At 43.4% G+C, this 277,808-nt stretch overlaps 3 protein-coding genes and 1 long non-coding RNA gene across 6 annotated transcripts; 2 read left to right on the top strand and 2 right to left on the bottom strand.

Annotated features, from left to right (window-relative positions):
• The first annotated feature begins 11,271 nt into the window (after window positions 1-11,271).
• LOC143765444 (claudin-12-like) lies at window positions 11,272-15,469 on the top strand. Its single transcript, XM_077252112.1, has 2 exons — window positions 11,272-11,410; window positions 13,564-15,469. Exon 2 carries the CDS (start codon window positions 13,581-13,583, stop codon window positions 14,313-14,315), a length of 735 nt encoding a protein of 244 aa, XP_077108227.1. The 5' UTR covers window positions 11,272-11,410; window positions 13,564-13,580; the 3' UTR covers window positions 14,316-15,469.
• Window positions 15,470-45,515: 30,046 nt separating this feature from the next.
• Window positions 45,516-59,867, bottom strand: LOC143765440 (glycogenin-1-like). Of its 2 annotated transcripts, XM_077252107.1 has the most exons (10): window positions 59,653-59,789; window positions 57,745-57,829; window positions 55,079-55,220; window positions 53,462-53,636; window positions 51,214-51,376; window positions 50,869-50,995; window positions 49,184-49,394; window positions 48,984-49,076; window positions 47,876-47,986; window positions 45,516-45,792 (listed from the first exon to the last, which is right to left on the bottom strand). In XM_077252107.1, exons 2-10 carry the CDS (start codon window positions 57,749-57,751, stop codon window positions 45,631-45,633), a joined length of 1,191 nt encoding a protein of 396 aa, XP_077108222.1. In that variant the 5' UTR covers window positions 57,752-57,829; window positions 59,653-59,789; the 3' UTR covers window positions 45,516-45,630. The 2 variants fall into 2 exon arrangements, with proteins under 2 accessions (XP_077108222.1, XP_077108223.1); XM_077252108.1 differs by lacking the exon at window positions 47,876-47,986 and having other exon boundaries at window positions 59,653-59,867.
• A 24,316-nt stretch (window positions 59,868-84,183) lies between these two features.
• On the top strand, window positions 84,184-86,676 carry LOC143765446 (uncharacterized). Its single transcript, XR_013213392.1, has 2 exons — window positions 84,184-85,869; window positions 85,940-86,676. It is a non-coding gene; the product is annotated as an uncharacterized LOC143765446 (long non-coding RNA).
• A 478-nt stretch (window positions 86,677-87,154) lies between these two features.
• On the bottom strand, window positions 87,155-246,747 carry LOC143765443 (protein MTSS 1-like). 2 transcript variants are annotated; one of them, XM_077252110.1, is made up of 14 exons: window positions 246,295-246,745; window positions 192,493-192,554; window positions 169,826-169,899; window positions 142,369-142,453; window positions 134,310-134,401; window positions 127,481-127,555; window positions 112,862-113,019; window positions 112,328-112,435; window positions 107,996-108,093; window positions 99,943-100,054; window positions 96,050-96,178; window positions 94,387-94,537; window positions 93,305-93,331; window positions 87,155-90,749 (listed from the first exon to the last, which is right to left on the bottom strand). In XM_077252110.1, the coding sequence occupies exons 1-14, from the start codon at window positions 246,364-246,366 to the stop codon at window positions 90,028-90,030; spliced, it is 1,965 nt and encodes a 654-aa protein (XP_077108225.1). In that variant the 5' UTR covers window positions 246,367-246,745; the 3' UTR covers window positions 87,155-90,027. The 2 variants fall into 2 exon arrangements, with proteins under 2 accessions (XP_077108225.1, XP_077108226.1); XM_077252111.1 differs by lacking the exon at window positions 93,305-93,331 and having other exon boundaries at window positions 87,161-90,749; window positions 246,295-246,747.
• Window positions 246,748-277,808: the final 31,061 nt, after the last annotated feature.

Below are 277,808 nucleotides of genomic sequence, written 5' to 3'. Positions count from 1 at the left end.
TTGATCTTGCTCTATAGGTCAAGGACTTTGTACATTTTGTGAAATTGATTGTATAGATGACAGCCTTTATTTGTAATCTGCATTATTTGCTAGCCAATAAATGTGACTGTCTCAACTTTTAACTCAATCGTCACAACTAAGTTAAGGGGTGTTGCATAAGAACTGGCTACCAGTAATTTATATTAATATTTTCCTCTCCATTCTAACAAACATATTATTGATCCACCTTGGGGGGTAAAAAAAAGCACATGGCCCCTTCAAAATAATGGATCTTAAGCAGGATATGACCTACTTCTTCATGACATTATAGCTGTGGATATACGGGGAAAATAAAACGCTCACGTCAGATGACACAATGAGGATAAATTGGGGCACACGTGTTATTCATTGAATTCATGTTTTTCATTTGGTTCCACTGCCAAAGGTGTATAAAATCCAGACCCTCGCCATCCAGTCTGCCTTAAGAAACCTAAGCAAAAATTGGCTCCTTCTAAAGAACTTACTGAGTTTTATTGTGCTTCGGTAATGGGATGCCACCACTGGTAAATATTCCACAGCCAACTGTGAGTGGTTTATTGAAAAGTGAAAGTGTTCAGTACCCAAAGCCATAAATTGGCAGACCACCTCACAGAGCTGAAAACCAATTCTGACAGCAAAGAGACTCTCTGCACAAAATGACTGTGCAAACTGAGCACGGGTGTTCCATGCACTCTTGGTGGGGCTAAACAGTGCTTGGTGCACCCTCCGGCCGCCGTCACACATGCGAGTTTTACGGACGTAAGAGCGCAGAAACTACGTGCGTAAAACTCGCATAACATACGGCACAATGCTTCTCAATGGGTCTCGTCCTATCAGCCGTATATTACAGCGGTTGTTTTAATATTTTATTGCTCTCTCAATCCATTTGCAGACCCTCGCTTGGCAAAACAATAAACCCACAATATACATACCTTCTGCTTCAATGACCTACATTTCCTTCATTCGCCGGGGAATTACAAGCACGAGCACAGCTGCATTTGCAGGGCTCCTGCTTGTAAATTATTTTAACCCCTTCAGATGTATTACCTCGTGGGACGTGACGGGTCAGCAGAAGGTATGTATATTGTGGGTTTATTGTTTTGCCAAGCGAGGGTCTGCAAATGGATTGAGAGAGCAATAAAATATTAAAACAACCGCTGTGTTTATTTCATTAAAATACTTTTAAATCGTGTGTGTTTTTTAACCCTTTCAAACAATTGGATTAATAATGGATAGGTGTCATAATTGACGCCTCTCCATTATTAATCTGGCTTAATGTCACCTTCCAATAGCAAGGTGGCATTAACCCTTCATTACCCCATATCCCACCGCTACACGGGAATGGGAAGAGAGTGGCCAAGTGCCAGAACAGGCTCATCTTCCAGATGTGCCTTTTCTGGGGTGGCTGGGGGCAGATGTTTTTAGCCACGGGGGGCCAATAACCATGGACCCTCTCCTGGCTATTAATATCTGCCGTCAGTCACTGGCTTTACCGCTCTGGCGGAGAAAATTGCGCGGGAGCCCACGCCAATTTTTTCCGCCATTTAACCCTTTATTTTAGCAGCTACAGCGCCCACATTTTGCATACACACACTACTAACATTACTAGTGTGGAATATGCCAAAAAAATGGGGATATGAGATGGTTTACTGTATGTAAACCATGTCTCATATCCTGTCGGGTTTGGGAAGGAGAAATGAAAAGCCGGCAATTGAATTACCGGCTTTTCACAGATATCGTGCTGTAGTAAATATAAATACAGACTAATATATATAAATATATATATATATATATATATATATATATATATATATATATATATATATATCTCCATGACATATATACTGTATATATGTTTTCCCGAACATTTGAGCACATAAATCCATTAGATGTCGGTTTTGCAAGCCTGCGAGAAAATATTGCAGTACGGATGCCATACGGATTACATACGGAGGATGCCATGCGCAAAATACGCTGACACACCCTGCCTACGGATCACTATTTTGGGAACATTTCTCCGTATTACGGCCGTAAAATACGGACCGTATTGTCTTACGCCGAGTGTGACGCCGGCCTCCCACCTAATATAGATTTAGTAATGGAGCATGACCCGTCCATATTGCTTACAATGTCAAATCTTCTTTAGGAGAATTTCAGTAAACATAAGAGCTATTCACCATGAGTAACAGACTGACTTGTTGCCCTTAGTCATAGTGTAACAGTTTAATGCTCCATTCTACATACTTGTTTTCCCTATATCTGAACCCCTCCTCTTCTTTTATTGACACCTCTGGCTTCATATAGCCAAATAATATGCTGAGAGAGATGGAAAACAAGTAGGTGGGAAGGTGCACTTAGGCTATGTGCACACGTTGCGGATTTTGCTGCGCATCCGCAGCAGATTTGACGCTGCGGATCTGCAGCTGTTTTCCATTTGTTGTACAGTACCATGTAAACGTATGGAAAACAAAATCCGCAGTGCAGATGCTGCGGAAACGCAGCAGTGTTTTTTCCGCAGCATGTTAATTCTTTGTGCGGATTCCTCAGCGGTTTATACCTGCTCCTCAATAGGAATCCGCAGGTGTAAAACCGCAGGTGGAATCTGCACAAAAACCGCGGGTAATCCGCAGTGCGGTTTACCTGCGGATTTTACAAAAACAGTGCGGAAAAATCCGCACACCAATCCGCAACGTGTGCACATAGCCTTAAATATCTAGCCATGGAGAGGGTGCATCAAGCACCTGTACTTGGTTTGAACAGTCATTTTGTGCGGACAGTCCCTTTAATATCTGCACAAAAACTGTACTTGCCGCTTCGTGATGGGGTTCCATGCCTGAGTATCTGCATTCAAGCCTTGTATCACCCAGGAAAACACCCCACTGCTGGATTGTGGTGCTGTGATAACATGTCTTGTGGAGTGACAGAATAAAGCTTATTTATCTGGAAGTCTGGGTTTGGCAAATGTCACTAACTAAAGTTTGGTAATAACATGGGGTTGTTTTTAAAGGATTGGCAAGGCCCCTTAGTTCTAGAGATGGAAAATCTTAAAGGGGATATCTGGGACTTTAAAAAAAATAATAATAATAATAATAATAAAAAAAAAATGTCCCTTCAACAGAGCAGCAGTTTCTTTTGCTGTTGATACGGTGGAACTACTGAAAGAAGATACAAGTTCATTGAACTCAAACCATAATGAAACTCATCCCAGCACGACTGCCCAAATGCACAAAAGCAAGGTCCACAAAGGCATGGTTGGGTGAGCTTGATGTAGAAGAATTTGACTGGCCCACCCAAAAGCTTGACTTCAACCCCATCCAAAGCCTTTGTAATGAACTAAACAAAGCCCTCTTATCCAACATCAGTATCTGACCTCACAAATGTTATAAATGGGCAAAAAATCCCGCAGACACCTTCAAAATCTTGGAGAAAGCCTTTCCAGAAGAGTGGGAGCTGTAATAGCTGAACATGGAGACCAATTCCATATTAATGCCCATAGATTTAGAATGGGACGTAAAAATGGTTGTGTAGGTGTCCCCAAACTTATTCCATTCAGTGTATATATATTAAAAAAAAAAAAAATTAGGGAAGCGAGAAAAATGTGGCACAAAAGTATGTTCTAAAAGGGCATATTTCACTCACACCATGTTAACCGTATATGCCATAAATATCTGATAGATGTGAGTCTCACCTCTGGGAGCTGCATGTATTTTAATGCAGGTCCCCAAACTGCTGCACCACTTGGCCACAACATCCAGGTTGTGAATGAATTAAGTGATGACCATGCGTATGCACAGCTTTTTACATACATTCACATACTTAACCCATGCTAAAATAAAGTGACAGTAAAATTTTATACTTAAAAACTGTAAAGGGAAATTGTCAGGAAAAAATATGGTTATTGACCCAATGCAGAATACCATAGAGCTTATATACCGTATACCTTTTGCAGAATTTCTCTAATAAAATCAGCAATTTTATATGATAGACCATACAAAACTGCTGTATAATACTAGTCATCTACCCAACATCGAAATTACCCTGGAGGGTTCAACCATAACTCCCAAGCAGCATGCCCGCTGTCTTGGGGTCATACTCGACACCGAACTCTCCTTTACTCCCTATATCCGATCACTCACTCGCTCTTGTCACCTGCATCTTAAAAACATCTCCAGAATCCGACCTTTTCTCACCTTTGAAACTGCTAAGACTCTTACTGTCGCTCTTATTCATTCTCGTCTGGACTACTGCAACTCTCTTCTGATCGGTCTCCCTCTTACCAAACTTTCTCCTCTCCAATCCATCTTGAATGCGTCAGCCAGGGTCATATTTCTGTCCAACCGCTTCACCGATGCCTCCATCTTGTGCCAGTCATTACACTGGCTACCCATTCGCTACAGGGTCCAGTATAAACTCATCTCTCTCACCCACAAAGCTCTCCACAGTTCTGCACCACCTTATATCTCCTCTCTCATCTCTGTCTATCGTCCTACACGTGCCCTCCGTTCTACAAATGACCTAAAGGTACCTTCACACGAAACGACATCGCTAGCGATCCGTGACGTTGCAGCGTCCTGGCTAGCGATATCGTTTCGTTTGACACGCAGCAGCGATCAGGATCCTGCTGTGATGTTGCTGGTCGCTGAATAAAGTCCAGAACTTTATTTGGTCGTCCGATCGCTGTGTATCGTTGTGTTTGAAAGCAAAAGCAACGATACCAGCGATGTTTTACACTGGTAACCAGGGTAAACATCGGGTTACCAAGCGCAGGGCCGCGCTTAGTAACCCGATGTTTACCCTGGTTACCAGCGTAAAAGTAAAAAAAACAAACAGCACATACTTACATGCGTCCCCCAGCGTCTGCTTCCTGACACTTACTGAGCGCCGGCCCTAAAAGTGAAAGTGAAAGCACAGCGGTGACGTCACCACTGTGCTGTTAGGGCCGGAGCTCAGTCAGTGTCAGGAAGCAGACGCTGGGGGACGCATGTAAGTATGTGCTGTTTGTTTTTTTTACTTTTACGCTGGTAACCAGGATAAACATCGGGTTACTAAGCGCGGCCCTGCGCTTAGCAACCCGATGTTTACCCTGGTTACCCGGGGACCTCGGCATCGTTGGTCGCTGGAGAGCGGTCTGTGTGACAGCTCTCCAGCGATCAAACAGCGACGCTGCAGCGATCGGCATCGTTGTCGCTATCGCTGCAGCGTCACTTCGTGTGAAGGTACCCTTAGACTAACATCCCCCGTAATCCGAACCTCACACCTCCGTCTCCAAGACTTCTATCGTGCTGCGCCAGGTCTCTGGAATGCACTTCCCCAGACGATCAGACTGATACCTAGCCCCGACCTATTCAAGCGCGCTTTAAAAACCGATCTCTTCAAACAAGCCTACCACATCAACTACTCAGTAAACTAACTTTGCCCTGTTCCCTCCTTCCAAATATTACTCTGAACCTGCACCCTACTATTCATCTGTCTCCACACCATCCATGCACATAACTGAACTTGATACTTGACTATTGCACTTAAACACACGGGCTGATGACCGGATCATGCAGCTTTGTATGAAAATCCCTATGTACTTTAATTGGCAGACCTGAAATAACAAGCACTTTTCACCTATTGTGTCCCCCCCCCCATTTCCTTGTAGATTGTAAGCTTGCGAGCAGGGACCTCGCTCCTAATGTCACTGTTTATATTGTCTTAACCCGTACCGAATTTATTGCCTGTACATGTCCCTGCTTAATTGTAAAGTGCTGTGGAATATGCTGGCGCTATATAAATAAAAATTATTATTATTATTAGTTATCCGGGTGGTGCTGCAGTGAGGGCTAGTAATGGTCTCCTTGTTGTGCACACGCCGGTTGGAGTATCTATCAAGGAGGAGTGGGCAGGCTAAGTCACTGAGCACAGCGGCATCGATCAAGGCATCCTGGACGTGCTAATGGTCAGCAAAACATGACGAGTCCCGTGTACCACACTGCCCTGATGACTTTCAGTACGTGGACGTCTGCATTCTGCCAAGGATGAAATACTGAATTTTGCCTCTGGTTCCCTTTAGTGGCAGTACATACTTTACAGTTTACCATAGGAAGGTTCACAGACTCCAATGATCATCATGGACTGGGCTAACAGACGGTCCACATATAATTCAGATACAGTAATTAATTGCTGTTTACACAGGATAGACAACAAGTAATAAAACTGTTAACCAGAAGTGCAGACACAACTTGTTAATGTATAGGTGAGTATTAAACTATATGGTCCACTAAAGTACATTTGCTTAATGGAGGTTGATGCTATATAGACAAGAATGTTTCTGCAAATTTCCCTGTTGCATGTACGTGTTTTATCCATGTTTTTCATAGAAAGAAAACATACCAGCTATAGTCAATAGAGCTGATCACATTTCTGTTTTTGTGCAAACCGTGTGGCCATGCAACATTCACAAAGACATGGATGAAAAGTACCAATACAACTCTATGGGGAAGCACACAGATTTCATCCATGTGCACTCATTGTGATTAGTAGAGCAAAAGATAGGAGAAGCTTTGTGGTTTATTTATCCATCCATGAAAATCATTGACACCAGTACCATTTTTTTTTTTTTAACTATGTCAAAAAACACTGATGTCTGAATGAGGCCTTCCTGTATATTTCTTCTTTTTTTTAAGATTTTTGTTTGCCTAAAGGGAATCGTTTTCAGTAATGCAATTTATTTTAATAAATCTGAAACTGCAGCAAGTCATGGCTTTTTATTACCTTAGATAAACTGATGTTTCCTTCCAATCTCCTGTCTAATCTGATCTCGGGCTGGGAAAAGACATTAGTGAATGCAAAGTGGTAAAGTTGCCAAAATCTGGCTGGACAGTATCATGACCAAAAGTCACTATATGGCCAATTGTGTCGGATTGCTGAGCTAGCTGCTATGTGGAAATGATGGTGCTGCTCTGGTGGTCCCCACATTTGGCTGTCCAGTAATTGGCTTGCAGCGTTCATGTGCATTTGATATACTGCAGGACGGGCTGGGAACACCATAGTGGCAGGGGCATTTGAAAAGCAATGGATAATTTATTATTTTAACACGTTTCTAGCGGTTAGCCCATTTAAAAGCATAAACTTAATATATTGTTTTTAAAGGGAAACTGTTTAAAAAAAAACAAAAAAAACCCAACTGCCTGAAAAAACACCAGCCCAAGCTCATCTGGTACCCTAAAAAAGAACTCTGTTATTGCCTTGTGTGAAAGCACAAAATGATTAATAATAAAATAATTTGTTGTCAATTACAAGTTATGCAAGTTAACCCCTTCATGACCTTGGGATTTTCTGTTTTTCCGTGTTCGTTTTTCGCTCCCCTCCTTCCCAGAGCCATAACTTTTTTATTTTTCCGTCAATATGGCCATGTAAGGGCTTATTTTTTGCGAAACAAGTTGTACTTTAGATCGACATAATTGCTTTTACCATGTCGTATACTAGAAAACGGGAAAAAAATTCCAAGTGCAGTGAAATTGCAAAAAAAGTGCAGTCCCACACTTGTTTTTTGTTTAGCTTTTTTACTAGGTTCACTAAATGCTAAAACTGACCTGCCACTATGATTCTCCAGGTCATTACGAGTTCATAGACACCTAACATGTCTAGGTTCTCTTTTATCTAAGTGGTGAAAAAAAATGTCAAACTTTGCTAAAAAAAAAAAAAAAAAAAAGAATTGCGCCATTTTCCGATACCCGTAGCGTCTCCATTTTTCATGACCTGGGGTCGGATGAGGGCTTATTTTTTGCGTGCCGAGCTGACGTTTTTAGTGATACAATTTTGGTGCAGATACGTTCTTTTGATCTCCCGTTATTGCATTTTAATGCAATGTCACAGCGACCAAAAAAACGTAATTCTGGCGTTTCAAATTTTTTTTCTCGCTACGGCGTTTACCGATCAGGTTAATCCTTTTTTTTATTGATCGGGCGATTCGGAACGCGGCAATACCAAATATGTGTAGGTTTGATTTTTTTTTTTTTATTGATCTATTTTGAATGGGGCAAAAGGGGGGTGATTTAAACTTTTATATATTTTTTTTTTTTTTCACATTTTTTGTAACTTTTTTTTTTTTTTTACTTTTGCAATGCTTCAATAGCCTTCATGGGAGGCTAGAAGCTGGCACAACGCGATCGGCTCTGCTACATAGCAGCGATCATCAGATGTAGCTTAATAACAGGCTTGCTATGAGCGCCGACCACAGGGTGGCGCTCACAGCTAGCCGGGATCAGTAACCATAGAGGTCTCAAGGACCTCTATGGTTACCATTCTGATGCATCGCTGACCCCCGATCATGTGACGGGGGTCGGCAATGCGCTCATTTCCGTCCGGAAGCACCGGTTGAATGCCGCTGTCAGAGTTTGACAGCGGCATTTAACTAGTTAATAGCGGAGGGTGAATTGCGATTTCACCCGCCGCTATTGCGGGCACATGTCAGCTGTACAAAACGCCCCGTAATCAAAGCGGGGTATCAGAAAGAGGTTAAAGTTCACATGATAGTTTTGTGATGTTGTCCGCTGTTTAAGACTTTATCCTCTTCTAGTACATTGCTGCTACAATTAGGGAATGTGCACACATTGCGGATTCATGTGTGCGGATCCTTCCACCCAGATTCAGAAAAATCCGCAGGTAAAACACTGTGCGTTTTACCTGCGGATTTACTGCGGTTTTTGTGTGGATTCTACCTGCTGTTTTACACCTGCGGATTCCTATTAAGGAATAAATGTTAAACACTGTGGAATCCGCACAAAAAATTGACATGCTGCGGAAAATTGCGCAGCAATTCTGCGTGTTTTTTTCCACAGCATGTGCACTGCGGGTTTAGTTTTCCATAGCTTTACATGCTACTGTAAATCAGATGGAAAACTGTTGCAGATCTGCAATGTGAGCACATAGCCTGAAACTTGCTTTACAAAAATGATGGCGTACATCTGATAATCGTAATCCTCCGATGCTCGGAGCAAATTTTCAAACCAAATATCGTTTGTTGGTGACTTGATATATTGTGAATGTAGCTGCAGGCCTCTCTCATTATTGCATATTTTGTTCAGTATTTTGCATCAGTATTTATAAGAAAAACCCAGGAGTAGGTCCGAAACACAGAGAAGGTACCATGCACGAGATTGGTGGTATGTTTACTGTCCATAGAAAAAAAGAGAAAGCTAGCTCACCTGGACGGTTGATGGCAGACAGAAGCACAGGATCGTGTGGCCACATGTGGAAGTAACAAAAAAAATAAGATTATCCAGCTTTTTAGGTGAAAAAAATATGTAGTTTATTTCCAAAAATGTAAAAACATAATTGCAAGAAATCCATGGTGATCTAAAAGCTACGCGTTTCGAACAGATGTGTTCTTTTTCTAAGCCATTGAAAAAGGACACTTCTCTGTGTTTGAAGCGCGTAGCTTTTAGATCACCATGGATTTCTTGCAATTATGTTTTTACATTTTTGGAAATAAACTGCATATTTTTTTCACCTAAGAAGCTGGATAATCTTTTTTTTTGGTATGTTCTCTGCTTTGTATAAAATAAGGCCTTGATATGGCTACATAGATGACATGGTGCAACTGAAAATCTCTTATTTACAGTTGGAAACAAAAGGTCCTTCAAGTTGTATTTAGGGCAGGTAATGTAGAATTTTTAGCAGTTATCATACAAAGAACAGTCCATAATTTCTCGCTCACCGATGTAGGTGCTGCAAGAACTTGGAGATGCACTTCCAGTAGAACTTTTGGTGCAGGCCACAATCTTCCTCACTGTCTCTGAATTGGAACAGACTCCTACACTCTCTTCACAAATTATTTCACTGCAGGACAGTTGTGCTGGCACGGTCATACGCTGCAGGTCACTATAACACATAACACTTCTCTTTTGCGTAAAGGTCACAGTTTTAGTCAATATGTTCCTCTTGTAGAACCGACACCAGGGAGTGGATACTAACAACTTGCCCTCTTAGCTTAGCCGCAGGTCTCCGTGCATCTACTGTAGTCTCCAACCATTCTAGCAAATGTTAGGTACACTGGTTACTGTCTTGCCTGCCTGACAACCTCTCATTGGACAACTAAGAGGCTTTAAATAGTGGTCAACTCCTTGTTAATCGCTCCAGTACCCATCATAAACTAAACGCTTCATACTTTACTCCCGTAGCGGTGCTGTTCTTGAGATGTCAGTGCTGCAATTTGACTGCAGCTGTTCCCTAAGTGCCAGAATCGGTGGCCACTGATCGGCTGCAGCCCTTCAGCCTTCCATCAGAGAATAAGTCTTATCTTTTTAATGCAAGTTTTACAGGCAGGAAAACTTGACAAGGAAAGCCATGTAATAAAAAAATGACTTTTTCAGCAAAGGAATTTTTTTGGGGTTCATTATTAAAGAGTAGAGATGAGTGAATCGATTTGCAGAACCTTGGTCCATTGACTAGGTCAGTATTTTGTGACCACAGGACGAGAGCCTTGTGAACAGTCGCCAACCTGCTGGCATCGCCATCTCTTCATTAGCTGGATTGATGCAACATTGTCCCAGGCCAGCTAATCAAGAACAGGTGTCTCGGATGACAGCTGGTAGGACGTGGTTTGCAGGGCTCTTGTCTAGTGGTCATAGAGTAATGAACTGGCAGCTGGACCAGGGACCTGAAAATGTATTCACTCCTCTCTAATAAAAAATAATACCCCAAACTTAAATACTCCTCATTTTTCTTGAGTGTTGTGAACAGTCCAGTTTGGTTATTGGTACCATTTTAACAGATATCGTATTACTTGAATTTGTGGCAATGTTCTAAGGATGTTAATCCACATTGCAGCAATGTGAAGTCTTTGTGTTGCTTTTATGTAAATGTGTCTACAGAGAAGCCGCCCTGTGTGCAGATTTCTCATCGGCTTGTAACACCAGCTCCCCCCCCCATTTCAGCATCTCTGCAGCTGTAAGGACCGTCCTAAGCAGACGCTGTAGAAGAGAGCATGCTGGGATTTGCAGTCTTGGAGAATGTGATTGCATCTTGCAGGTTATAGGGAGACTGCCATCCCATCATGCCCTTGTGAGGATGCTGGGCATGTGCAGTGTGACCTAGAGGAGCAGCCTGTACTGTGTGGGTGGCAGGTGCCTGTTGGCATTCATGTTCCTATGTGAAATGATGGAGTAGTGTACAGCATGCATGGAGTCACATCTGGGTCTTGCAACACTGTAAAGCTATTATTACACCGCAGACCCCCAGAATACCAGTGATTACGCACACGCAGTTTGAATACTGGAGCATAGGCTTAGAATCAATAATGTTGGAAATGATATTTCATGTGTGATGAGAGCGGGAGCTGTGAAAAGATCTGACTGCTGCTTGTTCAGGGATGTGCATTGCCTGAAGGAACTGCAAGCCTGAGAAGGTCAGTCCTACACCCTTACTGATGTTTGTTTATTCTGTGTCATATATTCTATGTTTTCTTCCCTCTAAATATTCTGATCCTTCAAGGTCAGAGTAACGTCATGTTTAGTGGTATATTCTTCATCCGCTTTAGGTTTCGAGAGGTATAAACAAAAGTAACGTAGCCAATTATAGAAGTGATTTTGGAAGACAGGGCTACTTCATTCTGCTTCGTAGTTTTGGGTTATACCGTATTTTAATCGCTCAAATTATCCACAATCTAAGGCAGTGTTCCCCAACTCTGGTCCTCAAGAGCCACCAACAGGTCATGTTGTCAGGGTTTCCTTAGTATTACACAGGTGGTACTTGCATCAGCTGGACGACCAAGAATCCCATCACCTGTGTAATGCTAAGGAAATCCTGACAACATGACCTGTTGGTGGCTCTTGAGGGCCAGAGTTGGGGAACACTGACCTAAGGGTATGTGGTCATGACCTCTTGTTCAGGTGCATTCTACTACGAAAACCACCTGAAAAGCATTAACTAAGCGCTCCAAGCGAATTGACATATGCGTTTGCATGTAAAGACAACTTGCCGTTCATAGCTTCAGTCTTTTGAGCATCTTTTAATTGCTTCAGGTTTCCAAAGATGCCATGTGGTTAAAATACATGACCTGACCCTTCTTCAGGCAATGAAGACGCTCTATACCTTATTTTAGAAGTTTGTGTTAGGGTTTGAAAAAAAATGCCTGGACGTCATTTTGAGTATTTTGCCAGCATTTTTGCTTCAAAAATCGCTAGCAATTTCTTCGACATTGAATGGACTTTTAGAAAAATAAAGTGCATAAAATATCAGTAAAAAAGGCACTCCAAAAACGATAGAAAAACCACTAAAAAAAAAAATCTCCGCCAGTCAAAAATGTAGAAAAAGGCCTCAGGAAATATCCAAAAAGCGTAAAATAAATAAATGAAAAAAGCTCAGGAAGAAGACAACGTCATTTCCTGAAGCATCTTCCGTTTAAAAATAAAGTCATGTTCACATACTCAAAGGTAGGTTTCACACATCCTGTTTTCACCGTCCGAGCGCAGACTGGCCCTCCTGATCTGAACGCCATTTCCTCATATATGTCCATACATTGCAACCATATTCGGAAACAGGGATGTGTGAATCCAGCCTAATATTTGATTTACACAGGAGGAGTTACACCTGTGTCATGTATTTAATATCCTATGGAATACTCTTTAATTATGTCACAAACCAGTGTTGTCACATTTCTTAGCCTGTTCTTCCATGCTGGAGAACCTAACAATTACTTGTAAAGTCCTTTAATTTCAGTAAGAACAGTGTAGTGCTTATTACCCCTGACAGGGCGCTGCGGGGTACTTCATCTTTATCACCAAGTTGCCTCACAGATTACAGCTGATTTTTTTAGGGGGGGCATTATCATACATCATGTTACTGACTTCTTGTCAAACCTTTTAAAGGGGTTTGCCAAAAAATCTAAACTTATCTACCCATGTGACAACACATGTGTGATACCTCCATTCTTCAAGATTGATGGACATAGATGAGTGCTGTCCGTTCTTGTGACCGGTGGAGATCCCAGTGATTAGACACTTTTCACCTATGCTGGGGTGGGTGAGAAGTTGTGATACTTGGAACACCGCTTTAAGCATCCTTACCTTCCTTTTACTGTTTTTGATAAAAATGGCTGCAACATCCAAAGGACATCCTATGTTAAAGGAGTTGTACAACATAAAACACAAACGGTTTGTGGATCTGCTTCGTTGAACTAAATAAAGCTGATCTTTTAATACAACAGAAATTCAAGGACTTCTTTTGCAAATTTTTTTTTTTTACTTTATATAAAGCAGATTTTTTTGTAAATCTATCACTATTCCCGATCTATGGAGAACATGCTTGTGGAGACACGGGGTCAGCGGGTGCCCTGGCCCGTTAGCCGAAACGGCATGGACCAGGGATCATCCCACTGAACGCCCGTTCTTCTTTTAACGTGAGTGTAACGCTTCTTAAACAACACAGGGTGAGGGAAAAATAGTGTGGTAATACTTTATTGAACCACAAAACCCTATCTATGGAGCACATGTCCAATTTTGATATATAAAATAATAATTTTTATTAGCTTGTGTAATACTATTTGTGTTTTTTTTGCAGTTTTCTTCCTGCTCACAATGGGCTGCCAGGAGGTGCACGCAGTGACTTTATTCGCTTTTGTTTGTGGGACGGCCTCCATTTCTGGTCTCTTTGCCGCCACTCTTCTGCCCCAGTGGAGGCTGATGAAACTGTACACATTTAACAGGAATGAGAAGAACCTGACGGTTAGCATAGGGCTATGGGTGAAATGCACTCGGCTGGAGTGGAGCAGGGACTGTATGATCTATGACACGGAGTGGTATGCCAGCGTGGATCAGCTGGATATCCGTGTCCTGCAGTTTGCTCTCCCCTTCAGTATCCTGACAGGAGCTGCCGCCCTTATCTTGTGTCTGACAGGGATATGCAACACCACATTCAGCTCCACAGTTCCAAGTCTGAAGCTTGTTAAGTGTCTTGTCAACAGTTCCGGTTGCCATCTTGTGGCGGGCATGCTGTTTTGTTTAGCAGGTACCATGAGTATCACTCCATCCGCCTGGGTCATATTTTATAACAATACCCTAAACAACAAATATGGGCCATATTTCACCTATGACATTTCGGTCTTTGTTGCCATTGGAAGTGCTGGGGGGATGTTTTTCACTGCAGGGTTATTGTTTGTGTGGTACTGTAATTGTAAATCCCTGACCTCCGCTTACTGGCAGCCCCTCTACTCCCATATCCCAAATATGCAGAATTACATCCCTCCCTCATATTCCTCTCAGTCCCACCTGTCAGCCATTGACATAGACTTTCCTGTCACCTACACGGTTTAGTTGAATATTGTAATTTGCGATATAAAGTTCTTAGTGCTATCGTGCTCAAAAAGCGATGAACATTGCATATTGCATATCTGTGTATTGCCACCAAATGTTGTTTTTCAAATGAGGCTACATTACAACAAATTGAACACCTTCTAGATTTTTTGGTATAACTTTGACCCTTTACATTCTTATACCTGAAGTACTGAAAACCTGAGGCCTCTGACATTGACCTTGCATTAAAGGAGTTATCCCATAATTAATGTCATTTGCCAAACTTCCTTGTAATTACTAAAGACAGATTGCCCCCTGCAAAACCTACTAAAAGGTTTTCAGATCAGTTTACTTAGATTCCATTTAAGATTTACTTCTATTATGTAAAATGCTGATTTCAATCTTGGACAGTGGCATTTAACACGCACTGGCAGGTGGTGGGAGCGCAGTCATTCCACACATCCACTGGCATACCTGTGATGTGATCGCTGGTTGATGGGTTTCCATGACAGCCAGGGGTCCGCTGAAGCTCCTCTATGCCTGTCATGACGATTGTACTTTGAAAGCCTGAGTTCATAGGACATCGTGATTTTCCCTAAATTTAGCCATGTACAGTACAAGCGATTAGACGATTGCAGCTTCAAGTCCCTTAAGGAAACTGTTACAGACAGAAATGGAGAGATGCAGGAACCTTAAAACAATGCCACTTTTAGGCCAACAGCGGATAAAAATTATATTTATGGGAAATGACAGGGCCTCTTTAATAACCTTATATTCACCACCGTTAACCCCTTTCTGCCATCTGACGTACTATCCCGTCGAGGTGACCTGGGACTTGATTCCCAGGGACGGGATAGTACGTCATAGGCGATCAGCTGCGTTCACGGGGGAGCGCGGCCAGGTATGAGCTGATTATTACAGCTGACATCCGACACTATCACTATCAGCGATCTGACACTATACAATGATGTCCCACCCTGGGACAAAGTAAGAAAAGTAAAAAAAAAAATTTAACGTGTAAAAAAAAGAAATCCTAAATAAAGAAAAAAAATATTGTTCCAATAAATACATTTCTTTATGTAAATAAAAAAACAATAAAAGTACACGTTTAGTATCGCCATGTCCGTAATGACCAGACCTATAAAACTGTCCCACTAGTTAACCCCTTCAGTGAACACCGTAAAAAAATAAATAAAAAACGAAGCAAAAAACAATGCTTTATCATCATACCGCCAAGCAAAAAGTGGAATAACACGCGATCAAAAAAGCGGATATAAATAACCATGGTACCGCTGAAAACGGCATGTTGTCCCGCAAAAAATGAGCCACCATACAGCATCATCAGCAAAAAAATAAAAAAGTTACCGCCCTCCGAATAAAGCGATGCAAAAATAATTATTTTTTCTATAAAATAGTTTTTATTGTATAAAAGCGCCAAAACATAAAAAAATTATACAAATGAGGTATCGCTGTAATCGTACTGACCCGAAGAATAAAACTGCTTTATCAATTTTACCAAACGCGGAACGGTATAAGCGCCCCCCCCCCCCAAAAGAAATTCATGAATTGCTAGCTTTTGCTCATTATGCCTAACAAAAATCGGAATAAAAAGCGATCAAAAAATGTCATGGGCCCAAAAATGGAACCAATAAAAACATCAACTCGTCCCGCAAAAAAGAAGACCTCACATGACTCTGTGGACCAAAATATGAAAAAATTATAGCTCTCAAAATTTGGTAACGCAAAAACTATTTTTTGCAATAAAAAGCGTCTTTTAGTGTGTGACAGCTGCCAATCATAAAAACCCTCTATAAATAGTAAATCAAACCCCCCTTTATCACCGCTTTAGTTAGGGAAAAATAAATAAAAAAAGTATTTATTTCTATTTTCCCGTTAGGGATAGGGCTAAAGTTAGGGTTGGAGCTAAAGTTAGGGTTGGGTCTAAAGTTAGAGTTTGGATTACATTTACGGTTGGGATTAGGGGTGTGTCAGGGTTAGGGGTGTGGTTAGGGTTGGGATTAGGGTTAGGGGCGTGTTCAGGTTAGGGGTGTGGTTATGGTTAGGGTTGGGATTAGGGGTGTGGTTATGGTTAGGGTTGGGATTAGGGGTGTGTTCCACTGTTTAGGCACATCGGGGGCTCTCCAAATGCGACATGGCGTCTGATCTCAATTCCAGCCAATTCTGTGTTGAAAAAATAAAACAGTGCTCCATCCCTTCCGAGCTCTCCTGTATGCCCAAACAGGGGTTTACCCCAACATATGGGGTATCAGCGTACAAATTGGACAACAGCTTTTGGGTCCAATTATTCTTGTTACCCTTGGGAAAATAACAATTTGGGGCTAAAAATCATTTTTGTGGGAAAAAATGGATTTGTTATTTTCACGTCTCTGCATTATAAACTGTAGTGAAACAATTAGGGGTTCAAAGTTCTCACAACACATCTAGATAAGTTCTTTGGGGGGTCTAGTTTTTAATATGGGGTCACTTTTGGGGGGTTTCTACTGTTTAGGTACATCAGGGGCTCTACAAATGCGACATGGCGTCCTATCTCAATTCCAGCCAATTTTGCATTGGAAAGTCAAATGGCGCTCCTTCCCTTCCAAGCTCTGCCATGCGTCCAAATAGTGGTTCCCACCACATATGGTGTATCTGCGTACTCAGGACAAATACTTGGTAAAATAAAACAAATTGGATCTGAAGTAATTTTTTTGTGAAAAAAAGATAAATGTTCATTTTTTTTAAACATTCCAAAAATTCCTGTGAAACACCTGAAGAGTTAATAAACTTCTAGAATGTGATTTTGAGCACCTTGAGGGGTGCAGTTTTTAGAATGGTGTCACACTTGGGTATTTTCTATCATATAGACCCCTCAAAATGACTTCAAATGTGATGTGGTCCCTAAAAAAAAAAATTGTGTTGTAAAAATGAGAAATTGCTGGTCAACTTTTAACCCTTATAACTCCCTACCAAAAAAAAAATGTTGGTTCCAAAATTGTGCTGTTGTAAAGTAGACATGTGGGAAATGTTACTTATTAAGTATTTTGTGTGACATATCTGTGTGATTTAAGGGCATGAAAATTAAAAGTTGGAAAATTGCGAAATTTTCTAAATTTTTGCAAAATTTCTGTTTTTTTTCACAAATAAATGCAAGTACTATCAAGGAAATGTTACCACTAACATGAAGTACAATATGTCACGAGAAAACACTGTCAGAATCACCGGGATCCATTAAAGCGTTCCAGAGTTATAACCTCATAAAGGGACAGTGGTCAGAATTGTAAAAATTGGCCCGGTCATTAACGTGCAAACCACCCTTGGGGGTTAAGGAAAAAACAGATTGGATTAATGATAGCATATTTACCACTAATACTTGCTATGCTACAGTTGTCACACACTAACATAACACTCATGGGACCGTAGTCAAAGCGTTACCTGCCTCTATGTAATTTCAATATGAGCACATTGGTCCCGATTCAGTGTTTTTGCCTGGTTTCTGGTGTAAGACACTTTGAAGAGTTGCAAAAGATATGTGCATCATAAACCTGCGCCAACATTTTCCATAATTCAGCATTTTTACACTACTCCCAGCCGACTCCACCAAAGTGGGTGGAGTGTTGGCAAGAAAAGGGCATGCCAAAATCCACCCAGGAAATTCATCAAGATTTACAAAAGTGAAATATTGTTAAATGTGGAAAATTACGTTAGATGTAATTCCATAATTATATATTTTTAGATTCTGTTTTGGTGTAAATCTGTGCAGCAGAAGCATGGTTTATTACAGACTGGATGTGCCATAATTGTAGATATGTATTTGTATTGTATTTATAGTTCCTCCTATATATGTTGTATGTGGCGTTACCTGTAACAATGTTCATCTCCAAATAAAGTTCTTTGTTATGGCAGAAACTCAGATCTCTCCCTTACACTCTGACAATTTCTAATCTGGCTTCACCTCGCTCCGGTATGAAAAATGATTAATCTATCAACTATTATAAGCCGAGAGGGATATCCGACCCCGATCCATCACACAACGATAACTGTATATCCTAATGCTCACACTAGCTCAATAACATGGAAAATCTGAATATATGACAATTCCCATTTCTTGTAAGATATAAACTAAAGTATGATTTGTCTATAAGTCATCTTTCTAAAAAAAAATAAAGTGGTGAAGGTATGGTAGGACTGCCAAGCTGTTCTTTACTTTGTTTAAAACCTGTTATTAGCACTGTGCTGAGCCTGGCTGCCCAGCAGTTATACCTAGGAACTGATCTATCACACATTGGGGTATATGCACATGCATCTTTTAAATGCCAATGCACCCACCTCATTTTTGTATAGTGAAGCAGCTTTAGGAATACAGCCAGTCATTTTTTTAAGCTGCCTCACTAGCATGTTTTCAAACATAGCAGCTGTATGGCTGCCGTAATCTTTTACTCTAAACTTTCAAGTATGGAGAATAAGCAGAAGCCGTCCGAATTATGTACAGATCACCTCTTAACTGCTTTAGCATTTGCAAGCATGTGCCCAACAATGGGTCATTGATTCTGCTATGCATCAAGTTAATTTTATGGGAACCATTAAAACCACAATAATTAACTTCTTTCTGACTGACATCAGACATAATAATCCGTCCATGTGCCCTAGGCCTATTTGACCAGGGATGGATTATTACGTCTGCACGATCGCCCGCGCAGACAGTTGGTGTGTGGGCGATCGCCACCGGGTGTCGCCTGATTCTGACAGCTCACATCCGACACTAAGTGCCAAGAGCGGTCACACACTGCTCCCGGCACTTTAACCCCCGAAAAGCTGCGATTGAGCAAGATTGCAACATTCAGGGAGCTGGCAGAGGGCTGATAGCCCCTCTGCCCTTGGCCGACATCCAGGTCACCAGAGCTAGGAAAGTTGCTGATCGTGCGCCGTGCATGATCAGCAAGTTTCTCTGTCAGTGCTATCAGTTTTTACAGCAGAGGGATGCTGCTGCATCCCCATTCTGTAGAAGCGATCAGCCTGCCAAAAATAATAGTCCCATAGTGGAACTAAATAAAAAAGTTTAAAAAAAAAAAAGTAAATGTTTTTAAATAATTGTAAAAATATTTTTTGAAAAAAATCAAAAATAATAAAAAAATCAAGATATTGTATCTATAAATAAATATTTGAATGAATAAAAAAAACAATAAAAGTACACATATTTGATTTCTCAGAGTCCGCAACGACCCGACATATAAAACTTTCCCACTAGTTAACCCCTTTAGTGAACACCATTAAATCAAAAAAATAAATAAAAAGGCAAAAAAAACATGATTTATCATACCGCCGAACAAAAAGTGGAATAAAAGCGATCATTGTACCACTGAAAACATCATCTTGTGGAAAATTAGTTTACTTGGGGGACCAGCAGTCAATCACGGGGGCAAAATCCAAGGTGCAACACCTGAATCAATCAGAGTGGTACAAAGTCCAGGCCAAAGAGGAAACAATAGGTGGCACTCCGTGATGCAGTAAAACAATCTTTTTTTTTATTCAACGCAAGTAGTACATGGATGCAGTGGAGCAGGTGCAGCGAAGGACGATGACCGTTTCGTGTCAATCATATGCTTCAACGGGTCCAAGTCCAGGTGACCCGTTGAAGCAACTGATCCACTCGAAACGTCCTTCGTTGCACCTGCTCCCCTGCATCCATGTACTACTTGAAAAATTAAATCAGAGCAATATTCAAGATATACAGCATCTGACTGAGAAATAACTATCTCCAATCTACAAGCGAGACAGAAAAACTCTCTTAAATACATGGAACATTAGAAAAATTGGAGTCATAAGATCTGCCATAAAGGTAAATACAAAAAATAGTTTATTCATACATAGACAAAATGTGAACAGCAAAAGAGTCACTTCAATACGTAAATACAAAAGTATTATATAGGTAGAATTAAATGCGAAGGACACAGGACAAAAATAGAGAGTCTGGAGAACATCAGCCCCACAGTGTACCTAAACCACATATAGTGCCCACATTTGGCATTTCTGAAGCGATGAGAGCCCGCCTAACTTACAGGTGCATGCCTCTAGAAGCACGGGCTGGGCATAACGTACTGGTGACTGCAACGTACTGGTCACTACAGCGCACTCGTCACTACTACGGCAGTTTTCAATTTTCACTCGGCAACATTCATTGCTACTTGTTTCTGGAAAATACCCATGGAGTCAAAATCGTCACTACACCTGTAGATAAATTCCCCAAGGGGTATATTTTCCAAAATGGGGTCACTTGAGGGGGGATTCTGCTCTTCTAGCAATTAGGGGCTCTGGATATGGAGTCCACAAACTGTTCTAGGAAAATCTGAACTCCAGGAGGCAAATAGCTCTCTATTCCTCCTGAGTCTCTCCATATGGCTAAGCAGTACAGTACAGCCACATATAGGGTATTGCCATGTTCAGTAGCAATTGTGGGACAAATTTTGGTGCAATTTTTACCCACTTCCTGTGTGAATCTGTAAAATCTGGGGCTAAAACTAAATTTTGGTGGTAAAAATGTAGTTATTTTTCTTTACTCCCCTATAGTATAAAATTCTGTGACACACCCATGGTGTCAATATGATCACTGCACCCCTAGATGAATTCATTTAGAGGTGTAGTTTGTAAAATGGGATCACTTACGGGGAGTTCTGCTGTTCTGGTACCTCAGGGGCTCTCCCAGTGGGTCATGGCACCTACAAACCATAACAGTAAAACCTGGTGCTCCTTGCCTTCTGACCTTTGCACTGTGCCTGAAAAATATTTCCTGATTACATATAGGGTATTGGCGCCAGGCTCTTACTGGCCCACAGGGTAACAGGGGAATCCCTCGGTGGGCCCCTGTGTAGATCTGGGCCCCAACCCCACTATATGGGCAGTACTTGGCTTAATTCACTTGATTCACTCTGTACAGAAAAAAGCAGCATCTCATCATTCTTAACCACGCTACCCAGTTTATTATTATATAGAGATATAGGTACATTTGTGAACGAAGGTAGTATAATATTTGCATGCAGGTGAAAAGTGGGGGCCCCCAAAGTCAATATTATTGGTGGGCCCTTGTCACCCCAGTCCGACACTGGTTGTAGTGCTTCTAACCGCACTTGTGCTGATCTTTATGGGGGGTGTAGAGTCCCACTGATCTGATAATACTGACCTATTCGAAGTATCAATAACCTAAACCTCTAGGCACTGAGTCTGAAATTACTGCTGGCAGATTACTGCTATTTATTCTGTAAGATTGTGAATGCAGCTGTTGGCTATTAACAGCCTGTAATCGATGATGAGTGTAAGATAAAGAAATATTAGATCATTTTCACTCATCCAATATTCTCATAGTGTTCTGTCCATTATAAACAAGTACTTATTATAGTCTGTGGGCATGCTCACATGTCCAGCTTTTTTGATAGATAAATTGACGCTATCCGTGTGGCATCATAATGCTGTCCACTTTTCACTGTCAGATAGATAGTTGGAAAATGTTGATCTTTTTTAATCCTTTCAAACAAAAACCCCACTTATGGAAAAAATGTACATCGTGACCAAAAAAATGACAAAAAGCGTTTAAAAAACATTGACCAAAATGTATCCATGTAAGGGAATAGATATGATTTCTCATTGCAGTTCTTGAAGAGAAACACATCTTATGAGCCCAGTCTCCTACATGAACCAGACACCTAAATAAACTCTAGAAGAAAAGCAATAATATCTGACAGCATCACAAAATATGTCAACTGAAGGAAACTACATTTTAAAACGAACTCCTCTTAATATATTGCAATCATCATATTATACGGCACTGTGTACTTACAATTGCTCATTTTTCCCTTCTTCCCAGTTAATTATTTTCTTTTCTATTAGGTCTATGACATCACGTGAGTAAAAACAGACTAGCTGAATCCTTCTAAGCTCTATGTAGAAACAGGAAGCCTCTCTTCCCTGTATGAGTTATCATTAGAACTACAATTCTGCATCATGTGATATAGAGCTAATGGAAAAGAGAAGAATTAGATGGGTAGAAAAGCAAAATGAGCAATTTGAAGTATCCAGTGATATACAATATGATGATTGCAATATACTATATTAAGAGGAAAAAACTTTCAAAAAAGTTTCCTGAATAAATGAGATTCCATGCTGTCAACATAGCATTTTTCGGTGCCATCAGGACACTATGTAGGTCTGTTACTGTTTTACAAATTTCATTTCTTGCATCAATGAAGTAACTCCAGATGGGTGCTTTATGTACCTGATTTAAATGCATGGAGTAATTCAATTCCCCTGTGTTACACCCTTCCCAATTTGCTGTCCAGGAAGGAGGCGCTGATGCAGTTGCACAGACACAACAGTCAGCCCAGTCAACCACATCCAGTCCAGCGTTCAGTTGTCCTTTGTCAGCATATATGTCTGTTCACAAATTGTTAGTTAGATAGGGCATATATATTCGTTAGCACTTTACATTGTCCGGTGCTAGTGCAGCGCCCCAGAGTCCTGGTCGTTGCAGTACTGATGCTCCGCCACTAAGGGGAGTGATGGTACGTCTGATGGCACTAAAGGAGTTCACCTGACCAGGTATCACAGTCACACATTACACTTCACACTCTGGCCATCAGGGGGAGCAAAGGATTCTATGTATTAGGCCACTCCTCACAATCTGGTAAAACTGGGGGTTGGATAGGAAGTTAGGGAGAAGCTGACTGGGTTTTGCCCAGGCAACATCCTGTGAGAGAGGGAGTTCCTGGGAATATTCAGTGGGGTCTCTGTCAGGGGTGGGATCCTGACAGTGGCCTAGCGAAAAGGACAGAACGTTACGGAGCCGCGCCTGCACCCGTTTGCGGTGGCATCCTAACAAAGGACACGAAGTGAGGTTTATTGTGGAGAAGGGAGAAATGAGATCACAGCACAAAGGAGGATAGAACCAGTAGGAGTCGTGCCTTAAGATCATGGCAACATCCTACTGAGGCGCGTAGCCGGTGGCCGGAACACCGAGGAAGTATTGGGCTCCAAGCATTACTTCAAACAGCGGCAGGACAGTTAACTTTAGGTTGGCTGTCTCACCTAAATCACCTAAGCAGACAACAGAGGCAATTGTGGGAGAGGGACGTCTCTAGGGTCCCAGAATAACTCCAGGCCTGCCCCGTCATACGGGTGCGTCCTAGCCAAATCATCTGGGGGACGGAGAGAAAGAACATCAGAAACAGAAACAACAGTTGTGAGGACTATCCCGTGGTGCTCAGCAGGGAGGTACTACGACACACAGGCGCTAGAAGGTAGGCACTGATTTCCACCTGCAAAGGGAACTCTGGATGTGCCTTCGGACCGGCCGGTCTCAGCCAGCCCTGTTAGCAGTGCTCTGAATTGCGGATCCTGAAGCCTTCAGTAAAGAGGTAAAGAGACTGCAACCCTGTGTCCTCGTTATTCATCGCACCTTGCACCACGCACCATCATCACACCTTTCATTGGACGCCCCTTAGCAGGGTCACGGACCGGGTCTAGCCACCGTGACAACCCCAGGACCGAGACAGAGAGGCCCGGTACCGAGTACCCCGCGGCCCTGCGTCTGGGGGCACTCCACTGGACAAAGACCATTGCTGGCTTTTAGAGGCTCCTAAAGGAGACATGTGTCTCTTTATTAAACTGTCGCTTCCCTGGTGATGGGGTATTGGCCAGTTTCTGTACATTTTAAGCAGCTCTAAGAGTCTGGGTTAGCCACTAGAGGGGGCATTATAGCACACTGAGATTAGAGTGATGGACTCAGGAACAGTAACAATTAACTTAGGAGGGGCCAACTGTGGGTAAGACGGGAGGATTTCCTGGTTTTGGGTCAGTCAGGCTAGGGAGCCCAGACAGGTCAGCTGGGCCTGGGGACCCCCAGGTAAGTAGTGGGCCATGTAAAGTTAAGTGTGAAGCCCAATTGTCCAGAACAGCAGAAGTGAGAGCAGCAGAAGTGAGAGCAGAGGTGAGAGCAGAGGTGATAGAAATAGTCACCACAGAACAGAAACACAGGTCGCTCCAAAATTGTGTCAGCTTTCTACTTGGGCAGATGCCTTTATGTCTGGTGCAAAACGGACATGGGATCTCCTGAACATAGCAAAGGTGAACAGGGAGGACGCTGCAGTATTGGTTGAGATGGGACAAACCGGGTACAACCTAAAGGACATAGGGAAGAGCATAGGGAAAGCGAAGGATGTGAACTGTGCAGAACTCTGTGTTGATGCTGTAACTGATGTGGACGTGCTGCGATTGGAAAGAAGTAAAGTTCTACATTTTAAGTTGGAACTGTCTCTTTATGTGAAGAAGTGTCCCTGTGTCTAAGGGAGGCCTCTGAGAACCAGGCAAGTGAGACAGTGGGACTGTATAAATGTGATGAGAGTGGTCAGGGCACACTAAAGCAGACACCTATGTGGGCCATGACTATGGCCCTGGCTGCTGCTCACAATACAGCGCTTATTCATATCCGTGGATTTTCAGTTACTGCAGGGTATAACAGCTGTCCGGAGGCAAGAGCAAGACATGTTCTCTGTAACCACACTGACCACGAGAATCATGGACAAAGGCATAGCTCCCAACCGTCCCTCATTGTGCGGGATTGTCCCGGATTTCATTCTTTGTCCTGCTGTCCAGCGCAGGACGCTGTGATCCCGGGAGACAGCAGGAGACCTCCCGTCACGCCCCCTTTTGTTAGGCCACGCCCCTTTACCCTGTATGTTCCTGAGTCTCCCAGCGTCACTGTTCAGAGAGGGAGAGAGGGGAGTGACCCACTTCTAGTTTCAGTTTGAGGTACGTAATTAGTAACACAGCCGAACACCGCCTGGGTGCCAGCGGCAATGTAAGAAGCAGACCAGAGTGTGAGTGGACTGCTGGGGCTGCTAATTATAATGCCTGGCTAATGCGGAATGAGAGTGGGGCTGAGCAGGGAGGGACGGACACACTCACAGCCTCCCTCTTTTTGCCTCGGCTGCTCAGTGCTCACTGCTGTGTTCTTATTGCAGAGCGCCCAGTGTGAGTAGTCGATGTCACAGATCGGTGACTCACTGACATGTCTGTCTCCAGTCAGTGGCATTTGAGGAGGAGCAGCTGCAGCTCCCACTGGGAGGGTGACCACACGACGCTATTGTGGCTGCTATTTCCCCACGCATAAAAGGGCTACCAAAGCCCCTGTGACAGTCTGACACTGTATCATCATGTGCTATGAGACAGCAAATCATGGCACAATTAATTCATTGCTCTACACAAAAATTACAAGCAGCTCCGCTTGGTACACACTCTGCTCCGCTCAGTACACACTCTGCTCCGCTCAATACACACTCTGCTCCGCTCGGTACACACTCTGCTCCGCTCGGTACACAGACACACACGTGGCTCCACTCGGTGCACCTCGTACTCACACGCGGCTCCGCTTGGTACACTTCGTACACACGCGCGGCTCTGCTCGGTACACCTCGTACACACACACACGCGGCTCCGCTCGGTACACCTCGTACACACACACACGGCTCTGCTCGGTACACCTCGTACACACACACAAGCGGCTCCGCTCGGTACACCTCACTCACACACACACACGCAGCTTCGCTCAGTTCACCTCGTACACACACGCGGCTCCGCTCGGTACACCTCGTACACACGCGGCTCCGCTTGGTACACTTCGTACACACACGCGGCTCTGCTCGGTACACACACACACACGCGGCTCCGCTCGGTACACCTCGTACACACACACACGCGGCTCCGCTCGGTACACCTCGTACACACACACAAGCGGCTCCGCTCGGTACACCTCGCTCACACACACACACGCGCGGCTTCGCTCGGTTCACCTCGTACACACACGCGGCTCCGCTCGGTACACCTCGTACACACGCGGCTCCGCTTGGTACACCTCGTACACACACACACGCGGCTCCGCTCGGTACACCTCGTACACACACACACACACACGCGGCTTCGCTCGGTTCACCTCGTACACACACGCAGCTCCGCTTGGTACACCTCGTACACACACACACACGCGGCTCTGCTCGGTACACCTCGTGCACACACACACGCGGCTTCGCTCGGTTCACCTCGTACACACACGCAGCTCCGCTCGGTACACCTCGTACACACACACGCGGCTCCGCTCGGTACACCTCGTACACACACACACATGCGGCTTCGCTCGGTTCACCTCGTACACACACACGGCTCCGCTTGGTACACCTCGTACACACACACACACGGCTCCGCTCGGTACACCTCGCACACACACACGCGGCTTCGCTCGGTTCACCTCGTACACACACGCGGCTCCGCTCAGTACACCTCGTACACACACGCGGCTCCGCTGTATAGATCAGCTGAGATGCTCAGTTCAGAGCGGGCTCAGCGCCGGAGCCCGCGCTGAAACAGGGTTTATTACCTATGTCGTACTATTACGGCATAGGTAATAAAGCAGTTAAAGAACAGCACCAGAATGGGGGGGGGGGGGCATATACCAAGATAAGGGATATATATTACCAGGATGGGGATATATATACCAAGATGAGGCCCAGTATAAGGGACATATACCAGTGTGTGTATAGAGATAGACTAGCTATTGAACCCATTCTACGCCCGGGTGGTGAGCATTTATATTGGTATATGGTCTCCATCCTGATATGTACTGCTTCCATCCTGCGTCCCAATCCTGTCATTTGCTCCCATCCTGCGCCCCCATCCTGTCATGTGCTGCTCCCATCCTGCACCCCCATCCTGTCATGTGCTGCTCCCATCCTGCGCCCCCATTCTGTCATGTGCTGCTCCCATCCATATGCCCCGTATGCTGCTCCATGAAGGTTGATGGCCCCCATAAGATGCTCCATAGCATAATATGCCCCGTATGCTGCTGCGATAAAAAAAAAATGGCTCAGGCCCCCGACACTTGTGAAATTCACCTGTCCCCGTTCCACCGCTGTGCTCCAGTCTGTCTTCCGGGTCTCTGGCTGTGACTGTTCAGTCAGATGGCGCGCACTAAGCACGTCATCGCGCCCTCTGACCTGAACGTCACAGCCAGAGGACGCGGAAGCCGTAGCCCAGTGGTTGAACGGGGACAGGGGAATATCGCATACTCCTGGCACGTCCGTGCTTCTCCGTCAGAGATCTCAGTATGCGTTCAGACTAGTGCTTACGCATACTGCGATCTCCTGGGCCACAATTCTCATCCCCGGATGCATAACTCTGTGGAGTCCAGACTGCGCAGGCGCTTGCTCAGTTTATAAAGGCTTCGGACACAGTGATGCTCCCAGTGTTATATTATAGATAGATATGATGCGGGGGTCCGGTTCAAATCTTGCACCACAACCCATCACACGCTATTTATGCCGCTGTTCTCGGTTGTGACTGTAGACATTTGAATCTTCACAGCGTTCACATCGCACGCTGTGAGGATTCTCCAGACACGGCAGCAGGCGGTTATATGACTTTGAGTATGTGACTTGCATACTCCTTAAACATTCTCATACCTCCCAACCGTCCCGGATCCCGCGGGACTGTCCTGATTTTGACAGTCAGCCCCGGGATCCCGGACGGGACATTAGTTGCCCCGCATTACGTGCCTAGGGCGGGGACAATGCAGCAGGGGGCGGCATCTGAATAAGGTTTGTGTCTTTTTTTTTTTTTTTTTTAATAAAAGCTGGGTCTCACCTACCGACCGACCCCGCCCCCTGTGCGGCGCTGCCACGCTGAGGGAGAGAGTGTTGTGAATTCTGTTCTCGGGCTCCCTCCTGTGGTTGTGAGTGGTACTTCGGCGAGTTCTGTTCATGGACTCCCTCTGGTGGCTGTGAGTGGAGCTGCTGGTTCTGAGATTCCTTCTCCAGCTGATCTCGTTCAGGTCTTGGCTGGCTGCTCTATTTAACTCCACTCAGATCGTTACTTGATGCCAGCTGTCAATGTCCTAGTACTGGTTCAGTTCTCTTGGATTTTTCAGATGACCTGTCTACTTCAGCAAAAGCTAAATCCCTGCTAGCTTATTTGTTACCACTGTGTTTTTGTCCAGCTTTCTATTATGATTTTATCTTGTTAGCTGGAAGCTCTGGGATGCAGAGTGGCACCACCGCGCCGTGAGTCGGTGCGGTGGTTTCTTTTGCACACTCTGCGTGGTTTTTTTGTTAGTTTTTTTATGCTGACCGCAAAGATACCTTTTCTATCCTCTGTCTGTTTAGTTAAGTCTGGCCTCCTATGCTGAAACCTATTTCATTCCTGTGTTTGTGACTTCCATCTTAACTCACAGTCAATATATGTGGGGGCTGCCTATTTCTTTGGGGAATTTCTCTGAGGCAAGGTAGGCTGTATTTTCTATCTTTAGGGGTAGTTAGCTCTTAGGCTGTGAAGAGGCGTCTAGGCAGAGTCAGGAACGCTCCACGGCTATTTCTAGTTGTTGTGATAGGATTAGGGCTTGCGGTCAGCAGAGCTCCCACTTCCCAGAGCTCGTCCTGTATTGCTAGTTTGCTCATCTGGTCATTTCTAGTGCTCCTAACCACCAGCTCAACATAACAGAGAGCCAGCAGCAATCAAGATGAAAGGTCAGCGACTTACTACCTCCTGTGTGTGCACGGAGCTCCGGCTTCTCCTGCTCTTATCTGCTATCCCGGCAGAGAAGGAGAGACGGGGGAGGTGCAGGGACAGTGCAGAGCTGTGAGCAGGAAAAACTGAAGAGCTGCACATGGACATCAGCCGCCCCTGCACTACAGAGGAGATTGTGTGATGTGTGTGTGTGAGCTGTGTGATGCTGCATGTGTGTGTGTGTGTGTATGAGGTATCTGGTGTGTATGTGATGGCTGCGTGTGTATGTGTGTGTGATGGCTGCGTGTGTCTGTGATGGCTGCGTGTGTCTGTGATGGCTGCGTGTGTGTCTGTGATGGCTGCGTGTGTGTCTGTGATGGCTGCGTGTGTGTCTGTGATGGCTGCGTGTGTGTCTGTGATGGCTGCGTGTGTGTGTGTGATGGCTGCGTGTGTGTGATGGCTGCGTGTGTGTGTGATGGCTGCGTGTGTGTGTGTGATGGCTGCGTGTGTGATGCACTTGTGTCAAAGCTGCGTTTGTGAGCTGCGTTTGTGATGCTGCATGTGTATGTGTGATGCTGCGTGTGTGTGTGTGATGCTGCATGTGTGTGAGCTGCGTGCGTGTGTGAGCTGTGTGTGTGAGCTGTGTGCGTGGGTGTGAGCTGCGTGCCTGTGTGTGCTGCGTGTATGTGAGCCGTGTGTGTGAGCTGTGTGCGTGTGTGTGAGTGTGGGTGTGAGCTGCGTGCCTGTATGTCATTATACAGTATGGAGAACTGTGGCTATTATACAGTATGGAGCATCATGTGCAGTCATTATACAGTATGGAGCATCATGGGCGGTCATTATACAGTATGCAGCATCATGTGCGGACATTATACAGTATGGAGCATCATGTGCGGTCATTATACAGTATGGAGCAACATGTGTGGTCATTATACAGTATGGAGCATCATGTGCGGACATTATACAGTATGGAGCATCATGTGTGGTCATTATACAGTATGGAGCATCATGTGCGGACATTATACAGTATGGAGCATCATGTGCGGTCATTATACAGTATGCAGCATCATGTGCGGACATTATACAGTATGGAGCATCATGTGCGGTCATTATACAGTATGGAGCATCATGTGTGGTCATTATACAGTATGGAGCATCATGTGCGGACATTATACAGTATGGAGCATCATGTGCGGTCATTATACAGTATGGAGCATCATGTGTGGTCATTATACAGTATGGAGCATCATGTGCGGACATTATACAGTATGGAGCATCATGTGCAGTCACTATACAGTATGGAGCATCATGTGTGATCATTATACAGTATGGAGCATCATGTGCGGCCATTATACAGTATGGAGCATCATGTGCGGCCATTATACAGTATGCAGCCTCATGTGCGGTCATTATACAGTATGGAGCGTCATGTGCAGCCAGTATACAGTATGGAGCGTCATGTGTGGTCATCGTACAGTATGGAGCATCATGTGTGGCCATTATACAGTATGGGGCACTGTGTGGCCATATTTTTTTGTTTATAGGTAATTATTGTATATGAAACAGTGTGATCGGCAGTGCTAAATGGGTGTGGTTGGGACGTGGATATGGGTGTGACTAATTATGAACGGGTGTGGTCAGAGGCGTGGCCTAAAATTTGCCGCGGCGCGCAAAGCGCTCCGCAAACTTTGTCCCTCTTTCCCATCTTCAAAAGTTGGGAGGTATGGACAAAGGACACCCCTATATTCCTTAGTATTCTTCAAGATACCATATCAAAATGTTTTGTTTGGGGTTTTTTTGTGCACTTTCTTCTTAGTTGGACAGTCTCATAATTTAGACCACAAATTCTCTCCCATTGGCAGCAGACTTGTCTCTCATCTCCCATCTCACAATCAGTGAAATTACCCTCTAAGGTTATGTTTCTACAATGAGTATTTGGTGAGATTTTGACGCTGTAGATTTCCTGCAGAATTTCATTCTTCAGCTTGCCAGTTAGGTTATTTGTGTTTCTTTGTTGCCTTTTTTTACATGTTTTTATTGCATTTTTTTTTTCAGTTTCGCACTTGCTTCTTTTTGTATATAATTTTTTAATTAAAATTACTTTGTTTTGTACACTTCCTGTTAGCTGTGAGCTTTGATAATGCTTTAATGATAATGTTATGTGTGCATGTGGATTACATCCATTTTTTTTGCTGCTGAAATGTAATAAAAACCCATATGAATTTTTTTATATGCAAATATTCGGCATCTCATTAAAGTGTATGGGGAAATCCTGCAAATAAAACACATATAATTCCCAAGATTTCAAAAATTCAACACACGTCAATTTTTGTAGTATTAAAAAAAGTTAACAAGTCCAAGAGCGGTAAAGGATCCAGCTTCTAGAATATCATTTTTTAATTTAATCCATTAAAAAAGTAAAAAAATATACAAACTTTGCAAAAGGTTGAAGTGAACACTTTCTATAAGAACCAACGCGTTTCAAATGTTACAACGTACTTAGTCATGGTTCGAAATGCGTCAGTTTTTATGAAGGGTATTCAGAAAGTGAAATCTCTGTTCCCCTGCTCTTTACACTCTCCCCTGCTCCAGGGCTGAATCTCTGGTGTCACCCATGGTATGTTATTGTCCGCAGCACTGACTTCACATCGACAGCGCTGCAGACAATTAATGAGCTCAGCAACTTATGATGTCAACTCAAGCAGAGTCGCAGAGCTAAGTATAGTGACCAGGAAAGCCATTACTAATGTATGTTATTTATCATAAGGTAAGTGTCTTCTCTATTCCTTACCTGATTACACTTGCGACACCGGCTCCTTGTCTTGCTTTGGGAGGAGGTAAACTATTTAATTCTATGCTGCCCTCTCCTGCCTTGTTTTGGTATTACAACTTGTAGTACTATGCTGCCCTCTTCTGCCTTAGTTTGGTATTGCAACGTGTTTTTCTGATTTGAAGATAAGTGGCAGTTGGAGGTGGTGCGTGCGGGATGAAAAGCACTTTATGGACAGTTTTGGTGGGGAGAGGAGGTAGAAAATTGGGGCTCCTGGATTGGGACAAGAGGGGTGCACAAATAGCACCCTATTCGGAGTGCCCCGCTTCTTACAGCAACAGAGTGCAGAGGCAAGAGAAGGAACTGCAGAACTGTTCAGCAGATTCCCTGGATACTCCGATCTGATTAAGGTCAGTATTATCCTCCCCTTCATGCAGCACAGTTAGTCAAATTAAAAGTTACCACCATCCTCCCAAGGCCGGGACCGAGCAAAGGCTTTGACCGTCGCAATTGTAAGAAAAATTTTATCGGCTACCCATGACTGTTATACTGAAAAATATAAAGATTGTTACAAGTCTTCAGTAAAGTTCATCTTTCAAGTTTGCATGAGACCCTGGTGTATGCTTCTTTCTTCCGCAGCCTCATCCCTTGCGGGCATCAACATAACTCACAGTCTCATATGTCATCTCCCCTTTATAATTGCCACCGAACCTAGGGATTGTTAGAGCCATCGGAGTCACCGTGACTGAACCATCCTCCGAGATAGTAGGCCCTGCATCTCACAAGGCGGTGCGTCACTAAGTTACTGGCTGCAGCACTGTCATCGATGTAATGATGAAGTCGGTAAGGATTTACAGCACTTTTACATGGCGATATTTTGCATCAGTATTTGTTAACAGACTCCAGGAGTAGATCCGAAACACAGAAGAGGTGAAAGTCATTCAGTTATTATTTTTCTCAGTGTTTGCTCCTGTCTGTTTTTTTAGCTGACAAATACTGATGTAAAATACTGGCCAAAATACTCACTGTGTGAATGAGGCGAGGAAGTTGCTTGTAATCCTGCTGTAATATAAGTCCTTATTCCAATGATGAGTGCACACTTGCTTATCTTCTCTGCTCCATGATATTCGGCAGAGCAGGAGCTACACCTGGGGCAAAACTGTGGCCGGCAGATGTCTGGCCCTATGACACAGTGACATGTGATGGACCCAGACTCCCAAACAAAATGAATCACACAGACACACACAAAATAAATACACGAAACATTGTAATTAGGTGTCAAACGTTCTCAATTTTATTTACATTCACATGACACCAAAAATGGCACAACCCCCGACTCACGAAGAATTACCCTCCAGCACTCAGGAGAGGAAAAACCCCATGGTGGAAACCTCTAGGAAACCATGGCTGGAGGATCGCCCTTCCCTTGGGATTAGGGAGTTAGTGCCGATAAATAACAGATGTAACAAGTTTTAACATTTGTACATTTTACCAGATTTACAGAGAACGACATAACAAATATAGACTATAAATGTGATAAACCGGATGTGGGAGAGATCTGGCTGCGACATCGGTCACCACATTGGTTGTTAAACCCAATTTAGTTCATCTGATTGCCCAGATGGATGAACTATTTCTTCCTTACAGATCCAGGTCCACTCTCATAAATTTAGACATTTGGTTACAGGGATTGTTCATAATGGATAACCCCTAGTAGGAGAAATACCCCCTCCCCTCATCCCAATTTATCACCCATTAAAGTCATAGGTGCTTCCATGAACTCCCAAAGGAGAGCAGCTCTTTGTTGAGGGTAACAGAAGGGGATCCTGTGCTGGGGACCCCCCTCGGTTACCTTCTCATGCCCTGGGGGTGTCTAAAGCAGACAAACCCTTTCCCTGCTAGAACCTCCAAGTTTCACCAAGGTCGACACATTACGTGGTGTGGTCAAGCTCAACGTCCTCAGGCGCATCAGTAATGGCGCTGATCGTGGTAGCGCGGCCTTCTATTATGGAATCTTTATCACACTTGTTTCTGACCTAACAGTTGTCATGGTTACTGCAGGAGCTATTACTGATGCAGGACCCAAGTATTAACCCTTTCATCATTCGTAATTCACTTCATTATAGAGGCAAATAACTGCACTTGTTACCAAGCAGGCGCCTATCATGGCTTCCATTAGGCACCATTTTTAAATCTAGAGATTGGATTTATAGCTAACACTTTACGCAGAAAAAAATAAGGGGAAATTACTTGTAAAATAATATTATAGGAAATTACATTTCAAGCATTTTCCTAATGTACAGTTCACATAATTACATAGGTTGAAAAAAGACCTAGGACCATCAAGTTCAACCTATCTTCAAAGTTATATATTTTATATTGCTAGATTATTTATAACTCACAATGTCATGTTTTGTTAAAAAAGCATCCAGACCTTTTTTAAATGTTGTTATAGTAACTGCCATTACTAGCTCTTGTGGTCGGCATTCCAGTCTGATTGCTCTTACAGTAAAGAACCTTGTCCTATTCAGCTTTCATAATTGTCTTTCCTCCACGTGTAACAAACAGGCTCGGACTGGCCCACAGGGTAACAGGGGAATCCCTCGGTGGGCCCGTGTAGATTTCGGCCCCCAACCCCACTGTTTGGCAGTACTTGGAATAATTCACTTGATTTACTCTGTACAGAAAAAAGCAGCATCTCATCATTCATTAACCACACTACCCAGTTTATTATTATATAGAGATATAGGTACATTTGTGAACGATGGTAGTATAATATTTGCATGCAGGTGAAAAGTAGGCCCCCCCAAAGTCAATGTTACTGGTGGGCCCTTGTCACCCCAGTCCGACACTGATTGGCGCATTCAGGAAAAAATGGACTTCAGTTTGTTGTAAACAAAAATTCTATTAGCCCTTAGAAAAACTAAAAATATGCGGGGTTTCTGTTGTTCTGGCACCTCAGGGGCTCTGCCAGTGTGACATGGCACGCTCAAACCATTCCAGCAAAATCTGAACTCCAATATGGCACCTCTTCCCTCCTGAGTTTTACACTGTGCCTCAAAAGTAGTATTCCCCCACATATGGGGTACCAGCATACTCAGGAGAAATTGACAGCAAACTGTATGGTGCAATTTCTCCTGTGACCCTTATGAAAATGCAAAATTTGGGGCCAAAATAATATTTCTGTGGGGGAAATCTGTTTTTTTTTTTCGTTTTCACAGCTCAAAGTTATAAACTTCTGTGAAGCACCTGAGGGTTCATGGTGCTCACCACGTATCTAAGTATACTCCTTGAGGGGTTTCCAAAACGGGGTCACTTGTTGGGGGTTTCCACTGTTTAGGCACATCAGGGGCTCTCAAAATGAGACATGACATCTGCTAATTATTCCAGGAAATTTTACATTCAAAAGTCAAATGATGCTCCTTCCCTTCCGAGCTCTGCCGTGCGCCCAAACAGTAGTTTTCTCCCTCATATGGGGTATTAGCATACTCAGGAGAAATTGCACAACAAATTGTATGGTGCAACTTCTCCTGTTACCTTTATTAACCCCTTAAGCCCCAAGGGTGGCTTGCACGTTAATGACCGGGCCAATTTTTACAATTCTGACCACTGTCCCTTTATGAGGTTATAACTCTGGAACGCTTCAACGGATCTTGGCGATTCTGACACTGTTTTCTCATGACACATTGTACTTCATGATAGTGGTAAAATTTCTTCGATATAACTTGCGTTTATTTGTGAAAAAAACGGAAATTTGGCGAAAATTTCGCAATTTTCCAACTTTGAATTTTTATGCCCCTAAATCACAGAGCTATGTCACACAAAATACTTAATAGGTAACATTTCCCACATGTCTACTTTACATCAGCACAATTTTGGAACCAACATTTTTTTTTGTTAGGGAGTTATAAGGGGTTAAAAGTTGACCAGCAATTTCTCATTTTTACCATTTTTTTTAGGGACCACTTCTCATTTGAAGTCATTTTGAGGGGTCTATATGATAGAAAATACCCAAGTGTGACACCATTCTAAAAACTGCACCCCTCAAGGTGCTCAAAACCACATTCAAGAAGTTTATTAACCCTTCAGGTGTTTCACAGGAATTTTTGGAATGTTTAAATAAAAATGAACATTTAACTTTTTATTTACACAAAATTTATTTCAGCTCCAATTTGTTTTATTTTACCAAGGGTAAAAGGAGAAAATGGACCCCAAAAGTTGTTGTACAATTTGTGCTGAGTATGCTGATACCCCATATGTGGGGGTAAACCACTGCTTGGGCGCATGGCAGAGCTCGGCAGGGAAGGAGCGCCATTTGACTTTTCAATGCAAAATTGACTGGAATTGAGATGGGACGCCATGTTGCGTTTGGAGAGCCCCTGATGTGCCTAAACATTGAAACCCCCCACAAGCGACACCATTTTGGAAAGTAGACCCCCTAAGGAACTTATCTAGATGTGTGGTGAGCTGTTGTGAATTCCGTTCTCGGACTCCCTCCTGTGGTCATGAATGGTACTTTGGTTAGTTCTGCTCTTGGACTCCCTCTGGTGGCTTTGAGCGGAACTGCTGGTCACTGAGGTTGGCTTTGTCAGCTGCTCTCGTTTATTGCTTGCTGGCTTCCCTATTTAACTCCACTCAGATCGTTACTTGATGCCAGCTGTCAATGTTTCAGTATTGGTTCAGATCTCTCTTGGACTTCTCTGAGGACCTGTCTACTCCAGCAGAAGCTAAGTCTTTGCTAGTTCATTTGTTGTTACTGCTTCCTGAATATATTTCTTAGTACTGCTAATTTCTAGTCCAGCTTGCTATCATGATATTCCCTTGCTAGCTGGAAGCTCTGGGGTGCAGAGTGGCACCTCCACACCGTGAGTCGGTGTGGGGAGTCTTTTTGCTTACTCTGCGTGTTTTTTTGTAGTCTTTTGTGCTGACCGCATAGTTCCCTTTTCTATCCTCTGACTATTTTAGTGAAGTCTGGCCTCCTTTGCTAAAACCTGTTTCATTCCTGTGTTTGTGACTTTCCTCTTAACTCACAGTCAATATATGTTGGGGGCTGCCTTTACCTTTGGGGAATTTCTCTGAGGCAAGGTTAGGCTTCTATTTCTATCTTTAGGGGTAGTTAGCTCTTAGGCTGTGAAGAGGCGTCTAGGGAGAGTTAGGTACGCTCCACGGCTATTTCTAGTTTGTGTGATAGGAGTAGGGTTTGCGGTCAGCAGAGTTCCCACTTTCCCAGAGCTTGTTCCGGTTACTAGTTTACTCATCAGGTCATTCCGGGTGCTCCTAACCACCAGGTCCATAACAGTGAGCACTTAGACCCACCAAGTGCTTCACAGAAGTTTATAATGCAGAGCCGTAAAAATAAAAATCATATTTTTTCACAAAAATTATCTTTTCGCCCCCAATTTTTTATTTTCCCAAGGGTAAGAGAAGAAATTGGACCCCAAAAGTCGTTGTCCAATTTGTCCTGAGTACGCTGATACCCCATATGTGGGGGTAAACCACTGTTTCGGCGCATGGGAGAGCTCGGAAGGGAAGGAGCGCTGTTTGACTTTTCAATGCAAAATTGACAGGAATTGAGATGGGACGCCATGTTGCGTTTGGAGAGCCACTGATGTGCCTAAACATTGAAACCCCCCACAAGTGACACCATTTTGGAAAGTAGACCCCTAAGGAACTCATCTAGATGTGTTGTGAGAGCTTTGAACCCCCTACAGTTTATAACGCAGAGCCGTGAAAATAAAAATTCTTTTTTTTCCCACCAAAATTATCTTTTAGCCCCCAGTTTTGTATTTTTCAAAATACCCCATATGTGGGGGGAAACCACCGTTTGAGCACATGGCGGAGCTCGGAAGGGAAGGAGCATCATTTGGAACGCAGACTTAGATGGATTGGTCTGCAGGCGTCACATTGCGTTTGCAGAGCCCCTAATGTACCTAAACAATAGAAACCCCCCACAAGTGACCCCATATTGGAAACTAGACCCCCCAAGGAACTTATCTAGATGTGTTGTGAGAACTTTGAACCCCCAAGTGTTTTACTACAGTTTATAACGCAGAGCCGTGCAAATAAAAAATCTTTTTTTTTTCCACAAAAAATTATTTTTTAGCCCCCAGTTTTGTATTTTCCCAAGGGTAACAGGAGAAATTGGACCCCAAAAGTTGTTGTCCAATGTGTCCTGAGTACGTTGATACCCCATATGTTGGGGTAAACTCCTGTTTGGGCGCACGGGAGAGCTCAGAATGGAAGGAACACTGTTTTACTTTTTCAACGCAGAATTGGCTGGAATTGAGATCGGACGCCATATCGCGTTTGGAAAGCCCCTGATATGCCTAAACAGTGGAAACCCCCCAATTATAATTAAAACCCTAATCCAAACACATCCCTAACCCTAACGGTAACCCTAACCACACCCCTAACCCTAATCCCAACCGTAAATGTAATCCAAACCCTAACCCTAACTTTAGCCCCAACCCTAACTGTAGCCTTAACCCTAGCCCCAACCCTAACTCTAACCCTAACCGGAAAATAGAAATAAATTTTTTTAGTTTTTTAATTTTTCGCTAACTAAGGGAGTGATGAAGGGGGGGTTTGATTTACTTTTATAGCGGGTTTTTAGCGGATTTTTATGATTGGCAGCCATCACACACTGAAAGATGCTATTTTTTGCGTTACCACATTTTGAGAGCTATAATTTTTCCATATTTTGGTCCACAGAGTCATGTGAGGTCTTGTTTTTTGCGGGACGAGTTGACGTTTTTATTGGTAACATTTTTGGGCACGTGACATTTTTTTTTATCGCTCTTTATTCCAATTTTTGTGAGGCATAATGACCAAAAACCAGCTAAGGGGTATCGTTTCTCCTTATGGAGAGTATAGAAAAATAGGAGACAAAAAAAGCGCAAATAGGGTCTTATCCCCAGGATTGCTTCTAATCAATTATGAGAGAACTGCTCACCTGGTGGTACAAAGTAAAGGCGTGTAGTTTGTCAGCTGCTGCAGATCCACAGGTCGGCGCTGCGACCTCTTAGAGACGTTATAATAGATGAATGTGGGTAAAATCCGCACTGCTGTGACAAATGGATCCAGATATAGTTGTAAGGTGTTCGGGTGGTTTATTCAACGCGTTTCGAAGCTCCTGGCTTCTTCTTCAGGAAGTCCTCTTTTTCTCAGAAGAGGCAATTTGCATATTATATTTCCCAGAAGAGCATTGCACGGCAAATAAGCCTTATCTTGACAAGCCAGAGATGGTATGTCACTCTCCATAAGGAGAAACGATACCCCTTAGACCCCAGTCCAGAGCCTCTCACCTAGCCAAATCAGTTCTCATGCTTCGCACTGACGAGGGCCAACAGCCCGAAACACCGTGTCTGCGAATTGAGATACTGATTTGGCTTTTATCCTAAGTCATATTGCACGACTCGCTAAAGGGTTGATTGTGACTTGTAGGATCGCTACTTCCAACAGGTGGCGCTATAGAGTTAAGTCCTCTTTTTCTCAGAAGAGGCAATTTGCATACAAAAACCAGCTATTCATGAATTTATTTTGGGGGAGGCGTTTATACCGTTCCGTGTTTGGTAAAATGGATAAAGCAGTTTTATTCCTCGGGTCAGTACGATTACAGCGATACCTCATTTATATTATTTTTTTATGTTTTGGCGCTTTTATACGATAAAAACTATTTTATAGAAAAAAATAATTATTTTTGCATCGCTTTATTCTGAGGACTATAACTTTTTTATTTTTTCTTTGATGATGGTGTATGGCGGCTCATTTTTTTGAGGGACAAGATGACGTTTTCAGCGGTGCCATGGTTATTTATATCCGTCTTTTTGATTGCGTGTTATTCCACTTTTTGTTTGGCGGTATAATAAAGTGTTGTTTTTTGCCTCGGTTTTTTTTTTTTCACGGTGTTCACTGAAGGGGTTAACTAGTGGGACAGTTTTATAGGTTGGGTCGTTACGGACGCGGCGATCCTAAATATGTGTACTTCTATTGATTTTTTTTATTTAAAGAAATGTATTTATAGGAACAATATTTTTTTTAATATTTTTAGTTGTGTGTATGTGCAAAATTTGGGCAATCTAGCTATTAAATTAAAGGGTTAAATCGCGGAAAAAATTGGCGTAGGCTCCCACGCAATTTTCTCCGCCAGAGTGGTGAAGCCATTGACTGAGGGCAGATATTAATAGCCTAGAGAGGGTCCATGGTTATTGGCCCCCCCGGCTACAAACATCTGCCCCCAGCCACCCCAGAAAAGGCACATCTGGAAGATGTGCCTATTCTGGCACTTGGCCACTCTCTTCCCACTCCCGTGTAGCGGTGAGATATGGGGTAATGAAGGGTTAATGTCACCTTGCTATTGTAAGGTGACATTAAGCCAGATTAATAATGGAGAGGCGTCAATTATGACACCTATCCATTATTAATCCAATAGTACGAAATGGTTAATAAAACACACACATTATTACAAAGTACTTTAATGAAATAAAGACACAGGGTGTTGTAATATTTTATTATTCTCTTAATCCACCTGAAGACCCTCGTTCTGTAAAAAATTAAAAAATCAGCAATATCCCATACCTTCCGTCGTTCTGGCAAGTCCCACGATGTAAATCCATCTGAAGGGGTTAAATCATTTTACACCCAGGAGCTCTGCTAAAGCAGCTGTGCTCCTGGTTGTAAAAACACGGGGAATGAATAGAAAGCAGGGGAATGTACTGTAGTTACCTTGAGTCGCGGTGATGCGCCCTCTGCTGGAGGTCCTCATATGAACTCGAGCCTGGGGACTTTTCCCACGCTCGAGTTCATGAGTTCATCCAGCAGAGGGCGCATCACCGCAACTCAAGGTAACTACAGGACATTCCCCTGCTTTCCATTCATTCCCCGAGGTTTTACATCCACGAGCACAACTGCGTTAGCAGAGCTCCTGGGTGTAAAATGATTTAACCCCTTCAGATGGATTTACATCGTTGGATGTTCCAGAACGAAGGAAGGTATGGGATATTGTTGATTTTTTATTTTTCCTTTTTTACAGAACGAGGGTCTTCAGGTGGATTAAGAGAATAATAAAATATTACAACACCCTGTGTCTTTATTTCATTAAAGTACTTTGTAATAATGTGTGTGGTAACCATTTCGTACTATTGGATTAATAATGGATAGGTGTCATAATTGACGCCTCTCCATTATTAATCTGGCTTAATGTCACCTTACAATAGCAAGGTGACATTAACCCTTTATTACCCCATATCCCACCACTACAAGGGAGTGGGAACAGAGTGGCCAAGTGCCAGAATAGGCGCATCTTCCAGATGTGCCATTTCTGGGGTGGCTGGGGGCAGATGTTTTTAGCCAGGGGGGCCAATAACCATGGACCCTCTCTAGGCTATTAATATCTGCCCTCAGTCACTGGCTTTACCACTCTGGCGGAGAAAATTGCGTGGGCATCCACGCCAATTTTTTCCGCGATTTATCCCTTTAATAGCTAGTGCGCCCAAATTTTGCACACACACACACACTAACATTAGTAGTGTGGAATATGCAAAAAAAAAAAAGGGATACGAGATGGTTTACTGTATGTAAACCATGTCTCATATCATGTCGGGTTTGGGAAGGAGATCGCAAAAGCCGGCAAATGAATTACCGACTTTTATGATATCTAGCTCTGTATGAAATATATATATATATATATATATCTCACTGACATATACAGGTCCTTCTCAAAAAATTAGCATATAGTGTTAAATTTCATTATTTACCATAATGTAATGATTACAATTAAACTTTCATATATTATAGATTCATTATCCACCAACTGAAATTTGTCAGGTCTTTTATTGTTTTAATACTGATGATTTTGGCCTACAACTCCTGATAACCCAAAAAACCTGTCTCAATAAATTAGCATATTTCAACCATCCAATCAAATAAAAGTGTTTTTTAATAACAAACAAAAAAACCATCAAATAATAATGTTCAGTTATGCACTCAATACTTGGTCGGGAATCCTTTGGCAGAAATGACTGCTTCAATGCGGCGTGGCATGGAGGCAATCAGCCTGTGACACTGCTGAGATGTTATGGAGGCCCAGGATGCTTCAATAGCGGCCTTAAGCTCATCCAGAGTGTTGGGTCTTGCGTCTCTCAACTTTCTCTTCACAATATCCCACAGATTCTCTATGGGGTTCAGGTCAGGAGAGTTGGCAGGCCAATTGAGCACAGTAATACCATGGTCAGTAAACCATTTACCAGTGGTTTTGGCACTGTGAGCAGGTGCCAGGAAGCATGAAGTGCTCCAAAATCTCCTGATAGCTAGCTGCATTGACCCTGCCCTTGATGAAACACAGTGGACCAACACCAGCAGCTGACATGGCACCCCACATCATCACTGACTGTGGGTACTTGACACTGGACTTCAGGCATTTTGGCATTTCCTTCTCCCCAGTCTTCCTCCAGACTCTGGCACCTTGATTTCCGAATGACATGCAAAATTTGCTTTCATCAGAAAAAAGTACTTGGGACCACTTAGCAACAGTCCAGTGCTGCTTCTCTGTAGCCCAGGTCAGGCGCTTCTGCCGCTGTTTATGGTTCAAAAGTGGCTTTACCTGGGGAATGCGGCACCTGTAGCCCATTTCCTGCACACGCCTGTGCACGGTGGCTCTGGATGTTTCCACACCAGACTCAGTCCACTGCTTCCTCAGGTTCCCCAAGGTCTGGAATCGGTCCTTCTCCACAATCTTCCTCAGGGTCCGGTCACCTCTTCTCGTTGTACAGCGTTTTCTGCCACATTGTTTCCTTCCAACAGACTTACCATTGAGGTGCCTTGATACAGCACTCTGGGAACAGCCTATTTGTTGAGAAATTTCTTTCTGGGTCTTACCCTCTTGCTTGAGGGTGTCAATGATGGCCTTCTTGACATCTGTCAGGTCGCTAGTCTTACCCATGATGGGGGTTTTGAGTAATGAACCAGGCAGGGAGTTTTTAAAAGCCTCAGGTATCTTTTGCATGTGTTTAGAGTTAATTAGTTGATTCAGAAGATTAGGGTAATAGGTCGTTTAGAGAACCTTTTCTTGATATGCTAATTTATTGAGACAGGTTTTTTGGGTTATCAGGAGTTGTAGGCCAAAATCATCAGTATTAAAACAATAAAAGACCTGACAAATTTCAGTTGGTGGATAATGAATCTATAGTATATGAAAGTTTAATTGTAATCATTACATTATGGTAAATAATGAAATTTAACACTATATGCTAATTTTTTGAGAAGGACCTGTATATATATATATATATATACACATACACCTATTCTATGTGTAGACATTTATTCTACCTATTCTATCAGTGTGATTTTACTGTACACCGCACTGAATTGCCGGCTTTTCTAGAGAACACCGGTGCGTATTTCTCGCAAGTCACACGCATGGTCCGTGTGTAATCCGTATTTTTCTCGCCCCCATAGACTTTCATTGGCGATTTTTTTGCGCAATACAGTGACAAACGCAGCATGCTGCGATTTTCTACGGCCGTACAAGACCGGATAATACGGATCAGTAAAATACGGCAGATAGGAGCTGGGCCATAGAGAATCATTGTACCGTATTTTCTGCACCTCTCATACGTCCGTAAAACTCGCTAGTGTGACGCCGGCCTCACATGGACGAGTATCGCAAAAATGTTCCTCAATAGTGATCCGTATGCAGTGCAAGGATGCGATTTTTTATTTAAAAAAAAAAAGTGTCACCCATATGCCGAGATTTTCTCGCCGGCCTGCAAAATGGACATATAATGGATCCATGGCCTCAAATATTCTTTATGTAATTATATATTGTACATGTATCTCTCTCGTATCAGTGAGACATTATATTTATATTTCATACAGAGCTAGATAACTGAATACCCGATAATTCAATTGTCGAGTTCTGTAAAATAATTGCAGAACCCGACAGGATGAGACATGGTTTGCATACAGTAAACCATTGCATATCCATTAAGATTCTTATATGCCCCTCATCAATAATGTTAGTTGTGTAAAATTTTGGAGCTGTAGGTGTTAAATTGAAGGGTTTACTCACGGATAAAACGGGCATGGGCTCCCGTGCAATTTTCTCCACCAGAGAGGGAAAGCCAGTGACTGAGGGCAGATAATAGCAGCCTAGAGAGGGACCATGGTTATTGGTGCCCCCCACCCTCGGTTAAAACCATCTGCCCCAGCCATCCCAGAAAAGACGCATCTGTACTTAGGCACTTAGCCTCTCTTCCCATGGCCCTGTAGCACTGGCATATGGGGTAATAAGGGGTTAATGTCACCTTGCTATTGTAAGGTGACATTATGCCGTGGATAATGAGTGTCCACGGTCCGTAATCACGGCACTTTGGAGTGGAAAACCCTCTCCGCCCAAAGCGCCGCCCTCTTCTGTCCACGCAGTGATTCCGGATGTGTTCATTGCACACATCCGGAATCTCCGCACCCCATACATAGGGCCTTGTGATTTACCTTGTGGCGACGGAGCGTCGCCGCAAAGTAAACAGACATGCTGCATTCTAAAAAGACGCGCCAAATGTCCATAAATGCAGGGCTGCCGGATGTTCGCACGCATAGTGGAGACGGGATTTAATAAAATCCCCTCCACTATGCTTTAACATCTGGATGTTACAGGTTGAACGCTGCAGCTGTACTCAGCGTTCAATCCACAGCTGATCCGGATGTAATCCGGACAGTGGACACATTCACTGAAATACTTTATTCTTAGGGTAAGAATGAAACAGGTCTTAAACATCTTTATTGTACGCTCAATCCAAGCGAAGCCCTCGTTCTTCTGTAAAAAAAAAAAAAAAAATTTCTAAAATAAAAAAGCAGCAATATCCTATACCTGTCCGCTGTACAGTCAAGTCCCACGCAGTAATCCATCTCAAGGAACATACACACACGTACAATGTGTAGACATTTATTTTATCTATTCCATCCTAACCTGTCAGTGTGATTTTACTGTACACCGCACTGAATTATCGGCTTTTCTAACGGACACCGGTGCGTATTTCTCGCAAGTAACACAGATGGTCTGTGTGGTTTGCGAGTTTCTCAAACCCATAGACTTTCATTGGCGATTCTCGGCCGATATACGGTGAAAATCACAGCATGCTGCGATTTCACTCGCACATATATTATGGCCGAGAAAACAGATGATGGGAGCTGCCCCATGGATTAACATTGGTCCGAGTGCTGTGATTTTTTTTTATCGCTTAGCACTCATCCGTATTATACGGTAGTGTGACTCCGGCCTTACTTGTATAATTTATCAACCCTCCCTTACAGGAATGACCTGTATGGATAAATGCGTGCATCTAACACAGACACTGGCCATCCATAAGGTTATGGCTATATCATTGGAGTCGTTACAATTTTTCAATTAATTTATTTTTGGCGTTCATCCTCCATCTGTATGGTTTTAATATTTTGAGTCAAGAGTTACAACTTTTTTGTATGAGCATAGTAAGGTGCATTAGGGTTAGCCATCGGTGAGTGGGGGCACCACTTGCAAAGATTAGTGCCAACCTCCATGACTTTAGAGATTCCTTCAGGTTATCTAGGCTCCCCCCTTTCTTTAAAATGTGTTCCGCATTATCAGATGATCTCTAATATTGTTAAAAATTATATGTATATTTTGGTTTTGAAAGTCTAAATAAAATTAATGAAGTTTCCAGTGAGTTTTTGATTAGTACAGTAATTGTACTTGTGTGGTTTCAGTGATTCTTCATTTTATGGGGCGGATTCCGGCAGCTGCCCTAACTTACCCATATCTGGCCGATACCCTTACAAATCTTTCAGGGCTGGATTAGTGATGAACTATGAGTGAAGACTTTGCCAACAATAGAATCTTCCACAGATATATATTATATTATTAAAGGAGACATCATACAAAATATTTTATCCCAATTTAATTGGAAAAAATGCAAGTAAATCAAACATAATCCTGCCACTGCACAATAAATAATGAAAAACGTTATCAGCACCCTTGTAGAGGTAATGGAAGAGAAGTCACTGTAGAAAACGATCCAGCTTCTTTTGGATATTGTCAAAAGAATACTTTCCCATGTAATCAATGTGCCCTTCTTCCCATTTCCTGCGTTCTTCCTCAGCTTTCAGTGCTTCTTCAGCTTCTTGGATGGATAATTCCGAAACAGACTTGGAAAGGTGAGCCTGAATAATAAAACAAATAATTAAATCAAGTTAAAGGAATTGTTTTAGGGCTGAACAATCCGTTTCATATTGCGGGTCCTCAATACAATTTGATTGTGTTGGGATAGTATAGAAGCGAGCCCGCATGTTCAGCCTTATTTGGCTCAAACATTAAAAGGCATCCTCAGTTTTTTTTTTTATACGAGTCTTCCTTCCCTCAAATGAGGCGCGTGAATCTAACTTTTACAATGCAGTTATTAAAAAAACAAAACAAAATACACGAACGAGAAGAAAGTTTCCACATTGTACCCGTACTCTATTCCTCAAATGTATGTTTTGTGCAGAAAACTATCACTATGTGATGTAAAAAAAATCTAATACTACAACCCCTGAAGCAAACTATTACCGAAAGTTGGGCCCATATGCAAAGTCGGGTTGGAGTCTAGCTTAAAAGAGGTTGCCCACCAATATTGGCTGCAGAAGTCACCCGATACCTCCTGCCAGAAGACCAATAGGGTCAGGACATAAGAGTAACAGCACTGGCCCAGTTGGCAAGTGTAGTAATATTCTTCCTTGTATCACTTGATACATTAAGTAGTATTAACTGGGACTTTGGGGCTACGAACTTAATGGCAGGTAGTTGATAACTGCCTGCCCTGTGATGAGGCATTTCAGGCTCCAGCTTCATTTGACCTCATCAAAAGAGCAGCTAGTTCACCTATGGTCTGCTATATTTATGGGGCATCACTACAGACATCATGCTGACTGACAGCTGGCTCCCCACTGCCTGTAAGCATATCTGTAGTGACACGCCACTAACAGAGCATAGGGGAAGAAGAAAAGGACCTGAGACGCAGCATCTGTCGACGTGACATCTGAAGCAAGAAATCACTAGTAGGAGAGATTCATGACAGATCTCAGGTGGAACAGATCGTGTCAAGGCAGTACAGGCAAGGTGTTAGCACCATAGTCAAAAATGCCCAAAGTCCATTTAGTTGTAGATCTGCATTTGTGCCATGTCCTTTTTCTATACCCAAAATTTGATGCATTTTTGGACAGCAAAGGCTGCAAGTCGCTACGACCAAAAGTGTGAACTCTACTCTAGGCTCTGTGAGGACTATACATCATTTTAGATGTCTGATCTAAATGTTAGATTCTGATTATTCTTCAGCAGTGTGATAATTCACAAAAGTATATGTACACCTTTTACTTGTAAGTTAAAAAACTTTTCCTTATATAAGGGTGTATACTTTATGAACTGGATGCAAAGGTCCATGGAATCACTGTATGCATATATAGACAAATACGCCTGTCATGTTGACTAATCACAATACAGAATTATGAATTTTCAGTAGATTAGGTCGGTTGACTGATATTTTCTAGAAGTATACACCCCCTTAACCAGCTATAAATGCATGCAGCACTGATCAATAACACCAGAAATAAAACATTTATTATTCGGCACATCTTATGTAGCTAGCATGGATATGAACTGGTAGGTCAATATACATCAATTGGTGGTCTTCACATTAATGTTAACACAAACTACAGAGTGTGCCATTATAGGAAGTGATGGCATATAACTAGGTCATGCAATCACCTAGTCATTGGTGGGGGCCCCGACTGCCAGGACCTCCGCTTGCCTCTTTCTTTTTCAAATACATTACCCCCCCACATATCAGTACTGTAACACCACGCCTCTGAATGGAGTAGTGTTGCAATTCTCCGCACAGCAGGTGACAGAGTGCAGACATGCAGAGGAAATACCAAAAGGGACCTCTGGCCTGTTTTTAAGATCTGTGAGTCTGAGGTCAGAACCTTACTGCATGCCATAACTTTTTTTTTTTTTTTTTAAAGTTGGGATTACCCCCTTTAAGGAGCAGTGTAATAAAGCTGAATAATCTAGAAATATTTTATTCCATGGTGTTACTGCAAACAGTAATAAGTTACCATTACAATGGAGAGAGCAGCTGATTACATGGAGAAAAGGCTAAATACTGACACCTTAGTTTTAAGGTCTAGGTAATTTTGAAAGCAAAAGGAAATTAAAAATCATATAGGAAGAGCACAGAAGCAGGTGATGGAGGAGAGCCAATGGAAATACCATATGGAAGGAGTCTTGAGTTACAGGCTCAGGGCTGAGTTGGGAGGGGAGTAGGTCTTGACCTTGAAGACTGTCATCAAGTGCACGCTGTTGAGAACTACTACTGGTTTGCTAGAAAGACAGCAGTTAGATACACATCCCTGTTCTCAAAAGTTCTCTTTACAATGCATTACAGAAAAAAAAAAAAACCCACACAGGATTCAATTCATATGATGGCCAGAAATGGTGTCATGTGTACTCGAGGAATGACAGCTTATTCTAAAAAGCTACCAAAAATAAATAAATAAAACCCAGGCAAGCATTCAGTAACACTGATCAGAGATACCAGAAACTGACCACAAGAAGAGAGGTGCAGTTTATAGCAAACTATTTCAAAATAGCCCCCTTTTAACAAGTTAGGAGGATTGTAGACATAGTAGTTCCCTAATATTAAGTTATCAGAGACATTGTGGGCACATTACAATATTGTGACGCACAAGTTACCCAGCGAACCCATTAATGGACTACTGCCTGCAATCTGACAAGTCTGCAAGCAAAGAACAGAAACTTCCCATAGCCACAAGTTACCAGGACGCCCTCACTGATACTGCCATAACATAAGGTAATTGAGACCACAGACCGCATTCATTCTGTGCATTAAATAGGATTTCAGCATAAAGGGTCATCTTCTAACATAGATGGAACTTTGAAAATACATTTACAATACAATGGGGCAGTTTTACAATGTTACAAAATAAAAATAAAACCATAATCTTTCAAACAAATAGCCCTCAAAAACAGTGTGGTGTGACTCTTTCACAGTTGTGTACCTACGAATTTAATTTTGAAAAAAGGAGACCATTTTTACACAAGAGAAAGGCATGAACTACTCTCGCCCCTTTGATGCATCTTTATCAAATTTGACAGTGTCACAAAGAATAATCCTGTACGTGTGCCCATAATTCAGAACTAACCACGGCATTATAAGTGTCCCTTTGTATTAACCGTGGGAGTGCTGAAGAAAAGCACAATAGGAAATTCTTGAGGGAGAATTTACCAAGTTTGTGTGGACTTTTACCACAGCTATCATGCATACAATTCAATGTGTAACAAAACACCAGATACTTACAGGGATCCCAGGATCGGCACAATGCGCTCCCTCAGAGCAGTCAGAAGACGGATTTTCATTTTTTATCTGAAGTTCTATTCCTCCACATTGAAGCTGGAGGAAATTAAAACAAATTTAGCAAGTCAATAAATCTGACAATTTTTGAGGACATCTCAAAAACGCTAACAGATGGTATCCAAACTCAAGACTCGTAGATTTACCTCATTATCTGTGGCGTTAAACTCCTCTTGTTCCGTTAATAAAGGTAAAACGTCAGAAGTGTAGATCTCCCACCAGTGGACAAAGAATAAAAGGTGCTGATCTCCGTTTAGCGCTTCCTCCTCTACAATCCATTTTGTTTGTGGGTTATATTTACAACTCCAAGGTTTTGGGGTACCTATAAAATGAACAACCTTTGCCTCGGATCCAAACCTGTAAGAGAAATGTGCAGACTTTAGACTTTATTCTGTTATTACACACAAGTAATATTTCAATACAATATTGAGATGACCCAATATTGTGAGATCCTACTGTGCCATCATAACAGATCTGAGCCATTGGAACATCTCTGTCTGCACCAAGATGTTAACCACAGATCCTGGAAGTTCTGCAAGTTGTGAGGTGCGACCCCAATGGAATTGTCTTTGCAGGACATCCTACAGTTCGATCATACTGAGATCTGGAGAAGGTGGAGGCAAAGTCATCACCTTACACTTTAGGCCACGTTCCTCCATCCATCAATGAACAACATTTGCAGTGTGGCAAATATTCTTTCAAAAAAAAAAAAAAAAGGACACTGCTATTTGATCATGTTGCCACTATGAAGCAGTGTACTTGGTCTTTAGTAAAGTTATAACCTATATGTCAAAGTAACAGCCACATGAATGCCAAGACCAAAAGGCTTCCCAGAGCATCATACGGCCTCCGACCACCTGCTGTCCTCAGTGCACTGGGGTGTCATCCCTCCCGCAGGCAAGTAGCAGACCCACACCCAGAGGTCTACATTATTTAAAATCCGCACATGTCCAGGCCATTAATTGCTTCATTGCCCACATGCTTCTAGCAAGATTCCTTCAGTGGTGGAAGCAGACCGACTCATCTGTCGACACATCAAGTTGGAATTCACAGTGTTCTTTCCATCACAGCCAGCATTAGCTCTTCTGTTTTATGGGACCACAGACTGACACAATGAGCCTTAAAAGGACCACCGTACCATAGTCATGGGATAATGAAGTTATTCACTTCACTTGTTAGTCAAGACTAACTGGTGTAGAGCATGGCTATAACACTTATGTTTAACTAAATAACTTATTTTCCTCTAGGTCACCACTATTTCAAATGCAAGCTGTGATCGTTTGTATTTAAAGGGATTAAAAATTAGAAAAACAATGCTTTCTTCCAAGAACAGCGCCACCCTTGTCTATGAGTTATATCTGCTGCCGTTGAACAGTGAATGAAAGCTCTCCAATATCGCACACGAAGAAAGGCAAAATGCCATTTCTGAAACAAGGCAGCTATATTTTCATTATCCTGGACATCCCCTTTGATATTGTCCAAATGCAGTGATTGACATTTGAGGATTTATTACGGACATATCTGGTGTCACTTATTACAGATTCCACAGAGATATTTTACTGTCTAGAAACAAGAAATCATCATTGAGAACAGGAGGAGTTCACACATTTCTAATTGTCATGTAACATTTGACATCTCTACGCACGCCTAAATTCAGTCCTGAGCAGGTGCAGCAGAGCGGATTTTTTTTTTTTATGTAGTGGTTAGATAAGTCTAAAGAGGTCTACCTAATGCTCAAAGTTACAAAAAACACCCCTTGATGTGCGTTATCAGCACAGCATGTGATATAATACTCGGCTCAGTTCTATTCAGCTGGATCATTGTTACTTACTGTTTAAATGCAGGTATATAAGTGTATATAGAACTTATGCTCAAGTTATAGATGAAAGGCAAATGTTTACTGATGTCTGCTGTTGCCCAGTTGCTAAAGAAACTGTTAAGCAGGCCCTGGTCACCGCCTGTAAGAAACATGGAGAAACAGAATAAGTTCCAGCGCTTTACGCACAGTTAGACAGAACACAATTTGTCATCATAAGGCTGTGATGTAGAAGCCATAATGGTTATCACCCAGACTTTTTTTTTTTTGTTAAACTACGTGACATGAACTTAAAAGTTCTGGAATATCTTGACCAATATATGAAGAACTACAAGATACCCCTATATTGACTAACCTTACCATCAAAGCTGCCATTGTCTTCTGCATACTGCAGAAGACGTCCAAAAGTTTCAAGTGATGGTCTAAAGACAAACACCCCACTATTAAAACAGTCAGGCCAACCGGAATCAGGAGCTGCTGAAAGTTCTTCCCGATCGAATAATTCATCGATATTACGAAGAGCCTGTAACAGACATCGTAGTGTCATACATTAAACAAAAATAAAACAAAACAAAAAACAGCTTATTGAAGAAAAAAAAAAAAAAGAAAAAAAGTGGATTGTTCAGGCAGAAAAGATAGATATACAGTTGTGGCCAAAAGTATTGACACCCCTGCAATTCTGTCAGATAATAGTCAGTTTCTTCCTGAAAATGATTGCAAATACAAATTCTTTGGTATTATCTTCATTTAGTTTGTCTTAAATGAAAAAACACAAAAGAGAATGAAGCAAAACATTGATCATTTCACACAAAACTCCAAAAATGGGCCAGCAAAAGTATTGGCACCCTCAGCCCAATACTTGGTTGCACAACCTTTAGCCAAAATAACTGCGACCAACCGCTTCCGGTAACCATCAATGAGTTTCTTACAATGCTCCGCTGGAATTTTAGACCATTCTTTGGCAAACTGCTCCAGGTCCCTGATATTTGAAGGGTGCCTTCTCCAAACTGCCATTTTTAGATCTCTCCACATGTGTTCTATGGGATTCAGGTCTGGACTCATTGCTGGCCACCTTAGAAGTCTCCAGTGCTTTCTCTCAAACCATTTTCTAGTACTTTTTGAAGTGTGTTTTGGGTCTTCCAGCAGGACAATGACCCATGACCTCTGAGGGAGACCCAGCTTTCTCACACTGGGCCCTACATTATGCTGCAAAATTTGTTGGTAGTCTTCAGACTTCATAATGCCATGCACACGGTCAAGCAGTCCAGTGCCAGAGGCAGCAAAGCAACCCCAAAACATCAGGGAACCTCCGCCATGTTTGACTGTAGGGGCCGTGTTCTTTTCTTTGAATTCCTTTTTTTCCTCCTGTAAACTATGTTGATGCCTTTGCCCAAAAAGCTCTACTTTTGTCTCATCTGACCAGAGAACATTCTTCCAAAGCGTTTTAGGCTTTTTCAGGTAAGTTTTGGCAAACTCCAGCCTGGCTTTTTTATGTCTCGGGGTAAGAAGTGGGGTCTTCCTGGGTCTCCTACCATACAGTCCCATTTAATTCAGACGCCGACGGATAGTACGGGTTGAAATTGTTGTACCCTCGGACTGCAGGGCAGCTTGAACTTGTTTGGATGTTAGTTGAGGTTCTTTATCCAATATCCGCACAATCTTGTGTTGAAATCTCTTGTCAATTTTTCTTTTCCGTCCACATCTAGGGAGGTTAGCAACAGTGCCATGGGCTTTAAAATTCTTGATGACACTGCGCACGGTAGACACAGGAACATTCAGGTCTTTGGAGATGGACTTGTAGCCTTGAGATTGCTCATGCTTCCTCACAATTTGGTTTCTCAAGTCCTCAGACAGTTCTTTGGTCTTCTTTTTCTCCATGCTCAATGTGGTACACACAAGGACACAGGTTGAGTCAACTTTAATCCATGTCAAGTGGCTGCAAGTGTGATTTAGTTATGGTCAACACCTGTTAGGTGCCACAGATAAGTTACAGGTCCTGTTAATTACACAAATTAGAGAAGCATCACATGATTTTTCGAACAGTGCCAATACTTTTGTCCACCCCCTTTTTATGTTTAGTGTGGAATTATATCCAATTTGGCTTTAGGACAATTCTTTGTGTTTTTTCATCTAAGACAAATTAAATTAAGATAATACCAAAGAATTTGTGTTTGCAATCATTTTCAGGAAGAAACTGAGTATTATCTGACAGAATTGCAGGGGTGTCAATACTTTTGGCCACAACTGTATACACCCCCCCCACACACACACACTTAGGGACAATGCTTCAGATTTCAACTGTCTGCAAAGAAACAGCAGGAAATCTGTAGGAAAAAATAAATAAATAATGGACTTGTGATCAATTCTATCAGAAAATCTATGCAGTGTATAGATGAAACTTGTAAAATCTCTTGTACGTTGATGGTGTTGTACTAGGTGGCAATTTTATATTTATTTTACACACAAAATGCTATTGCAGTATTTGCCCCAAATCCAATCCTACCAACTTTTAGAAAAGGTGTTTTATGTTCTCCTGGGCCAGACTGTGGACACAACATAAGATTACATAGAACAAAAAAAATAAAAATAAAAAAAATAATGCACTTACAATTGTGTCTGCATCCATGTACACACACTTCGTATACTGGGTAAGGGTCCAACACTGTATTTTGGTGAAAGTGACTCCAAGTTCTGGACGTTTGAGCAAGGACAGCCGCACTAAATCTGCGCTATCTAGCGTGTCCACCTCCAAAACTTCATCAAAAACGTTGCTGAGAATTGTCCTTAAAAACAGAGAAGTATATGGAAACTGAGCAATGGTGTATAGTATTCAATGTTGGAGGGACACGTCAGGCACAGCTAATATACCGTATGCCTAGTGCAGGGCCTGAAGGGGCACCAGGGTTCACTTTGGCACTTTGGTCCCACACCTCCATGTCCTGCACCATCACAAGGCCCAGCATTAGACGTGACACAGTGATACCGTCTGCCCAAAAGGTCTCTGATCAGTTTAAGCCTAGACCAACATATATACATATTTTTTTAGCATACAGAAATTTAAGCAGAAATTGCTAGTAGCTCGTTCAACTGGAGAAATTTGAGGGTTTAACCCCTTCATGCTGCAGTCCATTTTTGTATTTTCGTTTTTTGCTCCCCAGAGCCACAACTTTTTTATTTTTGTCAATATGACCATGAGAGGACTTTTTTTGCGAGACGACTTGTACTTTTGAACGACTATTGGTTTTAACATATCATGTACTGGAAAACAGAAAAAAAAAAAAAAAAGTGCAATTCCAAAATTTTTTTTTTTTTTTTTTTTTAACCATGTTCACCAAATGCTAACACTGACCTGACATGATGATTCTCCAGGTCATTATGAGTTCATAGACACCAAACATCTATAGGTTGATTTTCATTTAAGAGTTGAAAAAAAACCAACAAATTTGTGTCATTTTCCAAGACCCGTAGCGTCTTTTTCTGGGGCTAGGTGAGGGCTTTGTAGCTACAATCTTGATTGCCCGTTAATGCAGTGTTGCAGCGGCAAGAAAAACAAAAAAATGAATTCTGGCATTTTGACTTTTTGCGCTCCGCTGTTTACCGATCTGATTCTTTTTATATCTTGATAGATCAGGCGATTCTGAAAGTTGCGATACCAAATGTGTATTTTTTTTTTTTTAAATTGTTTTATTTTGAATGTGGCAAAAAAAGGGGGGTGATTTGTGCTTTTTTAAAAATAATAAACTTACTTTACACTTCAAGTCTCCTTGTGAGACTAAATGCCACGATCAGCCGATTGCTTGTGCTATACAGAGCAGGGCTTCAGCTCTGCTCTATATAGCAGAAATGCTCACTATGAGCACCAACTGCCTAGTGGCGCTCATAGTAATATGGCAATGTCAACCACGGGGGTCTACTGTAGACTCTGGGTTGTCATGCCAACCCACTGTCAGACTGACAGCGGCAAGGTTAACAGCCGCGGGTGGATTGCGATTCCACATGTGGCTGTTAGGGGCACACGTTAGCTGTTCAATTCAAATCAGGCGACGTGCTGGGAAAGATTTAGGCTCAGCACTGGAGCCCACATCTAAAGGGAGAGGCGACATGCGCAGTACATGTATGGTGCATGTCGTGAAGGGGTTAAAGCTGCAATACATTCTTCCTGACAGTTTAACACATTGTGAGAAAAAAAAATAAAATAAAAGCCTTCATCTATGTCTGGTCTTACCTCATATGACCAGAGACTGGGGATGTAATCATTACCACCAGCTTGCGGGATGTTTCATGATTCCTTAATGACTTCCCCAACACCAGTGCACCTTGGCAGTATGTATCATTTGTGCAAAGTGTCACAAAGGCTTGGTCTGTAACTGGAAGATTAAAAAAGAAAAATACACTGTAGATTACACAACCCACGTGAAAGCACCACTCCAGTGTGTTTTAGTTTACCGCTGGAGTGGTGCTTCTGATCCATGTTCCCTCACACTAAGGCTATGTGCACATTTTGCTGCAGATCTGCAGCAGTTTTCCATGCGTTGTTCAGTACCATGTAAACGTATGGAAAACCAAATCCGCAGTGCCCATGCTGCGGAAGCGCAGCGGTGTTTTCTTCGCAGCATGTCAATTCTTTGTGTGGATTCCACAACGGATTACACCTGCTCCTCAATAGGAATCCACAGATTTAAAACTGCAGGTGAAATCCCCACAAAAACTGTGGTAAATCCGCAGTGCGGTTTACCTGTGGATTTTGCAAAAACAGTGCAGAAAAATCCACAATGTGTGCACATAGCCTTAGTCTTATACCTACCTGCCACCATCTTCACCGTCTTTCACCGCTGCTCCCGTCTGTCTCCAGAAGGCTGTGATCTCAGTGTTTGCTAGCGGTCACTTTTCAATGCAAGTTTATTAGAGTCCTGGCCCTCAGACTTGCATTGACAGCTTGTGACTTACTTCTGACTTCTAGTGGTCAGCAATAAAGGTCCGTTGTGGGACTGGAGCAGCGCTGGTGAAGATGCCAGCAAGTGAGTATAAGAGTATGGGCAGGGAACTTTGATGAAAAGCACCACCACTGGAGTGGTGCACTAATAAGAATACCATGCTCTGCCCATACTGGTGGGCTTTAGTCTGTATAATGGTGCAATATCACCAAAAGACCACTTGATAAAAGGGAATGTGTCAGCAGGTGTTTGTTACTTAATCTGAGACCACCATAGTGTAAGGGCAGAAACCTCCGATTCCAGGGATATGTCGTTTGCTCAGCAGTTTGATGTAGTCTCAATACAAATCAGTGTTTTATCAGCAGGAGATTATCACTGCTGGACTTGGTGTCACGTGCCAGGCAGTCCAGCTTGCTGACAATGAGCAGTGCACACAGAAAGCTGCCCATCAGCGATCTGGCTCAGGGGTTATACAGAGCTTAGTATTCTGGCCACTGTTCCATAAGCAGCAGAGAAAACAGGGAGGATATCAAAACCATACTCTGTGCAATACACACAATCCTGATATTGAGGTAAACAGAGTTCATTGGTTATTAACACTTCACATCCCCCTCAAGGCACTGAACAGCACAATCACACACAGCCCATGGTCTCTGCTGCCTGGCATGCTGAATCCTCGCATCATACCAGCGTTCCACATGCAAAGTAGATGTAGCAGAGCTAGTCGTCTATGAACAAAATGGATGATTAGTGATGAGCGAGTGTACTCGTTGCTCGGGTGGTCTCCAAGTATTTGGAGATTTAGTTTGTTGACACAGCTGCATGATTTACGGCTGATAGCCAGCCTGAGTACATGTGGGGGTTGCCAGGGAATCCCCACATGTATTCAAGCTGTCTATCAGCTGGAAATCATGCAGCTGAGGCAACGAAAACTAAATCTCCGAGCACTTACAAATACTCGATCACCCAAGCGAGCTTGGGAAAACCCGAGCAACGAGTATACTCGCTAATCATCTTCCAGTTGGAAAGGTAAGCAATATGGTTGTAAGTTTTTTTTTTTTTTTTTAAGTCAATAAATGAGTCATATCAAATAAAGGACTTTACTCCGTGTTTTTTTGTCACAATTTGACTATGGGGTTAGTAATGGGGGTGTCTTATAGATGCCTCTCCAGAAGTGATGAGCGAGTGTACTCGTTGTTCGGGTTTTCCTGAACACGCTTGGGTGATCTCCGAGTATTTAGTGCTCAGAGATTTAGTTTTCATTGCTGCAGTTGAATGATTTACAGCTGCTAGCCAGGCTGAGTACATGTGGGGGTTGCCTGGTTGCTAGGGAATCCCCACATGTAATCAAGCTGGCTAATAGCTGTAAATCATTCAACTGCAGCGATAAAAACTTAATCTCCGAACACTAACAAATACTCGGAGATCACCCAAGCGTGTTCAGGAAAACCTGAGCAACGAGTACACTCGCTCATCACTACTCTCCATTACTAAACCCTGAGCTTGAAGTCACCAGGCTATAAACACCTGCCCCCAGCTGTCCGCTTTCCCCTGCTGGTTAATAAAACTTTGGGGGATCCCACACTTTTGTCCCCCAGAAATGTCATGGTTACCAAGTTACATTTACAGTAAGCCACACACACAAAGCACCGATACATAGATCGAGAAAGTTTCCTTGGAAAACTGATAAAAATATTGTGTGGAAAAAATTATATATTTTTTTTTTCCCCCAAGAACTCTGAAATCTTATTTAGCAACCAAGGATTTATTTGCAGTGATGGAATCAGTTGGTTTTCTGTACTTACGGCAGCTCACACCCGCACCTCACTACTGACTTATTAGGCGGCCATGCGACTGGGGCCAAAACCTGCACATGTATGATCACGTTGGGTGTACATCCCTCCTCACTCAGACTCCCAGCACCACACTAGAACCTCCAACTAAAAGACATACTTACCAGGCATGCTGAGGAGCCTGTGAATCAGTATCTGCAGAAATCTATATCCCTCCAAGCAACATATAGGAGATCAGTCCTTCTAAAACTAAGAAAATAAATTAAAAAAAAAAAAGGGTAAAAGGAGGGTCATACAAGGGTTAATGCAGCATTAATCATTAATAGGGTATTCTCAAGGTCACATGACCATTGTCAAATTCTCTATAGTACATGACATTCCTTTCTGTAAATCAGTAACAGACGGTGAATGGAGATAGAGGCTGTACTGGGCCATAGCCTGCTCCACACTGGTGGCATTCCGGGGGCTGTGGTAGACATCCCATTATTGGTAAGCAGTATATATGCACACGTGTGTAGGACTTCCAGCCGGTCACTGATTATCTGCTAACCTGTCCCTGCATTGTCCGAGTGCCACACACCTCATCTCCATAGAGGTTAATGACTTCCTGAATGGCAGCATTCCCTAAAACCAGTAACAGTCTCTCCAGCAGGACAAGCACCTGTTAGCTTCTGTACGGGTACATCCATATATCTGTGCGCATCATCTGCTACCCATCACAGGAGCTGGTAAGGTGGGTGGAGATTTTAGGAAACCATAACCTTCTGCAGAGAAGAGCCGCAGTGTGACCAGTGCTGGGGACTTAATGTTCTGCATTTACCACAGAAATATCAGCGCCATTGTGCGTGGACACATCCTAGCAGGTCTTCATCTCTTAAGACCTCACCAACCGGGACTAAAATTGCACAGATTACTGCCCCCCACCCCAACGGCCGGCCCCTCCACACATCACAATCTGGAGGAAACATCCATGTTTGAGCCATTTCTTCATAATTGCCCACATCTACATTCACTGTCAGACGGTAAGATGCAGTGGAAGGCAGGAGTGTAGATAAGGAGCTCAGGCTCTAATATCTGGGTGCAGCTATAAGGACGCAGAGACCCCAGTGTCACAGAAGACACCACATGGTAAGTGGGCGCCCATGACTGACAAGTTACGCCTGTGCTGGGCAGGAAACAGACTGATCATGGACGCTAACGACATAGTAATCGGTGCATGAACCTGGAGCAGAAATACCTAACCAAGTCGATTCAGCAAAACTTTTATACTTTACAAAAAAAAAAAAAGGGGTAGCATAAAAGCCACAGCTACACTACACTGAAATGGGTGGGACGCTACAGCTCCTCTAATGCATGACAACCGGCGTCTTCCAAATACCAGAGTCTCACACCACAGCTTGGAGCGACACTTCTGGCACCATGTTCCTGCTGTTTTATACCATTTGATTTTTCCCTGACAATTACCTACATACCAAGATTAACATCATCATAGTGGTAACGACCTGAAAAGTGTGTGTGTGTGTGTGTGTGTGTGTGTGTGTGTGTGTGTGTGTGTGTGTGTGTGTGTGTGTGTGTGTGTGTGTGTGTGTGTGTGTGTGTGTGTGTGTGTGTGTGTGTGTGTGTGTGTGTGTGTGTGTGTGTGTGTGTGTGTGTGTGTGTGAGTTCTACCCACTATTTCACCCCTCTTGGATTTTTTTTTTTCCTTTTCTACCATTTTTATATGGTCTCTTACAAAACGTCAACTGATCACGCAGAGAAACCAACCCTCATAGGGTTATAGAAAAATTGAAAGAAAACCCCCTACACCCTTCCAATTTCAGCAAATCCCTCCACAAAAAGAAAAGCCTTTCGGTGCCCTCCTTCCTCCGGCTGCAGCAGCGCCCACCCCTCGCCCCTGCAGCCCCGGCTCTGTGCAGTGTGCTACCCATGTAGATCTCCATGTGACATGGTGGCTGCAGCCCCTTCTGCCGTCCGAGCCGCTCTGCAGCCCCCTATGAGGCTATGGAGGGGGCGACCCTCAGGATGCAGAGTATGGAGGACACACAGTACACGGCGCCATTAGCCCTGGAGACCTGTCAGTGAGGAGTCCTCCAGCTGCCCTTGCCCTCAGGATTCGTGCGTGGCGTGGAGGGCACGGTGACACTCGGCTTCCCCCGAAGCCTCGGCGTGGAGCTGCAGGGAGGGAACAGACAGGGGGGCGTGAGCCGTGCACAACTGGACGGGCTATAAAGGCCCACCCCTCCTGTGCCGCGAGGCGCTGTGCGCTGATTGGAGACCACCCACCCCTGCACCAGGTCGAGTTATCAGAGTGGTGCTAAGGAAAAGTGGAGCTGTTGCCCATGGCAACCAATCAGCATTCACCTCTAAGGCCTCTTTCACACTAGCGTCGTGCACTGCACGTCGATTTGCGTCGTTTTGCAGAAAAAACGCATCCTGCAAAAGTGCTTGCAGGATGCGTTTTTTCTCCATAGACTTTTATTAGCAACACAGTGCGACGCATTGCCACACGTTGCATCCGTCGTGCGACTGTTGCGTCGGACCGTCGCCACCAAAAAACATTGCTTGTAACATTTTTTGGTGCGTCGTCTGCAGCATTTCCGACTGCGCATGCGCGGCCGGAACTCTGCCCCCGCCTCCCCGCACCTCACAATGGGCAGCGGGTGCGTTGGAAAACTGCATCCGCTGCCCCCGTTGTGCGGCGCTTTCACAGCAGTGCACGACGCTAGTGTGGAAGTAGCCTTATTCTTCACAGCTACTATAAAATAATGAAATCTATAATCTGATTGGTTGCTACGGGCAACTATTGCATCTTTTTCTTTGACCAAGTGATATTATGCTTTGCTTATATAGCATCATCGCTGTCCCCATCGGGGCTCACAATCTAGATTCCCTATCAATGTCTTTGCAGGGAAGGAGGGAGCCAGCACAAACACGGGGAGAACGTACAAACTCCTTGCTTGCTGTCCTTGGTGGGATTTGACCCCAGTGGTGCATGGCTGCAGTGCTACCCACTGAGCCACCGCACTGCCCACAGCTGGTGATGAGACGGAGTTCAGGTGATGGGATTCCCGGCATTTGTAGTAATGAGGCCATATTGTCTGGACGGGGGGTGGGGCGCACGGCGTGCCTGGTACTGTAGGAGCGCGGTTTAGACTTGGTTTGTGGAGGGGCACATTGTTCAAATTCGCTTTTACTTTATTGCTGTATAGATCGTATTTGGCAAACCAAAAAAAAAGAGCAAGGATCCCTAAAATTTAACTTTTATTAAGACAGTTAAAAAAGACTCTATTACTCATGATAATTTAAAAGAGGTAAGAAGGCATACAATGTACCTACACCACCCTATATAATTCTCGAAATAAATCCTGCCTAGCAGTGGGGGTAGGCACCCTACTTTACTGCGGTCGGCGCCCCCACTCCTCGACGGCTCACCCTATTGATACCCTAATGAATACCTATAGTCATGGAAACCTGGTGAGCCCTGGGTACAATCCCTATAAGACCAACTGCCTGACAGTGGAGGTAGACACCCTAATTTGTTACGGTAGGTGCCCCCACTCAACGGTGGCTGACCCTAGGGTCCCTCACAAACCCTCAAAATAGGATAGACAAAAGATGATGTCCCCAATACACCATTGATACCCGTAGAAAAAAGAAAAAAAAATAGAAAAATAACCAGAAAAAATTAATAAAACAAAAACAAATAGTGTGAATTCAATTCATAATACTAGCACCCAGAGGGAATATTGTAAGGCACAATGTCTATATGTACAGTAAGCTGACTTAGCCCACAAAAATATATACGGGTAACCAGAGTGTAACAATACACATTAGTCCAAATGAATTTTTATAAATGTATATCAAGCACCAGAAGTGCCCTCAAAAATACAAATATAGAGTATGTTATTTATATTCCTCTATCAACTGAAAAGGTCTCATCTTGTTTTGCCATATCATGTTAAATATAAAGAGGATAAACATATACTCCAGGTAGTGAGAACGTAACAACAGTCACTAATGGATAACACTTTGGAGGAGAGCTCCCCAATCTATACACACCAATGGGTTAAGGGACTCAATCGTCCCGCTTTTTTTTTCTGGTTATTTTTCCATTTTTTTCTACGGGTATCAATGGTGTATTGGGGACATCATCTTTTGTCTATCCTATTTTGAGGGTTTGTGAGGGACCCTAGGGTCAGCCACCGTTGAGTGGGGGCACCTACCGTAACAAATTAGGGTGCTTACCTCCACTGTCAGGAAGTTGGTCTTATAGGGATTGTACCCAGGGCTCACCAGGTTTCCATGACTATAGGTATTCATTAGGGTATCAATAGGGTGAGCCATCGAGGAGTGGGGGCGCCGACCGCAGTAAAGTAGGGTGCCTACCCCCACTGCTAGGCAGGATTTATTTCGAGAATTATATAGGGTGGTGTAGGTACATTGTATGCCTTCTTACCTCTTTTAAATTATCATGAGTAATAGAGTCTTTTTTAACTGTCTTAATAAAAGTTAAATTTTAGGGATCCTTGGTCTTTTTTTTTTGGTTTTCTATTGTTTTAGGATTCCGACCTATTCGAGTTTGGTTTTTGATAGATCGTATTTGGCAAGTGCTTTTTCCAGTTGGCATTTTACCTTGGTGACACTCAGCATCTTCATCCCAAAGAACAGGGCATTGCAGCTAGTGATCCGGATTAATAGGTCCCCATATAGTTGTGCTTATCCTTTACACAACTGGATAAAAAGAGCCTTAATTTTCTTTTTTACATGCTTTCCCTTCAATGGCCTTTATATGCGTTCCTTGATGCCCTCTGCTGCATTGCCATGCCTATGTAAGGCCGGGATCACACATGCGAGAAATACGGCTGAGTCTCGCATGTTAATACCTGGCATTGCCACCGTCACTCAGGAGCGGAGCGTGCGGCTCCATGTATTGCTATGCGGCCGCACGCTCTGCTCTTGAGAGACGGCGACAATGCCGGGTATTAACATGCGAGACTCGGCCGTGTTTCTCGCATGTGTGATCCCGGCCTAAGGTGGAAGACCGGGCTGCAGGTGCCTGCATCATGCTGGGTCCAGAGCTGCTGCTGAGGCTGCGTCCCATGTTGCCCAGGGGAAAGAATAGAGGACAGGACTGACCCCATGACTCGGGAAGAGGGGGCGTGACTAAGCCAGGCAGTGAGGAGAAAGCGCGTGAAGACAGTGAGTTTCCCGCCAGCAGTGAGGGCAGAGCCAGGCGTGCTCCGCAGTATGAGAGACAGCGCGGGGCAGAACTGCGGCAGAGCTTTCACGTACGGGCCACTGAGCCAGTGAGAGCGCTCAGCATAGTGCAGTGCTGGGGCGGAGGAGCGAGGGCCCGCTGCAGAACCCTGGTGCATCGCCATTGCTGACAGACGCACAGTGGCACCCGTGTGGGACACAGACTACTGCAGGGATCCTCGCTTCGGCTGGCACATAGAGGAGCCATTCAGGTGACAGCAGCTGCTCAGAGAGACACGTGCCACGAGGAACCTTTCGGAGAGCTTTACTCTTTTGCTCCACAATTAAATGGACTAGGGGCTCAGAGGGTAAAATCGGTGACTGCCGGCTGCCACCAGAAGCCTGATTGTTAACTTTGGACCCCATCTGAGGACCCAACACCGGCTGTTGTCGGCACTACTACCCCCATTGGACTGTGGCTTAAGGAGCATCAGCAGGAGCCACGATAAGTATTATTTGAATATAGGACTGTTGCTTTAATTCTGCCTGTTCCTTTAACCCCAATTCACTGTTTATTAATTCCCTGCTATCTCCCTGCGAGGAGTTTATTACTGTAGATTAAACCACATTCCTGTTGACCCCTGCTCCGCACCTCTGCATTACTGCATCCGTTTAACCTGCTTACATAAGCACAACAGAGATGAACATCAACGGGAGGAGTTGGGGGCTATTTATGTCACATTTGGTGTGTACCCGCTGGAAAATACTCCTGGCTCATATGATGAACAGATCCATATAAAAAGTAACATGTAGCAAAAAAAACAACAAAACAAAGTAAAGATTTATTGTGTTATGAAAAGACCCTTAGGGCTCATACTCTTCTACATTTAAAACGGACAATAATTGGATTACCGTATATACTCGAGTATAAGCCGACCCGAGTATAAGCCGACCCCCCTAATTTTGCCACAAAAAACTGGGAAAACTTATTGACTCGAGTATAAGCCTAGGGTGGAAAATGCAGCAGCTACCGGTGAATTTCAAAAATAAAAATAGATGCTCCATACCATTCATTATTGCCCCATAGATGCTCCATATAAAGCTGTGCCATATATAATGCTCCATACCATTGATTATTGCCCCATATATTATCCATATATAGCTGTGCCATATAGAATGCTCTGCACCGTTCATTATGGCCCCATAGATGCTCCATATAAAGCTGTGCCACATATATAATGCTCTGCACCGTTCATTATGGCCCCATAGATGCTCCTTATATAGCTGTGCCCTATATGCTGTGCACCGTTCAGTTTGGCCCCATAGATGCTCCTTATATAGCTGTGCCCTATATGCTCTGCACCGTTCAGTTTGGCCCAAAAGATGTGCCACATAAATCTGTGCCATATATAATGCTGGTGCTGCTGCTGCAATAAAAAAAAAAAAAAACACATACTCACCTCTCTTGCTTGCAGCTTCCCAACGTCCGGTCCCGGCGTCTCTCCGCACTGACTGATCAGGCAGAGGGCACACTATATGCGTCATTGCGCCCTCTGACCTGCACAGTCAGAGCGGAGAGACGCCGGGAAGATGGAGCGGCGCCCGGCGTGTGGAACGTGGACAGGTAAATATGCGATACTTACCTGCTCCCGGCGTCCCGCTCCTTCCCCCGGACAGCTGGTCTCCAGGTGCCGCAGCCTCTTCCTCTATCAGCGGTCACCGGCACCGCTGATTAGAGAAATGACTATGCGGCTCCACCCCTATGGGAGTGGAGTCCATATTCATAAGTTTAATGAGCGGTCCCACGTGACCGCTGAACAGGGAAAGAGCTGCGGCACCCGAAGACAGTGTGACGGGCAGGGGGAGCGTCAGGATCGCCGGGACTAGGTAAGTATGCCTCAGCGCTCTCTCCCCCGCACCCGCCGACCCTGCCACAGACCGTGACTCGAGTATAAGCCGAGAGGGGCACTTTCAGCCCAAGAATTTGGGCTGAAAATCTCGGCTTATACTCGAGTATATACGGTACACTCTGACTAATGATAGACAATTATTCTGTGTTCATCTGATTTTGTTTACTCCGCTCGGATCGGACTGAGAAAAAAAAAATTGCAGCATGTTGCGAGTGGTCGCGTGTGTCAGACAAGACTCGCCAATGCAAGTCAATGGGTACAATAAAAACATTGCACAGCACATGGACCATGCGTAGTGCCATCCGATCTTTACACACTCATCTCATAGGACACTCATCTCATAGGAAACCCAACATTTCATGAGGCAACTACTGTAAATTCACAGCGTGACCTGTCACAATAGAATAGATATGCATAGAATAGACAGATAGAAAGATGTAAATAACAGAAAAAAAATTGTGTGAGGTCCCTCTAATTTTTATTAACCAGCTGAGGGAAAGCTGACAGCTGTGGGCTGATGTTTATAGTCTGGGAAGGGGGTAATAACCATGGAACTTCTCAGGCTATGAATATCAACTCACAGCTGTCTACTTAGCCTTTCGAGGTTATTAACAAGGGGTGCCCCCCCCCCAAAAAAAAAAGACGTGTCCCCCTTAAAATTAATAACCAGCAAAGGCTAGGCAGTCAGCTGTGGGCTGGTATCAATAGCTTGGGAAGGGGCCATGGATATTGACCCATTCCCAGACTAAGAACATCAGCCCTCAGCTTCCCAGAAATGGAGCATCCATTAGATGCGCCAATTCTGGTGCTGAGCCTCCGCTCTTCCCACTTGCCCTGGTGTGGTTGCAAGTGGGGTAATAGTATTGGGGTTGATGTCAGCTTTGTATCGTCAGCTGACATCAAGCCCAGACTTTAGTAATGGAGAGGTGACTATAAAACACTGCCATTGCTAATCGCATATTCAACTGTAAAAAATACACAGACCGAATAAAGTCCTTTAAAAGAAGCGCACAAAGTTTTACTTGAAATAAATACTCCCCAACCCTCTTTTTCATATTTATTACTGTAAATAAAAAATAGGAAAACACCATATTCCTCACCTGTCTGCAGATTATCCCTATGTGATACTGTCCCATGAAGAACTCCAGCTCTGCTAGATCCGAGTGGTTTGTTGAGCAGTGGCATGATGCCACCGCTCAGCAAGCCAGGCAGAACACACCGAGACAGGAGCGAGATTACACTCCTGCAGTGTCTAGCGCTGACGAGAGTAAGTCACTGGAGCTCATAGGAGATTAACCCCGGTCACCTCACTAATGTCACCACTAATATTGTGAGAGGGTCAGGGAGTACTTATTTCAAATAAAGGACTTTGTGTGTCTCTTTCAAATAAAGGACTTTATTCGGTTTGTGTATTTATTACATTTGACTATGAGGTTAGTAGTGGCGGTGTCTTATAGATGTCTCTCCATTACTAACCCCTGGGCTTGATGTCAGCTGACAATACAAAGCTGATATCAACCCCAAAACTATCACCCCACTTGCCACCGCACCAGAGCAAGAATGGAGGCTAAGCGTCAGAATTTTTTTGTATATTGTATATGGAGGTACCTGCTCCTGATATGCTCCTATTCACACTATGGATGTGCCAATCAGTCTTTTGTTATTTATAAACATCAGAATTGGCACATCTAATGGATGCGCAATTTCCAGGTTGGCAGAGGGCTGATATTCTTAGGCCTCTTTTACACTTCTGTCGCTCTTGGTGCGTTGTCATGCAGTGAAGCGACGTATCGACGGATGTTGTTACACGTAGTTGAAAACGTGTGCAATGCATCCAGTGTGAAGATCGATACGTCGAAGGAGTTCCTGGCCTCATTTTCAGGTATAAGATGAGAGAGACAGACCTTTTCCCGCACTTGAAAAGCCTTCTGGGCATGCTCAGAGTGGGAAAACGGGATATGTTGCTGGATTCCTGTGTTTGACGGTCAGCGACGGATCCTGCGTCCATAGGCTTCCATTATAGCCAACGACGGGCAGCGCAGGACCCGTCGCTGAGCGATTTTCCAACGTGCAGAAAAAACGTTCCTCTGAACGTTTTCTCTGCACGACAGACCGCTATTTCCCGACGGATCCAGTGCACGACGAATGAAACGGATGACCATCCGTCACAATCCGTCCCTAATACAAGTCTATGGGAAAAAAACAGGATCCTGCAGAAAAATTTCCAGGATCCTGTTTTTTCAAAACTTGACGGATTTCGACGGGAGATAAAAGACAAAAGTGTGAAAGAGGCCTTAGTGTGGGAGGGGGCCAATATCCATGACCCTTTCTAGGCTTTTAATGTCAACTCGCAGCTATATGCCTATCTTTTGCTGGTTATTAATTATAGGGTGGACCCCACAACATTTTTTTGGGGGGTCACTCCTTATAATAATAACCAGGAAAGGCAAAGTAGACAGCTGTAAAATAATATTAATAGCCTGGGAAGCTTCATGTTTATTACCCCCTTCCCAGACTGTAAACATCAGCCCACAGCTGTCAGCTTTCCCTCAGCTGGTTAATAAAAATTAGAGGGACCTCACACAATTTTTTTTCTGTTATTTACATCTTTCTATCTGTCTATTTTATACATATCTATTGTGACAGGTCACGCTGTGAATTTACAGTACTTGCCTCATGAAACGTTGGGTTTCCTATGAGATGAGTGTCCTATGAGATGAGTGTGTAATGATCGGATGGCACTACGCATGGTCCATGTGCTGTGCTGTAAACATCAGCTCACCGCTGTCAGCTTTCCCTCAGCAGGTTAGTAAAAATTAGGGAGTCCCAACACCGTTTTTTTCTTTTATTTAATTAAGCGCATGTACAGTAAACTGCACATGCACAGTAAACTGAACTGCAATGGTTGTATCTCAACGACAACTATGTATCTATATCTGTATATGATTGTTTCATTAGTTAGAAAACTAGATTGAAATGACATAGAATTTCTGTATGTAAAAGCTGATGTTAAAAATGCATTGCATACGGATTGCATATGAATGCTAGTTGAGAAAATCACATTGTACTTGCATGACCCTCGCATGACACTTGTCCTACTTTTCAGGAACAACATCGGACCAATTTTATTTACGCTGATGAGTGTGAGTCCTTAGAGAGTGACTCAGAGTAGTCTGGACCCTCTGACAAACAGCTTTTCATCCTGGCCTAGGACCTTTAGTCTTCTGGAGCTCAGGACGTGTAGCCCATAATAAGGAGTTTCTTCATGACATGAATACCCAACTATTGCTCTGGGTGAGAGTATGGCGAAATATGTGCAGCTTGGGAGCTGTAAGGTGACGATACGACAGTACCACAAGCCGCGTATATACTAATCATCCTCACGTTTTGCCACGTTTTTACCATTGTTACTCCTCTGTAAAGGTGGCATTCAGTCACTGCAAGTAAGGTTTTAGGATAATAACGGGCACAGTGCAGCAGCTTTTTGTGTGCCTTGTATGACCTCTGTATGTGATGAAGCAACTGTTGGCCAACCCGTGACCCCATACTTAAAATGACGCTACATGTCCAAAACTGCAATGGGCAACTCTTAAAGACCCGTTCACGGAGGCAATTTGACCATAATGCGCACTAATCGGAAAACATTTAATGGCTTTTTAGCCATTTTCATCGTTTGCACTAAAGTTATGATTATACTCCTAAGGCCACACTTCAAGCAGTTTATGTCCAATAATTACAAAGAAGCTCATGATACTCTTCTACCTTTGAAAAAAAAAAAGGCTTTAGGAAGATGCACAAGCAAATGCTATGAATTGTGACCAGCGGAAAAACCATAAAAAAGTGTACCCTTAATTACAGCACAGAACCCTTTCATACCTAAGCCATTGTCACAATGCCATTACGGTGTGCATACAAGTTGCAGTAATATGCAGTTTTGTTAAAATAGGATTTGATTGTGACATCTGAATTCACACCTATAAAATACGGACTGTGTTTTGCCAACCATCTAGCAATTCCTGGATAGTCGGTGAAAATAGGACACTTTTTTCCGGTCTGTAAAAAATAAAAAAATAAATAGTTGGGATTTTTTTTTTTTTTTTTTTGGAAGCTGGACAATTCATACAAGTTATTTCAATTATAATTTTTCAGTTCCAGTGAATGCAGATAATGTCTTCATATCAGAATTCTGGTCTGTAGACATGTAGCACTTGAAATCTTTATGGTTTTCTAATGTGTCCATGAAAAAAGTTGCCTGTCTGTGAGACGTTATCCAGAAAAAATAACATGAATTGTTGGCAACCCTGCTGACCGGTGGGACTCCTGACCGGAGCTTACGGCCTCATATGCCCAGGAGTCAGCTCGCTTAGGCAACTTTCACACATCAGTTTTTTGCTATCAGTAGCAATCCGTTGAATTTTGAAAGAAGCGAATCCGGCGACTGATGCCGCCGGATCCGTTTTTTTTCTCATAGTCGCTAATACAAGCGACGGATGGCCTCACATTTGATCCGTCGTTCGCTGGATCCATCAAATTGTTTGTCCAGCGGCTGGAGACAACGGACATAGTAACTTTTTTTTTTGTCTGCCGAAAAAAGGTACAGCGACGGATCGAATGGAAGCCTATGGGCGCTGGATCTGTCAAATGACGGAATCCGGCGATGGATTCCTTTTTTTTAACTAAGCATGCTCCGATTTATTTAGCCAGATCTGCTAGTCGGCTCCGTCGAAAAAATGAATCCGTCGCATCAGTTTTCCACAATCTGCGACGGATCAGTCGAGCCAATGGATTGTGATGGACGGCAAAAAACTGATGTGTGAAAGGGGCCTTAGGTAAGCACACTCGATGGTCAGGCCGAATATTGTTATCGGAAGGCAGACTATGTTTCTCCGGACGTGTGAATATGGTCTTGGCGATTCAATGATGGCAGAAGGGATCGGAGTTTATGCCTACAACCTATACAGTAGTGGGTGAGAGTAGTATGATATGTTGATGACCACATGATGCTTCCATCTCCATGCCAGGTTTATTCCTATTGGTGATATATTTAGTATTTTTATTTTTCATAGACCCAACTAGACAACTACTGTTATGAACTCTGAAGTACAAATATCAAAAGACTGACCGTCACTTCTAAACAAAGACAAATGTGAACAGTTGTGAGTGAAGAGAGCCACCCCATATGTAATTAACAAATTAAAGCTGAACTCTGAAACGCTATAGTATGTAAATATTGAATATGACATTGGAATTGCATTACTGCCGTAGAAAATGAATTAAGATGAAAGAACTTAGTGCATAAATCGCCAATTCATGTGAGCCGGGCAGCCAGCGACAAGGTGTACTTCTTTGTTGGAACCCTGACCTAACATGATACCTCTCCAGTTTTAACTTACCGGTATTTGCTATAGCAGTAATACAATTCCAATTTCATATATTCAATGTTTACATACTATAGCGTTTCAGAGTGCATCTTTAATTTGTTAGTTACATATGGGGTGGCTCTCTTGTCTTGCACCTGTTCACATTTGTCTTGAAGTGACAGTCACTCTTGATATTTGTAACACACACCATCTGATGTAGCGCACCACCCATCAGCCTATGACGGTTTTAAATAGAGCTTGATCCAATCTGCCCATATAATTGTAGGCATCATGTTAGACTTAGGATCCCAGCAAAGTAGTACACCTTGTCATTGGCTGTTGAGCTCACATTGTCCAATGTATGCGCTAAGTGCCTTCATTTTTTAACGTATTTCCTATAGCAGTAATGCAGCTCCAGATTGCAGCCTTAACCCTCGAGCGACTGCCAATATGCATTAAAATGGCGGCCACTAAGGATAATTATTCCCTCATTGCCGTTTTAAAATGGTGATTGGGAATGAGGCTGTAGCTCCCCCAAAAGTCAGAACATCTCCGGGTTCTCGGGGTTATCCGAGACCCTGGAGAACATGATCAGGGCCTGATTTTCCGGTACCCGATCACATGATTGCAAAAAAAAAAAGTGTACCCGCTGTTTCAATGATTTCTCTCTTCTGATATCATATACATGTCAGAGGAGAGAGAAATGATACTCAACCCCCTTTCCCCCACCCGGTACCTCCGCCATCCCCGAGCCCTCCTGACCTGTTCTATGGCCTGGTGTCACCTTCCTTCTGGTGCTCGGTAACAATAGGAAATGTTTCCTATTGGTTCCTTTTGATCACTGTGATAGACCTATATAAAAAAATAGTAAATTAAATCCCCTTTTGTCACCCCTTTTGGAAAAAAATAAAACTATTATTTTATAATTTTTTAACTATGTTTGCATTTGGGGTTAAGGTTAGAATTGGGTTTTATTCAAAAGTAAAAAAAATAAATAAAAAATATAAGAGCTCTCTACTTGCGTTTGCATTGGGTGCTCGGGTATGCACGGAGCATCAGTGATCCCAGCATGTTTTTTTTGGTGTCTAACAGCCACAAAACATGCAGGGCAGGGACTGGAGCATGTCACTCGATCACCCGCAATATTCGGTGCATACCAGATCGCCTGATGCAAACTGGAGTAGCAAACACTTGCGCTCAACACTAATGACGACATATTCAATATGACAATCTAATGTTATCAAATTCTGTGTCGTACGTGTGGGTTCAAAATGCTCACTATACCCTTGGATAAAATCCTTGAGGGGGGTGGCTTCCAAAATGGGGCCACTTGTGGGGGGGGTTCCACTGTTTAGGCACATCGGGGAGTCTACAAACTCATTTGCTAATTATTCCAACAAATTTTACATTCAAAAACTCAAATAGCACTCCTTCCCTTTCAAGCTCTGCTGTATACCCAAATAGTAGATTTCTCCCACAAACAAGGAGAAATTACACAACAAATTTTGGGGTCCATTTTCTCCTGTTACCCTTGTGAAAATAAAAAAAGTTTGGGTCTAAATTAAACCTAAATTCAGTTACTGTGAAGCACCTGAAGGATTAATAATCTTCTCGAATGTGGTTTTGAGCACCTTGAGTGCAGTTTTAGAATAGAGTCACTTCCGGGTATTTTCTGTCATAGAATGTTAGAGTTGCAAAGGACCTCAAAAGGGTCATCGTGTCCAACCCCCTTGCTCAATGCAGGATTCACGAAACCATCTGAGACAGATGTCTGTCCAGCCTCTGAAGACTTCCATTGAAGGAGCAGCCTGTTCCACTCATTGATCGCCCCAGTAGGGGGGGGGCAGAGGGGGCCATCGTTCCAGGCCCTGTCACACGCAGGGGCCCACTGTGAAGAGCGGAACAAAAATGGTTACCTCAATGAACCAAAAATAATTTGTGATCAATATTGACCTGTCCATTCAAGGACATTTTAGCTATAGTGTGAAATCCTATTTTTTGTTTGTGAAACTGCCACTTAGGCGAAACTGTACTGTTTTGTTTGTTGTGAAACTATCACATAGCCGAAACTGTTTTTTTTGTCTTCTCTTTTCTCTCTTTGTTTAAACAAGCAAAACTTGTATAACCACTGAAACTACCTGTACAACTATATAAAGAGGGGATAGCACCTTGAAGGCAGGCGTGCTTTCCAGTGATATACTATACGAGACGTGTCTTGTGTATTATTTCTGGTGATTCCCAACTTCCAAAGGCTGCTCCGACTGAGTGTGGTCCCGACATTTCCTGGCGCCTGAACAGGGACCCGAGGTCTGTGTACTCCTTCAAGAACACCGGCAGAATACGAACGAAAAGAGAATCTGGGATAATGGACGGCAGATGAATAAAAACCTGGCCAGGTAAGAGACACTGTTAGATCTCTTATATCTGCCCTGCACTGTCCGTAAGATTTTCTGTGTCGTGTCCTTTAGCGGGTAGTTCTAGTAGAGGAGGATACCTATAGCTCGGGTTCTTGAACTACTTAGGAATTGACCACCTCACGGAGTACGGCATTGAATGAGAGTGAATGTGAATAGAAGGTGTGTGGAAGTTGGGAATAGCCCTATAAGCCGCCCAGGGTGTTGAAACAGAAGAAGTGACTGTCCCACTGGGCAACGTGGTTGCGTCCTTTCGGGGAGACCTCCGCGCCTATGTTCAATCTCTGATCCTGTCTTTGACGAAAACCTGGTGACGGATAAGTGTATGATAGTATGAGCCCAGGACAGATAAATTAGCCTGGGACAAGATACGTTGTATTTTGATCCTCTGTCTGGTTGCATTTGTGTTGTTTGCTATAGGTGTAGGAATCAGGATTTTCTTACATCAACACGGTACGCAGAAGCCGTTAAACATCCTAGCTCCTTAGGAAGAAGGTAACGAGGTATTCTCATACCCAAACGCCACCTAGGGCAAGAAAAGAAAAAAGCTCAGGATAAGAAAATGGGGAATAAGCAAACAAAGTAGGAACCAGAAGAATTAGATATCTATACTATCATAAGGGAGAGAAGTGGTGAAGATGCCACTAAGGGGCTGAGAAAGATTTTTAGTAAGTTTGGAGTTACTAAGGCAGAAGCCTTTAGTAGAAAAAAATGGGAAGGAATTCAGGAAAAAAAAAAAGGCATAATCAGAGACAAGAAATGGATAGATCAGATCCAAGCGTTGATTGATGTCTCTAGGGTAGCAGAAAAAGAGGGATGGACATATAATCAACAGAATAAAAAGTGGTGTATTAGACCCGCAGGCTATGGAGAAAAACAAAATGTGGAATATAAGAACACCCCACCCCCATACCTTAACCCACATGCCCCATCTTTTCTCCAAACACCACCTCAAAGTTTAGCCGGACCAGGAGGATGGGTATGTCCGCACTGTGGACAACAAAATCCAGACTGGAGAAATGATTGCCTAGCCTGTGGTACACCTAGACATGGCGCTGTACTTGCCCCTGTTAGGGTAGTACCAAGACCCTTTAGGGAACCTGGTGCTGACGGAGTAATGGGAACTAGATATCACCAAACTCGACAATATTTCCCTTGGTCCCCCGCTGAAGGCATGTCTCTCTTGCATAACGCACCAGATCCCACCCAGTGTCCAGTTAGATTTGCACAATATATACAGAAAATTATGCAGACTCACGCTGGAGTTTGGGCAGATGGAGAAGAATTATGTAGAATGAAAATGACTCCTGGACTCTTCCAGGAGCTATTAGCAAATCTACAGGTACATAGGCCCCAGGCAGGAGATGGTGCCTTACAAACGATAGAATCAGGTACGCAATTTGTAGATCACTTAATGGTTTTCATGAGGGAAAAACAGAGGCAGAGAGGAACAACGGGAGTGGTGGCTCAGAAATCTGGACAATCAGTAGACGAATATTATCTAAGTGTAGAAAATAATTTCAGAGATGAAGGCATGGATCTAACCGCTTCAGGAATGATGAGGTTAGTTACAAAAACCTTTATAGATGGATTGTCTCCAAAAGTGAAGGAAAAGCTTAAGGCCGCAACCCCTGATTGGAGAACCTTGGAAGACCCACACCTGGCTAGACAGAAAGCTGTAGGGATAGAAATGGACTTAAGAGAAAATTCTAAGCCAGTAAGAATTGCACAGGCTAATACTGGCTCTGCTAATCAAAAGTTTACTTGTCATTACTGTAAGAAGCCAGGACATTTCCAAAGGGAATGTAGGAAGAGAAAAGCAGATATAGATTCAGGAACCTTTGTACCCAAAAATAGGATAAATAACCCAGCGCCTGATCAAACAGACAGCTCAGAATGACTGAAGGTTATGCAGGTCTCTCTTCCTTCTAGAAGACCAATAATACAAGTTGAGGTTGAGGGTAAAAATGTACCTTTTCTGATAGATACGGGAGCAACATCCTCCATTTTAAATCAAGACTTTTTACCATATCCTGACAATATATCCTCAAAGGTAACATATGCAGAAGGGTATGATGGTAAAATTCAGGCGTTGCCCTTTACAAAACCTTTAAATGTGAGCTTTGGCCCTAAAACCTTTGTATCCAAATTTTTATTTGCTAAAGGTGCACCTACCTGCTTGTTGGGTACTGATGTCTTAAGCAAAATGCACGCAAACATCCATTTTAGAGAAAATGGCACAGTTATGCTGACCATCCCTGAAGATGCAGAAACTCTGGAACAATATGTTAGAATACAGGCAATGGAGGATTTTCCCGAAATTTACACTCAACAAGCAAAAATTGACTTGTCTCGGGTTCCTGACAGCCTATGGGCAAAAGGAGACACTGATGTAGGATTCTTATCAGTAGCTCCTATACTGTTAGAAACTGCCCCGGGAACCATTTTACCTCAGCTTAGGCAATACCCCATCAGCGCCCAGCAAGAACTGGCGATTTCTCAACAAATTCACGATTATGTGTTACAAGGTGTTTTGGTAGAAATCAGGTCACCCGCCAATACACCCTTATATCCTGTTAAAAAGAAAGTTTCCTCCAAAGAAACTATGGTGAAATATCGCATGGTGCACGACCTACGGGAAATCAATAAGGTTTTGGCACGGGTCACCCCTGTGGTACCGAATCCTCATACCTTACTGTCTCAAATTCCCAGCACTGCTGCATATTTTACGGTAATTGACTTATCAAACGCATTTTTTTCTGTGCCACTACATAAGAACTGTTGGCATTTGTTTGCCTTTACATTCAAGGGTAAACAATTAGCATGGACAAGATTGCCACAAGGTATGGTACACTCACCAACTTTGTACTCTGAAGCAATGCAGACCGTGCTGAAAAATTTCACCCCAGAACCAGGAGTAGTCATTCTACAGTATGTAGATGACTTACTTATTTGTTGCCCTGATGAGCAGACGGCAGTTACCTCAACTGTTAATTTCTTAATTTTCCTAGCGCAAAGAAGGCTGTAAAGTAAATAGACAGAAACTCCAGGCTTGTCAACAGTCGTGTTTTTAGGTCACTGCATATCACAGGGCATCAGACACCTCACACCTCAACGTACGGAAGCCATACGTAACATGCTTGAACCCAGGAATCACAAACAGCTGCGTGCTTTCCTGGGTATTGTTTCACACTGTAGACAGTGGATCATACATGCAAGTCAACTCATGCAGTCTTTATATGACTGTATTGCCAACACACCATATTCACTCAGTGAAGAGGCTAAACAGTCATTTTCCTCTTTGAAAACAGCACTGGTATCAGCTCCGGCTTTGGGACTCCCAGACTACACTAAACCTTTTCAATTGATGGCAGCTGAGATATCCTCACATGCTACAGGGGTGCTCACACAAAAACATGGAAACAAACAGAGACCTGTGGCATACATATCAGCTCATCTGGACCCTGTAGCTAGAGCCGCACCTTCTTGTGTAAGGGTACCGTCACACATTGAAATTTCCATCGCTACGACGTTACGATTCGTGACGTTCTAGCGATATCGTTACGATATCGCTGTCTGACACGCTACTGCGATCAGACACCCTGCTGAGAATCGTACGTCGTAGCAGATCGTTTGGAACTTTCTTTCGTCGCTTGATCACCCGCTGACATCGCTGGATCGTTGTGTGTGACAGCGATCCAGCGATGTCTTCGCTTGTAACCAGGGTAAACATCGGGTAACTAAGCACAGGGCCGCGCTTAGTAACCCGATGTTTACCCTGGTTACAAGCATAAACGTAAAAAAACAAACCGTACATACTCACCCGTCGGTGTCCTTCAGGTCCCTTGCCGTCTGCTTCCTGCTCTGAGTGCCGGCCGGAAAGTGAGAGCAGAGCGCAGCGGTGCTGCGATCTGCTCTCACTGTACGGCTGCACTCAGAGCAGGAAGCAGACGGCAAGGGACCTGAAGGACACCGACGGGTGAGTATGTACTGTTTGTTTTTTTAAGTTTACGCTGGTAACCAGGGTAAACATCGGGTTACTAAGCGCGGCCCTGCGCTTAGTTACCGGATGTTTACCCTGGTTACCCGGGGACTTCGGCATCGCTCCAGCGCCGTGATTGCAACGTGTGACCGCATTCTACGACGCTGGAGCGATGATTATACGACGCTGCGACGTCGCGAATCGTGCCGTCGCAGCGATGAAAATTTCAATGTGTGACGGTACCTTAAGAGTAGTAGCCGCAATTTCACTGTTATTAGATAAAGCTTCTGAGATTGTTCTTGATCACCCACTTCTAGTTCAGACCACTCATGATGTACATGGCATTCTTAACCAGGTCCAACCTAAACATATTTCAATGGCCAGACACCTCCGTCTCCAATGTTCCCTACCACTGCCGCCCAACATTTCCTTTGCCAGGGTTCAGACTCTTAATCTTGCGTCTTTGCTCCCTTTAGAGTCTGAGGGGGGTACCATACCTGAGGAAACTGCACTCTCCAACTCCTTTGACCCATCAGAGTCAATGCATGATTGTGTACAATTAATGGAACAAGAGACTCAGGGCTTACGTAATGTACGTGACAAGCCACTCTGTAATGCTACATTTGAACTTTTCATAGATGGCAGTAGATATGCAGATATGAATGGACAATTTCATACAGGTTATGCGGTAGTAACTCAGCATGAAGTGCTGAAAGCAGAACCTCTCCCTGCTAATCAGTCTGCACAAGAAGCAGAACTTACGGCATTAGTTGAAGCTCTAAAAATAGCCAAAGATCAGACAGCAAACATATACACTGATTCTAGATATGCACATGGCATTATTTTCGATTTTGGCGTAATATGGAGAGCCAGAGGTTATATGACTGCTTCAGGCCAACCTGTTAAACATGCCTCCCTCATTAGACAGATTCTGGAGGCAGCACAAGAAACTAAAGAAATAGCGGTGATAAAGGTAGCTGCACATGTGAGACTCGACACCGAGGAAGCCAGGGGTAACGATAAAGCCGACAAAGCAGCAAAACAGGCAGCACGTAAACCCTTACATCATGCCCACACACTAGATAGCTCTGAAGATGATGAGGAGAGATTGAAGGAAGCTCAGAAACAGGTAGACGACGAAGAACGAGGGCAGTGGCAGAAAAAAGGGGCAGAAGATCAGCAAGGATTATGGAAAAAAGGAACTTTGTTGTGTTTACCCAGAGCCTGGTACCCCGCAGTGGCGAGTGACCTCCACCTACCTACGCATGTATCGGCAAACGGTATGACGCTCAAGGTAAAAGAAAGGTGGTTGGCTCCAGGCTTTGGTAATTTCGCTCGGAACATGTGTGCTGCATGCGCTATATGCCTGGCACACAATCCAGGTCAGACCATTAAAACCCCAACCAAGCATCATGTAAGACCACTGTATCCCTTTCAAAGACTCCAGATCGACTACATCCAGCTTCCTAGGTACAATGGATACGAATATGTGCTTGTGTGTGTGGACATGTTCTCAGGGTGGCCAGAGGCTTATCCAGTTCGTAAAGCCTCAGCAAAAACTACTGCCATTAAAATAGCACATGAACTGATACCCCGTTACGGCATGCCTGAGGTGATCGAGTCAGATAGGGGTACCCATTTTACTGGAGAAATATTCCAGAATGTTATGAAAATGTTGGGAGTAGAAAACCAGTTTCACACTCCGTATCACCCACAGAGTTCAGGTAAAGTGGAAAGATTAAATGGAACAATAAAATTAAAAATCCAGAAGGCCATGGCAGAAACAGGAAAGCCTTGGACCGAGTGTCTACCACTTGCCCTGTATTCCATCCGAAACGCCCCAAGGGGGAAGGCTAAGCTGTCACCACATGAGATTCTTTTTGGTAGAGCAGCAAATTTGGGTTGTTATTTTCCACAACAACTGATGTTGAATACTGAGACTTTAACTGCTTATGTACAAGAATTACAAAAACGTTTAACTAAAGTGCATTCGCAAGTTTTTGCTTCCCTTCCAGATCCAGAAAATCTCGAAGGAGGCCACAAGTTGGAACCTGGTGATCAAATCTACGTGAAAAGACACACCAGAAAGACTCTGGAACCGAGATTTGACGGACCTTTCCAAGTCCTGTTAACAACTCCAACAGCAGTCAAGCTTGAAGGAAAGGCATCATGGATACATGCAAGCCATTGCAAAAAAGCAGTATAAGACTCATGATATTGATGTTAATAATGTTAACCTCAACGGAGGCATGGGAAAGATTGAATTCTCTAGCCCCTTTGAACAATAGATTCGTACAACATCATAGAAAATTAGTGTATGATTTGTTAAATAATACGCAACCCCTGGCAGATTGTTGGATCTGTACCCATTCACCAGTATCAGCCACAAGTATACCTTTTCTAGCAGTTCCCGTGTCAGCTGAAGAAATATTCGCTTGGCCTAATTGTTCAGACAACCTGGCCAACAACCAACCTGGCAATACTAGACTATGGAATACTACAATCGCCATACCAGATGTGGGATAAATTAGTTAGAGCCACGGATTATCTAGATGACCAGATTTGGGATATATTGGACATATTAAATACAATCAGCTTATAATAGTCACTAACCAACATACCCTGGTATTGGATTACCTAACTGCCTCACAAGGGGGTATGTGTCAAATCATCGGACCCACCTGCTGTCATTATATAGACCCGAATAGTACTATGAGTATGAGATTTAAATTAGAAGACGTACAACGACTCAGGGATCAGTATGACAAAGACAATGACCAAAATAAGGATAGCTGGTGGTCAGATACCTTTTCTTTTCTTAACCCGGCCAATTGGTTCAGGGGGATCGGTGGGTGGGTTACCGGGATTATGCAAAGCCTAATACATACAGTTATAGTTATTGTAATTATATATGTATTATTCAAGTTGTACTCAAGGGTATCTCGGTATGCACAAATAAATTTTGTGTAATAGATGCGAGAATATAAAGGTTTTTTTTTTGTAATATCACAAAAAGAATGACTAAAATAATCGTCTATATGACAAGGTTTTGAATGGAATATGTCAAAGGGGGGATTGTGAAGAGCGGAACAAAAATGGTTACCTCAATGAACCAAAAAGAATTTGTGATCAATATTGACCTGTCCATTCAAGGACATTTTAGCTATAGTGTGAAATCCTATTTTTTGTTTGTGAAACTGCCACTTAGGCGAAACTGTACTGTTTTGTTTGTTGTGAAACTATCACATAGCCGAAACTGTTTTTTTTGTCTTCTCTTTTCTCTCTTTGTTTAAACAAGCAAAACTTGTATAACCACTGAAACTACCTGTACAACTATATAAAGAGGGGATAGCACCTTGAAGGCAGGCGTGCTTTCAGAGGCTTCCCAGTGATATACTATACGAGACGTGTCTTGTGTATTATTTCTGGTGATTCCCCACTTCCAAAGGCTGCTCCGACTGAGTGTGGTCCCGACACCACCAAGAGTCATTGCCGCTTTTTGATGAGGCAGAACACTGCACAGGAGAGCAGAAAAATGCCAGCTCTCCTGTCTGAAGGAGATTCTGCAGCTGGTAGAACAGTGGAGTCTCCCCCTGCACTGTAGGGTGCAGGCTTTAATGACCTGAGGAGCTTCTTCCGGGTTGCAGTTTGATGCACGCTGGGATTGGCTCAGGCACGCTGGGTCCTAGTGCCCACCGTGCATTTCTCTGACACCTCCTGGTCCTGCCTCACTGACTGCAGACTTGGTAAGTGGCATGTCATGGTCACTGAGGGGGTGAATGTGAGAATTTGGGGATATTGTGAGGGGCGACAGGGCATTAGGGGGTGAATGTGAGAGGATGAGGGTATTGTGAGGGCTGAAGTGGGGGATGGGAGACAGGGCACTGGGGGGCTGATTATTACACGGTTTTGTTAGGAGAATATATGCAATCTATTACATGTAATATTTGCTGTCTGGGGGATAGAGATGGGACGGTCGGGGGCTTTTGATACTCACCAGCTGGGTGTTTTACAAGTATTAGTATAGCAAGCCCCCCTATAGTAACCACGAGCTGCATCATATTGAAAGAGATTCTGCTTCCCCTCCCCCGGGACGTATATGACCCATTAATATGGGCATATAGGTAATAGAAATGTTACACTATTAATGGTCTTGATGCTGAGAAATGTTATATTCTGTCTTTATGTTAATGATTTATGTTCCAAGCGTGCGGTTCATGGAACAAATTCCTGCCTTCATCATAATACTACCCCCCTCCCATGTACGTCAGTTACGGCCCCAGAATCCTGCACTCACTCAGAAATACATACCTCATCCTCCCTTCTGTGGGCACAGCATTCAGGGATCTTCTGCACAGGCGCCAGCGACCTCCACTCCAGTGACCTCCGCTGTGCACGCCGATTAGGTGCTCTCCCCACTTCCTCCCTGCACAGTCATTACCATGTACATATGGTTCCTAGTGGTGACTGTGCAAGGAGTAAGTGTCATGTCGGACGCTGTTCAGACCAGGTCGTTCGACAGACAGCGGTAATTCCGCTTTTGACCACTATTTGCTCATTGGGGTCTGCTAGTTTTTATCTAGCTGTTCCGGGGTTAATTTACCTTATCCTCGGATTGGAAGCTGGGCCATGCCCATTGCCTTTAAATAGTTCTCCTGATCATTGGGCGTCGCCGATTATAGCTTCTGTCTTGTGCGTTGTTATCTCGGTCTGGAGTGGAGAGCTGGTTGTTGGAGATTCGTTGCTGGTGGTGTATTTTCCTTAGTCTTATTTACTCCTTCCTATATTTGTATTTATTTTGCCCTGCACATTTAAAGTGTATTCCTGAGTGACTGCGGCGTGGTGTATATTTTCCTTTATCCTTGTCTGTGCTAACTGTGGGTATTGGTGTATTACCTCTTCACTGGGTGGTGGGCGGAGGTTTTAGCCTAGGGTTGAAACAGGAGACAGGGTGAGGTTCGAGGCCTGGACATGCACACCATCAGTGTAAACTCCAGGTAGAGGGTCAGTCAGGATTTCCCTAGTCTGAGGGAAATTGCAGGGGCCCGGGTTATTAGCTCTCGCTCACCTAGTCTCCCCGTGACAGTAAGTGGGGAGAGCATATTATCGGCGCGCACGCCAAAGGTCATCTTAAAGCAAACCTGCCAGAAGGATTTTGCTATTTAACCTACAGGCACTATCAGTGTGGCAGTATTATACGGATTAAAATGATACCTGGGGTGTAGAAATCAGTCTTGTGTAATCAGTGTTAGACTTTTTCAGTTAAGATATGCCCATGCTCCGGGGCAGGACTGTAGGCAGAGCCTTATCTTCCTGCTCTAAGCCAGAGAAAGAAAAGAGAGACCTGCCCCTTGGCTGTTTCATTATAGTCTTCTTTACTGATAACTGCAGTGCAACCCTGAATGCTCCAGATGGATGAAGTAGTGGATCGCCACCATAGCCCAACAAGGCTGTCGTCAACAAGGCTGTGCCAGAATCATGTTTTGGGCCGGACTCATCGAGGAAAAAGCTGTTAAGTTCCTTTATGGTCGGTGAAGATGTGAAAATGGCCTCAACAAAGAATGTAGTTTCTCACTGACCAATTTCTTCCATGGTATAAAAAGAACTAAGCCATCTATAATAAAAAAATCTTCATGCATGACAATGCCCCATCTCATACTACAAAGAATACCTCTGCATCATCGGCTGCTATGGGCATACAGGAGAGACAAACATTGTGTCGCCACCATGCTTCCCCGACCTCAACCCTATTGAGAACCTTTGGAGTATCCTCAAGTAAAAGTTCCATAACAGTGGGAGGCAGATCACATCAAAACAGCAGCTCTGGGAGGCTATTCTGACATCCTGCAAAGAAATAAAAGCAGAAACTATCCCAAAACTCACAAGTTCAGATGCAAAAACTGGGGTGATGTCAAAGAAGGGGTCCTATATTAGCATGTAACTTGTCTGCTAAGATTTTTTTTTCATTGAAAAAAAGCCTGGGATGGATTTGTGCATCGAAATAAAAATCTGAAATTTTCCAACACGTGAGTACCGGGACGTGGCTTCTTTCACTTTGATTGAAAAAGCATTTGAGATCAGTAAATGTGACATCTTAATGCTGCAAATTCATCAAATGACCATTTTCAGTTCTTTACAACCTATAAAATGTTTGGAAAGTCTGTTGTGCATAATAATTTGGAACTGCGCAGTTTGATGTTTTTTAGTTTTGAAAAAAATACTGTTATCATTGGGAGGTTTGTCCAATAACATTTCATTTATACACTAATTTTACACTAACTGGTGATGATTTGAACATTATACTGACTCATTTGCATAAACTATTTTGGAAAATCAGAGAATAGCAGCATTTGTATAATTTGGAAGGTGGTGTAATGGGATATTTCCATATAAATAGTTTTTGCTCGCAGCCCTTTAAAAAATATTGAACTTGTATAATATCATTTCTATGTTGTCCTGTTCTACAAATCTGCCAACGTCAGCAGTATACTGCTCTTTGGTTGGGTTATTCCGCACATGCCATTTCCTTTGACAGTGGCTGGAATTGGGAGTAACAAAATAGCTCCATGTCCAGGGCCGGCCCGAGAGATTACGGCGCCCTAGGCGAAACTATTTTGGTGCGCCCCTACTACTTTTAACATACCTCACAACTTTTGAAGATGGGAAAGAGGGCCAAAGTTTGCGGCGCGTGAAGCGCACCACGGCAAATTTTAGGCCAAGCCTCTGTCCACACCCATTCATAACTAGCCACACCCATATCCACATCCCAACCACACCCATTTAGCACTGCTGATCACACTGTTTCATAAAGAATAATTGTAAACAAAAAAATATGGCCACACATGATGCTCCATACTGTATAATGGCCACACATGATGCTCCATACTGTATAATGGCCACACATGATGCTCCATATTGTATAATGGCCACACGATGCTCCATACTGTATATTGGCCGCACATGATACTTCGTACCGTATAATGGCCACACATAGCTACTCCTACACACGCGGCAGCGCTCCGTACACACGCGCTCCGCTCCATACACCTTGTACACATGCGGCTCCGCTCCGTACACCTCGTACACATTTAGCTCCGCTCCATACACCTCATACACACACGACTCCGCTCCGTACACCTCATACACACAGCTCCGCTCCGTACACCTCACACACACAGCTCCGCTCCGTACACCTCACACACACGGTTCCTCTCCATACACCTTATACACATTCAGCTCCGCTCCATACACCTTTTGCCTTTTGAAAAGATTTTTTATAATTTTTTCTATTTTTTCTCTGGCGCCCCTTAGGGTCGGCGCCCTAGGCGGCCGCCTAGTTCGCCTATACGTTCGGGCCGGCCCTGTCCATGTCCAACCGTCTTTACGCAGCACTAAAGTTGTTTATTGCACAGCTACAAGACATGCGCACTTCTGAAGTACTGCCGATCAGGAAAGTTTCCTACACTGCCATAGCTACTTTCTTTAGTAGTACTGAGAGCATAATCAGGCCAACGGCACGATCATCACATGTCATCGTAAAGCTGCTGGCCAGCCAAGAAGTTCTGTACTGTTTGCATAACTAGCTGGTGCAGACAGGAAAAATCTGCCAAAAAAAGGTAAACCTTTGAGCTGGGACAACCCCTTTGTCTTAAAACTAAAATTTAAAATAAATGAAACCTTAAATTAAAAAATCAGAGTCTGGAGAGTGCTTCCATCAACACAAATAAAACACAAGGTTCTTAACATTCTTTAATTTAAAGCTAGAATATCAAGACAGTCATACAAAATAAGAAAACAATAATTACACAATTTACAAAAAAACAAAAAAAAACAAAAAAAATACTATTTTTTTTTTTAACAATTGTGCCAAAATCTGAATCATTTATAAATCCAAAACTACTATATGCTGTATGTTTAACCAAATGGGAAACAATATCTGAGTTTAGGATTCAGGGCTTGTACAGATGCCGACACTGGATACTTGTACAGGTAACACATTGATTTGGTGTTTAATAGAACTTAATAGACGTTGTCCAGTGAAAAAAAAAGGTTATCACTCAGAAGGATAGCTAACAACTTGCCGATTGGTGGACTTGCACCGATCGGCAAATCCAGCAACTCTTATCCCTGTTACAAATTGGTCCAGTAGGTTGGCCATTTATCTGCTGCTCCATTCATTCTCTATTGGGATGCTGTAAAAAGCCACTCTTCAACAACAAAGAGAATGAAAGGAGCGCAGCTCACACATGACACATGTCACTCAGTTCTAACTGGGATAAAAGTTCCCCATTTTGCCATTTAGGTAGGGGCCATGCAGGCTCCAGTGGTCAAACACCCACAGATCAATAAACTACAACACATCCAATGTATAGGAAACTATTTTTCACTGGACAACCCCTTTAAAGTTACTGCATGATTAAGCATACCACTCAGAAGTGTTATGCTATTGGGATCAACACTCTAAAGTCCCTTCTAAAACCGATATGGAATCACGTCAATGTGGCCTATGCCGACAGCCAAGGCAAAATACACAAGCCTGTATGTATAGAATAATGTTCTGTATTCTTGTGTGCTGTGTTATACTTTGATCAGAATTCAGAACATGTTTGTCTTATGGAACAGGTTGTTTTTTTCTACAAATTCCCCCATTTATTTTTTGGAAACTGGAGCGAGTAATGTGTTACTGGCCAAACTTGACATTGTGTTTTTTGGTATGTTAAAGATACTTGTGGAAAGATGAATTTGGTAAAGTCCATCATGTCACACCTCTCTATGAATGTTGCACACTACAAATTCAACACATTATTGCGATTTGCTACAAAGACGCTCTACAGGCAGCAGTTCACATAAAAACCAATGGATGGTAACATACAGCGTAAACATCTCCTGACAAACTATTGCAAAGTAACCTTGTGCCACTCATCTCAGAACATGTTAAGCCAAAAGGTAAGGAAGGGCACATTCTGTTTGATCAAAAGGGTATTTTGAGTGAATTTAATCTTAAATTGTTTCTTTGGGTGCTTGTTAACAAAGTTGGCTGTAGCAAGAACAAGAATGGCTCTCCGTTTGCTTTCTAGTTCCTGTATTATGTTGGTCCACGACACAATCCGTGCCATCAGAAAGGGGTACAAGTACACAAACGTTAAGCTTGCCATATAGACTAATGTTGGCCGCACTCACCGATATGGACAGGTTTGGCCAACACTTATGTATATGGGATCGGCTTCCAACTGATTGGGGAGAAATCGACGAGGGCATGATCAATTTCGGCCCGCCAATTGATTTGTTCTCCCGGAGGTAAGCCGCCGGCAGAGATGTCTGTCAGCAGCTTTATCATTACGGAACACAGAAACACCAAGCCAATTAAGCTCTCCTGTGTGTATGCGAAATGGACAAGATGGCCGTCAGCAGCTCTCCTGATGGCTAGGTCAATTGGTCTCTCCTGTGTATGGGAGGAAGCAGCCAAGATGGCCGTCAGCGGCTCTCCTGATGGCTAGGTCAATTGGTCTCTCCTGTGTATGGGAGGAAGCAGCCAAGATGGCTGTCAGTGGCTTCGTTTTAGAACACAGGTGCGCTAGGCCAAACGATCTCTCTTTGGTATGAGAGATTGCCGAGATGGCTGTTGGCTGAACAATCGGCCAAAGCATTATTCTACAGACAGCCATCTAATGCGTATGGGGGTCTTTAGTCTATTTACTTATAGGAATGGATTTAAAACCGGAAACTGAAATCCCTTCCTGTTCTCATTTGAACAAACTTTATTTACAAAGACACACTGCATTTGAGTTTACTTCTAGTAACAGTATCTAAGCAGCAATTTAGGCTTACACAGCATATTCTTTGCAATTTACTTATAGGCCATTGTCGTATTAGAAAGTCAATGGCCAAAACTTGTACTAATTCAAACATTTAAAACCGCACTCAAAATATAGATGAATAATTTTAAAGTGAAGACCCAGACCTGCTGAGCCTATAATTATTTAACAAACCCTACTTTACAAATATTACCATGTTGTTTTGTTATTTTATTTTTTTTTCAGCATTTTCAAAACATTCCAGAACACAATGAAAATCAATTTCTTACGTAATGCTTCATATATATCTTTTGAAAAAAAAAATCTAAAAATTTGGAAATACCATTTTTGTTTTGCTTAAAAGTACTCAAATGATTTCTATTCTAGACTATAAAGAAAATTTTTATATCTATGCTTAAAAGTTTTAGCTCCCCCCCCCCCCCAATAAAAAAAAAAAAAAGGTTTAAAAGAAGATTTCCTGCTTATACACAGTAGAGGCGCCCATCGTATAGCCAAGCTGCTTACAAGTAACATCCCTGAGGCACTGCCTCTCGAAAGCTGACCTATATAGCATATTATTGCTAGTTATGAATAGCTTCCAAATCTCTCACCGACTAATAGACAAAACGGACATGTTAATCGCTATGATGAGACCCCCTATACTACCTTGGCGGAGGCTCCAACGTGTTCAATTCAATGTTAATTCATTGAGAATACCCCTTGGTATGTCTGGTAGTCTCATCAGATACCGCCAACAAGGTGGGCATGACAAATCACTTGTAAAAAACAGGGAAGATTCTCATTACTGATAGTGCAACTCCAAAAATGGCCGCCTCCTCGGTGTGCATATTAGAGATCCACTTTAACTACAGTAGACATGTTGATTTTTTTTCTTTTTTCAATTTTAACTTTTTTTTTGTCGTTAAATACAATCTTATCAAGCTTAATGCAAAAATCAGGCATATAATCAAGCAATCACAATGCCTCTGAACCCGAAATTGAAACAAGTAGTACAGAAAACCTTCCCCACATGGTAATTCTTAAAGGGAAAGGCAGCAAGTTATTTTACAATTAACATAACAGACCACAAAATGTAAGACACAATATATATATATATTTTTTAAAGCAAGATTTAAGACGATTTAACAAAAGTACAAATATATAAATGTCAAGTGACAGGAAAATCAATACAAGCATCTTTTTATGTATTTACTTCCGCGGTTGCATTAAATTGTGCAGGGTTGGTATATAGCTTTGGAAACAAAGCAGAATGATTGACGGGTAACTGCTGATATTGGGTTAGACTTTGTTCGATATGGTTGCCGCATTCCAAATTAGTAGCAAAAAAGGATGTTAGAAAAGCAAAATACGTTGGCCGGGCTACAGCATAACCCCAGATTTTATCATAAAGATCATGTTGTTTCTTAGAAATAATGAGTTAGGTTGAAATTGTCAATCTATAGAAAGTAAAAGGCTCGAAGGGCAGAAATATAGGTCAGTAGGCTGGTGAGATATAACATTTTTTTTCTTCATTGCCTCTAAAGTGAACTTCGTACTGGCAGCGCAGAAAAGCTAAACTAATTGCACAATAGGCTTTTAATGATCTAATAAATTTAAGAATGTCTAGTGTAGGACTGGGTCATTGTATAAACTAAAGCCTGCGTCTGAGACGCTCCTTGCCATAAATTGAAAATGAAAAGTCAGCAACATGACTCAAGCATTCAAGATGCCTGCATTTATGTAGCACAGGAGAAAGGTAACACATGGCAAAGGCATAACAAGGGATCACTGTTGGGTGTCTCTGATCTTTATATACATATATATGGAGCATATTAATTACATGAGTAATGTAACTGTGCAGTTAAGAAGTATTTACCTGGCCATTACTCCTATGGCTCAAATAATACTGGCATCGTGATTGCCAGGCATTATTTGAAATAATATGCATTTGAAATGTTGTAATTACCCATTTTGACCAGTAGGGGGCAAACATCTTATTGCACATTATAGACTGGTAATTTCATGGGTTTTCCACTACATTGATGTTGATAACCTATCCTTAGGAGCGGAGTTTTTCTGCAGTACTCAAGAGGTGGAACTAAACCACGTGACGGAGCTAGCAGCTGATCGGTGGGGGGCCAATCCTAAAGATAGATTATCAAGATCAGCGTACCCCTTTAAATGGTTTGTCTCGAAATCACAACTTAGTGTGATCACTGGAGATTCCCCCACTCATAACAACAACTGGTATCACCGAAGAAAATAGCCGAGTGCTGCACTCAACTATGTTGGTCAGTCTCGTACACAAGCAATCGAGCTGCTGTGCGCATGCATGAACGTCATCCTATTCAAGAACGGAATTTGGGACTCCGTTCTCGTAATTAGGGAGGTTCCCAGCAGTTAAGCCCCCCAGCGATCAGTAATGTATTACCTCTCCTGTGGATTAGGGATTAGTAGTGATTGTGGGGCAGCCCCTTAAATGCCATTATGCCATCTATCTAATAACTTATCACTTGCTGAATTCCCACTACATTCTAACCAGTTCAGCAGCGGCTTATTAGCACTGCCAAAATAAGTCTTCAGCCAAATAGATGAACGCTCACATTATACATGCACGTACTGCTACAAAGCTTCAAATACCATAAACCGAGTGGTATAGTTCATCTTCTGAATCTATACAGCCCATATATGTTCTGCAGCCCAATAGTCCCTGGTAAGGGAAGTCTTATTGTTTGTATTCCATACACCAAAACAGATGCAGCAAGTTGTGTACTAAAAGCTCGCCTGAATCTACCTGCGTACATAACCGCATCACTATGACACTTTAATGGCCCCTGGTACAAACTATGGGGTCTTAGACATTAATTGGATACAAATCAAATGGATCTCTGGATTGTCCCAGCTGCCACCATGCCAACCTGTAGGACACTGGTGATATTGCTGTAGCGGAAAGGTCACTAAAAGTAGTCTGCATCTTTATTAAATAATAAAGTAACTCTTAAATAAATAATTCTGCTTTAATTTGTTGCATATCTGTACAAAATAAAAGAAAGAATCGGCTATGCACTGTAAAACCTATATTTCTGATTAGTAATTAGCAGGTAGATATCCTAACTCAGGTATTAGCATCCAGCTTGTGGGGGAAAGCGGAAAAAAGGCAGTTCTTTCCATAAAAGAAAATGTGACAAAGCACACAATGCATTATGAATAACTGATACATACAGTACTACATTGGGAGAAAAGAAAATAGCTTTACTGCCGTGTCCTAAAAACGATTATGCACCCTTTTGTAAAGCAACAAGTCTGCTCATTCAGGGCTGCAGAAGGTTGGAGATGCAAACTATGATTTTTAATGTTTAAACATTAAAAATCATATACCCAGACAAGGATAAACTTTTTTTTTTGCTGATTATGGGTCCAGACAGCCTAAAAGACTTGAGACAACACAGAAGAGTGAGATATGTCTATAAAGAGCGTACAAACTGCTTTACCTGGGTCAAGGCACTTTGCCATCACAACTCTGGCCTGAAAACTAGAAAGTGATCCAAAGCAAAATAAATCTAAAATTTATAGCACTAAAATAAAAGGCACGCTAAAAAAAATAAAATGATCCTAAAAGATATTTGTAAGAAGACAGAGCGAACAGAACCCTGCATAATGGGCAACTAACCGAGCCGATGACAATAAACAATCAGAACTCAACCGTTTACATCCTATTAAGTCTTTATATAAGTAATAAAAATAATGTCTCTTTAACTGAAGCAAGGAAAGGGAAAATGAGGCAAGCGGCTTCACTTGATCTGTGGGGCTGATCTATCATTGCTGATGGTTTTTCTAAGCCTTACTCCACGCCTTATCATTGAGAGCATATCGTTCTGGTGTACGACCGCCTCATCATTGTTGATGCTGGTGGGTTCTGCTTCACTTGGGTTTGGAGCAGCCGTAGCCGGTGTTGGTGTGCTATCTATTGGTCCCGCACTGTTCACAAATACTTTCTGTGGGCTCAAGGGCATCGGATTAATCCCTTGAGAATAAGAAAAGGATTGCTTAGGTATAAAGGCACAATATGTTGTTTGCACGGCATTGAGGCTTTGAGCTGATGAACACAACCCTGGCCTTATCTGGGCAAGATCTGATCTTTGAGCCTGTGTGTAAGAGAAATCTTTGTTGTTCGTCCTCTCACCAAAGGGATTTATGGGAGCATCTGGTAAAGTTGGGGTCTTAACAGGCACAACAGGAGTTCGGATGGGTATTGGAACGCCACTGATTGTACCTCTCCTTATTGTTGGCTTGTTGGAAGGTTTCCTTTTTATGGTGGCGACATAAGATGATCTTACAAGTGGGTCGGGCTCAGCTAAAAGACTGACGGTCGATGCAGGCCTCTTGGCTTGAAACATTCGCCTGTAATTCTGGCTTATGTCACTGTTTCTGGGAATCGTAGATGACTTGTCAAAATCCAATTGATCGCTTTCTTCTTGTTCTCCATGCAGCGAGATGTAATCATAATCTGCAACTAAAGATAACAGTGTACATTAAATAAGGAAAAACACAGAAAAAGAAGATCAATACCACTTACAATGATGGAACAGGCAGAACAACCTGCCATATCAATATTGGTACCTGATCAACAGGTGGTGTATTCTAAAGTAAACGGAGCAGGATACTCTTTGCCAACAAAATTATAGATCATATATAACTTGTAATTTATTCATTTAAATCTCTGTTCTTTCTAAGCTTAGGAGTACAATGGGTGGTCTTATCAGTGACTGACAGCTCTCGCTATATGCACCATCACTAAATAGGACCCCCCACTGGACTCCTAAATCTAGAGCAGGGATTTAAATTCATAAAATACATGTTTTATTGAAGCGGATATCACTTAAACTACGTATAGATTTCCTTAACTCCAAGTGCTCTCCATCTGCGTTCTTAGCACATAGATAACATGATTGGTTCCCTGTTAGGGTACCGTCTCACATTGGCACTTTGATCGCTGTGATACGATATCGCTGTGTCTGACACGCAGCGGCGATCAGGGACCCCGCTGAGAATCGTACGTCGTAGCAGATAGTTTGAAACTTTATTTCGTCGCTGGATCTCCCGCTGTCATCGCTGCATCGGTGTGTGTGACACCGATCCAGCAATGCGTTCGCTTGTAACCAGGGTAAACATCGGGTTACTAAGCGCAGGGCCGCGCTTAGTAACCCGATGTTTACCCTGGTTACCATCGTAAATGTAAAAAAAAATGTAAAAAAAAACCAAACAGTACATACTTACATTCCGGTGTCCGTCAGGTCCCTGGCCGTCTGCTTCCCTGCACTGACTGTGAGCGCCGGCCGTAAAGTGAAAGCACAGCACAGCGGTGACGTCACCGCTCTGCTTTGGCCGGCGCTTACACAGGATGCAGGAGGAGTGCAGGGAAGCGGACGCAGGCACCGGAATGTGAGTATGTGTTTTTTTCATTTTACGTTTACGCTGGTAACCAGGGTAAACATCGGGTTACTAAGCGCGGCCCTGCGCTTAGTAACCCGATGTTTACCCTGGTTACCCGGGGACTTCGGCATCGTTGGTCGCTGGAGAGCTGTCTGTGTGACAGCTCTCCAGCGACCACACAACGACTTACCAACGATCACGGCCAGGTCGTATCGCTGGTCGTGATCGTTGGTAAATCGTTTTGTGTAAGGGTACCCTAAGCATCAAATATAATTACTTTATATTAATGTAAAATTATTGCATCTCTTAAAGAGCCTCTCTTCCTAAAAAATACAACTTTCTATATGCCCTCAAGAGCATTCCTAGTAATTATATTTGTGACCCAGAGCTGCCCCTCCTACTGTATCTGCAGACAGGGAGTTACAATGCTCCATTAATCATGGAGTTAGAATTTACAGTGCCCTTCCCTCCATGTTAGACAGTCTTCTATATATTTAAGAAGTAGGAAGAGCCACATGGACTGGACAGCCGGGACGGCACACTGTCTCCATGCAGAGTTCCATTCATTTTGATTGAGTCAGTCTGTATTGCAATAAACATGCATGTAAAACTGAGTTAAGCTTGCATGTTTATGGCCAAGGCTGGAAGACTTTTCACTGTGAGCACTCTTATGTATATGGACAATACACAAATTATTTTGGTACCTTAAGGGGGCTGTCAAGTGAAAACAAGTTATACAGGGCATATGGTGACTTCCTGATCGGCGGGTGTCCCACCACTGTGACATGCACCTATCAGCATATCCCCATTAGGTCTTTTTTCAACCTATGTAACAAAATGGCATGGCAGGTAGAACTGCTGCACCACTTGGAGCAGGGGCTCGACAGTCCCATAGAAAATAAATGGAGCACAGGTCATACATGTGCACTGATGCTCCGTTCTAATGGAGATAAAAGTTCCCCGTTCTGCCGATCAATGAGGGTCCAAGCAGTTGCCCCCCACTGATCAAATTATCAGCTATCCTGTGGATAGGAGACAGAGGCGTTACTGGGAAAATCAAGTTAGGTTAAGCTGTCTTTGCATTTTTACCCCGGAAACAACAATAAATCCGCAAAGCTAAAAGCAGCAGAAAAAGTGTATAACAAATCTGTGGAGGCAAAATGTCAGATGAATGCGCTCTTGCATTTCATCCATAGTCCAAGATTAAAACACAAATAAAGACGACACATAGGATGGATCATAATACTAGGTAAAATCTAGTATTGACAAAGTCACAACACAGGGAGAACACCAGAGACTGGATTTCCAGTGAAAGACTGAAGGCAGAAAACTGCATAAGAAGAAAGGATTCACGTACACAGATACTTGTACACTATGAGCACACCACAGTATACGTGACGTCAATTAATTGTTTCAATGCCAATAGCAATGCACTGGGGAATTAGCCTGCACCTCGGAAAGTGTTATATCAAAGAATGTCACCCAGCAATGAAAACTTCTATGTCCTTAGAATGTAGGGCTATGCTGGAAGACGTATGGGAGAGCTGAACACAACGTTGTAGCACATGACAGGCACAACACCACAATAGAAAGGAATGGAGCAGCCCCGTCCAATCTAATGAAAAAGATTCTTACCAAATAGAGAGGGGTCCTTCTTTAAGGCTGTGGAAAGAATGCACATATGTTGAGACGCCAAGGAACTTGTGAAGTTGATGCTTAAAACATGCTAAGTGTCACGCTCCTCCCATTCAATGACAAAGCCTGAATGCTAATACTACTCCAGATTGCTTGAGGCAACGAGAAAACTTTTTCTTTACCAAATTTAAATATATATATTAATCTCTAATAGTTAAGCGGTTTTCTAATAAGAACAAGAGTCAATATCTGTCTTCACGGATTTTGTACATGGACAGGGACTGGATCATCTGGGTAGACTGGCACATCGTTGCTGCAGAACAGTGAATATAGTTGGGGTCCATTGGGTTCTTTTATGATATTTTTCCATTTTTAGCTATTTTTTTTATCTCAGAAAACTTCCTTATTTTAGTCAGGGACATGGTGGCAAAGTATAAAGCCATATAATGGAGTCAAGATGAATGCCAGTTATTTCCATTGATGTTTGACTTTCTAAAACTTTGAGATATTTAGAGTGATAGAGAGCTGTGAAATATATGGATGCATATAGAGAAAAAGAAGTATTATAGAGTGGAGTGATGGCGGACAACAAATTGTGGCTGGCCAGCAAGCACTTGCGTATTTTAAAAATGGAGGAAGTTTAGATGTTGTCAGGATGTCAATCAACATCCTGTGACAGTCCCCAAGTAGCTCAACCTAAATTTCCAAAGTGTATAGTTACTAATGCAATTCTGTAATATAATGTATATTTTATAAATGGAGGTAGTTTTTGTGCAGTTATGATGTCCTTCAGCATACTGTTACGGCCCCTCAGATCTCTCCATAAAAGGGACCTAATTCCAAGTATAACATCAATCATATGGATGACAGGGATTGCCAGGGATTTGACTCTTGCATCAGAATATGCATTTGGGCCTTCATTCATTCATTTACTAGGCTATGTTTAGGAGAAGCAATATGACTACTTCCACTGTGTGACCACGTGACAAAAGTTTCCAGTTACTGATAAAGTGCATGGTTTACCTACACAAAAATACAGTCAGGTGCACAAGATATGCAACATGTAACATAAAAAAACCCACCATGAGAGGGAATGGTGTCATCGGAGCATGAAGGGGTCGTTGTCTGTGTGCTGTACCCACTGGAGCAGTGCAGAGAATCGCGGCTGAGCTGGATTTCTGAGTTCAGGCCTTGACTTAGAGCCAAAGCTAAATGATCGCGTGCAAGTTTTGGCTGCAATTGAAAAACAAAACATTAACACCAATAATCACATACTTATTTTCTGTGCCATTATCTGACTCAATCTGGTTTCACTGATGTTCCTCAGGGCAAGGTACATCATCCTTCGTCTGTCTGAAATCATACGCATGTGTTTTGTTGTCTAGTGCTGGCATATGTCCAATGAAGTAGGGTTTACTGGTAGAAAGACAATCAATCAAGCCAGATTAGTCAAATTAAGGCACCATCATCTTTATGTCTAAAGGTACCGTCACACTAAACGATATCGCTAGCGATCCGTGACGTTGCAGCGTCCTGGCTAGCGATATCGTTGTGTTTGACACGCAGCAGCGATCAGGATCCTGCTGTGATATCGCTGGTCGTTGAACAAAGTTCAGAACTTTATTTGGTCGTCAGACCGGCGTGTATCGTCGTGTTTGACACCAAAAGCAACGATACCAGCGATGTTTTACACTGGTAACCAGGGTAAACATCGGGTTACTAAGCGCAGGGCCGCGCTTAGTAACCCGATGTTTACCCTGGTTACCAGTGTAAAATGTAAAAAAAACAAACTACATACTCACCTTCGCTTCCCACACTGACTGAGCGCCGTAAAGTGAAAGTGAAAGTACAGCACAGCGGTGACGTCACCGCTCTGCTGTTAGGGCCGGCGCTCAGTCAGTGCAGGAAGCGGACGCCGGGGGACGCGAATGTAAGTATGTACTGTTTGTTTTTTTTTCATTTTACGCTGGTAACCAGGGTAAACATCGGGTTACTAAGCGCGGCCCTGCGCTTAGTAACCCGATGTTTACCCTGGTTACCCGGGGACCTCGGCATCGTTGGTCGCTGGAGAGCGGTCTGTGTGACAGCTCTCCAGCGACCAAACAGAGACGCTGCAGCGATCGGCATCGTTGTCTGTATCGCTGCAGCGTCGCTTAGTGTGACGGTACCTTAACCCCAATGGTCTCATCTCTATGACTGAAAGGGTGATTAATAAACAATAGAGTGCAGGGATTAAAGTTCAAGCCTATCTAACAGCTAGTGGTGGTTTGAAGGGAAAAAAACTTTTGACAAATTCCCTTTGTGTTGGTGTTGAGTAATGAAGACATCTCCTATCACACAAGGGGGACCCCACTTGTGACCTGCTTCTATGAGCCACAATGGAGAGATGCTCTTGTATCATCTACGTATATCATAACAGATCTGTAACCTCCTTCAAATTATAATAATCACTAGATAAAATACTAACACTGAATGTATATTTAATTACGTGTACATTTTCCCAATAAAGCCAAATGAAGATAAATGCAGAGAACGATCACAATTATCAAGCTAAAGTGTGATAAATTATCTCAGTATACTTTTAAAGTAAATATTCTACACAGTGGACCCAATGTCATCCACTTTAGGAGAATTGGACTTTGTTGCATTTTTTTTTTTTAAATCACATTTTTCATTGCTTTGTAATCCATATATCACATTGTGTAATGGCAACTGGTGAAGTATTGTGAAGTATTGAAAACGTGCCTTAGCCATGACTTGTGGTGGTGGAGCCTTGAATCCATCGTTGGTCAGGTTTGATTTCAAAGTGCCATTCTCTCCACTGGGTCCACTAATGGGAGATATCTGTTGATTGCTGTTCATCAATTTGGGATCCTGTAAGTAGAAGGGTAAGCCATTGACTCCAAGGATCACAGGCTTGAAATGAACTTCTGATTTGTGATTGCCTACATAAAGAAACTCCTGTCCTGCATATAATATGTGAACTACTGTCCTATACATGGCTTTTTAGACAAAGGGCAGCAACCACAAAGAACTTGGGGAGTAACTGAACAGGATAACCACCAGTTCTGGATACATGCACTACTACACGAGTTTGAAAGAATCACTTGCATAATTCCAGACTTTTCTAAAATTATAATCGAACCTCTTGATTTTGGGATTTTTGATAGTAGTGAGGAAAACCCCTATTTTAAAGCAGCACCCCAGGACTTTTTCACTTCTATATTGCAGTCTATACTATTATTAATTCAAATACTAAAACTGGGGAAACAAAAATCACAAATAGGGTCTTATTTGATAGTCAGGTGGTATAAAATATCATAGGTACGTTCACCTGATCCGATTGTGAGTCACAACTTCTAAAGAAGTAAGTAAAGGCTGCAGCAGGACCACCAAGGGGATACATTGCAATAAAAGAGGAATATGGTGGTTAAGAGTCCAGGCTTCCCCCAGTTCAAAGATCAGATCACACACAAAGGTAAAGCATGAATGCGGTTTATTTGTTCATCGCGTTTCAAGGTTTTCAAATCTCTTCGTCAGGACCAAAGCACAATGAACTTTCGTGTGTAATCGTATCTTTGAACCTTGGGTAGCGGGATCTCTGAAAAACCATATTCCTCATTTATTACAACATATACTATTATTAAAGGATAATGCAGAGGCTTTTGACTATGTCTTGTGTATATCTGTTTTAGTTGAATGAGCCATTTTAGTTGTCTGCCATGTTGATTTCTTCTTTTGTTCCAATATGGTTCCCTTAATGCAGTCTATATTTCCCAGGATGCTGCAGGTTTTCCAGCACGGGCAGAGTGGCATCACTGCACCTCCTCTAAATTGCTCCATGTATTCTATTTTATGTAGCTTCAGCCTGTCTTTCCTGCCTCCTGCTTGTAATTGGTCTTTCACCCTCAGCTCTTACAAGCAAGAGGCAGGGAAAACAGACCAAAACTGCATTTCCTTGGCTACGGAGTAGATTCTGCACAAAGTACACACAGATAGGCAGTGAGAGACATGGAAGTTTAAAAGGGTGGTCCAAAAGCAAAGTAAGTTAGCTTCTAACTCCCTATTTAGTCCAATAATAATCTAAGCTATTGTTTTTTTATATACTCGCTTAAAAAAATCTCTACCCTTCCCTAACTACACTGTCTAACAACTATTGTTTTTTTTTCTATTTCTAGTCTGATAACGATTTGTTTCAGTATCACCAGTGGATGCGGAGATACTCAGGTGAAGTGTCATTGACACTGCCGCAGCCTCTGCCTCCTCCCTAAAACGAAGCGTCATCAGTGACACTTGTTTGAGGGTCTGTACTGTCCCATCTCTGTCCCCCCTGTGTGTAGTGCTGTCCCCACTCAGTCCCTGCAGTGTCCCCCCTGTGCAGAACGCTCACTCTGTTGTCGGCTTATGAATAGTAATAAGTCAGCAACAGAATGGTGTCACTATACCAGGAAGTGCAGGAGACCAGTGCCGCCCCCTCAGATGACATTACTGGTCTCTGCCGGGTATAGTGACATCGCTCTGTTGACGGCTAATTACTATTCCTAAGACAACAGAGCAGATGCACAGGGGTGACACTCAGGGACAGTACAACCTCTGAAATGAGTGTCATTGATGACATTTTGTTTCAAGGAGGAAGCAGGGGCTGCTGCAGTGACTGCAGCCTCTGCCCCGAGACTTCCGTTGAATATCCCAGCATCCACTGGTGATACTCAAATGAATAGTCATCAGACCGGAAATAGAAAAAAACCCACAATAACTGTTAAGAGAGTGTAGTTAGGGAATGGTAAGGACGTTTTAAAGCAAGAATATAAGAAAATAGCTTAGATTATGGAACTAAATAGATAGGGAGTTGGTAGCAAAATGAATTTGCTTTGGACCACCCCTTTAACTACTCATTGCAAGGACTCACCCACTATATAACTGCTCTTATAAAGTAAAAAAATATATTTTCATCTGCATTGGTGGACATACAGGGAAACAAGGAAGGTGAAGCCGAGCGTGGAGGTGTCAAGAGGAATTTGATAGTGGGTGATGTCATCATGTTAATAGGAAGTCATTGACTAGCCACCTAGAAAACCTAAAAAGAACCCTGAGAGCTACCAAAGGGCAACCCCCGTCAGCCAATACATGTAAACCGACTAGCCACCTGTCTGCATAGGAGAGCAGGTACTGAACTGGTAGTCAGTAGTGATAAGCGAATATACTCGTTACTCGAGATTTCTCGAGCACGCTCGGGTGTCCTCCGGGTATTTGTAAGTACTCGGAGATTTAGTTTTCATCGCCGCAGCTGAATGATTTACATCTGATAGCCAGCATAAGTACATGTGGGGGTTGCCTGGTTGCTAGGGAATCCCCACATGTAATCAAGCAGGCTAGTAAGATTTAAATCATTCAGCTGCGGCGATGAAAACTAAATCTCCGAGCACTAAAAAATACTCGGAGGACACCCGAGCGTGCTCGGGAAATCTCGAGTACCGAGTATATTCGCTCATCAGTAGTAGTCAGGATTGATATCACCCGACACCTGCCCATAAGAAAGGGTTCAAAGTGTCTGGATGAAACAGCTGGGATAAAATAAACAGCTCAACTATGGCTGATAAGAAATTTGCACGCAAATAATTTCCTGCAGTACTGCTTAACAAGGCTATACCATACATCTTAGGGTTCTTCTCATTTTCCCATATCATAACCTTTCTGGTCTGGAGAAACTCAAAGCAAGTCATCAATCCAGAAACATCATTGATTGGGTTACTTCCACCATGTATCTATATTATCCCGAGGTTTCCTCGCTGATGGAATAAACTGTATTTTTGATGGGTATTTAACATCAGCAGCATTACAAACACTATGAGAACCAGGAAAGTCTTTAGTTCAAGGAGCAAATGTCAAGAGGGACTTCAATGTGAAGTACTTCCTCTTCTGCTTGCTTCTATGCTTAGCAGAAAAGGCGTGGGTTGGCAGCTACTGACGCAGTAAGGGGAAGTTTCTTTCTGGTGAAGTACCATTAAGGATACTTCAAGCAGTCAATAAAGAGATTCATCTTTTATCAAGTGCCCCAGGTCCAACATCAATGTATGTATGGGTTGGATGTGTGGCACATTACAAAGAGCACAGTCACTTCTGCAAGTCGTCGTGTCCTGTGAATATGCGATCCCCATGTGTGCAGTGTTAGAGGTACCGTCACCGGGCAGACTACTTAGAATTTCATTATCCTTAGGACAGGTCACCAATTTATCATCAGTGGGAAGACTTTCTTATGGAGCCACCCCACCGACCAACAGACCAAGAGGGCAGCAGAATTCACAGGCGCATTAGAGCTCCTTTTCGTACAGAGGAAAAAGAACAAGGAGAGGGTACATCGCGGTGTTAGGCAATTCAGTTAAGGTGTTAAAATGTTTCACTTGAAACCATTGCTTCTTCGTTCCACTGATTATTGGAGCCCATCAAAAAGGAATTGTGGCCCTAGTTCAGGCCATTAATTCAATAACCCGAAAAACCTCTGAACCTTTTTCCTCTGAACGAAAAGCAGCTCTAATGCTCCTGTTCCCTCTGGCAATCAGTGAAGGAGGTCTCCGCTCCATCACTAATACCATGGCCTAAGAAGATTAAAAAATGTAGGACACCAGTGTTCTCATTACCTGGAACAGCGTCTCCAGCATTATGGTGGAAGATGGACGAATATGAAGGGTTTCCATTGAGCTCGAGATGGAGTCCATGGACGGGACATGCCTTATTGATCCATGTAGATAACTGGTGTTGACAAATGAAAGAATTACATTTTTCAAAGATTTCAAAGATACTTGTCACTTGCACTTTCTCTGTGTTGGGCCATTTAAACATGCAAATTGCTTCAATAAAGGGGTTTTCCAGGACTGAAATATTGATGGAATGTCCTTGATATCAGACCAGTGGGAGTATGAGACCCCCTACATCAGCTGAATACTTCGCCAGCAGTGGCCAAATATAAGTGATGCATGAGGAATACCGTGGTTTGCTCTATGGCTGCTGCGTTCCTCTCTATACATTGCTTATATCTGGCTGCTTGGTCGGGGTTCCAGGTGCCGGACCCCACCAATCTCATATCCTACCCTAAGGACCGGCCATCAATATGTCACTCCCAGTTAGCCCCTTTAAATGTCATGAATTTAGCTTTTATTATACACTAAAAAACAAGAGAAAAAAAGAGTGCAATTTTACACAGATATTTCCTCAGTGAAAACCACGAATGAGTGGAAAGTGGTATATACCCAGCTTGATAGCTTTGTAATATGCATCAGGAGCATACATATTACATACAGCAGGGTATGAACGGTGACAAACATCAATTGTGAGCTACTACCCCAGTGTAAAGCCTGGACAATGCAGCCAGACTAATATATTCCTAACAACAAGCCTTTCATTCCAGCAAACCCCGGTGACTGATCGGCCTGGTCACAAGAGATTATTATTTCACCCAGTCAAACATCTTTCTATTGGAATGTAAAAGTAGACGGCACCTGGGAATGGAAGATATCCGATAGCCGGGCGGGCTAGGCATCGTGCTGACCTATAGTAACCTTAATTGATTGTGGAATCCAAGCACCCTCTGAAAAAAAGAGGCTGGGGGTTTCTGGCTAGGGATTAAGATATTGATGGTCAGGTAAAATTACGAAATGTTCAAAAGAAGCGTCTACACTGATGATCTGTAAAAGGCTTTGCTGATGTCATTCTATTCAATGATAGTAGCTGCTGACAAGACACAAATAACCGATCATGCCAGAAACGTTCCAGTTCAGTAGTCGCAGCAGGGCAATTACACCCTCCTACCACTAGATGGCACTCGCACACTATTCCTGAGTGGAGCTTCCACAGCACAGATTTAGGAAACCTGTGGTTCCCCAGCTTGAATGGAGCTACAAGTTCTGGTAGGTCATTGTCACAGTCATCTTTGGACTACATGGTACTGTTCAGCTCCATTTTAAGATAACATCACTGTGATGAAAAATTAGCATTGGTCATCAGACAGATTTAATTAGGAAACTGAAAACATCCTTTATATTGCACAGAGCAAATGTGTGGCAGCAAAAAAAGATGTCCAAATGAAAAAAAAATAATTGTAGAAAAATGGTTACTATTTACAGTACTGTGCAAAAGTTTTAGGCAGGTGCAGAAATAAATGTTGTAAAGTAAGAATGCTTTAAAAACAGAAGTCTTCTTTTATTTTTATCAATTAACAAAATGCAAACTGCATGAACAAAAGAGAAGTGCAAATCAAATCATTATTTGGTGTGAACTTCCTTTGCCTTCAAAACAGCATCAAAACAACAATCCTTCCAGGGTCACTTGCACACAGGTTTTGGAGAAACTCTGCATGGAGGTTGCTCCAAACATCTTGGAGAAGTAAGCACAGATCTTCTGTATATGTAGGCTTGGGCAAAACCTTCTGTATCTTCATGAATTCTAAGACAAAGTCGATGATATGGAATTTTTCCACACCTACCTAAAACTTTTGCACAGCGCTATAGATTATATACAGGACGGTTCTACTGCTGATTTCGATAATGGGGCTTATGCATGCCTCTTTATTTATAATAATCTTTATTTTTATATAGCGCTAACATATTCCGCAGCGCTTTACACATTATCATCGCTGTCCCCAATGGGGCTCACAATCTAAATTCCCTATCAGTATGTCTTTGGATTTATTACTTATGGCAGTGCGTGAGATGGGGAAATACAGAGCTCGGCTCTCAGGCAGTCCCCAACGCAATGAATGGACTCGTGGGTTCTTGATATAATATATGCATAATATATGCATGGATTTTAATGAACACTCTCAGGAAAAAATTGTGAGCAAATACGATTCAATTTCTGACTAAACAGGCCACCAAGCATTCATCACTAGCGGCAATAATCTGAGGTTCCTGCGGGTGTGCAGCCATATGGTGCTTGCAGGCAAGTAATGCTTCATGACATATGTAATCAGAGGCTGTACATAGCTGTATTACGGTCACGTAAGGAGCTGCAATTAGTACATCTACAGCCTTCTCTAATACCTGTTCCACCTAGGAGCAAATATTCATTGAAGAAACAATTCTCTGATATGCAAAAACTTCACATGATTGTGACCCAGCGGATCATGTATATATCTTCACTAAAATAATGTAAAGAGTGAAGGAATGCAATATTATTGGCGTGGCGTGCCCCTTGTCACTATGCTCGTTATTGGAAAAAATGGAAACTCGCATTAATAAGGAAGCGTGCTCTGAGCCAAAAGACACTAAACCATAGAAAATGTGATTTGATAAATTATGCAAAGAATTAGACATACACCGTAGGAGCACAGCTTTGTGAGCACCTCATCACACTTTACAGACTTTATACAGTCCCAAATTGTGTTTCCGTTTTGAAATGGTTTTTATATACTATGCAATTTTAGAATGGTAATTTAAACCAAAAAGGGATAAAGGGTGTTGATTAGAAATATATGCCTGCTTTCTTCCAAAAGAAGTGTCACCCCAGAAGTGTAATTGCCCCATTAAAGGGATGCTTAAATAGAAGCGGGGTGCTGCATAAGTTAAAAGTAAAATAACATTATAATATATATATATATATATATATATATATATATATATATATATATATATATATATATATATATATATATATTTATATTTACCTTCTAGACCAGCGCCAATTCCTCCCAGACAGTAAACAAATCAGTGGCCAAGCAACATTCTTTATGTCATGAGACTGGCAGGTGATACAAGGCTGAGAACAGCACAGTCTGGGGGTAGATATATATATTTTTTAATTTATTCAGCACCCTAGGGTCAGTAATAAGGTGTTGTCCAGTAGTTGACTTCTCCTTTAACTTTGACAGCTACATATTGATTACATGTTCTATGCCTTGGAGGTGGCTGTGCTAGTTAAAGTGATTTTAGACTTTTAGAAAAGTGGACCCCAAACATTTCCGGTCATGTAACATAACAAAATGTAACATAACAAAATCAGATAGTACTCATCTCTGGGACCAGCACCGGTCACTACCACTGCTCTGTCTCATTTCTTGGCAGCAGCGGCGATACCAAGTTGACAGCTCGCATCACTGCTGCACTGTCTATCTTATCCGAGCCACTGAGCTCAGAGGTGATGTTAGCTGTCGACATGACGTCAGCACTGCAGCCATAACACAGACAGACAGATAATGGTGCTATAAGATTTTATTATGTTACAGAACAAGAAACCTGTGGCCCAGTTTTTCAAAAACGGAAACAATATTATAAAGAACGAGTTCAAGAAACAATAATGAGGACATTGGGGGAGAGTCTTAAACATTCGAAGGCTACTTTCACACTAGCGTCGGTACGGGGCCGTCGCGCTGCGTCGGCCCGACGCATACTGTGCAAGCGCCGCACAACGGGGGCAGCGGATGCTGTTTTTCCACGCATCCGCTGCCCCATTGTGACGTGCGGGGAGGTGGGGGCGGAATTCCGGCCGCGCATGCGCAGTCGGATATGGCGGACCGTCGGCACAAAAAACGTTACATGTAACGTTTTTTGCTGCCGGCGGTCCGCCACAACACAACGCAACCGTCGCACGACGGTTGCGAGGTGTGTCAATACGTCGCAATGCGTCGCTAATGTTAGTCTATGGGGAAAAAACGCATCCTGCAGATGACTTTGCAGGATGCATTTTTTCGCCAAAATGACGCATTGCGACGTATGCCAAAAAACGCTAGTGTGAAAGTAGCCTAAAAGAAAAACCTCTGTTCTTCACAACAACCTATCACAGGGCAGCTTATTCCTCACTTGAAAAAAATTCTGTGTTGTGATGGGTTGCTATCAGAAACAGACAATCTTTCTTTCACATTGTTTTCCTAAATTTACCCCAACTTTTAGAAAGCACTATTTTCCTTATGTGGCTTCCCAGAAGACCTGCGCCACAACACATTTTTCCTCTTAGGTAATCTCTTAGTAGTCTGCCTTTCTTTAGTGCAGAGAGGCCCTTAGAAGTCTGAAAACATTCATCCTTTATAAACAGCCTGTAGGTTTCTTCACTAATCCTAACCACAAGAAGCAGAAAATCTCCTCTTGCCAAACACGGCAGAGTCGGAGGATCCTTACATGGCCATATAGAAAGAGGACACTATAATCTAAGAGCTAAAACATCTCCAGGGAAGAATCTCCAACGTGTTACTACATGGCTCGGCCAGGGGCCCTTGAACCTCAACGTGGCTTATAGTTTAAATAACAGATATCCGTAGTCATGGAAAAGAAAGTTTGATAATCCACAAAGCCATCAGATTCCTTTCTTCAATTCAGATTAGTAGAAAAAAAATAAATGGTCTTAAAAGTTCCTATGGATTTCAGAAGGTAATCTGATTCATAAAGACTACAAGTCCCAGCCAGTGTGGACAGCCTTCCTTAGTTCCTTTATAGCTGGGAAGCCTTTATGGTGTCCTAATCATTAGAAGCTATTCACCACTAATTTTCAGAAAGAAATGGGTTTGTATTGGCGGAACTCAGAAAAGAGTATGTGCACACATTGAGTATTTACAGCAGATTTACCGGAGAGTGTTGGCACGAAAAACATTGAGTAAAATTTGAACATTTCTGATCCCTTCTTTCCCCCCATTCCCCCACAAATGTTTCCATCACCATCCACAATATCGGTTTCTATGCATTAAGGCCAGTGATTATTTTTGCATGCTAAGCAGAGAACATCTTGACCTCCCCCCTTCCCTCTCTGCGATGAGCATCTCTTTGACAAAAGGGTCAGATGCTATTTTTAACAGCTGCTAAAAAACGAAAAAAACGCCTTTCCATTTGCTCTGCTGCTTTCCAACATCTGTTAAATCTCTTCCTCTCACAGAGTTCCCCGGCTAATTGGCAGCCTGTCAGAGAGCGCTGCCATGCGCCTGCATCTATGGGCTTGTATCCCAACAAAAACACAAAAAAACAACACACAACACAAACAGAAAACTCCACAACAAAAACAAAGCGACAAAATCCAGAAACTGAGAGAAGGCCGGGGGATGACGAGAGCTAGGCCTTTTGTTCTGGAGGGAGGGTGCATGACATGGGCAGCACAGCACCCAGGTCTTTATGTAAGGGCAGAAGTAAAGCAAAACCGTGAGGCAAAACCCAATGCAGGAGATGGTACAGCATGTAGATCCTATCCACTTTTGTTACTAGTAAAAGCCTTTAATAATACCTAGACAACTTTCTATCAGCCCTTTTTCCAGCCTGCATCTTCTGGTCATGCTGCTAGCAATGCTCGAGTAGAAGAATTTCTATATTATCATATGCTACAAAAACACACCCCAAACAGCATCAGACTTTGCACATTATGCAAGTTTCTAAAGTGTTATAATTTATTAAATTACATGCCTGGCCCACACAGGACCAAAATGTGCCCAAAAGGCTTTCATACTCTATAGGAATCATATAATTTTTCACTAAATAGGTTGTTAAATAGGTTGTCCTCAGACTGGCAATTATCCTGACCTGAGTGTGAGGCTATGTTCACACTTTGCGGTTTTTGCTGTGGATCCGCAGCGGATTTGACGCTGCGGATCCGCAGCAGTTTTCCATGCAGGGTACAGTACAATGTTACCCTATGGAAAACAAAAAACGCTGTGCCCACATTGCGGAAAATCCCTTTAAAAACCGCGCGGAATTGCTGCGGAAAAAAAGGAGCATGTCACTTCTTTCTGCAGATTCCGCAGCGGTTTTCAACATGCACCAATAGGAAAGTGCTGTTGAAAACCCGCAGAGGAATCCGCAGAAGAAACCGCAGGAAAATCCGCAGCTGTTTTGCACTGCGGTTTTTCCAAATCCGCTGCGGAAAAATCCGCAGCAAAATCTGCAATGTGTGAACAAGCCCTGACAGTTACACAGAAATACTTGCTGTCACGCTCAGGTCATGAGAGCCGATGGCCAGTCCGAGGATTGTGATGTGCCAGTAATACATTGGTCTGACTGTGCCCTAGCAAACAGTTTGGTTTTCTTTTTTGCCCCTGGAGTGTCTCATACTCACCTGCAGCCACCTTTATCCTTTTCCAGTATCGCTCCCGACGGTCTCCGGCGAAAAGTGCCATGCTGGCATCTTCAGTGTTTCATAGAACGTGCCAGAGGTCACTTCCCAATACAAGTCTATCAGAGCCTGGTCCTAGCTCTCAGACTTGCTTTGAGCTCTTGTGACGCAACTTCTAACTTCTGGCAAGTCAGAAGTTACGGGCACAAGATGGCGTCGCGGAACCAGAGCGGCGTCGGTAAAAAGTCAAGCTGCTGGAAGAAGAGTGGGGGGATTACATTTACAGTGCCACTCCAGTACTGAAAAAAACCAAAACAAATCGCTGGAGTGGTGCTGAAGGGCAAATTTGAGTATTACAGTTCATATATAATGTATCTCTCCTAAATGCTGATCTGTGCATCAATTGAATTTAGCGACTATTAGCTATATATATGACAACCCATATACATAGGTCATAATGAAGAGCAATCCGCCGGTTATGCTCCAGGTCTAAATCGTCCACAGAAAGGGACTGATTGAAGCCTTTCTTGAATGCAAACTGCTGGGTCTATCCTTTGGGTATTTAACGGAGATACCCCTCACTCTTCAAATTTTTGCAATGATTTTCACACTTGACACAACAATCTCAGGATGGCTAGCCGATTGCGCTCCCAAGTACGAAATTCAGATGTAAAACAAACAAAAAAAAACAAAACACCAGGTCATGTTCCACATTATTCACCCAAGTCTCAGTTAATAAGGTGTTCTACTTCACTCTTCCCTAACCAAGGTGGTTCTACATAACATGAATTGGGTTTGCTTGTGTCTCCCTACACTTCTCACACACTGTACAATCGCTTAGGCTACGCGATAGAACCGGAACTGAGCCAATCAGTGCTCAATCAATTTAGTGCCAACCACAATCCAGACATACACACACTGTCCATATACTTAGGGTTCACACTCCTACAGTTCCGAAAAAGGAACCACCACTTACCACCTACATCAATTGAGAACTTTCTTGCACATCTATGCCACCATCTTCTGGAATCATCTGGTACAACTACTAATATCTCACGGATAGATTTTAATATAGAGATGTTAAGTCTTTAAGATCTAGACACAGGTACAAAATAACATCCCCCTCTACAAAAAAACAAAAAAAACAGGACACCCAAGACAGATATCTGCATTAAAAGCATACCAACAGCATGGGGCAACAGCAAGTCTCGCATTTCCAAAAGTTCAGATATGGAGGGTGTTGGGGGAGAACTCATGACAGCGCCACTTCTCTGAAACTAATGTGAGAACCAAGTCAGTGGTCCTGTAGGGCTGCTGACTGTATTCATCAGGATCAGGATAGAAGCATTTTTCTACACCGAGTCCAAAAGGAGAATCAAAGGCGCCGCGGGTGAAGGAAAGACATCTTCTAATAAGTATAGGTTGCTTAATACCTTTGAAGTCAGTGGAGAGAGTAGACTTCCAGCTGTGGAAGGATACGATGGATGACTTGATCCAATGCAAAGAGTACAAAACGACAGTACATAGTAAGGTGATGTAAGGAATACAACATGCATGTACTTCAATGTCACAAGTACAAGAGTGTGTGGGCCCAAACAAGGGCGTATGCAGCACCAAAGTAATTCCCTTTGGCTACACATATCAGCACAAACGCTGGAATCCGCTGTGCAGTACCTGTTGGTGCTGGCCTTTCGTGATAAGGTTCCACTTGGTGAAGCGGGCGGGGTCTGATAAATGAAATTGTAATCCGAGTTCTTCAGATCATGTATCACCTGTAGAAGAGAATAAAAGAGTCCTGAGTCACTGCTCATGCCCCTTACATTCAGTCCGGATAAAAATAGGCCTCTGTATTGTTAACACTCAATGCTTGCATGAAATATTATGAGGAACCTCAAGAGAATATTGTAACACATAACATACCAGTTTTATAATAGGGTAGTTTGAAGGGTTCAATAATTCATAGTCCTACAACCTAGGGCAAATTAGGATAAAGGGCATGTGTCATCTTGTTAAAGGGGCAAAATTGCAAAGTCCATGTAAACGAAAGCAACATTGCAATTTGCCATGTATTAAAAATCCTCTCTCCAGTCTCAAGAATCTACTATATAATTGTCTAAGGGTCACTTCTGTCTGTCTGTCTTTCTGTCACGGATATTCATTGGTCCCGGCCTCTGTCTGTCATGGAATCCAAGTCGCTGATTGCTCGTGGCAAAACAGCCACGACCAATCAGCGACGGGCACAGTCCGGCGGAAAAATGGCCGCTCCTTCCTCCCCGCAATCAGTGCCCGCTCCATACTCTCCTCCAGTCTGCCCTCACACAGGGTTAATGGCAGCGGTAACGGACCGCGTTATGCCGCGGTGTAATGCACTCAGTTACCGCTGCTATTAACCCTGTGTGACCAACTTTTTACAATTCATGCTGCCTATGCGGCATGAATAGTAAAACGATCTAATGTAAAAAATAATAATAATAAAAAAATCGTTATATACTCACCGTCCGTCTGCCCCCGGATCGACAACAGGCCTTTCCTGCTCGCGACGCTCCGGTAACCGGTCCATGCTGCGATCTCGCGAGATGATGACGTAGCGGTCTCGCGAGACCGCTACGTCATCATCTCGCGAGACCGCAATGCACTCTTGGGACCGGAGCGCACGAGCAGCGTCGGTAACCGCTAAAATATTTTTTATTTTATTTCTTTTTTTTTAACAGGGATATGATGCCTACATTGCTATATACTACGTGGGCTGGGCAATATACTACATGGGCTGGGCAATATACTACATGGGCTGTGCTATATACTATGTGGCTGGGCAATATACTACATGGGCTGTGCTATATACTACGTGGCTGGGCAATATACTACGTGACTATACAACGTGGGCTGCTCAATATACAACGTGGGCTGCGCAATATACAACGTGGGCTGCGCAATATACAACGTGGGCTGCGCAATATACTACGTGGACTGCGCAATGTACAACGTGGGCTGCGCAATGTACTGCGTTGGCTGGGCAATATACTACGTGTGCTGGGCAATATACTACATGGGCTGTGCTATATACTACATGGGCTGTGCTATATACTACATGGCTGGGCAATATACAACGTGGGCTGCGCAATATACAACGTTGGCTGCGCTATATACAACGTGGACTGCGCAATGTACTACGTGGGCTGGGCATTGTACTGCGTGGGCTGCGCATTGTACTGCGTGGGCTGCGCATTGTACTGCGTGGGCTGCGCATTGTACTGCGTGGGCTGCGCATTGTACTGCGTGGGCTGCGCATTGTACTGCGTGGGCTGCGCATTGTACTGCGTGGGCTGCGCAATGTACTGCGTGGGCTGCGCAATGTACTGCGTGGGCTGCGCAATGTACTGCGTGGGCTGCGCAATGTACTGCGTGGGCTGCGCAATGTACTGCGTGGGCTGCGCAATGTACTGCGTGGTCTGCGCAATGTACTGCGTGGTCTGCGCAATGTACTGCGTGGGCTGCGCAATGTACTGCGTAGGCTGCGCAATGTACTACGTGGGCTGCGCAATGTACTGCGTGGGCTGCGCAATGTACTGCGTGGGCTGCGCAATGTACTACGTGGCTGTGCAATATACTACGTGGGCTGTGCTATACACTACGCATACATATTCTAGAATACTCGATGCGTTAGAATCGGGCCACCATCTAGTGTAGATATCATTGTTTACTAATTGCTGCCAAGGTTACCTGCCACCTTTGCAGTCTCATCAGAGTTGGCTGGTTTCCTAGGCAAGGGCGCAGTAGTTGCAAGCTCTGTGGTATAGTTTTGTAAGCCTTGCTCTGATGTTGCCTGGATCTAGCCAAATTCAAGGTCAATGCTGTAAAGGCAAATCTAAATCTACATATAGCACGGTAGCGCACAAAGTTTGGGCCAACGGCACGGCCATGCGGCTGGTCTGAGCTGTCAATTATCAAACAGGAAGCTTGAGAAGCAGGGGAACTAACAGTTCCTGAACATAGAAGATGCGACAACCACTTTCATAAAGAACAGTCCTATGTTCGGGGTCATCATCGCTTTCCCAGAGTGCAGATTGGTTACAAAGCCCAACTCTCACCATTGAGGACAGGTGCTCTCCTGAATCACACACAAAAACAAATGACGTGAAGGGACACTGTGATACTTAATGAAATCTCTTTTCCCACAGATTGCAGCAGATTGCTAGGTTTCCATCATGGAAGGGAACGTAGATTTTAGGCAGACTGACGTTTTCCCTTCCATGAAGTAGGAGTAATCAAAAGTGAAAAACCCCTTGAAATAGTGAAGATGGACATTTTGTACACTAAAACAATATCTAATCATTTGTGGGGGAAAAAAAACAAGAAGTAAAACAAGAAACTGCTCACGACTTCCATCGTCTGTTGTACGCTCTACCCGCCATACCGTGAGCCTAAACCAGATCTGTAAATATGGCTAATAAAGGAAATCTCCACAAAGATACAGATTTCCTTTAAGACTTGGATGGTTTGTGGGCTAGTAATGAGCAACAGGATATAACCTACATTACACTAGTGGAAACAAGGAAGCACAGATGGGCACAGAGGCGGCTACACAAAGATTATAATGTAGCAAAATAGCAGTAGTGCATCTATGCCCAAAACTACATCGTCTGGACAAACGTTCATAACTCTTCCACTCATTCATCAGGGCCGGGTCCGCACTCTGTGGCTTGGGAGCTGCATGTGGCTGACATGCCTAAGATGTGTGGCTCTCGGCCAGCTTACTGCTTTTGCACCTCATCTCGCAACCAGCTATGAAGAGAAGATCTTCAGACATGATTTTTAGGAGTAGTCCTGTACAGAACAGAAGACCTGGAAATACATATACTTGTGGGGGTAAGGGGTAGAGAAATAATATAGTAAGTTGGAGGTAGGATGATACTGATAGTTAGAGGGGGCTGGAAGCTTAATGTGATAGGATGAAGGGTGTGCTTGAACACGAATACCAAAAGTAGGAACCCATGGGTGTAATTATGCTGGCTGTATGGGAGGGGGACAAGGTCTCAGCGGTTTTAAGTGTCACTATTGTGTGGGGACAGACCAGTTGAATGTGGCTCTCAAGGTAAGAAAGGTTGGGGGACCACTGAATTAGAGAATTAATCAGTATTACGCCCTGTTCACATTTCATTTGTTACTTTTCTCTTCCTGCCTGAACAAACGGATATGTTCAGGAAAAAACTGAGTTTATTTTATGCCATTTGCCCAAATGCAGGTTATCTGAATCCCAGACGTAAGAGGGAACCCACAACCGAACTGCACAATTGCGGTTTGTGAACAGGGCTTTAGGCTTCCATATGCTCCATTGTATTTTAAGTGAAGAGATCATTAGTTCTGAGTATTAAATGTGAGGATAGTGTCCTGTGAAATGTCCGCAGATTACAACATGCACTCAGCTAGGAAACAGGTCAGAGGAAGGAACTAGGAGTGAGTTCATAGTCCGATAATACAAAGGACTCTTGCAAGCCAGCTCCTATCCATATTCCCTGGACACCACGTGTATATCTGCAGTGATAGACTCCCAATTCCTGCTATGAATGAACCTGGCCAGTCATGATTACAGCCTCCCGAGACTGTGCACACAAGCACACAAGGGACCTTTGATTTAGAAAACCTACAATAATGAAGACTACACTCAGAAATACTACTTTCCTCCTACTCTTATCAGGCGCTTTGCCTGGCACTGCTGGGTATGGCCATGTAGATTTTCAATGCAGGCATTCTTTACGGTCAATAATCCAAAACTCCTGGTTGTTTTTTAAGTACTCGTGTCTATAACAAACCTAGATGTTAGTCTTCTCTCAAATTCATCAATTTACTTTTACAAGCCTTTCCCAGGATATTTGCATTAGGAAATGGATACAGGTATGTGACGGTGTGACAGGGATTAGCGCACCAAAACTAGAACGAATATCTCATTATATATGAAACGTGTGAACTAGCCCAAACTATTCCTTCAATTTCTGAGAAGAAACATACCTGTTCGCTCAAGGGGGGCAGTTTCGTTGGTTCTGTTGTCAGATTTGTCAGATCTTCTAAGATGGTCTGTAAATGAGTTATCTCTCCCAGCATGCCAATCTCCTCATCCTATTATTGAAAAAAAACAAAAGCAACAGGATTACAAAACTGAATCAAAGTTACAACTATAACCAAATATGTCTCATTTGAATAATGGGCCCATTATTCATTTTACTGGCTCAGTCACACAGCACGGAAGTCCATTTATTTCTGCACAGTGCCACTCTTTCCCATAGTTCAAGTCTGACATTGCTGCTCTGTCCAAATTTCTTGATGAGACTGAGTGGCAATATGGCACACAACACACGGTCCTCAGCTGCAACGTGTCTCTGATCTCTTTTTACAGTGACTTTAAAAAAGGTAATTCAACAATATGCAAGGGGAACTTGAAGGCCAATAACCAGTGTAGTGGGATACAAATACTAATTATCAGATTGTTAACTTTAGACTGCTTCTGGTAACAACAACCAGCAAGCATGACCTTTCTGGACTTACCAAGACAGGCTTCAGAAAAGACACAAACATACAGAAGCGGCCTCGTTCCTCCACTAACGCTCTGTAGACAGCCCTCTTCTCCGTTTCTTCAAGAAGCATGTACTTGTCATTCACATCCTGCAGGACGCTGTCCAGCTGCATACGAGCATCATCTTTGCCTTTGGGACAAAAAACAACAATTGACCTTGAAGACATGACCTGAACAGACATGGATCTGGTGCACTCATGTTACCACTGAGCATCTTATTCAGAGTTTACATATTGAACTAAGCCAACTGACCGAAAGAACAGTTACAGAGATAATAAAATCTGGACCAAAACGGAAATATGTGCAAGATATATGGAGTCTTCCAAGATTTATGGTCATTAACCTATATAGCATACACAGAACTATGGTATTTAAAGAGAATGTGTCGCTTGCTATAAATATGTAATTTTTACTTGGTGTACATGCTGCTCTTCTGCAGAATCGGGCTTTTTTTTTTTTCTTTTGTTCCTGCTCCTCTCCGTTCCTGAGATATGGCCTCCTTTTCTATTCATAGAAATATTATCTTTTTAGCCATATGAGTGCGGTCATCAACTCTTCTCTACAAGTATCTTCTTGACGACCATGCCTAGTTGGCTTAAAAAAAAACTAGCCATATTTCAGGAATGGAGAATAGCATAGACAAAAAATAAATAATACCAGATATAGGAGATTAGCAGTACTTACAAAAAAGTAAAAAAATGACATATTATGGTAAGGTTAACCCTCCTAATCCGTCCATATGGGCATACAGGTCACAGAAAGTTGAATAAAATGATACCTGGATATCTGCCATTCAATGTTTTATTCCAGAAAAATCCATGTTTTTCTTAATATGCAAATGAGCTGTTAAGATCGGTGGATCGGGCACAGATCTCCCGAGAATCTGCCTCCAGTGCTTATATTAAATGGAAGGGGGTGTTACCAGTCTACCAGATTAGAAGAGCAGACTGTCAGCCATTGTATGTTTCCCCCTGGTAACGCGCCCCCCCCTCCAATTTCATTCAATATAAGCACTGGAGGTAGACTGTCGGGGAGATCTATGTCACGCCCAAAGATCTTAACAGCTCAGTTACATATAAAGAAAAATGTGGATTTCCCAGGAATAAGCCATCGGGTTGGAGATATCAAGGTATCGTTTGATTCAAATTTCTATGACCTCTGTGCCCATATACACAATTTAGAAGGGTTGATCCTACTGAAGGATTCCCTTTAAACTCCATTATTATGATTTTTAATCAAGGTGCAGAACCTTCTTTAGCCTCCAGGTGTCACTGTTGCAACCACCTGTAGTGTTTAATGGCTGAGGAATTCAGCAAACTATATACCGTAATGTATGGAAGTTTCGGTGGAAAGAATGATACAGTACCCCCCTCCAGGCGGTCATTTCTAATTAATTATCAGCATATTAAACTGCAGTCACACCTATGCGGTCATCTCAAAAAGTTACCATACTCTTCAACTAGCATTTAATAACACAACTATACCATGTAAATAATAGTTAGCAATTCTCGGTATGGATCAACCCCATAATTCTAATCAAGAGATTTTTTTATATGGAAAGGCACAACGATCCGATCTGAAAAGCACCTACGGTATCTTGCCAAGAAGGTGTCTGATACAATCATTATTATTCTGAATTATCTAGGAGTCCCTTTATCTATAGCAGTATTAGCATAATTTAGGTTTTAGAACCTTTTCAAACCAGTAAGTAATAAATTTGCCATGCCGCTCAAGAATGTGAAGGAACAAATGGTTGGAATGACAGACTCCCTCCATGCCGCTCACAGCTGACACGCGGCAGCTGTACAGTCATGTTTCATTGCGCATTACTCAACAGTAAAAAATACCCCAAGAGTCATCCAAAGAGCCATGAGAGCAGCACGAGGGCTTCTTCCCATGGACTAGCGTGGTCGGCCAGTTATGGAGAAGCTTCTAGCATGACATGCTACAGGAGAACAAAACCAAACGTACTGCAATGTTTAACCTGGTGTAAATACCCAGTTCTCCTGAGTGCGGCATTACTTATTTTCAGTTCCTGAGCCGCTCTGTTCATGAGATATGGCCTTATCTACCCACTAGATAAACTAAGCTTTCATAGCCAATTGGGCGTGGTCCTCCAGACAACTTCCATATTGAGGAGCTGGGGATCACACCCACTTGCTTTACCGTACATACGAGTTCGAGGTGGCTATATCTCAAGAACGTAGAGGGACAGGAACAGCAGAAAAACTCCACCAGATTCAGTAGAACAGCAGCATTTATGCCAAGTACAGAAATGCCATATTTAGGGCAAATGCCAAGTCTTCTCTAAATGTAGTAAAGAACGATGGCTGGAAGATGCCCGCTGCACATGCTCCGATAGTATACACCCATGCATACTAGCATCGCAGCAGTATCAGTGTTCTCATTACACAGCCCCTGGCCATTAGTTACTCCCGAGAATCAGGGCTAGAGACGTGTCTGGAGCTGCTGCAGAGATCTCACCTATGGTAATTAAATCTCTACAGGGAACATAGAAAACGTGTATCCTGAAAAGGAATGATCGCAGCTTTCTTACAGAATATGTCACACAGATGAAGAGTCCTCCACTCCTGAGCCGACACAATACACAATGCATTACTCTGTAGTGCGGAGGGGATTTCGTTACAGTGCAGTCACAGACAAAGCAAAAAATGCCAGACGTTGCCCCACTTTACCTACAGCCATCTCCATATGCTCACTTCTCTTATAATTGTGTGATCGGACATCTTGGAAGCTGAACTTAAAAAGTTACTCCATAAAAGAATTCTATAACTAACACCCATACGGTATATAGCAACTCCCTATTATCTGGAGGGTTGGAAAACATACCGGGCTGGCATAAAACAGCCTGTGGTAAACCGATGGGTATGCATGGCATACCGGAATTATTTTGTACACATCCTCTTGATTAAATTCACAGAGAGGACTTGCAGTTGTTTTTTGGATACGGGGCAACATGTGGTAACAAGCCGGAAAAGATCTGAAGGCTAAACAAGCCCTTTAATAACTGTCCAATATAAGCAGTCTCAAACCTCGCCAGTGTTCCTAATCCAGTGCTGCCCACAGTGTGCCACACAGCCTGTAAACAGAATTACGAAAACTCTGTGCAGATGCCAGTCTCCCAGGACCAGAACTTCTCCACTGTGAAGTAAAATAAATGCTGAGGCAGGAGAAGAAGACATGCCTTGGTTTAAAGAGGGCAAAGTGATCACAAGGCCGAGCACTGGTTTTATTGGGCATTGCAACCATACATCTGTATCGTATATAGAAGTATGACAAGGTAAGAATACGGCGGCCAGGACCTCCTCCATCACTGTGTGGGTGCCAGCAGCCGGGACACCCCTGCCCTCACCCTATAAATACGCCATACTTCCTTAGGCTTTATTTACATATCTGGTTTACATGTACATTTCCTTTACATAGTTTTCACAGATAAAACATGTATCCATTATATGGGGCCGTTCACGTGTGTGTGTGTGTGTGTGTGTGTGTGTGTGTGTGTGTGTGTGTGTGTGTGTGTGTGTGTGTGTGTGTAAATCTCGGCAACATGGATAGTTTTTGATCTGTGTCATGGATCAAATGTACCCCTACAAGTCTATTGGTCCTTTAAGATCACATACCGCACACAAATGGCATCAGTCCGTGATTAACATTGTAATGGATAGCAAGATAATTTGTAAATTATTCATTTTTTTCATATGGGAAAATCACTGTAAGGAGTTTGCATGTTCTCCCATTGTTTACTCTAGGTACTCTGGTTTACTTCCATGTTTCATATCAAATCACTGACATCTGAATGAGGCCTTAGGAAACATGCCTGCAGCTTTTATCCCCCATCCTCTTCCTCAAACCATTTACAAGTATATGGCTGTGTCCTTTAAAAAATATAACGCCCCCTGAATTCCTGTATGACCCCAGAGTGATGCTCTAGCAACGAGAAATCACATTTTGAAGTTCAGTCTGGAAGTGCATTGATGCATGATGATGCACTTACAGCTTCTCAGTCTTTTGTGTACTCCCTTACCAAGCACCAAAACGTTTTCTCCACTGATGGTTGGGTGAAGCTATTTATTGTCAAACTACTGTGTTTTCTCTTTTTAAATCATAATGACAACCTAAAACATCCAAATGACCCTGATCAAAAGTTTACATACCCCATTTCTTAATACCGTGTATTGCCCCCTCGAACATCAATGACTGCTTGAAGTCTTTTGTGGTAGTTGTGGATGAGGTTATTTATTTTCTCAGATGGTAAAGCTGCCCACTCTTCTTGGCAAAAAGCCTCCAGTTCCTGTAAATTCCTGGGCTATATAGCATGAACTGAGCACTTGAGATCTCCCCAGAGTGGCTCAATGATATTGAGGTCAGGAGACTGAGATGGCCACTCCAGAACCTTCACTTTGTTCTGCTGTAGCCAATGACAGGTCAACTTTGCCTTGTGTTTTGGATCGTTGTCATGTTGGAACGTCCAAGTACATCCCATGCGCAGCTTCTGGGTTGCACTGTATTTCAGTTGATGTTATTTGTGGGTTTTTCTTTGCATCCCGAACAATTTTTCTGGCAATTGTGGACGACATTTTTGTTTGCCTACCTGACTGTGGTTTTGTTTTTACAGAGCCCCTGATTTTCCATTTGCTAATCACAGTTTGAATGCTGCTGACTGGCATTATCAATTCCTTGAATTTTGTATCCCTTTCCTGTTTTATACAGTTCAACTACCTTTTCCCGTAGATCCGTTGTCAATTCTTTTGCTTGCCCCATGACTCACAATCCAGAAAGTCAGTGGCTGGATGAAAGATGCAAGAGTCTGTCTGGATCCCAGAAACTCACTCAGCTTTTATTTATTTTAAATCATCTTTTTATTAATTTTAAGGCAAACAAAACAATACAGGTACAGCGTGAATGATTACATTCTTACTTTAGATGGAGCGGTTACCCTCTAAGCTCAATTGTTGCATACTTCTTCCCAATATACATACATTCACTGGCACGGTAACATACCTGACTGTAATCCATTGAAACATTTCCAACATATAACAGAGATAGAAGAGAAAGAATACTGGGGGGGGAACGATGGGGTGACTTGGGATGTCATCTAGCAGGAGGGTGGATGGTAAGGTTGGTGGGTTGCGTCAATGTCTGACTGGATCTAAGAGGAGGCCTAGCAATGGGTTGCATTTATGAAAAAGTCATTAAGTTAATTCCTTTTCGGGTTCTCACTCAGATTTTATGCACACACACTGATTATAAGCAAACAGGTCACAGGTGAGGATGTTACCTTTAGTAGCCATTCAAACCCATTTGTGTCAACTTCTGTGCATGTTATCAGGCCAAAATCACCAGCGTATGTGAACTTTTGATCAGGGTCATTTGGATGTTTTGGGTTGTCATTAGGAATTAAAAAGAGAAAACACAGTAGTTTGACAATAAATGGCTTCACCCAACCACTAACCATGAGTGGAGAAAAAGTTTTGGTGTTATAATTCATATTCTCTGAAAAAAGGCCAAGAAAGCAAAAATTCTGCCGGGGTTTGTAAACTTTTAAGCACAACTCTATATAAAGAGTCCTCTTTGGTGTGTGTTTTATTCACAGTGGGTGCACTCCACCCATCTTTATAACATATAAGATTAGGAAGCCCTGCCTAGGATTGTTTATGCTGTGTGACTATTCTACATCATATTACAGGAAGGCTCAAGTAAGAATTCACAGCATGTCTGCAAATGTGAACTTTGGAAACGTTGGATTCAAGTGATAGCCTGATTTAAGTTCAAGAATGCGCCTTAACTTCGGCTCTGGAACATTTCATAACCCTATGACCAAAGCTGAACATTTTTCACTACAAATTCTAAGCAAACTAATAAAACTAAAATGCCATTTTTATCTCTTCTGCTTTCTCAGCGTTTTTCTTCTTTGAACTGGACAGTTACTATGTAATGGTACTGGATTGTAAGGCTGCACAGGTGCAATGTATATAGGATCTAGCACATACACACACGGTCCAAGATGGACCATAAATAATGAAACGGAGAGCCAAGTTGGACACCGAACAGCAAGCATCTGTTCCATGTACCTGAACTAGCTCTCCAACCTGAAGGAATCTCCACTCAAGAAGGGGAAAATTCAGCTTTATTCTATCTATACTGATCTTCAAATACAGACCACTCCCTCCTGTCCATGGGTTGTGCCTGCTACAGTAGGTTAATTACAATCAAGCATAGCCAAGGGGTAACATTTCTACTCGTGGAGAGTGACATGTCAAGCCTGGCATGCCAAGGTGAGGAGACTTCTATGCCATGCATGCTCCTCTGGGAAACTAAATATGCAAATTGTCTCTTCAGAGAGGAAGAGGACTAGAACTCTAGTGTCACATCACTCTCCATAAGTAGAAATGTTACCCTTTGGATCCTGGTCAGATGCCTGTCACCTAGGCAAACCAGATCTCACACTTTGCACCGACGAGAGGCAGTACCCCAAAACACAGTGTCACTGAGGATTCTGGTTTTGGCTTTTATCCAAAGTCATGTGGCAAGGCTTGTTAAAAGAGTCAATATTGACTTTTAGGATTGCTACTTCCAATAGGTGGCACTAGAGTTCTAGCCCTGTTCCTCTCTTAGAAGACCATTTGCATAATCAAGCATATGAAGCATAACCAATGGCTCAGAGAAAATCGGAGCGCTGCTATATCTGGAGACGGAAAGAAATATATATATATTTTTCATATCCTAGAAAACCCCTTTAATTCCTTTCCAGCCAGAGAGTACAGGGTCTTGTCAGGTGAATATTATCCTCGATCTAGTTGACAATTGCATACTAGGAAGCGATTGTCTCGTTTTCAAATTGTGATTCCTTGTTAACATTGAATACTATAGGTGCCCATACACAAGAGAAAAAAAATCACTTTTTAGCAATTCTTTAATTAAAACCTCAGATGCCAGATAATTGGATATTTAGGATTACTGCATGACAAATTGATGAGGCTATGCCAAGTTTGTGTTCAGAAGACAGAGCTTAGGTTACTTCATTTACAGTGTTGAAAAAATTGGCTTGGGGGTGAATGAAGGCACATGTAGCCACTAACTTCTCATTATTGAGGATGCTACTAAAAACACTTTACAGCAGATCCATCACCAGTTTCCAATATCCAAATTATTATGTAGAGCTTTAAGGCCGGATAAGACTGGTGTACTTACCTTAAAAAGCCATTTCCGAATGGCTGTGTAATCCTTAACTTAAAATGGGCATTTTAAATATTAAGAAGGGAAACTTGCACAAAGCATTATGCAACCATTCTAACGCAGATATTTGGGAAGTAAGCACACCAGCCTCATCAAGTTTGTGAGGTGTATGCAATTTGTTTTGTGAAATCTGGCGACAGAGGTGCTTTACCAGCTTGCCTTTCAAAGTAAGCTACTATTTTCTTCAGGAAAGCCCAATACGAGCTTTCCATCAAGTGCTTAGAAGGGTACATTATATCCTAGATGATCTAACGCAGCATAGCAGGGCTCCTCGATCACTTATAGCATGTGCCAGAGACCAGAGTAGGAAAATGTCTTGTGGTAGAGTAGGACTCAGAGTAAATTTACTTGACGTATGTTCATGCAAGTGGAAAAGTACATAAGCTAAGTGGCAGCGTTGACCATGTGGTTTTTGGAGAGGTGTGTCCCAACACAAACTGGGTGGTTACTTGGAGGATTTTTATTTTCCGGGGGATATACACTGAGTAACATCTTTGTGTTCCTGACGTGACTAATAGTGATGCCAAGAATAAACCATCATAGTGACAAACCCCTTTTCAGGAGAGAACCTGTGCAATAGTTCCTCAAGACGGCTGTAGAGACACACACTTCCTGGCCTAAAAAATTCAAGAATTAGAAATGTTGGGCACACTGCCAGCTGAGCTAGGGACAGACTAAAATTGAGGTTAGTGTTATCTTTTAACTACCGATGAAACCCACAAAATATTGCTATCTAGGTTTCTCCAGTTGTGACATAAATACTTCCACCCCCCCAAGTTATATCATATCACTTGTACAAACTGGAGAAAGGGATATCCATCTATGCAGCCTGCTCCTAGTCCTGACCACTTTTAGGAAAAGCTTGGCGAGAACCAATATGGTCAGCTGTCCAGAAATCCATCTCTCTGTGACATTACTAAAACTAAAAGAAGACAAAAAGCCAAATGCATTCAGTAGTGACCGAGCTGAAAAGGTGTACCACCTATCCACAGGATACTACTGTCTGCCCAATCACTAAGACCCTACCGGACTCAAGAAAAGGAGCCCAAAACTCCTGTGTGTGAAGAAAACAATAGTGCATGACCATAGCATTGTTCACTTCCATAAGACTAATGGAATGGCTGTCCTTGTCACATCCATAGAAGTGAATGGAATCATGGTCAAGCATGCGCACTGCTGCTGTAGTCTCACAGGGGACTTTCAGGTCTCTAGACTGGTGGGGGTCACAAATTATATTCTATCCTGCACAGATGTGATAAATAAAATAATGGGACAAGTCCTGTAAATTTGCTTCTAGGAAAGTTGGGTGGAAAATGTAGCAGTCACTACAGCTTTAAGAAAAGACATAAACCAGCTCTCTCAGCGCTCTGAATGGCGTATCAGCCTTACAAGATATGAGCAAGTGATATTTGCCTGTAAAGGGAACCGGTCATGTTTTTTTTGTGTTTTAAACTTCACCCAGTGTGTTGTTAGTGACACAACGTGCATCACTAACATTGTTTTCTCAAAGAAAAGCTCCCAGTATATATGTGTAAAAACCACTTTGTCCCATTAGTAGACTGCATCACATACCTTTAGTTTCAGTCATAGGGGTGGCGCTTTTTGCTGGTTCAGTCACGGTCAGTCATACTCTTTAAGACAGGGGTGGGGAACCTTTTTTCTGTCAAGGGCCATTTGGAAATTTATACCATCCTTCAAGGACCATACAAAATTATCAACTTGCAAATGACCCCGCTATATGTTTATTTAATTAACTCATGATGACAAACTGCTTCTCTTTGGTGAGGCTGTGATATTCGGTATTATGGATGATATTGCTACTAGTAACTGCTTTTCTAGATTTGCATCGGTCTGGAGCCCAGTCCACGGTTTGTGTTGTTTTGTAAAGAACTCGCAGCAGTAAGCTGTATCAAACACAGATGTATATTACATTTATAGAACACAAGCAGTGAGAGATCAGCAGTATACATAAGAGACACTGATGTATGCAGAATATACTTAACAGGAGATGCTGGGGCTGCGGTATATACATCAGAGGAGATGTTGGGGCTGCGGTATATACATCAGAGGAGATGTTGGGGCTGCGGTTATACATCACAGGAGATGCTGGGGCTGCGGTATATACATCAGAGGAGATGTTGGGGCTGCGGTATATACATCAGAGGAGATGTTGGGGCTGCGGTTATACATCACAGGAGATGCTGGGGCTGCGGTATATACATCACAGGAGATGCTGGGGCTGCGGTATATACATCACAGGAGATGCTGGGGCTGCGGTTATACATCACAGGAGATGCTGGGGCTGCGGTATATACATCAAAGGAGATGCTGGGAGTGCGGTATATACATCACAGGAGATGCTGGGGCTGCGGTATATACATCAAAGGAGATGCAGGGGCTGCGGTATATACATTACAGGAGATGCTGGGGCTGTGGTATATACATCACAGGAGATGCAGGGGCTGCGGTATATACATCACAGGAGATGCTGGGGCTGCGGTATATACATCACAGGAGATGCAGGGGCTGCGGTTATACATCACAGGAGATGCTGGGGCTGCGGTATATACATCAAAGGAGATGCTGGGAGTGCGGTATATACATCACAGGAGATGCTGGGGCTGCGGTATATACATCACAGGAGATGCTGGGGCTGCGGTTATACATCACAGGAGATGCTGGGGCTGCGGTATATACATCACAGGAGATGCTGGGGCTGCGGTATATACATCACAGGAGATGCTGGGGCTACGGTTATACATCACAGGAGATGCTGGGGCTGCGGTATATACATCACAGGAGATGCTGGGGCTGCGGTTGAACATCACAGGAGATGCTGGGGCTGCGGTATATACATCACAGGAGATTCTGGGGCTGCGGTTATACATCACAGGAGATGCTGGGGATGTGGTATATAGATCACAGGAGATGCTGGGGCTGCGGTTATACATCACAGGAGATGCTGGGGCTGCGGTTATACATCACAGGAGATGCTGGGGCTGCGGTTATACATCACAGGAGATGCTGGGGCTGCGGTATATACAGCACAGGAGATGCTGGGGTTGCGGTACATACATCACAGGAGATGCTGGGGCTGTGGTATATACATCAGAGGAGATGCTGGGGCTGCGGTATATACATCACAGGAGATGCTGGGGCTGCGGTACATACATCAGAGGAGATGTAGGGGCTGCGGTTAAACATCACAGGAGATGCTGGGGCTGTGGTATATACATCAGAGGAGATGCTGGGACTGCGGTATATACATCACAGGAGATGCAGGGGCTGCGGTATATACATCAGAGGAGATGCTGGGGCTGCGATTATACATCACAGGAGATGCTAGGGATGTGGTATATACATCAGAGGAGATGCTGGGGCTGCGGTTATACATCACAGGAGATGCTGGGGCTGCGGTTATACATCACAGGAGATGCTGGGGCTGCGGTATATACAGCACAGGAGATGCTGGGGTTGCGGTACATACATCACAGGAGATGCTGGGGCTGTGGTATATACATCAGAGGAGATGTTGGGGCTGCGGTTATACATCACAGCAGATGCTGGGGCTGTGGTATATACATCAGAGGAGATGTTGGGGCTGCGGTTATACATCACAGCAGATGCTGGGGCTGTGGTATACACATCAGAGGAGATGCTGGGGCTGCGGTATATACATCACAGGAGATGCTGGTGCTGTGGTATATACATCACCGGAGATGCTGGGGCTGCGGTATATACATCACAGACAGAAACATGGGACTGTGGTACATACATCACAGGAGACAAGGGGCTGCGTTATACACAACACAGGAGACATAGGACTTCAGAACATAAATCACAGGAGATGCTGGGGCTGCTGTTTAGACATTACAGGACATGTTACTGCTGTTTTCTGTGGGCTTGCAGAGCAATAAGATGTTTAAAGGCCTGCAGACAAAGATGTATGGCTCACACACTACGGTCCCCTGCTTTAAGAAGTCTAGGAAAATTCTGTGGCAATCACTGTCGGAGTTGTTATATGCCACATAGTAACAGGTGTTATACATATACACAAACACATTTTCACGTACATACACACATGTACATACATATATTGTGCAAATTTTTGTGTGTGTGTGTGTACACACTGCTTAAAAAAATAAAGGGAACACTTCAACAATATAACTCCAAGTAAATCAAACTTCTGTGAAATCAAACTGTCCACTTAGGAAGCAACACTGTTTGACAATCAATTTCACAAGCTGTTGTGTAAATGGAATAGACAACAGATGGAAATTATTGGCAATTATCAAGACACACTCAATAAAGTAGTGGTTCTGCAGGTAGGGACAACAGACCACATCTCAGTACCAATGCTTTCTGGCTGATGTTTTGGTCACTTTTGAATGTTGGTTGTGCTTTCACACTCGTGGTAGCATGAGACGGACTCTACAACCCACACAAGTGGCTCAGGTAGTGCAGCTCATCCAGGATGGCACATCAATGCGAGCTGTGGCAAGCAGATTTGCTGTGTCTGTCAATGTAGTGTCCAGAGGCTGGGGGCACTACCAGGAGACAGGCCAGTACACCAGGAGACGTGGATGGGGGCAACAACCCAGCAGCAGGACCGCTACCTCAGCCTTTGTGCAAGGAGGAACAGTAGAAGCACTGCCAGAGCCCTGCAAAATGACCTCCAGCAGGCCACAAATGTGCATGTGTCTGCACAAACGGTTAGAAACCGACTCCATGAGGATGGTCTGAATGCCCGATGTCCACAGATGGAGGTTGGGCTCACAGCCTAACACCGTACAGGACGCTTGGCATTTGCCACAGAACACCAGGATTGGCAAATTCACCACTGGTGCCCTGTACTCTTCACAGATGATAGCAGATTCACACTGAGCACATGTGACAGACGTGACAAGAGTCTGGAGACGCCACGGAGAGCGATCTGCTGCCTGCAACATCCTTCAGCATGACCAGTTTTGCAGTGGGACAGTAATGGTGTGGGGTGGCATTTCTTTGGAGGGCCACACAGCCCTCCATGTGGTTCAACAGAGGTAGCCTGGCTTCCATTAGGTACCGAGATGAGATCCTCAGACCCCTTGTGAGACCATATGCTTGTGCGGTTGGCCCTGGGTTCCTCCTAATGCAGGACAATGCCAGACCTCATGTGGCTGGGGTGTGTCAGCAGTTCCTGCAAGATGAAGGCATTGAAGCTATGGACTGGTCCGCCCATTCCCCAGACCTGAATCCAATTGAATACATCTGGAACATCATGTCTCGCACCATCCACCAACGTCACGTTGCACCACAGACTGTCCAGGAGTTGGCGGATGCTTTAGTCCAGGTCTGGGAGAGGATCCCTCAGGAGACCATCCGCAACCTCATCAGGAGCATGCCCAGGCATTGTAGGGAGATCATACAGGCACGTGAAGGCCACGCACACTACTGAGCATCATTTGCTTGTCTTGAGTCATTTCCACTGAAGTTGTATCAGCCTGTAACTTCATCTTCCACTTTGATTTTGAGCATCATTCCAACTCCAGACCTCCATGGGATATTAGTTGTGACTTATGTTGATCATTTTTAGGTTTTACCGTTCTCAACACATTCCACTATGTAATGAATAAAGACTTACAACTGGAATATTTCATTCACTGATATCTACGATGTGGAACTTTAGTGTTCCCTTTATTTTTTTGAGCAGTGTATACAGTGTAATATATATATATATATATATATATATATACACACACACACATATATATATATATATATATATATATATATATATATACATATATACACACACACATACATGTGTACATACATGCAGTACAGACCAAAAGTTTGGACACGCCTCATTTAAAGATTTTTCTGTATTTTCATGACTATGGAAATTGTACATTCACACTGAATGCATCAAAACTATGAATTAACACATGTGGAATTATATACTTAACAAAAAAGTGTGAAACAACTGAAATTATGTCTTATATTCTAGGTTCTTCAAAGTAGCCACCTTTTGCTTTGATGACTGCTTTGCACACTCTTGGCATTCTCTTGACGAGCTTCAAGAGGTAGTCACCGGGAATGGTCTTCCAACAATCTTGAAGGAGGTCCAAGAGATGCTTGGAACTTGTTGGCCCTTTTGCCTTCACTCTGCGGTCCAGCTCACCCCACACCATCTCGATTGGGTTCAGGTCTGGTGACTGTGGAGGCCAGGTCATCTGGCGTAGCACCCAATCACTCTCCTTCCTGGTCAAATAGCCCTTACACAGCCTGGAGTTGTGTTTGGGGTCATTGTCCTGTTGAAAAATAAGTTGGACCATCATTTATTTTTCAACAGGACAATGACCCCAAACACAACTCCAGGCTGTGTAAGGGCTATTTGACCAGGAAGGAGAGTGATGGGATGCTATGCCAGATGACCTGGCCTCCACAGTCACCAGACCTGAACCCAATCGAGATGGTTTGGGGTGAGCTGGACCGCAGAGTGAAGGCAAAAGGGCCAACAAGTGCTAAGCATCTCTGGGACCTCCTTCAAGATTGTTGGAAGACCATTCCTGGTGACTACCTCTTGAAGCTCATCAAGAGAATGCCAAGAGTGTGCAAAGCAGTCATCAAAGCAAAAGGTGGCTACTTTGAAGAACCTAGAATATAAGACATAATTTCAGTTGTTTCACACTTTTTTGTTAAGTATATAATTCCACATGTGTTTAATTCATAGTTTTGATGCCTTCAGTGTGAATGTACAATTTTCATAGTCATGAAAATACAGAAAAATCTTTAAATGAGAAGGTGTGTCCAAACTTTTGGTCTGTACTGTACATACATACATATAGATGCACTCACAGATACATGTACTCGTGTGCAATAAGTGTATGAGGAGCATTCAGATTTCTGAGGAGTATGGTGAAAACTTCTATTCTTTCCCCCTCCCCATAGAGGTCTCTGCAGTTTCCTGTCTTTCCTATTTCCTCTTACATTTCCTTCCCCACAAAACAACTCCATTAATCTGGCATGTATTTAAAGCAGGAAGTTTTGCTTTGAGCCATAAATCCATAAATCCTGAGAATTATCATCAGCTGAGATCTGTGGCGCTGACATTTCTAACATAACTGTACTATGCCAGAGTAGCCACACTACAAGAGACGAATACACGGGGCAGCGCACGACAGGCCAGGCCACAGAGACGACACATGACTATTCTACAAGATGAAGGTTCCCTCACATCTGTGAATTACATTTAATCCCTCTGTTTTCCTGTGCTCCTCTTGGTACAATAACATTGTGAATCTGCTGCCAATGCACAAAAATATTACCACTGTGGGCACAATATTACTTACCTTTCTTCACTTTCTTTTGTAACTTTATTGTATCTGAGGATTTCTTCTTAATCTCGGCTCGGGCTTTCTTATACTCTAAAAGAAGACAAGAGATGACAATTAGGCAAAATGGTTTACCATCTACAGTCTGGTAGACAACAGACCCTCAGACCAAAAAATTATATTAACACATGCCAGCAGTGCCCATACCAATGAATCAGATTCCAGCAGACACAGATGTCCACGAATGACCTCTAGTGGGTACCTTAATATTCTGCTGTGGCATTTCTTAGCTACCCAGTTCTATTACTTTGTGACAACGAATATTTCATCCCATTTCATCCATCGTTCCGTAAAAAATGTAAACAATCGGCTCTGTTATTTAGGAGAATGGAGAAGCCAAGTGACAACCCTTAATTTAATGTCTGCCTTAGTATAAAGTGTAAATGTCACTTTAGAAAAGTTTTTATGTATTATAGGTATTGCATAATGGTTCTGATCAGTGGGCGGCCAGGTCATGAGACCCCAAGCAATTGGTGAAAATACCGCTCTGAAATCCACAGTTCAGGTATAGAGCAGCGTACAGGCTCAACAGTGATCCATACAGTCACAGAAAAATATAAATGAAATTCCAGTTACTGTTAAAAATCACTTTATTCCATAGAAAACATTAAAAATTCATCTAAGCGACGCGTTTCGAACACTGTCCACCGGTTCAAAATGCGTCAGTTTTTGCATCCTGTATTCTTGGATGAATGCTAGTGCTAGAACAGATGCCTGTGAGCTTGTGCAGTAGGAAGCTCCTTTGCTGTGACCTGCAGATACTTCTATTGCTATACAGACAGACAGGGCACCCTCTTCTTACCTCGGCACCTCTGGTATCTCCAACAGTATTAGTGGAGAACATCGTCCTACATAAGGAGGGTGAAGCCTTCTACTGCACAGGCTCACAGGCACCTGTACTAACATTCTGGGGCAGGTTTCGCTCAGTAAAACAAGGCGGTGGCCATTTTAATTCTATAGTGGTTACCTCCCTAAACAAAACAATTGTGATTTGATGATGGAATATATTTAGGAGTTTTTTTACAACTAGATGGTGGCCCGATTCTAACGCATTGGGTATTCTAGAATATGTATGTAGTTTATTTATGAAGTTTTCAGAATAATGCAATTTATACACAGGATTCGGCAGGCCGGGCGCGACCAATTAGCGAAGCGTCGTTCAAATTCCGCACCAATTCGCTGCCGGACTGCGCCTGTCGCTGATTGTTCACGGCCGGGAGCGACCAATCAGTGAAGCCAGGGCCGGCTCCAGGTTTTTGAGGGCCCCGGGCAATAGAGTCTCAGTGGGCCCCCCTCTAACACATACCATGATTCATGATGCACAGATACAGCAGAGAAATATACCACAGCCCACGTAGCATATAACAAAGCCCAAGTAGCATATATCACAGCCACGTAGCATATAGCACAGGCCACGTAGCATATAGCACAGGCCACGTAGCATATAGCACAGGCCACGTAGCATATTGCTCAGCCATGTATATTGCACAGCTACGTAGTATATAACACAGCCACGTAGTATATAACACAGCCACGTAGTATATAACACAGCCACGTAGTATATTGCCCAGCCACGTAATACATTGCACAGCTACGTAGTATATAGCACAGCTCACGCAGTATATAACACAGCCAAGTAGTATATTGCCCAGCCACGTAATATATTGCACAGCCCACGTAGTATATAACACAGCCCACGTAGTATATAACACAGCCCACGTAGTATATAACACAGCCCACATAGTATATAACACAGCCCACATAGTATATAACACAGCCCACGTAGTATATAACACAGCCCACGTAGTATATAACACAGCCCACGTAGTATAACACAGCCCATAGTATATAACACAGCCCACATAGTATATAACACAGCCCACGTAGTATATAACACAGCCCACGTAGTATATAACACAGCCCACGTAGTATATAACACAGCCCACATAGTATATAACACAGCCCACGTAGTATATAACACAGCCCACGTAGTATATAACACAGCCCACGTAGTATATAACACAGCCCACATAGTATATAACACAGCCCACATAGTATATAACACAGCCCACATAGTATATAACAGCCACGTAGTATATAGCACAGCTCACGTAGTATATAGCAAAGCCACGTAGTATATTGCCCAGCCAAGTAATATATTTCCCAGCCACGTAGTATATAGCACAACTCACGTAGTATACAGCACAGCTCACATAGTATACAGCACAGTTCACGCAGTATATAACACAGCCACGAAGTATATTGCCCAGCCACATAATATATTGCACAGCCCATGTAGTATATAGCAGAGACGCAGTATATAACACAGCTCACACAGTATATAACAGCCCATGTAGTATATAGCACAGCGATGCAGTATATAACACAGCCCACGTAGTACATAGCACAGAGACGTAGTATATAACACAGCCCACGCAGTATATAAAGCAGCCCACGTAGTATATAGCAATGCGGGCACCATATCCCTGTTAAAAAAAAAAAGAATTAAAATATAAAATAGTAATATACTCCCCTTCCGGCGGCCCCCGGATCCAGGCGAGGCATTTGGCGATGCTCCTCGTGACGTTCAGGTCCCAAGAATGCATTAAGTTCTCGCAAGATGATGACGTAGCGGTCTCGCGAGTCCGCAATGCATGGCCCGGAGCATCGTAAGGAGCGGGGAAAGGTGCCAGAAGGTGAGTATATAATGATTTTTTTAAAAATTAGTTTTAACATTAGCTCTTTCTACTATTGATGCTGCATAGGCAGCATCAATAGTAAAAAGTTGGTCACACAGGGTTAATAGCAGCGTTAACGGACTGCGTTACATCGCGGTATAATGCCGTGTAACGCAGCCATTAACCCTGTGTGAGCGCTTAGTGGAGGGGGCACTGACAGAGTTGGAAGGGGTGAATTTGCGGCCGGACTGTGCTCGTCACCGACGCTGAATTCAGCGACGTGGAATTTCCGTGACAGACAGACAAATAGACGGAAGTGCCCCTTAGACGATTATATATACAGATGACAATTCCTTAGTTTTTTTTTCTGTCCCCAGAGAACCCCTTTAAGGACTCTCACTCCTGAAGCAGAGGGCAATACATGTAGATAGGTTAGCAGAGTGGGCACACAGGAGAGTCGGGGGATGGCGTACCAGCTGACCACCACCACTCATGTAGCTGGAGCACAAACAAGCACCTCTGCAGGCCTCTACCTCTGGATAAAAGGACACACAATTCGTGTCATCCAGTCCAGGTTACGCAGCCTCACCGATATTTCCCATGTGGAATGTGCACTCCTGTGACTTTTGCAAGGTTGCTCTGTGGACACAAGTATATGTCTCCGAAATAGCACAGAATCAGCCATGTATGATGAAGGTGGACTTAGAAGTATAGAGCACAGCATTGTACTTGGGCTACAACTACACACACATTGTCCTTTTTATGAGAAAGGCAATGGAAGACATTTAAAGGGCCATGGCACAGGACTTTTTTATTTTCTTTGCTGTTACAACTAAACTACTGGGGAGTCTGGAGCACGATTTCACATAAAACTGCAAAAGACTTGGGGCCAAATGTGTCTTTATTTAACTTTTGCAACTCAGCAAATATTTAGAGAACAGCTCAAGCAAACAGAACATCCAGGTTTCCATGCAGCCGTATTTCATTAACCAATATTTGAGATTCAGCGGGGTCTGTACAGACAGCAAGAACTCTGATCCCTGTCACTTTACCGACTCCTCTAGAACAAGAAATGCATTGCTCATTAGTCAAACAGAAACTTTGTTTAGGGCTTTCCTTGACTATGACGACATGGGATACTTCATCTTAAAGGAGTTTATCTATTTAGAACAGTGATGGCATATTGGTAGGTTACGCCATCACTGTCTGATTAGTGGGGGTCCTGAGAGTAAGGGGCTGCAACATAGGTTCAGCATTCCATTACTCCTGGCCATCAGCTCGGCAGAGAATCACAGCTTGCCTCCATTCACCATCAGGTTAGAGTCGCAGCTTGGGTTGATACCTACACAGCGAGCAGCAGAGATGTGGTGACGATGCAGCAGTTTCACAACAGTCACATTAGCTCTCAACTGGAATTTTGGAAATTCATTGCAAATTGATTGAATGTACAGAAGCTGGGCAAATACTAACATTAAGCATTTATATCTTATGACTTTCCTAAAGTGGCTCTATTCTTCAGGCAGCAGTGCCACGTGCTACACAAGAGATCTGATCAGGAAATTTATGACGGAGGGAACTATATGCCATATGTTCCATTTTCTTCTCCAGGCCCTACTAAACATATTAATCTTTTTACAGTACACCTTGAGGCAGAAATGCAGCCTGTCAGAATCTCCAGTAGAAGTTACAGGAGATAAGGAGGTGAAAAGGAGCAAGTATTATTGCAGTATGCGGAAAAGAACCTTTAAAGCACCACTCTAGCAGGATATATCAGCACTGAAGTGGTACAAAATAATCCAAGTTCCATGCCCCTAGTAATATACAGTACTTACCAGCCACTGTCGACAGCAATTCCTGATACTGTGCCGCCATCTCGTAACTGACTGACCGTAAGTCAGGAGTACTGTCACAAGTTCTCAGTGTAAGTCTATGAGAGTTTCATTCTGTCTCACATAGACTTACATTGAGAAGTGACCTCCAGCTCGCCCAGCAAATACTGAAGAGATCCAGCAGGTCACAACCTACCGAAGACGAGCGGAGCGGCGACAAAAACAGATGGAAACAGAGGCTAATCGGTATAATACTAGAGGCAGGAAACTTACATTAGTGACACCACCACAGCGGTAAAAATGTTTTTTTAAAAAGCTGGAGTGGTGCTTTAATAAAGGTTTCTACAAATCAACTAGTATATAAAATAAAGAGAACCAAGGATAAAAACAAAATAACCATATACCTGCAGAGTTAGTAAGAAAAAAGTAATAGCACATGTAAATAACATAGGGTAATAATTTGATCAAAAGAGCGTAAAAGCCAACACTCCACGACAAGGTGTACCCAATCAGAATGGTCCCTATCTGTTGTAGTCCACTCCGCCATCAGGCCTTAAAAATAGACTGATATAGGTCTTGCTCTGCCCCGTCTATTTACTGTATATACTCGTGTATAAGCTGAGTTTTTAGCACAGAAAACGGGGGAGGGGGAGCGGTGGAGCAGCGGGTGCCAGGAGCTGGCGCACACATCATACTCGCCTACATGTGCGCCCTCGGTGCTGGCACTGCATCTAGTTCCGGCAGCCGGCGCCTGCAGCTCTTCCTGTGCTCAGTGGTCACATAGTACCACTCATTAAGGTGATGAATATGCACACTTCTCCACTCCCATAGGCGTGGAGCGCATTTTCATCACCTTAATGAGCAGTACCACGTGACCGCTGAGCACAGGAAGAGCTGCAGGCAGGCGCTGTCGACTGGAACGAGATGCAGTGCCAGCACCCAGGGCGCGCAGGTAGGCGAGTATGATGTTTTTTTTTTTTTCAAGGAAACATGCACACAGGGATAGGGAATAAAGAGGCATGCATACAGGGACAGAACTGGGAGGCATGCATACAAGGACGGAACTGGGAGGCATGCATACAGGGACGGAACTGGGAGGCATGCATACAGGAACGGAACTGGGAGGCATGCATACAGGAACGGAACTGGGAGGCATGCATACAGGAACGGAACTGGGAGGCATGCATACAGGGACGGAACTGGGGAAGCATGCATACAGGACAGGGGAGGCATGCATACAGGGACTGAACGGGGAGGCATGCATACAGGGACTGAACGGGTGAGGCACGCATACAGGGACTGAACGGGGGAGGCATTCATACAGGACAGGGATGGGGGAGGCATTCATACAGGACAGGGAAGGGGGAAGCATGCATACAGGGACTGAACAGGGGAGGAATATATACAGGGACTGAATGGGGGAGGCATGCATACAGGGATGGACCTGGGAGGCATGCATACAGGGAATGAACGGGAGAGGCATGCAGACAGGCGCAGGGACCAGGAGGCATTCATACCAGGACAGGACAGGGGAGGCATTCATACCAGGACAGGGGAGGCATGCATATAGGAACAGGGGAGGCATGCAGACAAGGATAGGGATGGGGAGGCATGCATACCAGGACAGGGAAGGGGGAGGCATGCATAGCAGGACAGGGATGAGGGGACAATGCATACCCGGCTTATACTCAAGTCAATAAGCTTACCAGTTATCCGTGGCAAAATAAGGTGCCTCAGCTTATACTCGGGTCGGCTTATACACGAGAATATACGGTACATGTACTATTACTATTCATTTACTGCAGGGTAAAATGATTTTTAGTTTTATTCTAGGTTGTGCTTGTTAATGGCCAAAGTGTGAATATGCACCTACACATTGCACTTGTACCAACATGGGTTTTTGACTCCTTTCTTTGGTTTTGTCTTAGTATATAAAATTTAAAAAAAATTAAATTTCGGAACAAAATAGGTCACCATCCTACTTACTTTCTGTGGCATGTGAACTGGGTTGCAGAAACCAGATTCACATGCATGGGATGCAGACTGTAGTGGGATCTGCAAGGAATTCTGCACTAAAAACTGTCAGATCGGACATTTAAACTGACCATTGGGTGAAAAGCTTGGCAAGAGCTGTTGTGATATGAAAAAATTGTTAAGAATGACACTAATAATTCATATTGCATGCTACTACACTGATATCAAAGATGATAGAACGCCTGGCATAATACAGATTTGCAGTTCCCAAGGAAAGTGTGCTGGTGAAAAGTAGAGGTTTCCTACCTTTAGCGTGGTCCTTGTCAAGTTGGCTTGCAATTTTCTTCCACTCTTCAATTTTTCCTTCTAGGGGATTTATTAAGCTGTCACTCAGGGCTCTGCAGAGAAAAAGAAAACAATTTGGGTAAACCAAACTTCAAGAGAATACAGCATTAAGAAATTAGGCAGTCTAGCTTTTATCCAATCCTTAGAAAGAATCAGGAAAAAAGACCACTGAATAAGTGGAAAGTCATTCTGGCCATATAAAATATGAGGCTCATGTTGGTTGGGGGTCACATCAGTCACATATAGTACATGAGTCTTCCTATAGGCACAAAGCAGGCTCTTTGATCCCAGAGCTTTAGGTCCCCATACACATTACACAGCTGTCGGATGAACGATAGGATAGTTAGCAAAAAAAGAAAAACAAACAATCAGGTTCTCACGTATGTACTATCCTCACTAAGGGTCACTGGACATTCAATCCCCTCTTCTTTCATTGTGCCCTATTAAATTGCATACATGAATAAAAAAAATAAAAAGAGAGAGGAAAGACATGCACAAAATATTGGTTGCACTTCCTAAATGTAAACAATGTAAATATTTACTTCGTAACAAACAAAAGCCTAGACCAGGCAAAGAACATGTAAAATTGGGTACTGTGCCAGAACCTCTTTCCTCGGGCATAAATTGACACTGGGTTACAATCCATATAGCAGGCCTGACAACCAAGAGGGCCATGTAAAGGTGGAGAGTATCAGGGATAAGTATGGATGGACACTACGGAATACTACTTGCCATCACTTTAGGGGTAAAGAAGAAAGGTGCAATGCACATGTACAGGCAGAAAATAATGCAGTATCAAAGGAATATATCAAAGAAAATGAGCAATAGATATGTGCAGTAAAGTGCCATGTGGGAAGTCAACAGGTGAATTGGTTAATAGAAAAAACATGATATGGGAAAGAGAACCACATGTGTATGGCCACAGGAGGTGGCTTCCTCAAGGGAAAATTACATACATCATGCACATGACTTTTCCCTTGCACAGGTCTTTGCCCAATGTATGCGTTAAAAGTAGCGATATGGATGTGGAAATATTAAATTAAGACTTTTTAATACCAGCTGAACTGTGTCGCTTGCGCTCCATATGACCGGTCCATTTTTACTTCATAAGTAGCGATATGGGCAGATTAAAGTGCTTTTTCAAATTGTATACTCATTATTTAAACCATACATGTGCTATGAGCAACTGTGCATCAAACAGTGTGTACGTGATGCTACTTATAGTGATGGCACATTGGGTGAAGGTGTAAGCAGGTGAAAATCACGGGCATAATGTATATGTGATCAGACTTTTTGCTGGAAGAGAGGACTGAACAACAAGATACCAGTAGTGGGGATCTGTGAGAATAAAATTAAAGGGAATCGGTCACCAGGTTTTTGCTACCCCATCTGAGATCAGAATAATGTAGGGGCAGACACCCTGATTCCAGCAATGTGTCACTTACTGAACTGCTTCCTGTCATTTTGAGAAAATATCAGTTTTATCTGCTGTAGATCTGTCAGTTCTGATTGACAGCTTTCTGTGTGCACTGTGCATAGGCAGAAAGCTTCCAGTGAGTGGTGTGGGCGAGGTTATATACAGGTCCTTCTCAAAAAATTAGCATATAGTGTTAAATTTCATTATTTACCATAATGTAATGATTACAATTAAACTTTCATATATTATAGATTCATTATCCACCAACTGAAATTTGTCAGGTCTTTTATTGTTTTAATACTGATGATTTTGGCCTACAACTCCTGATAACCCAAAAAACCTGTCTCAATAAATTAGCATATCAAGAAAAGGTTCTCTAAACGACCTATTACCCTAATCTTCTGAATCAACTAATTAACTCTAAACACATGCAAAAGATACCTGAGGCTTTTAAAAACTCCCTGCCTGGTTCATTACTCAAAACCCCCATCATGGGTAAGACTAGCGACCTGACAGATGTCAAGAAGGCCATCATTGACACCCTCAAGCAAGAGGGTAAGACCCAGAAAGAAATTTCTCAACAAATAGGCTGTTCCCAGAGTGCTGTATCAAGGCACCTCAATGGTAAGTCTGTTGGAAGGAAACAATGTGGCAGAAAACGCTGTACAACGAGAAGAGGTGACCGGACCCTGAGGAAGATTGTGGAGAAGGACCGATTCCAGACCTTGGGGAACCTGAGGAAGCAGTGGACTGAGTCTGGTGTGGAAACATCCAGAGCCACCGTGCACAGGCGTGTGCAGGAAATGGGCTACAGGTGCCGCATTCCCCAGGTAAAGCCACTTTTGAACCATAAACAGCGGCAGAAGCGCCTGACCTGGGCTACAGAGAAGCAGCACTGGACTGTTGCTAAGTGGTCCCAAGTACTTTTTTCTGATGAAAGCAAATTTTGCATGTCATTCGGAAATCAAGGTGCCAGAGTCTGGAGGAAGACTGGGGAGAAGGAAATGCCAAAATGCCTGAAGTCCAGTGTCAAGTACCCAGTCAGTGATGGTGTGGGGTGCCATGTCAGCTGCTGGTGTTGGTCCACTGTGTTTCATCAAGGGCAGGGTCAATGCAGCTAGCTATCAGGAGATTTTGGAGCACTTCATGCTTCCTGGCACCTGCTCACAGTGCCAAAACCACTGGTAAATGGTTTACTGACCATGGTATTACTGTGCTCAATTGGCCTGCCAACTCTCCTGACCTGAACCCCATAGAGAATCTGTGGGATATTGTGAAGAGAAAGTTGAGAGACGCAAGACCCAACACTCTGGATGAGCTTAAGGCCGCTATTGAAGTATCCTGGGCCTCCATAACATCTCAGCAGTGTCACAGGCTGATTGCCTCCATGCCACGCCGCATTGAAGCAGTCATTTCTGCCAAAGGATTCCCGACCAAGTATTGAGTGCATAACTGAACATTATTATTTGATGTTTTTTTTGTTTGTTATTAAAAAACACTTTTATTTGATTGGACGGTTGAAATATGCTAATTTATTGAGACAGTTTTTTTGGGTTATCAGGAGTTGTAGGCCAAAATCATCAGTATTAAAACAATAAAAGACCTGACAAATTTCAGTTGGTGGATAATGAATCTATAATATATGAAAGTTTAATTGTAATCATTACATTATGGTAAATAATGAAATTTAACACTATATGCTAATTTTTTGAGAAGGACCTGTAGAGCTCATGAATATGAAGGACTACCTGACAGCAGGTTTACTAATCCTTTAGTGATAATCTCCTGTGGATAAAACAGTCATTTTCTCAAAACTACACTAAGACGACTCATAAGTGACGCATCACTGGAATCTGACACCTCACTGTATAAGGCATTATGGATCAGATTCATTATTACATTTCCAGTTTTTATGGTTTGCACCATATTCATCTTTCCATGTGCGCCTTTTTCCCCAAAGAATATTTCATATGTGTTTGCCGGTTTTATGTTCTGTTGGCCATTGTGGGTGGGGCTGTAGGTTTCCAGATGTTTTCGGCCAATTTATTTACGACTTTTAGAAAAGTTGCAAAATTTGCTGCAAATGTACTCCAGTTCTGCCCCCTCCTTAGTGATTTTCCTTACACCAATTATTTAGGAGCAATGTTTGCGCCAATTTTGACAAAACGAGCAACTGTGCTAAAGACTAGCAAAAAAAGGTTCGAGACAAAAATGAAGGCTACTTGAAACAAAATACATAATCCACGTGCACCATTGTGAAGAATTTGTCGTAAATAATGGCAACGAATACAACGGGACAGAAAAGTGACAAAAATAATGTAAATGATGTGATGAATGGAGTCCTGCATTTATCCTGCAGGAGTCATCAGAGATTTTGGGAAATTCTACAGACACTCTTCCCTGTTACTGTGCGTTGGGGGTAAATCTTGTTGGGAATTATAATTTTTGACCAAAGGGCTCAGACATAACTAGTCAGGCTCTTAGATAACTCCACATTTGCTAAGGGCGAGTGGTTTGCACGACATGTTGAAACAGACCCTTGGAGGTTGCAGTCTCATCAAAGCACAGAATGAAAGGTCTGTGGAACTCTATGTACACAGGTACAAACACAACCCTGACACTACTGACATCACATCTTAGGAAACGTCTTAGAAAGAAATGCTGTTAACAGCGGAGACATTTCCAAGCAGCAATGTTCTCAAAATCAGTTACTGCCAGGGGACTGCAAGACTGACCAGTAGGATATTAGGAGAACGTCTTTGAAGACGTTAAGATTTAAAACCAAAAATTATAAAGTGTATTTGTAAAGCAACACTACTGGGTCTATAGGGAATCAATCTGATTACGTGCTTTTAGCAGATGGACTCCTGACTGCTGATCCCGGGTGCTCGCATGGAAGCCAGAACATAACACAATCCTTACGGGACCCGTAGAAGCGCTAGATACAGCGCGAAACGGCCGTCGTCGATTCCTGCACACTCCTGCTGTCACTGCACACCCCCGAGCCGTGAAGATGTCTTGTCACATGTTTTGAATAAAGGACTTTTTATCACTCCAGGATCGGTGAGTGCTGCCGTATTTTTTCTACATAAGGAGACTTTAAGATTTAGTTAGCTCAGGAAAGCCACTCTACTTCCTTGCCTAGAAATAGTTGGAGGAACTTTATGTAACACTACAGGGTGTAGGAATTCCCTTTAAAGGCACCTTTACCTTACAAGTAATATGGGGAGGATCCATGGCGGTGTTTGTTGGCCATCACAGCGCACAATGCCCATGCCCTACACTCCTAATGCCGGTAAGTAAAGGCCTTTGTAAACAAGAAACCATAAGAATGATCATTCCCGACCATGCCCATGTAATGTAGTCAGCTGATCAGCAAAACACTTCTTCGTGATCCAATTCAATTGTTTGTGTCAGCCATTAGGGAGGCTGTTCGACAGTAAAATAATTATGCGCCTCTGCTAGGCCTCTCATTGACCAGCTCTTGCTATATAGTCCACGATATTCATGGGTTCTAGCATGCCCCCCACAATCGACTGGCAGCTTTCTGCCTATGCGTGGTGTACGCAGAAAGCTGTCAGTCAATGGTGGTGGCGGTGTTATACAGAGCTCAACATTCAGAGGTCTAGCAAATTTGCAGCAGATAAACCAGTGATATTATTAAAACTGCAGCAAGAAACCCAGACAGTGATACACTGTGGGAGAATTATAGGACCCTATATCATACTGCCCTCGGGTTGTGAAGTATAAACTTGGTGTCAGATTCCCTTTAAATCATCACTGTTGGCAGTACATCTACCTGTGTAAATGGGATGTACTGCTAGCAATATACAAACTGCAACAGTTTCCAACACATGTTCATCCTGTACTTATTCAGTTTGAAGTGGCTTGTGTGAACTGGCCTCATGACAGCTTGTTTCTCAGACTGATGGGCGCACACTGCAGAGCTCCCCTGAGGCGCTCTCAGAATATCGCTGGCCTGGAAGCTTTTACTCAATGGTAAAACGAGGCACGTGCAGATCTGATGTAAAAAGCAAAACATAAGGGTGGATCAAAAGATCTGCACCATGTGGCTACAAGTATGGCAGTAGTCACCTGAGAGAAGCCTTCTGCCCCCCTGATAGGTGATGGTCAGCCTCCTCCAGTTTCCCCCTGATAGGTGATGGTCAGCCTCCTCCAGTTTCCCTCGATAGGTGATGGTCAGCCTCCTCCAGTTTCCCCCCTGATAAGTCATGGTCAGCCTCCTCCAGTTTAACCCGATAGGTGATGGTCAGCCTCCTCCAGTTTCCCCCCGATAGGTGATGGTCAGCCTCCTCCAGTTTCCCCCCTGATAGGTGATGGTCAGGCTCCTCCAGTTTCTCCCCTGATAGGTGATGGTCAGCCTACTCCAGTTTCTCCCCCGATAGGTGATGGTCAGCCTCCTCCAGTTTCCCCCCTAATAGGTGATGGTCAGCCTCCTCCAGTTTCCCGCCTGATAGGTGATGGTCAGCCTCCTCCAGTTTCCCCCCTAATAGGTGATGGTCAGCCTCCTCCAGTTTCCCGCCTGATAGGTGATGGTCAGCCTCCTCCAGTTTCCCCCCTGATAGGTGATGGTCAGCCTAATCCAGTTTCCCCCCTGACAGGTGATGGTCAGCCTCCTCCAGTTTCACAGTATACATCTTCATAGCGTACACGGCGTGATATACTGTAATCCCTGATCATGGCCTGGGACTCCAAGATTCGGTGCTTCCGAGTCTACACTGGGAAGTTATTCATGTACTTAGCATAGAAGTGTCGCAAAACACAACTGTAGCAGGAAACCATACAAATCCACCAGTCACATTAGTCACTGCAAGGCTGTGGTTCTCCAAGACAGATTTCTTGTGGTTTCAGGCCATGACTGGACAGCCGGCGCAGTGACGTGTAGCCACAAAGATCTTCTGCACCTACTAATCATATGACAGCTGTCTCACATCATCCCTGGCTTGTGAGGACAGCTCCCCCACAATGTCATGACGTCATCCAGACAAGGAAAGACCCTAAACAGTATAAGAAATGTATGCGCTGGGATAATTACCATTCATAAAGACAAAGATTGTGTTGTATTGTATTATCTCTGCTGATAAAAGGACAGAACAGTCTGCTGAAAATAATGGCTTGTAGAATGTTGATGCCATTTATCTGACTACCATAAATATGCCCGGTTGACTTGGCAAGCTTGTATGTATATTCTGGGCATAAATGGAATAAAACATTGCATTCTCCTCGGGCAGTGGCTAATTGTTGAAATGTAGTAGGTTTGATCCCTATTTCATCATATATCGTCATGCTTCAGTGTAATACATTTTATCCATTTTGTGATTCCTTCATGTTATCAAGATTTCAATCCTATGAAATAATAATTTACTGAATTTACGCAGCCTGTAAGAGATTCTCCTGGAACGTAGGACGTTCATCCACACGAAGCAGGACAGAATCGCAAGAAGAGAGGAGGTGCCGGACCAAGACCAGCGACACCCATCGGACCGCCCCATAGGCGAGTATAACAAAAGGGATTTTTGTTTTGTTTTGCAGGGCGGCTTGGTGACATATATAGCAATCCAGAATGCTGAAACACAGGGCTGTAATAATTATTTGCGCATTTTTTTCTGTTTTAAATGCCATGGCTATGATGTCATCAAGAGGGAAAAATACAACATTAAAAATGCTTGGCGTTTTCTATAAATGCTTGAAAATTCTTAAAACATTCTTAAAACAATGTGTGTGATGGAGCCCTTATTGCATACATAACCAACAAAGGGGAGAATGCTTAAACATACAATTAATATACCTTAAAAACAAGTCCTGCAAGACCAATAAAATGGGGAGATTAGGTTATAGCAATACACAGGGTAGTAAAAATTAACTATGCATGAACCAGGCCATAAAACATGCACCAAAAATCTGGAAAATTTCCGTAAGTAAAACCTCTAAACACCACAAAGGAGTGTATGCAACAACAAAGAGTACAATAGAGACGCTTTGTATCCAGAGCTGATAAAATGATCAATAACACAAAAATGGAAAGGTCTCAGCCAAGTAATGACTATCAGTGCACATAGGGACCCAAGGGCAGTATAGTGCTTTTGGCCGATATAGTCAGACGGATGGAAGGTCAGCAGAAACAATCTAGAGTACCCACACACCTTCAATAGCGATCAGGCCTGAATTTTAAAAATGCCGATCTTCTTTCCATTCCCACTTTCGACATCACCTCTGAAATCATATATAGCCAGCTAAGGGCAATATATACGTACTCAGAAGAGCTATTACCCTGAATTGCTCCACTTGTTTGATCTAGGATAAATGTCTATTGAAGTCTAGAAAATTGGAGATCCAGAGGAGTTACGACGGTAGATATAATAGCTACCGCTTAGCTTTATAAAGAACAGATATGTCTAATACGCGGACAAATAAAAACATTAACAGCTCAGAAAAGGCTTACCACATTTCTAAATAGCTTTTTAACAGTCTGAAGTCAAGTTAAGGTTTGTGTGGAGAACATCAAGTGCTATGGCTCCAGAAAAGAGAAGTGCGTTGGCTTCTCATTGATACAGGTCAACACACGAGTAGAAAACCACTTACACTGTTAGATGCTTGAGTCGAGACTCGATGTTCCGGTGTCTCATACACATTCTGGTCAGTGCAGAACCGATTTCTTTTGTAGCTCCTGGAAGTGGATTAAAAAGAAATAAGTCAAGTTTTTTGAGTCTTAGACTGACTGGATAAGGAAACATATGCATCTTACTGCACAATTACTCAACAAATGTATATAATTTTCTCCATAAAAACACTGCTTTCCAAATGTTTTCGACATTATCCTGTCGTAATTGACAACTTTGTTTTGACATTTTCTTTTTCAAGGACCCCTAAATATCAGAGGTGTCGTGGACAACTACCATATTATTTGGGATGGAGAAATGCCAAATCTGCTGGCTCTTTCTCCGCGTACACTAGGTATACTGTAAGGGTGGTCAGTTTAACATTCCTTGTGGCTTTTTCTTCTAAATTCCAGTCAATAAGGAAAATTTGCAACAAATCCATGAACAATACATGACAGAAATGCATATGCTGCAAATTTAATGAAAAAAAAAATCCACAGGACAAATTTCATATTGAAAATTTCCACAATGGATGAGTGAGATTTGTTTGTCTGGTACTGTAAACCGCTGAAGGCTTCCGGGAAAATGAGCAGAATTTGCGACCTTTAACCTGCAGGTCACCTTTGAGGTTGATTCCTCTGCAAAGTAGCATGTGATAATTGCCAGTATCCATATTACACCGGATCAACTTGAATTGCAAGTTTAGTTAGCAACAAGTTAAAGCAGGAAAAGGGAACTTTTCCAGAGTCTCTCCAGCTGGTACCCCAAATGCTAAAAATCCAATCATCTCCGAACAAACATTCCCATAGGCCAACATCTAAACACAATAGGGGTTCTGTGCCTAGCAGATTTCATGTGAAATAACCTAAAATAAAGCAGGGCAAGAGGAGCAAATAAACAGCATAACAAATCGCTTGGCAGAGCACCTCTCAGTCACAGGGACTGGGCAGGGGCCCAACTGCGTCTGTTATTGTAATTTACCTGGGTGCATTGCACAACCAAATGAGAGTATATAAAGGAGCCATCCAAAATAAAGAGCACTTAATCCAGAAATCCATTTCATGCACTAGCTAAATAAATCACCCCAGAGACAGAGGTCAGAGATCCGCAATGTGACCATCTGTCTTGTGCATGGGAAGGAGAAGTGTGAGGACTATGGATCTCTAGCCATGGGAACGGCAGTTGTACCGATCACAAGCGCCATCCTTTATTGTACAGAATAGGTCAGTATATAAGATCAGCACCGATTTTGAACAAAATGTAATTTACGGTATATCCAGTGTCCATCAACTGCCTGTAAAGCCCAACATCCATTTTACCGGGTGAATCAAAACTAATAACTTCCAGCAAATGATTCTACTATACGTATCCTAGCCCTATTACTAGCTTCATATGGTCTGGATGCCACGTGAGAGCCTTTGTTCATCACAGATTAAAGGGCCAAAACAGGAGAATTATAGATTGCGACACAGATGAAGTACTGCTGACGGATGAGGAAAGAGAGAGATGTCTAAAAATATTTACATTTTAGCATTTCTATTCAGTTTCAAGTCTTCCCACAATTTCATGATTAATAAACTCCACAATGATGACGTTAATGGACCAAACAATCTGCTCATCCCAAACTCCCTTATGCAGGTACAGAACAAAACTGACCCTTCAGTATAGTAAAGAAACATGGGATGAGTGACATGCAGGGTCAGTAAAAAGCTGGATGAGCAATACTAATTGCAGGCATTCAAGAAGTGGTCTCACCAAAAAAAGTGAATATCGGCTTATGGTTGTTAGTCCTGCTTATCGAAAACGGACTGTATAATCTGTCCACGTAACAGAAGGATGGACAGTGTCCATCAAAATTACAAGTTAAAGGTCGTATCAAGAGCTTGTTCATAGCTTTAGAGACAACCTACAGATTTAAAACACATATCCAAGTCCATGTATCACATTATTTACGGAGCCCTCCATCTGGGTGTTCACATGTAAATGGCAGAGGGCTAATGCTGGATGGACAAATGCCTTCAACAGTTGTCAGCTGAAGGCTCCTTTGGCCAACAGATTCCCGTAACCTCCCCATTCACAGTCAGTTCAGCCAGGCATACATGTGTTTTTGACAGAGGGGGAGTATACAACCAAGTCAGGTCCCTTTATCATGTCATTTCTCTCTTGTTACATAACATGTCCAATCCTTACCCTTCCACAGAATCTGCCAACCACATTAGATGGTTGGTCCTGCATAATGTAAAATGGTAAATATTAGACAAAAGTAGGTTGATGGTTAAACGAATGATCATCCCATGAACATATACAGGCAGAAATATTTTAGTCCACATTGGCAGTCAAGGCCTTCTTAGAAATGAATGTCGGCCCTAACTTCAACGTCATTGGAATTGGCCAATCGTCTAATGTGAATGGTGATCTCCCGACTCTGGAGTTCTCCATGTATATAAGTTGCCACCAAATAAGTCTTGCATCTGATTGCTCATGTGTACGGGGGAGACCAGAGAAAAAGCCAAAGGAGTTTGGGCATCTTTACAGTCAAAGTATACAAGTTACCGGGCGATGAGCAAACTATTTTTCTTACAATATTTTTTTCTATTACTAGAAAGATTGTTCTTGCATGAAATACTTTAGTTAAAAAAGCATCTTATGCCTGATGGTGGTGACCTGAGATAATCTAAAGGCATTGCTGAATTTCACCAGATGAACATTCAATATACGGTAGTTGAAAACATCTGTTTTAATCAACTTTAAACTAAATGATAATTTTCAACCGTAACAAACGTTTATTTGGTGAAATTTAAAAAAAGAAATAAATTGTCTTGATCTTAGAACATCATCATTGGAAATTAAGTGGACTGTTTGAATTTTTCATTCCATGTCCCAATAAAAGATGCCGTTAAAAAAAAAATTATATAAAAAAATCATGCATAAAAGATCTTTTGATGATTAGTATTTTCATGACATCATTAAACATGCATGGCCAGTATAACAATTAATGTAATAAAACAACTGTTCACCAAAACATCACTCATTCATTTAATAGCTGTTGAATCGAAGTAATTTTATCTAATGTATATATGGTCACATTAGGGGCCATGATACCAATCATCCAAACATGTATTTTATAGTGCCCAGATGAGCAGAACAAGGATATTTTTTTAATATATAGAACCACAGTGAAATCGACTGTTTTGTGTTCCATTAAATTCAGTTATAAAGTTAATAAAGCCAAGAAGAACTTTCAAGTTCCGTTTTGTGGAGCAGAAGTCATCTGACACCGAGGTGTTTGCGAGGAGTCATTGTCGCTTTACAGCACAGCCGTTACGACTATTCCGTTACAGTGATCCAGGTAGAAATAAAACAAGCTCTGTATGTGAATCACGACCAACCGCCAACATTTCCATGAATAAATAGAGGGAAATTCCAGTCTGGTATATTCTGTACCCAGTATTACTGGAGCTATGTTTTTCAGCTGCAAACACTATTTCCATGTCTACAAACTTTTTTTTTTTTTTTTACGGAAACGTAGTTGAAGAGGGTGATCTAGCTGAAAGATATAGCTATATACAGTGCTCAAAAAATATAGGGAACACTTAAACAACAGAATCTAACTCCAAGTGAATCAAACTTCTGTGAAATCAAACTGGCCACTTAGGAAGCAACACTGATTGACAATTTTACATGCTGTTGTGCAAATGGAATAGACAACAGATGGAAATTATTGGCAATTATCAAGACACTCAATAAAGGAGTGGTTCTGCAGGTGGAGACCACAGATCACATCTCAGTACCTATGCTTTCTGGCTGATGTTTTGGTCACTTTTGAATGTTGGTTGTGCTTTCACACTCGTGGTAGCATGAGGCGGACTCTACAACCAACACAAGTGGCTCAGGTAATGCAGATCATCCAGGATGGAACATCAATGCGAGTTGTGGTAAGAAGGCTTGCTGTGTCTGTCAGCGTAGTGTCCAGAAGCTGTAGGCGCTACCAGGAGACAGGCAACAACCCAGCAGCAGGACCGCTACCTCCGCCTTTGGCAATGCTCCTCCTGTTCCTCCTTGCACAGAGTCCTGCAAAATAACCTCCAGCACGCCACAAATGTGCATGTGTCTGCACAAACAGTTAGAAACAGACTCCATGAGGATGGTCTGAGTGCCCGACGTCCACAGATGGGAGTTGTGCTCACAGCCCAACACCGTGCAGGACGCTTGGCATTTGCCACAGAACACCAGGATTGGCAAATTCACCACTGGTGCTCTGTGCTCTTCACAGAAGAATGCAGGTTCACACTGAGCACATGTGACAGAGTCTGGAGATGCAGTGGAGAGTGATTTGCTGCCTGCAACATCCTTCAGCATGATCGGTTTGGCAGTGGGTCAGTAATGGTGTGGGGTGGCATTTCTTTGGAGGGCTGCAAAGCCCTCCATGTGTTCGCCAGAGGTAGCCTAACTGCCATTAGGTTCCGAGATGAGATCCTCAGACCCCTTGTGAGACCGTATGCTGGTGCGGTTGGTGGCTGGAGTGTGTCAGCAGTTCCGGCAAGATGAAGGCATTGAAGCTATGGACTGGCCCACCAGTTTCCCAGACCTGAGTCCGATTGAGCACATCTGGGACATCATGTCTCGCTCCATCCACCAATGTCACGTTGCACTACAGACTGTCCAGGAGTTGGCGGATGCTTTAGTCCAGGTCTGGGAGGAGATCCCTCAGGAGACAATCCACCACCTCATCAGGAGCAGGCCCAGGGGTTGTACAGTAGGGAGATCATACCGGCACGTGGGGCCACACACAATACTGAACATCTTTCCTTGTCATGAGGCATTTTCACTGAAGTTGGATCAGCCTGTAATTTGATTTTCCACTTTGATTTTGAGTATCATTCCAACTCCAGACCTCCATGGGATATTCATTTTGATTTACAATGATAATTGTTATGTTTTATTGTTCTGAACACATTCCACTATGCAATGAATACAAATTTGCAACTGGAATATTTCATTCAGAGATATCTAGGATGTGGTATTTTAGTGTTCCCTTTATTTTTTTGAGGAGTGTATATTTACGTTTGAAAATGTAAGCAATGATTTCCATGGCCACGTCAATTATTGCACTGGCATAACAAATTTCTTGGCTTCTTTGGCCTTCCTGTATTATCTTGCCCCCAATATACATATGCATGCTGAATTCTGCTGAGTGTGCAAGCGTTTTCACTTCGTTTATAGAAAAAAAGAGCAAGCCACTGGGAGACAGACACCCCTGGAGGCGGCCTATTTCCCAGAAGAACAAAAGGATACTATAACACACATAAGACAGTAGTCTTGTCCTGCCAGAAAGGGTGGGATCAAATAAATTTCCTCTACTATGTATAGTTAACATTATGTGTAGAAGAGTGTCCAGTTTCTCCTCAATGGCAGATATCGGGGGAAAGAAATATGTTGGATTTCTATATGCCCAATTCTTCAAAAGATAAGATTATGTCAGAAGAGTTTGGCAGGGAAATATGTATAAATTAAATAACAACCATCTTAATGCTATGTTTGTGCTGCTGTGCTAAAACTGGAGGTACACCTTAAATGGGCAACATGGTGGCTCAGTGGTTAGCACTGTTGCTTTGCAGCGCTGGAGTCCAGGGTTCAAATCCCACCAAGAACAACATGTTTGTGTGGGTTTTCTCTGGTTTCCTCCCACACTCCAAAGACTTACTAAATGGGAATTCAGATTGTGAGCACCAATGGGGACAATGATAAGGTCTGTAAAGCGCTGCGGAATATGTTGGCGCAATATAAGCATAATAAATACAATGTATTCACGTCATTGCCTCTTTGTGAGAGATACAATATCCCATTAGGTACAACCAGTAAGAACCTTCTCTAGAGCCGAATGAGCCGTACCCAAGGTAGAACAGGCTGCACAGTTGTAGCTTTAAATCAAAGCTTCTATCCAGGACATTGCATAATGGATGACTCAACGGTCTACAAAGAGACAAATCATTTCTTCATAGGCTTACTCATCCGCCAGCGGTGCCGGACGTGCAGGAGCTTGTACAACTCAGAACTTGTCTTTTTCAAGATAATATGGGTATGTCAACCTGATTTGCCTGTGTGGAACGGCTGGTTATACAGCCATCACGCCAGGACAGAGATCTGCAGTTCAGTACCCTCCGTACCCCAAAAATCCTTACATTTGCACATGTATTAATAGAGGTTCTGAAGAAAATCGTCTTCTGCACAGCCACTTATTTCTACTCGTGCCGGCCTGCAGTGTGTTCTCCCTGTGGAGCACTGACAGCAGGGTTGGGTGCTAAGTGTTGACAGTACACATGCTACTTGAGAGGATGTAACACAGCTCCTTCAGTCTAAATATTTCACTACTCTGTTAATCATGACACAAGGATGGAAGAACGTTGGGTAGGTGTAAAATAGAGTATGTTCTTCACAGACATAGCATAACTTAAGTGTGCTAGTCTAGTATAGAATCCAAAAAGTATTTCCAGAACCAAGTGTTTTAAATAGTTCCAATTTACATTTAAAAACAATTAGACAGCCTCCCAATCATTTTTGCTTGACACGGGGTAACACATAAATTAGGTCATTGAGTCTACATACTCTTTTAGCATGTGAGATTATTTCAGCTATTCTAGATTTGGCAACAATATGAATAGTATCAAATCTACAAGATTATTAGTTTGTTTCTCTTCCTGGAAGCAATCAACCCTTAATGATATCTCAGATTTGCCATGATGTCATCCATGCGTGTTCCTCCAGCAAAGATACTTCACAAAAGGTAGCGCACAATACGATCCTTATAACGGATCAATTAAAATGTATAATGAAAAGCAGTAAATTGTATGACAAATTATTCAGATCTGTATAGGAGAATATAATTAGAAAGCCTTTATACACTTTGAGAATGTCTACAATTTGTCAATGTCTGGCTTGCTTACAATGTAGCTACACTTTAAGATAACGTTTCTGAACAGCCTGTCATGTGTGCACACGATGATGGCACTATTTCTGGCCATATGACTTGCATCCACCGGTAGTAAGCAGTTTTTCCCTCTTTTGTAGCCACCAGAAGCCTTTTTCTCTCTCAAGCTTCTCCCCCATTCTCTTCTCCATAGAGAGCTGCTCTAATTTGATCCCTCACCGAAGACAAATTTGTACACAGATTTGAGCAGTTTGAGAGCGATTGACCAGTACATAATAGGACTTGTGCAGACGATTGTATTATCAGTCCGAGTGCGCTTACACAAAGTATTGGATCATACTAGGACCAATGTTAGTCTATGGGGCCATGCACGTCGGATTTTTGTTTTTCCTCGGACAGGGTCTGTCCGATGAAAAAAAAATTGCTGCATGCCCGAGTTTGATCCGATATTCGGATTGTACTCGGCCATGCATGTCTATGAATGTGTTGAAAACCTCAATCTGTTGACTGAGTACTGTCTGATTCTTACAGCATAACAGAATGGAGTAGATGGAGAATTATTTTTCCCCATATCCTCCCCCGAGAGAACTGGAGAACACGGTGATCACACTCTGATCAAAGCTTGATCACAGTGCCATTGGCATAATCGACCCGATTCTCTCGGATGAGAGAATCTACAGCCTTCTGACCCCAGCCCCTAGTGCAGAAAGAAGCTTTTGCCTCTAATAAGAAACTCTGTAATGTATCCTACCTTCATATCTACTGTTCATTAATTCAAAATATGGATTCACGCAACATTTCTTCTGGTCTTGAGAAAAAAAAGTTATCATTTACATTTGGCAAATTTTCAGTATTGTGATGGATTTGTAATCATAGTCATGTGATACAGAGTAGGAGCACAACATGTTAGTGAATTAAGCTGGTAAATTACATTTACACCTGTAATTTGACTATTAATTGTCCAGTTATGATACTAAACCATATATATGACGAATTGCAATCTGATCACAAGATGAATGGTATGCGTGTGTATTTTTTTTCTACTAGAAAGGAAATGAGCAATGATCTCATGCTTGAGGGCATGTGATTTATCTGTACTTCTAGTCACCACAGAAGATTATATACTTTAAACATTTTGAAATGTTTCTGGCCAACTGTGCCTTTTAATCTTGTAGAGACATGCCAATGGTGCACGTCCTTCCATATTATATCAAGATCGCAACACAGTCAGTGGAGGGTGCAGAGCAAAGCATTGTCTCTTAAGACCTATTTATGGGAAATTAATGAGGGTCCCAATAAAGGTTCCAACCTAGACATTAAACAAAAAAAATTGGGATGACTCCTGTGTACTGTGGGGGCCCCCTTCTAACAAAAAGAAGTTTGTACAAAACAGGCAACCCCTTTCATTAATGAGTCCCTATGCCGGGTTTTAAGAAAAAATCTGTAAATTTTACATAATTAATTTAATAATAATAATCATCTTTATTTTTATATAGCGCTAACATATTCCGCAGCGCTTTACAGGTTGCACACATTATCATCGCTGTCCCCGATGGGGCTCACAATCTAAATTCCCTATCAGTATGTCTTTGGAATGTGGGAGGATAATTTCAATTATTTAACAAGTTAAACTGACAAATGAATCCTCCTGTCTTCATATAAGTATCTGCTATTCTATACCAGGCGTATGTACCAAGTTTAGCTTTATACTGACCCCCCCTTGATTTACATTTAGCATATCATAGCAATAAGGAGCGTTCAAAATTATTAAAAACAAATTCAAAAGTAAAAAAAAAAATAAAAAAAAAAAAAAATTGCACTTTGTCCATTCTGAGCATTAGTAGATGCAGAAGGAGAACACTTCCCAGAGGTTTCACTGGCCAGACTCACCACAATGGAAACTGTCCATTTTAATATTGAAGAGGAATGTTCCTCTACACATCTTAGTAGAGCTTTCCATCATGACAAAGTCGACAAATATTTTCTTACTAGTTTTGCTCCGTACATATATCAGATTATTTTGACTAAGCTAATATAATTGCATGGAAACACTCTGCGGTAGCCCTGAAGGGAAGAAATGTGACGGTCTTCTTGTAGTACAACAAGCTTAGAGAAGTTGTCCACTTTGGACAATGAAGTCTTTGTCGGACGGAACTCCATAGGTGTTCATCTGCCGCTGTACAGACTAAGGTTGAGATAGCACATACATAAAAAAGAACCCTATGTCCACTAGAAATGAAGTTAGATCAATATTTTAATATTTAGTGCTCCAACGCTGGTTTTAAGGAACTGCGTGGTGGGGTCCAGGTGCTGCGTATGTAATATAGTCCCAAAGAAGCAGTTTGAAAGCAGCCCAATTCGGAAAAAAAACCAAAAACTCACAAATGGATCCCAATGCTTTTTCTCTACTCACAAAATAATTATGCATACATGTTTTTTAATCCATCAGCATTTTACATGTGCTTTAAAATGAAACTCAAAAATCACCACGCTTGACATAGGTTATCAAAGATTAATATTTCTATAGAATAACCGGTTCCTAGCATTTTGAGGAGACTTGAGAATCCCTAAATGGGCTGTTCAGCAGGTATTATGCCTCTTCAGCATGAGCTGCCTGTGGTATTGAAGTTCAGTACTATTCACTTTAATGGGGCTGAATTGCACTACTAGACACAATCCATAATCAGAGGGGACACTACTTCCGAAAGCAGCCATGTTTTTATAATCCCGGACAACTCCTTTAACATTGCACTCAAAAAATAAAATAAGAGAAAGCTATAACTTTTAGCTAAATTAAAGGGAACCTGTCACCCCCAAAATCATATATGAGGTAAGCCAGTATATGAGGTAAGCCGACCGGCATCAGGGGCTTATCTACAGTATTCTGGAATGCTGTAGATAAGCCCCCGATGTAACCTGAAAGATGAGAAAAAGAGGTTAGATTATACTCACCTGGGGGGGGGGGGGGGGGGGGTCCGATCCGATGGGTACTGCAGTGGAGGCGCTGGACACGCACCGCGACGCCCATCGGACCGGACTGCAGCGGGACTGCCCCTGGGTGAGTATAATCTAACCTCTTTTTCTCATCTTTCAGGATACATCGGGGGCTTATCTACAGCATTACAGAATGCTGTAGATAAGCCCCTGATGACAGTGGGCTTAGCTCATCTTTCATTTTGGGGGTAACCGGTTCCCTTTAAGAGCATTTTTTTCCGTAAAAAAAAAAATCTTGTTTCCAAGAGATTTTTTGATTAGAAATCTTTTAAAAGTATTGAGAGTTCAGTTTCCTATTCCTGGGCAGGTGTATAAGTAACCAGATTAATATTATGGGATCCAGAATTGGAAGTAATACTGGTGATGACGATGAAGATTACTTTTAATACAGTAGTCTGCATATCTCGCTATGGAATCATGCCATTATCGCTGCATTGTAGGCTCCTTGGTAAGCAAAGTGTTGCATAAAGGGAGAAACCTATCAATCTAAGCAAAAAACAAAAGTTTTGCTGATAGTTACTAGAGATTACCAAATTGATTTGTAGGCTCTTGACCCAAAAGCCATGTCACTAATCCGTCTGCATACAGGAACCCGCCTCCTACCTGCCGACATCCTCAGATTTTCTTGACTAGCCATCCAGATGCAACATCATCGTTGCATTGTGAAGTGCACACACAACATTACACCAGGCCGGCTACTCAAAAAAAGAATCTGGTGATACCAGCAGGTAGGAGGCCATTGAATATTGATGTGGCTTCTGGTCCAACTCCTGAGAATTTATTTGCTCATTTCTAGCGGTAACATTATAAGTCTTTAGCAATGTGACATTAGCAGTCAGTTATGGAAAAAAAATCATTTCATAGACAAGACACAAACCGCAATGTAATAACACCGGATTCTTGTAAATGTGTTAATTTCCACAAACAAAAAACGGTGAATTTCACTGATCTGTCACCAGGTCAGAAGTGTCAATGTTTGCTCTTAATTTATTCCCGTTGCTCCTCTAAGTATTCCATTTTTGTTTTTTCTTTTTTTTTTTAATCTAAATCGCCATATGGTTCCAGAGCTCTGGGCCTCTATTTCATGCTCATTTTTATGTTCTTTACCAAGGGGTTGTCGCTCCACAAGGTTATAAGGCAAAGCAGTATGAAGACCGCCCAGAGAGTCCTGTGTGTCACACCCTCTTGAAAACACCATAAAAATCAGCAGAAAATAAAAAGTAGTTCATTTCTGTGCGATCGGTGGGCAAATTCATATGCTTTGATGCTAAAGTTTCCAAAGTGACGGAAACAGATGGGCCAGTAGGTCTGTTCAGGCCTGTGACCAGATTTTTATAACTTTAGAAAATCATGTGCGTGTCACATGCAGGAATGCCACCATGTTAAAAGTCAGACGTTACAGCTCCTTTGCTCTAGTAAAGCTAATGAGTAACACACAGTCAGGTCATATGCACATATCTGAGCTTCTAGCGTAGTAAATCAAATACAAAAGATGGCCTCCTTTTCAGATTGCATGGTGGGTATAGTCATCATTCTAACACGGAACAGCAACAGTTTAACACCTGGTTTATGAGACTGATTAAAAGGCATTATATTGGGCTTAAACATTGATGGTCAATCAAACTGATCAATGTGTGATCAGTGACTATTCGCCCTCTAGGACTTCCATTGTTCAGCATGATGAAAAGGCTGTGGCGACCCTGTGAGTGCCACTTACTCCTTTTTCTTCATACAGACACAAGGACATATCTATCAATCTAATACTGCAGGTCATCCCTTTAACTTAGGCTACTTTCACACTAGTCCGTCGGTACGGGCCGTCGCAAACTGTCGGCCCGACGGACAGTGTGTTAATTAATCACAACGTGGGCAGCGGATGCAGTCTTACGACGCATCCGCTGCCCTGTGTGATGAGCGGAGAGGAGGGGGCGGAGTTCCAGCCGCACATGCGCGGTCGGAAAAAGCGGAACCGACGGACAAAAAAACGTTACATGTAATGTTTTTTTTGTGCCGACGGTCCACCAAAACACGACGCAACCGTCGCACGACGGATGCGACGTGTGGCACTCCGCCGCAATGCGTCGCTATGTATAAGTCAATGGAGAAAAAAACGCATCCTGCGGGCAACTTTGCAGGATGCGTTTTTTCTACCCAACGACGCATTGCGACGTGCGTCGAACGACGCAAGTGTGAAAGTAGCCTTAGAGTTAAGGTTTTTTCTGCCACACATCTTCCACAGAATCTGTAAAACTGGACAACACATGTAAATCAAGTTGCCCATCGCACTGTGCGACACTGTTAAATTCATGTAGGAGCCCTGTGCCGCCAGCCGAATTAGGGTTTACTATACCCACTAGTTTATGGCCAATTGGACATCTCACAGTCAGGACAATAGGTATTCAATGAAGGTAGCAGCCTAAAGCTCCAGGAGAGGCGGGCTGCAAAAGGATTTCAAGTGACTGTTCGTCTGACAGCTTTTAGACTGAACTTCCATGACGTGAGGGTGACGGGGCACATTCCTGCCTTGGGCACCCTATCTTTATAGAGCACCGGTCTCATAATTTTAGAATTCAGACAGACAAAATAAGCACTTCCAAAACAAGACCTCATGGTAATATAATGTATGCCATCCTGAAACATTGAGTTTTATAGAGCGAGCCTGCAGCATATAAAAATGCCAGTCGCTGGGTATCACACCCTGCAGCCGTGCACCCTAACAAATAGCCTGAATGTACCGTATTAAAATGAACGGCTGCGTATAAATTCCAGGGTCAGATCTCTTAGTCACCTTTTAGCGCTCCTAAGGGCTTGGAATGATAAACAGATGACTAGGCCCCTTGTGCTATAAATTGCCACGTGTTGTGAATTCAAGAACAGAAAATACATGGAAACAGAATGCGGTGGGACACCCATACCAAATTTCATATGCTACATTCCTTGGAAAAAAAGAAAAGACATTTTGTACGTTTCCTAAGACAAGTGACTGGCTCCAAGAAAAAATAGCACATTTATATGCAGACTGGTTCCGATGCCTGAACTCCAGAGTTCAGAGAATGTGCAGCAGAGATTACATCAGGGGGCAGCGTCTGGTCGTGCCTATATCCCAATCACAGAGGGCTTATAGATGACAGCGAGGACCATCATTGGTTCTTACGGAAAAGAAAAAACAAACACTGTGTTTTGCTTCTGAGACACACATTTTCTTCATTCAGCCTTGTGCTGGGTGTTATTGCACAATATATACCAGGACAACCTGAGAACGGCAGGCCTGGAGCTCAAAGGGAAATTGAAACCCCCATGAAGGGCTCTTTCATAGGTCCGTGTGTCAGTGTGCGAGATGTTTTGCCAACCATGCTGCTGTAAAAAAAAAAAAAAAAAAAAAAAGGACATGCCAGCGTGTTTTGTCCATGGACACACGGTTCGTGGAAACACAATGACATGTGCACAGACCTATTCACTTGAATGGATCTATGCGTCTAAGTGTCTCTGGTACGTGTAGTGACAGTTTTCATACATACCGGAGACACTTACACAGGTAGACCCATTCAAGCGAATGGGTCTGTGTACATGTCAGTGTATTTCCACGTATCGTGTATTCGTGGGCAAAGCACGTTGATATGTCCGTTTTTTTTGTTTTGTTTTTTTAACAGCAGCACGCTCCGCAAAATGTCTCGCACACGTGCACACTGATGACACACGGATAACATCCATGTGTCATCAGTGTGACACGTACCGGCGCCTAGGAATCAGTGGTACTGTCCGCGCTGTTCCCCTCTGTGCTGCAATCAGCACTAGCAGGAGACAATGTTTGCTGTATTCAGCTGATAACAGCAAAAGCAGGTAGTCACTGATGAGAGTTTTCATCTGCCACCACCTGTGCTATAAATATGTATTTTTGATAACCAGCCAGACAAAACTGACAGCTGAGGGCTGCAACCATTAGCTATCAGCTTTAGCAATGTTGGTTATCAAGAATGGCATGGTCCCCACACTGTATTTTTAAAGTTATTTAAATAAATAATATAAAAAAATGGTGTGGGGTCACCCTCATCTTTGACAACCAGCCAAGCTAAAGCAGACAGCTGGGGGCTGGTATTCTCAGGCTGGTAAGGGGCCATTGATATTGCCCCCCTCTTCCAGCCACCCAGAAAAGGCACACCTGTCACTTTGCCTGGCTCTTCCCACCTGCCCTGTGGCGGTGGCAAGTGGGGTTCATATGTGGGGTTGAGGTCACCTTTGTATTGTCTGGTGACATCAAGCCCTCGGGTTAGTAATGGATAGGTATCTATAAGACATCTATCCATTACTAATCCTATAGTTATATTGTAAATAAAACATACAGCCAGAATAATGTCCTTTATCTGAAATAAAAACAAAAACGCCCTAATCCTTTTTTATTCCCTGGGCCAGTAGAGGGTGCTACAATTAAGAAAGTGTCTTTATTAGAAGCATAAAAAGGGAAAGAATGGGCCTTTCACTTCTTTTCATGCTATATTACAGCTCCATACAACTTACGGTACTTGTTGAGAACTAAAATACACATTCACAAGCCCTTAAAATCTGGGACAGATGGGTAACAAATTTTGCAAAAGAAATGTACAAAAAGAATGTAATTTCCCATCTTTTCTAAAATTCACTGAAGAGGAATGAAGAAGAAGATCCTTATTATCTGTGATGATCAGTATTAGTGATGAATGAACGTGCTCGGATAACGGGTTATCCGAGCATGCTCAAACAATATGTTAAAGTCTCCGTGGCTGCTAGACGTAACACATGAAGATTGCCTGTTTGTTAGGCAATCCCCGAATATGTTGCTATTGTCTAACTGCCATGATATATGCAGCAGCGGGGACATATTAATCGGATAACACCCAAGCATGCTCGGATAACATGTTACCAGAGCACGTTCGCTCATCACTAATCACTATCAATTAGAGATTATGTGAATCAATACACTGGACCAGTGCGGCCACCACATCAATCTGTGGCTGCTGGACTGTAGCTTGCAAGCATCCACAGCTCTTTTTTTAGCCAGTGGGGTGCAATGTCACGTGTTCCACATGCCGCAACGATGACATCACACCAGGCTAGTTAATCAAAAGAGAAGCCTTGGATGTCATCGGTTAAGTGGCAGATCAAAGGGCTGGAAGACGTCCTGTGAATTGATTTGCACCATCTTTACTTTCAATGTAAAAACACATACTAAAAAGTAAAAGAAGAAAAAAATAAATAAAAATCAGAGGTGTTTTCAGTATCAACCACATTCCGTGTGTCATTTTCTAAGTGACTGGTTGCTATGTGCAACCTCTCATCTCTGTAGGCGTTAATTTTTTATAAATGAAGCCCGTTGACTTCCTCAGATAGAAAGTACTAACTAATAAAATGTTGCTCTCAGTCATGAGGAACTGGAAATGGTAAAAGAGCAGATGTGGAGTCTTCTTGCGTAATTTGCCTTTACACTAAACACATGGTTCTTGAAAGGACGGCTCAGCTATTTTCTGACTGGATTAAAAAAAAAACCTGGCTGAAAACCAGTAGTCGCACATTACTCTCCGATATGTCATGAGATAAGCGGTAACGGGTCCATCATCGGTAGATGAGCGATGAACGTATGTGCAGTATTTCCACAATGACATTACTTGGTAGCTCTGTGTAATGCATTACGTTCTGACTTGTGCGCTAGTCACGTAGGAGACGTTCGGGGCCACCACACGTTTCCCATATTTGGAGGAGAGGAGCCCATCAATGCATCACAATTAGGTATAAAAACAAAACATATGGACATGAAGAGGTTAATAGAAAATCTTTGTGAAAGGAGGGCAAAAGTTAACGAAGGATGACCAGCTATGACTTTTGAGGTGGGTAAAGTCCAGGGTCTGGACATTCAGCATTCGACCTTAACTTGCACTATATGGAAATTATGGCAAACGTCAATCTTAAGGCCCTTTCATGCAACAATCAGCCAATCACTGGCCAGGGCAAACATGGCAACAGCCAGTGATAGACTGCATTTTATACATGGCCTAACAGTTATCAGCAGATCTCATTGGGATGAGCTGTCGATCTGGCACCGGGCTCCCCGACTGACGGGCCCCATAATGGGCCCCGCTGTTTGTCCAGGGCCCAGCATTTGCCCGGGTGGTGACGCCAGCAATGCATAAAGATTATTACGTTGTCACACAAAAAAAGTGCTTCATTCTTGTTTCAAAGTCCATTCATCGAAAATATTCTGAACCACTACTAGATAGGGTTTAACAGGTTTTCAGGTAACATATGCCCACGCAAAGTAACCAAAGTAACCACTCAATATTATGAAAACGCTGCTATTACATAGGAATGACACTGGGGAATGCCGCTCATCGGGCTACACCACATCCTGCTGTGCAGTAGTAATGTGTCATCTTCAAGAATCTACCATTGCATCGGCTCAAACTTTAAAATGCTACTCTATGAATAATTCTACATTGCACCATGTGCTTGGCAACAAGCTGTTTATTGTTAGTGGGCTGACTAGCAAATACTAGTTCTGGCTATGGGCAGCTGGATTTGATGGGGACCATTGCTCTAATATCAAGATGCTAGATGGTACTGAATAGAAAACAATGCCCACTGTTGTCCACTTAGCCACTCACAAAACCATTAAATTACTTAGTTGTGTCCCCCGCTAAATGGGGCCAGCATAGCTGTTGCAACTGTCTCTATACTTGACTCCTCTCAGTCTAATCCCCCACAGTGGTGTATAGCAGGGCGATCAACCTAAACAGCAACCCCATTTACCACTTATACCTTTCCTGTGTCTTATTAGAATGTCACTACTAGAAGTATTACATCCTCTAACACGTTTGATGGGCAAATCGGCGGTCTCACCAATATACACAAGAGCTGACCACTATGTGGGCCCAGCTCCTGACAATCAATCACAACAGAAGACTGGCTTTTCCTCCTCCAACCCATACAAAGAATGTTGCTGACATCAGCACCTTTAAGAATGTGGCCCCTTGGCTAAAAAAACCTTACAGTGTAGTTCCAGAAAGCTGTAAATACCATAATAAGAATATACATACTCAAGCACAGCTACAACAATCTAGCCTTGACGTGTATGGAGCCTCCAGACTTTCCCTTATAGGGAATCTGTCAGCAGAATCAACCCTACTAAGTCATCTGAATGGGCATGTAGGTCAAAGGACGTTAAATTAAATATTTATATTATTCCAGAGTAATCAACATTATTTTTAATATGTCAATGAGCTGTTAACATCTATGGGCCGGACACTGATCTGAAGGAAAATCTGCCCACAGAGCTTATTTTAAATGAAAGGTGGTATTTCTTGTGTGAGACATGTAGATCAGGAGAGCAGACTGTCAGCCATTACATGTCTCACATTAGTATCACCAAATAAGCTGTGGAATAAGTGCTGGGGTGTGCTACAGATGAGCACCTTCATACCGCTATTAACCTTTAAGCTTAAGTTATTATTCTCAAGTGAGTCTTGAGCCACGCAACGCTTTCCAGTCTCTAACTTCCTAGTGATAGTTTTAATGAGTTGCAGAGCTGTAGTATTAGTAGAACTAGAAAGCTCAGCACACGTTCTGCCGTGACACATTCAGTTATCGGGGATTAGTTCCGAAAACACACCGTTAGCATCATATTCCCATCTAGTAATAACAGGACATTTAAACAAGCCCAGGAAAGCAACAGTCGTGATTAGAAAACCTACTCTGGAAGCCGTCAATGCTGTGGCTTGATTTGCAAGATTTGTAACAGCAGCTTGTCAGGAGTTGAAAGGGATAGGGGAGCAGCTAAATGCTACACAGAAATCAATGGGCTAGATAGAAAAAGATGGCTGGTATGTTAGGAGCAACTCCTCTCCTGGAATGTAACTACTGTGCACCCCAGGTTCTTGGCAGTCACTAATGGCCAAGCTCCATGAAACCTAGCTGTACCCTATGTAAGATAAAAGCTCACATTGCAGAAGAATGACAGCAGACTCAAAGCAAGTAAGTTGTAAACCTGCTTATTTTCATGCTGTCTAATTAAAGCAACTTAACATGAAAATAACCATTAAATGGGGCGACACTACAGTTTCAAACAATACCTGGGCACATAGCGCTACTTTTGGGTGACGGACTTGTTTGCCTAATTCTGTGAAACCCCTTTAATGGCACCGCATGCTTTTGACATAGTAGAATAATAATAATAATATTAATAATAATAATAAAAAACACTACACACAACTGTCCCTTAGATATGTCCTACATTAATACACGCATACTGCCGTAGTATACAATCCCTGTATTAGACCTACTACTAATGAAGTCTGACGATGAATGTGTTGGCAATATCAATGGGTTTCTCTTTATTTTATGCTTGCAAAGATAAGATACAATAAATCATTGGATAGGTTAACCACTTTCAGGGGATATATGAACAAAATAGGCAAGCCATGGTAAGCTCTCCAGCTTTCAGAATTTTTTGATACTTGTGTATGGCTTTTCATTATTATATACTGTATATATACACGTTATAAATTAGATATATTTATACTATATATATATATATATATATATATATATATATATATATATATATGTATTTATTATACACATATATATGTATATTATAAATATATCTAATTCATAACGTATATATACAGTATATAATAATGCAAAGCCATACACAAGTATCAAAAAATTCTAATGTATAAATATATATATATATATATATATATATATATATATATATATATATATATATATATATATATATATATATATATATACACACATACATATATATATATATATATATACACATATATACACACATATATATATATATATATATATATATATATATATATATATATATATATATATATATATATACACACACACAGTGCCTACAAGTAGTATTCAACCCCCTGCAGATTTAGCAGGTTTACACATTTGGAATTAACTTGGCATTGTGACATTTGGACTGTAGATCAGCCTGGAAGTGTGAAATGCACTGCAGCAAAAAAGAATGTTATTTCTTTGTTTATTTTTTTTTTAAATTGTGAAAAGAATTTTCAGAGGGTCATTTATTATTCAACCCCTCAACCCACCAGAATTCTGTTTGGTTCCCCTAAAGTATTAAGAAGTAGTTCAGGCACAAAGAACAATGAGCTTCACATGTTTGGATTAATTTTCTCTTTTTCCAGCCTTCTCTGACTATTTAAGACCCTCCCCAAACTTGTGAACAGCACTCATACATGGTCAACATGGGAAAGACAAAGGAGCATTCCAAGGCCATCAGAGACAAGATCGTGGAGGGTCACAAGGCTGGCAAGGGGTACAAAACCCTTTCCAAGGAGTTGGGCCTACCTGTCTCCACTGTTGGGAGCATCATCCGGAAGTGGAAGGCTTATGGAACTACTGTTAGCCTTCCATGGCCTGGACAGCCTTTGAAAGTTTCCTCCCGTGCCGAGGCCAGGCTTGTCCGAAGAGTCAAGGCTAACCCAAGGACAACAAGGAAGGAGCTCCGGGAAGATCTCATGGCAGTGGGGACATTGGTTTCAGTCAATACCATAAGTAACGTACTCCACCGCAATGGTCTCCGTTCCAGACGAGCCCGTAAGGTACCTTTACTTTCAAAGCGTCATGTCAAGGCTCGTCTACAGTTTGCTCATGATCACTTGGAGGACTCTGAGACTGACTGGTTCAAGGTTCTCTGGTCTGATGAGACCAAGATCGAGATCTTTGGTGCCAACCACACACGTGACGTTTGGAGACTGGATGGCACTGCATACGACCCCAAGAATACCATCCCTACAGTCAAGCATGGTGGTGGCAGCATCATGCTGTGGGGCTGTTTCTCAGCCAAGGGGCCTGGCCATCTGGTCCGCATCCATGGGAAGATGGATAGCACGGCCTACCTGGAGATTTTGGCCAAGAACCTCCGCTCCTCCATCAAGGATCTTAAGATGGGTCGTCATTTCATCTTCCAACAAGACAACGACCCAAAGCACACAGCCAAGAAAACCAAGGCCTGGTTCAAGAAGCAAAAAAAATCAAGGTGTTGCAGTGGCCTAGTCAGTCTCCTGACCTTAACCCAATTGAAAACTTGTGGAAGGAGCTCAAGATTAAAGTCCACATGAGACACCCAAAGAACCTAGATAACTTGGAGAAGATCTGCATGGAGGAGTGGGCCAAGATAACTCCAGAGACCTGTGCCGGCCTGATCAGGTCTTATAAAAGACGATTATTAGCTGTAATTGCAAACAAAGGTTATTCCACAAAATATTAAACCTAGGGGTTGAATAATAATTGACCCACACTTTTATGTTTAAAATTTATAAAAATTTAACTGAGCAACAAAACTTTTTGGTTTGTAAGATTTATGCATCTGTTAATAAATCCTGCTCTTGTTTGAAGGTTGAAGGCTCTAACTTATTTGCATCTTATTAAACCTGCAGGGGGTTGAATACTACTTGTAGGCAATATATATATATATATATATATATATATATATATATATATATATATATATATATATATATATATATATATATAAGATGTTTCCAGCCAGCTAACGTTCGGCACGCTCATTGCTATCTAATTAACGCTGACAATATTCAATAATTCCTACAGTTCCGATAAAGGAACCACCACTTACCACCTACATCAATTGAGAACTTTCTTGCACATCTATGCCACCATCTTCTGGAATCATCTGGTACAACTACTAATATCTCGCGGATATATTTTAATACTAGCTGTTTCCAGCCAGCTAACGCTCGGCATGCTCATTGCTATCTAATTAACGCTGCTGGTGATTAAACTAAAGTAAATAATGACAACATTTAATAGCGCTTCCGCAGGTGGTAAATTAACTTAAAATGAAGTTAATAAAAATAGTGTGGTGATGTGTTGGGGGCGGGATTATGTGTAATGTGGTGGGGGGCGGGATTATGTGTGGTGATGGGGGGCGGGATTATGTGTGGTGATGGGGTGGGGGGATGGGGTGGGGGGGCGGGACTGTGTGTGGTGATGGGGGGGGGGGCGGGATTGTGTGTGGTGATGGGGTGGGGGGGCGGGATTGTGTGTGGTGATGGGGTGGGGGGGCGGGATTGTGTGTGGTGATGGGGTGGGGGGGCGGGATTGTGTGTGGTGATGGGGTGGGGGGGCGTTATTGTGTGTGGTGATGGGGTGGGGGGGCGTTATTGTGTGTGGTGATGGGGTGGGGGGGGCGTTATTGTGTGTGGTGATGGGGTGGGGGGCGGGATTGTGTGTGGTGATGGGGTGGGGGGCGGGATTGTGTGTGGTGATGGGGTGGGGGGCGGGATTGTGTGTGGTGATGGGGTGGGGGGCGGGTTTGTGTGTGGTGATGGGGGCGGGATTGTGTGTGGTGATGGGGTGGGGGGCGGGTTTGTGTGTGGTGATAGGGCAGTATTGTGTGTGGTGATGGGGTGGGGGGGCGGTATTGTGTGTGGTGATGGGGTGGGGGGGCGGTATTGTGTGTGGTGATGGGGTGGGGGGGCGGGATTGTGTGTGGTGATGGGGTGGGGGGGCGGGATTGTGTGTGGTGATGGGGTGGGGGGGCGGGATTGTGTGTGGTGATGGGGTGGGGGGGCGGGATTGTGTGTGGTGATGGGGTGGGGGGCGGGATTGTGTGTGGTGATGGGGTGGGGGGGCGGGATTGTGTGTGGTGATGGGGTGGGGGGGCGGGATTGTGTGTGGTGATGGGGTGGGGGGGGTGGGATTGTGTGTGGTGATGGGGTGGGGGGGGTGGGATTGTGTGTGGTGATGGGGTGGGATTGTGTGTGGTGATGTGTTGGGGGAGCGGGATTATGTGGTGATGTGTTGAAGGGGCGGGATTATATGTGGTGATGTGGTGGGGGGCGGGATTGTGTGTGGTGATGTGGTGGGGGCGGGATTTATGGGGGGGCGGGATTTGTGGGGGGGCGGGATTGTGTGTGGTAATGTGGTGGGGGCGGTATTGTGTGTGGTAATGTGGTGGGGCAGAGCTACTGTGCAGGGGGGCGGGATTAGCGAGTAATCACGATGCCTCTTATACATATATAGATATAATATATCTATCTATATATATCTATATCTATCTATGTATCTATCTATTCAAAAAAGAAGGGGGCAGCACTCCATTTTCTTAATAAATGTGCAAGGTTTAATTCAGACCCACATGTCTGTGCAACGTTTCGGCTCCAAATGAGCTTTTCTCAAGCTCATTTGGAGCTGAAACATTGCACAGACATGTGGGTCTGAATTAAACCTTGCACATTTATTAAGAAAATGGAGTGCTGCCCCCTTCTTTTTTGAATTTGTGGACTTTGGATAACCAGTGGACAGGTTGCCTGGAGGCTTTGCACCCAAGGATAAGTAGAGACTTGTGCTGTTCCTTTTTATTGAATATCTATCTATCTATATATACACACATACACACACACACACAGTACTCCCTTTTCTAGACGCACAAGCATCTGCATGTTTCTATTAATTCTCAAAGTCCCATTAAAAGGTAACTACCACTGAGGTTGGTATTAGGGTATGTGTTCACGTTCAGGATTACATCCGGATTAGCTGCGGATTGAACGCTGTGTACAGCTGCTGCGTTCAACCCGCAGAATCCAGATGTTACAGCATAGTGGAGGAGATTTCATGAAAACCCGTTTCCATTATGCGTGCGAACACGCACCCGGCGGCCCTGTGTTTCCGGACATGCGGTGCGTCTTTTTAGAATGCAGCATGACTGTTTACCTTGCGGCCCTATGAATGGGGTGCGGCGATTCCGGATGTGTGCAATGAACACATCCAGAATCACCGCGCATATAGAAAGGGGCGGCGCTTTGGGCAGAGCGAGTTTTCTGCTCCGTCCAAAGCGCTGACAGTCCGGAACATGGAACCTTACCCTTAGTCTATGCCTGATGAAGGGACCTGCGTAGTCTCGAAAGCTTGCAATTTGTTACCTTTTAATGGCTAACTGAAAAGATGGTATCAACCACTGAGGACTCTCAATTCTAAGTATTTTTCTATCCACTGGCTAACACGGTACCAAGACATATAACTTTCCCATACTCTTGAGGGTGTGGCGCTATAACTTTCCTAATTTGGTACAATGTTCTTTTAAGTGCCACTCTTACATTTTCATCTTCCGTTACCCATCAACATAGCAAAAAACGTAAATTACAGGTTGCTTAGGAATTTCAAGGTCAAACACATTCACATAGTTTATAGTTTGGTTCCAAGAATTCCCAAGTGAGTAACGAGTCCCAAAACATATGTATTATAAAAGCATGTCCACCCCCACATCTTGGGCATGAGTCATCTGAGCTCACCCCTATTTTAAACATAAACTTCAGGGTTCTACACTCCTGGGGCAAGAGGTACAATTTTGAAAGCCTCAATATCCTGCTCTCATTTTTCTTTACATTTTCAAGGGGTGTTTGGATACAAATTGTGCTAGGAGAAGTTAAAAAAACCTAGATAGCTCCTGCAACACGATTTTGATTTAAAACCATATGAAATGCTAAGTGATTATGTATTGTGATCTGTGTTATCGTGTGTTTGGACTACGGGTGGCGCAGTTGGAGATACTGAAAAAAAGCACTTATGGGGGTGTCAAAATTAATCTTGCAATTGCTGAAAGCTTTTAAACACTCCATCTTTCTGAAGATGGGCAATGAAGAGGATTAGTAATTGAGCGAATATAGTGTTTGACAAGTGTGACCAACTTTTTACTATTGATGCTGCCTATGCAGCATCAATAGTAAAAAAAATAGAACGTTAAAAATAATTAAAAAAAATTAAAAATCATGATATTCTCACCTTCCGGCGTCCCTCGCAGCGTTCCCACTCCTCGCAATGCTCCGGTCCCAATAATGCATTGCGGCAATGACCTCAGATGACGTAGACCCCTACGTCATCACAGGTCATTTTCGCAATGCATTATTGGGAACGGGAGCATCGCGAGGGGCGGGAACGCTGCGAGGGACGCCGGAAGGTGAGAATATCAAGATTTTTTATTTTAATTCTTTTTTTTTTTTCTTTTTTAACAATTATATGGTTCCCAGGGCCTGGAGGAGAGTCTCCTCTCCTCCACACTGGCTACCAAATGCGCATGATCCACATACTTTCCGCATGGTGGGCATAGCCACATGTGGAAAGTAAGCGGATCAATGCATTCGCATTCCCATGTGTGTGGAATTCGCGTGATTCCGCACAAAGAATAAACATGCTGCGTTTTTTCCCGGAATGCGATTCCGCCGCGGAAAAAAACGCAACATGTGCACAAAAATTGTGGATTGCATTCTAATAATAGGATGTTTAATGTATGCTTTTTTTCGCGGTTTTATTGCGTTTTTATAGGGAAAACTACAAAAAAAAAATTGAAAAATCCTGAACGTGTGCACACAGCCTTAGGCTAGGTTCACATTTCGTTATTGGGTGATCGCTAACGGACAGCGTTGCACGGCGAAAATGTCGCAATTAACACCGTGCAACAGGTCCGTTAGCGCACCCATTGACAGCAATGTTCTTTTTGCCTGAAGCGCATCGCTAGCGCGTGCCTTTTTCGGCTCGCGCTAGCGATGTGCCGTTCTTTTGTAGCGCGCCTCGGACGCTGCTTGCAGCGTCCGCGGCGCGCCCGAGGTCCGTTCCCCGCTCTCGCAGATCGGGGATCTGCGAGAGCGGGGACGTTAACGGGACCCCCAAACGCGACCCCTAAAAAATACATTGCGTTAGCGCAATCCGCTAGCGCTAAACGGATTGCCCAAACGCAATGTGAACCTAGCCTAACACTGGTTCACTGCAGCGCGCAAGCTGATGGGCAGTAGTTGAATAGCTTGTTTGGACAGCCGGACTGCACTTCCATGTGTACACAAGCAGTTTTGATACAATGAAACCCATTGCAATCATACCACATGGATACAGGATACCCTTAGATTCTGGGATTAACCATTTAAGGGTACTGTCACAGAGTGGCACTTTTGTCGCTACGACGGTACGATCCGTGACGTTCCAGCGATATCCATACGATATCGCTGTGTCTGACACGCAGCAGCGATCAGGGACCCTGCTGAGAATCGTACGTTGTAGCAGATCGTTTGGAACTTTCTTTCGTCGCTGGATCTCCCGCTGTCATCGCTGGATCGGTGTGTGTGACACCGATCCAAGGATGCGTTCGCTTGTAACCAGGGTAAACATCGGGTTACTAAGCGCAGGGCCGCGCGATGTTTACCCTGGTTACCATTGTAAAAGTAAAAAAAAAAAAAACATACATACTCACATACCGGTGTCCGTCAGGTCCCTTGCAGTCTGCTTCCCGCTCTGACTGACTGCCGGCCGGAATGTAAGAGCAGAGCACAGCGGTGACGTCACCGCTGTGCTCTGCTTTCACTTTACGGCGGCACTCAGTCAGAGCGGGAAGCAGACTGCAAGGGACCTGACGGACACCGGTATGTGAGTATGTACTGTTTGTTTTTTTTTTACTTTTACGATGGTAACCAGGGTAAACATCGGGTTACTAAGCGCGGCCCTGCGCTTAGTAACCCGATGTTTACCCTGGTTACCCGGGGCCTTCGACATCGTTGGTCGCTGGAGAGCGGTCTGTGTGACAGCTCTCCAGCGACCACATAACGACTTTCCAACGATCACGGCCAGGTCGTATCGCTGGTCGTGATCATTGGAAAGTTGCAGAGTGTGACAGTATCCTAACTCATTAAGAGGCTTGGCTTGTGCCACAAATAGCATATATCCAATGGATAGATAAGTATTTGCTTGCTAGGGGGTCCACAGATGCTTCTCCACAATGAGGAAGAAATTAAATGGAGAAGTGATCGATGTCTATAAAGATGACAAAAACGGTCGGCTGCGTCTGTCTTCACTAACCCCACAGACACTACATGGATTGGTTGGGTACAGAACATGGCTTCTAGTGACTGGTATGGATGGCAGTAGGGATCCCCAGAAATTAGGCATCAATCACATATCTCGATTTCTGCAATCCCAAATACCGTATTATTCCGACCATAAGACGCACTTTCTTCCCTCCAAATTTGGGAGGAAAGTGTGGGTGCGTCTTATGGTAGGGATGTAGCATGTGGGGAGGGGGGCAGCAGCGAGTGGGATCGCACCGTTATCCTACTTCAGGAGGCAGAAAAATGTCCCTGCTGCCCGGAATCAGCGCTGGGGAAACCATGTGGTCCCGATGATTAAGTGCAGTGAATATTCATTAGCTGCTTCCCCGCCCACCTATCAGCTGAGCGGTGAGCCAAGCAGCAAATAAATACTGCACTTAAGCAGGGACACACATGGTTTCCTCAGCGCTGGATTCCTGCAGCAGCTGGGGAGATCTGTGTGTCCGAGGGAGGAGGAGGCAGCAGCAGCAGGGGCCAGGGGAGAGGAGATCGCTGCATACCTGCCTGGGCTGGACGCTGAGTGCTGTGCACAAGGAGGACCTGTGTGATGTCAGGAGTGGGTGGGCTGGAGCATCACATGGCAGTTCAGAGCCCTCCCTCTTCTTGATATCATCACAGGTCCTTCAGACTCCCCACTAGAATTTGCAGGCTTCCTCTTATAACCTGTGCTGTGGAAAGGCAACAAGAGGGAGGGCTCTGTGTGCAGTCATGGGATGCTTTTACCTCACCACAGTGGCTGGCTGGCTGCCACAATTAAGAGGTTAGTCTTTACAAAACACAATAAAGCACGCTGCCACTCCTTTAGTGAACTATAACTCCCAGCATGTCATAGGATCTGCAGGACATGCTGGGAGTTATAGTTCTGCCATGGGATTTTAAAGCAGCACTTCAGTGTTATTTTGCAGTGCTGGAGTGGTGCTTTCAATATAAGCCCTGTGCCCCCATTCTTATACTCACCCTCCAGCATCCTCATATAGTACTTCACAGACACCACACTGGTCCCACAGCTTCCAACATAATAACATACTATTATATATATAATAACACCACATATAATAGTATGTTATTTATGTTATTAAATATTTTACCAAATTTTTTGCTTCAAATATTTTTTTCTTTATTTTCCACCTCTAAAACCTGGGTGCGCCTTATAGTCCGGTGCGTCTTATAGTCCGAAAAATACGGTAAGCACTGAATTATCAGGCAGCGAGTGCCGCCATCCTTCAGGTAGCGAGTGCCGCCATCCCTCAGGTAGCGAGTGCCGCCATCCCTCAGGTAGCGAGTGCCGCCATTCCTCAGGTAGCGAGTGCCGCCATCCCTCAGGTAGCGAGTGCCGCCATCCCTCAGGTAGCGAGTGCCGCCATCCCTCAGGTAGCGAGTGCCGCCATCCCTCAGGTAGCGAGTGCCACCATCCCATTCACCTCTTCTGGGACTATTGCATGACTGTTCATAGCAGCAATGGATTGCACAAATTTGGCATCTTTATGGATGTCACAGCTGACCCAGTGTTTGCATGCAGTCACCAATGAACATGATTTTTCCATATCAAAACACTACAAGACCGACACAAACACATTATCTGCATGGAAATAATAAAAGATAGTTACCTCTGGTATTTATAGCCATATCTGCAATTTTCTGAAAAGCATCCAAAAATGATCCCGTTACAATGGTCGTTGTTCTGAAATATACAGGGGAAAAAAACGGCAGTTAGTAGGTGCGAGGAATTATAGAGAAGACCTAAGTACTGGACCAAGGAAGCAAAAGCAGGCCGAGACAAAACTTTCAGGCAAGGAAATGGACATTGCTTAATTTTCCAGAGAGACAACAGAAAAATCTGACTGGCTCTGATCCACCAAGCTAAAACGACAGATCTTATGCTACACACATAGAAGTGCAATCTACAATGGTATGGAAAGGCAGATTTACCATTCAGGAGTCTAGCACTGAAAGGCCACATCTCCTATAGGAGCCGCCGTGGCTATCATTAGCCAGCGAGATACGAACACGAAGTATAGTGGAGGTCAGATTACACCAGCAGGGAACCACAAGACCCAGCAATTCCCAATATAGCAGGGTCATTAGGACTAGCACCACACAATCACCATATCAATGGGTTTTTGCTTGTCTTATAGACAATGTGTGTGAAATAACGGCAATGATCGGCACTGAGCAAATATGGCCCTCAGTCATATCCACAGTTTCCAAGAAACCTCAAAACATATATATATATATATATATATATATATATATATATATATATATATATATATATATATATATATATATATATATATATATATATATATATATATATATATATATATATATATATATATATATATATATATGGGCTCTTTCACCTCTCCTGACATTTTAGTAAAGAGTCACATTCCTCTCAAAACAGTCATTCTGGAACCTCATATTTCATAATCATGAATTGTGGCGTTTTCCTAAAATGCTCACAGGAAATGTAACTGACAAATGGGTGGTGCCAGCCTCATCAATTAGTGAGAACAGTGTGTAAAGTTTGTTTTGAGCCCCTCATGAGAAGATACAGTACAAATTGTGCCTGTTGTAGGGATACAGCAAAGGAAGCGTGCTTGACAGTGATATGGCCGTTGCCCAGGTTGACACCCTGTAATACCAGTTCTCCCATGGACGGGTCGTCTAATGGTTAGACTGAGACCTGGAGAGGCGTACAAGGCACAGTGTCTTGCACCCACTGTGAAATTTGGAGGAGGATCGGAGATGATCTGGGGATGCTTCAGCAAGGCTGGAATTGGGCAGGTTAAGCTTTGAGAAAAACGTATGAATCAAGCCGCATACAAGGTTATCCTGGAAAAACCGTTAATTCCTTCTGCTCAGGCAATGTTCTCCAACTCTGAGGACTGGTTTTTCCAGCAGGACAATGCGCCATGCCACACAGCGAGGTCAAACAAGGTGAGGATGAAGAACCACATAATCAAATCCCTGTCATGGCCAGCCCAATCTCCAGACCTGAACCTCATTGAAAACCTCTTGAATGTAATCAAGAGGAACATGGATATTCACAAGCCATCAAATAAGCATGCCAAGACTCATGAAAGCTGTGATTAAAAATCATGGTTATTCCACCAAATATTGATTTCTGGACTCTTCCTGAGTTAAAACATTAGTATTGTTGTTTCTACATGATTATAAACTTTTTTTTTTTTTTGCATTATTTGAGGTCTGAAAGCACTGGGTTTTTTCTTTTTTAATTTTGACCATTTCTCATTTTCAGAAAAAAAATACATTTATTGCTTGGAACTTCGGAGACATGTAAGTAGTTTATAGAATAAAAGCGCAATTTACTCAAAAATATACCCATAAAGAGAAAAAACAGACAAACTGAACATTTTGCAGTGGTCTCTTAATTTTTGCAAGATCAGAAAAAAAACTTGGCACTCAAGAAGAATATTGGTGTAAAGAAGATCCTTTAATGTGCATCCACAAAGATATAAGTTTGAATGTTTTTGGTCCACATCTGGACCTTCATCAGAACAATTTTACTGGTATATTAGGTAAAGCGTGTATGGGTTCAGTGTACGTTCCAACTGGATTATTCAACTGGCCCGGATGCAATGGGAGATCCTGTGGATGTCAGCACACATGGAATGCGGCGGAAGTTGCTCAGAGAGACACCTTCTTTTTCATAAATTTTTGCAAGAGCTATAAAATATTATATATATATATATATATATATATATATATATATACATATACATATATACACACACACACACACACACACACAGTATATATACACATACATGCACACAAACTGTATATCTACTATATAATTGTCTAAGTGTCACCTCCGTCTTTCTGTCTGTCTTGGAAATCCCAAGTCGACGGGCACAGTCCAGCGGCAAAATGGCCGCTCCCTACTCCCCTGCCGTCAGTGGCCGCTCCACACTCCCCTGCAGTCAGTGCTCACACAGGGTTAATGGCAGCGTTAACGGACCGCGTTATGCTACGGTGTAACGCACTCCGTTAACGCTGCTATTAACCCTGTGTGACCAACTTTTTACTATTGATGCTGCCTATGCAGCATCAATAGTAAAAAGATCTAATGTTAAAAATAATTAAAAAAATAAAAAATCATTATATTCTCACCTTCCGTCGCCTTTCCCGCTCCTCGCGATGCTCCAGTGACCGGTCCATGCATTGCGGTCTCGCGAGACCGCTACGTCATCATCTCGCAAGACCGCAATGCACTCTTGGGACCGGAGGGTCGCGAGGAGCATCGGTAAACGCCTGGGCTGGATCCAGGGGGCCGACGGAAGGTGAGTATATAACTATTTTTTATTTTAATTCTTTTTTTAACAGGGATATGGTGCCCACATTGCTATATACTACGTGGGTTGTGCTACATACTACATCTCTGTGCTATATACTACGTGGCTGGGCAATATACTACATCGCTGTGCTCTATACTACGTGGCTTGTGTTATATACCACATTATACTACGTGGCTGGGCAATATACTATGTGGCTGTGCTATATACTACGTGGCTGTGCTATATACTATGTGGCTGTGCTATTTACTACATGGGCTTTGCTATTTACTACGTGGGCTGTGTTATATACTACATGGGCTGTGCTATATACTACGTGGCTGTGCTATATACTACGTGGCTGTGCTATATACTACGTGGCTGTGCTATATACTATGTGGGCTGTACGCTACTTGGCTGTGCTATATTTCTCCGCTATATCAGTGCATCATGAATCGTGGTATGTGTTAAAGAGGGGGGTCCACAGACTCTTTCGCCCGGGGCCCTCAAAAACCTGGAGCCGGCCCTGGCTTCGCTGAATTGGTCACGACTGGCCATGAACGATCAGCGACAGGTGAAGTCCGCCTGCGAATTGGCGCGGAATTTGAACTACGCTTCGCTAATTGGTCGCGGCCGGCCGAATCCTGTGTATAAATTGCATTATTCTGAAATCTTCATAAATAAACTACATACATAATCTAGAATACCCGATGCGTTAGAATCGGGCCACCATCTAGTGTATATATATATATATATATATATATATATATATATATATATATATATATATATATATATATATATATATATATATATATATATATATATATATATATATATATATATATATATATATATACATACACACACACACATATACAAACACACACATATATGTCATTTACACTTAAACTGGACAACACAAGAAGTGTCACCCCAAATAAAGCCATGACGTCCACACTCTGAAATGTCTGAATTGGGAGACAAGTACAAGACCCCAGTGCTACAGAAAATATGTTCCATCAGCACGAATATATTTCACAGGGAAGGCTCCTGACCAAGAAATGTATCTGGTCTTTTTCTGGGTCAAAGATTGTAAGTGCTGAAGACAGGATATGTCACATGGATATGTTGTGTCAGTGATTTGGTTTTTAAATAAGAGGGAAGATTTGTCACAACACTGTATTACCATGACATCTACAAAAATCAGAAATAAACAAAAAAGTCATTTATTGAATAAATATCACCAAGCACAAAAGAAAAGAAAAAAAATACACTCATGGCTGGCTATTCTCTTATTTTGTAGGTGGGGGAGGTGTACATACATGATGGACTTTATTTGACAGTAAAATATTTAATAATGTTTCTGAAACACAAACATTTCTACTTTTTTCATATCACATTTTACAGCCATATTACCATAGATTATATTCAAATCAACCCTTAAAGTCCATACTTATCAAAAGTTGTATTTTACATTTGGCTGTAATGGTGGCCTTATATACATTACAGCCGTCAGCCATCCTGTGTATGGCTATAAGGCTATATCAAGTGGCCCTAATCAGTGTCCGGGCCCCATAAACAGATGACAGTTGGCTGAAACCGGGAAAGCTGACTATATAATCCAACTATCTGATGTGTATGGCAGTTTCCATATTTTCCCCCCAAAAATGATGTTGGGTAAAAGAAGAAGAGATGAGCTGCTGTCAGGGACGTTTGGCAGAAGCGTTCACACATGCATATGGAAGGACAGCCCCAAAACTATGACAGTTCTCTGTTAAACCATTAAGTTTGAAAATAATTGACCAAAGTTTGTATAAGATTTGGACAATGTCGTCTTTTTTTTTTTTTTTTTCCTTTTACTACCATGGTCCCACAAAAGTAAGATGATCACAGAATGTCCCCAGCGATCAGATGTGATCTGTGGAGGTAGGGAGGACCTTCAACGTATTATATACCGTACATTGTTGTCATTTCAAGAATGTGCCAGGTTTTCTATCACTGTCATGGAGTGACTGAGGAAATTTTAGTGCACAGGTATAGGTGACTTATTCTATACCAGGTCTTGCACACATTGTCAGGTGATCAAATTATCAGAGATCAGTTCTAGCACCCAATGAAATTGCATGCCTGTGAGACTTCTGTTACATAACAGATTACTCTAGTAGCATGCATAAGCTACTTTGGGCAGAAGTTATCATGTTCTATACGTCTATTCTCCATGCAGCTCTGTAGACGGGTGCTGGGGGTCACAGCGCATCCTCTTGCTGTCCAGCTCCACCCTTCTTTTACGTTAATGTTTATTTTAGTAGTGCAAAGTCTGTGGTGATAGGAAATGGGTTCCCATGACAATGTCTGGTGTTTATCCCATCGCCAGATCATCAAACAGCACGTATACAATAGCGGCTTTAAAGAGTGATCCTCCCCAGTACATGCACCATGCTTACTCCTCCGGCACAACACCGAGATAGAGAAAATGACACCTTCATCTCTCCTACCTGTGCACCAAGGAACACCACACAGTTTACAGATTTACAAAAAGCATGTATTAAGAAACGGTCAGCGGGCATGATTTTCCAATGTACATCAATAAGCTTGGAATAGATCAAAGTAACTTTACAAAGCTTCATACATAATTCAGCAGAAAGAGATAAAATAACTTTCATTTTATTCATTTAAATCCCTGCTCATTATAGTCTCAGCAGTCCAGCGGGTGGTCTCAACCAATATAATATAATCAATGTGCGTGCAGATGTGTGTCAGACTCTAATTAAAGAGTAGGAGCAAAGATTTAAAGAATTTTATACAAGTTATTCTGATCCCCACAAATCTATATATATGCTCTGCTTCTTGTAATCTATTACCCTGCACTCCACTCACAGATCGGACTGCATGTCCACAATGACGGGTTCTCCAATAACCAACCACTAAAGTGAAAACACCAGACAGCTGTATGTAATTTTTAGGCTTGAGAAAGGCCCATTATGGCCGAAACGTTGCCTGCTTTGTCTTTCGGTTATACTTTTAATTGACATGGAATACAGAACAAGTTTTTTTGGGGGGGGTTTCAACCAAGAACCTGCTGTTTTGGTGCCTCGGCTTTCCTGAACTTCTAGACTACAAATATTTATTCACCAGTAAATAGATGTGAAGTTGATCCCGCCTAAGTATATCAACTATTATACAAAGATACAAAGATGGGGGGGCTGGAGTTGTGCCCCTAATTATTAACGTTTAGCTATATATGTATGTATGTGTAGGGATGTGATGCAATAGTAATGTTCATCTTATATAAAAAGTGTTATGGTTATATACAGCATATAAGAAATGTAAAGTGTTAATGTGCAATGTGAGTAGTGTATAGTGCAGAGTAAGCATAGGATTAGCTTGGATATAGCAAAAGTATGCTGTGATTAAGCAACAGCATAGGATATAGGATAAGAATAGGATTAGTCTACAGGATAGAAAATAGTTAATGATCAAACTAGCCCAGAGGGTGGGAACTAATGTTGACAAAAAGGGGGCACTTCCCAATAGTGTGTGGTTAGGGAAGTGCTGTGTCAAGTTCAGCTGCAGTGGGCTGCTAGGGACAGCATGGGCCAATCGTTTAAGGCAGTGGGAGGCCATAAAGACATCCCTGATTAACATTCCGGTAAAGTCTGGCACCTAGGGCTTGGGCCAGGTACCAAGGAGCAGGCGTGAAATTCTGACATCTTGAGATAGGTGGACGTGGAATTACATGGGGGGGGGGGCAGGTGGTCGGTCCCTGGTGCGCTGCTGAAGTGGACAGGAAATCTCTGAGTCAGCGGGCTTAGGTGTAGGACGATCTAAAATAGGTACTAGATCTATTTGTATGGACAAACTCTTTAAGGGTAAGTTCACACTAGGCTTTTTTCAGCTTTTTGTAATGTTTTTATGCAAATTTTCAGCTGCGTTTTACAGTACCAGCTATGCCTATGAGATTGCAGAAATCTCATGCACACACCTTGTCTTTTTTGTCAACAGTGTCTTGTACTTTGCATAGTTTCTTGCACAATAGAGCAACTTCTTTCATGCTTTTTTCAGCGTTTTTTCATCCATTCGCATGAATGGGCGGTCAAAAAACGCTGATCATCAGCAGCAAAAATCCAGGTATCAGATTTTGCTGTGCCAAAACCCGATTATGTAAAATAGGGCTTTTTTTGCACTAAACTTTATTAGCATGCACAGGAGACAAATCTAGCATGCCAAAAACACAGCAAAAAAAAAAAAAAAAAAAAGCACAAAAAAAAGCAGCAGCAGGGACCCAAGAGTCTTCATCCGGGGGACTGGCTCCCCAATCTGAACAGCCAATCACAGCATTTATCAGTGTTTCAGGCAGATTAACCAGCCTCCAATCGGTGCTGTAAGAGCACCGATCATAGGCTGGTGTATAGCAACGCTTGGATCACCAGTGCCAGCTTTTATTGATGCGATCAATGATGACAAAAAGAATGAAGTGAAAAATCATTTAGTTGATAGAAATAGATTAGGGACAGTAAAAATATACCGTATTAATCGTCTACTACGGTATTTTTTACTGAACTGAGTGTCAAAGTGGAAAAAGAATCACATCTGTGAGTCCGTAGTGCAGCCGAACACTGATCACTGACATATATCAGTGATCAACCTATGTTTGTTTTTTTGTCTATGAAATAAGAAAAAAAATTAGATTAGTTGATAGGATTAGATTAGGAACAGTAAAAACATACTGTAGTAACCGTCTACCACAATATTTTTTACTGAACCGAGTTAGTGTTAGTGTCAGCACAGAAAAAGAATCACATCTGTGCATCTGTTGGACAACCATCGAGCGCTGATCAAGGACTCGCATCAGTGATCAACCTACGGTTGTACTTTTTTTTTTTTCTTCTAAATGAAAAAAAAAAAGGTTTACACCAAACACTCACACACCTGAATAAAATTTGGTACACACCGCGTATGTGAAGAATGTTGTTCTGCTCGTCCCAAACCCAGTATTCAGTGGAGGAGGCATGCTGTCCTTGACTTGGACAGAGACTGTGAGGGAGAGGATGCCACCTTCCTTGATTCTTCATCCTCCTCTTCCTCTAGTGATACTGGACCGCCACGCATACACTCCAGGGCAGAAACTGAACCAACGCCCACTGACCCTGTAAGGACCTTACACCCCTCCAAGTTTATGATTCCTGATTTTGTGGCACAATCAAATTTGACACTACCGGCTTCACAGAAATAGACTTTTTCAAAGTCTTGTTCTCTGAGGATTTTGTAAACTTCATGGTGGCTCAGACAAATTTGTAAGCCCAGCAATTTTGGTCACAAAACCGCTCTCCCTCATTTTCTAACTGGACTCCTGTAGACGCAGTAGAAATGATGACGTTTTGGGGCCTGGTTCTTCACATGTAGTGAAAAAGCCAAAGCTTCGGCAATATTTGAGTGTTGACATCTTGTATAACACTCCACTGTTCCGAATAGCCATGACTCGTAAACGCTTTGAGACCATCCACAAATTCTTGCATTACAGTGAAAATGAACCGTATCCTCCCCGAGATGACCCCGGCTTTTCAGAGTATGTGTTAGTAACAGGCAGCGCTTTGCATGCAGCACATGTCCGCTGCATCCAAAGTGCTGCCAGCTTTTGAACACAGATGATTCCGCATGTGTTCAATGAACCATTCGGAATCACCACGTCCAATGCATTATATGGGTGATGAAGGAGAAGTGGCATTTCCAGCACGTCCATCCAGTTTAAATAAATAAAATTTATTTTTAATTTGAACTTTTTTTTATGGGTGACATTAATCTTGCGAAGACTCGCGTCTCCGGAAGATAAATTGACATGCTGCGGTCTCCGCAGGTAAGCTGCAGGCATTGGTGCATGCATAGTGGGCATGGGATTTCTTGAAATCCCATCCATTATGCTGTAACATCTGGACGATGCAGATGTATGCAGCATCTAACCTGCAGCGTGCGGGAAGCAGACGGCGAGGGACCTGACGGACACGGAATGTGAGTATGTACGGTTTGTTTTTTTACATTTACGATGGTAACCAGGGTAAACATCGGGTTACTAAGCGCGGCCCTGCGCTTAGTAACCCGATGTTTACCCTGGTTACCCGGGGACTTCGGCATCATTGGTCGCTGGAGAGCTGTCTGTGTGACAGCTCCCCAGCGACCACACAACGACTTACCAACGATCATGGCCAGGTCGTATCGCTGGTCGTGATCGTTGGTAAATCGTTTAGTGTAACGGTACCCTAACTCTGCGTTCAAAAAGTAAAACAGTGGCTTTGCTCCACATATAGGGTATGGGTATGTTCAGGAGAAATTGCACTACGAATTTTGAGATCCATTTTTACCTGTTACCCTTGTTAAAGTAAAAAAAAAAATGTGGGTCTAAAGTAAACTTTTAGTGAAAAAAAGTTAAAATTCTAAATCTTCCATATTGCTTCAGTTCCTGTGAAGGACTTTAAGGATTAATAACATCTTGAATGTGGCTTTGAGCAACTTGAAGGGTGCAGTTTTTTTTAGAACGGTGTCACTTTTAGGTGTTTTCTGTCATATAGAAGCTTTAACGTCACTTCAAATGTGATGTGGTCCAAATTTTTGCCAAATCTCCATTTTTTTCACAATTTAGCGCAAGTCATATCGAAGAAATCTTACCACTTTCATGAAGTACAATATGTCATGAAAAAAACTCAGAATCATTGGGCTCCTTTGAAGCGCTCCACAGTTATTACCTCAAAGTGACAGTGGTTAGAATTGTAGAATTTGGCCTGGTCATGGCCTGGGATTAAAGGAAATCTTGTAGAATAATGTAGATGTCTACAATGTCTTAATGCCGTTCCTAGAACTTTAAGAAAATGAACACGGATATCTATAATAAGAGAATGCCTTCTTTCTTGAAACATCGATTACCGTAAATCACCAGGCCAACTCGACAAGTCTACATTGTAATGTAAAAATAGATTTCTATATGTAATAGATTTCTATATTTCATTCTTTTTGAGATTCAAAGAAAATGTGGTCAAAAACTCTTAAAAAAACATAACTATTTTGCAAGGTCTCTAATCGTTTTTCCATCTCTGATCTAATACTAGTCAAGACGCTGAAGGCAGTGGGCTGTCATGGGATTCTTGTTTTGGCGGACGGTGAATGACTTTCCGCCTGACCCACTTAATACAGTGCCTGTGTCCAAAAAAACACTGCTAACCTTGTTAAACCATTAGTATTATAGGGACGCTGCTTTGTAAACATTTAGGAAAATGGGAAAACAATGCTTCGCACCAACACTGGTACCAAATGATCTTGTATTCAAAAGTTAAACTGGTTTTACTTAAGTGGACTGAAGTATAGACTAAAGTAACAAATATGTTCTAAACAAAAAAAAGCTTTATCAAATTCAGAAAACAGTCACCGGCGGTGTTGATATTTGCAATGCTGAAGCTTTGTGAAATAATGCTGAAGTAACTTGTGAAAGTACCCCCCCCCCACCCCATCTGGTATTTTTTGTGTTTTTCTACCTCACAACCTGACATTTCACTGTTGTTGTTGTTTTTTTAGGGTTTGCATCAGTTCATGTAAAGAACATTTGTTTTTCTTTTAACTGTGAAGCAAACAACAAACCGGACAAAATAACTGAAAAACGTCAGTATGCATAACTAGTAACCCACCTAAAGTCAGTACTTTGGAGAGCCTCCTTTTGTTGCAATTACAGCTGAAAGTCGCTTTGGATAAGTCTCTATGAGCTTTCCACATCTTGTCACTGGGACTTTTTCCTCAAGGCAGAACTGCTCCAGCTCCATCAAGATACATACGGTAGTTTCCTCTGGTGAACAGCAGTCTTCACGTCTGACTACAGATTCTCAACTGGATTAAAATCTGGGCTTAGGTTGCACACAGGTGGACTTCCTTTGACTAAGGCTACTTTCACACATCAGGTTTTTTGTTTCAGGCATAATCCGGCAAGTTTTTTTTAAAAAAAGGATCCTTTTTTTTTTTACGCCGGATCCATAATTTTCTCAGAGTTGTATTAGCGCCGGATTGCCTTTTTGTGCGGCGCAAAAAGCGCACAGTGACGGAACCAGCCAAAAACGCATGAAACGGAGATGTGAAACAATGAATCCTCTCTCTCTCCTTTTCCAGGAAGGAACTCACTGTAAACTCCATGTTAAAAATAAAAACGGATCCGTTGCATCAGTTTTTTCACCATTTGCAACGGATCCGTTTTTTTCAACATTAGCCGGATTCTGCCTGAAACAGTATGTGTGAAAGTAGCCTAAGCATGCAACTTATGAATGTAATTGCTTGAATCAGAAATTTTTAGGGGCTTCAAATCAAAAAGGGATGAATACATATGCATATGCCAATTTTTAGTTATTTGATCCCACAAATTTAATTTATGAAATTTTTAACATCACTAACTTAGACTATTTAGTTCTGATTCATCATACACAGATATGATTACAAAAATATTTAAACACAGGTTGGAATGTAACAAAATAGGTAGTGTGCAGATTTTAGGGAGGTTTTGTTCGCATCGAGGATATGTGCCAACGCTTTTTGAAGTCTGGAAGTTCTCCCCTTTTTCTGGGAGTATTGGCTAATATGATTTATGCCAATTTCCTTTAAAAAGAGATCCTGTTACTGGGTGGAGCTAAGATCTAGTAATTTTTCATTTTATATTTACAGGCAGCTGTAGCCGAGGTCCATTGGTTGCCACAAAGGCAACTAAAATTAAGGAAATTAAATTTCTAGCCACGACAGCAAAACATTCAATGGATGAGATTTATCAAAATCCATGGCATGACCCAACCAATCACATTCTACTTTATTTCTTAGACAGCTTTTGGATGCTATGGGCAGATAATACATTTTTAAATTTGCGCATTGATAATTCTTCTGAAATAACTTATTTATGGGCAGCAGAGTCTAAAAATGTATTCTACTGCCTACAAAGTGGTTTAGGGAAGTAAAAAAGCAGCTGTCACACACTGCCGCGAACATCATGCAAATATGGATGGTAAGAAAACACGCTCTTGAGTGTGATGAATGAGAATACATTGGGAGGTTTGAGCTTTTGGTCACAGTATGGATTGGGGAGGATGTGGTCAAGAATCTCGTAGTTGTTTTACAAATCGTTAATAATCGATTATGCTGATTTATTTCCAAAGATAATTGGAAGCTGAGAAAGGAAACGCAAAGAAAAACTTATACTACAGTATATCACAAAAATCTGCCTTACGTATTATGAGGGCTTGTCCAACTATGTCTTCTGAGAAGCACAGTGCTCCCCAACATCTGTGGGGGTCCAGCATGATGTAAGGGAAATGTGCTCCTGTTTGACAGTTTGGTCCAGCAGCAACTTGGTACCATTGCCTGGCATTGGAGAAGAGCAATAGCACCGAAGCTGGCCAGTCTCGGCAGCAAGCGTGCACTCCAGCAATAGCAGCCAGCTTTAGTTGCTTGGCTGGAAATAGCTTGTAAATAATGTGCATTATCGGCCCTCACGGTTACACTGCAGTGGTGGCGGGTAACCTAGACAACAAGCAGTAAATAATACATTTAAAAATCACTCTGTTTTTAATAAAGAGGAAAAATATTACAAGCAATTTGCAAAGTACGGTAGCTTATTTTTACAGGCACTTTGCAAGTTAATTATTCTATAACTTTTAAGAATAACCTTTTAAGTGGATTATTCCGACTCTGCACTGATACTTTCATGAATATTGAAGACTAATGAGCACAGGCGCATCAGAACTCTACGGGTACATTCCCACGGTAAGTAAATGCTGCGAGTTGAACAACCTGCAGCGTCCAAATGTTACAACATAGTGGATGGGATTTCAAGAAATCCCATTTCCACTATGCATGCACCAATGCCCGCAGATCACCTGCAGAGACGGACATGCGACGCGTCTTTCCAGACTGCAGCATGTCTATTTATCTTGCGCAAATGTGAGTCTCCGCAAGATAAATTTCACCCATACAATGTATTGGACACGGTGATTCCGCATGGTTCGGTGAACATAGAGGATTCATCTGCGTTCAAAAGCCAGCAGCGCTTTGCACAAAGCGGACATGAGCTGCGTCTAAAGTGCTGCTGATTACTGACTGCACATACCCCAATGCTCAGATGACGCTGCAGCTGATAACACTTATTTTATGTAAAGTAATGCACTGTTACATAGCAACGAAATCAGGATCTAGAACAATAAGTTTTACTGTCATAGGCAGGGAGTTTTTGTTTTTTTTCTTAAAGTCGCCATACACATTAGATGGCTGTTGGCCTATACTTTGACCGACAACCATTTCAGCCAACTCTACCATGCACAGGAGCTCCAGGGTTCTCTATGAGAAAACCACCAGCTGACATGTTGGCTGGCAGTTTATCTCCAGGAGAATAATATGATCAGCAGTCTGAAATCGGACGTGCTTAATCAACATGTCCCGCGACCATCAGTTGGCCTGTGCTCCCATACACATTAGGTTGTTGGCTGAACCAATTAATAACAGCGGGTTCGGCGGCCATTAGCCTAAAGGTACCTTCACACGAAGCGACGCTGCAGCGATAGCGACAACGATGCCGATCGCTGCAGCGTCGCTGTTTGATCGCTGGGGAGCTGTCACACAGACCGCTCTCCAGCGACCAATGATGCCGAGGTCCCCGGGTAACCAGGGTAAACATTGGGTTGCTAAGCGCAGGGCCGCGCTTAGTAACCCGATGTTTACCCTGGTTACCAGCGTAAAAGTAAAAAAAACAAACAGTACATACTCACCTGCGCGTCCCCCAGCGTCTGCTTCCTGACACTGACTGAGCTCCGGCCCTAACAGCACAGCGGTGACGTCACCGCTGTGCTTTCACTTTCGGGCCGGCGCTCAGTAAGTGTCAGGAAGCAGACGCTGGGGGACGCGCAGGTGAGTATGTACTGTTTGGTTTTTTTTACTTTTACGCTGGTAACCAGGGTAAACATCGGGTTACTAAGCGCGGCCCTGCGCTTGGTAACCCGATGTTTACCCTGGTTACCAGTGTAAAACTTCGCTGGTATCGTTGCTTTTGCTTTCAAACACAACGATACACGGCGATCGGACGACCAAATAAAGTTCTGGACTTTATTCAGCGACCAGCGACATCACAGCAGGATCCTGATCGCTGCTGCGTGTCAAACGAAACAATATCGCTAGCGAGGACGCTGCAACGTCACGGATCGCTAGCGATATCGTTACAAAGTCGTTTCGTGTGAAGGTACCTTAATGTGCATAGTGCCTTTACGCTTTGTAAGAGATTGTAAGTACCGGTAATTTGACTTTTGTAAGAGATTGTCCCAGAGTGTGTGTACTTTCGATAAAGAAGGACTATAAGCCCAATGAATGATACAAAACATTACAATGTGTGTTCAAGCATGGCAGAATATGTTGGCGGCAGAGTTAACAGGAAATATTAAATTAAACTCACATGCATTATGCAAAGTACGGTGGCCTCCACAGCTGCACTTTAACCATTTTACAGCGGACTAAAGTGCAGAAAAAGTATGGTGTAGCTATTTACACAGACTGAAGAGCAAGGCTTCGGCACACTATTATACAATGGTATCCTCTTTTGGAGAAAAAGAATTGCTCGACCATAATTTATAATTGTCAACTGTTCTGTGACACTTTGGCAGAAAGAAGGAATGGGTATATAAACCAAGCCTAAAGTGGGTATTTCAAGGCAACCCAGGGGTCGTTATTAGGAGGGATGGGGATTCCAACCAGGTGAGAAAGGGTCAGATTGGGGGGTAGTGCCTAAATATCCTCAGAAATATTGTCATTGATGTCAGTATAGCCCATTTCCCAAATCACAATTAATCCTCATCCACCGGATAGTGAATAACTTTCTGACTGATAGAACCTTGAGTGATTCCGAAAACAGGACTATGTAAAACAATGTCTTGATTAGAGCGGAGGCCATACATGCACAACTCCTCTCTATTAGAGATCTGCTCTCGAGATTCCCTGGGCTCCCAACAGTCAGACCAAAAGTCTCAGCAAGTTATCCCCCATCATATGGATGAGGATAAACTTGTTAATTTAGGAGAACCCATTTAAGCATAGAAATACCAGAGCAGTTTTCCAGTGATTAAAAAAAACGAGGACAAAAATTAAGCAAAGTAACTATGTGTGAACATTCTATTACAAAGTTGTCAGGCAATTTCAGTTGGCACAGTGCAACACTACATATCTCTGCTGTACTGGGAACAACTGACTGGCTGACCACTAGGGATGCCAGCAACCATGTTTATAAAGGTCACAGAGGGTCTCTCCTTACATTACAGTACATCTATAGCCGGCTTTGCTGCATAGACTTTGCAGAAATTAAAAATCAATACAAGTATATGTTCTCTGACTAGTCTAATGAACCCATGGAGAACTATTATATAGTGGATACAAACAGTCTACAAAACACTGCTAAAATGCTAGGTTTGTAGACGCACAAATTTTCAGTTGGATTCAGGACTGGGCTCTGGCTGAGCTAATCAAAAACTTTTTTCTTGGAAAGCCATTCTTTTTTTATTTGAAGGTATGCTTAGGGTCGTTGTCCTGATGAAAGGTGAAATTCCTCTTTATCTTTTTTGCGGAGGCCTAAAAGGTTTTGTTACAAAATTGTCTGATATTTGGAACTGTTCATAATTCACTTTGACTAAAAGCTCCAGTTGCAGGTGCCAAAAAACAGCCCCAAAGCATAAAATGGTGCCTCCATCATGCTTCACTATTGGTATGATGTTATTTTGGTATTGTGCCAAACATACCTTTTAGAATTATGGCCAAAAAGTTCAACATTTGTCTCATCAATCCATAACATGCTTTTGACAAAACACAACTGGGCTTGGATGTTTATGTGTATAAGTAAAGGTTTATGCCGAACAAATGAAGAATATAAACGTCAGAAATTTCTGCAAATCATTTAATGTTGCTATAGGCCTCCTGTCAGCCTTTTCTTCTGGTCTTTTCATCAATTTTTGAGGGACATTCAGTTGTAGGTAATGTCACTGTTGAGCCAAATTTTAGCTACTTCTTAATGACTGTTGTAGGGATTCACTCTCTCTGGTAGGCATTAGGCCTTAGGTAAGTTGCCACAATGAGTTTGTGACGCTGTGTATTTTTGCTGAACAAAACACGCAGCCTCTTACAGTTCCAGCAAAGTGGATGGAATTTATAGAAATCGCATGTCCACTAGGTTTTGCTTTTACACTGTGTAAACTGACCTTTGAAATCTGCAATATGTAAATTTCTCTTGTGGGTAAGAAGAGTTCTCCAAGTGGATTTTTTTTCCACAGAATTGCATTAGATGTGGAAATCCACAGGCAAAAATTTAAATGCATTTTAATGCATTCCTGTGGTGGAAACATAGTAAAAACAATTGTAGCCAGGTATAACTGTCAAGAGTTTTGTCAAAGCCAAAATGCCAGGAAGTATATAAAAGAAAAGCAGCTTCATCTAAAACATGACAAACCAAAAATAGACTAAAACTGCAGTGTCAAAAACAAGATAAAAAACAATGCAAAAAAAAAACAAAAACACTTGAAAACAATGAAAAAAAACACAAGTAACCTATTTTACCTGATCGGTGCAGAAATGCTGCAACATAAAAAAACGAAACACTCATCGCTGGAGCGAAGCCTGAAGGTGGAAAAACTTCTGAAATGACTCTGCTTGGTATGAGTTTTATACATGACAAACCAAGGGTGTGTAGACTTTTTATATCCACTGTATACAACACAGTATGACAACCACTGTTCTGATACCTGGCGAAATACGAAAGTTTTCATCTACTCAAAGGAAATGACAGAAACAGAATATGACCAAAAAATAGACCCCCCCAAAAAAGACCTTACAGTAAAAATATACACTAAGTGATACAGAGACTTTTACTTTTTTGTTTCCCAAGACAAAACATTAGTTTTGTCGATCGGCTACATGGAGTCAAACAAACCATAATTCCAGTGTCACAGGAATTCCCTGCCTTTTACTGGCTGACCACTGGTCTAATTAGGGAGCCTAACTATACATCAGAGAGAAAACGAGCAGAAAATAGCCAGGTTCGGATCCCTGGAATGCCTGAGTCAGGGTAAATGGAAGACAAGATCTTTTCTGGTGTATTACTTTTTTCTCCCACATATATTTTGAGATCTTTGTCTTACATGCATATGATATTTATATATCAAGAATGTATTGAGCTTTATGGCCTGCTACAGGGTAACACTGCATGCAGGCACTTAGGTGTATGTAAGGTGTGGGCCACATGAGCATGCCATGCTTCAACAAATTCTGATGTCCACTGCGCTAATGGATCAAAAGCACAGCGCTCAGATGCTCTTCAGAACGCCCATAAGAATGAAAGGAGCGGCAGTGAGCATGATCAATCTCTAATCACACAGGGCAATTCAGAGCCCCAATTCTCAAGATCAGCGAGAACCCGGCAGTCAGACCCTTGGCAATTGGGGAGTTAACCCCTAATCCATGAAGCCCCATTAATAGAAAATATAACTTTATAGTTTATTTATAGAATGATGAAATTAATCACCCTACAAAATGCATTTTTTTTTTTTACTGGCCCAGGTCCAAAAGAGGAAAAAATTACACTAACCTATCTGTCCCCAGTCACTCCACTGTAGTGCTGTCCATGTCCCCTGTCTGTCTCTGTACTTAGTTGCAGTGTTAATTAAAGAAGCACTCTTCCCATCAACATTTTCATCCTCTTATTATATTGCAGTCATCATATTATATAGCACTGTGTACTTACAATTGTTCATTTTGCCTTTCTACCCAGCTAACTTCTATTCCTTTAGATCTATGACATCATGTGATTAATAACTGACTAGCAGTATCTTTCTAAACTCTATGTAGAAACAAGAGGTCAATTTTTCCTGTATGAGTCATAACTCACTGCAAAAGTCCCTGGTAGAGGGAGCAGCTCAGCCAGGAGTTGAAGAGGAGAATGAAAAATGCAGGGACAAGAAAGGGAAAATGAGAAATTGTAAGTACACAGTGGTATATAATATGATGATTGCAATATAATAAGAGGATAAAAACTTTGATGGGAGGAGTACTGCATCAATTTATAGATCACATTGGACCCAGTTTTTTTGTTTTGTTCTGTTTTTATAAAAGGGGTGTACAACACTTAAATAATGCATACTAAATTTTGGATTATTCTAAAACTTCAAGTTGCAAATTACTTGATGAATGAATAAACAAGTCTTATATGCAAAAACTGCATTTACCAGGTACAGACTTCAACAGTTCTTCACACCTGCTTCAGCAGAAAGTCCCAACAATTCTGATCTACTGTAACATGTTCTTTATTAAAGGGCACCTGTCACCCCGTTTTTTCCGTATGAGATAAAAATACTGTTAAATAGGGCCTGAGCTGTGCATTACAACAGTGTATTTTGTGGACCCGATTCCCCTCCTATGCTGCCAAAATACATTACCAAAGTAGCCGTTTTCGCCTGTCAATCAGGCTGGTCTGGTCAAAAGGGCGTGGTGTCTTCCCCCAGATCTTGCTTAGTTTTCCGTTGGTGGCGTAGTGGTGTGCGCATGCCCAAGTCCAGAATCCACTGCACAGGGGAGTGAAAAGAGCGCGATGTGTGCTATTTCATTGGTGATCGGTGGGGGCGGCCATCTTCCTGTGGCCGCGCGTGCGCAGAAGCGGCGCTCTGCTGCCCGCGGCTTCAGGAAAATGGCCGCGGGATGCCGCGCGTGCGCAGATGGAGATCGCGGCGGCCATTTTCCTGAAGCAGAATTCGCATCTCGGCTTCAGGAAAATGGCCGCCGCGATCTCCATCTGCGCACGCGCGGCATCCCGCGGCCATTTTCCTGAAGCCGCGGCCAGCAGAGCGCCGCTTCTGCGCACGCGCGGCCAAAGGAAGATGGCCGCCCCCACCGATCACCAATGAAATAGCACACATCGCGCTCTTTTCACTCCCCTGTGCAGTGGATTCGGGACCTTGGACATGCGCACACCACTACGCCACCAACGGAAAACTAAGCAAGATCTGGGGGAAGACACCACGCCCTTTTGACCAGACCAGCCTGATTGACAATGAAGGAACAGATGAATGACCTCGGGGAGACCAAAACATCCAACACTGCGGAGACACCATCACGTGTTTCTCAACGCAGTGATCCAGAACACTGCCCCCCCATCCCTTATGGGAAATATGCAAACGCATGTAAAGTAAGCTGCGGAGACACCATCACGTGTTTCTCAACGCAAGCAATGAATAGCCAGGCCTTTCTCCGGGAAGGAACAACCACGGGAAGGGCAGCATCCAATAAAGGAGAATATCCAATAAAGGAAGACCACCTATGCCAAGCATGGTATCCATCCACAAACAGCTGTTTCGGGGTTTTTGCCCCTCATCAGTGTGGAGTAGGAAACTGGCTATTAGGAGCAGTGCCTGGTGAAAGGCTATGAAGGAACAGATGAATGACCTCGGGGAGACCAAAACATCCAACACTGCGGAGACACCATCACGTGTTTCTCAACGCAGTGATCCAGAACACTGCCCCCATGTTTTAGTCTCCCCGAGGTCATTCATCTGTTCCTTCATAGCCTTTCACCAGGCACTGCTCCTAATGGCCAGTTTCCTACTCCACACTGATGAGGGGCAAAAACCCCGAAACAGCTGTTTGTGGATGGATACCATGCTTGGCATAGGTGGTCTTCCTTTATTGGATATTCTCCTTTATTGGATGCTGCCCTTCCCGTGGTTGTTCCTTCCCGGAGAAAGGCCTGGCTATTCATTGCTTGCGTTGAGAAACACGTGATGGTGTCTCCGCAGCTTACTTTACAGCCTGATTGACAGGCGAAAACGGCTACTTTGGTAACGTATATTGGCAGCATAGGTGGGGAATCGGGGTCCACAAAATACACTGTTGTAATGCACAGCTCAGGCCCTATTTAACAGTATTTTTATCTCATACGGAAAAAACGGGGTGACAAGTGCCCTTTAATCGCTATCAAGACAAGTATATATAGAAAGAACAGTCTGACATTTTAAGAAGAGATAAGCATATCACACTGTGTGGTTATGTCCAAGAAGTCGCTAGATATAAACAAGAAGTTCCCGGACCTTCAGAGAGGTAATTTTTTCTGTTTAAATACCGTATATACTCGAGTATAAGCCGAGATTTTTAGCCCTTTTTTTGGGGGGGCTGAAAGTCCCCCTCTCGGCTTATACTCGAGTCATATCCAGGGGTCGGCAGGGAAGGGGGAGCGGGGGCTGTCTAATTATACTCAACTGCTCCTGGCGCGGTCGCTGCAGGTCCCTGCTTCCCCGGCGCTGCAGCTTCTTCCTGTACTGAGCGGTCACATGGTACCGCTCATTACAGTAATGAATATGCGGCTCCACCTCCCATAGGGGTGGAGCCGCATATTCATTACTGTAATGAGAGTAACATTGACCGCTCAATACAGGAAGAAGCTGCAGCACCAGGGATGCAGGGACTGCACCGCGCCAGGAGCAGGTGAGTATAACGGGAAGGGGAGCGCTGCACGATATTCACCTGGTCCCCTTTCCGGCGCCGCTCCGTCTTCAGCGTCCTCTGCAGGGACGCTCAGGTCAGAGGGCGCGATGACGTGGTTAGTGCGCGCCCTCTGCCTGAACGTCAGTGCAGAAGACGCTGAAGATGGAGCGGCACCGGAACAAAGTCAGGTGAATATTGAAAGTGCCGGGGGCCTCAGCGACGGAGAGCTGAGTATGTGATTGTTTTTTATCGCAGCAACAGCAAATGGGGCAAGTGTCTGTATGGAGCATCTTATGGGGCCATAACGTTTGTGCAGCACTATATGGGGCAAGTGTCTGTATGGGGCCATAATCAACGTTTGTGCAGTACTATATGGGGCAAGTGTCTGTATGGAGCATCTTATGGGGCCATAATTAACGTTTGTGGAGCATTATATGGGGCAAGTGTCTGTATGGAGTATCTTATGGGGCCATAATCAAGGTTTGTGCAGCACTATATGGGGTAAACATCTTTATGGAGCATCTTATGGGGCCAGAATCAACATTTGTGCAGCATTATATTGGGCAAATGTGTCTATGGAGCATCTTATGGGGCCATTATTAACCTTTATGCAGGATTATATGGGGCATATTTTAATATGGAGCATCTTATGGGGCCATCATAAACTTTATGGTGCATTATATGGGGCTCCTGATTCAATATGGATATTCAAAAACACTTAACCTACTGATGTCTCAATTAATTTTACTTTTATTGGTATCTATTTTTACTTTTGACATTTACTAGTAGCTGCTGCATTTTCCACCCTAGGCTCATACTCGAGTCATTAAGTTTTCCCAGTTTTTTGTGGCAAAATTATGGGGGTCGGCTTATACTCGGGTATATACGGTTATTTTTTTTATTAGGGGAAAAAATTTAACAGTAGGAAGGGGAGACAAATAAAAAATAGGTAAAAGATGTAGCACAATATACATAGAATTAATAGTAACATTTTGAGTAGAACAAAGAAATTACAAGTCTCCAAACCGTCCTAAAGGGGAAGATTAGGAAAGAAAGAGGGATAAAAGGAAAAAGGTAAGAACGGGAAAAGGAAAGGAATGAAGGGAAAAATGAGGAAAATTATGTGAGGGGGTTAAGAAAGGGGAAATGTAAAAAGAATCAAAAGGAAAAGGGAAAATGGCAAAGGTGAAGGAAGAGGAAAAGAAATAGGATGGAAAAAGTGAAGGGGAATTGCTATAGATGCAAAAGATAAAGAAGGGTAAGGAAAGATTAAACTATGGAAAAGATTGGAAAGGATGATGAAGGTAGTGGGGGGATACAGACAAATGAGAAAGTATTAACACAGTCAAGATACAAAGTATAATACAATTGTGAAATCAAAGTTCTATATTTATACATTTTTGCCGTCTGACAATCAAGACATGTCATACAAATTGGACTCCACGATGGAAGAAAAGGATGCATTCCATGTAGACCATTTGGGTTCAGATTTGGGGAGAGAATGGTCTTTAAGAGCTAATGCTTGTTCAAACATGTTGTGATGTGATTTTATCAGTTATTTAATTAATAGTGGGAATAATTTTTACACTTTGTTCTGATGAGTCATTGGCAACGCAAAAATATGGAAAGAGATTTGTTTGATTTCTCTAGGAAGGGAGTCTGCTTCTAGAGAGAAGATCGAAAGTTGAGGGGACATTTTTTTGTTTACCCAATTTATTTTGGAAATCGTATATCTTTTTCCATAAAGGTTTTTTTCTTTGAACGCGTCCAAAAAATTAGCATAATATTACTTCTACATCCACAATCTCTGGATAAATTGCTTTACATCTTCGTGGAGTCCGAGTGTCATGTTGAAAATATTTTATAAGAATTTTCATGTATGTTGGCATTAGTAATAAATTTGTATGTTAATTTGAAGGCTTGTTAATTTTTATGGGAAATATTTTTGTTTACGACTATTTCAAACTTTTTATTGGTTTAGATTTAATAAACTCGAGGTCGGAATTGAAGAGGGAATAAACGCTCGTTATATTCTAGATTTAAGTCGGAGAAAGGATTGGTCAATAATATGAAAACGGCTCTTGGCAGGACAAGAGGAAAGCGTTAATTTTTAATCTGTGACGAGGTCCCTCACGCTGACGTTCTTGCATCATCTTTGACCTCAGTTGCTATGGTCATTCTCCATAACATAAGAACTAACCTAACCGCACACCTCAAGCCGCCTTTTATAGCAGGGTGGCGCTATAATGATGGTGTTATAAAAGATGATTACTTCCTAAACAGTCGGCGTGATGCCTGTAACACAACTTTATGTGCGCTGCATATCCATTCCTAGAATTTATTAGTAGCTCATCACTCACTAAATAAACTGCACATCTAAAAATACAAAAAAAATAAAAGTAATACATCTCATTTTCCATAGACATTGAACATTAGAGCACAACTGCAAATACCATGCTCACCTTAGCTGCGACTGTAACTTTATAGCTTTGCTGATGAAGTCTTCCCATGTCGGATAACTGGCCTAAAAAACAAATATAGGTATATAAACATTCAAGGTGACACCAAACATCTGAAGGCATGTATAACGTATCTTAATTCCACAGAGCTTTACAGACATTATCACTGTCCCCATTGGGGCTCACAATCTAATTTCCCTATCTGTATGTCTTTGGAGTGTGGGGAAAACATGCAAACTCCATTTGATATTTTTTCCTTATTGGGATATTTAGGCCCTTTCACTCGGGCAATGACCAGGCATACAAGTGTTTTTTTTTTTTGTAAACAGGCATGTGTTGGCAACGATAATGTAATACCGTATATATGAAAGGCCACACAAGACATTTGTCAGTCACATAAACTGCTGATTGATCCATGTAAATGGGGCTAAACATTTAGGTGAGAAGAGACCCTTATCTGGCACCGGCCACTGGTCGGATACCTCAGCTCACTGTGGGTGGAAGGTCGTTCAGCAGTGCGGCTTTCAATTCTATCATCAGTGTATGACAGCATTTTTACGGTGTCTTTATGGGTACAGATATTTCATCAATTTCTGCCTAAAAGATGAAAATCAACTTTAATTGGAGTATGTAAATGACCAATTGGTCTGATTGAAATCTGTATCAGCTAGAAAACTGATCTGACGATTGTCTGTCAAATACAATCATCTGAAAAAAAAATCAAGTGAAAACAACTTGAAAATGAAGAACAAATGGGTTTTAAGGTTAGATTGGCACATCAACTAGCAAAAAAACAATAATGAGGCAAGGAATATAACCAAGGTCTGGCTAATCAATATGTTCCACCCAATAAAAGATAAACTTCGGGATAATCAGAAAATATTCAAATAATGTTGGCCTGAGTGGTTTTGTTATACACTATTATGCCAAATAAAGTACAGGACTGAGTAGCTCAGGATACAGGGCAATGAAGACACCTGATGCTTTCCCTAGAGGATGCCCTACCTGACCACAGAGGTAGGCACCCTAGACTGAAGCACACACAGGCTGGCCCGAAGCACAAACATGTTCCTCATCACAGAGACAGACAGACTGCGCTTCGGGGCGGCCTGTGGGCAGGTCTTTCCTTTGTTTCTCTTGCTTAGAGCAGGAAGATAAGACTCTGCCTACAGTGCAGGCCCAGAGCACGGGCATATCATTAACCGAAAAATTATAACACTGATTACACAAGAACTACAAGACGATTTCTCCACCCCCAACATGACAATTCCTGTAGTTTACTTAGTAAAAGTCTTCTGACAGGTTTGCTTTATGTATGTATAAGGCCAGGATAGGGATGAGGGAGCAATGCATACCACGATAGGGATGAGGGGACCATACATACCAGGATGAGGATGGAGGGTACCATGCTAACCATAATGGAGGATGGAGGGGACCATGCATACCAGGATGGGGATGGAGGAGACCATGCATACCAGAATGGGGATGAGGGGACCATGCATACCAGAATGGGGATGAGGGGACCATGCATACCAGAATGGGGATGGAGGGGACCATGCATACCAGAATGGGGATGGAGGGGACCATGCATACCGGGATGGGGATGGTGGGGACCATGCATACCAGGATGGGGATGGAGACCATGCATACCAGAATGGGGATGGAGGGGACCATGCATACCAGAAAGGGGATGGAGGGGACCATGCATACCAGAAAGGGGATGGAGGGGACCATGCATACCAGAATGGGGATGGAGGGGATCATGCATACCATAATGGGGATGGAGGGGACCATGCATACCAGAAAGGGGATGGAGGGGACCATGCATACAAGAAAGGGGATGGAGGAGACCATGCATACCAGGATGGTGATGAGGGGACCAAGCGTACCAGGATGGGGATGAGGGGTCCATGTATAGTGGGCACGGAAAGTATTCAGACCCCTTTAAATTTTTCACTCTTTGTTTCATTGCAGCCATTTGGTAAATTCAAAAAGTTCATTTTTTTCTCATTAATGTACACTCTGCACCCCATCTTGACTGAAAAGAAACAGATATGTAAAGTTTTTTGCATATTTATTAAAAAAGAAAAACTGAAATATCACATGGTCATAAGTATTCTGACCCTTTGCTCAGACACAAATGTTTAAGTCACATGCTGTCCATTTCCTTATGATCCTCTTTGAGATGGTTCTACTCCTTCATTGGAGTCCAGCTGTCTATAAATAAACTGATAGGACTTGATTTGGAAAGGCACACACCTGTCTATATAAGACCTCACAGCTCACAGTGCATGTCAGACCAAATGAGACTCATGAGGTAAAAGGATCTAGCCAAGGAGCTCAGAGACAGAATTGTGGCAAGGCACAGTTCTGGCCAAGGTTACAAAAGAATTTCTGCAGTACTAAAGGTTCCTAAGAGCACAGTGGCCTCCATAATCCTTAAATGGAAGAAGTTTGGGACCACCAGAAGTCTTCCTAGACCTGGCCATCCAGCCAAACTGAGCAATCGTGGGAGAAGAGCCTTGGTAAGAGAGGTAAAGAAGAACCGCAAGATCACTGTGGCTGAGCTCCAGAGATGCAGTAGGGAGATGGGAGAAAGTTCCACAAAGTCAACTATCACTGCAGCCCTCCACCAGTCGGGGTTTTATGGCAGAGTGGCCAGAAGGAAGCCTGAAAGGCATATGAAAGCCAGCATAAAGTTTGCTAAAAAACACATGAAGGACTCCCACACTATGAGAAATAAGATTGTCTGGTCTGATGAGACGAAGATAGACCTTTTAGGTGATAATTCTAAGCGGTATGTGTGGAGAAAACCAGGCACTGCTCATCACCTGTCCAATACAATCCCAACAGTGAAACATGGTGGTGGCAGCATCATGTTATGGGGGTGTTTTTCAGCTGCAGGGACAGGACGACTGGTTGTCACTGAAGGAAACATAAATGCGGCAAATTACAGAGATATCCTGGATGAAAACCTCTTCCAGAGTGCTCTGGATCTTAGACTTGGCCGAAGGTTCACCTTCTAACAAGACAATTACCCTAAGCACACAGCTAAAATAACAAAGGAGTGGCTTCAGAACAACTCTGTTACCATTCTTGACTGGCCCAGCCAGAGCCCTGGCCTAAACCCAACTTGAGCATCTCTGGAGAGACCTGAAAATGACTGTCCACCAATGACAGAACTGGAGAGGATCTGCAAAGAAGAATGGCAGAGGATCCCAAAATCCAGGTGTGAAAAACTTGTTGCATCATTCCCAAGAAGACTCATGGCTGTACTAGCTCAAAAGGGTGCTTCTACTCAATACTGAGCAAAGGGTCTGAATACTTATGACCATGTGATATTTCAGGTTTTCTTTTTTAATAAATCTGCAAAAATTACTACATTTCTGTTTTTTTGGTCATGATTGGCAGAGTGTACAGTCAAGATGTGCAGCGTGTACACGAATGAGAAAAAAAATGAACTTTTTTGAATTTACCAAATGGCTGCAATGAAACAAAGAGTGACAAATTTAAAAGTGTCTGAACACTTTCCGTACCCACTGTATACCTGGATTGGAGACATATATATACTAGGATGGGCGATATTAGTACAGATTTGGCCACATTTTTTGCTTAAATCTTGTCTATTTTCTGCCTCTAAAACCAAGGTGTGTCTTATGGTCCAGTGTGTCTTATATAGTCTGAAAAAATATGGTCTATGTCTAAGGTGTTCCTTACCACATTAAGCCATGCGTCACATTTCAGCACATTGCCTCCCAAACCCAAATTCCAAAATCACCTCCCACATCTCTATACTGTAAATAAGTTTCATAAGAAATTTTCTCAGAAAAATGATGAAGAAAGTTGCCTATTTTCCTTTTAAAAATGCAGCCAAGTTGGACAGTGGTGTCATACTGTCATATGAATGTACCAAACAAAGTTACATCAGTTGCTTGGTAAGGCAGTTACTAATTAACTTCTATAATTGCTGGGCGTTTTCATCCCTATTAGTCCTATTAAAAGTATTTAATGTGAATATTGAAGGATATCGGTTACAAGGTTTTCGCTATATCATATGAAATCAGCAATACACTCAGGCAGAGACCCTGATTCTACTGTTTCACTTATTGTGCTGCTTGCTGCACTTTTGATACTTTTTTTTTTTTTTTTTTAAATCGGCAGCGGATCTTGCAGTTCTCTGAATGCTGAGCTCTGTATAAGCCTCCCACATCACTGATTGGCAGCTTTCTGTACACTGTGCATAGGCAAAAACTGCAAATCAGTGGTGGGGGCTGAGTAATACAGAGCTCCTGAATTTGGAGGACTACATTGCAGGAGCTTTACTAGTCATCTAGTGAATCTTTTGCTTCCCAAAAATTACAGCATAATCTAGTTATACACTGTACAGTTGAAGGAAACCTGACAGCTGATACATGCTGCCCGAAGCCCTGCAGTGACAGGTTTCTCCTTATACATGCCATGAGAAAGACCTGTTAGGTCAAAGGAATAATGATGGGGACAGAAAAATTGCTAATACCAAGAAAAACATTGTACCCGATGAATGCCCTTCTTTACTCGTCAGGTGTATACTCAACTGTTTAATGGGTTGAAAGTTCAAAATGAAGGTGCCTATGACTGCTTGTTCATCAACTGGATCGTCTACTCTAAAGGCTCGTTTAGATGACTATTTTCGGTTAAGTACGATCTGAGAAAACATCGGATTGGGCTCAGATCAATCTTATTCTATGGGGCAGTGTACATACCCAATTGTTTCCTCATACGCAGTCTGCCCGAGGAAATAAATAAATAAATTGCAGCATGTCCAATTTGCACCAAAAATCGAATCGCATTCAGCCACACAAGTCAATGAGAGCTTGGGAAAAAAATAAAAATAAAAAGAGGCTCTGAAGTCAGATTTTAACGGAATGACAGAACAGAGAATTGGAGAAGTTTTTGAGTTTTTTTCTACATCTTCTCCTTCACCCGAGAAAATCGGCTCACACTATGATCAGAGTAGGATTAGCATAATTGGGCCAATTTTCTCCAATGAGAGAACATTCGGTTGTGTGACCTTGGTCTAAATTGGGCTACTAGTGGTGCTCCTAACAAACTGCACATCATACGTAAAAAGCAGAATATGCTGGATGTATTTTTTTATTCATCTTTTCCTTTTAAAAGAATGAATATAGCATGACAATTTCTCTGACACACAGGAGCACAATTCGGCACACTCTGAAACGCGTCCAGTGTTTGCGTGTGAAGGCGCACTTAACATGAGCATGTGGACAACACGGGAAAACTATAAAAGCCTCAAACATCACTAACTTGCCTCAGATTCTTTACTCCATTGGCGAGGAGGAATGTCCAACAAAGAGAGCATACATGCCGTAAAGGAAAAGGGCAGTGCACAGGCAAACAAGCAGTTAAGCCAGCGGTTCCAGGACATCATAAGACAATAAAAAGCTTCAGTCGCTGGTACATTCCATCCCATAACCCAGAGTATACAGTAGAGCGGCCAGCAGCCATCTGCACTACATTCCAGTATGGAGGGGGAAAGAAGAAAAAAAAGTTTTCCAACTGTCATTTCCTCTTTCTAATGAAGACCCAACGCCGTTCTAAAAATGGAAACAAGGATTTGTTTTCGAGTCCTCAGAACAAGGGACCCCAATAGCTAACTCCGGGCTCTCTCGCAGCTGCACTGCGCGGAATTAGCTTCTCATGGACCTTTGGGGAGAGCAGAGCAAATGTTAATTTCCACCAAACTGGAAGTGATAACCCAAAGTTCAAAGAATGTTTCCTACACATGTAACTAATTGGCGATTGCTGGCATGATTAGGGCCCCCGTGCACATGGGCATCAAAGGCTTCTCTGCATTACAGAGAATGCAGAGCAACGGACATTACACAAGGAAAGGCAGAAAAGAACAGAGATCCACATCATCATCATGTGCCATCATCTGAAACCTACACCAGGCATCACATCACGTCAGAGACGACGTATATGCCACAGATGCTCCAGGTGGAAATAAGCCACTCGCATTCATAGGACTCATCATCTGCCGCCGACGAAAACAGCTACTTTTGGGCATCCATCATGTTGGAATGGCTTTTTTCTTTCCTGTATAGAATGGCATAGTTGCTATTATAAGGAATACTGCAAAAAAATCTTATGGAGGCCATATGTCAATACAGGTGCATAATTCAGAGTCTTCTGTCAAAGGTATACATCACAAGGGGAGCCAGCACCAAAAGCAAGCAAGTAAATGTGGTAGTAACTATTGAAATTTCTGTGTCAACTGACTGCCATTCAGCATGCACGCCTTTCGGCTTTGTATAAAGTATGTAAGCACAAACCTGGGATCAGGACCCAACAGAAGTGTTTGGGTTAAGCTTCCTATATGTAAAACCATGCATATGGGAATCCAGCTGTTGCAGGTGATTCAATAGTAGCATGACACTTTAAGCAGTTGTCCGGGACTTTAACATTGACGGTCTCTCCTTAGGTAACAGTCAAACATCGGTATAACTGACGAGGATCGCAATGTAATGCTCGGACTGGCTGTTGGCTCTCCAGACCAGAGTCTGTACTTCTATGCAGCTGTCATACTCGAATCGGAAGAGGAGACGGCACGTACGAGCATTGCGATCCTCGTCTGAGTTACATGGCTGTCTGACTCCTTCCTTAGGATAGGTCACCAATGATTAGTGGGGATGAGACACCCGGCATTCCCGCCGATCAGCGGCTCCTGTGATGGGCGGAGCTGCATAGTCATGCACTGTCCATGGCCAGGAACTGCACATCCACCCCCTATTGATTTGAATATAGGGCACGTGAAGTACATGGCCACTATACAGCTTAATGGAGCTCTGCTATGCAGCTCAGTAATTGAGAGGTTCCAGCCACCGCCATCACAAACAGCGGAGCAGGCAGGGATGCCTATCCTAAGGAAAGGCCATCAAGTCTCGGACAACCCCTCTAAAGGGGTATCCCGGTTATCATCTATCCACAGAATCCTTCAGTACGCATAGTCTGCCATTGTCCTTGGCAGTGCAGGTTCTGCTCCCACAGGATAATGTGCTGCCGAGAATGATGCAAACCAAAACATCATTTCACCTAGTGAATAAGCGGTTCGCTCATTCGTCAGGTCATCGGCAGCAGGTTGCACAATTATTGTGAAACAAGTGTTTCTAGAAATGAATGATCACAATAATTGTGCAGTGTAAAAGCACCTCCAGTCCATCACATGTGGAAGGAAGAGGTAAACAATGGTCCACACGGATACTTTGTAGGAAAAGCCACACAATATTCAGGAGTACACAATATTCAGGGGTACACAAACATTATAGGGAGGGTACACCCGTAACAGTGACATCTACAGCTTACACAAGAAGCTTGGAGTGTGTGTCCTAAAGGTGATCTACAAACGATCCATTGGGTACGTTGCACAATCCAACAATCTATTACATGGCACACCAACAGTGGAAAGAAAGGCAGGAGACACTTAAAATGTAAGTCTATTAATTTTATATTTCAGAAGCTGAATATTTACCTTTGTTGCCGCCACAACATGAAGTCAGCAACAGGGTGATATACTTATCAGTCTCATTAAAAAGCAATGATTTACAAGCATAGCCTGACATGGCTATCTGTGATAGATAACCTCCCACTCATACACTGCACCCAATCTAGGGAGGTTCCAGGCAGACGCCTTGTTCAGGTCTTAAAAAGTTTGGAGATACACCTTCTAATGCAGTCATACGGCATTCCTCTAAACCACAGTATAACAACAGAGCTCAACCCCAGAAAGTCAATTAAGATAAAAACAGACTCATATTTGCATAGTGATCAACAAAATGTTCTGCATCAGGGCACTTATGTAATTGATCATGTGTACACGGCATTTTAGCAGGTTGTAAGAATGCTAGTGTTGTTTTCACATACTCAGTGTAAAAAGACTTTCTGACATTCATTAACCAATAAAAATGACTCAATAATAAAATATATAAAATTATTGCCAAGGGGGAAAAAAAGCAGACAGTCTTAAAAGGGTGGATACAAGATCCGATTTCAGAAAAGGGGGTCAATGTTTACAATAAAGTTCCTTGTAGAGATTATCTTTTAGTCCAAAGGGCTATGCTTTTAGCACTCTTTCAAGGCTGCTTTTTATAATTGTTATAGATAACTCCAGATGAATTCATATAAAAATTTACATTTCCTTGTAACTACATATGGTGGAGATGGCAAAGAAAGTGCTGACAAAGTGGAAATAAGGACCAGAAGCATGGTCATCAAACCATAAGGAAGCTTTTTGCGAGGAGCTTGGACCTTCAACATTACATTTTTCCAGAATGAGATTTGGATTCTGAGAACATTCACGAATGTCATTTTGCAAAGGGAAAAAAAAGAAAAGATTGTTTGTTCCATCCCAAGTTGAATGGCATCGAGACAGTTCACAGCAAGGATTCAAAAAGAATATTTCACAAGCCCAATGGCATCTAAATAGTCCAGAGCAATTGATGCAACATGAATATCCCTGTAGACCCACTGACAGTACAGAACATGTATGCAAAAAGTATATTCTGTTTCACAGAACTCATCTAGTATTAACTTTAATATGTACTGCCTAAAGAGGTAATATTCTTCAAGAAATAAACTAATGCGGTAATGAATTTACCCAATCCTCTATATTCCTTTATTAAGCCATGTTGACTCATGGCATAAGTGTGAACCCCATTGCAGTGCCCTAATATATTCTACATGGAGTCATTTGCTTTACAAACAAAAAGCAAAATGTAATCTGATGCCGGGAGAAGCCTACACTTCAAATGATTCTTAACGTTCAGATTTCTTTGTAGCCTAAATGATAAATGTGCATTAAATTAAAAAAAGGTTTCCTTCCTCAGGAAAACCAAAGCTTATTTGCCTGACAAAAAAAAAATAAGAGACATGATGTGAACATGAGTTCCGTCATCTGGAATCAGATTTAACCAGTAGCGCAGGGCTGCTCAGTATATTGAGCAAACAGAAAATTAAGGAGTATTAAATAACCACTTAATGGGAAACCTCCCTTAGACAAATGTAAAATTCATTCTCCTCCAGAAATACAACTCTAGGGAGCGAGTGCTGAATAATCAGTTAAGCAAGGTAAAAATGCATATAAATAAAATAATTTGTGGTCTAAAAGATTAAGTGGACAGTGTAAATGTGCTGCTCTATGAACCAGAACCACAAAACACGGACCCAGAGCAGAATCCCAGGTTAGAAGGTTTATGTACACAGCCGTATTATCAGCTCAGTTTGCACAACATACGTTGTACATCACCCATAGACATCTATAGGGTCATAATAACTACCTCTGTGACTTTTGGTGTGTTCACGTCAATCTTGCCCCAGCAATCTTGCCCCTGATGAAGTGGGAAGTGTTGGGGTGGGACAGGAGCATGCAGACAGTGAAATTAATGCCAAGTGACAGCATTCGCTATGCCATAAGTCTTACTCCAGCAGGGACTGGAGTAAGATTCGTGGGGAGCCGCTTGCCACTATGCGCCTCGTGTACCTCTTAAATAATCAGGAGCTCCCGCTCCAACACGCCCCTCATCAAGACTGGTGAGAGAATTTTCTTGATGAATCAGGACCATAACCTTTGAGACCAAGTTCATATTTGTAAGTCTATAGACATATGCACTAAAACTATGGAAAAGTGTGCCATGCTTTGTGTCATGTCTGCTGGTATTTAGAGGTATAAGATTACCATATGGAGTACATGCATCTTTACACATTTTGTATTAAGAAAAAATAATAATTTCGGCGTTCACTCTGTGGGGAGGTGTTTTAGAAAGATGTGTTAAGGGAAGCACACCCTTTCTTTCCCAAATTCATTTAAAATGTATACATTTTAGGCCTCATTCAGACATACATTTGTTACTTACGTGTCGTATTTGTGCTTTTCATGGACACAGCGTGCTTATAAGAGTATATGGTGCTAGTTATGTCTGTGGTTGTTTTTTTTTTTTTTTTTCTAGAACTGTGTTTTGGTAAAGATAAAGCAAAGAGACAAATCCATTTTTGACTGGGGTCATGGATCAAAATTACCCATACACCTCTGTGGGTCTAGATGTAATCTGTATACTGTGATGGACATAATTCTGTAATGGATAGGATAATTTATTATTTTATATGTGAACATCACGGACAGTAAAAGCTGACACATTAACCAAACAATCTGACATTTTGGGGGGGTATGTGAAAAAAATCATTAGAATTGAGAGTCCTCAGTGGTTGATACCTTTTTTGGTTTTGAAAAGATGGTAAATTGCAAGCTTTCGAGACTACTCAGGTCTCTTCATCGGGCATAGACTAATACAAAATCTGAATAATCACATATTTATGTACAATACTGCCCAGAAATAATTCCATAGATAAGACAGGTGACGAGAAGCAGAGCTATCATTATGGGAGAGGGGGATAAACAGTTGTGTCCATAAATATTGGAACAGTTCATAGATAAGGAGTGTGAATGTTTTATTGTCCTCTGATTGGGGTCTGGTTCTGTGCTGTCATGCCCCCACAAGGTCTGAGGAGCAAATTCCTTAATTGATGTAAAAAGACATAAATCCACACGACACATTCATTCATGCACTGAGTGTGTTAAAGGTAGTCATCAGCTTATACTCCCAGACCGTTCTGTCTCTGAGATTTGAAATTACCCTTTAATACAAGTACTCATGTCCATGGTGCTGTGATCTGGGATACAAAAATGTATTGCCACAGTTAGATTCATTCTTTTTCTCTTATTGTGTGGCGGTGAGAATTCATCCTTGTCCTCAGTTTTTGCACTGTCTCCCCTACATACAGACCCCCAGTAGTACAAATAATTAAGTACACCACATTAGATGCGAAGCAGCTGAAAGTACCTGGTATCTAGTAGTCCTGATGTGAATTGGGGATCTTAATCTTGCCCATGGCCATTATAAATGGACAGGTTTTACAACCTTTGACACTGTGCAGGAATGAATGTGTCGCATGGATTTATGTCTTTATACATCAATTAAGGAATTATCTGCTCAGACATTGTGGGGGCATCACAGCACAGAACCAGACCCCAATCGGAGGACCATAAAACATTCACACTCCTTATCTATGAACTGTTCCAATATTTATGAACACAACTGTTTATCACTCTCCCATAATGATAGCTCTGCTTCACATCACTTGTCTTATCCATTGCATTATCTTTCTTCTGTGTTGTGTATAAATATGTGATTCTTCAGATTTTGTATTAGTCTATGCCTGATGAAGAGACCCGAGTAGTCTCGAAAGCTTGCAATTTGTTACCATCTTTTCAGCTAGCCATTAAAAGGTATCAGCCAGTAGATAGATAAATATTTAGAATTGAGTCCTCAGTGGTTAACACGGTACAAAGATATAAATCTTTCCTGAAAAAAAAAAATCAGACGTTTGAAAGAGGCCTTAGACATTTTGAAACATACTGCAATATGTTTCAATGAGTTTCTCATTGAGGATAATGGAGAAAAAGTAAACGCTTATTTTATAAAACTGCATTTTTCTTTAAGAAAGCACTGGGACCAATGTTATACTATGGGGCAGTGATGATCTGCAATTATTTTCTCATGTCAATCCAGCATGAGAGAACAATTGCAGCATTCTGTGAGTGCATCCGATAATCGGATCGTATGCACCCACACAAGTCTAGGAGTGCGTGTGAAACATTGGACTGCATTTGGATGCCATCCGAGTGCAGCTTGATTATCACAGATACAGACAATGGAGTAGATTAAGAAATTAATTTCTCCGTCTTCTCCGCACCTGTGCTGCGATTCTCATGTGAGAGAATCGGATCACAATTGGATCATCCTCAGATTGAGCAGAGTCAGTAGCGTAATCAGCCCGATTCCCTCGCATTATACATTATTAATTTTAACCTGTCTTAAAGTAAGTTCACAATCAGCCGGCGCTGGGCTTCTGTTCCTACATAGCAGCCAAGATGAAGACGCAGACCTTCACTAGTAGACAGAAGCAGCCTGAGTTTATGATGAGGTCCGACACGGATTTCAAATGCTCAATAGATCATACAACTTAATAGGCCAGGACTATACATGGTTCCTGGGGAAAATTCAGCAGAAAAGAAGAGTAAAAAAAAAATTAGCTTTGAAAAACACTATGTGGATGAGGAATCTTGCATCAATATATTCTCGGTGAAAACTTTCACAATGTCCATGTATGAAATTCAGCTTACAAAAAAAATAAAGAAGAAGTGTTTCATGCAGACTGAACTTGAATTATGCCATCAGGCTCTTAAAAAGTGAATGCCACATGACTTTTTTTAAACACAGGGTGGAGAACATTTTTTTTCTGCCACATGATTCACTGTTATCTATGAGCAAATATTAGACAGTGCTGTACAGTTGTCTGAGTCACATCTTAGGAACCCATGATCTATATATGAGGAAGCCAAGATTAATGTCAAAACTGTGAGACCACTGAATATTAAGAAACTCCGTATATATATATATATATATATATATATATATATATATATATATATATATATATATATATATATATATATATATATATATATATATATATATATCTCAAAGTTATATAGGTTATGCAATGTGTGCTACTGACATTAGGATTTCCCTCTGGGCAACTCTGTGGCACCGTGGTTAGCATCAGTGGCTTGGAGCCCTGCAGCGATAGAGGACATTCCAGCCAGGATGGGTGGTATGTATGTTTTCATCACGTTAGTGTGTATTACCTGCAGTCAGTCTGGTGAAATGATGGAAAAAAAATACAAAAACGGCTCAATACCTGGTTATATAGGTAAACAGTGCATACACATGGGCATTCAATTTTGCAATTTAAACTGCATACAGTACTAAATTATCTTAGACCCGATGAAGCTGGTGTAGTTACTTAATCTTCATTAGAATGGTTACAAGTCCTCTCATAAAATGCTCATTTTAATATCAGCCAGGAGTACTTTCAAGAAGGATAACAAACCCATTTTTAATGATTTTCAAAGTACATGCACCTGCCCCATCAGGTCATCGTTACGAAATTTGGTGACAGATCTAAAAAAAAACCAAAAAAAAACCAAACCTTTTTTGCTTCTATAAGGCTCAATGCATAACTGTTCCATTTGGCAGGAATACGCCATGTACATATGCACACAACAAACTTTCACTTGTCATTTTATACTCCTACTCAATTACTCATTTTTTACTCTTATTTTTGGCAAAATAATGAATGGAATATTTTAGAGATGGAAAGACATTGGTGCAGAACATGCATCAGTCATCTCGGAGAGGAAGGAATGGTGGAAAGTAAAACATACTCCAACACTTACTAACAGACAGAAATAGAAAAGTGTAAAAAATACATAAAATACATTTCCTTTAATGAGACATTTACTGCGCTCCAGTCAACGGTACCTTAACCACAGCAGCCCATCATAACGGATGTAATGACACATCTTTTGCTCCATGGATTATAGTGCAGGCAGTAAGTGGATGAGGCATGGAAACCAACATTATTTCGTTTCTCTAACAGGAGTACGGTATATTACTTGGTTGGAAGAACCAACTACATTGTTGCCCACCTTACAAACGGAGAAAAATAAACATGAAACAAGCCGTGTTTCGCTTGACCAAAAAAAAAAAAAATCAATTGTAAGAAGCAAGTATCTATGAATACCACTAAATAAAGCAACTGTATGTTAAGCGCTCATTGAGACCCGACGGAGCCACCGACTCCATTCTAAAGATCCACTGGGTTTCTTTTTGTAATATCAGTCTATTCCAATCACCCCTCCTTCCATTTTGTTTCACCACCTCCAAAACACAAAAAGAGAGCACCCCACCATTTCCTTGATGAACTTCCCGCACATGACGTGCTATAGGTGTGTCTCTATCATTTCTGACATCACCCAGATGTTCACTAATCCGTTTTCTCAGTTCCCTCTTGGTCTTCCCGATATAATTCATGGGACATGAGCAAGTAGCCATATAGACCACACCCACAGTCTTACAATTGGCAAAGTCTCTGCAATAAAATTTCTTTCCGTTAGAGGCGCTTGTAAAGCTCTTCCCTGTCATCATATACTTGCAGAACGAGCAATTGCCTGCGTAGTGGCATGTTTCGTGAATCCCCTATTGGTATATATACAAGGGATTTGCTAGGGAGATAAGGGCAAGCCTCCGAGGAGCGGGGGCGCCACATTGCGTCCAAGAGGGTGCCAACCTCCGCAGACAGGTAGGGTACAGATAGGGATTATTAGGGTGTAACAGGGATACCCATCCCCCATGCCCACCTGCGAGTGTTGTCTAGTATAGTTGATTAATTATTGCTTGGTGTGGTTTGTTTTTAGGTCATTGGTTATATTTTTTTTAAAAAAGCAGTTTAATAAAAATTATTTTTATGGTATTAGTTTTTTTGGTGAGACATTGTTTACACTAATCCAGCAATATAGGTAATATACTTTTTTTCAGGTTTAGCTAATGAATTGAGCCCAAGTGCCAGTCTCCTTCAGTTACATCACTGGCACATAGGGAAGGAGCTCTGTGGCATTGTAAGCAGCGACTTGTTGTGTCATGCTCCAAGAAATGTCAGTGAAATGGGGCAATCTATAAACCCGTTTACAGAAAAGTATAAAAAATATATACATAAGCATTGATGTCTCAACCAACAGGTGTAGCACCATGGAAAAAAACCAAGATGCAGGTCTCACCTCCTGTGGAGACCATGCTTCATTTTGTAGGTGGACTCCAAGTTCTCAAACATTTTTCTCCTGCTTATTTTCACGGGAAAGCAACCATTGGATAGTCTATGCTTCCTAAGTATGGCCCATTGTGATGTGACCCCTTGCCACAGTGATAATGGCCAACAGTCCCATGACGCCTCTACTGAGATGGGTGGGGTTTACGTAAACACTACTCTTAGGTGGGCATTCCGTGGTGTGTTCTGGGTGCTCCCAGAAGGGACAGGGCTTAAATATCCAAGGAAATGTTGGCAACTTTGCCCGGGATAATCCAGCTGATCTCTCCAGTGACAGAATGACATGCAGAAATCAAAGCATGTACATTTTAGTACATAAGGCAAGTGCTGACCGGCAGATCAATGGAGCCACAAAGGTTTCTTTTCTTGGATCAGGGTACACGCCTACATTGTTCATAAAGAAAAGGAAGTGAACCATAGTCTGGATCCCGGCCAAGAAAAATTAAACTACAATGTGCAAACACTTTAAACCTGACATTTATGGTCTATGATGCAATCTCATCTATTGCCTGCTTTCTGCCATCTTCGGTCACTGATGCCACCTGCAATAACTTCAAGCTAAGAAAACTAAATGTCACATGGCAGCATCTCTGTAATGGAAAGCTAATACCACACTAGATGTGTCTAGGGTGGAAAGAAAATCAAAAAACCAAAAGCAAAACCCCCTTAAAAGCAATGATACTTTATTAGCAAATTTTAAATACTATAGATTTTAAACTCCCATATACGGTATATATATTTATAAGCCATATATATCTATTTAGTTTGTCTTTAGCACAATACATTTTCATAATGTGGCAAGATTACCGTTACCACTTATAATGTATACAAATGTGTGTGTTGCATAGAACCTCTTAATATTTAATTATCTGCTATATAGTTTTGCAGTATCATTTAAGGAAGGTGGCTGATATTGGATATTTGTACTTGGTTGTATTGCACTCTCTTAAGGTCTATGGACTATTACATCATTATTTCTCTATTGCTGTTTATGCATGTGCTTATTTGCACGTTATTGGTGGCAGGGTGTCTAATAGGTCTCATTAGGGCATCATTTTGCTTATTTATGGTGCCAACCTCCTCGACAAGGTAGGGAAAATTTTGAAGGGTGAGCATAGGGACAGTTACCTTACTCTGTATCTCTACCATCTTGGAATCCCTACTGTGACACCTAACCGTGTGCAACAGGGCACCTCATTTTTAATTGGGAGTATAAAATCTGTAGCATTTTAAATTTATTAAGAAAGAATTATTGTTTTTAGGGGGATTTTCTCTTTGGTTTTGAGTGTATGACCCCATGTCCTTTTCACGTAATTTTTGGTGTTTCATGGAAAGAAAATTGGGCAGTGCCAACCAGTGTCGGACTGGGGTGCCAAGGGCCCACCAGTAACCAACTACAGAGCCCCACTTCTCAGCTACATGCAAATGTGACATTATCCTCAATCACAAATGTATATAACAATGAAATGGGTAGATTGTAAGTGAATAAGAAGCTGCCTTTATCTATACATAGGGATTCATGTACATAGTGACAAGTACTGCTCATATAAGAGGGTGGTGGCCCATCGGAGGAATCTCCTGTTGTCCTGTGGGCCAGTCCAAGCCTGGCGCCCACCCATATGGTGAAAAAGTAATACCGTATATACTCGAGTATAAGCCGACCCGAGTATAAGCCGACCCCCCCTAATTTTGCCACAAAAAATGGGAAAACTTATTGACTCGAGTATAAGCCTAGGGTGGAAAATACAGCAGCTACCGGTGAATTTCAAAAATAAAAATAGATGCTCCATACCGTTCATTATTGCCCCAAAGGAGGTTCCATATAAAGCTGTGCCATATATAATGCTCCATACCGTTGATTATTGCCCCATAGATGCTCCATATATAGCTGTGCCATATAGAATGCTCTGAACCGTTCATTATGGCCCCATAGATGCTCCTTATAAAGCTGTGCCATTGCTCTGCACCATTCATTATGGCCCCATAGATGCCCCATATACAATGCTCTGCACCGTTCATTATGGCCCCATAGATGCTCCATATAAAGCAGTGCCATATATGCTCTGCACTGTTCATTATGGCCCCATAGATGCTCCTTATAAAGCAGTGCCATATATGCTCTGCACTGTTCATTGTTGCCCCATAGATGTGCCATATAAATCTGTGCCATATATAATGCTCTGCACCGTTGCCCCATAGATGTGCCATATAAATCTGTGCCATATATAGTGCTCTGCACCGTTGCCCCATAGATGTGCCATATAAATCTGTGCCATATATAACGCTGCTGCTGCAATAAAAAAAAAAAAACACATACTCACCTCTCTTGCTTGCAGCTCCTCAGCGTCCCGTCCCGGCGTCTCTCTGCACTGACTGATCAGGCAGAGGGCGGCGCGCACACTATATGCGTCATCGCGCCCTCTGACCTGAACAGTCAGAGCCAGAGGACGGGAAGACTGAGCGGCGCCCGGTGGGTGGAACGTGGACAGGTGAATATAAAATACTCACCTAGTCCCGGCGCTCCTGGCGCTCCCCCTGCCTGTCACACTGTCTTCAGTGCCGCAGCTCTTCCTCTGTCAGCGGTCACTGGCACCGCTGATTAGAGAAATGAATTTGCGGCTCCACCCCTATGGGAGTGGAGTCCATATTCATTTCTCTAATGAGCGGTCCCACGTGACCGCTGAACAGGGGACGAGCTGCGGCACCGAAGACCGTGGGACGGGCAGGGGGAGCGCCAGGAGCTCCGGGACTAAGTGAGTATGCGACACGCTCTCTCCCCCTCACCCGCCGACCCCACCGCCGACCGTGACTCGAGTATAAGCCGAGAGGGGCACTTTCAGCCCATAAATTTGGGCTGAAAATCTCGGCTTATACTCGAGTATATACGGTATGTTTGTTTCAGTTTTACTATCTTTAAGATTTCTTCTTGTCTTCATTAAACAGACGCATTCTTCTTTACAAGCTTACAACCTGAAAACACTAAATATTTGCTACACTTCAATCCAGGCTTGAAAATACATTGCGGCAAGCAATAATATCAAAAAGTTAAAAGTTCCTGCTATGCTTAGCTCAGAGATGATCACACACAACCATGCTTTACTTGGATTTTCAGACAATGCAATACAGCTTGCATTTAGTGACAACCATCAGACATGTTGAAAATGGTGAGCAATTGAAACAAAAAAAGAAACAAATTCTATGTCCTGTAATTTCACCTAGGATGACATTTGGTTTGTGAGAAATCTATGATCTCTGATTATTTTACCAGGACCTGCAAGAGCTGGTGCGAAGACAAATCGTTCTTCCAGAGTGTGGCTAGAGACTGCCGATTTGTGTGGGGGTTTATGGACAATCGGCCATCATTACACTGCTGCTGCAATATGCAAAACCGTAAAAAGTGCTGCTGTGCTGGGTCTCAGTTTAGAAGTATTCAGAAGTCTCAATTTATTTTAATCCAATACATATTTATTTTTATTTGCAAATCTCCAGTGAGGACAATAATATGATATTAATCTATTATATAAATGTAAGTAAAGATAGTAGAGCAGCAGACATTATCAATTCGGGATTAAATGTTTCCGTGGCAGGTTTGGTTATTTGGGACCAATTATAGCTCAATCCATTCAAAAGAGTTGGCTTGTTTTAGGCTGTCAAAAATTAAGGTTTTTAAAGGAACACCAATCAAAAACACTATAATACCATTTATGCTTCAGTCACTCATGTGCAAAAAGGTCTAGCAGCGCTTCTTCCTCAAGGGAGTGAACTAGTGACAAGCTGACACCCAACATTCCCGATCCCCGTTTCCAGGGCTGTGGAGTCGGTAAGCCAAACCTTCGATTCACACTCCTCAATTTCCCTGACTCTGACTCCACAGCCCTGCCTCACTACTGAGCATGTACATAAAGTGCAGCACAGATTCATATCCACTAAAAGACTAGATCCATAGATCAGGGACAGGACATTTCATAACTTTCCCAAACTCTGATGAAAAAATATTCAGCACATCCTGCACTGAATTAATGTACCCAATTTATTAATTTATTATATATTTTAGGGGTCAGAGTCGGTCCATTTTATACCGACCCCACCAAAATGTACACGGACTCTGACTCCACAGCCTTGCTTGTTTCTGGACTACAGAAGATGAATGCAATCGTACTGCCCCCAGATTAATGAAATTGCTAGTAGATGCCAAAACTGGATATTTAATATATAAATAAATAAAATTAACTAGATACAATAGAAAAAGCAAAAAAAAAAAAAAGAGCAAAGTTTCCAAGGCAAAAGCCTAACTTAATTAGCAGAAACAAAAAAAAATGGAGAAAGGGTCACAGTATGCACTGAAACGTTGCCACATGGACCATTAAAGTGGTATAATTTGCACTACATAGTGCTGCTTCCATATTTTGTTTTTAGATGGAAAGATATCCCACACAACAGGTTCCAATGGGCATCATCTAATTGATTGTTTAGATGTCACCAACAAAATGTTTTGGTTTTAATGGTACTGTCCACACACTCATCGGCAGTAAATTCAGCAGAAGCTCTGTTCATGGGGTAATGTCACGATTTCAGTAATCATTATTTTATAAAATCTGCAGAGTATATCTGGAGTCCTAAACCAAATCAACAGTTCAAGCAAACAAACTTAGCAAACGCTGGTACATTGACCTGACTGAGAACACACTAGTTCCAAACACTTGGAAAAAAACCCTTAAGGAAGAGAAAACATTTCCCAGTGAACCCTTTGAGGGACTCCTTTATATTTGACAGTGGAATGCATTAAAAAAAAAAAAAAAGGGAAAGCGAGGGCAAACGAATCAGTTATAGAAGAATTCTGGTTGTTTCCGCACTTTTGCAGGGGAAAAGAAATGCCAAATAGCCAGTTGTAAAGTTTCACTTTTTAACATTGCTAAGAGGAAAATATTTTAAAGGGAACCTGTCACCCCGTTTTTTCGGTATGAGATAAAAATACTGTTAAATAGGGCCTGAGCTGTGCATTACAATAGTGAAGTTTGTGGACCCCGATTCCCCACCTATGCTGCCGAAATACGTTACCAAAGTAGTCGTTTTCGCCTGTCAATCAGGCTGGTCAGGTCGGATGGGCGTGGTGTCTTCCCCCAGATCTTGCGTAGTTTTCCGTTGGTGGCGTAGTGGTGTGCGCATGTCCAAGGTCCCGAATCCTGCACTGGGGTGTGAAAATAGCAGCGATGTCCGTTATTCCATTGGTGGTCGGTGGGCGCGGCCATCTTGCTTTGGCCGCGCGTGCGCAGAAGCGGCGCTCTGCTGGCCGCGGCTTCAGGAAAATGGCCGCGGGCATCCGCGCGTGCGCAGAAGGCTAGCGCGGCGGCAATTTTCGTGAAGCAGAGTTCGCATCTCGGCTTCACGAAAATGGCCGCCGCGATAGCCTTCTGCGCACGCGCGGATGCCCGCGGCCATTTTCCTGAAGCCGCGGCCAGCAGAGCGCCGCTTCTGCGCACGCGCGGCCAAAGCAAGATGGCCGCGCCCACCGATCACCAATGGAATAACGGACATCGCTGCTATTTTCACACCCCTGTGCATGATTCGGGACCTTGGACATGCGCACACCACTACGCCACCAACGGAAAACTACGCAAGATCTGGGGGAAGACACCACGCCCATCCGACCTGACCAGCCTGATTGACAGGCGAAAACGACTACTTTGGTAACGTATTTCGGCAGCATAGGTGGGGAATCGGGGTCCACAAAATACACTATTGTAATGCACAGCTCAGGCCCTATTTAACAGTTTTTTTATCTCATACCGAAAAAACGAGGTGACAGGTTCCCTTTAAGAATGCAACCTTTTCTGAGGGTAAAGCCCGCCTGGTTCCAAAAAAATGAGATGAGAAATCCTAGGACTTCTGGAAAGGCAGATAAACTTGGAATGGGAGCGAAAGTAGTAACAATTACAATATTGAATATGACAATCTTTTTTTGCACAAGTTACCTGCCTGGCCATATACCTTGTATGTCAATATTATGAACAGTCATTAAAAATGAAAATGGGACATCAACCAACCACTGCATGCTGTAATAGTGAGAAGAGGTGGAGAAAAGTTCCTATACAAACTCCTAGACATTTCATTGCAATGTCGCCTGGAACTGATGGACTGCCCACACGCTTAGTTACCATCATAGCCCAGATCTCCAGAACAACAACTGAACCACAAGTAAAGATTGCAGACGACTCCCCTGGATCTCCAATGCCTAATATCAGAAGAGCAACTAGAATCAAAATGGGAAAGGTTCAAAGCTGGACAAGGAGAACTGGTGTTGTCTACCTTTCATGTAATGTATTGTGAATGTAGCAATCAGCAGTAACATTTGTGTTAAATACAAGCCGATTTACTATACTGTAGGTATATTAAGTGTTCCAATGAGGACAAACCCCAGCACTTGAGTTTCAGCCATTAACCTTAAGCGTGTAACTTCATGGGGACGTTTAACTATCTGCTGAAAGTAAGGGACCCTTTTCAGCATTGATGAACCCCAGCATTATGCAAATCAAATAAATATGCCATACATTTTATGGAATATTGGAGGGTATATTTTAAGAAGGGGTTTCCCAATTTTGTTACTATATGTATATTATAGATCATAATATTAATTGTTAAGCAGAAAAATAAAATTCCTACCAACTTGATCTTTAATTCCCAAAACTTCTGCACCTATGGAACTCACAGTTTAAAAGAGGACCATTCACTAGTTTTATAAAAGGTTAAATTAACAACATCATGGAATAGTGGCTGCAGAGCTGAAAAAAATGTACCGTAGTTTTATCATTGATCTCACTGCCTAATATGATTCAAGTGGGGGAGAGGCGTAGGGCAGAGGAGTGTGTCATTACAATCTATTCTGCAGTTCTCCTCTCACAGCACTGTTGGTGTGGGGGTGAGAGAGAGAACAGACAGCCTTGTGAGAGGAGAGCTGCAAGAGCTGTTTGTAATGACAAAGCTTTACTAGCGATCCCCCCACAATGACAGTGCTGTGATATGACAGCTGCAGCGGTGTTTGTAATGACACAGCTCTGCTCTACAACCCTCCTCACTTGTAACCATGATAGTTGCCCACAGCAAAATCAGTGAGGAGTGATGGGCTGTGTGTAATTACATGTCTCACAAATAAAAACCCGGGTCTGATATTCTATGGGGATGTGTTTTCTTTCCCCTTCTTGCTAATGACTAACCAGACTGCCATGCAGGAAAAAAACCCAGTAATTTTCACCAACTCTACAGCCACTATTACATGATGTGGCCAGTTTAACACCCCTATAAGTCTACCTGTATCCCACCAAAGATCTACCTCACTAATCCTGGTTATTAGTGAAGACACAAACTGAGATTCATTCATTTATTTGCTCCACTGATGTGCCTTTAGAACAAATACGTACAATTAAAAAGGGAGGCTGACTCATTTTATACCAAACCACCACCCTTCCAGCAACCCTCGATCACTCGTTTGTCAACCTCTAATAGTGAGTAAACAAGGTAAAGGCCCTAGCAGGTCGCTCAAGTCAGAGCGGTCGAAAGTCATGTTTCCAAATGCTCAACCTTGGTAAATAGATTAAACAGTGATTGTATATTTCAACAAAAGGTCTCTTGAAAAAGTATTGGTCATCCAAGACGAGCCCCTATCAGATGAATTATATTTAGCAGTTTTGATATACCGTATGTGATTCAGTCTAACACTCCCAGTTTTACTGCTCTGTTAAATTACTGTGACTTCTATCATTGTGCCACATATTCCAGTTCATCAAGTCTAAGTTTAGACGTCAACATTAGTTAAAAATGTTCACCTCATAACGATATGTATTTTAGGGTCAGAACACCATAATACAATGGCAGATTATTGGCTTATGTTAGACACGGGCAGTGAGCTCTAGACTTTGCCTGCTTATTAGGTCTATAACCCCCAAATGAGTGACATTACCCCAAGAGGTTACTTGGATCAGTGCCAGACACTCTGATAATTGGGGCCAGAAGGTGAGCATTTTTCACTAGTGCATAAAGCTGTAGTCCATTATTGTCCACATTAAACTGTATATATATTAGAACATCTGATAAGCCCCACAAAGAACCTTAAGGGGGTAGTCCATTACATGTACAACGTTTTTTAATGGATTCCCCAGTGTCAATTTAAAATTTCAGACCTGCACCTCCCAAGCGTTTGTGTAGCCAGTGCTGCTATTTTCAGTGGGCCACATGAGACTGTAGCCAATCACTGCCCCCGGTCACCCAAATGCTTGTATGTCGGGTGTAAAGATCTTTTGGCTTGCAGTGAGCTATCGCGCCTGCACAGTCAAATGGATTCTCGCGCGTGCGCACTTCTGCTTTTCGGCATTGCCCGCAGTTGGGCAAAGCATACTGTGCACGCACGAGAAACCATTTGACTGCACAGGTACGATATCTCACAGCGATCTGCATCATCCACATCAAGGACTGCGGGCAGCAGCCGAGGAGAGGGGTGGAGTGAGAACCGAAGCCACGCCATCGGACCCTATTAGCCTACATCGCGGGAGAAATATAAAAAGTTTTTATGGGTGATACATGGCGAGTCAGGGGGGGTTACATAAGTATTTAGGGAATGCATGGCTAACACTGAATAAAATGATATTTTAGCTGGTAGGACAGAAAAGTGGTGACAGGTTCCCTTTAACGTCTAAGGTAAAGGCACCTTTAGTCATTTCGACAACGTTCCTGGCCTTTGTGTAAGGCGACACTCAGGACACATTGCATAATAATCTGAATATGGTCATTGTCCTGCATGTCTAGCCAACTATCAAACAAATTGAGGGAAAACATTCAGCTTGAACAGAAACAATTCTAGCTATATCTGACTACTCAAAGGGTATATAATTGACAAGTCCTGTGGACTAATGAGGTTAAAAAAGAACTCTTTGGCCACAATGATCAAAGGTATGTGTGGAGAAAAAAGGGCACAACATTTCAGGAAAAGAACATTTCACCAACCATTAAGCACGGGGTGGACTAATCATGCTTTGGGGTTGTGTTGCTGCCAACGGCACGGGGAATATTTCAAGGGTAGAGGGAAAAATGGATTAAATGAAATTTCAACAAATTCTTGATGAAAACACAACACCATCTGTAAAACAAAAAAACACAAAAAAAGCTGAAGTTGAAAAGAGAATGGCTACAACTGGATAAGTCAAAATTCACAACAGACTACCTCAAAAGGTACAAACTAAAGGTTTTACAATGGCCCTCACAGTCCTTTGATCATCACTGAAAATCTTTGGCTAGACCTCAAAATAGCAGTGCATGCAAGATGACCCAGGAATCTCACCGAACTGGAGAATTTTCCAAGGAAGAATGGATGAAAATCCTTCAAACAAGAATTACAAGACTCAGGCCAAGGGGATTCAATATGTCTATCAGATAATTGAGCAGGGAGAGTTGAAATCCTTTTCACAATTGCAGGTGGAATTTGATCTCGGGCCTGCGGGGGAATATCAATATTTGTGGATGAGACACATTTGGAGCTCAGAATAGGGACGGAGGCATCAGAATTCAAAGGGATATAGTGTTAGAGTATGTGTGTGGTGAAGGGACTACTGGGGGGTTATTTCCACTCTTTATAAAGACTTGCTGCACACTTTCCTGTTAAGGTTTCCAATACTGGCGAGAGCTAAGTGGGAGAGGGATCTGGGCCCAATGGAGAATGAAACTTGGGAGTCTGCGCTGGAGTGGGTTCCACGGCTGTCTCTGAGCGAACCGTATAGGCTGTCACAGCATTATGTAATACACAGTTTACAAATCTCCGAAGGTGTTATATAAGGCAGGCTTGCGTGATGATTCTGAGTGCCCGAGGTGTAAATCTACAGATGCAGGTATATTTCATATGATGTGGACGTGTCCAAGATTGGCTGCTTTTTGGTTGGTAGTTTTGAGTCGTTTGGAAGGAGCATAGAGATGCACGGTGCCAAGGGACCCGATGGTGTGCTTGTTGGGGTGCGTGGATGAGATTGGAGTGGATAACAACCTGAAGACAGCTATTGCCAGATTGCTGTATATGGCCCGGAAGGTAATAGCGCGAAATTGGATTAAGGACGAGCCGCCTTCAAGAAGAGAATTCCTCCAATATGTGAAGCAGGGCCTGAGACTGGAAAAGGGGTTTTATCAGAAAAGAGGGAAAACTGAAATGTTCGATAAGCTGTGGTCTCCGTGGCTTGCCATGGGATAGGTTTGTTATAGAGACCGGGTGAATCAAGACCCTGAATTAGTGAAAACATAACACGTGGCCTATGGTCCTAACTGAGGGGATAGTCATCCTATAGATTTGAGTGTGGAGCTATTAAACAAGGTGGGCTGTCTTATGGGGGGGCGGGATAAGTTGGGATTGCGGGGTTCGTTTGGGGGGAAAACTTTGTACTGAAAACAAGAATGTAACATGTCAATTGTAAGGTTATTCTTAATAAAAATTTATTTGAGTTAAAAAAAAAAAAAAAAAAAAGAATTAAAAGACTTGTCTGGCTACAAAAAGTGTTTACAAGCGGTCATACTTTAAAAATGCGGTGCTACTAGGTACTAATTATGCAGGGTGTCAAAATGTATTTATAGGACAATTTTCTTTTTTTGCAATTTTTAAAATGTCAAAGATGTAAATATATTTCTTTTTGCTTCAAATACAAAAGGAAATAATCTTCTTTGCCTTTTAGAGATCATTTCATCTTGCTTAATTGTTCACAATAAGTAATTTTGACTGTGTGTGTGTGTGTGTGTGTGTGTGTGTGTGTGTGTGTGTGTGTGTGTGTGTGTGTGTGTGTGTTGTGTACACACACACAAAAATTACATGAGATCTGTGAAACAACACATGCATTGCCTAACATCCCAAATGTCCCTTCAAGCACACCCTGTCCAGTTATACAGCATTGCATAATTTTGTCATCTGGTGATTTCATACATTTCTCAGAAAAAGACATTTAGAAATAAAAAGAAAAATTAAGTAGAAAAAAAAAATATTGCACAAACTGAGAAAAGGATGAATTTGAACAAAAGAACCAAAGACAGAGTTGGGCATACATGTACACTTGTTTGACTTGTACTTCAAAACTATTCATTATTGGGCGATGATTGGAACAAACTAAAGTTGTCCAGAACTACAAATCTAAGTACCGTAAATACAATAACTATTAATGATGGGCACCACGGCGGCTCAGTGGATAGCACTGCAGCAGTGCAGCGCTGGAGTCCTGGGTTCAAATCCCACCAGGGACAACATCTGCAAGGAGATTGTATGTTCTCCCCATGTTTGTGTGGGTTTACTCCAGGTACTCCGATTTCCTCCCACATTCCAAAGGTATACTGATAGGGAATTTAGATTGTGAGCCCCATTGGGGACAGCGATGATAATGTGTATAAAGCGAAGCGGAATATGTTAGCGGTATTTAAAAATAAAGATGATTATTATTATAACTAACACGTGCAGCAGGTTCAGACACATTGTGAACAATTAACGTTGGTGGAAACCATTTCCCAAGTTGGACAATAAAGTCTATGCTGTATACTTTCATTCAGAGTCAAAACATCTGTAAGATCCATGTTCTTGCCACAGGTGCTACTACCACACCAGAAGCAATGGCATAGGTGAGGTGTCCACATTCCCATCAGTTTGCACAGCTGTCACAACCAAAAGGATTTCTAGGTTTACTGACATGATAACTCACCACTTACTGGAAGTGTTAAGCAGATTGCCAGACTCCTCTGTTCTGTTATTTTAAGCATACAAGCACTATTGTATATAAGTTGAAAATATCCAATACACCAAATGAAGTAAAGTCAAAAATTCTCAGAGGGAATTCCTCTAACATCCCCCACCCTTCTGCATGAGGAAGCCCTACTACAGTGAATGCTTCAAACCACAGGACTTCTCATACCCCAAGAAGTCCATCAACCAATCAGCCTGAAACCTTCTGCTAGGGATTCCTTGACCGGATACCATTGGCTCTTAGTAGGGTAATAAGCAATTTATACATACAGGTCCTTCTCAAAAAATTAGCATATAGTGTTAAATTTCATTATTTACCATAATGTAATGATTACAATTAAACTTTCATACTATAGATTCATTATCCACCAACTGAAATTTGTCAGGTCTTTTATTGTTTTAATACTGATGATTTTGGCATACAACTCCTGATAACCCAAAAAACCTGTCTCAATAAATTAGCATATTTCACCCGACCAATCAAATAAAAGTGTTTTTTAATACCAAACAAAAAAACCATCAAATAATAATGTTCAGTTATGCACTCAATACTTGGTCGGGAATCCTTTGGCAGAAATGACTGCTTCAATGCGGCGTGGCATGGAGGCAATCAGCCTGTGACACTGCTGAGATGTTATGGAGGCCCAGGATGCTTCAATAGCGGCCTTAAGCTCATCCAGAGTGTTGGGTCTTGCGTCTCTCAACTTTCTCTTCACAATATCCCACAGATTCTCTATGGGGTTCAGGTCAGGAGAGTTGGCAGGCCAATTGAGCACAGTAATACCATGGTCAGTAAACCATTTACCAGTGGTTTTGGCACTGTGAGCAGGTGCCAGGTCGTGCTGAAAAATGAAATCTTCATCTCCATAAAGCATTTCAGCCGATGGAAGCATGAAGTGCTCCAAAATCTCCTGATAGCTAGCTGCATTGACCCTGCCCTTGATGAAACACAGTGGACCAACACCAGCAGCTGACATGGCACCCCACACCATCACTGACTGTGGGTACTTGACACTGGACTTCAGGCATTTTGGCATTTCCTTCTCCGCAGTCTTCCTCCAGACTCTGGCACCTTGATTTCCGAATGACATGCAAAATTTGCTTTCATCAGAAAAAAGTACTTGGGACCACTTAGCAACAGTCCAGTGCTGCTTCTCTGTAGCCCAGGTCAGGCGCTTCTGCCGCTGTTTATGGTTCAAAAGTGGCTTTACCTGGGGAATGCGGCACCTGTAGCCCATTTCCTGCACACGCCTGTGCACGGTGGCTCTGGATGTTTCCACACCAGACTCAGTCCACTGCTTCCTCAGGTTCCCCAAGGTCTGGAATCGGTCCTTCTCCACAATCTTCCTCAGGGTCCGGTCACCTCTTCTCGTTGTACAGCGTTTTCTGCCACATTGTTTCCTTCCAACAGACTTACCATTGAGGTGCCTTGATACAGCACTCTGGGAACAGCCTATTTGTTGAGAAATTTCTTTCTTGGTCTTACCCTCTTGCTTGAGGGTGTCAATGATGGCCTTCTTGACATCTGTCAGGTCGCTAATCTTACCCATGATGGGGGTTTTGAGTAATGAACCAGGCAGGGAGTTTTTAAAAGCCTCAGGTATCTTTTGCATGTGTTTAGAGTTAATTAGTTGATTCAGAAGATTAGGGTAATAGGTCATTTAGAGAACCTTTTCTTGATATGCTAATTTATTGAGACAGGTTTTTTGGGTTATCAGGAGTTGTATGCCAAAATCATCAGTATTAAAACAATAAAAGACCTGACAAATTTCAGTTGGTGGATAATGAATCTATAGTATATGAAAGTTTAATTGTAATCATTACATTATGGTAAATAATGAAATTTAACACTATATGCTAATTTTATGAGAAGGACCTGTACATCAAAAAGCAAGTCATACCATTTCATCTGTATCTTTCTATGTTGTCACTATGTTACAACAGACGATCCAATTTTTCGGCAGATATGAACCAACCACATCCATGCTGCTAGAGAGTGAGGTATGTAAATTCAAAAACTCATCTAAACGCTAGAATGAGAAATCTCATAATAGGGCAAAGGCTCTCTTTATAGATATTCATCAACAAGTTACTGCCCAAACTGGACAACAATGGAAGGATATCGGAGGGAATTATGTCAACAGTCGATAATACCAGTTCTAATACATTTCTTACATTGTTCTGTGGTAGTAATGCCAAATAGCTGGCAAAAGCCAACTCAACAAAAGGATGCAAGCTCAGCAGACCACGTTATCTCATAGCATCCAAGGACATGAAGACCAAAAGGAAGGACTGTCAGATGAATTTTAGGAGCCAGTTAGACACTACAAGGGGAACTGTATGTAATCACAGGTGGGATGTATAATATTCTGTCCGGTCATCTAATTAGGAGTTAAGAAATACATACCCCACAACAAACTAATACTGTTATAACGGCAGGTAGAACAAGTTATCAATGAAGGTCGATTATACCTAATTGGCACAGAAAAAGAAGACTCAATTCCTTCACAGCATGGTTTGTGGCACAATGTATGCTTAAACCATCGAGAAGGCATATACCCTTTATGAAGCAGCTAATCCCTACAGATAGATTAGAACTGCTCTTAATTAGGTTATGAATCCAGGCCTGTTGACTTAATATAGCCTGCTACTCCCTTCTGTGGGATGTGTGCATGTTCAGCAAGTGCCTACACCAGCAAAGCAAACACACCACCCTTCGCAAAAAGCAATGACGATACAAACTGCTTCTACTGAAAACTTATTTTGTTGAGAAGTCCAAAAATATACAGCCGAAAGATATCCAATGCAACACGAACAACTGTGCATATGGATGTAACAGAGGGGTTCTCTCTCCTTCAGACTCCCCTCTAAAAGCCGTAACAGTCAGCCACTTGGTAACGGTGCTCATACACCATCAGCTGTTCCCCCCAATCCCCAATGCACAAGAACGCTCAGTTCAGTTGCTGCCAGACAGCACTAATGTTGGCTTACTCCAGCTGAGAATAAATGGACTGTACGATGAAACTCAACATTTCGATAACACTTTTTACTGACATTATCGGTTCGAGAAGAATTAGGAGGCACTCATGAAACTTAAGAATCAGCGGGTTCGACTGTCTTTGCTTTAATGGCCACCTAAACCGTGGGTTCTGCTCTGGTAAACTTAATTAATCCATGCATTATATGGCAATTGCAAGTGAAATACCTGGCCAGGTGCAGATTTGCTTTACAATAACAGATTCCTTCCATTTCAGAAAGTTTTGTACACTCATGTTTTGAAGTCCCTACTCGGACCGCAATGCACAGACCTGCCATGGATCTCCTGATCCAAACTCATCATATAGGAGGTTGTCAAGTTCAAGTCAGGAGACCTGCGGACAGTCCATGCATCGTAGTCCGAGTACCGACCACAAAACAAAAACGTGTGAAGCTGGCCTTAGAAAAGGATGATCTTCACAAGGTTAGCCCTTATGATAAAGACAGCTGCATTTAAAATATACGTCAGATACCCTAAGCAAACATCTTATTTTGGATGCAGAAGTGGTGTATAGTCATACATTATTCATGCAGCAGCCACACGTGTTTCGTATACATGCTTGGTCTGTAATTTTTTTTACATATATCACTCAAACCCATCATAGTCTATGGGGCTGATGACATGACTGTTTTTTGCAGACCATGTGTCAGTGTAAAAATCACACAGACTTATCCATTTTTTACAGGCATCACAGTCTATGGGTACTTAAAAAAAAAAATCCCAGACAGCCCACTGATGGCATCAATGTGCACTCCATGTGCTGTCTGTAATTAACAAAGCAAAAGATGGGAGGGAGAAGCTTTATAATTTATTTATCCATATAGAGAAATCACTGATGACACATTGATGAAACTTTGTTCCAAAACACTGATGATACTTGTACCACGTTTCTGCATATATGAATAAACACGGAAATCTGAATGAGGCCAGAGTAGAAGCTGAGATTGCTAAGAGTTCAAGATGGGGGACACCCTTTATGACATCCATATACCTAAATAAAAAACAGGCAAGGGTTGTCCTAATGAGACATGCTTTTAAGGTTCTATTAAAAAGGTTCTAATGAGCAAGATAGCAGCACATGTCCGGCCATGTCAATAAAAGCATCATCATCACACATGGTTTTTGAATTACAATGCAGTGTTAAGGCCCCTATATACCTGAGACTTCAGTCTAATGTACATGGGGACAAAGTGGTTGGCAGTGCACCCTTCTGTTAAACCCACAATAGGCACTGAAATAACTTGAAATTGACAAAAGCAATTTTCAATTTACTGAATATCATCTAACGAAGCGCAGATATTGCTTTTGAATTGTGATTAAACAGAAAAATATTAAAACCTACCAAAAATGGACAGTGCAAACTGTTGGTACCCTAAGTTCAATATTTTGTTGGACAACCTTTTGAGGCAGTCACTGCAAACAAACGATTTCACTAATAACTCACAATGTGACTTCTGCACCGGTCCACAGATATTTTGACCCACTCACTGTGACCTATCTGCTCCAGCTGTCTCAGGTGTGAAGGCCGCCTTCACTAGATGGCATGATTCAGCTCCTGACACAGATGTGCAATAGAAATAGATAAGGGCTCATCAATGCTTTGCACTAAAGGTACCTTCACACTAAACGATATCGCTAGCGATCCGTGACGTTGCAGCATCCTGGCTAGCGATATCGTTGTGTTTGACAGGCAGCAGCGATCAGGATCCTGCTGTGATATCGCTGGTCGTTGCTGAAAGTTCAGAACTTTATTTGGTCGTCAGATCGGCGTGTATCGTCGTGTTTGACAGCCAAAGCAACGATGCCAGCAATGTTTTACAGTGGTAACCAGGGTAAATATTGGGTTACTAAGCGCAGGGCCGCGCTTAGTAACCCGATGTTTACCCTGGTTACCATTGTAAAAGTAAAAGAAACAAACACTACATACTTACCTTCTGCTGTCTGTCACACGTCCCTTGCCGTCTGCTTCCCGCACTGACTGTGATTGCCGGCCGTAAAGTGAAAGCAGAGCACAGCGGTGACGTCACCGCTGTGCTGTACTTTACGGCCGGCAATCACAGTCAGTGCAGGAAGCAGACGGCAAGGGACGTGTGACAGACAGCAGAAGGTAAGTATGTAGTGTTTGTTTCTTTTACTTTTACAATGGTAACCAGGGTAAACATCGGGTTACTAAGCGCGGCCCTGCGCTTAGTAACCCGATGTTTACCCTGGTTACCCGGGGACCTCGGCATCGTTGGTCGCTGGAGAGCTGTCTGTGTGACAGCTCTTCAGCGACGCTGCAGCGATCGGCATCGTTGTCGATATCGCTGCAGCGTCGCTTAGTGTGAAGGTACCTTTAAGGCCCCGTCACACATAGCGATTTACCAACGATCACGACCAGCGATACGACCTGGCCGTGATCGTTGGTAAGTCGCTGTGTGGTCGCTGGGGAGCTGTCACACAGACAGCTCTCTCCAGCGACCAACGATCAGGGGAACGACTTCGGCATCGTTGAAACGGTCTTCAACGATGCCGAAGTCCCCTGCAGCACCCGGGTAACCAGGGTAAACATCGGGTTACTAAGCGCAGGGCCGCGCTTAGTAACCCGATGTTTACCCTGGTTACCAAAAAAACAAACAGTACATACTCACCATCTGATGTCCGTCAGGTCCCTTGCCGTCTGCTTCCTGCTCTGACTGAGTGCCGCCGTACAGTGAGAGCAGAGCGCAGCGGTGATGTCACCGCTGTGCTGTACTTTCACTTTCACTTTGCGGCGCTCAGTCAGTGTGGGAAGCAGACGGCAAGGGACCTGACGGACATCAGATGGTGAGTATGTACTGTTTGTTTTTTTTTACATTTACGCTGGTAACCAGGGTAAACATCGGGTTACTAAGCGCGGCCCTGCGCTTAGTAACCCAATGATTACCCTGGTTACCAGTGAAGACATCGCTGGATCGGTGTCACACACACCGATTCAGCGATGTCAGCGGGACCTCAACGACCAAAAAACGGCCCAGGCCATTCCGACACGACCAGCGATCTCACAGCAGGGGCCTGATCGCTGGTACGTGTCACACATAGCGAGATCGCTACTGAGGTCGCTGTTGCGTCACAAAACTTGTGACTCAGCAGCGATCTCGCTAGCGATCTCGCTAGCGATCTCGCTAGCGATCTCGCTATGTGTGACGGGGCCTTTAGCCTTTCAAGATCTGACACTTATGTACTTTGACCTTGGAGTTCACCTCTAATCTCTTTGGAAGTTGTTCTGGGATCTTTGGTTACCTTTTGTATTATCAGTCTCATCAATTTGTCATTAATTTTCATCTTGCAAGTTATATCCAGGGAGGTTGAATGACTACAGCCACACAAACCTTACATTTTTGAGTAGTAACAGGAACGTCAAGCTGTTTGGAGATCATCTAATAGCATTTACCTGTAGCATGCTTGTCTATCATTTTCTAATCCAGAGACAACTCTCTCCTTAGCTTTCTTTGGTCCATGTTCAGCATGGCGCACACCATGACAACAAACAGCACAGTGACTACTTTTCATCACTGAACTAGGCAAACTGACTGATTACAAGTTTGCAGACACCTATGATGCCAACTATAGGGCACCTTATTAGTTTCACATGTCCCTATAGTCAAATTATTTTCAATAATTTCTAAGGGTACCATCATTTTAGTCCAGGCAATTGTTAGCTTTTATTTAATTTTTTTAACCACAATTCAAAAGCAATGTCTGATTTTCAGTAGTTAATATTCAGTAAGGTTCAATGGAAAATTACTATTGTTAGTTTCAAGTGACTTAATTGTGGGTTTATCTTACTTTAAGAGAAGAGTACCAGTAAACAATTTTTGTCAAGTTTTTAAGATGCTGCTAGATACGGTAAGTCTGGTTTGGGCTCCCTCAGAGAACACATGAGCGCTGGTAGAACTCCTATATATGGAGAAGTCAAAGAAAATAGCTATTGGAAGAATGATGGCCCATCCAGCAGCTATCTATTGTATTTGGGGCCACATAAGGGACTTTGGGGGCCAACAGACAGTCCTAATATCTATAGTCAGCTTATCATAAATGAGAGAAGCACAAGAGAGCTGTCGACCGAGCACTGGTAAGGCTGATCATTTGGCTGGCAGCTATCTAATGTTTACGGGGTTGGTGGAGAGGCTTAAGAAATAACCTTCTTGCTCAACTACTGCTCATCGAAATATGTAGACCGATAAGACTATGTGTAACTAGAGTAGATGTCAATCGCATAAGCACGCCTCCAAGTCTTTCAGAAAAGAGGATTCTTCTTTTGTGAAGCTTTAGAAGCATATTTAGGAATTCACACAGGATATCTTTAATTTAGGGGCCACTCAGGTTCTGAGAGTATTTTATCTGTAGCAGACAGTACAAGGGCACTGCAGAGAGGTCACTCCTGTACTACATGTGGGAGCGTTGACTGTAAATCCAGATCCCTGCATTGTTCAAAGCAGAGACACCTCAAACATAAGCTGTGCAGATTCCTTATCACTCAGAGGAAAATGCTACATGAACAGCATGCTACAATAAAGTATCACGTAATTAACCCCTTAACCACGGGCGATTCTGAACGCGGCAATACCAAATATGTGTAGGTTTGATTTTTTTTTTTAATTGTTTTATTTTGATTAGGGCAAAAGGGGGGTGATTTGAACTTTTATATATTTTTTATATTTTTAAACACTTTTTTTTTAAATTTTGGCATGCTTCAATAGCCTCCATGGGAGGCTAGAAGCATCCACTACTCGATCACCTCTGCTACATAGAGTTGATGCACAGATCACCTCTATGTAGCTGAATTACAGCATTGCTATGAGTGCCGACCACAGAGTGGCGCTCATAGCAATCCGTCAACAACCAGAGAGAGGTCTTCAGGAGACCTCTAGTTGTGACGGCAACACACCGATGACCCCTGATCACATGACGGGGGTCAGCGGTGAGCGTAATTCCGTCCGCGTGGCCAGCAGCGCTTGTTAAATGCTGCTGTCAGAGTTTGACAGCGGCATTTATCTAGTTAATGGGCGCGGTCAGAACGCAATTCCACTCGCACCCATTGCGGACACATGTCAGCTCTTGAAAACAGCTGACATGTAGCGGCTTTGAGGTGGGATCACCGCCGGAGCCCACCTCAAAGCGGGGGATACTGCCAGCTGATGTACTATTCCATCAGCTGGCAGAAAGGAGTTAAAAAAATACAAACAACTAGCAATAGAAATGCATCAAGTGGTCAGACTGATCAGTCCAACAGTCAGTGGTTGAAGTTGGAATCCTTTATGGTACCGCTGTAAAAATTTGTTCTATTAATCAAAATTCTAACAAACAAAAATTTTGACCCATAGTTACTAATGTTGGCAGAATTGAGGCCGGCTTTATATAAGTTGCCATCTTTAACACAACCAGAGAAATCAATCTGTATCATTGACAGAGTTTATGCCTTATAGTCTCCATACACAATAGATCAAAGTCAGCAGAATCTGACAATTTCAGGACCAGCCGATCATCTGATATGAAGGAGGTCTCCAGATTGTCCCCCTGCAGGTGAGGTCAGGGGAGTAAAGCATCGGGTTGCTGCAATTTCAGCATCGCTCCTTTTGAAAGTAAGCCTTTGCCAGGCGTGTCTGACAGCAGCTTCCTCTCTCACCATTGAAAATATATGAATACTCATGTCTATGGGGTAGTAGGTAATGATAGCAGTATGTCAAACTAATGTTAGGCAGAGTTATCTCATATGTATAACCAGCTTTAGTTTCTTTACATAAGAGTCTACTTTGACCGTGTTTGACCACACATGGAACCCCTACTAGTCTGTATTATAAACAAGTAAACAAATGGGCCCGATTCATCAAAGCTTTTACACTAGCTGGGGTGAGGCGGGTGTGTGACAACTAGCCATTTTGTCAAATTAATAACGAGTGGGGTCATTCTTTACGCCACAGATCTTACGCCAGTCCAGTTTGAACAAAGCTTTGTAGGGAGACGCATGGCACTCTTCGGATGCACTGGATTAAGAGGCGTGCTCCTCTTCATGAATCGGGAGTGTCTGATTCCAACATGCCTCCGTATCAAGATCAGTGTGAAAAACACCCGTCTTGATGAATTGGGGCTAACGTGTGCAGCTATACAGTGCCTCCATGACGCTTTTAGGAGGCACAGCTGGTTTAACAAAAAAGTTGGAAGATGAGGTACATAGGGCTGCGCACATGTTGAGTGAGAAAACTCTATATAAGGCTTCATTTACCAAAACTGTCTACAAAGAAAATGGCTTTTGTTACCTAAGGCAACCAGAGCGCAGCTTTCAGTTCTAGTATAATGAAAGCGGCATGGTGATTGGTTGCTATGGGCAACAGTCAGTTTTGATGAATCTTCTCCAATAGGTTTGTAGTAATGGTATTTATGTGCACGTGGATCTATTATGTGCACGTGGATCTGTTGAAAAATTCATATTTGCCTTGCATGCTCATCTGATCCTCAGTATTTCGTTAAGCAAACCTGTTAGTAGGTTTTAGACCCGAACCTAACGTCATCTATGCAAAGCATGTGAAATGCTGATTATGTTTATACCTTTGTATTACAAGTCTGTTTCTCCATTTTCTAGAAATCCCTTAGTGAATGCTTATACAAATGAGCTCAAGTGCAGCGGGTTTGACATCGGCGGAGCAGATCACATAGAAGAGTGACCTATCAATCACAATCAGTGACAGGAAGAAGAAAGGAAGGAGAGCTCACCATGCTGTGCAGTCCAATAGTTCTGCTTGTGGTCTGTGATGCGGGTGCTCACTTCTCTAGTTCCACAGTTGTTCTGTGTATTCATGTTTAGGGTTAAGTAAAACTGCATTACACTCAATGAAAATATAGCTAAACCATATTGTGATTTTGGCTGGAAATTGTGATTAATATCTATCTATACACATATAGTATGTCAGCGGCTTTCTCATCTGTACGGTAAGTAGGCAGTGACCAGGAAAGTTCGACATAAACATCTTTATTTTCAAACTCACATAATAAATCCAGAACTTTATCCTCCGGTTCGCAGCCGGAAGGTCTGGATCAGTCAGTTGTTGTGGGCAACTGCACCACTCGTATGTGCATCAGTGGCTATGCTTTTTCTGGCTCGGGCCTGTGTTCAATCTCACACAGATCTGTCCCACACAGAGCTCTGGCTCTGATGCTTGCAAACCTAAAACTGACACACCCAAACCTTAACTGAAAGTTTAAATGAGTATCGTGGACATGGGCCACTCACAAGATCAGAGTGGAGGTATACATCCGTCCCATTACCATCCTCCTACAGATCACTCCAAAATAAAAGCCCATGTCAAGTTTTGTTTCTTTTATTTTGCATTGTAGCAATGCTCTCCAGTGGGTTAAGTATGCTTCTATCCACATCCTGGGGGACACATAACGATCCTCGTATACGATTCTTCTCACTGCGCATATGTATTATATAAAAACATACACAAACATGTGTAAATCACAATTTGCAGGCAAAAATCACAACATGGTTTAGCTATATTTTCAGTAGGTCACTGCAGTTTTACTTAACCCTAAACATGAATATACAGAAGGGCTGTGGAAGTGGAGAAGAGAGTAGTTCCCATGCTCAGATTAATATCCACATCTGGCATATCACCACAAGAGAGATCTTACCCCTAACAGGATGCAACAAATCCTGTGTCTGTCACCTGCTTCTCTCTGCCTGCAGGCTCCCTGCGAGATGCATAAAACTGGACAAACGAGTTCTCATCTTTTTTCAAGAATCTGACGCAGGCAAAACCTAAGCCCTGAAATGTGGCTTAAACAGGACCATCAAGGACTCAACAATGCAAAGTATAAACCCCCTTCACCGAAAAAAAGAACACATTCAAGAGGCCTCCTTATCAGAAGTTTATTTGCCTTTCTTCTTGAGAACATATTAACAAGCACAATAACAGAGGCTATTCAGAAAGGAGGAATCCCTGCCATAAACTACTATCATTATCAGACTATATATGATCTTGCCTGCCTTGCAGTTTCATTTTCAATTACTGCTCCCTAGTTGTTCTGCTAACCCCAACAAGGACAGGAAGATAGCAAACAGCAAGCAGATGAGGTCTTTAAGAAACGGGCTACCATGAAAGAGGACTACTACAGATAATATCGGTATTGATATATCGGTTGATTATCCACCATCACCAAACAACTCCACACAAACTAGTGGTACACTTAGGGCTCATACTCACTTGCAAGAAACTCAGATGAATCTCGTACGGCAATACCCAGCATTGCACCCAGCACTCAGGAGCGGAGCGTGCGGCTGCATGTATTGCTATGCGGCCGCACACACCGATCTGAGTGCTGGCAGCAGCGCAGGGTATAAACATGCGAGACTCATCCGAGTTTGTCGCAGGTGAGTATGAGCCCTTACACTGAATGTGAGGCACTAGTTCACGATACTTACTATCAGTAATCGTCCAGTGTACACAGCCTGCCAATCACCCAACGAACGAGCAAAACGCTTGTTCTTTTGTTCTTCGGGTGAAATGATTTTTAAGCTAGCTTACGGTAAATATTACAGTTCTTGGCAGTAAATAGTCCTGTGTGAACATGTAATGCTGAGAATACTGACATTCTATGCCACAAAATGATTTTTTTACTGATCTTTCTGTGCACATTGGCCTATAAAACAGGATATTAAATGACCGTCAATCAGCTTCTATGATTCTCAATAATGAGCTAACGTAAATGCATCTTCAAATCCAGCCATACACATTAGCTAAAACATCTCACTTCAACCCAAATAAACATTTGTTGGGTGAAATTTAACAAACAATAGTTTTAGCCAACTGTTATCTTTCTCGTTTTAAAAACTGAGCGACCCGGTCAGCACGGTTGCTCAGGGGTTAGCACTGTTGATTTGCCGCATTGGGTTCACCCCACCAAGGATAATACATGCAAGTAGTTTGTATGTTCTCCCTGTGTTTGCATGGGTTTCCAGCAACACTCCAAAGACATACTGATTAGGGACTTCGAGCCCCAATGGGGACAATGATGCCAATGTCTGTAAAGTGATCAGCCACGCTTAAAGTTTTAGGTTAATAGTTGCTAGCCCATGAAAGATCATACCTAGACAGATCCCTTGTCCTAAGAAAGGTCACTGGCATGGACAGGGCTGATCCATGCTCCCCAGGTTTTCTCCTTATAATGCGCACTGACAGTGCGCTCTCTTGTCAGCTTGTCACTTCTCATCAGCGTCGGCAAGTAAGAGCGCTGTCATTGTATTAAAAAATGTTCCAGTGAAAAGATCCAAATGAGCATACATCGGAATTGACAACCGACGCATGCTCAGTAGAACAGTGACTAGCCCAGCCCCTGAAATGAACGTCATTGATGATGTCTCATTTAAGTATCACAGCATGCACTGGGGGTTGTCAAAGGAAGCATCATCAAAAGGAAGTATATACAAAAAAATAAGATAAAGCAGTTAGATAGCATAGTGAGGGAATTATAGGGATTTTTTTAATTAAAGTGTATTAGAAAATAGATTAGATTATGACATATTAAGGATTAAAATAAATGTTAAGATTCGGACCACTCCTTTAAGGTCATCAATTACGGTATGCTTTCTTTTTTCTACTTTTAGAAAATGTATAGTTATTGGGGGTTTAATATCAATTGTTCTTTTTAGGTTTTATTTGCACATGTTAAATGTGCAAAAATTGTCCTGGCCAGCACAGGAACAAAAAAACTAAAAAAACCCTGGCAGAGAAAGGAATAACTGAGATATATTATATATATATATATATATATATATATATATATACACACACATATACATATATATATACACACATATACATACATATATATATATATATATATATATATATATATATATATATATATACACATATATACATATATATACATACATATACATACACACACACAAACAAAATCAGCACTCACAGGGAATACACATGGCAAAAACAGTGCTGCCAGATCCTATTTTAGATTGAGTATGTATTACCAGCATCAACAACGCCATGGTTACAGATGCTATGCTGTCTATGGAAGATTTCCTTCATTTTCAGTCAATTGATTTTAATGTCTGGCTCTGATACATTTTTCTTGAGACATTTTCAGACAGGCCTAACATTGGGTCTTAACCCACAAATGGCATCTCCAGCTGTTATTCCCACTTTATCTATCAAGTAAAATGACAAGTGGCTTAATATTCCTCCTCAATACTTTCTATATTCCCACGTTTCACTGTTCCGTCTCTGAAAGCTCACAAGTTCTATGAAGGACAAAGGTTACATGTCTCCTAGCCAAGAATATATGCAGCCAGCAACTTGTTGAATTAAGCCCTGATACATTTTATTACGTTGGGAAATCAAGGCAAATCCTTCCTTACCTGTCTCAATAACCACCAATAAACTGGCTGATGCAAGCAAAAAACTGCAGAAAAACAATGGAATGCAATCTCAGATCTGAGCTCAAGGAGTCGTGCCTTCAGGGTCAGCAAGGTGCCAGATCTTTAGGCAACAACATCGTATATTTCCTAAGCAGTGGAGCAAGTACTTGCAAAGTCAAAAGCGATCAATCATTGGTAAATGACAACCTTGATCTGCCATGAAATTTGCAGTAAATGTGATACTGATAAGTAATGTGAACCTGTGCCCTGGTTGTAACTCCATTCATTTGCTATAGACAATATTGACCATATTAGGCTGGACTTACATTTGAACATCTGCAGACGTATGACTTATGTAAGCTTGTACCATATATTGAACTACATCTGTCTGAATTTTGATGAATGCATCATCTACATCTCTATACATTTTTTAATAGGAAAAAATATATATAATTTTTCTGTATACATACACATGTTTTGGACATACTGAAATGTATCGCTATACGTTTCAATATGTTTCATTCAAAATAATGGAGAAAACAATGTACGGGTTTTCCTGTCTCAGATTTTTTTAAAGAACCAAAAAAAAAAAAGCGTGCAACAACATGTTTTTGTACATCTCTAGCGGAAAAAAATAAAAATAAAAAAAATAAAAAAAATAAAAAACGAGATCCAGCCAAAAGATATTTTTTTGACTAATCTTTCACATTCATATGGATACTCTGCCATACACGTCTGAATAGGCTTCTGAAAGTCAAACAACAGCCACAAATGTAGTTTGCACCCAGCCTAAACATTCAGAGCACAGTGGTTCAATCTTCAGGCAGGTTTACAAATGAGTTAACAAGACATTTATTACATTTATTTCAACAAAGTCTTCCTTTTTGCATCCCGATAGAAAAAAAAATGTTCCTGTTCATTTGTGTCAGTTTCTTCAGTAGGTTTTTCAGATCCATCTGTGATCGGTACATAGAGGAATCTTCCATTATCATGCTGTCCAATAGAAATTATATTGTGGTAGTGTTAGCCAGAAAAATCGATGTAAATACTTTTATGCCCAAAAATGACAAAGAAAGAGCCCTTCTGCTCTGAAAGATTGTATGTAAATATATATACGGTATTTGTTTTGGTTAACAAATACTCCGAGAAAATCATTTTTGGTCATGAAAGTACAGTATTTACATTGATTTTTCTGGCCAACACAGTACCACAATATGATAATGTCAACAGTTTGTAGACATTACCGCAACATAAGTCATCAGGCTTGAGGAAAACTTTGCTAAACTTCATCAACAGAAACATTTTTGTCAACATCTCCAACCTTGCAAGAGTCATATGCCCAATTACACAAACAGAAGCTCCATGACACCTTCTAACTGTGTCTACTGAACAGTGGCACTTTCATCTTACAGGACAGACACAAAAACACAGTGCACACATGTCTACCCAACAAATGTCCCAGACAGCTGTTCTTCACGTTCCTCCTCCTCCTCGTCATCTGTCGCAAATCTCATAACTGCTTTACACAGCTGCATGGAGGCTCTTTTTACATTTAGTGTTACAACTGATATCAGGGATTGGGAAAAGGTCTCCGGCCACAGATGAAAATCTACAGCTATGATCAGAAAAAAAAGGTCTAATAAATCTTCACACCATCATAGCAGATTTGCCACCATAGATGTGCTGGGTATCAATATGACGGCTCATTACCTGCTGGATTACATGAGTAATTGGTACATCTATGATCCTCTTAAAAAAAGGGAATTTCATGGTCAGCAAGGGCTTACAAGATGGACATATGCAGAACTCAAATTGTTCAGTGCAAACACTGGAAGTATATACAGCATAGAAAGATTCCATATAGTGTAAATTATTATAATAAAATAAAAAAAAATAACTTAGGTCAGAGAAGGTCAAAGATAAGCACCATGGCCTACCATTAGGGCCTACATAAAACATTAGAAGGCAATAAACCTACATACAGTGATAGTACACGGGTATAGGACATATCAAACGCAAGGTGCCATAGTGTATATAAAAAAAAAAAAAAAGTAGACTTCACCCATTTGAGCTGCAGGGATGTCATGTTCCATGGGGTTCCACTGGTAGAAAAAAAATCAGCAATCAAATCTATCTGCCCTGTCGTGCCCTACGGGCAGTACACAAGTATAGCTCTCATGGTGCGTACCCCTAGGGCGGCGGATGGATTTTTTTTCTGGGGTATCCATTATGAGAGCTACACTTGGGTACTGCCCTTGTTAGGGTGGGTACGCCATGAAACGTGACATATACACTGTTTAATGCACTATGACACCTTGTGTTTGATATGTCCTATGCCCATTGTGAGGCAGTGAGGGGAATCATATACGAGGATCCTGACGTGTCTCCCAGGATGTGCACAGAAACATATCGAACCCGCTGGAGAGCGTTGTAATTACAGCCATAGCTGTGGTTACAATGAAAATAAAATTAAGTGTGGACTTGGTCAAGCTATTTGACCAAATCAGATTTAGGAAAACCCAATATGGGCTTTTATTTTTGGCAAGATCTTTAGGAAGATAGTCTGATGGATCTCTCCCTTCAGTCAGTCTTGAAAGTGGCACATGTCCACTAGTCCCATTTAAACTTTCAGGCAAGGGTTGGGTGCGCCAGTGTTGGTTTTGCAAGCATTAGAGCAGGAGGTTCAGTGTATGCCTGTCTGTGTGAGACTGAACAAAGACCATAGCCAGAGACTATAGTAAAGCCACTGCTGAACCCACATGGTATACGGTGGTGCAGCCACCCAAGGCAATGGACTGATATGTGCGTTCCAGCTGCGAACCTGATGATAACGTGTGGATTTATTTTCGTAAGTTGACAAAGACATTTAAGTTTAACTTCCTTGGGTCACTTTCTTATTAGCGCACAGAGGTGAAAGCCGCTGCCCTACATATGGTGGAGAAAGAGGGCAGTGTGAATTGAGGCATACCCCATAGAAAACTACAGGTCTGTGATTAAGCCGGCTGGGCTACAACTCAGACCCGGAGACAAGATAGAGGAACTCCTGAATGAAATAGTTGGTCCTCTCCCATTCGCAAAAGCAGTAGTTTCAACAGAAGCAACAACAGCAGCAGCAGGCTAACAACCTGCTTCTACAGCAGATTGTGGAATTGAGAGAGACGCCCACACCCTCGAGGCCGGTCAGTCCCAAGGACTGGGACAAAGTCAGGTCAGTATGGAGGAAGGGTCCGGAGAACGACCTTTAAGCCTTTCTCGCTGTGTGCGAAAGAACAGCAAAGCGATAGTTTGCTGATCTCCCAGTGCGTTAAAGTGGTGGCCATTCCTGATGGGAGACACCCAGAAAGCCTATTATGACCTCACCAGGGAGGACGCCCAGGACTATTGGAAACTCAAAGGTGAGATCCTTGCCCGAATGGATGTTAATACTTATGTACGGGCACAGAGTATACCAGTGGTCCTTTGTGGAGGCCACACCCACTAGCTCTCAGGCATATGACTTGTTGCATTTAGTAAAAAAAAATGTCTCCACCCTGAGACCTTTAACCCAGCCCAGATGATAGAGGGAGTAATAATCGACTGGCTGGTGAGGACTCTGCGAGTAGCCATACAGCGCTGGGTGGGGAAAAGGGACCCGGGCAACCTAGATCAGATGGGAAGCCTGATCGTGAATTATATGGCCACCCAGGACTGGGTTCGAGCCTCTGCCCCACTGCGAGTATCACGCTGGCTACTTCAAAGCTCAGGAGCCTGGAAAGGGGATACAATCAGTCAGTTAGAACTGAGCATATACTGAGGGAGTTCCTCAAAATGAGGGTGGCAGGTGACCAGTTTCCCCCAAACCAGTCTCGTGAACCAGAAGTACCGTCACCAGAAAGTGCTTGCGGTGCCAAGGGCCAAGACATGTGGCTGCCAATGGCCCCCTGATTAGTGAACCCATGGACTGTGGGCTTGATCAAGTATCTATGCATGTCCAGACCATCTACACCATGGATGCCGGCACCCCAGCTGGTGACCCCCCCATGACAGGTGCGTGTCAATGGACACTGGGCAGAGGCTCTCTTGGACTCAGGGCGCCTAGCGAAACTTGCCCGTGGGCCACTGACCTCCGCGTTAGAACCCACGGGGGAAATCAGGTTGATTTGTATACACAACGAACTCCTGTCATAGCGGACGGCGGAGGTTACCCTTTCCACCCCGTGCAGGAGGTTATACATCTGGTCGGAATAGTAAAGACCCTTCCTTAAGGGAATGTTTTGGGAAGAGACTTGCACCTGTCCTGGTCCCTATGAGAGAGTAAACCTAACCCTCCCAGGGTAAAGGTCTGTCCAGGCATAGAACCAGACCAGGGGACACCCTCATAGGGAAAGAGTGTAAACCTCATAGATTTTCCCTAGAGGTGATGGCAGAACAGGTCATGGAGACCACATCAATCCCAGAGATGGAAGTATCCCTGTGGACTTTTGAGACAGCTCAGCTCTAAGATCCTACACTGGCCGGGGCAAGGTAAAAAGCAATAAATGGGGTGGCTCAGCAATTTGGGGAATATGCTGTTTTCAACGTATGGCGGTCAACCAGGAGTTGCTATGTCAGGTTGACAAAATCTGGGACGAAGTAGTGGAACAGCCGGCAGTGTCCTAATCATAGCGCCGGGCGGTGCTCAAGATGGCCTACAAACACATGCTGAGTGGTCACATAGGGGTTAAAAAGATGCAAGAGCAGATTCTACAACTGTTCTTTAGGCCCAGGATTTATGTTGAGGTACAGAGGTTTTGTGAGTCCATGCCCAGTGTGTCAGCTGACCACACCCACCGCATGTTTCAGTAGTCCATTGGTTCCTCTGCCTATTATAGAGGTACCTTTTGAGAAGATTGCCATGGATCTGGTAGGGCAAGGTTTGGTTTTTAAGCATCAGAGCTGGACATACTGTTTATGCCTGTCTGTCTGCGTGAGACTGAAGAAATACCAGCGCCTAAAGCAAAGGCACAGAGTGACTGCACACTTATCGATTTGGACCGCACAATTCCATTAAAGGGGTTTTACCACTACATTCAAATTGATGACCTATCTTCAAGCTACGACATCAATATCAGATTGGTGGGAGTCCGACAGCGGAGACCTCCACCGATCAAATGTACGCAGCTTCAGCTGAGACCAGACGGAAACAATTAGGCTCTTCCTGAATAGAACATTAGCTGCGCATGTGCAGCATCGGTCTATTCTTCGAGATTGCTGGAAATAGTCGCGTTCAGCACTCATCTATCCACGACAGTTCTGCAGACAATAAATTAGATCAGTCTGCCAAACGTCACTATTTTGGAGTTCCAATAAGTAGCTGAAATTCAAAACACACGCGCATGTGGAAATTAGACAGAATAGCTGTCAGAAGAACAAGCGTGTTGCCACCATAACCAGTAAAGTCTATGGCGTTACTCACATGTTGGTCTGCAAAAAAAAAACAAAAAACTCAGACATCTCAGTTTTTAATCCAAATTAGAGTGAAATCACTCATATAAGTCTATGGGGCCATAAAAATATATTTTTTTAGTAAACCAGAAAATAACCTATGAAACAATAAATTGAAACAAGGAAACACTGACCAAACAATGATGAAAATCTGATCCTATAACCTAGTGACAATTGTGTGAACAAAAAATGAACATCTGAATGAGGTGTAACGTGACTGAACAATTTTATAATCACCTTCTATGTCTTAGCAAATTAGTGAAGTCTACCATTGCCAAAATCCTCACTTTGTAACTAAACTTTGACAATTTAAGAAGCTAAAAACGTCTAATATCTTGATCTCTGTTCAACCATGGGAGACATTCAAAGCGCTTGAGTAATAGGAGGCATAAAAACCAGGTAGATGGAGGTCCAACCAGTCGAAGGGCCCTTTTACACAAGATGATAAATACCAAACGAGTGTCCCAGATTTATTGACAAATTATTTGATTATTTTATGGATGCACAAAAAATTATTTTAGGCAGCACATCACCCCCTGTAAACAGGACGTGCTGTCGAGAACATTATTTTACATGTGGACAGAAGGATTGCATTAGAAAATGTTCTATCAAAAATCATGACACCAAATGAACAGTTGATTGGTGCTCCTTAACTAATGTTCTGATTCAGTGGAAGGGATTATGGCCCCATTTTGGCCTCATTTGCTACCTTTTCCATATATACTGCCACGTTATCTTAAACCGGCTACAAGGCACTCACCGATGCTCAGATTTTTCTTAACATTAAAGATCCTGACAACGAGCAGTATAACAACACAAAAAAATCCTAAATTTAGACTGATGATGTCATTTTGTCTGGCTAGTCCTCCCTGCAGCATTGTGTCGTACTGCCATCCTGACAGCACGGCGCACACACGGAGCTCGGGAGAATTGGTACATGGCTGAATCAAAACACAGACTGTTTATCCAACAAGAGGGTGCGTGAAATCCTGACGAGCAGTTTACATGTGAAATGAGCAAGAAAACAATGATAGAAGGGGGGAAAAAAAATAAATCAATGGGGCAGCATCAGGCTGCCGTACAATTACTGCAACAGCATATAGAGACAAGTGTAGCTTTTGCAGCATAGAAATGGATTTCCGGAATGACTATTAAAAAAAAAAAAAACAACAAAAAAACAGAAATTTCAACATCAAATCTGCTGCATCTGAATGTACACTTTAGGGCGCAGTCAGACGACGTATAATTAGGAACGCAGTGCATGGACGGACTGGCTGGCGGCTCTCCCGACCAGGGCGCGACAGCTTCATGTCTGCCTATTGCGATGTCATTCGTGGAGTCTGAGCATGGCCTTTAGAGCTCTGTCTGATTTATATGGCCCTTTGACTTGGTCCAAACAAATTTATATTAAATAACAAACATCATATCTCATTGTTCACTAATACAATCTGGCAAAGTTAACCTCGCCCTTGACATACCGCAGGTGTAATAGCTCAACAAAAAGCAAAAGCATAAGGCTGTGTTCACACGTTGCGATTTGGCTGCGTTTTTTTAAGCAAATTTTAAACTGCGCTCTAAAGTACCAGCAAAGCCTGTGAGATTTCAGAAATCTCTTGTACACACACTGCTTTTTTTTTTTCCTGACTGAATTGGAAAACTGCAGCGGGTCACTTCTTTCAGCATTATTGCAGGATTTTTTTTCACCCATAGTAAACAATGGGTAAGTGCAAAAATGCAGCAAAAAAACCCAAAAAACCGCAGGTATCAGGTTTTGCTATTTTTTTTTAGTGCAAGAACATTAAGGAAGTAGCGTCATGATTTTTTTTTTTTTGGGGGGGGGGCACTAAACTTTATCAGCATGCACAAGAGAACAAAAACAGCAAAACACGCTTTTTAATGTAGCAGCAAAAACACAACATGTGAACATACCCTTAGACGCCTGTCAGGCACCAACCATCACATATTCTAATCATGAGACAAGTATTCTGGGGACTAATTGGAGCCACAGGTGAATCAAACAAAGGCTTCCATAGCTTATATTTTTGAGGACGATGTCTAAGGTGTTATCGGAGCATGCTCGTGTGATCAGAGTGCCTTTGGCACGCAAAGACATTGAAAAATATGCTTGAATCCCCGCGCCTGCATGTCTCGCATGTTCGACAGCCACAACACAAGCATGGGTTGCCTATCAAACGGGAAATCCCTGCAGGTGCTGCGGCTGTCAAACAGCGACAAGACATGCAGGCGCGGGGGGACTCAATCATATTTTTTGAGCATGCCAAAGACACTGTTAGAACACTAGCATGCTCAGATAACACCTTATCCGAGCACGTTCGCTCATCACTGTAAAAGAACCCCTGCATATATTCCTGCCATGTAATCACTGTAACAGACCCTCCGTCTTCCAACACTAACACACAAGCAGATGTTTCAAAATTTTCACTGTCATTGGCCCCAAGTTGCAAGTGACTCACTTGCCTTCAGACTTCAGTGAAAACCACAAGTAAGTTTTTTACGATTTGGCTGTTTTTTTTTAATATATATTTTTCAACAAAATCCCATCTCTAAAACAGTTGCAAGTTACAGACAAGTTGCACAGACGTTTTTGGTCACACGACTTGTCTGAGAATTGCTGGTGAATGACACGTGGCCGTGTACTTTTTGTGGAACTCACTTCTGGCTTTGGCTGTGCATCGAAAATTGCTTGTGGGGATTCCATCCTGAGATGACTGAAAATGAGACGAAAGACCCTCTTCGATTAGATGCCCCCCAGCAATCAGACTTGTGCCTTATGCTATGCTTACGACATGTTTGTAACAGCACAAGCCCTTCACCTACTCTCGTTATTAGTAAGGTCACCTTTTACATTCCAAGTTTTCCTGACGGACAAGGATTTCAGCTGTGCTAACCTCTATGCCACTAAGGCTGCCGTCACACTAGCAGTATTTGGTCAGTATTTTACATCAGTATCTGTAAGCCAAAACCAGGAGTGGGTGATAAATGCAGAAGTGGTGCATATGTTTCTATTAGACTTTTCCTCTAATTGTTCCCACTCCTGGTTTTGGCTACAAATACTGATGTAAAATACTGACCAAATACTGACAGTGTGACGGCAGCCTAAGCCTGAGAGGCAGACTAAAGCAAGACAAGTCTAGTAGGCAAGAAACAACTTCTATTCAGCAAGCCCAGCTGATACCCCATCATGGCAGACAGAGTGCACAAAGGGGTTTTCTTCCATTTTTCCAAATTTGCTAAGGAAAATAAGTACTACTTGAATCCAGCGCCGATGCTCCGGCAGAAGGGAGCCCCGTTGGAGCAGTGATGACATGGGCTACACCTGACTGCAGTCAATCACTGACATTTACATGTAGAGCACATAACCACTGAGGCTATTGACTGACTGCACCGACCAAGTGGCTGATGTACAGATCACCAGCCTTCTCAATACCAATGAGGAACACAGAAACAGCAGTGGCGCTGGATTGCTAGGAGATTCAATGGGTAAGGAATGCTTTGTCCTTTATTTTGGAAAATTCCTTATTGAGTAAATAAAAAAAAAAAAATAGAGAAAACCCATTTAAAACTGAGATGCAAGATTCTTAGGGTATGTTTCCACGGTAAGTAAACGCTGCTTGTTTGACGCTGCAGCGTCAAACAAGCAGCGTCCAGATGTTCCAGCATAGTGGAGGGGATTTTATGAAATCCCGTCTCCACTATGCGTGGAAACCCGCACGCGGCGGCCCTGCGACTACGGACATGCTGCGCGTCTTTTCAGATCGCAGCATGTCCGTACACCTTGCGGGGACGCAGCGTCCCCGCAAGGCATATCACAGGGCCCTATGGCGAGGGGTGCGATGATCCCGGATGTGTACTGTACACATCCGGCACCATCGCGTCCCAGAAAGGGGGCGGGGCTTAGCGCCGAGCGGCTTCGCCGCTGCGGCGATACCGCCGCCCCTCCGGACCGTGGAGCCATACCCTTAGACAACTTTTAAATAAACGCTAAAGATATTTAAAGGGAACCTGTCACCAGATTCATGCTGCCCAAACCGCAGGCAGCAGGAATCAGCTCCAAGACTCCAGGTATAAATAAATATACCTTAAAGGGAACCTGGTCCCGCATGCCCTCCAACCCAGCAGCATTCACCTATGTATGATTAAACTGGTTAGGTAGGGAGTTTAATCATACACAGGTGAATGCTGCTGGGTTGGAGGGTATGGGGGACCTGATGGGTTCCCTTTAAAGATCCCCTCGCCAGTGCTGCTGTAGGTGCTTGATGGGTCTTTTCCTCGTCTGTACACAGGGAGAGCACAGTCAATCACCTACAGAGGCGGTGGGAAGAATCAGACTAGACTTATCTCTGAGTATATAAAGTATGTTACAAAATATGCCTGGCTGCAATCGCAAAGATTCCCTTTAAAGGGAACCTGTCAGCAGTTTTGGCCAATATGAATTCTGGTCATCACCTTTCAGGCCTTATATACAGCGATGCCACCCTCCTGCATGCTTCATGTGGATGATGTGTTGCTGCATCATCCACACAGTCTCCCTGGCATTGTGCTCCTGTTCAACCATACTTATCTGTCCTGTTGAGGGCAGAGCAAAGTACTGCAATGCACAGGTGCCAGGAAAGGTCAGAGAGGCCCAGCGCCTGCGCACTACAGTACTTTGCCCTCAATAGGGCAGAGAAGTACGCCTGCGCAGGAGCGCTGTGCTGAGGAGACTGTGTGGATCATGCAGGGACGCATCATCCACACGAACCAAGAAGGATGACGGCATCGCAAGAAGATGGGAGGCGCCAGACCAAGAAGAGCGACACCCATCGGACCAGACCGCCCTGCAGGTGAGCATAATAAGTTATTTTTCTTCTCTTACAGGTCGGGTTATAAGCTTATATACAGCATTATAGAATGGTGTATATCAGTCCTTAAAGGTGATGGCCATATCTTATATCGGCCAAAACTGGTGACATGTTCGCTTTAACCTATAGCACACCATGTCAAAACTTGGCCGCTGTTGCTTTTATTTTATTCCTCCTGCTCCTCTGACTTTGCTTTTTATTTTTTAAAGCCACATGTTCGAAGATATGGGCCTTTTTATCCTGTGAAATTTTTTAGTCTTTACAAGGGGGTGTTTCTCACATGCCAAATACCTAAAGAGCACAAAAATTAGCACCAAATAAAATGGCCCTCATCTCTGGAATGATATGGTGGAATTGACAAAGAAAAAAAGCCGAATACTCAGGAAAGCAGCAGGTATAGAATACAAGCAAAGTCTGCCCACTTCTTCTCTAGAGGCAGGTCCCCTTTAACAATTACAACTCATATTTGGAAAACTATATCTTTGTAGCATGGTAGTCAGTACACTGAAAAATAGTCAAAATTAAGTCATCAGTGGTTGATACCTTTCAAGTTCTTAGAAGCTGTCCAGCCCACCAAGGTCTCCTCATCGGCACGGTCTAAGAAAATATCTGAAGTCACAGGTTTATACACAACAGGGCCAGGAATAGGGCAATAATAAGACAAGTGATGTGAAACAAGTGTCCGGATGGGAAGGGGTTGTGCCATTTACACCAATCGCCAAGACTTTGTGATAAAAGGGCACCATATATGCCATAGCCTGAACTATCTGATAACTACGAGCACCTAAAGAGGGCAGGGTTTTGCCCCCTGAAGATTTCTATCATCATTTATCACATCTTACACTATGTATTAGGGGTACATGGCTCTCCTCAACACTAGTCCAAGCAGGCCACTGTCAATCTAAATGTACTTGTGTAAGTGGCTAATTGATCTGACAGAATCTGTTAGGAAACTTTTCTGAAATCATCAAATTTATGCCGCCAGAGCCTGGCTGTGCGACTGCAGTCACGTAATCACAGCAATTCAAAAGAAGCATTTAGAAGGGTCGGCCGGTGTCCATGTGTCTCGGCCGGGGTCTATGCGTCTCAGCTGACTAGTCCAGTGTTTCTTCCCGCCCTCCCCAGTTGATTGACAGGTCTCTCCCTGTGTGTATAGAGAGACCTGTCAGTATAAGGAATGTTTACTATGAAATGCTGCATTGTACCATCCTACAATCACACGGTCTGATTCACGCTGCCTGGAAACTTCCCTTTAAAAATGTTGTCTTCGTTCACAATGATTGCACTGTATGATTAGTATCTGAGAGATAACGCCATTATATGGACCAGAATTTTGTATAGATGAGAACTGGCTGAATCATACGAAAATATCAGTCAGTGTAAATAGCCAGCTCAGCCCAATACCCTCCTCTGCGAGATTGGTTAGAAATCTGTCTGTGTGGAAAGGCTGCGTCACCTAAAGCCACAAGTGACAGTGAGCACGACCCTGGGAGGTGACAACACATTACATGACCTTGCCAAGAGGACGACCAGCAGGCAACATCCTTTATGGACTCAGGTTATAATTGACCCCACAAGATAACGGGCATCAGAAGACCAGCCACTATGGACAAACATCAACAAGAAAAAAATGGAGCCCACCGAATGCGTGTCCATATCACCAGCAGTCTTCAATGCACAACCTAGTACATTACATTGAAGGGTTTTTGCCATCCAGTTGTAAAATAGTGGGCACCCAGTAGAGTACATTAGTGGCCCCCATTAACCAGTTATACAGATGTGTGGGCACCCAGTAGAGTACATTAGTGGCCCCCATTAACCAGTTATACAGATGTGTGGGCACCCAGTAGAGTACATTAGTGGCCCCCATTAACCAGCTATACAGATGTGTGGGCACCCAGTAGAGTACATTAGTGGCCCCCATTAACCAGTTATACAGATGTGTGGGCACCCAGTAGAGTACATTAGTGGCCCCCATTAACCAGTTATACAGATGTGTGGGCACCCAGTAGAGTACATTAGTGGCCCCCATTAACCAGTTATACAGATGTGTGGGCACCCAGTAGAGTACATTAGTGGCCCCCATTAACCAGTTATACAGATGTGTGGGCACCCAGTAGAGTACATTAGTGGCCCCCATTAACCAGTTATACAGATGTGTGGGCACCCAGTAGAGTACATTAGTGGCCCCCATTAACCAGTTATACAGATGTGCGGGCACCCAGTAGAGTACATTAGTGGCCCCCATTAACCAGTTATATTTATGTGCGGGCACCCAGTAGAGTACATTAGTGGCACCCATTAACCAGTTATATAGGTGTGCGGCACCCAGTAGGGTACATTAGTGGCACCCATTAACCAGTTATATAGATGTGTGACACCTAGTAGTGTACATTAGTGGCACCCATTAACCAGTTATACAGATGTGTGGGCACCCAGTAGAGTACATTAATGGCCCCCATTAACCAGTTATATTTATGTGCGGGCACCCAGTAGAGTACATTACTTGCCCCCATTAACCAGTTATATAGATATGTGGGCACCCAGTAGAGTACATTAGTGACACCCATTAACCAGTTATATAGATGTGTGGGCACCTAGTAGTCTACATTAGTGGCACCCATTAACCAGTTATATAAATGTGTGGGCAACTAGTAGTGTACATTAGTGCCCCCCATTAACCAGTTATGTAGGTGAGTAGGAACCTATCAACTAGTCATGATGAGCAGAAAACCACTAATCAGTTGGGTAGATGTGTGGGCAACTATTAACCAATTCTGCAGATCAGAGGACATTTATTAAATAGTCACGTACATGAGCAGGCACTTAGCCAGAAATTTGGTTACGCGAGCACCCTTCAACCAGTCTTGCATATGCAAAGCACCCATTAATCAGTGATGTACATGAGCTGGCACCCACTAACCAGCTGTGTACTGAGCGGGCACCTGTTAGCCAGTGGTATACATGAATGGGCACACACTAGCCAGTTGCGTAAACAAACAGGCACCCATCAGGCAGTCATGTACATGAGCGGCACCCATTAGCCGGTGGTGTAAATGAGCAGCACCCATCAGCCAGCCAATCAACCAGTCAATTATACAAGTGGGCACCCATCAGCCAGTCGTGTACATGAGAGGGCACCTATAAGCAGGTGGTGTAACTGAGTGGCACCCACCAGCCAGTCGTATAAACAAGCGGGCACCCACCAGCCAGTCGTGTAAACAAGCAGGAACCCAGCAACCAGTCGTATATGAGCGGGCCCCCACTAATTGGTGGGGCTATGAGAGGGCATCCATCATGTACATGAGCGGGCACCTATAAGCTGGTGGTGGCACCCATTACCACAGAGTCCACAGCAGGGCAGCTCCATGGATCCCCGGGTCACACAGGGGAGCAGTGCAGAGCCCGTGTCCCCGGTGAACAGGTAGCACGGTGTGCGCCCGCCCGCCCGGCAGCACCGACCCCGCTCTCGCCTTTGTTATGAAGTTTCCCGGACACGCCTGGCAGACATTCTCACCTTCATATCGTTCATTATGGTTTGGAAGAGTCCTCCCAGCGCGCTGCATTCCTTCTCCATGCCCGCGTCCATGGTCGCTGCTCCTGCCCCGGGCAGAGCCCCGTCTCTATTGCTGCCCGTATCCGGTGTGCGGGCTCCTGCCAGCAGCAGACGACAGCTAGCCAGTGATAATGAGAGGAACGGAGCTCACACTGATCTCATGCCGCTGCAATGCACTGGAGCGGGGAGGGGAGGAAGACCTGACTCCGGGAATACGCAGTTTACGCAACGCATAGAGCCCCCTAGCGGTCACACACGGAGCTCTAGCACCGCCCATAGCATAGCCACACCCATCACCTTCCCATCCTGCCGTAAACCACGCCTCGTAACAAATTCCCTCCTCAATAGTCAGTATCTAAGGGAAGAAACACGAAAAGGGGGGGCAGGGTAGATGATGTCATCTCTTGTAGGCGTGGCTTACCTAGCTACGTGTGCGCCTTTCTTCCTGAGAAAGAGGCGGTGCTCTGTGTGGCCCCGCCCACAGGTGTGTGAGGTCTCGTTCACCCGGTTACTGGCGGTGCGCCCTCGGCGTGTTGTCCTGTGCAGTGTGTCCTTGAGGAGACCATGTGTCTGCAGACAAGTGCGAGGGGGCAGGCGGCCATGGCTCCTGCCACAGACCTGTCCTTGTTGGGTTTTTAGTCTTCACTGGACATAAGTTGTATGAGAAACTACTGAGTGAGATACACAGAAATTCCACCATTGTTTTCTAGTTACGCCATAGTTATTGGAGACCTATATACCAGAAAGGTGTCCAAGATGGGGAACATAGAGTAAGGGGCCCTGGATGTGGGACATATATACCAGGAAGGGGCCCAGAATGGGGGTACCATATATAGCAGCAAGGGTTCCAGGATGGGGGCGTCAGGTATAGCAGGATGGGGGGCATCAGGTATAGCAGGATGGGAACATATATACCAGGGTGAGGATATATACACCCAGAAGGGGTCCAGGATGAGGGTCATGTATAAAAGGTCCTTGGATGTGGGATATATATATACTAGGATGGGGACATGTACACCCGGAATGGGCCCAGAATGGGGGGCCATGTATAGCAGAAGGGGTCCAGGATGGGGGGTCATGTATAGCAGGGTGGGGGACATATAGACTGCTTAAAAAAATAAATGGAACACTTAACAGAATATAACTCCAAGTGAATCAAACTTCTGTGAAATCAATCTCTCCACTTAGGAAGCAACACTGTTTGACAATCAATTTCACATGCTGTTGTGCAAATGCAATAGACGACAGATGGAAATTATTGGCAATTATCAAGACACACTCAATAAAGGAGTGGTTCTGCAGGTGGGGACCACAGACCACATCTCAGTACCAATGCTTTCTGGCTGATGTTTTGGTCACTTTTGAATGTTGATTGTGCTTTCACATTCGTGGTGGCATGAGACGGACTCTACAACCTACACAAGTGGCTCAGGTAGTGCAGCTCATCCAGGATGGCACATCAATGCAAGCTGTGGCAAGAAGGTTTGCTGTGTCTGTCAGCGTAGTGTCCAGAGGCTGGAGGCGCTACCAGGAGACGTGGAGGGGACCGTAGGAGGGCAACAACCCAGCAGCAGGACCGCTACCTCAGCCTTTGTGCAAGGAAGAACAGGAAGAGCACTGCCAGAGCCCTGCAAAATGACCTCCAGCAGGCCACAAATGTGCATGTGTCTGCACAAACGGTTAGAAACCGACTCCATGAGGGTGGTCTGAGTGCCCGACGTCCACAGATCGGGGTTGCGGTCACAGCCCAACACTGGGCAGTACGCTTGGCATTTGCCACAGAACACAAGGATTGCCAAATTCGCCACTGGCGCCCTGTGCTCTTCCCAGATGAAAGTAGGTTCACACTGAGCACATGTGACAGAGTCTGGAGACGCCATGGAGAGCAATCTGCTGCCTGCAACATCCATCAACATGACCGGGTTGGCAGTGGGTCAGTAATAGTGTGGGGTGGCATTTCTTTGTACGGCCGCACAGCCCTCCATGTGTTCGTCAGAGGTAGCCTGACTGCCATTAGGTACCGAGATGAGATCCTCTGACCCCTTGTGAGACCATATGCTTGTGTGGTTGGCCCTGGGTTCCTTCTAATGCAGGACAATGCCAGACCTCATGTGGCTGGAGTGTGTCAGGAGTTCCTGCAAGATGAAGGCATTGAAGCTATGGACTGGCCCACCCGTTCCCCAGACCTGAATCCAATTGAACACATCTGGGACATCATGTCTCGCACCATCCACCAACGTCACGTTGCACCACAGACTGTCCAGGAGTTGGATGCTTTAGTCCAGGTCTGGGAGGAGATCCCTCAGGAAACCATCCGCCTCCTTATCAGGAGCATGCCCAGGCATTGTAGGGAGGTCATACAGGCACGTGGAGGCCACACCCACTACTGAGCATCATTGTCTTGTCTTGAGGCATTTCCACTGAAGTTCGATCAGCCTGTAACTTCATTTTCCAGTTTGATTTTGAACATCATTCCAACTCAAGACCTCCGTGGGATATTAGTTGTGCTTTACGTTGATCATTTTTAGGTTTCATTGTTCTCAACCCATTCCACTATGTAATGAATAAAGATGTACAACTGGAATATTTCATTCAGTGATATCTAGGATGTGGGATTTTAGTGTTCCCTTTATTTTTTGAGCAGTGTATATCAGGATGGGGACCATACATGCTAGGATGGGGACATATACACCCGGAAGGGGCCCAGAATGAGCAGGGGACATATATAGCGTGAACGGGCCCAGGATGGAAGACATATATAGCAATAAGGGGGACATACAGTTAAGTCCATATATATTTGGACAGACACATTTTGGTTATAGACATTACCACAATGAATTTTAAAACAATTCAGATGCATTTGAAGTTCAGACTTTCAGCTTTCATTTGAGGGTATCCACATTAAAATTGGATGAAGGGTTTAGGAGTTTCAGCTTCTTAACACGTGCCACCCTGTTTTTAAAGAGACCAAAAGTAATTGGACAGATTAAATAATTTTAAATAAAATGTTCATTTCTAGTACTTGGTTGAAAACCCTTTGTTGGCAATGACTGCTTGAAGTCTTGAACTCATGGACATCACCAGACGCTATGTTTCCTCCCTCTTTGATGCTCTGCCAGGCCTTCACTGCGGTGGTTTTCAGTTGCTGTTTGTTTGTGGGCCTTTCTGTCTGAAGTTTAGTCTTTAACAAGTGAAATGCATGCTCAATTGGGTTGAGATCAGGTGACTGACTTGGCCATTCAAGAATATTCCACTTCTTTGCTTTAATAAACTCCTGGGTTGCTTTGGCTTTATGTTTTGGGTCATTGTCCATCTGTAGTATGAAACGACGACCAATCAGTTTGGCTGCATTTGGCTGGATCTGAGCACACAGAATGGCTCTGAATACCTCAGAATTCATTCGGCTGCTTCTGTCCTGTGTCACATCATCAATAAACACTAGTGACCCAGTGCCACTGGCAGCCATGCATGCCCAAGCCATCACACTGCCTCCGCCGTGTTTTACAGATGATGTGGTATGCTTTGGATCATGAGCTGCACCACACCTTCGCCATACTTTTCTCTTTCCATCATTCTGGTAGAGGTTGATCTTGGTTTCATCTGTCCAAAGAATGTTCTTCCAGAACTGTGCTGGCTTTTTTAGATGTTTTTTAGCAAAGTCCAGTCTAGCCTTTTTATTCTTGATGCTTATGTGAGTGGCTTGCACCGTGCAGTGAACCCTCTGTATTTACTTTCATACAGTCTTCTCTTTACGGTAGATTTGGATATTGATACACCTACCTCCTGGAGAGTGTTGGTCACTTGGTTGGCTGTTGTGAAGGGGTTTCTCTTCACCATGGAGATTAATCTGCGATCATCCACCACTGTTGTCTTCCGTGGGTGCCCAGGTCTTTTTGCATTGATGAGTTCACCAGTGCATTCTTTCTTTCTCCGGATGTACCAAACTGTAGATTTTGCCACTCCTAATATTATAGCAATGGGTTTTTTCTGTTTTCGCAGCTTAAGGATGGCTTGTTTCACCTGCATGGAGAGCTCCTTTGACCGCATGATTACTTCACAGCAAAACCTTCCAAATGCAAGCACCTCACCTCAAATCAACTCCAGGCCTTTTATCTGCTTAATTGAGAATTACATAACAAAGGGATTGCCCACACCTGTCCATGAAATAGCCTTGGAGTCAATTGTCCAATTACTTTTGGTCCCTTTAAAAACAGGGTGGCACATGTTAAGGAGCTGAAACTCCTAAACCCTTCATCCAATTTTAATGTGGATACCCTCAAATGAAAGCTGAAAGTCTGAACTTCAACTGCATCTGAATTGTTTTGTTTAACATTCATTGTGGTAATGTCTATAACCAAAATTAGAAAAATGTTGTCTCTGTCCAAATATATATGGACTTAACTGTATATTCCAGGATGGGGGAGATCTATAGCAGGATGGGGTCCAGGATAAGGAACATATATGCCAGCATGGTGCCAAGATGAGGGACATATATATTCGAGGGTGGGGGGGACATATACCTGGAAGGAGCCCAGAATCGATGACATACAGAGGCGTGTAACAGTTTGGGCATCCCTCATCAAAATTACCGTTACTATGAACAGTTAAGCAAGTTGAAGTTGAAATTATCTCTGAAAGGACTAAAGTTAAAGATGATACATTTCCTTTGCATTTTAGGAAAAAATATATATTGTCATTTTTTACATTTTAAAAATTACAAAAAGGAAAATGGGCCAATGGAAGAGTTTGGACACCCTTGGAGATTTGTGTGCTCAGATAACTTTGACCAAGGTTTAGACCTTAATTAGCCTGTTAGGGTACGTGCCAACAATCAGGAATTGCTGCCGTTTTGACACTGTATTTATGCAGCGTCAAAACCGCAGTGGCCAGATGTTACAGCATAGTGGATGGGATTTGTAGAAATCCCATGACCACTATGCCTGTATGTGCGTCTGCGGATCACCCATGGAAACTGATATGGGGTGCTTCTTCCAGAACCACAGCATGTCAATTTCTCTTGCGGAGATGCTAGTGCCTGCAACAGAAATTTAATCAATAGAATGTATTGAATGGTTCAGGATTTTTCTGCTGTGGAAGATCGGCTCACTAGCAGCTTCCTAAAGTAGACACAGGAACACTTTATATTAAAGTTTCTGGGTGATTTATTTCTTCATAAACCTTAAAGCCAAAATAGTAACACAAAAACAGCCTTTCTGGCACAAATGAATATAAAAAGTCCATACAAAGTCATTCTCAGTAGGGCCTTCTGGGACAAAACACTGCAATTCCCACCGGGCGTAAAGGTACCTTCACACTAAACGACTTTGCAACGATAACAATAGCGATCCGTGACGTTGCAGCGTCCTGGATAGCGATATCATTGTGTTTGACACGCAGCAGCGATCTGGATCCTGCTGTGATATCGCTGGTCGTTGCTGAAAGTCCAGAACTTTATTTGGTCGTCAGATCGGCGTGTATCGTCGTGTTTGACAGCAAAAGTAACGATGCCAGCAATGTTTTACAATGGTAACCAGGGTAAATATCGGGTTACTAAGCGCAGGGCCACGCTTAGTAACCCGATATTTACCCTGGTTACCATTGTAAATGTAAAAAAAAAACAGTACATACTCACCTTCTGATGTCCGTCAGGTCCCTGGCCGTCTGCTTCCCGCACTGACTGTGAGCGCCGGCCGGCCGTAAAGCACAGCACAGCGGTGACGTCACCGCTGTGCTCTGCTTTTACTTTACGGCCGGCCGGAGCTCACAGTCAGTGCGGGAAGCAGACGGCCAGGGACCTGACAGACATCAGAAGGTGAGTATGTACTGTTTTTTTTTTTACATTTACAATGGTAACCAGGGTAAACATCGGGTTACTAAGCGCGGCCCTGCGCTTAGTAACCCGATGTTTACCCTGGTTACCCGGGGACCGGCATCGTTGGTCGCTGGAGAGCTGTCTGTGTGTCAGCTCTCCAGCGACCACACAGCGACGCTGCAGCGATCGGCATCGTTGTCGATATCGCTGCAGCGTCGCTTAATGTGACGGTACCTTCAGCCTGGAGCCTTTCTTCCTTCAAACAGACCAGACAGAAAAAAAACAGTTGCTGAACATTTAACGCCCTCCAACCACACCCTTAAAGTAAAGATATGGTGAGTAGGCGTCCCACCTATCTCTTACACCTACTCACAACAAAACTCAGACCCTGGTAACTGCTGATTTACTCTAAGCACATATCATGATGGAGGGAAACTTATGGGTTTCACATCATGCAGGATAACAACCTTTGCGAAACATATCTTCCATCACATATGGCACCAGTGACCTTGTCACATATCTCCCCCTTCTGCCCAATGCCAGGAGTTTTGGCACTTTCGGACACCAAACAGGAAATTCGGGAGAGGAAATCTGCATTTAACATGAAACATCCCAGGTCTATGTTCTACGTGGAACCTGAAATCCTGGAGTCCTAAGATTCACCTAGTCACCCGGGCATTCTTACCCTTCTTTTCTCTTAACCATGTCAGAGGGGCATAGTCTGATACAAGTTTGAACCTCCGGCCTACTAGGTAATGCTTCAGTGTTTTCACGGCCCATTTTATATCTAAATACTCGTTCAAGATAATGGCATAGTTTTTCTCGCATGGCAAGAGCTTTCGGCTGGGATACTGGATGGGATGTACTTCTCCATTTACTTCCTGAGACAGCATGGCTCACAAGCCGACTTTGATTCACCTGTCTGGACTACGAATTCTTTGCTGAAGTCTGGTGCGACCAGAACCAAATGTTTACACAGAGCCTGCTTCAGCTCCTGAAACGCCATCTACTGTATGTCTCAGCAGTCCATTTAATCATCGTCGATTTGGTGCCTTTAAGGAGGTCTGTCAATGGTGCGGCAATTATGGCAAAGCTTCCCTTCCCCATTATCCTGAAGAATGTAAGTCCGCAAGGACAGGGTCCTCTCTCCTCCGTACCAGTCTGTCACTGTAAATTTGTTTACTGTTAATGATATCTATAACCCTGTGTGTAACCCATTTTCTCATGTACAGCACCATGGAATTAATGGTGCTATATAAATAAATAATAAAAATAAAAATAACTTGAGATAAATCACCGGTAATATCCCACAATTCCAAGAAACGCCCTCACTTGCTTCTGGGAAAGCAGTTGCGGGCACTTCTGAATCGCTTCGACTTTGTTAATTTGTGTCTTGATTTCACCCCTCCCAATGACATAGCCTAAGTATTTGGCCTCTTCCTACCCTATTTTTTTGGATTTATGTTAAACCCCGCATTTCTGAAAGCATTCAGAACCGCCTGTACCTTTGGCAGATGACTAGGGCTGAAGACCACAATGTCAGCAAGGTACACTGCAGCATACTTCTTAAGCGGGGCTAGGATCCGATCAATAGCCCTCTGGAAAGTTGCCATGGCTCCCTGCAGTCCGAAGGGCATTCTGGTGTAATGAAAATACCCATCAGGCATCGGGAAGGCCATCTTCTCCTTGGCACTCTGGAACATGGGGATCTGCCAATAGCCCTTTGCCAGGTCGAGGGTTGTAATGAACCTCGCGGGTCTAAGTTTCTCAATGAGTTTGTCCACGCAGGGCATCGGATATGCATAAAAACAATACAGTCTGCGGTAGTCGTTACAAAACCGCCACTCACTGTCGGGCTTCGGCACAAGGACGATGGGAATCCACCATCCACTTTTTGACTCCTCTATCACCCTGAGGTCTAGCATCCTCTTCACCTCATTTTATACCACCTCCCGACGTGCTTCAGGAATTCTATAGCACTTGAAGTTCACCCTTACATGTGGAGCGCCCCCATGGGGCCGTGGGGTACTCGGTACCGGGTCCTGCAGTTCACAGGGGGATGTCACGGTGGCTGACCCGGTCCGTGGCCCTGGGACATCTGTGTAAAAGGGAAAGGTCTTTAAGGGGAACGTTTGTGACGCCACCTGTGGTATTCGGTCAGGGTGACCGACGCTGCTTTAAGGGGTCCTCTGGGGTGATGTTATGGCAGCTAGATGGTATACTTTCCCACAGGTGAAGTGTATCCCCAGGGCTTCCTGGTGTATAGATGGTGAATGATGAATGGCACAGTGAAGAACGGGGACACAGGGTTGCAGTCTGTTTACCTTTACTGAAGACTTCAGCATCCACAGTCCAGGGCACCAGATCACAGGGCAGGCAGAGTCTGGCCGGTATGGATGCAACTCCAGAGTCGCTTTGTCCAGGTGGAAATCAGTAGCCTTCCCTTGCACTGCAGTGGTGTAGTCCCTTACTGCCTATGGCTTCACATAAGGGTCTCACAGATGTAGTGTCTTTCTCTCTGTCTCCCGTAGTCGGATAGGACAAACCCGTATGACTGGTGGCTTGAGGCTGTTTATAGGGACTCTAGCACGCCCCGGCCTCCATGGATTGCCACCGTGCCTCCTGGGTGTAGGGCAGACAGGTAACTTGCAATTAGCTGTCCTGCCGGTCTCTGGAGCAAAGCATAAAGGTCTTTACTCCCTCGGTGTTCCGGCCACCGGGATTCTGCGCCTCAGAAGGAGGCAGCCTGTGTAGGGCTGGTCTCCTTCTGGTATCCTCTCCTTGCTACAACTTCCTTCATGCTCACTGCAATACAGTTCTGCCTTTTGTGTGTCTCATTCTGGGAGCTGCAGCTCTGAGGGCATGCACAGCTCCTTTAACCTTCCATCCTCCTCAGACTCTGGTCTGGAACTTTCTATCTTTCCCTACAGACTACCAGTTATATATATATATATATGGGGAGTGGCCTAATAAAAAGGAGCAAAAGCTCCCCCTGGCGGTCTGGAGTGTGAAATGTGTTGCATGTTTGTGATACCTGGATGCAGTTATCCTTCTTTGCCTCCAAACATAGCATCACTCTCGAGAGAGGAAAGCAATACCACTGCAACAACCAGGACCCTGGGGCGCCGCACTCCCCCCGTTAAATCCAGTACTCCCGGACTGGGAAAAGAAAACAACAGTTACATGTTAGCAAAAAGACATACACATTTTTGAAATGCTATAAACAAGTTAATATGAACTGATGCTTCCCTTTATGGGAGGTGAGGACTCTTGAACGTTGCATAACAAAACATATTTACATAGTAGGCCTACTTTTAGAAATAGAACAATCTAACAAAACAGTACATTAACTAACTATGAAATGCGATGACCCTCACGGGTATACTATCTTAGAACTTCAAGTGCAAAACAATCATTATACTGGCTATCTGCACACAACACTATTTAAACAAGCATTTTCCTCATTCAAGTGCAGAACTGTCTATCAACCCCCACGGGCTCACTGTAGAATCTTTATTTTATTCAAAAGTGCATTTCTACTTTCAAAGGTTCATTTTACTCTGATTCACTATTCCAGCTCACTAATATGCGCGCGAACTGCCATATAAAATGCAACGCTATCTAACTTTTAAACATTATCACTTTAAGAAAGTGCAACTAATAGACTTCCCCTTTAAGGGCGCAAACTATATTCAAGTCCTTTTTCTTTTGAGGTAGTGCAATTTAATACTCAAGTCAATTAATAACGTAGTAACAGCAGAAATGATGCGAGGGACCCGTCATTAAACCTCAACGTTGGCTCTTGGGCGGGCTACAAGGCGTGTATCCTGACCCGGCATTCTGCCATGCCAAACGGGTTTTTCTTCAGGTCTCTGTAAAACAAAACACTTTCTAGCAACATTAGAAACAGTCCCTATAGAAGCAGTCCCTTTAAAAGCTTCTTTTGTAAAACGGGTAGGAAGCACCTTTAAGAAGGTGCAAACTATTTACAGGAAAAGTTTGTGAATCATTCATTGTCCATGACTCCAGTGTCTTTAAACGGAAGGCTACTGTGCAAAACACAGGATCCCTTTAACATGGGGCCCCTTTAAGAAGAAACCCTGGTCGGGTTCAATAAACTTGAAAACAGCAACAGTCAATTCAGGAACTTGCAGCAATCAGTTAACTATTTAGTCACATTCTTTTTTTTACTTTCTCTTATGCTGGGAGCGGACCGACCAGTGACTCGTCGGCCTGCAGTGTGGCACAGTTGGTGGCCACGGTAAGATCAGTCACTGGAGTGGGGTCAGTAGCTGTGGCATACCTCCCAACCGTCCCGATTTCAGCGTGACAGTCCCGCTTTGGCACCGGGGTCCCGCTGTCCCGCTTCGGGCATTTAAAATCCCGAATTTGCGGCCGCCGGTGAAGCCCCGCCCACTTCCGGGACGTAGAGAGAGCCCGATTAGGTTTGTGGCTGTTTTTTTTTTCTTATACATGCTGGGTCTCCTCCCGACCGATCCCTCCCCCGCCCCCGCCCCCGCCCCCTGTGTGTGCGGCGCTGCCACGCTGAGGAAGAGAGCCAGCAGCGATCAAGATGAGAGGTCAGCGACTCACTACCTGAGGTGTGTGCACAGAGCTCTGGCGTCTCCTGCTCTTAGCTGCTATCCCGGCAGAGAAGGAGAGACGGGGGAGGTGCCGGGACAGTGCAGAGCTGTGAGCAGCCGGAGAAACTGAAGAGCTGCAGTGCACATGGACAGATCAGCCGCCCCTGCACCACAGAGGAGATTGTGTGTGTGTGTGATGTGTGTGTGTGTGTGAGATGTGTGATGCTGCATTTGTGTGTGTGTCATGTGTGTATGAGGTATCTGGTGTGTGTGATGGCTGGGTGTGTGTGATGGCTGGGTGTGTGTGTGTGATGGCTGGGTGTGTGTGTGTGATGGCTGGGTGTGTGTGTGTGATGGCTGGGTGTGTGTGTGTGATGGCTGGGTGTGTGTGTGTGATGGCTGGGTGTGTGTGTGTGATGGCTGAGTGTGTGTGTGTGATGGCTGGGTGTGTGTGTGTGTGTGTGTGATGGCTGGGTGTGTGTGTGTGTGATGGCTGGGTGTGTGTGATGGCTGGGTGTGTGTGATGGCTGCATGTGTGTGATGGCTGCGTGTGTGTGTGTGTGATGGCTGCGTGTGTGTGTGTGTGTGATGGCTGCGTGTGTGTGTGATGGCTGCGTGTGTGTGTGATGGCTGCATGTGTGTGATGGCTGCGTGTGTGTGTGATGGCTGCGTGTGTGTGTGTGTGTGATGGCTGCGTGTGTGTGTGTGTGTGATGGCTGCGTGTGTGTGTGATGGCTGCGTGTGTGTGTGTGTGTGTGTGATGGCTGCATGTGTGTGTGATGGCTGTGTGTGTGTGTGTGATGGCTGCGTGTGTGTGTGTGATGACTGCGTGTGTGTGTGATGACTGCGTGTGTGTGATGACTGCGTGTGTGTGTGATGGCTGTGTGTGTGTGTGTGATGGCTGCGTGTGTGTGTGTGATGACTGCGTGTGTGTGTGATGGCTGTGTGTGTGTGTGATGGCTGCATGTGTGATGCATTTGTGTCAAAGCTGCATGTGTTTGTGAGCTGCGTTTGTGATGCTGCGTGTGTATGTGTGATACTGTGTGTGTGATGCTGCATGTGTGTGAGCTGCGTGCCTGTATGTCATTATACAGTATGGAGAACTGTGGCCATAATACAGTATGGAGCATCATGTGGGGTCATTATACAGTATGGAGCATCATGTGCAGTCATTATACAGTATGGAGCATCATGTGCGGTCATTATACAATATGGAGCATCATGTGCAGCCAGTATACAGTATGGAGCATCATGTGTGGTCATTATACAATATGGAGCATCATGTGCAGTCATTATACAGTATGGAGCATCATGTGCGGTCATTATACAATATGGAGCATCATGTGCGGTCATTATACAGTATGGAGCATCATGTGCGGTCATTATACAGTATGGAGCATCATGTGCGGTCATTATACAGTATGGAGCATCATGTGCGGTCATTATACAATATGGAGCATCATGTGTGGCCATTATACAGTATGGAGCATCATGTGTGTTCATTATACAGTATGGAGCATCATGTGCAGCCAGTATACAGTATGGAGCATCATGTGCGGTCATTATACAATATGGAGCATCATGTGCGGTCATTATACAGTATGGAGCATCATGTGCAGCCAGTATACAGTATGGAGCATCATGTGCGGTCATTATACAATATGGAGCATCATGTGCGGTCATTATACAGTATGGAGCATCATGTGCGTTCATTATACAGTATGGAGCATCATGTGCGGCCATTATACAGTATGCATGCGGTCATTATACAGTATGGAGCATCATGTGCGGTCATTATACAGTATGGAGCATCATGTGCGGCCATTATACAGTATGGAGCATCATGTGCGGTCATTATACAGTATGGAGCATCATGTGCGGTCATTATACAGTATGGAGCATCATGTGCGGCCATTATACAGTATGCATGCGGTCATTATACAGTATGGAGCATCATGTGCGGTCATTATACAGTATGGAGCATCATGTGCGGTCATTATACAGTATGGAGCATCATGTGCGGCCATTATACAGTATGGAGCATCATGTGCAGTCATTATACAGTATGGAGCATCATGTGCGGTCATTATACAGTATGGAGCGTCATGTGTGTTCATTATACAGTATGGAGCCTCATGTGTGGCCATTATACAGTATGGAGCACTGTGTGGCCATATTTTTTTGTTTATAACTATTGTATATGAAACAGTGTGATCAGCAGTGCTAAATGGGTGTGCTTGGGACGTGGATATGGGTGTGACTAATTATGAATGGGTGTGGTCAGAGGCGTGGCCTAAAATTTGCGCGCCGCAAACTTTGCCCCTCTTTCCCATCTTCAAAAGTTGGGAGGTATGGCTGTGGCACGAGCAGTCGCTGGAGTGGGGTCGGTCACCGGGGCAGGGTCATTCCTCATACCTGCTTCAGATGCGTCCCCTCTGGAGCCAGTCCGCTCCGTCTCCGCTGGGGTCTGGAACGCTGGCTGCAGGGCCTTGTGTTGCTGCGTTGTCATCTCTGTTTGCAGCATCTCGCTTTCCGGCAGGGCCTTGCTTTCTGGCTTCAGAGCGCTGGAACTTCTTTCTTGCTCCGGACCAGACCAGGCTGTCGACGGACGTCTGGTGAGGCTCCCGATGAAGGTCTTCTTCCACCCGGCCACAGCTTCCAGCACCTGGCGTACGAGCTGACAGGTGCGTTCTTCCTCTTCTTTCCACAGGAGGCCTGGATTCATCGTCAGTGAAGGGTGCAGTTCTTGCAGGCCTTGGCGGGGAGAGTCCTCGTGCTCCATCCCACGCTCCGGGGTCCGCTCACCTCCCTCCGTTATGTTGCTTTTCGGCACCTCCTCCTTCCTCACATCACAGTCTTGGCAGGGGGCAGGCATATTTTTTGCGCCGCTCTGCTGGACCTGCCCACGATGGCACGCCCTTCTCCAGCACTCCTCATGGCGCTGTAATTGCGGCAGTTTTGGCGGCAATTTTTGGTGGTATATCACAGTCCATTAGTCACACAGTCTTTTAGCACAAATCACGGTTAGGCACAGTTCTGGCACAGTCTTTAGGCGCACATGACCCGATTTACAGGGTTTAGTAAATCCTGTTTATGAAGCCAAAGTTGGAGCGCCCCCATGAGGCCGTGGGGTACTTGGTACCAGGTCCTGCAGTTCACAGGGGGATGTCACGGTGGCTGACCCAGTCCGTGGCCCTGGGACGTCCGTGTAAAAGGGAAAGATCTTTAAGGGGAATGTTCGTGACGCCACCTGTGGTATTTGGTCAGGGTGACCGACGCTGCTTTAAGGGGTCCGCTGGGGTGATGTTATGGCAGCTAGATGGTATACCTTCCCACAGGTGAAGTGTATCCCCAGGGCTTCCCGGTGTATAGATGGTGAATGATGAATGGCGCAGTGAAGAACGAGGACACAGGGTTCGCATTCTCTTTACGTTTACTGAAGACTTCAGCATCCACAGTCCAGGGCACCAGTTCAGAGGGCAGGCAGAGTCTGGCCAGTTTGGAGGCAAGTCCAGAGTCGTCTTGTCCAGGTGGAAATCAGTAGCCTTCCCTTGCGCTGCAGTGGTGTAGTCCCTTACTGCCTATGGCTTCACATAAGGGTCTCACAGATGTAGTGTCTTTCTCTCTGTCCCCCGTAGTTGGATAGGACAAACCCATATGATTGGTGGCTTGAGGCTGTTTATAGGAACTCTAGCATGCCCCGGCCTCCATGGGTTGCTACTGTGCCTCCTGGGTGTAGGGCGAACAGGTAACTTGCAATTAGCTGTCCTGACAGTCTCTGGAGCAAAGCATAAAGTCCTTACTCCCTCGGTGTTCCGGCCACCGGGATTCTGCGCCTCAGAAGGAGGCAGCCTGTGTAGGTCTGGTCACCTTCTGGTATTCTCTCCTTTGCTACGACTTCTTTCACGCTCACTGCAATACAGTTCTGCCTTCTGTGTGTCTCATTCTAGGAGCTGCAGCTCTGAGGGCATGCACAGCTCCTTTAATCTTCCATGCTCCTCAGACTCTGGTCTGGAACTTTCTAACTTTCCCTACAGACTACCAGTTATATATACGTATATATGGGGAGTGACCTAATAAATAGGAGCAGAAGCTCCCCCTGGTGGCCTGGAGTGTAAACTGTGTTGCATGTTTGTAGTACCTGGATGCAGTTATCCTTCATTGTCTCCAAACGTAGCATCACTCTCCCCGAGAGGAAAGCAATACCACTGCGACGACCAGGACCCTGGGGCGCCGCACATGCAGTTCGCCCTTACCTTGTAGTTCACCTTGCTCAGTTTTTCGAGCACCTTGTATGGGCCTTGCCACTTGGCTAGGAATTTGCTAACTACCGTGGGGATAAGAACTAGCATGCGGACCATGGGCTGGAACTGTCTCAGCCTCGCTGATCGGTTATTCACCCTTGCCTGTGCCTGGAGAAGATGCTCCTTCACAATAGGCATTACTTTTGTCATCCTCTCTTGCAATATGCTCTATGATACTCCGGTGTTGTGTGACCTCGGCTTACCAGGTTTCATTGGCGATGTCCAGGAGCCCTTGCGGATGTTGACCACACAGGGGCTCGAACAGCAAGAAACCAGTGGAGGCATGTGGAAGTTTTCTGACGGAGAAGAGCAGAAACGGAAACAGATAGTCCTAGTCTCAACCGTCCTTCTCAATGGCCTTCTTGAGCATGGCCTTTAAGGTTTTATTGAAGCGCTGTACTAGGCTATCTATCTGCAGATGGTAAACTGAGATTCACAGCTGGACAATCTGGAGGACCTTACACAGCTCTTTCATCACCTTGCTCATGAAGGGGGTTCACTGGTCTGTCAAAATCTCCTTCAGCAGGCCTGTCCTAGCAAAAATATGGACAAGTTCCCGGGTAATACTCTTGTCCGAAGAGTTCCTTAGTGGTACTGCTTCAGGGTACCAGGTCGCAAAGTCCATGACCACTAGGATATACTGATGTCCTCATGCAGACTTAACTAGAGGACCTACTAGGTCCATGGCAATTCTCTCAAATAGGAAATCTATTACAGGTAATGGGACAAGGGTACTTCGGAAGTAAGTAGAGGGAGCGGTTATCTGGCTGGTGGGGCAGGACCTACAATAATTCAGGTTCTCCTGGTAACATCCCAGCCAACAGAGCCTTCTGCATTTTCTCTACCTCCTGATGTCCCCTCAAAACATGCAAATAAGCCATGTCTAAAACTCTCGGTAATATCCTAGAGCTAACAGCTGCTCCACTATTTCACCTCCTCTGTGTGGTCAACCGACACAATAACTTGTATTCAATTGACTGCAAAATTTGGGAACCTGGTGTCAGCACCCGGCTCTTGTGCAACCTTATCGATCACAGACACATTTTCAAATGCGATTTGAGCAGTCCCAAAATTTTTCCCAGAAACCCCCAGTTCAGGAACCTCAGCCTCACTGGTCACAGTTTTGTCCTCGTCACCAGCTAGGACAAACAAGGGGAACTCATCCATTTCCGACTGTGATGGGGATTCATCAGAGTTGAGCTGGCTCCTGTCTGAGTTACTTGGCAATCCTGCCTTTCCCCACAAGTCCCAGAATAGGCTGAAGTCCCACCCGATAATCAAGAGGTGTAGCAAGTCTCTGACTCCCCTGACCTCTTGGGACTCCGTACCGTGGCTCATTTTTATCGACACTCTCGTGATAGGGTAACTTTTGGTGTCCCGATGGATACAGCAGATGCCTACATGTTTACCTGGGAACAACTTTGGGGTAGTGTCAGGGTCACCTAACTTACTGAGTCCAAGAGTCCTGATACCAGTACTCCATTTATTGTCAAGAGACATGACTGCGGCCCCTCCCCAGGCTGATAGTCCACACTGCAGGCAGGATAGGCATAGTATGAATAGTGTCTCCCTGCTCAGAGGACATAGGACAACTGGTGGCTATGTGTCCAGGACCATGGCATCTCCAGCAGATCAGGTCTTTACCACCAGCCTTTGGCAACCATTCAGCGACTCCTTGGGATCTTGGACTCCCCACAGTGGTGGGTCTACTACCCCTCTTTTGAGACTTGGGATCCCTCTGAGTACTTCAGGATTGGGATGCTCCAGCCCCCAGCTTCCTTAGGGACATCTCGACCATCTGGTACCTTTCTACGAGACCCACCAGGTCGTCGGCATTCCGGAGGTCTCCCTGGGCAACACAGGTCTGCACCAGCCTGGAGAGGGAGAGAATAAATCTGTCCATGACCACCCACTCAACCATTTAGGCTGGAGTGGAGGACTCCGGCTGCAACCATTTGTGGACGAAATGCAACAAGTCAAACATCTGAGAGCGGGGAGGTTTGTCACCATAATACACCCAGTGATGAACTCTTTGGGCTCTGAGAGACATAGTCACCCCTGAGCATGCCAATATCTGTTTTTAACTTGGCATATTCCAAGGCATCCTGTAAGGCCAAGTCAAAATAAGTTTTCTGTTACGTTTCTAAGAGAGGGGCGCCCTAGAGTGGACCATCTAGGCCATGGTACCGAGCCTCCCCTGGGTGAGCTCACCTACTGAAACCGACCCCTATAGAGGGACCGTCAGGGGCAAGCCCAGGGGACTCAAATACCACAACTGCTGGTACCGAGAGGGCGGCTCGAAGGGGCAGGAAAGGAAGGGCCAGGGAAGCAATAAGAAAACTGGAAACAAGGACTTAGGGCGTTAGAGAGCCAGGGGACAAGAGGAGTGAGGAAAGGATACTAAGATTAGAGGGAGAGGCTGGATGGATGAAGCAGGAACCAGGGACAACCGGAGGACGAAGGCAGCAGACAACACTAGGGAGAAAACAAAGGTAAAGGAGGGTAAGACTAACACAAGACTAAAGCACAGCATGACACGAGAATGACCTGAGTGTCAATGAAAAACTAACACCATAATCAGGCACCTCCTAAAAGAGGAGGTTGCCTAATATACCCAACGCCACCCAGCTATTGGCTGAGTGGCATTGCCACGTCAGGATGTGTCAGCTGCATGAATTGTTGGAACCGAGAGCGTCCGTGTCGTAAGACCACTAGGGGGGCGCACGCGAGGACCGAGACCCAGGAGCTGATGGCAGAATAGTAAGCGCCCGAGGGATGCGGTGAGGACCTCGATGAGCAGCACGCTGGAACGCCAAAGCAGAGCAAGAGGCGCCGAACCGGGGGACTGCAGAAGACACGACAGAAGTACGCTGGAGCAGGTAAGGCTAATACGCCGGGTCGGGGAGCAACAGAGGTCATAACACTTTCTGGGGTTCGCCAGTCAGATAGGGGGCCAGCACCTCCACCCACTGCTCCAGGAGCAGCCTCTCCCGCTCTGCAGCCCATTCGAAAACAGTCAAAAATGCATCTATATCATCCCCTGTGACAATCTTTTGCATGGCTCGTCTTACCGCTTTTCGGATGCATGAGTCATCACCTTAATGTGGGGGAGGGGTGGTTTCTCTGCTGCGGACATCTCCTACCAGGAGTTCCATCTTCCTTTGCTGCTGTTGGACCGATTGCATCAGGAGTTTATTTGACTCCTACTGTATGTGCTACTGCTCTCGGTACTGCTGCTCTTGGCGCTGCTGCTCTCAGTGCTGTTGGTGTTGCTGCTATTGGCTCAAGGTCAGGTTCTTGGTCAGCGCCTCCATTTTGTTTGACCGTATTTCCATCTCTGTAGCCGCATTCAACCAGGACATATGATTTGTCTACAGCTGCTACCTGTGTTCCTGGAACGTTGCCCACATCCGAAACACCACTTGTGGAAGGTCAACTCACTCAGCTGCTTCCCGAGGTAGACACAGGAACATTTATAATTAAAGTCTCTGGGTGGTTTATTTCTTCTTAAAGGGAATCTGTCACCCCAAAAATCGTATATGAGCTAAGGCCACCGGCATCAGAGGCTTATCTACAGCATTCTGTAATGCTGTAGATAAGCCCCCGATGTAACCTGAAAGATAAGAAAAGTAGGTTATATTATACTCACCCAGGGGCGGTCCCGCTGCGGTCCAGTCCGATGGGCGTTGCGGTCCGGTTCCGGTGCCTCCTATCTTCATACGATGATGTCCTCTTCTTGTCTTCCTGCCGCGGCTCCTGCGCAGGCGTACTTTGTATGCCCTGTTGAGGGCAGAGCAAAGTACTGCAGTGCGCAGGCGCCGGGCCTCTTTAACCTTTCCCGGCACCTGCGCACTGCAGTACTTTGCTCTGCCCTGAACAGGGCAGACAAAGTATGCCTGCGCCAGAGCCGCGGCAGGAAGACAAGAAAAGGACGTCATCGTATGAAGATAGGCACCGGACCCAGACTGCAACGCCCATCGAATGTTGAATTCTTATGCCCTTAAATAATAGATTTATATCACATAAAATAGTTAATAAATAACATTTCTCACATGTCTACTTAACATCAGCCCAATTTTTGAAACATAATTTTTTTTAATAGTTAAAAGTTGACTAGCGATTTGACCTCATTTTTCCAAAAAAATGTACAAAACCATTTTTTTAGAGACCACATTACATTTGAAGTGATTTTGAGGGGTCTATATGACAGAAAATACCCCAAAGTGACACCATTCTAAAAACTGCACCCCTAAAGGTGCTAAAAACAACATTCAAGAAGTTTAACACTTCAGGTGCTTCACAGGAATTTTTGGAATGTGGAAAAAAAATTAAAATGTTATTTTAGACCCCATTTTTTTTATTTTCACAACGGTAACAGATAAAAATGGACCCCAAAATTTGTTGAGCAATCTTTCCTGAGCACGCTGATACCCCATATGTAGGGGAAAACCACTTCGTGCACGGCAGAGCTCGTAAGGGAAGGAGCGCCATTTGACTTTTTTTAATGCAAAATTTGCCGACACAATTAGCGAACACCATGTCATGTTTGACATGTCACTAATCACTAATGTCCCTAAACAGTGAAAATCCTCCACAAGCAGGGCCGGACTGGCCATAGGGCACTTCTGGCAAATGCCAGAAGGGCCGGTGCCAGTGGTGGGCCGCTCAATCCGCCGCCCCCGCCGTCGCATTCAACTATACCGGCGTATAGACGCCGGTACAGTTGAATGCAATGATGGAGGAGAGAGCGTCTACAGACGCTCCTCTCCCATCATTCCCCGCTCTGCCTCTGACACTGCGGGTGCGCGATGATGTCATATCATCGCGCACCTGCTGTGTCCCGGGCAGACTGCAGCTGCTGAGACAGGAGCAGGAACCAGGAAGCAACGCTGGGCACGAGGAGAGGTGAGGAGAGTTTTTTTTTTTTCTGGACTGTGGGGCCATTCTCGGAGGAGGTGAGGGGAGGAAGAGAAGAGATGTGGGCTGTATATAGTTCTCTGTGGGCTGTGCTCTGTGCTGTATACTGCTGTGGGCTGTATATAGTTCTCTGTGGGCTGTGCTCTGTGCTGTATACTGCTGTGGGCTGTATATAGTTCTCTGTGGGCTGTGCTCTGTGCTGTATACTACTGTGTGCTCTGTGCTATATATTGTTCTCTGTGGGCTGTGCTCTGTGCTGTATACTGCTGTGGGCTGTATATAGTTCTCTGTGGGCTGTGCTCTGTGCTGTATACTGCTGTGGGCTGTATATAGCTCTCTGTGGGCTGTGCTCTGTGCTGTATACTGCTGTGGGCTGTATATAGTTCTCTGTGGGCTGTGCTCTGTGCTGTATACTGCTGTGGGCTGTATATAGTTCTCTGTGGGCTGTGCTCTGTGCTGTATACTGCTGTGGGCTGTATATAGCTCTCTGTGGGCTGTGCTCTGTGCTGTATACTGCTGTGGGCTGTATATAGTTCTCTGTGGGCTGTGCTCTGTGCTGTATACTGCTGTGGGCTGTATATAGTTCTCTGTGGGCTGTGCTCTGTGCTGTATACTGCTGTGGGCTGTATATAGTTCTCTGTGGGCTGTGCTCTGTGCTGTATACTGCTGTGGGCTGTATATAGTTCTCTGTGGGCTGTGCTCTGTGCTGTATACTACTGTGGGCTGTATATAGCTCTCTGTGGGCTGTGCTCTGTGCTGTATACTACTGTGGGCTGTATATAGTTCTCTGTGGGCTGTGCTCTGTGCTGTATACTGCTGTGGGCTGTATATAGCTCTCTGGGCTGTGCTCTGTGCTGTATACTACTGTGTGCTCTGTGCTATATATAGTTCTCTGTGGGCTGTGCTGTATACTGCTGTGGGCTGTATATAGCTCTCTGTGGGCTGTATATAGCTCTCTGTGGGCTGTGCTCTGTGCTGTATACTACTGTGTGCTCTGTGCTATATATAGTTCTCCGTGGGCTGTGCTCTGTGCTGTATACTGCTGTGGGCTGTATATAGTTCTCTGTGGGCTGTGCTCTGTGCTGTATACTGCTGTGGGCTGTATATAGCTCTCTGTGGGCTGTGCTCTGTGCTGTATACTACTGTGTGCTCTGTGCTATATATAGTTCTCTGTGGGCTGTGCTCTGTGCTGTATACTGCTGTGGGCTGTATATAGTTCTCTGTGGGCTGTGCTCTGTGCTGTATACTGCTGTGGGCTGTATATAGTTCTCTGTGGGCTGTGCTCTGTGCTGTATACTACTGTGGGCTGTATATAGCTCTCTGTGGGCTGTGCTCTGTGCTGTATACTACTGTGGGCTGTATATAGTTATCTGTGGGCTGTGCTCTGTGCTGTATGCTACTGTGGGCTGTATATAGTTCTCTGTGGGCTGTGCTCTGTGCTGTATATAGTTCTCTGTGGGCTGTGCTCTGTGCTGTATACTACTGTGGGCTGTATATAGTTATCTGTGGGCTGTGCTCTGTGCTGTATGCTACTGTGGGCTGTATATAGTTCTCTGTGGGCTGTGCTCTGTGCTGTATATAGTTCTCTGTGGGCTGTGCTCTGTGCTGTATACTACTGTGGGCTGTATATAGTTATCTGTGGGCTGTGCTCTGTGCTGTATGCTACTGTGGGCTGTATATAGTTCTCTGTGGGCTGTGCTCTGTGCTGTATATAGTTCTCTGTGGGCTGTGCTCTGTGCTGTATACTACTGTGGGCTGTATATAGTTCTCTGTGGGCTGTGCTCTGTGCTGTATACTACTGTGTGCTGTATATAGTTCTCTGTGGGCTGTGCTGTATATAGTACTCTGTGGGCTGTGCTGTATATAGTACTCTGTGGGCTGTGCTGTGTATAGTACTCTGTGGGCTGTGCTGTATATAGTACTCTGGGCTGTGCTGTATATAGTACTCTCTGGGCTGTGCTGTATATAGTACTCTCTGGGCTGTGCTTTATATAGTACTCTGGGCTGTGCTGTATATAGTACTCTGGGCTGTGCTTTATATAGTTCTCTGTGGGCTGTGCTGTATATAGTTCTCTGTGGGCTGTGCTGTATATAGTTCTCTGTGGGCTGTGCTGTATATATTACTTTGTGGGCTGTGCTGTATATATTACTTTGTGGGCTGTGCTGTATATATTACTCTGTGGGCTGTGCTGTATACTACTGTGTGGACTGTGCTGTATACTTCTACGTGGGCTGTGCTGTATACTACTGTGTGGTCTGTGCTGTATACTACTGTGTGGTCTGTGCTGAATACTGCTGTGTGGGCTGTGTTATCTACTACGCGAGCTGTGCTATAGTATGCAGGCTGTGCTGTATACTATGCGGTATGTGCTATATAATATGCGGGCTTTGCTATATACTATGGGGAGTATATTATATTCTATGGGGGAGGCCATGTTATGTACTATGTGGCTGTGTTATATACTATTGTGGGGGTATATTATATTCTATGGGGGAGGCTGCGTTATATACTATGGGGGGCTGCATTATATTCTATGGGGGGCTACATTATATATTATGGGGAGGTGGGCTGTATTATATTCTATGGGGGTTACATACTCTGGGGTGGCTGCATTATACTCTGTGGGGTGGCTGCATTATACTCTGGGGTGGCTGCATTATACTCTGGGGTGGCTGCATTATACTCTGGGGTGGCTGCATTATACTATATGTGGGCTGCATTATACTGTATCGAGGACTATGGGGAATACGTTATACTATATGAAGAACTATGGGGTGCATTATACTATGGGAAGTGAATTGTACTACATGGATGACTGTGGCGGTGCATTATACTATATGGAGCACTATGAGGATTGTATTATGCTATATGGAGGACTATGAGGATTGTATTATGCTATATGGAGGACTATGAGGAGTGTATTATACTATGTGGAGGACTGAGCAGTGTATTTTAATATATGGAGGACTATAGGGAGTGTATTATACTATATGGAGGACTATGGAGCACATTATAATATATGGAGGACTATGGGGTGTATTTTACTAAACAAGTAAAATGCTGCATATTCGGATTGTTTTTGCTGGAACAAAAAGCCTTGTTGTCAGCAGCACATTGCCAGTGTAAACTGTAGATGTGCTGCTGAAAACATGATACTGTATGGTGATCTATTAGTGATCGTTCTGTCTCATCATTATTCCTCAGCTGGTGGAAAGAGGCCGGGAAACAAGCGTTGAACAACTTCAGTATTGTCGATCAAACTCGTTTAGCGGCCTGAACTCAGCGCACGTAAATACAACAGAAAGGCTTTTGTGTGATGTGCAATATGTTAGCATTTGGGGACCCATTTTAAACTTTGCCTAGGGCCCCACTTTGCCTAAAACCGGCCCTGCCTACAAGTGTACAAAGATATTATACAGTCACCATGTGACAAGTGGGCCTGTGTAACTTCAAATGCCAGGGCTGAATTTTAGTCCCAGTCCGGCCCTGTCCACAAGTGACACCATTTTGGAAACTAGACCCCTAAGGGAACTTAGATGTATAGTGAGCACATTGAACCCCCAGGTGCTTCACAGAAGTTTATAACATTCAGCTGTGAAAATAAAAAAAATAAACAAAATTCATACAAAAATGTTATTTTAGCTCCATTTTCTATTTTCACAAGGGTAACATGTGAAATTGCACCATACAATATGTTATGCAATTTCTCCCGAGTATGCCGATACCCCATATGTGGGGGAAAACTACTTTTGAGGCACAGTGCAAAGCTCTGAAAGGAAGAAACATCATATTGGAGTGCAGATTTTGCAGCAATGATTTGAGGGTGCCATGTCACATTGGCAGAGCCCCCGAGGTGCCAAAACAGAAACCGCCCATATGTGAACTCGTTTTACAAACTACACCCCCCAATGAATTGATCTAGGGGTGCAGTGATTATATTCATGCAGCGCCCCAGAGTCCTGGTCGTTGCAGTACTGATGCTCCGCCGCTAAGGGGGGTTATGGTACGTCTGATGGCACTGAAGGAGTTCACCTGACCAGGTATCACAGACACCAATACACTTCACAGTCTGGCCTCCAGGGGGAGCTAAGGGTGCTATGTATTAGGCCACTCCTCACAATCTGGTAAAACTGGGGGTTAGGCAGGAAGTTAGAGAGAAGCTGACTGGGAATCGAACAGGCAACATCCTGTGGCAGAGGGTGTTGCGGGGAGAGACTCAGGGGGGTCCCTGTCAGGGGTGGGATCCTGACAGAGGCCTAGCGAACAGAGAGAACGTTACGGGACCGCGCCTGCACGAGATAGCGGCGGTGCCCTAAGAAAGGACAAGAAGCGAGGTTTATTGTGCTGAGTGAGAAACGAGATCAACGCAACAAGGAGAAACACCAGTAGGAGTCGTGCTGTAAGACGAGGCAACATCCTACTGAGGCACGCAGCCGGTGGCCGGAACGCCGAGGAAGTATAGAGCTCCAGGCCTAACTTCAAACCTACGGCAGGACAGTCAGTTATAGGCGGGCTGTCTCACCCAAATCACCTAAGAAGACATAGGGGGCAACAACAGGAGAGGGGCGACACTAGGGTCCCGGAAGAGCTCCGAGCCTACCCGTCATACGGGTGCGTCCTAGCCATATCATCTGGGGGACGAAGAAGAACATCATAATCGAGTTGTGAGGGAACTTCAGAAACAGACACAACAGTTGTGGGGACTATCCCGTAAGCACAGCAGGGGAGGACCACAACACACAAGCGCTAGAAGGTAGGCACAGATTTCCACCTGCAAAGGGAACTCTGGAGGTGCCATCGGACCGGCCGGACTTGCGCAGCCTGGTTAACCGTATTCCGGACTGAGGATCCTGAGGCCTTCAGTAAAGAGGTAAAGAGACTGCAACCTGGTGTCCTCGTTATTTACTGCGGCCCGCACCACTACAGCATCACCACCCACACCTTTCATTGGGCGCCCCTCAGCAGGGTCACGGACCGGGTCTAGCCACCGTGACAACCCCAGAGCAGAGACTCAGAGGCCCGGTACCGGGTACCCCTCGGCCCTGCGGCAGTGGGGGCGCTACAACTTGGCGTCACGAACAGGATCTACTTAAGCCTGAAGAATCAGGTCATGTGTTCCTTGGAAATGTGATTTATTGTGCTTAGACTGTGACTTAGTGCAAAGACTGTGCATTGCCGCTGCCGCCAAAAATTCCCGCCAAAACCGCCGCCATTATAGTACTCCGGGAAGGGCGTGGAGTGGGCATACCTGAGCTGGAGAGTACGAAAGGCAATGGCCGCCCAGTCTAAATATTTCTGTGTCCTGGGGACGTGCCCGTCAGCATGGGAGATCCGCCTCCTGATCCTCTATGGCGGGCGGAGACCGAAGAAACAAAACTATGACTCAGATGAGGTGGGACTAGAGACCAGAGAAGGCCTGCGAAAGAGGATGGCCCCGCATCGATCCCCGTCACCGGAGGATTATTCCGATATGCCCCTGCTGGAGGATTTGGACCCGTGGGAGCTGTCGATGGGGCATCCGTTGCCTGCGCGGTCCCCAACCTGTGTGCCTCCCTAAGGAGAGTGGAGTGGTGCCGGAGGAGTTACCCCAAGTGGGGGTACTGAGTGCCCTGACCCCCAGGGAGGCCACCTCACCTCTGCACCAGACCCGGCCGCCGCTGCGACCACTGGTGCCCCAGCGTTCCCGCAGCCTGGCCCCAAAGTACCGGGGGGGCCAGACCTGGGGCCCTTCCCTTGGGGAGAATACAGGAACCACCTGATTGCGGAGTTCCAGCGGGAAGTGGAGCGGGAGGCGCGTGGTGAGTTGCTGGAGGGCTCCCTGCCGAAATGGGGCGTCGTAATCGTCTACCAACCCCAGGAAGGGAAGGGCTTCGTGCAGGAGATTGGAACAGCCCTGAGGGTCCGCATCACCCGGGACGAAGTGGAGCCCTGCCTGTGTGGAGACGGCGTCAAGTCCCTACTGAAGCCGGGGGATGTGGTGACGTACCGCCGGCGTCTAAAGGGAAGCAGCTGGTGGGCCCGGGATATGCAGCGCTGTACAGCCGTTCTGGCGGTACCCCAAACCGAGGGGGGAGGAGCTTGCCGCTGAAGCCGCTGCTGCAGCCTCTGCCGCCGCCAGCATCATCCATCGACCCACGCAGACACTTATCGCAGCGCATGACCTGGTCGTGCAGAAGACCCGAACACACGGGGTACACCTGGCATCGGGAGTAGACTTGGAGTCCGGCCTGCCTGGGCCGCAGAGGGCCACCTGCCAGGTAAAACCTTGGTGGGGGCAGCCAGAAGCTGAGTAAGCAAGAATGCTTCATCAAATGTAAATAGTTAACTGTTTTGCTGCTATGACCCGATCAGGGTAACTCTTAAAGGGATCCCTTTGTTTACCCGGGATCCCTTTCTCTGCTTTTGTTTTTGTTTTCTGTTTTATTATTGTTGAAAGAACTGCTGGATCATGAACACTGCATGATTACAAACTCACTGTAAATAGTTTGCACCTTCTTAAAGGTGCCCTCTACTTGTTTTATAAAAGAAAGGACTCTTTGCGAAGAAACTGTTCCTGGAAACAGCACCGGAGTCCTTACTGCATACGGACTTGCAGCGTGAGAAGTTGCACTACCTCATAGAGACTTGGTCCCTTCTTAAAGGGGACGTTCATCGATAGCACTTAGAGAATGATGATACTTTGCTAGAAGAAGCAATAATGCTGACATGTAGCAGTTATATGTAGTTAGCTAGTTAATTGTAAGGAATGTTTAATAATGTGTTAGAGAATGAGGACAGGAAGTGAACCCATACGGGGTTAGGCGGTGAGTCCTCCTAGGAGCCATGCAGAGATGGCTCGGTGATCCTGAACTGAGAGATGGATGATACGTTCTATACTGTGTATAGTAGCAGAAAGGCAGTAGGCCCGTGCGGAAAGGGGCGGTCCTGCAACAGAACGAGAGGCAGTAGGCCTGGGGCAGATAGACAGGCGGTCCTGCAGATGTAAGGATGGAAAATGAAGGAAAAGTTGATTAGCCTTATAGTGTTTTATAAGAAGGTCTTTAGTGGATTCAGCGTGTACGTCCTTAAAGGCAACGTTAAATTATTGTTCAAAAATTTGCACTTAGTACAATACCCGGTTGGGTAAGAAAAGTTATTTATAGTATGTTATTTAAGGTATTTAACCATGTTTGTAACGTTCAAGTGTCCTCACCTCCCATAAAGGGAAGCTCTGTTCAAACTTACTTATTGTTATTGCATTTCAAAAATTGTATGTCTTTTTGCTGACATGTATTGTTGTTTTCTTCCCAGGAGTACTGGATTTAACCGGGGGGGAGTGCAGCGCCCCAGAGTCCTGGTCGTTGCAGTACTGATGCTCCGCCGCTAAGGGGGGGCTATGGTACGTCTGATGGCACTGAAGGAGTTCACCTGACCAGGTATCACAGACACCAATACACTTCACAGTCTGGCCTCCAGGGGGAGCTAAGGGTGCTATGTATTAGGCCACTCCTCACAATCTGGTAAAACTGGGGGTTAGGCAGGAAGTTAGAGAGAAGCTGACTGGGAATCGAACAGGCAACATCCTGTGGCAGAGGGTGTTGCGGGGAGAGACTCAGGGGGGTCCCTGTCAGGGGTGGGATCCTGACAGAGTCCTAGCGAACAGAGAGAACGTTACGGGACCGCGCCTGCACGAGATAGCGGCGGTGCCCTAAGAAAGGACAAGAAGCGAGGTTTATTGTGCTGAGTGAGAAACGAGATCAACGCAACAAGGAGAAACACCAGTAGGAGTCGTGCTGTAAGACGAGGCAACATCCTACTGAGGCACGCAGCCGGTGGCCGGAACGCCGAGGAAGTATAGAGCTCCAGGCCTAACTTCAAACCTACGGCAGGACAGTCAGTTATAGGCGGGCTGTCTCACCCAAATCACCTAAGAAGACATAGGGGGCAACAACAGGAGAGGGGCGACACTAGGGTCCCGGAAGAGCTCCGAGCCTACCCGTCATACAGGTGCGTCCTAGCCATATCATCTGGGGGACGAAGAAGAACATCATAATCGAGTTGTGAGGGAACTTCAGAAACAGACACAACAGTTGTGGGGACTATCCCGTAAGCACAGCAGGGGAGGACCACAACACACAAGCGCTAGAAGGTAGGCACAGATTTCCACCTGCAAAGGGAACTCTGGAGGTGCCATCGGACCGGCCGGACTTGCGCAGCCTGGTTAACCGTATTCCGGACTGAGGATCCTGAGGCCTTCAGTAAAGAGGTAAAGAGACTGCAACCTGGTGTCCTCGTTATTTACTGCGGCCCGCACCACTACAGCATCACCACCCACACCTTTCATTGGGCGCCCCTCAGCAGGGTCACGGACCGGGTCTAGCCACCGTGACAACCCCAGAGCAGAGACTCAGAGGCCCGGTACCGGGTACCCCTGGGCCCTTCGGCAGTGGGGGCGCTACATTCACACCACATGTGCCTCACAGAATTCTTTACCATTGAGTGGTGAAGAAACTGAAATGTTGTTTTAACACCAAGTTTTTAATTTTTCTTAGGACTAATAGGAGAAATTTTTAAAATAAACTGAAGTCAATTTTTTTCTGAGTGCGCCAAACCCTATATGTTATCGGAAAATACTTTTTAGGCACAATGCAAAGCTCAGAAGGGAAGGAGCAGAGGTGTATTTAGGCTTTCTGTAATAAAGAAATACACCGCACTCACGGATGGAATATATTGCAAATCATGTAACAATTTATTCATGTACATGCATATCAACGGTAACAATTCAAATATATGCAGTAAAAAGCGTATATTAATGACGTTTCGAACCCAACCGGGTCCTTAATCACATACCGCTGTGGAAAAAATGGGGAAAATACAAAATACATAAATCATAACAGGTCATACATAACTTACAAAATGGTAACAATATGTACACAAAAAGGCACCAAGCCTATAAAGGTAGCCCCAAGAAAAGAAGGAAATATACCTATACCAAAAGGAAAAGGTGAAATACCACCAAGGCTAAATAAATCACCAGAATATACCCAGATACACCAAAAAATCACACTGGAGTGAGGCAAGGGAAGTCAGTCTTTACCTTGTAATGATATGTAGTAAATTTAATTGAGAGTATCCCAGCCGGGACAGAATGTTGCGTTCAGCAGTTATGCTGTAGGGAATAGTGTGACAATCAGGTCAGCGCCACCTCTCAGCTCCCTTTATTAAACGGCGATCATTGCCTTTCACACACGCAGCACAGCAGGGCGCGGGAGCGCCGCTCTTCACTACTCTACCTCCAGGTAATGCATTGTAGCGCGCATCTTTCATCACATAGTGATTGGACAGTGATTCCTAGGTGTTGACCGCATATTCATGCCCACAGGCTCCACTATCTAGCGACAGCTAGCCTCCATCTGGATTCTTCCAACAGCATATATACCGTATTTTCCGGCGTATAAGACGACTTTTTAACCCCTCAAAATCTTCTTAAAAGTCGGGGGTCGTCTTATATGCCGGGTACAGATAAAATGTGCATATGGTGGGTGGGTGGGGGATAGTGGTCCCGATGACGAAGAGAGGGGGCGTCTCACAGTAAACTGTGAGTGGAGTATATCCCCCTATTACCTCATTGCGGCAGCGTGGGGGTCTCTGTGCTGGGAGCGGCAGCTCCTCTTCGTGCCGTGGGTGCTCTGTGCTGTGGGGCGGCGGCGCATCTTCGTGCCGTGGGTGCTGTGGGGCGGCGGCGGCGCATCTTCTTGCAGCGTTGGGGCTCCTCCGGCATCTCCTCCAGGCCCGGAGGCACCGGCAGCCCCATTGCTGTGATGCGGTGACCTCCGGGAAAATGGCCGCTGCTCAGATTCAGATCTGAATCTGAGCATGCGCCGCCCCCAGCGGCCATTTTCCCGGAGGCCACCACATCGCAGCCTCCGGGAATATGGCCGCTGCTCAGATTCAAATCTCGTCTCCCGAGATCTCGGGAGACGAGATCTGAATCTGAGCAGCGGCCATTTTCCCGGAGGCCACCGCATCAGAGCAATGGGGCTGCCGGTGCCTCCGGGCCTGCAGTGTTATAACTTATGATCCTTAGTGGTTGAGGATCACAAATTACTCCAGCTAAGTAACAAACATAGGAAAAGCTCTAGGGAGGTGGTAAACTGGACTGACCGCAAATCTGAACCTATCCAACACACTAGAAGTAGCCGGTGAACGTGACTAAAATCCTAGACGTCTCGAGCCAGCCTAAGGAACTAACTACCCCTAGAGAGAAAGAAAGACCTCACTTGCCTCCAGAGAAATAATCCCCAAAGATATAGAAGCCCCCAACAAATAATAACGGTGAGGTAAGAGGAAGGCACATACACAGGGGTGAAAGCAGATTCAGCAAATGAGGCCCACTAATACTAGATAGCAGAAAATAGAAAAGGGGTCTGTGCGGTCAGTAAAAAACCCTTACAAAATATCCACACTGAAATTTCAAGAACCCCCGCACCAACTAACGGTGAGGGGGGAGAAACTCAGTCCCCTAGAGCAACCAGCAAGCGAGGAAATCACATTTTAGCAAGCTGGACAAGAAACATGATGAATGCTGATAATCAAAAAATAAACAAACAAAAACTTAGCTTGTCTTGGAGGGACTGGGAGCAAGGTAGTCACAAGGAATCTGAAGAGCACTGAATACATTGAGAGCAGGCAAGGAACTGAGTATCCAGGTGAGCTAAATAGGAAACCAACCAAGGATAACGAACCAGCTGATGCTGCCAACCTGCAGAAAGACAACACTACACAGTACCGCTTGTGACCACTAGAGGGAGCCCAAAAATAGAGTTCACAACAGTACCCCCCCTTGAGGAGGGGTCACCGAACCCTCAACAAGACCCCCAGGGCGATCAGGATGAGCCGCGTGGAAGGCACGAACCAAATCGGCCGCATGAACATCAGAGGCGACAACCCAGGAATTATCCTCCTGACCATAGCCCTTCCACTTAACCAAATACTGAAGCCTCCGTCTAGAGATACGAGAATCCAAAATCTTCTCCACCACGTACTCCAATTCGCCCTCGACCAGCACCGGAGCAGGAGGCTCAACAGAAGGAACCACAGGTACCACATACCTCCGCAACAAAGACCTATGGAACACATTATGAATGGCAAACGATGCTGGGAGATCCAAACGAAAAGACACCGGGTTAAGGATTTCCAAGATCTTATAAGGACCGATGAAGCGAGGCTTGAATTTAGGAGAGGAGACCTTCATAGGAACATACCGAGAAGACAGCCACACCAAATCCCCAACACGAAGTCGGGGACCCACACCGCGGCGGCGGTTGGCAAAGCGCTGAGCCTTCTCCTGTGACAACCTCAAATTGTCCACCACATGGTTCCAAATCTGCTGCAAACTATCCACAACAGAATCCACCCCAGGACAGTCAGAAGACTCAACCTGACCCGAGGAAAAACGAGGATGGAAACCAGAATTGCAGAAAAAAGGCGAAACCAAAGTGGCAGAACTAGCCCGATTATTAAGGGCAAACTCGGCCAATGGCAAAAAAGTCACCCAATCATCCTGATCAGCAGAAACAAAACATCTCAAATAAGTTTCCAACGTCTGATTAGTTCGCTCGGTTTGGCCATTAGTCTGAGGATGGAAGGCCGATGAAAAAGACAAATCAATGCCCATCTTAGCACAAAAAGTCCGCCAAAACCTGGACACAAACTGGGATCCTCTATCAGACACAATATTTTCAGGAATGCCGTGCAAGCGAACCACATTCTGAAAAAATAGAGGAACCAAATCGGAGGAAGAAGGCAACTTAGGCAAGGGCACCAAATGGACCATCTTGGAAAAACGATCACACACCACCCAGATGACAGACATTTTC

This window comes from Ranitomeya variabilis, chromosome 4 (genome assembly GCF_051348905.1).
Source record: "Ranitomeya variabilis isolate aRanVar5 chromosome 4, aRanVar5.hap1, whole genome shotgun sequence".
Lineage (NCBI taxonomy): Eukaryota > Metazoa > Chordata > Amphibia > Anura > Dendrobatidae > Ranitomeya > Ranitomeya variabilis.
Note: the sequence above shows the minus strand (reverse complement) of the source record. Positions and strands in the feature narration are given on the sequence as shown.

Excerpts from the sequence above, each read along its gene's own strand:
- LOC143765444 (XM_077252112.1), top strand. The coding sequence starts at position 13,581 with ATGGGCTGCCAGGAGGTGCACGCAGTGACTTTATTCGCTTTTGTTTGT.
- LOC143765440 (XM_077252107.1), bottom strand. Across the intron at positions 53,637-55,078 it reads CCAGTCTCTGGTCATATGAG|GACAATTCTCAGCAACGTTT; the intron begins GTAAGACCAGAC and ends TCTGTTTTTAAG. Across the intron at positions 51,377-53,461 it reads ACATGGATGCAGACACAATT|GCTCTTCGTAATATCGATGA; the intron begins GTAAGTGCATTA and ends TGTCTGTTACAG.
- LOC143765443 (XM_077252110.1), bottom strand. The coding sequence starts at position 246,366 with ATGGACGCGGGCATGGAGAAGGAATGCAGCGCGCTGGGAGGACTCTTC. Across the intron at positions 192,555-246,294 it reads CCATAATGAACGATATGAAG|GCCAGTTATCCGACATGGGA; the intron begins GTGAGAATGTCT and ends TTTGTTTTTTAG. Across the intron at positions 142,454-169,825 it reads TATGGCTATAAATACCAGAG|GAGCTACAAAAGAAATCGGT; the intron begins GTAACTATCTTT and ends ATCCACTTCCAG.